Consider the following 216509-nt stretch of genomic DNA (forward strand, 5'->3'; position numbering starts at 1 on the left):
AGAAATTATCAGAGTGAATAATTCTATAATATTGACCTTTACAGTTATAAAAAAGTTTCCTTGATATCTATGAATATCCATGACTTCATACCCAGTAAAACTCTTAATGATTTTCTTTAAGAACCAGAAAAATCCAGCTTCAGAAAGAAAAAGAAGAAAAAGAAAAAAGGCTTATAATTTTTAACACTGTTGAAAGAGAAAGAGTGATTCTCTGATCTCTGATATAAATAAATAATTATTATAAAATATTTAAAATAAAATATAATAAATCAGCATCTGTGACTGAGCTTCAGATAGTTGTGTTATACACAGTCTTCATACAATAAATCATTCTAGAGATTGATAAGAAGAGTGAGAGTGTACACACTGAGAAACATGATTCATCAAGTCTATGCAACATCTTCTTGAAACAGAGAGAGCTGGTAAGAAAGGCAGAGACAGTAAAACCAGAAGTAGTGAGAGTAGAGGTCGCGGGAACAGAAGTAGTGAGAGTGGGGGAACCAGACACAGAGACAAGTGTAGAAGATTGAGAGAGAGTAGCAGAAGAAGAAGTAACAGAAGAGGCAGAGAAGAATGCTGAAGACTCAGTTATACATGACACAGACAATTCCTTCATTATCACATTCTTCAAGTTCTCAATCAATGATTCAATACTGAGTTCAGTATCATCAGTGAATGTGAATCTGTCAATGTGTGAAGATTCTACAGGAATAAAAACAAACATCAGCATCTGTGTTCATATAAAATCATGTCAGAAAACATGATCAGAAACCTGCTGAGAAGAAGAAATAATTAAGAGTATATGAGAAGATGAAGAAGATGTGTTATCATTCATAATAATACATTGTTCTGATGATCATTAGAAGATAAACAAGTTCTGATCATATTTCACAACATGTTATACTTACTACTAATGAACTGCCTGATATGAGCACTATAATGATGCTTGTTATGAGAACAGGGAGCCATTGTCAGAAACACATACAATGTGATAGATGAACAGATGAAAAGAGTTGAACAGAAGAAGAGATAGAAATCTTGAATGAGATAGTAGCATTTGATGATGATGATGATGAAGAAGATGATTGAAGAATGAGAAAAGTTAGTGAATGAGTGATGTAATATAGTGAAAGTTTCTTTGTAAGAGCATACACAGAACACTAGCCAAATCAGGGATAGATCACACAATCGTGAAACACTAGTGGCAAGCTAATCTGCATGAAGCTAGGGTGTATGACATGATCATGTGGGCGTGACTGAATCTGGTGAGGGAGGATGTGGTTCGGAAGAACATACGACTGTTGAATAATAACACAGCCGCTTCCGAACTACTAGCATACGCGTATGCTTCCGAACTACTAGTGTACGCGTATGAATGTAAAGGGGGCCCTAGCGGCCACTAATTAATTTAGCGTATGAGATTCAATATATAAGAAGCCGGCGTACGCCTGTAATCGTACGCTGGCTTAAGCAACCTTTGAATCACAAAAAAGCATTATCAAAAAGCAATATTAAAAAGTGTTGTTAAAAAACATTATCTTTTACAAAGTAATTGCAAAAGTTACTTAAGTAATCACTTTTATCTCATTCTCATCTCAAGAACCGGTCATCTCATTATTCTTCATCTCAATGTTAAGATTCTTTATCAGTGTTTACATCATAAGTTGAATCACATGAGCAATACAGAGAATATGACCTTATTTATTATTTCAGAAATACAAAGTCAATTTTTGCTTCAAGCTCTTCATTATAGTGTAGTTATTCACAGTATTATCAGTTGTAATTATAAGAAGACTGAGACTAATATCTTAATAGTCATTTTTAATCACAGTCATTAATATCTCTGTTATATAATTCTCAGTATGACTACTGATCAATGATTCAAATTCAATTAATGTCTCTTGATAAGTTCAGTTCTCATCAATGTAATAACATGTAACTCTTATAAATGCAAGATTGTTTGTACTAGTTTATACATTCACTGTGAGAGACACTCTTCAATGATTCTTCAACTCTGATTCTAGATGTTGTATATTGACTTTGTAGTGTGTCTTGAGATTGAACTGAAGACAGAATTAATATGAAATATGAAGATTTGAATTAAGCATTTAAAGAAGTGTTCAGAATTCGGGGTTTTCAATTGATTGAAAAGAAAGATTCAGAGATATATACATGTGAAGTAATTATTCACAGAAGTTATCAGATAAGAGTTGTAGAATCAGAGTACTGATATATGATTATTTTCACATAATTTTCTTCAAATTAGAAAGTTAGTATTATTAAAAATCATTATCTAGTAGAGTAACTTATCAGCTCAGTAGTAATTTTCTGATTATTTTTCTTTTATTATCTGCATTCTGATGACTTCAGATGTCAGAAAATTCCTTCAGAGTTATGATCAGTTTATGATGAATGTTTCTGAATAAAGTTGCAGTGATTGTAGTAGAGAGATAACTCTTCAGTAATCTGCAATACAATGTATTAATAATTATTCCATAGTTCATCTTGATATTTGTGTTGAGTTTTTCATAAATTTCATGATCTGGAATCAGATATGAAGAATGAAGTGATCATTTATCATGATTGAAAGAGAGCATTCTGTGTTGAATTGTAAATAACATAGACTTTGTAATTCACAGTGATTTCTTGAAGAGTTTGTAAATCTTCAATAGAAGTAAAAGAAGTGAAAGAAGTGAATTCAGAAGACATGATAATAATTTAAGAAAGATAATAATTTATTTTTAATAACTGATCACTGATGTGTGTAAGAAGAATTAATATAAGAGAAAATAATCTTGTTTCTTAGCTTAGTTATAATTTTAGTACTAACTCAGATTGAATATTATTAATGTATAAAAGTAAATAAACAATCTTGATTAATCTCTATTATATTTCTTGAAATATATTAATATTGTGAAAGAGAGTATTATCAAATTACATTATCAGATGATATCATTAAAAATATATTAATATTATAAATATCAATATTGAAAAAATGTTGATACTTATACATTATAGTGATTTATGAATCATGATAGTTAAATATATATGTATATATATATCATTTCTGACTTGATTACAACTTGTACAATAATTTTTGAAAACTCAAAATCAATTTTAATTATTAATAATTAAAAACTTAAACTTACAACTAACTAATATAAAAAGAAAAAAATCTACTTCTTCTCTTTCTTATTCTTCTTATTATTCTTCACAATTCACTTCTCATTCTTCTTCTTCTTCTTCTTCTTCTCATCTGAGATAATAATCATCTCAAAATCTCTCTTCACTGCCTTCTCAGAGAAGAGTTTCTGCTGCTTCTTCTCAGTCAGATCAACCTGTATCTCAAAATCCTGCATTTCCTGATCTGCTGTCTCAGGTTTCATCTCAGCAGTAAGCAGATTGACATACTCAGAGAGCAGAGCTGTCTTCTCAATATTCTGAATCATGAAGCACATTCAAGACCTGAATAAGATTTCAATTCTCTTCTTCTCTGTCAGCTCCTGCTAATCAATTAGAGAACAGAAGTATTATCAAAAAATTATTATCTTTTAATAAATAAAAAACTTATCAGTTTTGACTTCTTTATCTCCTGCTTTAACATTCTCTCAATCTTCTTCTACTGCTACTTATTTGCAGTAATACTCTTCTTCTCTCTCTCTCTCTTCATCTTGAACTTAAATCATTCTCAGAACTTCTTCTGATTTCATCACTACTGTATAAGACTCTTCACTGTCTTCTTTTTCAATCTCTCACAGACAGTGTCATTTATATTATTTCTATACTTAGTTCAGTCTAAATCTATCAGAAGTATTACTTAAAATCATTATCATTCTACTTTCTTACAGAGCCTCTTCAAGACATTATAATATGTCTTATAATCTGTCTCTTGTTACTTGAACATCTTCTTCTTCTCTCTCTTTAATCTGTGATGGCGCTCACACGCCTTGATAGTCTGCAGAACCGCAGAATATTTGAAGAGAGATGATATAATTGATTTCAGTAAGTGTTGAAGAGAGGTGAAGACAGAAGAGGCGGACAGAAATGATATAATAATGATAATGATGATGATAATGATGATGATGATAATAATAATAATAATAGTGATGATGTTAATGATGATAATAATGATGATGATGATGATGATAATGATAATAATGATGATAATAATAATAATGAAAGAGAGAGTGTATTGAAATATATTACTGACTTATCAAATATAAAGAGACAAAGAAAATATTAACAGCTTTCAGAGATATATAGAAACAGCTACAGTGTTGCATAGTAACATCATCTTCATTCAATGCATGCAGTATTGATATTCTTTGTATGCAGTTATCATATAATCTATATCAGAGATATATGCAGAAAACAGATCTTTGTTACTAGAAAGAATAATTACAGTGATTCTCTGTTTTTATATTATAAAGATAAGTTATTCTCATTTCTTTCTTCTCTCTTTCTCTTCTTCTTCAATCCACCACTAAGTTCAAGCTGATATGAAAACTATCAAAACACTCTTAGAAATCCTCAAATTGAAGAGTATAGACTAATCAAATTTTAAATACAGAAGAATCAAATTACATTCAATATTACTAATTATTTATTTCTTCTTAATAAAACCACAGTCATGTCTTCTCTCTCTCTCTTCTCAAACAAAACATGACCTGTGAAAAGTGAGTATCATGCCAGATCATAATGATCAACACAGCCTCAGCATGCAGAACTGTATACACACAGTGTATGCTGAACTGAGAGACTGTATGAGTTACAAACCAGTGCCAGCATCTCAGAGAGAGTCATGCAGTGTGAGAAAGCTACAACTCTTGATCATGTGAACAGAGAGTGAATCATTGCAGTAAGTGCATATGCATTGCATGAAAGTAACACTTTTTAATAACACTCAGTCTCTGATATCATGAAAATAGAGTCTCTTCATGAGATTCATTTTTATCAGAAGTCAGAGAATCTTATATTCTTCAAGATTATCTTCATCTGTCTTATCTGTGAAATCAATGAGAAGAATCATCAATTCCAGCATTCTGTTCTTAATGTTATTCAAGTGACAGCAGAGTTCACTCTGATCACACTTTTTAAGTGTATATTTTCTAAATATTCACATTTATACAGATATATACTGATTATTTATTAGATAATGTTAAGATAATAACTCATTACAGCTGTGTTATTCTCACTGTGAGAGATACACAGTTAATGATAAATATTGCAAAGACTCTGAGAAGTGAGTATTTTAGAGATGCTGTGATTCTGTGATCTTGATTTTTTTTGTTTTTATTTTTTATTTTTTTCTTTTTCTTTTCTTTTTTTTTTATTCATTCTGATTTTTTCTTGTTTTTGTTTTATTTTTTGTTTTTTATTTTTTTTTTATATTTTATATTTTTTTCATAATTAAAATTATATAAATTATGATCTGTGTTTAGAAAAGTAATGATATTTAATAACACTCTCTGTTGAATTTTCAACAAATGAGCACTATATTATAATATTATATAAGTGAGAAGTGATTTCATAATCTTATTTAATGCCATTCTCAATAATGAGATCAGAATGAAAATGTGACTAAGAATTCAAACATATTCTTTATTCAGAACTAGATTTTTATTTGAAAAGTGAATCTGAGATCTTTAATATTTGAAATAACATGATTTGAAATCAATGTAATAAACACAAATCATGACCAGAAGTAATGCTTTTAGGCAACATGACAACTGTAAAGTTTGGTCCTGATCTCAGACACGGTCACACGGTCAGTCTAATTACTGCTTTCTTTCTGAAAAATCCGAGATAAAATCAAGAGTAGTAATCTATGAGAGAAAAAGATCAAGATATTATTTTAATCTGAGATTTGATATCATATCTGACTGTGATATTCTAGTGAGTGATATTATAGATAAAGAGAATAAGTTTGATACTATTTAACTTATAAATATCTATAATGAAAAGTTATTGAAAGAAAACAACAATGTCTGAATAATTAATAAAGAATTTTTAAATCTAACTCTCTTAAAAAACTCTATAGTTGTAGAAGACTTCAATGCATATTATCTCTGATAAAACTCAGAGTGCATAAGAGCAGTAAAAGCAGATAAACTGATTGAATAAACTTTTAATTATTTAATAGATTGAGTTAACAAGTCTGATTAATAAACATTCTTTAGAAAAGACATGAAATAGAAATCTATTATAGATCTAACTTTCATGTCATAAAATCTAATTAAAAAAAGACTTATAAACTGGTTTATTAATTCAAATGAAGTCTCAGAATCAGACAATAAGATCATTCAATTTGATATTGAACTGAGTGAAAAATAAAGAAGTGAAAATCCTCTGCTCTCTAATCAGTATAACTTTGAAAAAGCTGATTGAAAAGTAGTTGAAGAAAGAGTAAAACAGCTGAAATCTGAAAGACAGAGTAAGCTCTATTGAAATCAAAGTCAAGATATCTCAAATGAAATGCTTAAGAATAGAGTAAAGCTGATTACATCTATTCTTATAATAAGTATTGAAGAAAATATTTCAAAGAAAAAGTCTTCTGAGTATTTCAAACATTGATGAAATGAGAATATCACTTCTAAAAGAAAGTAATTAGTCACTGCTAAAAGAGATTAGAAGAATAACTTAATATCTGATAAAGAGTTCAAAGCTATTCAAAATGAATATTTTTCAGATATTAAAAGAGTCAAAACAGATTGCTGAAACAAATTTCTTGAAGAAGTATAAGAAAAAGAAGTTTTTAAAGTCTTTAACTACACTAAAACAAGAAGTGTAGCAAAGCTTTCAATCTTAGAATATAAATTTCAGAATGAAGTGTATATAGCAAACTCTTTTAAGAAAAAATATCAAGCTTTTATAAGAATTCTCTTTCAAAACTCATTACATTTAGAAGAGAAGAATATATCATTTCATAAATATATTGATGAAAATAACTGAGAATGATCTGAGCTTATATATGATGAACTAGAGTCAGTAATATTCTCAAGTTCAACTAAAACTGCTGCAGAGCCTGATTCAATCAATTACTTGATTATTTAAAACATATATTTCTACTTAAAGAATGAATATTTTAAGCTCTTTTTCAATCTCTTAAAAAATGATTATCATTCTGAATACTGAAGAGAAGCTACTGAAGTAATTCTTATAAAATCTAATAGAAGAGCTTCAATTTCTAAGTTATATAGAGTAATATCTCTGTTGAACTGATGAAAAAGAATTTTAGAAAAGATAATAGCTACTAGATTATCTTTTATAAGCTCTAGTAGTGATTCTCTTCTATTTAGTGAATAAATGAGAGATAGAAAACAATGTTCTGTAATTAACACTGTTCTCTCAGTTATTCATGATATTTAAGTAGTAAAGTATGAAGATCTGATCTTAACTTTAGTTTTTATTAATATAAAAGATGCATTTGATCATGTTTCAAAGTCTAAGATAATTCAAACTTTAAAGATGTTAAAACTGTCACTTTCTCTAATAAAATGAGTTCATTATTTTATATCTAAAAGAATTATACAACTATTCTTTGATGAAAGAAAACAAGATAAAACTGAGATAAAAATAGAAGTATCATAAGAATCTTCAATCTCATCTATTTTATTTTCAATATACACTGAATATCTATTCAAGAATAAAGAGATGAAAATAGTGAGATCTTTAAGTTATATAGATAATATTGATCTACTCTACAGTTCAAAAATAATCAAAAAGAAGTTAGAAGTGATTGAGAAAGTAGTAAAGAAAATCTTTATTAGAACAGATATCAATCTAATTCAATTTAATATAAATAAAATTGAGTTAATTCACTTTTTTTCCAGATTTAATGAGAAAGAACTATAACTAAAGAGCTTGAAGTCAACTGCTTCATTATGAACTCACTTGATTTTTCAAATAAGAACCCGCTGATAGATTCATTGAAAAGCCCTCAATCATATAAGCATTTTGAGCCCATCACTGACCGCGTACCCTGTGTGATGGTGGAGATATTCAGCTAAATGTGAACTAGATGTTGTTCAAAACTCCTGTGTGGGATTATCCCCTGTTCACCCCTATCACATCACAACCCTGGGCCAAAGTGCTATACAAATTGTAAGATGAAGAGACATAGTCATATACATCAATCTTCTTAATTTTAAAAGATTCTTGATCTGTAATTGTGAAGATATCTGAGAAGTGATCTCTGTGAAAATCCTGTTCATCTTTGATATTTCAAAACATCAATACTAAGTTTCACTCTTGTATCATCCTTCTCAATCTGACTCATTCTCAGCAGAAAAATACAAAAAGATATCTCAGTAATAATATCAAGTATCTAATTAATAAACACTTCTGAAGTGTAATCTTTATAATCTGTCATCAGTGTATCTAGACTTCAATATCAAGTCTCATTCTTGTACTACCTCTCTCAATCTGACTCATTCTCAGCAGAATAATACAAAAAGATACCTGAGCAAGAGTATTTAATATATAATCAGCAGACAATGAGTTAACAGCATATTAATAAGTATAAAATCAGTATATCTCAAGATCTGACTGAGTCTTTGATCTCTGCACAGTGAGATATATTAAATCTAGTTTTAATATCTTAATATTTAATAGATTCTGTAAGAAATTAAGAATAGCAACACTAGATTTCTACTGAATTTGAGAATTAACTCTATATTAATATAATCATTGACAAAGTCTTCTATTTTAAGATATAAATAATTAGTTCCTCTACATCTCACTGATAATATTTATATTATTATATAGAAACAGACTTATATTCTCTATAATATCAAGACTCTAAAGAGAGAAAGTCTTGATAGAGAGTATATAGTAGTGTATATCTTAGCAGTTTCTATCTCATTCTTCTGTAGCAGTTAATGTAAAAAAAAAAAGATCTCAGAAATAGTTTTTTACTTCTCTTGAAAAAGTAAGATATTTTTCTCTGAGTTTTATACAATCAATATTCTTATAAAGAATTAAAAACAGAGCTGTTTTCTATCATAATTTCATATTCTTTTTGTGAAAGATGTAAAGCTTGTGTGATTGAAAGATTACTAGCTTTGTGAAAAGTTATATAATGAAAGAATTAGTAAGTCAGATTATATGATCTCATACTCTCACTCACCAGAGTAACTATACACAATGCTATATACAAAATTCACCTTCAAATCAAGTACAGATACAAAAAATGACTGAAAAATGTAAAGTAATGCAAAATCAGTCATGATATACATCATTTTTTATCCCTCTATCTCTCTATCTTCTTTATATTCTCTTTTCAATGTGTATATTTCAACATTTCAAGTGGTTTAGTAAGCTCATCTGCTGTGTTCTCAGCAGATGAAATATATCAGATAGATATCTCATTCTTACAGACAAGATTCTGAAGAATGTGAAAACAGATCTCTATATACTTTGAGTGACATGAAATTGCTTCAGAAGAGAATAGCTCTATGACAGACTTATTATCAGTATGAATCATATAAGTCAGATCATTGACTGTGATGAGAATGAGATAATCATCAGCATTCAGATTGTTGAGATGAAATGAGATGAATCCTGCATCTTCTAGAAGCTCTCAGAGACATACAAGCTCATATACAGCCTTGAAGAATGCAATATATTCGGTCTCTGTTGATGACTTGAAGATCTCTGTTTACCGGCAGCTCCGCCATGCAACGGGGCCACCTGTCATGTAGATGATATAACCGGTGATTGAATGAGATTCTGAATCTCTACCAGCTCAATCAGCATCTGCATATGCTACAGATTCAATTTCAGCATCTCTGTGATAGATTATACTCTCATTGATTGAACTCTGTAGATATCAAAGTGTATGCTTATATGCAGCCCAGTTCTTTGATATAGACTGAGAGCTGAATTGTTCAAGGAATTCTGCAGTGAAGCTCATATCAGAATGTGTATTACATGCCAGATATTGCAGAGATCTGATACTGAATTGATAGAACTGTAGAATAAATTCTGCTGTGTATATAATTAATTCCTCATCATCATTCATGAAATTGACATTCTTCTTCATAGAAGTGAATGTAGAATGATAGTCATTTATTAAGAACTTCTTCACAATAATTTCTAACAAGAGAAGATTGAGATTATGTTATAACATGTGAAACTCCTTTCAATCTTCATTTCTAGATAGTGATGAAATCCTCTACAATTCTTGATCTGTAATTAGCAGTGATTTCAGCTTTGGCTCAGTCCAGATCTTCAATTTTCAGACTGTAAAGATGAACATTATTCACATAGATAATTATATAGACCTGTCTTTCATTGTGAATAAATAGTTCAGCATCATAGAGACTGACACAGAAGTCTGAGTACAATAGCATCTTTCACAGCTTCTTATATTATAAGAGTGCTGCTTGCTTAAGACTCTAGAGTCTCTGCATCAACTCACACACAAGATTATCACAGTCTTCATGAAATTCTGTGAGTTGATTCATATATATCTGTTCATCAGCAGGCAGTTGAATATTTAAAAAAGCAATCATCATATCAATCTGTAGAATATATCATCTCTAGAATGCTGAGATTGCTATGAAAGCTTGTGAGATGAATGCAGAGATAATAAATGCAAAGATTCTTAAATAATTGACTCTCTTTTATTGATGATTCTCACAGACAACTCAGTGAGCCTTATAGTGAATAACATCACTTATATTATTGAACTTTTTATCAAATACTCATTGATTATAAAGAACACTCATTTATAATGTTCTCTCAATCAGTTATCAGATCTCTATCTGTTTTAAACAGTTGATCTCTTTAACACAGGCCTTGTAATAATATTTCTATTTCATGAAAGCTTTGACATGTGTGAGGTTTTTCAGGATTGAAAGTGCAGTAATCTCAGAATCAGTGAGTAGGTTTTTAAGACTGTTTCTCACTGAAGCTTTTCTCACTGTAGTGATATCTCTTGTAGATGTTGAAGAATCATCTGATTCAACTGTGAGTTCTGAGAAGTTCAGTGTATTCTGCACTAAAAAGATAGATATTCTCACAGAGATATTATAGTCAATTCATCAATTATTATTGAGTATGAGAAATAATGAACACTCAGGTCAGATTTCCTCATTAATGAACAGATCATCTATTGATGAATCAGAAATTGCTGCAATCTCTTGACAGACTGCAGTGAGTAGATCTGATATTGCTGAAGAAATTGCCGCAGTCACTTTACAGGCTGTATTGAGTAGAATCTTCAGATTGTGCATTGTTGATATTAATAAATTGGCAAGATGAAGATTCTCCTGAAAGATGACATCTTTTGATATGTATAAACACCTGTTGAAGAGGTTCATCAATCTATAATTGATAAAATCATCATAACTCACAAAAATCAACTCTTTGAAATGAGAAGCCATCTTATTGATATGCTTGAGAACTATCTTCAAGAATGCTTTGCAACCTTATCAGTGAATGCCATATACAGAAGATAGAGCTTCAAGTCAGACCTTATACAGTGTAATTGGCTTTGTATTTTCAGAGCTCTTATACAATATTATTGAGATTGATATAAGATTAAACAGCTCTGTGACTGCAATAACTGTCTCATCTCATATCTTTTTCAGAGCTGAAGAGTCTATTAATAGTGATCAGAACTTCTCAATGATCAAACTGATTGATTATTCAGATACTTTATCTTACTATGAAGTATGAGAGAGAGTCAGCTTTCATTTTATATCTTTACTGAGTATATATGCTGTGGCTGCATTTGAATTCAATTCTTCATGATCTGAGTGAATGATTGCAATATCACATCTCAGCAGATTTTTGATGAATTGATTGAAGATCTGTAGATATCTCAATGTCTCATCCTTGCATTTCAATAGAAATATTCATCTCATATGAGTGACATCATCTGTTATCATCATTGCAAGCTTCTTGCCAGTGTAAGATAATATATCATTCTCAGTTTCAAGAGTCTCATCATCACTGAATATATTCACTCAAACCTTCAAGGTCTTGCAGGTGGCACAATGTGGTGTGAAATTCTTATAGAAAGCATGTTTCTGTTTAGACTTAATACATGTGGCACAGAATGATAATTTCTTCAGACTGATAATAACAATATCAAATCACAGGTCTCTGATCATTTTTAATATACTATTTTCACTGATATGATTAAGTCAATGATGTCACTCATCTATCAGAAGCTGTTTCAGAAGAACTGTAGATAATTGAGATGAAAATAAGATAATAAAGAAATCAGTATCTCAATTCTTAGAGTTGATTAACTGTTCAACCTTCTCATGGCTGAAAGATCTCAAAGACTCTGCATTTGAATTGTAATCTGTTGAGATTGTCTTTGATTTTGAAATGATCACATATGTCACTGGTTCATACATTGAGTTGTTTATTATCTCATGAAATGTCAGTGAACTGTCAGATAGAATATAAATATTATTGTGAGACAGATTGATGTAGAAGATATTACTGTTGATAGATGATAGAAACTCAAAGTAGTTTCCAGCATTAACTTGCATATCACAGTGAATATAGCTCTGACATTTTATAAGCTCAGTGAAGATCAGATTTGTGAATAGTTCTGACATGTAGTATACATGATTGAATTCTATCAATCTTTCACTCACTGATATGAATACAGTGCTGACACTCTGAATCTTTATAATAGTCTTATTAGTCACTTGAACTGTTGAATCATTGATTGCTATAAGTTCTGAAAATTGTGATCTATCACTTGCTATGTGGCATCTGGCGCCACTATCTCATATAGTGAGGGAATCCTTGTGAAATTTCACAAAACAGGCTGATACATTGATAATCTCTGTGAGATTTATCATCTGATAGGTCTCTGATCTATCTGTAATGAATAGTTGAATTCTACTCTTACTATTGTTCTTTTTCTTCTTTTTCTTGAATTTCTTTATTCTTGCAGCATTGTTTATTCTTCAATTATCTGAAGCACTGTCTGAATTGATCAATCAATAGATATCAAAGTGAGATCTCTCACATTCAGAATATGTAGATGAATTTCCTAATCTCTGATGATTTCAGAAGCTCTCTTGAGTACTATCACAATCATATTCAGTACAGCCTTCACAGGCTGAATTCAATGTATTGTTATTAGAATTAATAGATGTAGTGATCATTGCATCTGTTGTAGCAGTGTTAGCTGCAGAATCTGTATTCTGTAGATTCTTTTTATCTTTTGAAGAATCAAGCCATAAACAGATCTTCTTCATGAGAAGATCAACATTCAATACCACAGCTGTGAATTTGAAATCCTGTATCTCCTCTATCTTCTTCTGAACCTAATTTCTTCAATTGTTGAGTAGAACTGAGTAGAAGGTATCAAATGTTCACACATCTGAGGAGAAAGCATTCAACATCTTCAATTTCATGATGATGAACCAGAACTTATCATAGAATGTGTGTAGATTGATGACCTGTGTATCATCAAGAGACATGAATTCCAGAACTGTCTCACAGTGTAACTGTGTTTTGAGGACAGAGTATTCCTGTTCAATTGCATTTCATAGAGTATAAGTGATCTGACTTTCATCATATTTGAAGAAATGTGATCTGACACCTGCACTCAAGAAGTTTGAGATGAATGTGTAGAGTCATCAGTTTCTGACATCTCAGAATAATGCTCATTCATTATCTTTTTATAGAGAGTTCTGAGTCTGTCATTTCTCTATCATATATCAACACTGTGCATCAACCAGTTTTGATTTCATGAAAATACTTCATATGATGTAATTGAATATGTCAGTTAAACTGTTTGATCTCACAGTATTCTTGACATCTTTCTTGAATTGAGAGATTATCTTATCAACACGGCTATTCAGTTCATAAAGGATGAATTCCAATCTTTCACTGAGATTAGAATTCCATGTGGCTGTACAGGCTGTTGATGTGATGACAGAATGATTGTTGACATTCTGTGATTAATTCATAGAGAATCTCTGTTGATGAAGTTTTTCCAGTTGTAGTTTGAGTTCTAGAACTCTTCACTTCTTCTTCTTCATCTCAAATACCATCTTGAGATGTTCCATCTGTTGATCTGATATTGCCTCGCCCGAACTGTTGACTTCATGAGAACCAGCTTCATCAAGCTGTTGAGTAGATTGAGAGGCCGGCCTGACTGTGTCAGAAGCTGTATTCAAACCAGCTTTGAATTGAGAGAGTGTTGCGGGGCGTTCATCAATGAAGCTTTCAAAGGCTTCAGAAGAATGTTCACTGGCAGAGTATGAGTGTGAAGAATCATCATCATCAACTGCAACTGACCCAGTGAAAAGAATGTGACATTGTGAACATGTATGTGAGCGGGATCATATTGAATCCACTATCTTGATATTTGTTTATTGAATCCTTGTCAATATTATTCTCTTTTTCTTGCTTTTTTTTTGCAAATGTGATGCATTTTCTGCAAGCCTCTTTTTTAAGTGAGCAGTAGTATTATTGATCATCAAGATCTCAAACGCATCAATACTGATAGAATAAGATGATTTTAACTCCTGATGAGTGTATCAAATGAAGCAGTGGTTCAAATAATGATTATATTGACAAGAAATCCCGAATTAGCAGTGATTGTTGTGCAAAACAGGTCTCATAATCTGTGAAAGGTGTAAAGCTTGTGTGATTGAAAGATTGCTAGCTTTGTGAAAAGTTATATGATGGAAGAATTAGTAAGCCAGATCACGTGATCTGACACTTTTAAGTAAGAATTACTTTTTCAGTGACTGAAGAGCTTTCATTAATAATTAATTTCTTTTTACACTCTTTATTAACTGATTTAAGTTGCATACTTATTATGTGAGAAGAATTGAATGATTTAGAATAAAATTAAATAGTTTTAATCAATTTCTCTGCAAAAAATTGATTTATTTTTTATCAGTTTTTCTCTCAAAAACTGTCATATCATCTGATTTATTATTAATTGATATCATACTCTTTCTCACTGTATCTCAAGAAAGAGATTGTAAAGATTTTATTGATTTATCTCAAAAATCAATTTTAGTTTATTAGATTCTCTTCAAAAATCTAATCTAGTTACTGAACTAGTGTGAAAAAAATCAGATATTTTATATATAAAAGTTTTTTATTCTTCTTTTGAAACAGTCTGACCAACTTTTCAATTGAAAACTGACTTAGAAATATCTCAATTGAAACAGTCTGATCAACTGTTCATTGAGTGAGAACAATAAGTTTAAAAATACACTCAGTTGATGTGAAAAAAGATGCTTTCTCAAATGCTATTCCTGAGATTGAAATTCTGAAGAGAAGAAAGAAAGAAGAAATAGAGAAACAATAAGTTCTTGAAATACAGAAACTTGAAAAAGTAAGCAAGATTTTTGAAAAGCAGTGTCTGAGTAAGATGAATGAAGAAGTTCTGTTAATTCTTCATACTCAGACTAGACAACTACAGAAGATGATCAAGTTCAAACTTGAAATCTCAAACACAGTTTAAAAAACATTGAAAATTTCTAGTATAATCACTGACTCTTCATCTTACTCTTTTTCTTTTTTTCCTACTTCTTCTTCTTCTTTGAATTAGAAGAGAATATATGCTCAAGCAGCTGAATCTACTGTCTCTAAATCTGCTATCTCAAAATCTGCTCAAAATCCTGAGAAAACTGAGAAGAATACTGCTCATATCTCTATTCATAGAAAAGTGAAAAAGAAAATGCAAAAAGAGAAAAACTTTCAAATCTTCAGAAATAGAAGACATATTCTCAAAGTCTCAAACCAGGACATTCTGCAAAGAAACAAGCTAAACTTGAATCTCATTTTCAGAATCAGAAATGAAATTAATCAGCAGTTCTTTTCTCAGTTAATGACTGATATTGAAGTTTAAAAATCAGTTATAGCTTCAATTGAGTCATTATTCTTTGAAAACTTCATCATTCTGACTACAATGTCTGAATTCAGTACTGAATTCCTTATTCAGAATGAGAATCTCTGAAAGTCAGCAGTAGAATCTTTGCTAAACACAATGATTCTATTTGAAAGAGATGAAAAGTCAGACAAATTCATTCTTCATGATATTCCAGTTGAAATTTTTGACTGTGAAGAAGGAATGCTACTTCTCAAAAATGAATTAAAAGAATACAACTCTATTCAACTGAGAAAGCAGTCTGTATAACTAAATTCAATTGAGTTGAGACAAAGCAGGAGAAATGCCTCTGTTCTAGTATATATAAAAATACTTAAACAGTTAAAGATCTCTGAAGTAAAAGTAACAGATTTGAAAATGAGAGTTCATGAATACAAAGACTCAAGAATGAATCTCAAAGCTCAAACACAGTGTTCAAACTGTCAAAGATATGAACACTTTACAATCTCATGTTTTAGAGACTCAAAATATGCATTCTGTGTCAGAGATCACAAAGCTAGTGAGCATAAATATGAAACATGCTTAAAAAGAGATGAAATATGTTAATACACTCTGCTTAAGTGCTCTAATTGCAAAGAAAAACATGCATCTAGCTCAAAAGAATGTATGTTTGCTTCTAGAACTCAAAAGAACTGAAGAAAAGATGAAGCTCAAAGTTAATCTAGAACTGAAGAGAAGAGTCAAGTCAGTAAACTTACAACTACAAGCTTAAAAAGAAGAAACTCTTAACTATCTAAATCTTCAAACTTCAATTCTTCAGCTAAATGTAAACAGAATTTGAATTCTTAAACTTCTGTTAAGATTAGAGAATTGAGAAATGACTCTGATGATAAACTAGATATAATATAAGCAGTTGAGATTCCTACTTTTTAAAATAGTTATAATCTACTATCTGATGATAGTGACTAGATTCTACTCTATCTCTACTCTCTTTTAGTATGAATATATGAATATACAACAAAAACAACAAAAAAAGTTTAAAAACTCATCAAATATCACATGTATTTAAAATAATGTGAATAGAAACTCAAATTATATTTATTCTTGTCTTCAAATTGTATTTAAATAAAAAGTTGATTTTATACTACTTCAGGAACTGAATTTTGATGCTGAGTAAAATTATATCATTTCTCATTCAAGCTACTACTACTTTCTCTCTCAAAAGTCTGGAATAAAGTCAAGAGTAGTGATCTATGAAAGAAAGAGATCAAGATATTAATTTAATCTAAGAGTTGATATCATGTCTGACTCTGATATTCTGATGAATGATATTATAGATAAAGAAAATAAGTTTAATACTATACAGCTCATAAATATCTATAATGAAAAGTCATTGAAGAAAAATAACAATATCTGAATAATTAATAGAGGATTTCTGAACATAACTTCATTAAGAAAGTCTATAATTGCAGAAGATTTCAATGCACATTATCTCTGATAGAATTCAGAATGTAAGAGAGCAGTGAGAGCTGATAATCTGATTAAATAAATCTTTGAGTATTTAATAGATTTGATTAATAAGTCTGATTAACAAACATTCTTTAGAAAAGATATGAAACAGAAATCTATTATAGATTTAATCTTCATATTATAAAATCTAATGAAAAGAAGACTTGTAAACTGGTTTATTAATTTAAATGAGACATCAGAATCAGATCATGAGATTATTCAGTTTAATATTGAACTGAGTGAAAAATAAATGAGTGAAAATTCTCTTGTCTCTAATCAGTTTATCTTTGAAAAAGCTGATTGAAAAGCAGTTGAAGAAAGCATAAAACTGTTAAAATCTGAAAGACAGAGTGAGCTATATTGAAATACTGATCAAGATATCTCAAATGAAATACTTGAGAATAGAGTAAAGCTTATTACATCTATTATTCTAATAAGTATTAGAGATAATATTTTCAAGAGAAAATCTTCTGAGTATTCAAAATCTTGATGAAATGAGAATATCTCATCTAAAAGAAAAGAATTAGCTACTGCTAGAAGAGATTGAAAGAATGATATAATATCTGATAAAGAGTTCAAAGCTGTCAGAAATGAATATTTTTCAGATATTAAAAGAGCTAAAACAGACTGCTGAAATAAATTTCTTGAAGAAGCATAAGACAAGAAAGTTTTTAAAGCTTTTAACTATACTAAAACAAGAAGTGTAGTAAAACTTCCAGTCTTAGAATATGAGTTTCAGAATGAATCATATACAGCAAACTCTTTTGAGAAAAAATATCAAGCTTTTATGAGAATTCTCTTTCAGAACTCATCAGATTCAGATTCAGATTCAGAGAAAGAGAATATATCATTTCTCAACTATATTGATGAAAATGACTGAGAATGACCTGATCTTACATAAGATGAATTAGAGTCAGCTATCTTCTCAAGTTCTGTTAAAACTGCTGCAGAGCCTGATTCAATTAATCACTTGATTATTCAAAATACATATTTCTAATTAAAGAATGAATATTTTGAGCTCTTTTTCAATCTCTTGAAAAATGAATATCATTCTGAATGCTGGAGAAAAGCCACTGAAGTGATTCTTATAAAATCTAATAGAAAAACTTCAATTTCTAAGTCATATAGAGTAATATCTCTATTAAACTGTCTAGAAAAGGTTTTGAAAAAGATAATAGCTACTTAACTATCTTTTATAAGCTCTATTAATAACTCTCTTTTATTCAGTGAATGAATATGAGATAGAAAACAATGTTCTGCAATTAACACTGCTCTCTCAGTTGTTTATGATATTTAAATAACAAAGCATGAAGATCTGATCTCAACTGCAGTTTTTATTGATATAAAAGAAACATTTGATCATGTTTCAAAGTCAAAGTTAATTCAGACTTTGAAGATGTTAAAACTGTCACTTTCTCTAATAAAATAAATTAACTGTTTTATATATAAAAGAATCATATAACTTTTCTTTGATGGAATGAAATAAGATAAGACTGAGATAAAAATAGAAGTATCATAAGAATCTTCAATCTCACTCATTTTATTTGTAATATACACTGCATATCTATTCAAAGATAGAAATATGAAAATAGTGTGATCTCTGAGTTATATAGATGATATTGATCTAGTCTACAGCTCAAAAACTATCAAAGAGAATTTAAAAGTGATTGAAAAAGCTGTAAAGAAAATTCTTATCAGAGCAGATATCAATCAAATTTAATTTAATATGAATAAAACTGAGTTAATTCATTTCTTTTCTAGATTCAATGGGAAAGAACTATCTCTAACTCTTTTAAATAGAGAGATTAAACTCAGTTTAAATGTCAAATAATTAGAAGTATAATTACAATTCAAGTTGAATTTTAAATATTATATTCAACAAAGAACTGTCAAGGCAGAAAGACTATTGAACAACATTATCAGACTATTAAATACAGAGAGAGGTCTATTCTTCCAGGCTATAAGACAGTTATATATAGCCTGTATTATCTCAGTACCTGATTATGAAGTTCAAGTTTGATGAAATAATCAAGAAAATTTCACTGAACTCTTTCAAAGTCTGTAAAACAGAGCTTTGAGAAGAATTCTGAGAGCATTCAAATTATCTTCTATTAAAGCAATGAAAATTGAAGCTTCAATTTCCTCTTCTGTTATTAGATTTGAAAAGACCTGTATGAACTATACTCTGAGAGTTATAAAGATGAGCTTAAATCATATAATCAGAGAAAGAGTCTCTTTCTTATTTTCATCAGTTAACTCTGAAAATGAACTGAATTGAAATAGATTTCTTGATTGAAATGAAAATAATTTTTCAAAGAAAATGTCTTCTTAACTGTACACACTATGCTCACTGATTAAAAATCAATTTTCTTCTTTAAACATTGAAAAAGTTGATTATGAGAAGTTATCTCTCTGAAGAGAAAAGCTTGCATCTCTTATAGACTTGTAAATAAGTAAACTATTTAAAGAGAAAGAATATGAACAGTATTTGAAGAGAATTTCTACAATCAATATAAAAGACTCTATTCTGATTTATTCAGATGACTTAAAAAATGAGAATTTGAATAGATTAGATACAGACATTGCTTATACTGAAGATAATATTAATTTTATCTCAGATTTCTGAAATTTAGACTGTGAATCTAAAGTTCTTGATGCTGAACTATTTGCAATAGTGAAAGCTTTCAAACTTATTGAAATAACATCTCATAAAAGAGAAAATAATTTGAAAGAGATATGAATATTCTCTGATAGTCAAGCTGCTTTAAAAAGAGTTAGAAATAGTCAGATTTCTAATAATCAAATTTATCTTGAACTGATCTTAAACTTCATTTTAAAAATTCAAAAGAGAAGAACATCAAAGCTGATAATTCATCTACACTGAGTTCCTGCTCATATAAATATTCATGATAATGAATTGGCTGATTCAGCTGCAAAAGAAGGTTCAGAATTAAGCAGATCTGTTCAAAAAATTATGTCCTGATCTTTTATAAAGAGAAAAATAAAAGAATCTTGTTTAGACAAGTGAAATGAAAGCTGGCAGAAACAAAAGAAGAGTATATATTATTCAAGATTTGAAACAAAACCCAAGTGAAAATCTTGTTCAATTAAATGTAAAAAGAAAATATTCTCATCTATAATACAGCTGAAATTAGAACATGATTATTTCAAATCTTATATACAAAGATTTGATGATAGATTTGATTCAATAGAATGATCATTCTGTAATGCAAATGAAAATTCTGAGTATATTGTAATGTACTGTGCATTATACAATAGTCTCAGAGTCAGATTGAAAGAGAAGTATAATCTAAATCAATTAAATATGAGATTCTTATTCTCAACTGAGACAGGAATTAAATACTTGATAGACTTTCTATCAGAAACTCAAGCATAGCTACAAGAAAATGACTGAATTCAGAAATATCTGAATATGAAGAGAAGGAAATTGATCAGATATAATCTGTTAAAACAGCTATATACTATCTTTCAATAATTTGTTTCATTACAGTCTCTCATTATTTTACTTTACTTTTTTCTTTCTATTCTTTTCTATCTATCTATTTAATGTGTCTATCTTTAAGACTGTGTCTCTTTTCTTTTGTCATTTCAAATGATTTCAAAGTATCAGAAGATGTTAAAATACTGCAATTTGTAAACAGTTTTTATATTCTGAACTGAAATTTTCTGATTTTACATATCTGAAATTGATGAATGTATAATAGTTAACTGTATAGATATAGGAAAAACCCTGAGAACTTTTAGTTCTCAGATAGATATCATAGTCTCTGACTGTATACATCTATAATTGAAGAATAATACTAATAATAATGAGAAAGAACTAAGTCTAATTCTTTTAAATAAAGAGATTAAACTCAGTTTGAATGTCAAATGACTAGAAGTATGATTAAACTTCAAGTTGAATTTTAAATATCATATTCAACAAAGAATTATCAAGACAGAGAGACTACTGAATAGTATAATCAGACTATTAAATACTGAGAGAGATCTATTCTTTCAGGTTATGAGACAGTTATATATAGACTGGCCGCTGAGACCATGAATTTCATATTTGATCTCATTTGATCTGGTCTCATACATTTCTTGACGTGAATCCCGCTGGGACTAATTATTAAAAAAACATGCAAAGTGACTATATATCAGATTTTAAAATGAAACCATGACTTGAAAAAAATGAGAAAGTGATCTCATTTGATTTCATTTAGTTCCATTCTTGATATAAAGTTACTGTTTATAGACATTTTAAGGTTTTTTTTAGACTATTTTTAATTTTTTAAAAAGTAACACTTTTTGATAACACTTAAATGAGATTTAAAGTCATTTAAAGCAATAAAAATAATTTAAATTGAGAAGTGAAAATCATAGTCTCATTTGAAAAATGTGACAAGAGTAGACAGTAAGTCTCACTGAGACAGTATGAGACTACTATCTAATGTTAAAACAGTGTAATAAGATCAGTTGAATTGATAATAAAATCATTAAATATTCTGATCCTGGTCCCAGACACGGTCACACGGTCAGTCTAGTTATATATAGCCTGTATTATCTCAGTAGCTGATTATGAAGTTCAAGTTTGATAAAATAATCAAGATAATTTCACTGAACTCTTTCAAAGTCTATAAAACAGAGCTTTGAGAAGAATTCTGAGAGCATTCAAATCATCTTCTATTAAAGCAATGGAAATTGAAGCCTCAATTTCATCTTCTACTATTCAATTTGAAAAGGCCTGTATGAACTATGCTCTGAGAGTTATGAAGATGAGCTCAAATCATATAATCAGAGAAAGAGTCTCTTCTTTATTTTCATCAGTTAACTCAGAAAATGAACTGAATTGAAATAGATTTCTTGATTGAAATGATAATAATACTTTAAAGAAAATGCTCTCTCAACTATAGACTGACCGTGTGACCGTGTCTGAGATCAGAATCAAACTTTACAGTTGTCATATTGTCTAAAAGCATTACTTCTGATCATGATTTATATTCATCACATTGATTTCAAATCATGTTATTTCAAATATTAAAGATTTCAGATTCACTTTTCAAATAAAAATCTAGTTCTGAATAAAGAATATGTTTGAATTCTTAGTCACATTTTCATTCTGATTTCATTGTTAAGAATAATATCAAATGAAATCATGAAATCACTTCTCACTTACATAATATCATAACATAGTGCTCATTTATTGAAAATTCAATAGAGAGTATTACTAAATATTATTACTTTTCTGAACACAGATTATAATTTATATAATTTTAATTATAAAAAAAATATAAAATACAAAAAATAAAAAATAAAAAATAAAAAATAAAACAAAAACAAGAAAAAATCAGAATGAATAAAAAAAAAATGAAAAGAAAAAGAAAAAAATGAAAAATAATAATAAAAAAATCAAGATTGCAGAACTGCAGTATTCTTAAAATACTCACTTCTCAGAGTCTTTACAATATTCATTATCAATTATGTATTTCTCACAGTGAGAATAATATAGCTATGATAAGTTATTATCTTAACATTATCTAACAAATAATCAGTATATATCTGTATAAATGTGAATATTTAGAAAACATACACTTAAAAAGTGTGGTCAGGGTGAACTCTGCTACTACTTGAATGATATCAAGAATAGAATACTGAAATTAATGATTTCTCTCATTGATTTCACAGACAAGATGAGTGAAAATAATCTTAAGAAATATAAGATTCTCTGACTTCTGATAAAAATAAATCTCATGAAGAGACTCTATTTTCATGATATCAGAGACTGAGTGTTATTAAAAAGTGTTACTTTCATACAATTGTGATTCAAAGGTTGCTTAAGCCAGCGTACGATTACAGGCGTACGCCGGCTTCTTATATATTGAATCTCGTACGCTAAATTAATTAGTGGCTGCTAGGGCCCCCCTTTACATTTGTACGCGTACGCTAGTAGTTCGGAAGCGGCCGCGTTATTATCTGACAGTTGTACGTTCTTCTGAACCACATCCTCTCTCACCAGATTCAGTCACGCTCACATGACCATGTTGTATGCTCTAGCTTCATGCAGATTAACTCATCACTAGTGTTTTACAATTGTGTGACCTATCTCTGATTCAGCTAGTGTTCTGTGTACATTCTCACAAAGAAACTTTCACTATATTACATCACTCATTTACTAACTTTTTTCATTCTTCAATCATCTTCTTCATTTCATCATCATTGAACATTATCATTATTCAAGATTTCTACCTCTTCTTCTGTTCAACTCTTTCTATCTGTTTATCTATCACATTGTATGTGTTTCTGGCAATGATTCTCTGTTTCCATAATAAGCATCATCATAGTGCTCATATCAGGCAGTTTATTATCAGTAAGTGTAATGCATTGTGAAATGTGATCAGGACTTGTTTATCTTCTAATGATTGTCAGAATGACATATTATCATGAATAATAACACATCTTCTTCATCTTCTTGTATACTCTTGACTGTTTCTCTTCTCAGCAGGTTTCTGATCATGTTTTCTGACATGATTTTGCATGAACACAGATGCTGATATATTTGTTTTTATTCATGTAGAATCTTTATATATTGACAGATCTGCATCTGCTGATGATAGTGAACCTGATATTATATTCTTGATTGAGAACTTGAAGAATATGATAATGAAGAAATTGCTTATATTATGTGTGACTGAGTCTTCTGTGTTCTTTCTTGTCTCTTCTGCTACTTCTTTCTCTGCTGCTTCTCTCTCTGTCTCTTTCTCTGCTACTTCTCAATCTTCTACACTTGCCCCTGTGTCTGGTTCTCCCGCTCTCACTACCTCTGTTCCTGCAATTCTCACTCCTGTCACTTCTGGTTTTACTGTCTCTGCTTTCATTACCAGCTCTTCTCATTTCAAGAAGATATTGCATAGACTTGATGAATCACATTTCCCAGTGTATACACTTCTGCTCTTCTTGTCAATCTCTAGAACAATTTATTGTATGAAGATGATGTATGACATAACTATCTGAAGTTCAGTCACAGACACTGATTATTACATTTATTTTAAATATTTATAGTAAGATAATTATCTATTCATTTCAGAGAATCATCTCTCTCTTCAACAGTGTCAAGATCATAAGTCTTTTTCTTTTTTCATCTTTGTCTTTCTGATGCTGATTTTTCTGTTCTTAGAAGAAATCATTATGAGTTTTGCTGTGTATGAAGTCATGATATTCACAGATATCAAGAAACTTTTTACAACTGTAAAGTTCAATATCACAGAAATATTCACTCTGATGAATTTCTTTGAGATGATTAATTCATATCAGTCTATTCTCTAGCATCTGTTGTCTGACTTTGTGATGCAGGTGAAAGATATTCATGTTTTCAGAAATGAGAATGCAGATATTGTACTCTTTTACACCTGCAGGTATAAGGCTTGTACACCTTGTCTGAAATGTCATTATGAAAATGAGTTATTCACACACTGCATTCTGCTTCCTGTATTTCTCTGTGTCTCTCTCTCTCTTTCTGAGAAGCCTTGTGCATGTTGTAATTACATGTACAATTCTAAGATCAGTGAGTGTTTATTCAGTAATTATTATCTCTGTTTTTACAGTTTCATATGCTAACAATAGTTCTTAGTTACTTCAGTGCCAGAGGCCATTTTAATCAAAGATAATAATATCACTGAGACTACTCTCTCTCACTCTTAAGCTTCTTTCATTGCTTCTTCTTCCTTCTCTGCAGAGAAGGTCATGTGTATATCAGATTATAAGTGTTCAGCTCTGAGTGACTTCTGTTATTTATCTGATTCTGTGTCTTCTTCTTCTTCTGTTTCTTTCACCTTTATCTCTTCTATTCTGACTTCTGATTCTGTGAGTCCTGTGCTCTTCTTCAATTTCTCTATGTATATGCATGCACATTTCTATATTGGCATTTCAGTCAATCTTGTGATAAATGACATTAATGTTGTACACAGAGCAGTAGAGAAATCAGAGACATGTATAGTATTATTATAAGAGTAGCTTGCAACTCTCAAATTCCTTACAGATCTTGAGTTTTGAGATTTTCTTTGTTTTTAGCATTTTTCAAGTGATGTGATGTTGAAAATAGATTAAATATATGATATATAAAAATGAATAAGATGTGTATAATAATATTTGTCTTTTACAGCTGACTCTTACAGTTGATGATCAATTCATTATTCTCTTTCTTATACTTTTTCTCTATCTGCTAGTCACTACTCTTACATGATCTCTATATAATACAGTGTTCAGTAACTAGATTCAGCAGCTTTCAACTTTTATAATTCTGTCTCATGCATTATACTGTCTCTCTTCACTTACTCAGATTACTATAGTGAATAGCTTATTAAAACTAATCTCATCTGATCTCTGAGCATTCTCAGAAGTTGAGATGACTTGATTTCATATATTCACAGATGTTTCAGATAGTTCATCCTCTATGATCTCTGCAATTGAACTGATGTAAACAGTTAAATTCAACTCTGAATTTCTTTTTCTTCTGTAATCTGACTCACATGCAAGTCTGTCACTCTGAGACTACTTTTTATCACATTGCATCTGCTGTCTGCAGTATGTTATTATATGACTGACTACAGTCTCATCACTTATTAAAGTGTGATATTTATCTGATTTCTTCATTGCTTCTCATTCTTTTCTTATAATTGTGAAAAGATCAGAATAAGTGAGATCATCTGATTTATAAGTGTCTATAATTTCTCTTACTTCATGAGACTTTTCAATTATAAGTCTCTTCTTTTTCAATGCTGATAATAGTGCTGCAGATAATTATAATCTGCTCAGGTCTTGCATCTTTACTTTTATAAGTTATGAATTATTGATTAAGTTGTGTAAGATCTGTCTCTCTGATTCTTTCAATGTGTACATTCTCAGAGAATGTGATTTAAGTATTTTATATAACTCAAATTATCTAGATTGAAACTTCTCAGAACTCTTATTGTATATAAGAACTCACATTCTCATCTTAAGACTTGATTTCTTAACAAGTGAGTCTCATATTCTTTTCAATTGAATTGCTCAGTTCAGAAGTAACTCATTAGCTTTTACACATGCATGGCTGATCTCTTTCAATCTTGATTCTGTGTCTGCAACTGTTGTGTTCACAATTGTTGCATCTGCAGCTGCTGTTTCCTCCCTCACCTTTTCTGAAGCATTCTCCGGGATGCGCGGATGCAATTCATACAACAGGTAGAATAGTGAACACTTGAAGACTGCATGCTGTTGAATCTGCGTGATCAACAGCACCTGCCTGAGATATTCATCTTATAGTCTTATAGGCTTGTTCACTAGATATTTCATCAGCATGTTGTTCAAGATTTCATTTAAGTGTTTCACTTTCTTATTTATTCATGAATGATATGATGTTGTTCTACAATATCTTGTCTGTAACTAGCTCATGAAATGCCTTATCACTTCTCTCATGAGATTCACACTGTTATCAGTTAGAATCTCATGCAGCATTTCATAGTTAATGTAGATCTCATCATGTAGAAACTTCACTATCATCTTCTCTGTCATCTCTGAAACTGCTTTTGTAACTGACCAGTCAGTAGTGTAATCAATAGCAGTGATTATTCATTGATTTTCATTTGACATTTGTGACAATATGTCTATGAGATTCACTCTTCATTGTTTAAACAGTTGTATTATACACTTCATCTGATATTGTACTTTCTTGCATTCTAATCCTTTCTTAGATTCTTTCACAACCTGGTAATTCAGGCACTTGTGAGTGTACATCTGAATGTCCTCAGTCATGCTTGGCCAGTATGCTCTTGATTCAAGTATGTTCATGAGTTCAGAGCTTTCTAAGTGACTGAATTCCTTATGCATATGAGTTATTAAGTTGTGTCTAAATGAAGGTTCTAGATAGGGAGCTTCTGTGTATTCTAGATTACAGTAAAGCATAATGTTGTTTTTATTTCTCAATTTTCTCAGCTTAAAGTTCAGAAGCATCTCTTCTACTACTCTCATGAGATACTTGTCATTTCACATCTTGCCATTCTTCAAGTGAGAGATTATGATATTCACTCATTCTGATTCCTTGCATTCTCTCAGCATGTTTAACATGAATGTCTCTTGTATCTGATTCACAGAATCCTCATTCATGAAATCAGATCTGTGACTGATTGTATTCAGTATCACTGTATTCAATTCTTTTCAGTATTTGATATGAAGATCATATACTTAGAACTCTGAGATTCAACATACTAAGTGTTTGAAAGGTTTTGTTATTAATTATAGATAGATGAGGCTTTTATAATTCATGATCACTGTTATTATATGTCTGTTATTAATATATCTATCTCACAATGTCAGTGTGTGCTTAATCACTAGCAATTTCTTTTCATACACTGAGTAATTGAGCTCAGCATCTGATAGTTTTCTATCATTATATGTCATTAGATGCAGCTTGTCATTCTTACTCATCTGTAGAAGAGTGTCTCTGATAGCTCATTTAAATGTGTCTGTCTCAATGTAGAAAGATTTATCATAATCTGATTGAATAAGCACTGAGAATGTTATTACATATTTTCTCAGTGTGAGAAAAGCCTCTTCATACATAGTATTTCAGATGATTGAACAAAACTTCTTGTTTTACAGATTTGCATCTGTTTCTCTTAAGAGATTTGAGAGTGATGCAGATATTCATGTAAAATCCTTGATAAATCTGCAGTAGTATAAGATCAATTCAAGAAACTGTTATATATAATGTACATTTCTCAGCTGTGATCAATTCACTATGACATTCAATTTCTCTGAAATGAGGTGTATACAGTCATCACTCACTACATATTCTATAAACTTCAACTCTTTCATTTCAAACACACACTTGATTGATTTGATATAGAGCTTATACTCTGTCAGAGTTGTAAGTATTTTATCAAGATACTTCAGATGTTTATTGTATGAGTTTGAAAAGACTAGAATGTTATCAAGATATATAAGATATGAGATTTCATTCTGTTTATGAAGAATTATATTCATCATCATTTGAAAGATGACAGATGCATTTGTCAGATTAAATGACATTGCCAGAAATTTGAACTTCTCTTATTGTATATTAAACATGATTCATGAGACTGACAGTTTATCTACACAGATCTGCCAGTATTCTGAGAGAAGATTAATCTTTAATAGATATCAGGTGTTTTCAACTGTATTCAACTGTTGTTGAATTCATGGCAGTGAATATTCATTCTTGATTATAAGCTTATTGAGTGCTCAGTAATTAATACATATTCATCACTTCTCACCTGTCTTTTTCATGAATAGAACTGGAAAGTCTCATGCACTTGATGAGAATTGTATGAGATCATGTTCTAGAAGGTCAGTGATCTGACACTTCTGTTCTTCAAAATGCATTTGTGACAGAGAGTACACATTCTGATTGACTGATTTTGCATTTCTCATGTCAATCTCATGTACAAATCCTTGTTTCAGCAGCAATTTCAGTGAAAGATCTGTTCAGAAGATCTTTTCATACTTCTTCAGAAGCTTCTTCATACACTTATTCTCTCACATATTCTTTATCTTAGTTTTCTCTGCTTTCAGATTCTGTATGACATACAGAATACTTTCAGATGAGGTCTTGCAAATCATTCTCTTTGCTTGTTAATATATAAGTAGATTTAATCCTTCTATATCAGAGGCATGAAATGTTCTTCTCATATCAGTTGATAGAATTATATGAATCATTTTCTTTCTATCAGTCAACTGCATATAACATGTACATCATTGAATCTGTGAATTGAACCTTTAAAATCAATCAAGTCTGAGAATAAGGTCATATTTCACATTCTACAGCTCTCACACTCAAATATAGCAAGATCATTTTTCAAAGTGCAAGAGAACTCTTACTCTTGTAGATGATATCAAATATCAGTTATTAGATAATCTTATGCATTGAGAATTCTTCACTCAGCAGATCTCTTTCAATCTTTAAATTATATAATTACTAATATATTGTATAGAAGCTTCTGTATTCACTAACACTTTTGCAGTCATCTCTCAATTTTTACTCAAGTGTTCTCTATACATTAACATTTCAGGTCTTAAGATATTAAGATGAGTGTTCACTTCATTCTTACCTGTATCTCATTCAGAAGTCTGCTTCTTCTTTATATTTACAAAATTCAGAGAATCATCTAACACAGACATCTCTTTCACTTTCAAGACTTTTCATAGAATATCAGTGAGTGTCTCTAAGCTCACTGATTCTGCTAGTTTTTTGACTCTCTTGCTTCTCTTGACTGTGCACACTGAGTGTAATCTTTTATATTATGATTTTAATGTCTGCAGTTGAAGCAAGCTTGATATTCATAATATTAAGATTTTTACTCAGAGGATCTCTTTTTCAGGGGATTCAGCACTTTAGCAATGACATTCAGATCTAGATTCATTGTATTCAGATGTATAACTTGTGTCATAGAAGTCTGATTATCTGTTCTCTGCTGAGATATACTCAATTACAGTATTTTCTATTATAATTGACTCACTTGTTTCTGTATAATAAGAATATTGTATACTTTCTTCACTATGTCTGACTGTGAGATTAAGCATTTTCATTCTGCTCTTAACTCAGGTGTAAGATTATGAATAAAGATCTGTAAACAGAAAGATGTTGAAAGCTCTTCATTCAATACAAGATAGTATAAGCTGAAGTGTATAAAGTATAATATAAGATTACTTACTTATCTATACTCAGTAAAGTATTTATAATACTTATCTCATACATTCACTTTCTCAAAGTTATGTAAGATTTATTTGAAAAACTCATTTCATATTTATAAGAATGAATATCACTTCAGATCTGTGAGATTCATCTTTTTATCAGTTATTTATAATAACTTCACTTTTCTATATAGAAACACAGCAGATCTTAAGACTTGTTGAAATTTCATTAGCTATCTGTCTGTGAGTTCACATTCAATCTGATAATATAATTACATTTGACTTAGTCAGCTAATTGCAGCATCATTTTTTCAGTTATTATTAAAGCTTAGTAACTTCAGCAGATCTTCTGACTTGATATATCTCATACTCAGATTCTCATTCTGTGCAGCAGTCTTCAATAATATGTACACTTCTGAAGAGATTGTGAACAATCATAATAAGATCTTCAGATTCAGTGTAGTTATCTGTCTATGTAAATATTTAATCTTCTACTGCAGGTCTAAGATCTGGTTTTCTCTATTCTTATTGATGATGATAATTGTGTCAGTGAAGCTCTTCATAGTGAATGCTTGATTCACAGTGAATGTCAATTGTTATTTAGCTTTTATCTCAGCCTGTCACTGCATATACAAGGCCTCAATCTTGTTTAGAATCCTTGTACATGTACAGAGCTTCAATTCCAGTTCAGCTGTCTCAGCTGCTTTTCTTACTGCTTTAAGTAATCTCTCTGAGAGGTTCTGCATATCTTTCAGTTCAGGTAGCAGAGAAGGGTGTTGTTCATATCAGCTAGAAGAGATATTCATTTCAGTGATTTTCTCATTGATTGTACAATGTCTATTGTTATATCACTGTATCATTATATTGTTATATGATTTCTATTATCATTGTATAACTCTGATGATGATCATTTCCTCTTTTTATCCTTCTTTTGAGTAGGAAGTGAACTTCTTTGAATCTGGTTCATCACTCTCATTCTCTTTCTCACATCTCATTTATTCATGTCTCATACATAGCATTTGTCTGAGTGTGAAGTTTTTCTCTAACAAGCAAAGCAGCATCAATCAGATGCTCTTTCACTCATTACTCTTTGTACACTATCTTTTGAGATGTTCTAGGATCACTCTGGCATGATAACTATAAATCACTTCATAGGCAGAATTATCACACTCTGGAGAAGCCTGCGCTTCTCACCGGTTTTTAGACATGCTATCAGATGTGATTCAAAGGTTGCTTAAGCCAGTGTACGATTACAGGTGTACGCCGGCTTCTTATATATTGAATCTCGTACGCTAAATTAATTAGTGGCCGCTAGGGCCTCCCTTTACATTCGTACGCGTACGCTAGTAGTTCGGAAGCGGCCGCGTTATTATCCGACGGTCGTACGTTCTTCCGAACCACACAATGTATATACACTTACTGCAATAATTCACTCTCTGCATATGTGACTGAGAATTACAGCTTTCTCACATCACACAGCTCTTTCTGAGATGCTGACACTAGTTTACAACTCACACAGTCTCTTAGTTCAGCATGCACTACATGTATGCAGCTCTGTGTACTGAGACTGTGTTGATCATTATAACCTGATATGATACTTGCTTTTCACAGATCATGTTTTATTTGAGAAGAAGAAAGAGAAAGATATGACTGTGATTTTATTAAAAGAGAATGAATAATTAGTAATATTGAATATAATTTAATTCTTCTGTATTTAAAATTTGATTAGTCTATACTCTTCAATTTAAGAGTTTCTAAGAGTGTTTTAATAGTTTTCATACCAGCTTGAACTTAGTGATGAGTTGAAGAAGAAGAGAAAGAGAGAAGAAAGAAATGAGAATAACTTATTTTTATAATATGAAAATAGAGAATTGCTGCAATCATTCTCTTTAGTAATAAAGATCTGTTTTCTGCATATATCTCTGATATAGATTATATAATAACTGTATACAAAGAATATCAACACTGCATGCATTGAATGAAGATAATATTACTATGTAACACTGTAGTTGTTTCTGTATATTTCTGAAAGCTGTTAATATTTTCTTTATCTCTTTATATTTGATAAGTTAGTAATATATTTCAATGCACTTCTTCTTTCATTATCATTATTATTATCATTATCATTATTATTATTATTATCACTATTATTACTATCATTAACATCATCACTATTATTACTATTATTATCATCATTATTATCATTATTATTATTATTATTATCATATTATTTCTGATTATCTCTTCTGCCTTCATCTCTCTTCAACACTTACTGAAATTTATTATGTTATTTCTCTTCAAATATTCTGTGGTCCTGCAGACTATCAGAGCACGTGAGCACTGTCACAAATTGAAGAAAGAGAAGAAGAAGATATTCAAGTAAGAGAAGACAGATTATAAGACATATTATAATACCTTGAAGAGACTGTGTAAGAGAGTAGAATAATAACAATTTTAAGTAACACTTCTAATAGATTTAGACTGAACTAAGTATAGAAATAATGTGAATGATATCACTTATGAGAGATTGAAGAAGAAGATAGTAAAGAGTCTCATGCAGCAGCAGTGAGATCAGAAGAAGTTTTAAGAATAATTTAAGTTCAAGATAAAGAGAGAGAGAGAGAAGAAGAGTGTTACTATAAATAAACAGCAGCAGAAGAAGATTGAGACAGTGTTAAAGTAGAAGATAAAGAAGTTAAAACTGATAAGTTTTTTATTTATTAAGAGATAATGATTTTTGATAATACTTCTATTCTCTAATTGATTAGCAGGAGCTGACAGAGAAGAAGAGAATTGAGATCTTATTCAGGTCTTGAATGTGCTTTATGATTTAGAACATTGAGAAGGCAGCTCTGCTCTCTGAGTATGTCAATCTGCTTATCACTGAGATGGAACCTGAGACAGCAGATCAGAAAATGTGAGATTTTGAAGCACAGATTAATCTGGCTAAGAGAGAGCAGCAGAAACTCTTCTCTGAGAAGACAGTAGAGAGAGATTTTAAGATGATTATCATCTCAGATGAGAAGGAGAAGAAGAAGAAGAAGAATAAGAAGTGAATTATAAAGAATAATAAGAAGAATGAGAAAGAGAAGAAGTAGATTTTTTTCTTTTTATATTAATTAGTTATAAGTTTAAGTTTTTAATTATTAATAATTAAAATTGATTTTAAGTTTTTAAAAATTATTGTACAAGTTGTAATCAAGTCAGGAATGATATATATATATATATATATTTAACTATCATGATTCACAAATCACTATAATGTATAAGTATCAACATTTTTTCAACATTGATATTCACAATATTAATATATTTTTAATGATATCATCTGATAACAGAATTTGATAACACTCTCTTTCATAATATTAATATATTTCAAGAAATATGACAGAGATTAATCAAGATTGTTTATTTACTTTTATACATCAATGATATTCAATCTGAGTTAGTATTAAAATTATAACTAAGCTAAGAAATAAGATTATTTTCTCTTATAGTAATTCTTCTTACACACATCAGTGATCAGTTATTGAAAATAAATTATCATCTTTCTGAAATTATTATTATATCTTCTGAATTCACTTCTTTCACTTCTTTTACTTCTATTGAAGATTCACAAACTCTTCAAGAAATCACTATAAATCATAAAGTCTATATTATTTACAATTCAACACAGAATGCTCTCTTTCAATCATGATAAATAATCACTTCATTCTTCACATCTGATTTTAGGTCATGAAATTTATGAAAAACTCAACACAAATATCAAGATAAACTATGAAATAATTATCAACAGATTGTATTATAGATTACTGAAGAGTCATCTCTCTGCTATAATCACTGTAACTTTATTCAGAAACATTCATCATAAACTGATTATAGCTCTGAAGAAATCTTCTGACATCTGAAGTCATCAGAATACAGATAATAAAAGAAAAATAATCAGAAAATTACTACTGAGCTGATAAGTTACTCTATCAGATAATAATTTTTGATAATACTAACTTTCTAATTTGAAGAAAATTATATAAAAACAATCATATATCAGTACTCTGATTTCATAACTCTCATCTGATAACTTCTGTGAATAATTACTTTATATGTGTATATTTCTGAATCTTTCTCTTCAATTAATTGAAAACTCTGAATTCTGAACACTTCTTCAAATGCTTAATTCAAATCTTTATATTTCATATTGATTCTGTCTTCAGTTCAATCTTAAGATACACTACAAAGTCAATATACAATATCTAGAATCAGAGTTGAAGAATCATTGAAGAGTGTCTCTCACAGTGAATGCATGAACTAGTATAAATAATCTTATATTTATAAAAGTTACATGTTATTACATTGATGAGAACTGAACTTATTAAGACATATTAATTGAATTTGAATCATTGATCAGTAATCATACTGAGAATTATATGATAGAGATATTAATGACTGTGATTAAAAATGACTATTGAGATATTAGTCTCAGTCTTCTTACAATTATAACTGATAATGCTGTGAATAACTATACTATGATAAAGAGCTTGAAGCAAAAATTGACTTTGTATTTCTGAAATGATAAACAAGGTTATATTCTCTGTATTACTTATATGATTCAACTTGTGATACAAATACTAATAAAGAATCTTAACATCAAGATAAAGAATAATGAGATAACTGATTCTTGAAATGAGAATGAGATGAAAGTAATTACTCAAGTAACTTTTATATTCACTTTATAAAAGATAATATTTTTTAATAACACTTTTTAATATTGCTTTTTAATAATGCTTTTTAATAATACTACTGTTAATTTTGAATAGATTGACTAATAATTTAAATATCACAGATTTAAAATATTATTAATACAATTTGTATCTTCTCTAAATAATAATAATGATTTTATAATATTTAATAAATAAATAAATCAGTCACAGCACTGAATATGATACAGAATGTTAGAACACAGTAAAGTTCAATATATAAGATGACTGTTCAGACTCTTTAATTGTATTAGATGATTGATTATTGAGTACAATACTCTGATCAGAAAAAGATTCAGATATTGAAACTTTCTGATATAAAGTGAACTCAGTTAAAATTTGTGATTAATTTACTGTTTCAGTTTTATAAGATAATAAAGACAGTCTTAATCACTCATACATTAATGCTGCAGTCAGTCTGATGAGTGTATAACAGTTTATTTACTCATCTTGAGAAGCAGTTGAATCACTTAAAAAGAAATTCAGTCTGAAATAATGTTATAGTGCAGGCTATTATTACTGTAAGAAATAAACTAGTATATTACTACAGCAAAACTGAACAATCTTTTGCAGAGTACTATGCTATAGCAGCTCTACTAGATCTCTTTCATTGAGTTAATATCTACACTACTCAAGATTGAACAGAGAAGAAATGAGACTCATATATTAAATTAGTCTGAGACTACTACAATGTCAACTATCACAGATTTGAATAAGCAGATGTTTGAGATGTGAAGACAGTGAAATACAATTCTCTAGTAAGTAACAATCTTTGATAATACTTCATATTTCATAGAACTATAATACTAACTTTGAAACAGAACTTACATACATTGATTGTAATCAAAAATCAGATAAAACTACATGCTTATAAAACTGAATTTGATTACTATCTTCAAGATGATCTGATGAATTTACACATCAAATCAATTCTAGAGTTATGAAAAATTGTTGAGAGTATATATTTAACTGTTGCACTGATGATATATGATATTCTGACAATTTCATTGACAGAGGTGAGAATGAAGTGAAAGTTCAACTCAAGTCAAGATATTTATTACTATTATCAGAAACAATTATAAGGAGAAATAATTAAGAAACTCATGATTATAAAACATGAAATTATCAGACAGTTTAATATCTCTAATCACAGTATATCAGAGAAGTGTAGTTTTTATAAGAAAGTGAAAAATAAACTTGCACAAGAATATATTTAGTTGTTTCATGAGTATTATCAATAATCATTATCAAATTCTGATTATATAAGTAATCACTGAATGAACTGAATGAAACTGATTTTAATCTTCAGTCTCAGTCTCATTCTGATTTTAAAAGAATGATCATCTTTCACAGCTTATTCTGAGAAATTACTCTCATTTCACTGTTCTTGAATTAAATCTGATCATTTTTCACATCATTTCTCTCAGAAATGGTTCATTGTCAGATTTTTTTGAGACTTGGTTCTGGTGAGACTCATGTCAAGAAATCTATAGAACCAGATCAAATGAGATCAAATGTGAAATTCATGGTCCCGCCGGCCAGTCTACTCAACTGTATAAACTATGTTCACTTATTAAGAATTAATTTTCTTCATTAAATATTGAGAAAATTGATCATGAGAAGATATCTCTCTGATAAGAAAAGCTGAAAACTCTCATAGACTTACAAATAAGTGAACTATCTAAAGAGAGAGAGTATGAACAGCATTTAAAGCAGATCTCTACAATTAATATAAAAGACTCTATTCTGATTTACTCAGATGACTTAAAAAATGAGAATTTGAATAGATTAGACACAGGCATTGCTTATACTGAAGATAATATCAATTTTATCTCAGATTTCTGAAATTTAGGCTGTGAATCTGAAGTCTTTGATACTGAACTACTTATAATAGTTAAAGCTTTCAAACTCATTGAAATAAAATCTCATAAAAGAGAAAATAGTTTGAGAGAGATATGAATATTCTCTGATAGTCAAGCTGCTTTAAAAAGACTTAGAAATAGTCAGATTCATAATAATTAAATGAATCTTAAACTGATTTTAAACTCTGTTTTGAAAATTCAAAGAAGAAGAATATTAAAACTGATAATTCATCTACATTGAGTTTCTGCTTATATGAATATTCATGACAATGAATTAGCTGATTCAGCTGCAAAAAAGAGTTCAGAATTAAGCAGATCTATTCAAAAAACAGTATTCTGATCTTTTATAAAGAGAAAGATAAAAGAATCTTGTTTAAATAAGTGAAATAAAAGCTGGCAGAAACAAAAGAAGAGTATACATTATTCAAGATTTGAAATAAAACCCAAGTGGAAATCTTGTTCAATTAAATGTAAAAAGAAAATATTCTCATCTATAATTCAGCTGAAACTAGAACATGATTATTTCAAATTCTATATACAAAGATTTGATGATAGATTTGATTCAACAGAGTGCTCATTCTGCAATGTGAATGAAAATTCTGAGTATATTATAATACATTATACATTATACAATAGTCTCAAAGTTAGATTAATGAAGAAGTATGATTTAAATCAATTAAATATAAGATTCTTATTCTCAACTGAGATAGGAATTAAATACTTAATAGACTTTCTATCAGAAACTCAAGCAGCTATAGACTAGCCGCTGAGATCATGAATTTCATGTTTAGTCTCATTTGATCTGATCTCATACATTTCTTGGCGTGAATCCCGCTGAGACTGACTATCAAAAAAACATGTAAAGTGACTATATATCAGATCTTAAAATGAAACCATGACTTGAAAAAAATAAGAAAATGGTTTCATTTGGTCTCATTTAGTTCCATTCTTGATATAAAGTTACTATTTTTAAACATTTTAAGGTTTTCTTTAGACTATTTTTAATTTTTTAAAAAGTAATGCTTTTTGATAATGCTCAAATGAGATTTAAAGTCATTTAAAGCAATAAAAATAATTTAAATTGAGAAGTGAAAATCATGATCTCAATTGAAAAATGTAATAAGAGTAGACAGTAAGTCTCACTGAGACAGTATGAGATCACTATCTAATGTTAAAATCATGTAATGGAATCAGTTGAATCAGTAATAAAACTATCAAAAAATCTGATTCTGGTTTCAGACACGGTCACACGGTCAGTCTAAGCAGCTATAAGAAAATAACTGAATTCAGAAGTATCTGAATATGAAGAGATGAAAATTGATTAGATATAGTCTGTTAAAACAGCTATACACTATTATTATTATTATTATTCTTCAATTATAGATGTATGCAGTCAGAGACTATGACATCTACCTGAGAACTTTTAGTTCTCAGGGTTTTTCCTATGTCTGTAAAGTTAACTATTATACATTCATCAATTTCAGATATGCAAAATCTGAAAATTCCAGCTCAGAATACAAAAACTGTTTACAAATTGCAGTGTTTTAACATCTTTTGATAGTTTGAAATCATTTGACAATATCATGACAAAGGAAAAGAGAAAAAGAACACAGTCTCAAAGATAGACACATTAAATAGATAGATAGAAAGAAATTGAAAGAAAAAGATAAAGAAAAAGATAAAGTAAAGAGAGACTATAACAAAACAAATTATTAAAAGAGAGTGTATAGCTGTTTCAACAGACTATATTTGATTGATTTCCTTCTCTTCATATTCAGATAATTCTGAATTTAGCCATTTTCTTATAGCTGCTTGAGTTTCTGATAGAAAGTCTATTAAGTATTTAATTCCTGTCTCAGTTGAGAATAAGAATCTTATATTTAATTAATTTAGATCATACTTCTCTTTCAATCTGCCTCTGAGACTATTGTATAATGCACAGTGCATTACAATATACTCAGAATTCTCATTTGTATTACAGAATGAGCATTCTATTGAGTTAAATCTATCATCAAATCTTTGTATATAAGATTTGAAATAGTCATGTCCTAGTTTCAGCTGTATTATAGATGAGAATATTTTCTTTTTATATTTAATTGAACAAAATTTCCACTTGGGTTTTATTTTAAATCTTGAATAATGTATACTCTTCTTTTATTTCTGTCAGCTTTCATTTCACTTGTCTAAATAAGATTCTTTTATTTTTCTCTTTATAAAAGATCAGAACACAATTTTTTGAATAGATCTGCTTAATTCTGCACTCTTTTTTACAGCTGAATCAGCCAATTCATTATCATGAATATTCATATGAGCAGAAACTCAGTGCAGATGTATTATCAGCTTTGATATTCTTCTCTTTTGAATTTTCAAAACAGAGTTTAAGATCAGTTCAAGATTCATTTGATCATTATGAATCTAACTATTTCTAAGTCTTTTTAAAGCAGCTTGACTATCAGAGAATATTCATGTCTCTTTCAAACTATTTCCTCTTTTATAAGATTTTATTTCTATGAGTTTGAAAGCTTTCACTATTACAAATAGTTCAGCATCAAAGACTTCAGATTCACAGTCTAGATTTCAGAAATCTGAGATAAAATTAATATTATCTTCAGTATAAGCAATGCCTGCATCTAATCTATTCAGATTCTCATTTTTTGAGTCATCTGAATAAATCAGAATAGAGTCTTTTATATTGATTGTAGAAATTCTCTTTAAATGCTCTTTATATTCTTTCTCTTTTAATAGTTCACTTATTTATAAGTCTATAAGAGATTCAAGCTTTTCTCTTCAGAGAGATAACTTCTCATGATTCACTTTTTCAATATTTAAAGAAGAAAATTGATTTTTAATCAGAGAGCATAGTCTGTAAAGTTGAGAAGACATTTTTTTTAAAGAATCATTTTCATTTCAATCAAGAAATCTATTCTAATTCAGTTGATTTTCAGAGTGAATTGATGAAAATGAAGAAGAGACTCTTTCTCTGATTATATAATTTGAGCTCATCTTTATAACTCTCAGTGCATAGTTCATACAGGCCTTTTCAAATCTAATAGTAGAAGAGAGAATTGAAGCTTCAATTTTCATTGCTTTAATAGAAGATGATTTAAATGCTTCTAGAATTCTTCTCAAGACTCTGTTTTACAGACTTTGAAAGAGTTCAGTGAAATTTTCTTGATTATTTTATTAAACTTGAACTTCATAATCAGCTACTGATGTAATACAGACTATATATGACTATCTCATAGCCTGAAAGAATAGACCTCTCTCTGTATTTGATAGTCTGATTATGTTGTTCAATAGTCTTTCTGTCTTGACAGTTCTTTGTTGAATGTGATATTTAAAATTTAACTTGGAGTTTAATCATACTTCTAATCATTTGACATTTACACTGGGTTTAATCTCTCTATTTAAAAGAGTTAGAGATAGTTCTTTCTCATTGAATCTAGAAAAGAAATGAATTAACTCAGTTTTATTCATGTTAAATTGAATTTGATTGATATCTGCTCTAACAAAGATTTTCTTTGCAGCTTCTTCAATTACTTTCAAATTCTCTTTGATAGTTTTTAAGCTGTAGACTAGATCAATATCATCTATATAACTCAGAGATCACACTATTTTCATATTTCTATCTTTGAATAGATATGCAGTGTATATTACAAATAAAATGAGTGAGATTGAAGATTCTTATGATACTTCTATTTTTATCTCAGTCTTATCTTATTTCATTCCATCAAAGAAAAGTTATATGATTCTTTTATATATAAAACAGTTAATTTATTTTATTAGAGAAAGTGACAGTTTTAACATCTTCAAAGTCTGAATTAACTTTGACTTTGAAACATGATTAAATGCTTCTTTTATATCAATAAAAAGTACAGTTGAGACCAGACTCTCATGCTTTGCTATTTAAATATTATGAATAACTGAGAGAACAGTGTCAATTGCAGAACACTGTTTTCTATCTCTCATTTATTCACTGAATAAAAGAGAATCATCTATAGAGCTTATAAAAGATAGTCAAGTAGCTATTATCTTTTCTAAAACCTTTTCTAGGCAGTTCAATAGAGATATTACTCTATATGACTTAGGAATTGAAGTTTTTCTATTAGGTTTTGCAAGAATCACTTCAGTGGCTTCTCTCCAGCATTCAGAATGATATTCATTTTTTAAGAGATTGAAAAAGAGCTCAAAATATTCATTCTTTAAGTAGAAATATGTATTTTGAATAATTAAGTGATTAATTGAATCAGGATCTGCAGCAGTTTTAACACAACTTGAGAAGATAGCTGACTCTAATTCATCTTATATAAGATCAGGCCATTCCCAGTCATTTTCATCAATGTAGTTGAGAAGTAATAAATTCTCTTTCTCTGAATCTGAATCTGAATCTGATGAGTTCTGAAAGAGAATTCTCATAAAAGCTTAACATTTTTCCTCAAAAGAGTTTGCTGTATATGATTCATTCTGAAACTCATATTCTAAGGCTGAAAGTTTTGCTACACTTCTTGTTTTAATATAGTTAAAAGCTTTAAAAACTTCCTTCTCTTATGCTTCTTCAAGAAATTTATTTCAGCAGTCTGTTTTAGCTCTTTTAATATCTGAAAAATATTTATTTCTGACAGCTTTGAACTCTTTATCAGATATTACATCATTCTTTCAATCTCTTATAGTAGTAGCTAATTCTTTTCTTTTAGATGAGATATTCTCATTTCATCAAGATTTTGAATACTCAGAAGATTTTCTCTTTAAAATATTATCTCTAACACTTGTTAGAATAATAGATGTAATAAGCTTCACTCTATTCTCAAGCATTTCATTTGAGATATCTTGACCAGAATTTCAATATAGCTCATTCTGTCTTTCAGATTTTAACAGTTTTATACTTTCTTCAACTGCTTTCTAAGCAGCTTTTTCAAAGTTATACTGATTAGAGAGAAGAGAATTTTCACTCATTTATTTTACACTCAGTTCAATATCAAATTGAATAATCTCATGACCTGATTCTGATGTCTCATTTGAATCAATAAACCAGTTTACAAGTCTTCTTTTCATTAGATTTTGTGACATGAAGATTAGATCTATAATAGACTTCTGTTTCATGCCTTTTCTAAAGAATGTTTGTTAATCAGACTTATTAATCAAATCTATTGAATACTCAAAGATTCATTCAATCAGATTATCAGCTCTCACTGCTCTCTTACATTCTGAATTTCATCAGAGATGATGTATATTGAAATCTTCTGCAATTATAGAGTTTCTTGATGAAGTTATGTTCAGAAATCCTCTATCAATTGTTCAGATATTGTTATTTTTCTTCAATGACTTTTCATTATAGATATTTATGAGCTGTATAGTATTAAACTCATTTTCTTTATCTATAATATCACTCACCAGAATATCAGGGTCAGACATGATATCAAATCTTAGATTAAATTGATATCTTGATCTCTTTCTTTCATAGATTACTACTCTTGACTTTATCTCAGACTTTTGAGATAGAAAGCAGTAGTAGCTTGAATGAGAAATGATATAATTTTACTCAGCATCAAAATTTAGTTTCTGAAGTAGTATAAAATTAACTTTTTATTCAAATACAATTTGAAGACAAGAATAAATACAATTTGAGTTTCTATTCACATTATTTTGAATAAATGTGATTTTTGAAGAGTTTTTAAACTTTTTTTGTTGTTTTTGTTGTATATTCATACTAAAAGAGAGTAGAGATAGAGTAGAATCTAGTCACTATCATCAGATAGTAGATTATAACTATTTTGAAAAGTAGAGATCTCAACTGCTTGCATTATATCTAGTTTATCATCAGAGTCATTTCTCAATTCTCTAATCTTAACAGGAGTTTGAGGATTCAAATTCTGTTTACATTTAGCTGGAGAATTTAAGTTTGAAGATTTAGATAGTTGAGAGTTTCTTCTTTTTAAGCTTACAGTTGTAAGTCTACTGACTTGACTCTTCTCTTCAGTTCTAAATTGACTTTGAGCTTCATCTTTTCTTCAGTTCTTTTGAGTTCTAGAAGCAAACATACATTCTTTTGAGCTAGATGCATGTTTTTCTTTGCAATTAGAGCACTTAAGCAGAGTATGTTGACAAATTTCACCTCTTTTTGAGCATGCTTTACATTTATGCTCACTAGTTTTATGATCTCTGGCACAGAATGCACATTTTGAGTCTCTAAAACATGAGATTATAAAGTGTTCATATCTTTGACAGTTTGAACACTGTGTTTGAGCTTTGAGATTCATTCTTGAGTCTTTGTATTCATGAACTCTCATTTTTAAACCTGCTACTCTTACTTCAGAGATCTTTGACTGTTCAAGTGTTTTTATATATACTAGAACAGAGACATTTCTTCTGCTTTATCTGAACTTAATTGAATTTAGTCATACAGGCTTCTTTCTCAGTTGAATAGAGTTGTATTCTTTCAATTCATTTTTGAGAAGTAGCATTTCTTCTTCACAGTCAAAAATTTCAACTGAAATATTGTGAAGAATGGACACTGTATATCTCAGACCGCTCCACCACGAACTCGCTCGATTTTTCGAATAAGAACCCGCCGATAGATCCATCGAAAAGCCCTCGATCATACGAGCATTCTGACCCCATCGCCGACCGCATACCCTGTGTGGTGGTGGAGTTATCCAGCCAAACGTGAACCGGACGTTGTTCAGAACTCCTGTGTGGGAGTATCCCCCGTTCTCCCCTACCACACCACAACCCCGGGCCAAAGTGCCATACAAATTGTAAGGTGAAGAGACCTAGCCATATGCACCAATCTTCTCGATTTTGGAAGATCCCCGATCTGTAGTTGTGGAGATATCTGAGGAGCGACCTCCGCGAAAACCCTGTCCATCTTTGATGTTCCAAAACACCAACGCCAAGTCCCACCGTTGTACCGCCCTTCCTAATCTGGCCCATCCCCGGCAGAAAAATACAAAAAGATACCTCGGCGATAATATCAAGCACATAACCAACGGCCACTTCTGAAGTGCAACCTCCGCGGTCTGTCTTCAGTGTATCTGAACATCAACGCCAAGTCTCGCCCTCGTACCACCCCTCTCAATCTGGCCCATCCCCGACAGAAAAGTACAAAAAGATACCTCAGCAACTGTACTCAATACATAATCAGCAGACACAACAACTATAAAATCAGTATACCCCAAGGTCTGACTGAGCCTTTGATCCCTGCACAGTGAGATATATTAAATCTAGTTTTAATACCTCAATATTCAATAGATTCTGCAAGGGATTGAGAACAGCAACACTAGGTTTCTATTGAATTTGAGAATTAACTCTATATTGATATAATCATTGACAAAGTCTTCTATTTTGAGATATAAATAACCAGTTCCTCTACATCCCGCTGGCAATATTTATATTATCATATAGAAACAGACTTATATTCTCTATAATATCAAGACCCTGAAGAGGGAAAGTCTTGATAGAGGGTATACAGTAGTGCATATCTTAGCAGTTTCTATCTCATTCTTCTGCAGCAGTTAATGCAAAAAAAAGATTTTAGAAATAGTTTTTTACTTCTCTTAAAAAAGTAAGGTGTTTTTCTCTGGGTTTTACACAATATTCTTACAAAGAATTAAAAACAGAGTTGTTTTCTGTCATAATTTCATATTCTTTTAAGTAAGAATTACTTTTTCAGTGGCTGAAGAGCTTTCATTAATACTTAATTCTTTTTTACACTCTTTATTAACTGATTTGAGTTGCACACCTGTTGTGTGAGGAGAATTGAATAATTTAGAATAAAATTGAATAGTTTTAATCAATTTCTCTTCAAAAAATTGATTTATTTTTTGTCAGTTTTTCTCTCAAAAACTGTCATATTATCTGATTTACTATCAATTGATATCATACTTTTCCTCACTGTATCCCAAGAAAGAGATTATAAAGATTTTATTGATTTATCTTAAAAATCAATTTTAGTTTATTAGATTCTCTTCAAAAATCTAATCTAGTTACTGAACTAGTGTGAAAAAAATCAGGTGTTTTATACACAAAAGTCTGCAATTCTTCTTTTGAAATAGTCTGATCAACTTTTCAATTGAAAACAGACTTAGAAATCTCTTAATTGAAACAGTCTGACCAACTTTTCAATTCAAAAGAGTTTAATAAATATCTCAATTGAATTAGTCTGATCAACTTTTCATTGAGTAAGAACAATGAGTTCAAAAGTACACTCAGTTGATGTGGAAAAAGATGCTTTCTCAAATGCTATTCCTGAGATTGAAATTCTGAAGAGAAGAAAGAAAGAAGAGATAGAGAAACAACAAGTTCTTGAAATACAGGAACTTGAAAAAGCAAGTAAAATTCTTGAAAAGCAGTGTCTGAGTGAGATGAATGAAGAAGTTCTGTTAATTCTTCATGCTCAGGCTAGACAACTACAGGAAGTGATCAAGTTCAAACTTGGAATTTCAAACACAGTTCAAAAAACTTTGAAAATTTCTAATACAATCACTGACTCTTCAGTTTGCTCTTCTTTCTTTTCTACTTCTTCTTCTTCTCCTTCTTTGAATCAGAAGAAAACATATGCTCAAGCAGCTGAATCTGCTGTCTCTAAACCTGCTGTCTCTAAACCTACTGTCTCAAAACCTGCTCAAAATTCTGAGAAAACTGAGAAGAATACTGCTCATGCCTCTATTCATAGAAAAGTGGAAAAGAAAATGCAAAAAGAGAAAAACTTCCAAATCTCCAGAAATAGAAGACTTATTCTCAAAGTCTCAAACCAGGACATTCTGCAAAGAAACAAGCTAAACTCAAATCTCATTTTCAGAATCAGAAATGAAATTAACCAGCAGTTCTTTTCTCAGTTAATGACTGATATTGAAGTTCAAAAATCAGTTATAGCTTCAATTGAATCATCATTCTTTGAAAACTCCATCATTCTGACTACAATGCCTGAATTCAGTGCTGAATTCCTTATTCAGAATGAGAATCTCTGAAAGTCAGCAGTAGAATCTTTGTTAAACACAATAATTCTATCTGAAAGAGATGAAAAGTGAGACAAATTCATTCTTCATGATATTTCAGTTGAAATTTTTGACTGTGAAGAAGAAATGCTACTTCTCAAAAATGAATTGAAAGAATACAACTCTATTCAACTGAGAAAGGAGCCTGTATGACTAAATTCAATTGAGTTCAGACAAAGCAGGAGAAATGCCTCTGTTCTAGTATATATAAAAACACTTGAACAGTCAAAGATCTCTGAAGTAAGAGTAGCAGGTTTGAAAATGAGAGTTCATGAATACAAAGACTCAAGAATGAACCTCAAAGCTCAAACACAGTGTTCAAACTGTCAAAGATATGAACACTTTGCAATCTCATGTTTTAGAGACTCAAAATATACATTCTGTGTCAGAGATCACAAAACTAGTGAGCATAAATGTGAAACATGCTCAAAAAGAGGTGAAATTTGTCAACACACTCTGCTTAAGTGCTCTAATTGCAAAGAAAAACATGCATCTAGCTCAAAAGAATGTATGTTTGCTCCTAGAACTCAAAAGAACTGGAGAAAAGATGAAGCTCAAAGTCAATCTAGAACTGAAGAGAAGAGTCAAGTCAGTAAACTCACAACTGCAAGCTCAAAAAGAAGAAACTCTTAACTATCTAAGTCTTCAAACTTCAACTCTCCAGCTAAATGTAAATAGAACTTGAATCCTCAAACTCCTGTTAAGATTAGAGAATTGAGAAATGACTCTGGTGATAAACTAGATATAATGCAAGCAGTTGAGATTTCTACTTTTCAGAACAGTTATAATCTACTATCTGATGATAGTGATTAGATTCTACTCTACTCTCTTTTAGTATGAATATACAACAAAAACAACAAAAAAAGTTTAAAAACTCTTCAAAAATCACATTTATTCAAAATAATGTGAATAGAAACTCAAATTGTATTTATTCTTGTCTTCAAATTGCATTTGAATAAAAAGTTGATTTTATACTGCTTCAGGAGCCGAATTTTGATGCTGAGCAAAAATATGTTATTTCTCATTCAAGCTACTACTGCTTTTTACCTCAAAAGTCTGAGATAAAGTCAAGAGTAGTGATCTATGAAAGAAAGAGATCAAGATATCAATTTAATCTAAGATTTGATATCATGTCTGACCCTGATATTCTGGTGAGTGATATTATAGATAAAGAAAATGAGTTTGATACTATACAGCTCATAAATATCTATAATGAAAAGTCATTGAAGAAAAATAACAATATCTGGATAATTGATAGAGGATTTCTGAACATAACTTCATCAAGAAACTCTATAATTGCAGGAGATTTCAATGCACATCATCCCTGATGGAATTCAGAATGCAAGAGAGCAGTGAGAGCTGATAATCTGATTGAATGAATCTTTGAGCATTCAATAGATTTGGTTAATAAGTCTGATCAACAAACATTCTTTAGAAAAGGCATGAAACAGAAGTCTATTATAGATCTAATCTTCATATCACAAAATCTAATGAAAAGAAGACTTGTAAACTGGTTTATTGATTCAAATGAGACATCAGGATCAGGTCATGAGATTATTCAATTTGATATTGAACTGAGTGAAAAACAAATGAGTGAAAATCCTCTTCTCTCTAATCAGTATAACTTTGAAAAAGCTGATTGAAAAGCAGTTGAAGAAAGCATAAAACTGCTAAAATCTGAAAGACAGAATGAGCTATATTGAAATTCTGGTCAAGATATCTCAAATGAAATGCTTGAGAATAGAGTGAAGCTTATTACATCTATTATTCTAACAAGTGTTAGAGATAATATTTCAAAAAGAAAATCTTCTGAGTATTCAAAACCTTGATGGAATGAGAATATCTCATCTAAAAGAAAAGAATTAGCTACTGCTAGAAGAGATTGAAAAAATGATGTAATATCTGATGAAGAGTTCAAAGCTGTCAGAAATGAATATTTTTCAGATATCAAAAGAGCTAAAACAGACTGCTGGAATAAATTTCTTGAAGAAGCATAAGAGAAGGAAATTTTTAAAGCTTTTAACTATACTAAAACAAGAAGTGTAGCAAAACTTCCAGCCTTAGAATATGAGTTTCAGAATGAATCATATACAGCAAACTCTTTTGAGGAAAAATGTCAAGCTTTTATGAGAATTCTCTTTCAGAACTCATCAGACTCAGATTCAGATTCAGAGGAAGAGAATATATCACTTCTCAACTACATTGATGAAAATGACTGGGAATGGCCTGATCTTACACAAGATGAATTAAAGTCAGCTATCTTCTCAAGTTCTGTTAAAACTGCTGCAGGTCCTGATTCAATTAATCACTTGATTATTCAAAATACATATTCCTACTTAAAGAATGAATATTTTGAGCTCTTTTTCAATCTCTTAAAAAATGAATATCATCCTGAATGCTGGAGAGAAGCCACTGAAGTGATTCTTGCAAAACCTAATAGAAAAACTTCAATTCCTAAGTCATATAGAGTAATATCTCTATTGAACTGTTTAGGAAAGGTTTTAGAAAAGATAATAGCTACTCAACTATCTTTTATAAGCTCTATAGATGATTCTCTTTTATTCAGTGAACAAATGGGAGGTAGAAAACAGTGTTCTGCAATTGACACTGTTCTCTCAGTTGTTCATGATATTCAAATAGCAAAGCATGAGAGTCTGGTCTTAACTGCAGTTTTTATTGATATAAAGGGAGCATTTGATCATGTTTCAAAGTCAAAGTTAATTCAGACATTGAAGATATTAAAACTGCCACTTTCTCTAATAAAATGAGTTAACTGTTTTATGTCTAAAAGAATTATACAACTCTTCTTTGATGGAATGAAATAAGATAAGACTGAGATAAAAATAGAAGTACCACAGAGATCTTCAATCTCACTCATTTTATTTGCAATATACACTGCATATCTATTCAAAAATAGAAATATGAGAATAGTGCGATCTCTGAGTTATGTGGATGATATTGGTCTAGTCTACAGCTCAAAAACTATCAAAGAGAATTTGAAAGTAATTGAAGAAGCTGCAAAGGAAATCTTTGTTAGAGCAGATATCAATCAAATTCAATTTGATATGAATAAAACTGAGTTAATTCATTTCTTTCCTAGACTCAATGAGAAAGAACTATCTCTAACTCTTTTAAATAGAGAGATTAAACCCAGTGTAAATGTCAAATGGTTAGAAGTATGGTTAAACTCTAAGTTGAATTTTAAATATCACATTCAACAAAGAACTGTCAAGGCAGAAAGACTATTGAACAACATAATCAGACTATCAAATACAGAGAGAGGTCTATTCTTTCAGGCTATGAGACAGTTATATATAGCCTGTATCACATCAGTAGCTGATTATGGAGTTCAAGTTTGATGGAATAATCAAGGGAATTTCACTGAACTCTTTCAAAGTCTGCAAAACAGAGCCTTGAGAAGAATTCTGAGAGCATTCAAATCATCTCCTATTAAAGCAATGGAAATTGAAGCTTCAATTCCTCCTTCTGCTATTAGATTTGAAAAGGCCTGTATGAACTATGCTCTGAGAGTTGTAAAGATGAGCTCAAATCATATAATCAGAGAAAGAGTCTCTTCTTCATTTCCATCAATTAACTCTGGAAATGAACTGGATTGGAATAGATTTCTTGATTGGAATGAAAATAATTCTTCAAAGAAAATGCCTTCTCAACTGTACAGACTATACTCTCTGATTAAAAATCAATTTTCTTCTTTAAATGTTGAAAAAGTTGATCATGAGAAGTTATCTCCCTGGAGAGAAAAGCTTGAATCTCTTATAGACTTATAAATAAGTGAACTATCAAAAGAGAAAGAATATGAACAGCATTTAAAGAGAATTTCTATAATCAATATAAAAGACTCTATTCTGGTTTATTCAGATGGCTCAAAAAATGAGAACTTGAATAGATTAGGCGCAGGCATTGCTTATACTGAAGATAATATTAATTTTATCTCAGATTTCTGGAATCTAGGCTCTGAATGTGAAGTCTTTGATGCTGAACTATTTGTAATAGTGAAAAGCTTTCAAACTCATTGAAATAAAATCTCATAAAAAGAGGAAATTGTTTTGAAAGAGGCATGAATATTCTCTGATAGTCAAGCTGCTTTTAAAAGACTTAGAAATAGTCAGATCATAATGGTCAAATGAATCTTGAACTGATCTTAACTCTGTTTTGAAAATTCAAAAGAGAAGAATATCAAAGCTGATAATTCATCTACACTGGGTTCCTGCTCACATAAATATTCATGATAATGAATTGGCTGATTCAGCTGCAAAAAAGGGTGCAGAATTAAGCAGATCTATTCAAAAAATTGTGTCCTGGTCTTTTATAAAGAGAAAAATAAAAGAATCTTGTTTAGACAAGTGGAATGAAAGCTGGCAGAAACAAAAGAAGAGTATACATTATTCAAGATTTGAAACAAAACCCAAGTGGAAATCTTGTTCAATTAAATGTAAAAAGAAAATATTCTCATCTATAATACAGCTGAAACTAGGACATGGCTATTTCAAATCTTATATACAAAGATTTGATGATAGATTTGACTCAATAGAATGCTCATTCTGCAATACAAATGAGAATCCTGAGCATATTGTAATGCACTGTGCATTATACAATAGTCTCAGAGCCAGATTGAAAGAGAAGTATGATCTAAATCAATTAAATATGAGATTCTTATTCTCAACTGAGACAGGAATTAAATACTTAATAGACTTTCTATCAGAAACTCAAGCAGCTACAAGAAAATGGCTAAATTCAGAATTATCTGAGTATGAAGAGGAGGAAATAAATCAGATATAGTCTGTTAAAACAGCTATACACTCTCTTTTAATAATTTGTTTTGTTATAGTCTCTCTTTACTTTATCTTTTTCTTTATCTTTTTCTTTCAATTTCTTTCTATCTATTTATTTAATGTGTCTATCTTTGAGACTGTGTTCTTTTTCTCTTTTCTTTTGTCATGATATTGTCAAATGATTTCAAAGTATCAAAAGATGTTAAAACACTGCAATTTGTAAACAGTTTTTGTATTCTGGGCTGGAATTTTCTGATTTTGCATATCTGAAATTGATGAATGTATAATAGTTAACTTTACAGACATAGAAAAAACCCTGAGAACTAAAGTTCTCAGGTAGATGTCATAGTCTCTGACTGCATACATCTATAATTGAAGAATAATAATAATAATAATAATAATAATTGTGAAGAATGAATTTGTCTCACTTTTCATCTCTTTCAGATAGAATTATTGTGTTTAACAAAGATTCTACTGCTGACTTTCAGAGATTCTCATTCTGAATAAGGAATTCAGTACTGAATTCAGACATTGTAGTCAGAATGATGAAGTTTTCAAAGAATAATGACTCAATTGAAGCTATAACTGATTTTTAAACTTCAATATCAGTCATTAACTGAGAAAAGAACTGCTGATTAATTTCATTTCTAATTCTGAAAATGAGATTCAAGTTTAGCTTGTTTCTTTGCAGAATGTCCTGGTTTGAGACTTTGAGAATAAGTCTTCTATTTCTGAAGATTTGAAAGTTTTTCTCTTTTTGCATTTTCTTTTTCACTTTTCTATGAATAGAGACATGAGCAGTATTCTTCTCAGTTTTCTCAGGATTTTGAGCAGGTTTTGAGACAGCAGGTTTAGAGACAGCAGATTCAGCTGCTTGAGCATATGTTTTCTTCTAATTCAAAGAAGAAGAAGAAGTAGGAAAAAAGAAAGAAGAAGAGCAAGATGAAGAGTCAGTGATTGTACTAGGAATTTTCAATGTTTTTTGAACTGTGTTTGAGATAGACTGGCCGCCGGGATCATGAATTTCATGTTTGGTCCCATTTGGTCTGGTCTTATACATTTCTTGGCGTGAATCCCGCTGGGACTGACTATCAAAAAAACATGCAAAGTGACTATATATCAGATTTTAAAATGGGACCATGACTTGAAAAAAATGATAAAGTGGTTTCATTTGATTCCATTTAGTTTCATTCTTGGCATAAAGTTACTATTTTTAGACATTTTAAGGTTTTTTTTAGACTATTTTTAATTTTTTAAAAAGTAATGCTTTTTGATAACACTCAAATGAGATTTAAAGTCATTTAAAGCAATAAAAATAATTTAAATTGAGAAGTGGAAATCATGATCTCATTTGAAAAATGTGATAAGAGTAGACAGTAAGTCTCACTGAGACAGTATGAGACTACTATCTAATGTTAAAACTGTGTAATGAGATCAGTTGAATTGATAATGAGACTATTAAAAAATCTGGTTCTGGTCCCAGACACGGTCACACAGTCAGTCTAGTTTGAGATTTCAAGTTTGAACTTGATCATCTTCTGTAGTTGTCTAGTCTGAGTATAAAGAATTAACAGAACTTCTTCATTCATCTCACTCAGACACTGCTTTTCAAGAATCTTGCTTGCTTTTTCAAGTTTCTGTATTTCAAGAACTTATTGTTTCTCTATTTCTTCTTTCTTTCTTCTCTTTAGAATTTCAATCTCAGGAATAGTATTTGAGAAAGCATCTTTTTCAACATCAACTGAGTGTACTTTCAAACTCATTGTTCTTACTCAATGAAAAGTTGATCAGACTAATTCAATTGAGATATTTATTAAACTCTTTTGAATTGAAAAGTTGATCAGACTGTTTCAATTAAGAGCTTTCTAAGTCTGTTTTCAATTGAAAAGTTGGTCAGACTATTTCAAAAGAAGAATAACAGACTTTTGTGTATAAAACACCTGATTTTTTTCACACTAGTTCAGTAACTAGGTTAGATTTTTGAAGAGAATCTAATAAACTAAACTTGATTTTTAAGATAAATCAATAAAATCTTTACAATCTCTTTCTTGAGATACAGTGAGAAAAAGTATGATATCAATTGATAGTAAATCAGATGATATGACAGTTTTTAAGAGAAAAACTGACAAAAAATAAATCAATTTTTTACAGAGAAATTGATTAAAACTATTCAATTTTATTCTAAATTATTCAATTCTTCTCACACAACAAGTGTGCAACTCAAATCAGTTAATAAAGAGTGTAAAAAAGAATTAAGTATTAATGAAAGCTCTTCAGCTACTGAAAAAGTAATTCTTACTTAAAAGTATATGAAATTATGACAGAAAACAACTCTGTTTTTAATTCTTTATAAGAATATTGTATAAAACTCAGAGAAAAACATCTTACTTTTTCAAGAGAAGTAAAAAACTATTTCTGAAATCTTTTTTTTTTTTTGCATTAACTGCTGTAGAAAAATGAGATAGAAACTGCTATAATATGCACTACTGTATACTCTCTATCAAGACTTTCCCTCTTCAGAATCTTGATATTATAGAGAATATAAGTCTGTTTCTATATAATAATGTAAATATTGCTAGCAGAATGTAGAGAAACTGGTTATTTATATCTCAAAATAGAAGACTTTGTTAATGATTATATCAATATAGAGTTAATTCTCAAATTCAATAGAAACCTAGTGTTGCTATTCTCAATTCCTTGCAGAATCTATTGAATATTGAGGTATTAAAACTAGATTTAATATATCTCACTATGCAGGGATCAAAGGCTCAGTCAGACCTTGAAGTATACTTTATTATTATTATTATTCTTCCATTATACTCATATGCAAGCGGAGCTTATGATGAGTCCTTGCGTGATGTTAAATACAGGCCAAGTGTTGGTTATACAGGAGGAAATTGATTATACAGGAGGAAATACAGGTGTTGAGACCACATCAAGATAACAAGAACATAGGAAATACAAAGGAGTGACAATTAGATACATGCGATAATAACTTCCCAGCCCAGGAACATTGAGCGATTTATACACCTCTGTATTTATTAGGAACCTGAGGTGCTTGAGTTCCGGATTTAATGTATCCCCTGCGGGTTTCAAACCCACACGCCTTGGTTTCCCACGCCAAGGCGCTACCAGGTGGCCGCATTAACCATTCGGCCACCGGGGCTCTTGGGGTATACTGATTTTATAGTTGTCGTGTCTGCCAATTATGTATTGAGTACAGTTGCTGAGGTATCTTTTTGTACTTTTCTGTCGGGGATGGGCCAGATTGAGAGGGGTGGTACGAGGGTGAGACTTGGCGTTGATGTCTAGATACACTGAAGACAGACCGCGGAGGTTGCACTTCAGAAGTGGCTGTTGGTTATGTGGTTGATATTATTGCCGAGGTATCTTTTTGTATTTTTCTGCTGGGGATGGGCCAGATTAGGAAGGGCGGTACGAGGGTGGGACTTGGCGTTGGTGTTTTGGAACATCAAAGATGGACAGGGTTTTCGCGGAGGTCGCTCCTCAGATATCTCCACAACTACAGATCGGGGATCTTCCAAAATCGAGAAGATTGGTGCATATGGCTAGGTCTCTTCACCTTACAATTTGTATGGCAATTTGGCCCGGGGTTGTGGTGTGATAGGGGAGAATGGGGGATAATCCCGCGCAGGAGTTCCGAACGACGTCTGGTTCACATTTGGCTGGATAACTCCACCACCACACGGGCTATGCGGTCGGCGATGGGGTCAAAATGCTCGTATGATCGAGGGCTTTTCGATGGATCTATCGGCGGGTTCTTATTCGAAAAATCGAGCGAGTTCGTGGTGAAGCGGTTTGTTGTTCATATTGCCTTGACTATACACTATCTTTTAATAATTTTATTTTGTTATAATCTCTCTTTACTGTACTTGTTTCTTTCTGTTCTTTTCTATCTATCTATTTAATGTGTCTATCTTTAAGACTATGTTCTCTTTTCCTTTGTCATGATATTTTCAAATAATTTCAAAGTATTAGAAGATGTTGAAATTAGACTGACTACTAAGATCATGAATTTCACATTTAATTTCATTTATTCTGATTTCATACATTTCTTGATATGAATTTCACTGAGACTAGTTATTAAAAAAACATGCAAAGTGATTATATATAAAATCTTAAAATAAAATCATGACTTGAAAAAAATGAGAAAGTGATCTTATTTGATTTCATTTAGTCTCATTCTTGACATAAAGTTACTATTTTTAGACATTTTAAGGGTTTTTAGACTATTTTTAATTTTTTAAAATGTAACACTTTTTGATAACACTTAAATGAGATTTAAAGTCATTTAAAGCAATAAAAATAATTTAAATTAAGAAGTGAAAATCATAATCTCATTTGAAAAATATAATAAGAGTAGACAGTAAGTCTCACTGAGACAGTATAAAACTACTATTAAATATTAAAACTATGTAATAAGATTAATTAAATTAATAATAAGACTATTAAAAAATCTGATTCTAATCTCAGACATGATCACATAATCAGTCTAGTTAAAATACTGTAATTTATAAATAGTTTTTATATTCTGAGCTGAAATTTTCTGATTTTACATATCTGAGATTAATAAGTGTATAATAGTTGACTCTATAAATATAGAGAAAACTCTGAGATCTAAAGATTCTCAGATAGATGTCATAGTCTCTGACTATATACATCTATAATTGAAGAATAATAATAATAATAATTAAGAATTGATTATAGAATTGATGATAAATAATTGAGTGATTTCAAATTACAAGAAAAGATGTATTAAGCAAGATCAGATAGTGGCACAGGCTGTAGAATAGTTGAAGATTGTGTATTAATAGATCTATCTACAAGAACATAATATAGTGGTGGGTCACGTGATCTAGTGAGATCGCTAACCGCAATGACTGTAAGAGTCAACACCCTCCCTTGAGATAACAAGAATCACATACAAAAACACTCAAATCACCAAGATAGTCTGTCAAAATCAAATACAAATGTAAAATTAAACATTCTCAACTTTTATGCCTGTAAGACCTAGTAAAATCATGAATTGTGCAAATGTCACATTGTCTAGAGATTTAATAAGTTCATTCATCATCATCTGAGTAGTGAGAATGTATTCTAAATCAATGACTCTCTGATTCAACTGTCAACATGAAAAATGAAAACATGTGTCAATGTGCTTACTTCAGACTGTAATAGCTGTCATCTTTGTGAGATCTATGATATTCTTATTATCAGTGAGAATTCATATCAGAGATGTGATAATGAAGTCAAGCTTAATCATGAGGTTCTGAATTCATGTTGCCTCTCAGATCACCTCACTAAGAGCCACATATTCAGTCTCATTGAAACTTAGAGATATACAAAGTTGCTTCACTGAATACCATGAAATTGAGTCATCTGTGAGCTTAAAAATGTAGCTGAATGTTGATTTCCTATCATCATTCAAGAGGCTGGCTCAATCGGAATCCGAGTAGCTGAAGAGTAGGTAGGAATCATCAGGGAAATCAGGGATAATGAAAAGATCAGTAGGAACAGAAAAATTGATAGGAACAGAAGAAATGAACCCCTCATACAGGCCGCGTCCGTAGAAAATACTCAGATTCATGATCTCTTTCAAATAATGTATGATGTGTAATAGAGCCTTTCAACATTGAGGTGTTGAATCAATGTTCCATTGAGTGAGTAGCAAGGCAGCATGAGTGATATCAGGATGTGTTTTAACTGTAAGATATTGCAAGCAACTCACATCATGTTAATATCACTGAATTATGAAATCAGTCTCTTTCTCAGATATAGAGAAATCATCAATACAGAATTCATTCTTCATTGATATTCTGATAACAGCTGTATTATCAAGATAGAAATCTTCAACAAGACATTTGATATATTGACAATGTGTTAAATCAATTCTCTTGTTCAAATAATTGATCTTTATACTTAAATACTTGATTGACTGGCATAGATTCTTGACTTTCAATTTCTCACTGAGCATACTCACTAACCAATCAGCATTCTCAGAAGCTTCGGATATGATGTTGAGATCATCAATATAGATCATTATATAGAGATGATGTCTGAATGTGTGATATCAGAGTGCTGAATCATGAGTGCTGACTGTAAATTCAAGATCACTTAACAGAGCTGTTAAGTAATCATATCAGATCTTCACTGCAGAGTTCAGACTGTATAGACTATTCTCAACTGTGCAGACAAGTGTTTTCAGCAAACCTGTCTCAAATTCAGTGAATTGTCTCATATAGACCTTCTTAGTGAGACACTCATGAAGATATATCATCACTATATTCACTTGACAGAGTGTTCAACTGTGTAGTACTGCTATTGTAAAAAGAATACAATTAGCAGTATCAGTGATGACAGAAGTGTAGATCTCTTCTCTAGAATTCTTCTTAAGTCAGTTATTATAAATCACTCAATGTGATTTTCTAAGAATATTATCAGAATCAGTATTCAGGTTCATAAGTCTATCTTTCTTAAGAAACATTCAACAGTCTGAAGCAATCAGTTCATCTCTCAGAACATCAGATCTAGAGATTAAACTTCATATATTATGTCTCTTCAGATCAGTAATCTTGTGTTGTATGAACTTCTTTCAATAATCTTCTACTCTCTCTGACTGAGATGTGGCATTCTTGTAGAACTTCAGAAGGTTACCTGTAATAAGGCTTGAAGTGTAAGTAGCCAGCGATTTCGCGGGCTGCAATCATGTGGAATTCAGATCATCAATATCAGAAGCATCTTCATCATTATTAATCAGATAAATATCAGGTTTCAGTACACTGACATTATTAGTGAGTGTCACAGATGTAACAATCAGTTTCAATTTTTCAGCAATTGAGAATCTCACATCACTACTGACAATAATCTTGTCAGATTCAGAATGTCATAGGCAATATATCAATGTGCCACTGAATTCAATGATATGATATGAATTGGCATGTGAAGAGAGCTTATCCGCGAGCTGCTGAGATTCATGCAAGTGAATAAAAACCTCTGCACTTAATCAGTGAAAATGTCTCACATTCAGTGAGATATTCATAAGTGCATATTAAGAAATCTTATATGAACTTGAAATCACAGAAGTCTCTGCAGTAGAGAGTCAAAATTTTGAGTTGTAAAGAACTGTAGATATGAGAGTATTATTAATTATTATAATCACTGTCTCTAGAATATCTGCTCAGAACTTCTTAGAGAGATTATCTTTCAAAAGAGCAGCTCTAACCTGTCTCATGATAGTGTGAATTTCATATTCAGAAACACCATTCTAATGTGATGAATATGATACTGTTGATTCTCATTTAATATTATATGAATTTATAATTGTGTGCATACATGTGAATTGGAAAACATCATCAATATCAGTCTGTAGAAAAGCAGAGACTGTATATCTGAGATTACTCATGAATCTGAGTCACAACTCAAAGTATTAAACAGTCTCATTCTTGAACTTTAAAAAATACACTCAATGATAGTGAGTTGTATCACAGATGATAAGCATTCAGTATCTGATTTTCTGATGAGACTCTAAGAGATAATCAGAGAGGTCTTTCAATGTATATCTGTCATCTGCAAGATCAATATGAACCTTCTCAATGAGTCAGATAGATCTAGGCATCAGTGTTTTTAAATAATTTTATATTATATCTGTCTTGACACATTTCTTGCAAAAGAACTTAGTCTTAGAATCTTTAATTGTGACTTCAGTATGAGAATTCTTGACTATAGCAATTATAACATTAGTATGAATGTAACTGAGATTGTAATATTAATTCAAAAAAGTCTTTAATATCTTTGATGTCTGTGTTTTTATGTCTGCAGAATCAATATTATTAACAGTAGTAACAGCAGTCACAGAAAGATCAACTTTTTGATTAAAATTATACTTATAAGATATCATTGCAATATACTTGACTGCTCTGTTTAGATGATTGAGATTCTCATTGAACTTCTGCTTATTAATCTTATATATGTTGTTCTGAGCAGTCTGAATTATATGAAAAATAACATCATTCAGAGCTCTGCAAATGAAAAATGAGAAAATAGTGAAAGACAATATAAATTGAAATCTCTGATCTTCAAGCTTTGCAAATAAGAGCAGATTAACTGTAATATTAGAGATATAGTGAACATTCTGCAAGTTAACATTATCACTCTCAATCTTTAAGATTAAGATGATAGTCTCAATCTTCTTGACAAACTCAGTTCTCTCAGTCACAGAATCAACAGAGATATTATTATTAAAAGATTTGATATTTGAAAAGAAATAAAGCTCACTCATTATATACAGACTTACACATGTGTTTAAATATCAAGATCTAGAGAATGATTTTCTGATAACTGTGAAAGAGAAGTAGAACTCAATCTTTGTAATTACTGTATTCACTGCTGATTAAGAACTTATCAAGCCTCAGTGGCCGAATGGTTAATGCGGCCACCTGGTAGCATCTTGGTGTGGGAAACCAAGGTGCGTGGGTTCGAAACCCGCAGGGGATACATTAAATCCGGAACTCAAGCATCTCAGGTTTCTAATAAATACAGAGGTGTACAAATCGCTTCAATGAATCGCTCTATGTTCCTGGGCTGAGAAGTTATTATCGCATGTATCTAATTGTCACTTCTTTGTATTTTTCTATGTTCTTATTATCTTGGCATGGTCTCAACACCTGTATTTCCTCCTGTATAACTAACACTTGACCTGTATTTAACATCACGCAAGGACTCATCATAAGCTCCGCTTGTATATGAGTATAATGAAAGAATAATAATAATAATAATAAGAACTTATCAAGTTATTCTTCTTCTCTTTCTTCTTGTCATTTTTCTTATCATTCTTCTTTTTCTTTTTATCAGAGTATAAGATGAAATATCTATTAACAGTATATTTATATCTTCTGCAGTGAGTGTACTTTCATACAGATGTGCTTTTATTCTCATCTTTATTCTTATCTTTATTCTTATTCTTTTTCACAGTCACAGAATCAGTCTGAGACTGCTTTTTTCACTCAGTGATAATCTTCTTAAATGTATAATTAATCAGTTACTTCATTAAATTATTAATATCAATGTTGATAATGAGTTCCTGATCAGTGAAGAAAAACTCATTTAAATATATCTTAATAAACAGTCTTTGATAATCTTGTAGATTGTTGAGAAAAAGATTATAATATATATTCTCAGTACTCTGACAGAGCTTCTTGTGACAGATAATAAGATAGTAGAAACATCTCTGAAAAGTAAGATAATTATTCTTCTTAACTTATAATTTTATCAATTTCTTGAAGACATTAACTTATTCTTCTATCAGTGATATTATATATTCAATATTAATCTTATCTCACAGAGTTACAGTATTATCAGCTTTCAAGATTTCAATAGTGATTTGAACATTTTGTAAGAATAAGTACTCGCAGGCGATTATTCAGATGTTTGCAGCTTGGCATGATATGTACTGTTAACTACTAGAAGTGTTCATGATAGAAAGATAAAATGTAAGAGTTAAATGTATAATAGCATTCAAGCTGAGTTGCAAATAGTATTCGCGAACTCCAGTCTATATAGTTGTGTGTAGCCAAGGGCCGCTAGCTCTATTAATTACATAAGAGATAGAAATAGAGATAAAGAATTCACAAGAAGCAGGATTTCTTACATACTCTTCTCTCTCTAAGACTTTATCTGTGAAGCCTTTCACTGAGTGACTTCATAGTCAGCTCAGCACTGCAGTGATACTTACTAAAAATCCTTCACATCTATAAAAAATCTTAGTGAGGAAAAATTCCTTGTTACTGTGAAGAGAAAAGAGTCTGTCACTCAGTTTCTTGTTTCATAAGATTCTTTATAGTCTACAGATTCTTCTCTGATTATCACACAGATTCATCTCACATCTTTCATACAGAAGAGTTCTGATTGACTCTCAATTATTTTCATAAGATTCTTGTGTGATTATTACACAGATTTATCTCACAGATGAATCACTCTCTATGAGATTATTCTTATCAAAGAGAAACATTTGTGAGTTAATCTTTCATTTATTCTTGCAAATCATTGCTCTTTGACACTGTAGAATTGTGAGAAATTTTCCATTCTTTTATTAACTCTGTAGAATTGTAGAATTAAGATATTCACAGTCTGCAATCACTCTTTGTAGTCATATAGAAAGATTCAGGTCTGTGATTCATAATTACTCTTATTTACTAGAGTAATCTGACTGTTCTACAGAATCATTCACAGTGTAAGTAAACCTCTTTAAAGTAGTATAAATATCTCAGATCTGTCTGCAGAATCTTATCTTCTTTTCTCTTTTTCTATAACAGCTCTCATTCTTATATACTGTGAGTATTCTCATTCATCTGTGAAGTGTTTTTACTCAGATAATAGAGAGAGAGTGTTTCTAACAATATCTGCATATTGATTCAAGAACTTCTCAAGAATAAAAATTTTTTCAATTTCAATCTCTTTGTAAACAATGTCTGATTATCACTGAGCTTCTCATAGATGTCTCTGCAACTTCTCTGATCACTTTTTACTGACTGATGAAGCAGAGGTGCTGCTGCTTATAACTGTATCTTCATCTTTCTCAGCTCTGCTACTGCATCTGATCTTCAGATCAGCAGTTAATTCTCTGTCTTCTTCAGATCAGTCTCTGACTTTAAGCAGTGCAGTTCTCTTCTTTACTGTAAGTCTTCTCATAAGTAATTTCTTACAGACTCTAGCTGACAGTTCTTGCAAAGCTCTCAGTGTTGTCAGTGTCTTCTGCAGCTCTGTGAGTCTATAATCACTTTCTCTCTGCTCACACAATCTCTGACCAGGTATATGCAAATATGTCTAGGTTCTCTATCAATGATTCTCACACCACAGCACATTTCTGCAATCTCATTGTCAATGAGAGATGAGTTTCCAGGTACCTGTAAAATCCAGGTAATCAAGGTAATGTGAATGTCATGAATTTATAATAGAAGTTAATCTGAGCAGATAAGCTCTCTCTCTGCATCTCAATTATTTTCAGGCTGAATACTTCAGCATAACTGAGAGAGCAGACTCAGCTTTGTGAGAAGTATCTGATTACACATGCAGATAATCAGTTCTCAAGACTCTGTTACAACTACACACACTCTGATATCTGACTTCTCTGAAGTCTGTGCATTTCTGACAGTTTTTATATCAAATGTAATAATTATCTGTACTGCAGGTATAATACTCTCTGCTTCTTTGAAGAAGAAAATTGATAGTTGTAAGAGATTTGAGTGTCACAGATATTAATAATATGAGTGTGAGTTTTCTTTGTTTTTTCTTTATTAGTCTCTAAATTGTATTCACAGCCCTGTTTATTTTCTTATTTTTTAACTTTAATAAGAATATGATTTCTTCTTCTCTTGCATACACTGCAGATTGTTCATCTCAGTAGAAACTCATTATCTTATAGACTAGAGTTTATAAATAACAGTGTTAATATCTTTATTATAATCAGATTCTTAGCAAAGATCATATCATTCTGACTTATCAGAATTCACAGTATAAAAGTTATATCTCAGCTTCTGCAGATGTCTTATCTACTCAGATAATTCTCAAGTGAACTTATTCATCTTGTCAGAATATTCTTATCACTGAACCTTGAATCAGAGCTTGTAATCTCACTTCTCTGAGTTAATAATTTCTTTGACCTGATATTCTCTTTCACTCTCTAGTACTTCATGAACAGAGTGATAAGTTACAGAGTTCTCTTCTGAGAATTTCTTATATTCATAAAGCAAAGAGACATAAAAAATATTGTATATCTGTAACTTAGATAATAGTTTTAATCTGTAGAACAGCAAACTAATTTTCTTTATAATCTTACAAGACTCTGTCTGTAAGAGATTCAGCTTCTTACTAGATCTCTATATAATAATGTTTTCTAGACTTAGTCAGACTCTATCATCTTTCTTGAAACTCTTTATAATATGCTTAAAGTCATAGTATCTCTTCTGATACTCTTGAGTCTTTCTCAAGAATTCACAGGCTTTCTTCTGAATCTTCTGAATTCTCTCAGCTTATTCACAGACATTACTACACTCTATAGTGTACTCTCACAGGTTCATCAAGATTATCTGTGAATGAGTCTCAGTAAGCATCTCAAAGAGAGTTTTGCCTGTGCTGATATACTTTAAGTTATTGTATATAAACTCTGTGAGTGATAATCAATACACTCAGTTATTCTGATTATAATTAACAAAGCATCACAGATACTGTTTCAATATACTTATCAGATATTCTATCTGATTATCTGTCTATTGATAAAAAGCTGTGCTTAGATCTCATAAGATCTTCAGTATAGTTATCAGATCAGATCAGAACTCTTCTGCAAAGATTAATTCTCTATCTGAGATAATGTTCACAGATAACTCATGCAACTGAATCATATCACAGATAAAGATATGAGTCAAATCCTTTGACTTTAAGTTCTTATGAGTGAGTATAAAGTGTGTCATCTTGATGAAGTAATTCACTATCATCAGCACACTGTCAAAGCAGGCATTATATATGTCCTTGCTTTCAGAGAGACTCATAAGAGCATTCATTTCTAGCTGTTCTCAAGGTTCTCATGAAATGAGTAGAGAAGTAAGTTCTTTATATGACCTGGATCACACTACTCACAAATTCTGATAAACAGCACAAGAATTCACTATCTTCTTCACAAGTTCTCATATCTTCAGTCAGAAGTATTTTCTTGTAAGCAACTTATGAGTTCTAGTGTCTGTAAAATGATCTGCTAGAGAAGAGTCATGATATCTTTTGATGAATTCTATATATAGAAACTCATTCACAGGCATATAAATTCAGTTCTCTCTTTATAAGAGATTATTTAAGTCTCTTCAATTCTTTATTTCTACAGGATTGATCTCTGTCATGAGCAGTTTCTGAATATACTGAGTATATTCATTCTTCAGTTGCAGTTCAGACAATCTGAATAGAAGATTTTATAAAGACTTATACTCTGTTTCTTCTTACACCAGGTCTTTCACAGCACTTCTCAAAGTCTGCAAATTCTTCAGATTATAGATACTCTCTTCAAGAATTCTCACAGAGATTCTCAGAGTGTTAACTCTCAGTGTTATAGAGAGTAGTTATACAGGCTTCTTTTCTCTCTTCTCTCTCTTCTCTTATAGAGAATTGAGAGACTCTTCAGTCAATCTCTTTATAACACTCAGTCTGAGCATTCTGTGAAGCTTTTCTGTCTTCTCTAATCTCTCTGTATCTGTCACTCTGACCTTCTTAACATAGTCTGATCTGTGAGAGAGTTCATTCACTGAGTTCTTAGTTCTCTTGATATGTTCTATCTTGAATCAGAACTCACTCAGTCTCTAAGCTCAGTGAACCTGTCACTGTGAGAGTTTCTTGATTGAAGTAAACTATTACAAGCTATCATGATCAGTTCTAACAGTAATCACTGTCACAAGGCTCTTGAAGTAGTGATATCAGTGATGAAAGAATTTCACTATCATGAGTAGACTAGCCGCTGGGACCATGAATTTCACGTTTGGTCTCATTTGATCTGGTCTCATACATTTCTTGGCGTGAATCCCGCTGGGACTGGCTATCAAAAAAACAGGTAAAGTGACTATATATCAGATCTTAAAATGGAACCATGACTTGAAAAAAATGAGAAAGTGGTCTCATTTGGTCCCATTTAGTCTCATTCTTGGCATAAAGTTACTATTTTTAGACATTTTAAGGTTTTTTTTAGACTATTTTTAATTTTTTAAAAAGTAACGCTTTTTGGTAACGCTCAAATGAGATTTAAAGTCATTTAAAGCAATAAAAATAATTTAAAATGAGAAGTGGAAATCATGGTCTCATTTGGAAAATGTGACAAGAGTAGACAGTAAGTCTCACTGGGACAGTATGGGACTACTATCTAATGTTAAAAGCGTGTAATGGGATCAGTCGAATTGGTAATGAGACTATCAAAAAATCTGGTCCTGGTCTCAGACACGGTCACACGGTCAGTCTAATCATGAGAAGCTTCTGATTATAAATGTCATAGTTGATCTTCACAGGTTGCATCTTCTGTGAGAAAAAGGCCACTGAAACTCAGTTCTTATTTGACTGTAGTTGCAAGACTATTCCTGAAATTGCAAAGAAGAAAATATCTGTCTTCAATCTGATTAAGAGCAAGAGATCAAAGTAAAACAGTATCACTATATCTGTAAATATCTGTTTCAACCTTGTAAAGGCCTTATAAGCTTCTGAGATAAGAAAGTTCTCACAGTTCTCTCTTCTCAACAATCTTTTCATTCTTTATTCACAGAATGACTTCTTCTTGTTTTCATTCTTCAGCATGTCTGTAAGGGTCAAGAAGATTCTTATGAATACAAAGATAAACTGTCTATAGAAATTCACAAAGCTCAGAAAGATCTGAATCTCATGAAAACTAGTTAACTCTGATTATAATAGAATAGTCTCAACTTACAAAGGTTTCATCTGAATATTATCTGCAGTGATTACATATTCTAGGAAATTAATTCAGCAGACACTGAAGTTGCACTTTGTGAGCTTAATATACAGTTCTGTCTCATCTAAGACCTTCAACACACTTCATATATAATCAGTATGTTCTTTCTTCTTTATAAAGTACATCATCACATTATTCAGATATATTATCACAAAGACATTCAGATATGCACAAAGTGTTTTATTAATAAAAGACTGAAATACTATGAGAGCATTAATCAGACTAAAAGACATCACTAGATATTCAAACAATTTCAGTACAGTTCTAAAGACAGTCTTTCATTCATTCTCAGACTGTATTCACAGCTGTGTATATACATTGATCACATTCAGTTATATAAATATAACAGCTCTTATGAGACAGTTGATCACATTCTCAATCAGAGATAGAGAGTAGCAGCTCTTTGTTATCTTGAAGTTCAGATTACAGTAGTCTACACACAATCTGAGATCTTCATTCTTCTTCTTCACAAATATCACAGAGGCTCTCACAGAGATCTGTGAAGATCAGATAAAGTCATTCTTCAGATTCTTCTTCATATAGATCTGTAAGATCTCTGTCTCATGATAAAAGAGCTTATAGATTGATTCTCAGAAGAGTTTCTACTTTTCTATTAAATCTATTATCAGATTCTTCTTATAGTGAGAAGAAAGCTCAGCTATCTTAACTGAGCTGAACATCTCTGCAAGATCTCAGTATTTCTCTGATATCTGAAGCTTAGTTTTCATGACTGCAAGATTCTCAGACACTTATAAAGTCATTATATAGATGAGCTTGTCTTCTCTAATCAACTTTACAGTATCAACTGCTTCTATCTTTATAAGTGAGTCTGTCAACACTGATCAGAAGTATAAACCTGACTTACAGACAGCTATGTGCAGATTATGTCTTTAAAGTTATATAAGTCTTAAATACATATCATCTGTGATATCTGTAATAATTACAGTTTTCACAAATCTTCTTCAGATTTCAGAGAGATCTTGTAATTCAAAGATAACTCTTATGAGTTTCTCAGTTCTCAGGTCTGAGTTCTCATATTCTACTTATTATAAGAGTAGGTTCTCAGTTTTCATCTTTCAGCTCATTCACTCTGTAAGCTTTAGAGACATTACAGTGATCTAGAATTCTGAGTTCATCAATACTTTTCATACTTATAGAGTAACAGTATCATGATGCAGTCTCTTCTCATAAGCAAGCATTTTCATTGAGAGAGCAACAGATTCAGATATCAGCTTTAAGACTCTTAAGAAGACTGTTACTGACTCTGTTCACAACTTCTCAAATTTCTATTTTAATTTGTTCAGACAGTTTATACAGAGATGTTCTGATTTAGAACAGATAAAGCAGAGTCTCTTTTTCTTAATCTCTCTATTATATACTCTGTTTATAGAAGCTTATGAAGCTCTTTCTTTCTACTCAGTAGTCAGATACAAATCTCTTTATATCTTATTATCTTTTTCTGATAAATCTGTTCTCTGTTATTCTAACTCTTACAGAGCTGATTAATGATTCACTCTTCACAGATCTGTGACTCTCACAGTAATCTGTAAGTAATGAATGAGAGTCATCAGTTTCTTCAGAGTCAAGAGCTTAGAGTCTTACTCAATAAGCTTATTCTGTATATCTTTATTCAGCTTCTTCATGAATATCATTATTCAGGTCTTATTTCAGAGCTCTGTTTTCACAGATTTCAATTCATATTATAATTTCATGAAGTACTGTGAGTAGTCTTCATCAGATTTCTTACCTCTTTTTCTAATATTGATGATCATAGTTCAGATGTTCTCTGTTCAGCTTGCAGAGTCTCTTAACTTATTCTTTAGATAGGTCTTGAGAATAGATTATCAGAATCTCTCATAATTATTCTCTAGATAATTCAGTCAGTTCTTGACTTCAGTGTAATAGAGATCTGTTATTATATAGATAACAGTTTCTTCATCTTTCATATCACACAGCTGAGCTTATAAGTCAATTTCAAATACAAACTTGTAAAAGCTTTTATAGATTATAATTCAATAGATAATCTTAAGTAGTCACAGCTTGAGAAAGTTTCTTTTTAATTCACAGATGTCTCTGAAGATTATGTCTAGAAACTCAGTTTAAGAGTGTTTACAGACAGTAAGCATTTCTTGTAGAAAAATAGCTTAGTTCTGTAAGAGATGCTTAAGAATGTTCTTCACTGAGATTGATTCATTTATAAGTTCAGAGAATTCCTCTGTGTAAGAATAAGTGCTCGCAGGCGATTATTCGGGTGTTTGCAGCTTGGCGTGATATGTACTGTTAACTACTAGAAGTGTTCACGGTAGGAAGATAAATGTAGGGGTCAAATGTATAATAGCATTCAAGCTGAGTTGTGAATAGTATTCACAAACTCCAGTCTATATAGTTGTGTGTAGCCAAGGGCCGCTAGCCCTATTGGTTACATGAGAGATAGCATATAGAATGCAACGACCGCTCCACCACGAACTCGCTCGATTTTTCGAATAAGAACCCGCCGATAGATCCATCGAAAAGCCCTCGATCATACGAGCATTCTGACCCCATCGCCGACCGCATACCCTGTGTGGTGGTGGAGTTATCCAGCCAAACGTGAACCGGACGTTGTTCAAAACTCCTGTGTGGGAGTATCCCCCGTTCTCCCCTACCACACCACAACCCCGGGCCAAAGTGCCATACAAATTGTAAGGTGAAGAGACCTAGCCATATGCACCAATCTTCTCGATTTTGGAAGATCCCCGATCTGTAGTTGTGGAGATATCTGAGGAGCGACCTCCGCGAAAACCCTGTCCATCTTTGATGTTCCAAAACACCAACGCCAAGTCCCACCGTTGTACCGCCCTTCCTAATCTGGCCCATCCCCGGCAGAAAAATACAAAAAGATACCTCGGCGATAATATCAAGCACATAACCAACGGCCACTTCTGAAGTGCAACCTCCGCGGTCTGTCTTCAGTGTATCTGAACATCAACGCCAAGTCTCGCCCTCGTACCACCCCTCTCAATCTGGCCCATCCCCAACAGAAAAGTACAAAAAGATACCTCAGCAACTGTACTCAATACATAATCAGCAGACACGACAACTATAAAATCAGTATATCTCAAGGTCTGACTGAGCCTTTGATCCCTGCACAGTGAGATATATTAAATCTAGTTTTAATATCTCAATATTCAATAGATTCTGCAAGAGATTGAGAACAGCAACACTAGGTTTCTATTGAATTTGAGAATTAACTCTATATTGATATAATCATTGACAAAGTCTTCTATTTTGAGATATAAATAACCAGTTCCTCTACATCTCACTGGCAATATTTATATTATCATATAGAAACAGACTTATATTCTCTATAATATCAAGACTCTGAAGAGGGAAAGTCTTGGTAGAGGGTATACAGTAGTGCATATCTTAGCAGTTTCTATCTCATTCTTCTGCAGCAGTTAATGCAAAAAAAAGATTTTAGAAATAGTTTTTTACTTCTCTTAAAAAAGTAAGGTGTTTTTCTCTGGGTTTTACACAATATTCTTACAAAGAATTAAAAACAGAGTTGTTTTCTGTCATAATTTCATATTCTTTTAAGTAAGAATTACTTTTTCAGTGACTGAAGAGCTTTCATTAATACTTAATTCTTTTTTACACTCTTTATTAACTGATTTGAGTTGCATACCTGTTGTGCGAGGAGAATTGAATAATTTAGAATAAAATTGAATAGTTTTAATCAATTTCTCTTCAAAAAATTGATTTATTTTTTGTCAGTTTTTCTCTCAAAAACTGTCATATCATCTGATTTACTATCAATTGATATCATACTTTTCCTCACTGTATCCCAAGAAAGAGATTGTAAAGATTTTATTGATTTATCTTAAAAATCAATTTTAGTTTATTAGATTCTCTTCAAAAATCTAACCTAGTTACTGAACTAGTGTGAAAAAAATCAGGTGTTTTATACACAAAAGTCTGCAATTCTTCTTTTGAAATAGTCTGACCAACTTTTCAATTGAAAACAGACTTAGAAACCTCTTAATTGAAACAGTCTGACCAACTTTTCAATTCAAAAGAGTTTAATAAATATCTCAATTGAATTAGTCTGACCAACTTTTCATTGAGTAAGAACAATGAGTTCAAAAGTACACTCAGTTGATGTGGAAAAAGATGCTTTCTCAAATGCTATTCCTGAGATTGAAATTCTGAAGAGAAGAAAGAAAGAAGAGATAGAGAAACAACAAGTTCTTGAAATACAGAAACTTGAAAAAGCAAGTAAAATTCTTGAAAAGCAGTGTCTGAGTGAGATGAATGAAGAAGTTCTGTTAATTCTTCATGCTCAGGCTAGACAACTACAGAAAGTGATCAAGTTCAAACTTGGAATTTCAAACACAGTTCAAAAAACTTTGAAAATTTCTAATACAATCACTGACTCTTCAGTTTGCTCTTCTTTCTTTTCTACTTCTTCTTCTTCTCCTTCTTTGAATCAGAAGAAAACATATGCTCAAGCAGCTGAATCTGCTGTCTCTAAACCTGCTATCTCTAAACCTACTGTCTCAAAACCTGCTCAAAATTCTGAGAAAACTGAGAAGAATACTGCTCATGCCTCTATTCATAGAAAAGTGAAAAAGAAAATGCAAAAAGAGAAAAACTTTCAAATCTTCAGAAATAGAAGACTTATTCTCAAAGTCTCAAATCAGAACATTCTGCAAAGAAACAAGCTAAACTCAAATCTCATTTTCAGAATCAGAAATGAAATTAATCAGCAGTTCTTTTCTCAGTTAATGACTGATATTGAAGTTCAAAAACTAGTTATAGCTTCAATTGAATCATCATTCTTTGAAAACTTCATTATTCTGACTACAATGCCTGAATTCAGTGCTGAATTCCTTATTCAGAATGAGAATCTCTGAAAGTCAGCAGTAGAATCTTTGTTAAACACAATAATTCTATCTGAAAGAGATGAAAAGTGAGACAAATTCATTCTTCATAATATTCCAGTTGAAATTTTTGACTGTGAAGAAGGAATGCTACTTCTCAAAAATGAATTGAAAGAATACAACTCTATTCAACTGAGAAAGAAGCCTGTATGACTAAATTCAATTGAGTTCAGACAAAGCAGGAGAAATGCCTCTGTTCTAGTATATACAAAAACACTTGAACAGTCAAAGATCTCTGAAGTAAGAGTAGCAGGTTTGAAAATGAGAGTTCATGAATACAAAGACTCAAGGATGAACCTCAAAGCTCAAACACAGTGTTCAAACTGTCAAAGATATGAACACTTTGCAATCTCATGTTTTAGAGACTCAAAATGTGCATTCTGTGCCAGAGATCACAAAACTAGTGAGTATAAATGTGAAACATGCTCAAAAAGAGGTGAAATTTGTCAACACACTCTGCTTAAGTGCTCTAATTGCAAAGAAAAACATGCATCTAGCTCAAAAGAATGTATGTTTGCTTCTAGAACTCAAAAGAACTGGAGAAAAGATGAAGCTCAAAGTCAATCTAGAACTGAAGAGAAGAGTCAAGCCAGTAAACTCACAACTACAAGCTCAAAAAGAAGAAACTCTCAACTATCTAAGTCTTCAAACTCCAACTCTCCAGCTAAATGTAAACAGAACTTGAATCCTCAAACTCCTGTTAAGATTAGAGAATTGAGAAATGACTCTGATGATAAACTAGATATAATGCAAGCAGTTGAGATTCCTACTTTTCAGAACAGTTATAATCTACTATCTGATGATAGTGATTAGATTCTACTCTACTCTCTTTTAGTATGAATATACAACAAAAACAATAAAAAAAGTTTAAAAACTCTTCAAAAATCACATTTATTCAAAATAATGTGAATAGAAACTCAAATTATATTTATTCTTGTCTTCAAATTGCATTTGAATAAAAAGTTGATTTTATACTGCTTCAGGAGCCAAATTTTGATGCTGAGCAAAAATATGTTATTTCTCATTCAAGCTACTACTGCTTTTTACCTCAAAAGTCTGAGATAAAGTCAAGAGTAGTGATCTATAAAAGAAAGAGATCAAGATATCAATTTAATCTAAGATTTGATATCATGTCTGACCCTGATATTCTGATGGGTGATATTATAGATAAAGAAAATGAGTTTGATACTATACAGCTCATAAATATCTATAATGAAAAGTCATTGAAGAAAAATAACAATATCTGGACAATTGATAGAGGATTTCTGAACATAACTTCATCAAGAAACTCTATAATTGCAGAAGATTTCAATGCACATCATTCCTGATGGAATTCAGAATGCAAGAGAGCAGTGAGAGCTGATAATCTGATTGAATGAACCTTTGAGCATTCAATAGATTTGGTTAATAAGTCTGATCAACAAACATTCTTTAGAAAAGGCATGAAACAGAAGTCTATTATAGATCTAACCTTCATGTCACAAAATCTAATGAAAAGAAGACTTGTAAACTGGTTTATTGATTCAAATGAGACATCAGGATCAGGTCATGAGATTATTCAATTTGATATTGAACTGAGTGAAAAACAAATGAGTGAAAATCCTCTTCTCTCTAATCAGTATAACTTTGAAAAAGCTGATTGGAAAGCAGTTGAAGAAAGCATAAAACTGCTAAAATCTGAAAAACAGAATAAGCTATATTGAAATTCTGGTCAAGATATCTCAAATGAAATGCTTGAGAATAGAGTGAAGCTTATTACATCTATTATTCTAACAAGTGTTAGAGATAATATTTCAAAAAGAAAATCTTCTGAGTATTCAAAACCTTGATGAAATGAGAATATCTCATCTAAAAGGAAAGAATTAGCTACTGCTAGAAGAGATTGGAAAAATGATGTAATATCTGATGAAGAGTTCAAAGCTGTCAGAAATGAATATTTTTCAGATATCAAAAGAGCTAAAACAGACTGCTGGAATAAATTTCTTGAAGAAGCACAAGAGAAGGAAATTTTTAAAGCTTTTAACTATACTAAAACAAGAAGTGTAGCAAAACTTCCAGCCTTAGAATATGAGTTTCAGAATGAATCATATACAGCAAACTCTTTTGAGAAAAAATGTCAAGCTTTCATGAGAATTCTCTTTCAGAACTCATCAGACTCAGACTCAGATTCAGAGGAAGAGAATATATCACTTCTCAACTACATTGATGAAAATGACTGGGAATGGCCTGATCTTACACAAGATGAATTAGAGTCAGCTATCTTCTCAAGTTCTGTTAAAACTGCTGCAGGTCCTGATTCAATTAATCACTTGATTATTCAAAATACATATTCCTACTTAAAGAATGAATATTTTGAGCTCTTTTTCAATCTCTTGAAAAATGAATATCATTCTGAATGCTGAAGAGAAGCCACTGGAGTGATTCTTGCAAAACCTAATAGAAAAACTTCAATTCCTAAGTCATATAGAGTAATATCTCTATTGAACTGTTTAGAAAAGGTTTTAGAAAAGATAATAGCTACTCAACTATCTTTTATAAGCTCTATAGATGATTCTCTTTTATTCAGTGAACAAATGAGAGGTAGAAAACAGTGTTCTGCAATTGACACTGTTCTCTCAGTTATTCATAATATTCAAATAGCAAAGCATGAGGGTCTGGTCTCAACTGCAGTTTTTATTGATATAAAGAGAGCATTTGATCATGTTTCAAAGTCAAAGTTAATTCAGACATTGAAGATATTAAAACTGCCACTTTCTCTAATAAAATGAGTTAACTGTTTTATATCTAAAAGAATTATACAACTCTTCTTTGATGAAATGAAACAAGACAAGACTGAGATAAAAATAGGAGTATCACAGAGATCTTCAATCTCACTCATTTTATTTGCAATATATACTGCATATCTATTCAAAAATAGAAATATGAGAATAGTGTGATCTCTGAGTTATGTGGATGATATTGATCTAGTCTACAGCTCAAAAACTATCAAAGAGAATTTGAAAGTAATTGAAGAAGCTGCAAAGGAAATCTTTGTTAGAGCAGATATCAATCAAATTCAATTTGATATGAATAAAACTGAGTTAATTCATTTCTTTCCTAGACTCAATGAGAAAGAACTATCTCTAACTCTTTTAAATAGAGAGATTAAACCCAGTGTAAATGTCAAATGATTAGGAGTATGGTTAAACTCCAAGTTGAATTTTAAATATCACATTCAACAAAGAACTGTCAAGGCAGAAAGACTATTGAACAACATAATCAGACTATCAAATACAGAGAGAGGTCTATCCTTTCAGGCTATGAGACAGTTATATATAGCCTGTATCACATCAGTAGCTGATTATAGAGTTCAAGTTTGGTGGAATAATCAAGGGAATTTCACTGAACTCTTTCAAAGTCTGCAAAACAGAGCCTTGAGAAGAATTCTGAGAGCATTCAAATCATCTCCTATTAAAGCAATGGAAATTGAAGCTTCAATTCCTCCTTCTGCTATTAGATTTGAAAAGGCCTGTATGAACTATGCTCTGAGAGTTGTAAAGATGAGCTCAAATCATATAATCAGAGAAAGAGTCTCTTCTTCATTTCCATCAATTAACTCTGGAAATGAACTGGATTGAAATAGATTTCTTGATTGAAATGAAAATAATTCTTCAAAGAAAATGCCTTCTCAACTGTACAGACTATGCTCTCTGATTAAAAATCAATTTTCTTCTTTAAATGTTGAAAAAGTTGATCATGAGAAGTTATCTCCCTGGAGAGAAAAGCTTGAATCTCTTATAGACTTACAAATAAGTGAACTATCAAAAGAGAAAGAATATGAACAGCATTTGAAGAGAATTTCTACAATCAATATAAAAGACTCTATTCTGGTTTATTCAGATGGCTCAAAAAATGAGAACTTGAATAGATTAGGCGCAGGCATTGCTTATACTGAAGATAATATTAATTTTATCTCAGATTTCTGGAATCTAGGCTCTGAATGTGAAGTCTTTGATGCTGAACTATTTACAATAGTGAAAGCTTTCAAACTCATTGAAATAAAATCTCATAAAAGAGGAAATTGTTTGAAAGAGGCATGGATATTCTCTGATAGTCAAGCTGCTTTAAAAAGACTTAGAAATAGTCAGATTCATAATGATCAAATGAATCTTGAACTGATCTTAAACTCTGTTTTGAAAATTCAAAAGAGAAGAATATCAAAGCTGATAATTCATCTACACTGAGTTCCTGCTCACATGAATATTCATGGTAATGAATTGGCTGATTCAGCTGCAAAAAAGGGTGCAGAATTAAGCAGATCTATTCAAAAAATTATGTCCTGGTCTTTTATAAAGAGAAAAATAAAAGAATCTTGTTTAGACAAGTGAAATGAAAGCTGGCAGAAACAAAAGAAGAGTATACATTATTCAAGATTTGAAACAAAACCCAAGTGGAAATCTTGTTCAATTAAATGTAAAAAGAAAATATTCTCATCTATAATACAGCTGAAACTAGGACATGGCTATTTCAAATCTTATATACAAAGATTTGATGATAGATTTGACTCAATAGAATGCTCATTCTGCAATACAAATGAGAATCCTGAGCATATTGTAATGCACTGTGCATTATACAATAGTCTCAGAGCCAGATTGAAAGAGAAGTATGATCTAAATCAATTAAATATGAGATTCTTATTCTCAACTGAGACAGGAATTAAATACTTAATAGACTTTCTATCAGAAACTCAAGCAGCTACAAGAAAATGGCTAAATTCAGAATTATCTGAGTATGAAGAGGAGGAAATAAATCAGATATAGTCTGTTAAAACAGCTATACACTCTCTTTTAATAATTTGTTTTGTTATAGTCTCTCTTTACTTTATCTTTTTCTTTATCTTTTTCTTTCAATTTCTTTCTATCTATTTATTTAATGTGTCTATCTTTGAGACTGTGTTCTTTTTCTCTTTTCTTTTGTCATGATATTGTCAAATGATTTCAAAGTATCATAAGATGTTAAAACACTGCAATTTGTAAACAGTTTTTATATTCTGAGCTGGAATTTTCTGATTTTGCATATCTGAAATTGATGAATGTATAATAGTTAACTTTACAGACATAGAAAAAACCCTGAGAACTAAAGTTCTCAGGTAGATGTCATAGTCTCTGACTGCATACATCTATAATTGAAGAATAATAATAATAATAATACATGAGAGATAGGAATAGGGGTAAAGAATCTGCAAGAAGCGGGATTTCTTACATACCCCCCCCTCTCTAAGACTTTGTCCGCGAAGCCTTTCACTGAGTGACTTCATAGTCAGCTCAGCACTGCAGTGATACTCACTAAAAACTCTTCACATCTGTAAAAAATGTCAGTGAGGAAAAATCCCTTGTTACTGCAAAGAGAAAAGAGTCTGTCACTCAGTTTCTTGTTTCACAAGGTTCTTTGTGACCTACAGATTCTTCTCTAACTACTATACAGATTCATCTTGCATCTTTCATACAGAAGAGTTTCAGTTGACTCTTAACTATTTCCATGAGATTCTTGTGTGATCATCACACAGATTCATCTCACAGGTGAATCACTCTCTGTGAGATCACTCTCATCAAAGAGAAACATTCATGAGTTGATCTTTCATTCATTCTCACAAATCATTGCTCTTTGACACTGTAGAATTGTGAGGAATTTTCCATTCTTTTATCAACTCTGTAGAATTGTAGAATCAAGATGTCTGCAGTCTGCAATCACTCTTTATAGTCATATAGAAAGATTCAGGCCTGTGATTCACAATCACTCTTGTTTGCTAGAGTGATCTGACTGTTTCATGAGATTACTCACAGTGTAAGCAAACCTCTCTAGAGTAGTATAAATATCTCAGATCTGTTCACAGAATCTCATCTTCTTTTCTCTTTTTCTGTAACAGCTCTTATTCTCACAAACTGTGAGTATTCTCATTCATCTGTGAAGTGTTTCTACTCAGATGACAGAGAGAGAGTGTTTCTGACAATGTTCACATATTGATTCAAGAACTTCTCAAGAATAAAAATTTTTTCAATTCTAATATCTTCATAAACAATGTCTGACTGTTGTTAAGCTTCTCATGAGTGTCTCTGTGACTCCTCTAATCACTTTTTGCCAGCTGGTGGAGCAGGGGTGCCGCTGCTTACAATCATGTCTTCACTCTTCTCAGCTCTGCCACTGCACCTGATCTTCAGATCAGCAGCTCATCTCATTCCTTTCTCAGGCCAGCCCCTGGCTCTAAGCAGTGCAGTCTTCTTCTTTGCTATAAGTCTTCTCATAAGTAATTCCTTACAGACTCTAGCTGACAGTTCTTACAAAGCTCTCAGTGTTGTCAGTGTCTTCTGCAGTCTCACAGGTCTACAATCACTCTCTCTCTGCCTGCACAATCTCTGACCAGGCATATGTGAATATGCCTAGGTTCTCTACCAATGATCCTCGCGCTGCGGCGCATTTCCATAATCTCATTGTCAATGAGAGATGAGTCTCCAGGTACCTGTAAAATCCGGGTAGTCAAGGCAATGCAAATGTCATGAATTCATGATGAGAGTTGACCTGAGCAGATGAGCCTTCTCTTCACATTCTCATTGTTTCCAGGCTGAATACTTCAGTATAACTGAGAGAGCAGATACAGCTTTGTAAGAAATATCTGATCACACATGCAGATGACCAGTCTTCAAGACTCTGTCACAACTGTGTACATTCTGGTGTTCAGCTTCTCTGAAGTCTGTGCATTTCTGATGATCTTTATGTCAAATGTAATAATTGTCTGTACTGCAGGCATGATACTCTCTGCTTCTTTGAAGAGAGAAATTGATAGTTGTGAAGAAATTGAGTGTCACAAATATTGATAATATAAGTGTGAGTTTTCTTTATTTTTTCTTTATTAGTCTCTAAATTGCATTCATGACTCTGTTTGTTTTCTTGTTTTTTAGCTTTAATGAGAACATGTTTTCTTCTTTCCTTGTGTACATCACAGACTGTTCATCTCAGTAGAAACTCATCATCTTGTAGACTAGGATTTGCAAATGACAGTGTTAATATCTTTATTATAACCAGGTTCTTAGTGAAGATCACATTATTCTGACTTATCAGAATTTGTAGTATGAAAGTCATATCTCAGCTTCTGTAGATGTCTTATCTGCTCAGATGATTCTTAAGTGAACTCATTCATCTTGTCAGAATACTCTTGTCACTGAACCTTGAATCAGAGCTTGCAATCTCACTTCTCTAAGTCAATAATTTCTTTGACCTGATATTCTCTTTTACTCTCTAGTGCTTTATGAATAGAGTGATAAGTCACAGAGTTCTCTTCTGAGAATTTCTTATATTCACAGAGTAAAGAGACATGAAAAACATTGTACATCTGCAACTCAGATGACAGTTTCAATCTGTAGAACTGTAAGCTAACTTTCTTCACAATCTTACAAGGCTCTGTTCACAAGAGATTCAGCTTCTTACTAGATCTCTGTGTGATGATGTTTTCTAGACTCAGTCAGACTCTATCATCTTTCTTGAAACTCTTCACAATGTGCTTGAAGTCATAGTATCTCTTCTGATACTCTTAAGCCTTTCTCAAGAATTCATGAGCTTTCTCCTGAATCTTCTGAATTCTCTCAGCTCATTCACAGACATCATCACACTCTATAGTGTACTCTCACAGGTTCATCAAGATCATTCATGAATGAGTCTCAGTGAGTATCTCAAAGAAGGTTTTATCTGTGCTGACATGCTTTAAGTTGTTATACATGAACTCTGTGAGTGATAATCAATACACTCAGTCATTCTGATTGTAATTGATAAAGTACTGCAGATACTGTTTTAATATACTTATCAGATATTCTATCTGATCATCTGTCTGTTAATAAAAAGTCATGCTTAAATCTTACAAGATCTTCAGTATAGTCATCAGATCAGACCAGAACTCTTCTGCAAAGATTGATTCTCTGTCTGAGATAATATTTGCAGATAATTCATGCAATCAGATCACATTGCAGATGAAGATGTGAGTCAAATTCTTTAACTTCAAGTTCTTGCAGATGAGTATAAAGTGTGTTATCTTGATGAAGTAATTCACTATCACCAGCACACTGTCAAAGCAGGCATCATATATGTTCTTGCTTTCAGAAAGGCTCATAAGAGCATTCATTCCTAGCTGTTCCCAAGATTCTCATGAAATGAGTAGAGAAGTAAGTTCTTCATATGACCTGAACTGCACTACTCACAAACTCTGACAAATAGCACAAGAATTCACTATCTTCTTCACAAGTCCTTGCATCTTCAGTCAGAAGTATTTCCTTGCAAGCAGCTCATGAGTTCTAGTGTCTGCAAAATAACCTGCTAGAGAAGAGTCATGATACCTTTTAATGAGTTCTACATATAGAAACTCATTTACAGGCACATAAATCCAGCCCTCTCTTCACAAGAGATTATTTAAGTCTCTTCAATCCTTTGTTTCTGCAGGGTTGATTCCTGTCATGAGCAGTTTCTGAATATACTGAGCATATTTATTCTTCAGTTATAGTTCAGACAATCTGAATAGAAGACCTTGCAAAGACTTGTGCTCTGTTTTCTCTTACATCAGGTCTTCCATGATGCTTCTCAAAGCCTGCAAACTCTTCAGATTATAGATACCCTCTTCAAGAATCCTTGCAGAGATTCTCAGAGTGTTGACTCTCAGTGTTATAGAGAGTAGTTGCACAGGCTTCTCTCCTCTCTTCTCTCTCTTCTCTTACAGGGGATTGAGAGACTCTTCAGTCAATCTCTTTGCAACACTCAGTCTGAGCATTCTGTGAAGCTTTTCTATCTTCTCTAGTCTCTCTATATCTGTCATTCTGGCCTTCTTAACATAGTCTGATCTGTGAGAGAGTTCATCTGCTGAGTTCTTAGTTCCCTTGATATATTCTATCTTGAATCAGAACTCACTCAGTCTCTGAGCTCAGTGAACCTGTCACTGTGAGAGTTTCTTGATTGAAGCAAACTGTTGCAAGCTGTCATGATCAGTTCTAACAGTAATCACTGTCATGAGGCTCTTGAAGTAGTGACATCAGTGATGAAAGAATTTCACTATTATGAGAAGCTTCTGATTATGAATGTCATAGTTGATCTCTGTGAGTTGTATCTTTCATGAGAAAAAGGTCACTGAAACCCAGTTCTCATTTGACTGTAGTTGTGAGACTATTTCTGAAATCATAAAGAAGAAGACATCTGTCTCTAATCTGATTAAGAGTAAGAGATCAAAGTGAAACAGCATTACTATGTCTGCAAATACCTGTTTCAATCTTACAAAGACTCTGTAAGCTTCTGAAGTAAGAAAGTTCTCACAGTTCTTTCTTCTCAACAATCTTTTCATTCTCTATTCACAGAATGACTTCTTCTTATTTTCACTCTTCAGCATGTCTGTAAGGGCCAAGAAGATTCTCACAAACACAAAGATAAACTGTCTATAGAAATTCACAAAACTCAGAAAGATCTGAATCTCATAAATACTAGTTGACTCTGATCATGATAGAATAGTCTCAATCTGTGAAGATTTTATCTGAATATCATCTGCAGTGATTACATATTCTAGGAAATTAATCTGATGAGCACTGAAGTTGCACTTCATGAGCTTAACATACAGTTCTGCCTCATCTAAGATCTTTAACACACTTCACACATGCTCAGTGTGTTCTTCCTTCTTCATAAAATACATCATCACATCATTTAGATATATTATCATGAAGACATTCAGATATGCACAAAGTGTTTTATTAATGAAAGACTGGAATGCTGTGAGAACATTAGTCAGATTAAAAGGCATCACTAGATATTTAAACAATCTCAGTGCAGTTCTAAAGACAGTCTTTCATTCATTCTCAGACTGTATTTGCAGCTATACATATGCATTGATCACATTCAGTTATGTGAATATGACAGCTCTCACAAGACAGTTGATCACATTCTTAATCAGAGACAGAAGATAGCAGCTCTTTGTTATCTTGAAGTTCAGGTCACAGTAGTCTACACACAATCTGAGATCTTTATCCTTCTTCTTCACAAATATCACAGAGACTCTCACAGAGGCCTGTGAAGATCAGATGAAGTCATTCTTCAGATTCTTCTCTACATAGGTCTGTAAGACCTCTGTCTTGTGATGAGAGAGCTTATAGATTGATTCTCAGAAGAGTTTCTGCTCTTCTATCAAATCTATTGCCAGATTCTTCTTACAGTGAGAAGAAAGCTCAGCTGCCTTAGCTGGGCTGAACACCTCTGCAAGATCTCAGTATTTCTCTGATATCTGAAGCTCAGTTTTCATGATCACAAGATTCTCAGACACTTGTAAAGTTATTACATAGATAAGCTTATCTTCTTTAATCAACTCTGCAGCATCAACTGCTTCTATCTTCATAAGTGAGTCTGTCAACACTGATTGGAAGTATAAACCTGACTTACAGACAGCTATGTGTGAATTGTGTCTTTGAAGCTATACAAGTCTCAAATACATGTCATCTGTGATATCTGTAATAATCACAGTTTTCACAAATCTTCTTCAGGTTTCAGAGAGATCTTGCAATTCAAAGATGATTCTCACAAGTCTCTCAGCTCTCAGGTCTGAGTTCTCACACCCTGCTTATTACAAGAGCAGATTCCCAGTCTTCATCTTTCAGCTCATTCACTCTGTGAGCTTTAGAGACATCACAGTGACCTGGGATTCTGAGTTCATCAATACTTTTCATACTTGTGAGACAGCAGTACTGCAGTGCAGTCTCTCTCTGCAAGCAAGCATTTTTATTGAAGAAGTAACAGATTCAGATGTCAGCTTCAAGACTCTTAAGAAGGCTGTTGCTGACTCTGTCTGTAACTTCTCAAATTCCTATTTTGATTTATTCAGACAGTTTGTATGAAGATGTTCTGATTTAGAACAGATGAAGCAGAGTCTCTTTTTCTTAATCTTTCTATTGTGCACTCTATTCACAGAAGCTTGTGAAGCTCTCTCTCTCTGCTCAGCAGTCAGATATAAATCTCTCTATGTCTTGTCATCTTTTTCTGACAAATCTGTTCTCTGTTGTTCTGGCCCTTGCAGAGCTGATTGATGATTTGCTCTTCACAGATCTGTGACTCTCACAGTGATCTGTAAGTGATGAATGAGAGTCATCAGTTTCTTCAGGATCAAGAGCTTAGAGCCTTGCTCAATGAGCTTGTTCTGCATATCTTTATTCAGCCTCTTCACAAACATCATCATTCAGATCTTGTTTCAGAACTCTGTTTTCACAGATCTCAATTCATGTCACAATTCTATGAAGTGCTGTAAGTAGTCTTCATCAAATTTCTCATCTCTTTTTCTAATATTAGTAATCACAGCCCAGGTGTTCTCTGTCCAGCTCATGAAGTCTCTCAACTTGTTCTCTAGATAGGTCTTGAGAACAGATCATCAGAATCTCTCATGATCATTCTCTAGATGATTCAGCCAGTCCTTGGCTTCAGTGTAATAGAGGCCTGTTATTACATAGGTGACAGCTTCTTCATCTTTCATGTCACACAGCTGGGCTTGTAAGTCAATTTCAAATGCAAACTTGTAAAAGCTTTTATAGATTATGATTTAATAGATGGTCTTAAGTGATTGCAGCTTGAGAAAGTTTCTTTTCAGTTCATAGGTGTCTCTGAAGATCATGTCTAGAGACTTGATTTAAGAGTGTTTGCAGGCAGTAAGCATTTCTTGTAGAAAAATAGCTTGATCTCATGAGAGATGCTCAAGAATGTTCTTCACTGAGATTGATTCATTTGTGGGTTCAGAGGGTTTCTCTGTCACAGATGCAGAGAATGGTGTCCTGCAAGTGGTTGGTAAGTCCTCTGAGACTTCTTTCATGGGAGTTATTCATGGTTCAGGTGGCTGCTCCTGAGTGCCTGCAGTAGAGTTCACAGGGGTTAAAGCATGTGAGTTTCTAGTTCTTTCAGTTATAACAGGTGATTGCTGACTGACTGAGCTTGAAATGTAAGAATAAGTGCTCACAGATGATTATTCAGGTGTTTGCAGCTTGATGTGATATGTACTGTTAACTACTAGAAGTGTTCACAGTAGAAAGATAAATGTAGAGATCAAATGTATAATAGCATTCAAGCTGAGTTACAAATAGTATTCGCGAACTCCAGTCTATATAGTTGTGTGTAGCCAAGGGCCGCTAGCCCTATTGATTACATGAGAGATAGGAATAGGGGTAAAGAATCCGCGAGGAGCGGGATTTCTTACACTCTGTCACAGATGTAAAGAATGATGTTCTGTGAATGATTGATAAGTTCTCTAAGACTTCTTTTACAGAGATTATTCATAATTCAGATAACTGCTTCTGAGTGTCTGTAGTAGAGTTCACAGAGATTGAAGTATACAAGTTTCTAGTTCTTTCAGTCATAACAGATAATTGCTGATTAACTGAGCTTGAAATGTAAGAATAAGTACTTGCAGACAATTATTCAGGTGTTTGCAGCTTGATATAATATATACTGTTAACTACTAGAAGTGTTCACAGTAGAAAGATAAAATATAGAGATTAAATGTATAATAGCATTTAAGCTGAGTTGTAAATAGTATTCATGAACTTCAGTCTATATAGTTGTGTGTAGTCAAGAGCCGCTAGCTCTATTGATTATACAAGAGATAGAAATAGAGGTGTAACATGGCGGAACCGAAGCAGTGGCTAGTCGGCGGCGTCACGTAGGGGTAGTTGTTTGGGAAGCCGTATGAGTGAGCTTGACTGTCTTGCTTGAATAGCGAGCTCATAGGCTACAAGATTATTGTGAGAATATCACAGATATGATACTTAGTACACTAAGAAGATTGTATGAGGCATGCAGTAACTCTTGTATATATTTCAGTAGAAGTAAAATGAATTACTGACTTCTTTGATGAGAAGTCAGCATCTAGCTATTCTATATAGACAATGAATGAATACTCTTCTTCTATTTCATGAGTGAGAATAGCTGGAGTGATACCTCAGCAGCATCTTATTATCAAGAAAGAGTAATCTGCTGATCTCATATAGAAGCAGAGTTCTCATATTCATCAATTAAATCTTTCTATAATATATCTGAATGATGTCATAGAGTGATTAGAAACTGATTCAGACAGAATGAAATCATCTGTATAAAAGTAATGAGTTATGTGAAACTGCAATGAGGCCTTGGCACAGCTGAGAGCATGACAATACTCTTCTTCTTAAGAATATAGTTTCTATGCTCTCAAGATTATCAGATTAGAAATTATCTTTGTTGTATAGCAATGATTATTAACTGATTAACAGTGTATGTGCTGCATGTGATACAAAGAAATAGATGAGTTGTTCTACTGACTATGTAGATCTTTCTTTTCTCATCTTCATTTAAATCAAATGCATGATAAGTGGGTTCCTTATATATCAATTTGAAATGAGGAAAATATAGTTAATAAGTGACTTACAGATCTCTCATTATATTCTGTTCTATATATGAAATTCTCTGCAAAAGTGATGTGTTTTAGAAGCAAAGCTGACAGTAGTGATAGGATTTTTTAAAAAGATTCTCTCTCTCTGTGAAACATTTTTCTTTCTTCTTTCTCAATCATAACAGTGAGTGTATAAGAGTATCATTCTTGAAGAACAATCAAGGACTTATTCTGATATTTTCTAGTGAGTAAATATCTTCATGATGCAGCAGCAGTCTCTGTGACTGTCAAGAAAGCCAGATTGAAGGCAGAGACAGCAGTGTCACTGAGCTGTGAAAGCACTGCTTTCATTGCCACATCTTCTTCTTCTTCTTCTACTTCTCTTACAGCCGCGGCAGTAGTCACTATGCCCTGCAGTGAGATGTCATTTCTTCTGCTGATTAATTCATCTGTGTTCAGTTCTTTCTCTGCCTCTCTCATCACTGTTGCAACGCCGTCCCCCCTTCTCATTAATACAGTAATGTATGACCTTGTGTGATCATTCAGAGAGGAATCTGGAGAGAGCTTGATTTCAGAGACAGTGGCTTTGAGAAGCTCAATCTGTAGTTTCTCTCTCACACACCTGAGCCCTGCTTGAAATGCTGCTAGGTTGAGTCTGCAGAATCCTGTGATTTCTTCATCTTCTCTCTGTGAGAAGGCTTCAGTGTGGTCTCTGACTGACACTGTTACTTGTCTGTGCTGTGCTAAGCAGCTGAAGAAGAAGAGAATTTTATACATCTGCTTCTTCTCTCACTTCTGTTGTTTCTGTTATGTCTGTAACAATAACTTCTATCTCTCTATAAGTATTATTTCACAGAAAGATATCATATTAACTCTGATAAGAAGTCTAGATGTTCAAGCAGTACAGAGTGAGAGTCTCAGAGCTTCAAGTGTTAATAGATTTCATCAAGACTGAGAAGATCTCTCTTGCTCATCTGTAAAAGAAGACAAAAGTGTGAGTCTCTGAGATAAAAAAACATCTCAGAATGACTGGCTTCAAGAAGAGATTAGTCAGCACTGCTATTGAAAGCACTGTGAAGATCAATCATTGATTGAAGAGAATCTCACTTCAATTGAAGCAGATGACTGAGATGCTTTGTAAGTTGATAAGTTAATATTTCATGTATTTCTCATGCTCTTCTGCAGTATGCTTCTCTGCAGCACTGCAGTACTAACTTCTCAGCAGATAAAGATGCTGATACTGAAGACTTTAACAGTGAAGAATGAGTTTAGTGAGAGTGTAATTATTGATAAGTAGACTCTGATTTCTCTTTTTACTTTTTCAGCAGGCTGCAGCCTCATTAGAATAGCAGCAGTCTGTGAGTCAATAATATTAATCTTTTTATTGATTTCAAATATCTCTTTTCTTTTAATCACTTCAGAAATGTTACACTTGTGTAGTCTCATTAAACTTCTAAAAACTCTTTGAGAGAAAATAGAAGAAGAGTGCTACAGAGTCTATAAGATATCAGCTCATCACTGTAAGATTATCTCTAAAAAACTCTTTGAGAAAAATAAGAAGTCTTAAGTGATATTTCTTGCTCAATATCTCTGACATGTAACAGAGTAATCTCTACTAGTTATCTCATAGATTGTAATCTCTTTCTCAGCATTTTTCAAATACTCAAGCAGTTCTTATAAATTCTCTGATAATGAATAATCTTCTCATTTAACAAGATATTGAAGCTTACTGTAATGTGTTCACTTGTTCAATATTTTCTTCACAAGATATTCAGTATCACTCTTAATCTTGATATTATTCAGTCAAGACAGCTCTGCTCTGAGATATTACTTATAGAGCTTCAAATAGAAAATATGAAAAACAGAATGAATTGATTTCAATTCTGTGAGTAATTTCAACTTATATGTCTGCTTACTCATCACTCTTATTATTAGAAAAGATTCTAGTCATCACTCACTGAGCTTCTTACACAGTCTCATTGTCTTGATATTCTTTGCTGAAAGTAGCACTTGATTCTCTATTGAGAACTTTATCAGAAGATGTTTTCAATTGTAGTATTTTATCTATCACTTCTGAGTGTGATGAATGCTTTTCACTGCCTTCTCATGAATTTTATTCAAAAGTTTCAATCTCACTTTTACTTCTGACACTGAGAGATACTTCATTCTCTGTATCTATCTGATATTTTGACTGTCTATCTCTCTCTTTGAAATGTCATCCGCGATGTCACTGAGTAATAAAGAATTATATTCATAACAAGCATAGAAAGGAGATATCTTTAAGATTGCATTCTTTGTATTGTTATATATGAATTCAGCAGTCAGAAGATGTTTGAGTCAATCATTCTGATAATATGAATAGAACACTTAAAGATGCTGTTCTAGTGTCTGATTCTGATGTTCAGTCTGATCATCAGTCTGCAGATGAAATGTGATACTGAGAAGACATCTTATTATAAGATGATAGTAAAAAGCTGATCAGTATTTGCTGATGAAGAGGGATTCTTGATCTGTTATCAACAATTTCAGAGCACTGTGATTATGAATAATAATATCTAAAAACAGGTCAGTCAATTCAGAGGCTTTAATCTTTTTATAAGTAGAGATATATCTGATCATCTTTATGAAGCAGTTAACAATGACTAAAATTGAGTCATATTCTTTGACTCTTGTTGACTTTGACAGGTCAACTATGAAATTCATTAATAGATTCTGTCATGAGTAGACTGGCCGCTGGGACCATGAATTTCACGTTTGGTCTTATTTGGTCTGGTCCCATACATTTCTTGGCGTGAATCCCGCTGGGACTGGCTATCAAAAAAACAGGTAAAGTGACTATATATCAGATCTTAGAATGGAACCATGACTTGAAAAAAATGAGAAAGTGATCCCATTTGGTCCCATTTAGTCTCATTCTTGGCATAAAGTTACTATTTTTAGACATTTTAAGGTTTTTTTTAGACTATTTTTAATTTTTTAAAAAGTAACGCTTTTTGGTAATGCTCAAATGAGATTTAAAGTCATTTAAAGCAATAAAAATAATTTAAATTGAGAAGTGGAAATCATGGTCCCATTTGGAAAATGTGACAAAAGTAGACAGTAAGTCCCACTGAGACAGTATGGAACTACTATCTAATGTTAAAACCGTGTAATGGGATCAGTCGAATTGGTAATGAAACTATCAAAAAATCTGGTCCTGGTCTCAGACACGGTCACACGGTCAGTCTAGTCATGAGCTCTTTGAAACAGGCAGTGACATCAACTCACTGTATTACTTATGTCATGAGACCTTTATTCTTTGACAGATATTGCAAGTTTTAACATACTCTTTGACATCTGTCTGAAGCTTGTCTCAAGTGTATTTATGTTTTAGAAGCTTCTCAGTCTTCTCTAACTCAAAGTGCCCTGCATGGAGATCATTATAATGAATTCTCAATAACTTCTGACACATCACTCTACTACAAGAGATGAAGACTGAATCATTCAGCAGTAGAAGTTCACATTCTTCTAGTTATCAGTAACTTGATTCCTTAGCAGCATCATCTCACTCAGAGCCTGTCTCTTTCAAGTTCAAACCAGATTCTTTCTTCTTCAACTTCTGAATTTAAGCTGTAGTAGAGATGTCTCTCTTCTGTAACTCATCAATGAATTTCAAAAGTAGTCAGATTGAAAGATTATAGACTATTTCATTCTTTGCCAATTCAATGATTGCAAGATGTGATATGAGAAGCTTATGATCTTCAGTGTCAGTTCTCTGTGAGAACCTGAGTTCTCTTTCATCTTCTATACTGAGTCATGCAGCTGTCTCTCTGGCGCCATTTCCAAGCTTTAGAGAATCTCAATCCTCTACAGCCAGCTTCTTCTACAGTGATGACAGAGGTTCTTTTATAGAATTCTTCTTCACATCAATGATATTATAATCAGGCTGTTTAGACAGCATATTGATGAGGTTAAGCTGATCTGAACAGTATTGAATATAGAAATCATACTCTGAAAGCAGCTCTGTTCACCTGACTTGATATTCTGTCAAGCTCTTTGTTATCAAGAAGTAACACAGATTTGCATGATCAGTGAGAACTTGCACTGAGTACTTACTACTCTGAAGATAATGTTGTCAGATCTTAAAGAATTTGATAATTGCTAACATCTTCTAATCATGAGTATCATATCTTCTCTGTGTAAGTGATAACTTCTTGAAGAAGAAGATCACTGATCTTTATTTACAGTGTCTTGTAGACTCTGTGAAAAAGTCTTCTCTCACAGACAATTCATTGTCTGTTTCTTCAGAGATGATTATTCTCTGATTCTTTCAATGTTGAAAGGTCTTCAGTGTCAACTGTGAAAAGATTTCATAGATCTCATTCTCAGATGCATCAGTCTCACACTGACTGAGTAAGTCAGAGTTAAAGTGATTCAGCATCATAATATCTGTGAAAGCTTGTTTCAATTCTGTAAATACCTGCACAGTGTCTTGAGTGAGAATAAACAGTCTCATTTTTCTGTCTTTCACACTTTCCTTCAACAGATCTGTAAGAGAGGCAGTAATCTGTGAATATACATAGATGAATTGTCTATAGAAATTCACAAATTCTAGAAACATCTGCATCTTACAGTATATTCATGACATCAGCCAGTTCTCAATAATGAAGACTCAGCTTCTGTTCATTGAAATATCATTCATCTTAATAACATAACCTAAGAAATCAATCTCCTGTATGTAGAATGAGTATTTTTCAGTGTTTGCATAGAGTTGATACTATCTCAAGTGACTCAACACTTCTCAAACATGAGTATTGTGTTCTTTCTTCATTTTTGAGAAGATTAGAATGTTATTCAGGTATACTATACAGAAGACATCAACAAGGCCCTGCAGTGTCTCATTTATATAGGTCTGAAAGGTGACTGAAGTGTTACAGAGATTAAAAGGCAAAACAAGATATTCAAAATTGCTGTACTTGATATGAAAGACTGTTTTTCAAATGTCATCTTCATTAACTCTGATTCTATGATAGACATTCTGTATATCAATCTTTGAGAACATCTTTGCTTCAGATAATCAATTAATCATCTCATCAATCAATGATAATGAATAGTGATTCTTAATTATTACCTTGTTGAGACCTCTGTAGTCTATGCATAGACATAGTCTATTATTCTTCTTAAATACAAAGAGTATAGACACTTCTGTCAGACTCTTTGATAGATGTATTCAGTTCTTTGATTACACTTCTTTAAGATATTTATGTAGAACATTCAACTTCTTTACAGACAAGTTGTAAAGAGACCTGTACAGCACTGTTGCACTGTCTTCAAGACAAATCTTGTATCATATCTTGATATCAGAAAACTTCACTGCTTTCTTTTCTGAAAAGACATTCTTAAAATCTGTAAAGAGATATTGTATACATTCATCTTCAATGACAGATACTGCTGCTAATCTTGCAGTGAGAGTGATGACTTCTTCATCTATTTTCAAGTCTCAATCATCTGCTATACAGTATATTGACTCAATTCTTTTCTCAAGATTCTTCTGATGAAACTCTTCAGATTTCTCTATCACTGTCTCTTCATTAGTGAGACAGTACTGTCACATCTAAGTGACTCAGTCAATGAGAGAATTGTTTTCTCTCAATCACAGAAGATCTAGAATGATGTTCTCATCTATGATGTTAACTGCATGAAGAAGCAGACTGCTCTTCTTGAAGATTTCTTCTGAGTCTGTGATCACACACTTTGCCTGAATTATGCTAAAATAGTGATATTTTATTTCATCAGTAAATTTCACATGGCCTGATAAATCTATCTTCTTTCAATTTTTTATCAAAGAAAAGAAATAGAATATAAAGTTGATATCTGCTTCAGAGTTAAGTAGGTATCTCACTGATATCTTTTCATTCAGAGTATGCATTGTGATTATAACATGAACTTAGAGATGTGAGAATTATCAATTCTTTTCTTTCTCTTCTTTATCTTTCATGAATATGTTTGTCAGAAGAGAAGTCAACTTTGAGAAGATATCTTCTCAGTTTCTTCTCTTCTTCAGCTTCTTATAATCACTGATATAGTGACTATCAGCTCTGCAGTTGAAACAGAGATCTTTGTCAAATCTTTTTTAATATTTCTTCACAGTGAGTGAAGAATCAGAATACTTGAAATTCTTCTTTATTTTCTCTACACTGAAGCTGTTATAACACTGTTTAGATCTCATCATTGATTACTTAGAAAGAGTCTTGTTAGTCTTTTTCTCAGAGAATTGATTATTCAAATAGATTCAGAAAGTCAGATTGATAAGCTCAGTGTAATTGATTAATGAACTCTGATATTATAATATTATTGTTCACATCTTATGAGTCAGCTTTGTAAGATAAAGCTGTGTTTTTAATTAGTTCAAATTATCAGTCAATTTCTCTCAATATTCTTCAAATCTTGTATTGAAATTGAAAGAATTCTCATTATCTTATTAATATAATGAGTTGAATCACTGTGTCACTGTGAAGCTGTAATTGTAATGATCTTTAATTTAATTCAGTAGAAAGTTCTTGAATTCTTCTTAAGTTATGATAGTATTGATATGCTCAAGCTCTCTTTTCTTAATAACTCAAGTAGTCACAGAGATGTCTTCAAGAAGGTTGACAGTGTATATTACTCATATCTCATGAGTATTATACTGGCTCAGATTAAGGCAGAATTTCTGTTCAAGAGTATAGATAAAGCTGTGAAATTCAGATAAGATATTTCTCTTATATCTTAGTGAATCTCTGATCTTAATCTCTCTATCTTCATAATAGATGTAGATGTGTAGAGGTCATGACAGTGATAGAGTGATTGAAGAGCTCATGTCAAAATATACAGCAGTTTCAGAAATCTCAGATTCCTGCTGAGATAGAGATGTACACACTCTAGGAAATAATGTAGTGTTTCTCTCAGAGAGTGAGATCAGATCAGTCTCAGTGTGAGTGCATGAGATCATATTGATCTGTTAGAGCTTGACTGATTCAAATATGTAATCAGATTGAGTGATTCAAATTGTAATATAACAGAACTGAAGTGATGACTAGTCAGTGATATTATATAGAGATAGTTGTTTAAGAAGCTGTATAAGTGAGCTTGACTGTCTTGCTTAAATAGTGAGCTTGTAGGTTATAAGATTATTGTGAGAATATCATAGATATGATACTTAGTACACTAAGAAGATTGTATAAGACACACAGTAACTTTTATATATATTTCAGTAGAAGTAAAATGAATTACTGACTTCTTTAATAGAGAGCCAGCATCTAGCTATTCTATATAGACAATAAGTGAATATCCTCCTCTCATTCCATGAGTGAGAATAGCCAGAGTGATACCTCAGTGATGTCTCATTATCAAGGAAGAGTAATCTGCTGACCTTGTATAGAAGTGAGGTTCTCATATCCATCAATTAAATCTTTCTATGATATATCCGAATGATGTCATAGAGTGGTTGGAAACCGGTTCAGACGGGATGGAATCATCCGCATGGAAGTGATGAGCCGTGTGGAACCGCAACGGGGCCTTGGCGCGGCCGGGAGCGTGACAAGAGGTAAAGAATCCGCGAGGAGCGGGATTTCTTACACATTTTCAACAAGACTTGATAGCATATGTTTATATAGAGACTTGAAATGAATTCTTCACTTCTCAGAGTTAATATAATGTGTAAAAGAGAATTCTCATTAAGTTCTTAATAAAATATCAGTTTTATTAATAACTTCTGTATTAGTTAACATATTAACATATCAGACTTTATAATTAGAGTTATTAAATATAATTACTGATTTAATATCTAATGTATATTTAACTTTCTTCTAATATTCTTATAACTCATCTCTTATAGTATCTTTTTATACAGATATAGTGAGATATTAAGTAGTTTCAGCTGCAGTTATCTAGTTCTGTAGTATTATCTGTATAAGATTCATAAGATTGCCTGCAGTGTAATAGATAGATTAATTCAGATTATTATTAAAAGTCAGCATTCTGAGAATGAAGAATAGTGAAGAATTTAATGAGTTGAAATGAATAGATTCTATAAATGAATATTAATATTAACTCTACTTTTCTTTGTTCTGAAGTTTCTTTATTATCTTATCATTATTAAATTTCATACTCTGATGAAAACTGATCTCAGTCTCATCTTACAAGTTAGAAGCTTTCTTATAATAAGTGATTATTCTATCAATGAGTTATCTAGTAAAGTATGTGATTCTGAGTCTTGAGCTGAACTCTGAAGTAATAGATGTATCACTTATATTAAGATGACTCTGCTTCTTCTAGATATATAAAAAAAAAAAAAAAAAAAAAAAGTGATATTCTTCACAATGAAGAACATGCTTTCTTAAAAATATAAAGTATATGAATTCACTGACTGACAGATTCAGAGAAAATGAAATATCTCTAATAAAGAGTAAGAGTCTTTTTAAAAAAGATGAACTATCTGTGTCAAAAATGTTGATACAATGTTCTAAAAAGAAAACGTGTCATTCAGGCTATAACCTGTAGAATAGTTGAAGATCGTGTATTGATAGATCTATCTACAAGAACATAATATAGTGGTGGGTCACGTGATCTAGTGGGATCGCTAACCGCAACGGCCGTAAGGGCCAACACAGGCCACATTTGCAAGGTCAGCTTACATAACGAGGTCAAGTGGCGCACTTAGCGAGGTCAAGTTTTCTGCTTCCTGCAAGCTAGCAACCTTTCAATCAAGCAAGCTTTACACCTTCCACAGTTGCACCTTAAATTTTTAGTACTCATCAAAACTTTTGAGAGGATCCTCCGTAGAGAGATGTGACTCTGAGTGAAATCAGGTGTTTAGGAATCATTTTGCGCTTTAGCATCTGACGGCTGACGGGGATATCACAAGACTATCTCAATTCATTCATTCTAAAGAAAATCAATCGCCCACTAGCAAATATTAACATCGGAAAAGGGCAGAAAATCAAGTTTCCCACGCAGCAGGCTTAAGAAGCTAAAAAACTATCGGAGAACAGGGGAATATAGCTGCAAGAGCTACAAAACACCGTCCAAGAATTGTTGATCAGAGATGCCTTTTCAATGCGTCCGCAAAGTAACAAGGTGGATGTGCCGAACGCTGTTATCATCTCCCCATCCAACCTCCTACTAGTAAGCCACTTAAGCCACCCCCGAAGGGATAGAGAGCTACGATAGCTAGAGGGGAGGAGAGTACATTGTTCATATGGTACACGCTAGGCTTTCATCATCTATGGCAAAAGAGGCATGTTAGCATTCTTATGCTTGAGTTTCGATTTCGAGGAATTCAGCATTTTAGGGGACTCACTTGTTCAAAACTTGGAAGGATGGAGAAAAGAAAGGAAAAGGAAGAGAAAGTCGAAAGTCGAAGTTGAGATTTTTATGTTGTGTGAAGTCTTGGCATCATGTTTGTTCATCTGTCAAACAGCACTGAGCAACTATTAATGCGGCAACCCCAGGGACATTTCGGTGCAATAAGACATTCATATTTTTGGATCTCAATTGTCCGGACCCGCGCCTGAAACCCCTATGCTCCCCACCCATCTTTCTCCGGGAGCCCTTCGGCTTGCCGCCATACGGCGTCAAAGCTACCTTGAAATATCAAATTATATACGAGGAATTCGAGTCGCCTACTCCTGGGGACCAATATGCAACTCTGGATGCGTCCGAGGTTTTCATGCCGGAAGTTGGTCGCGCCAGCAGAGCGCTGCTTGCTCTCCGTCGTGTCGCTCCCATCTTGAAGAATACAAACAATCTAGTACGAGGACGGACATCTAGCCTAGTTTTCATATCATTGCCAGTTTGTAAGAGGAATTTTTGACTAATTTGATATTTTATCTGTATAGTAAACTTTCCAGCTGCCACAGTTGACCTCAAATCACTTATAGAACGTCCGGCTTTGGGCCAGAAGGTTGTGCTCCATGGCTACCTAGGGAAGCGAGTCGATATGGGAAAGAGGATGGCCTTTGTTCGCCTAACTGATCCAATTCTGTCACAAAATGTTCAGATCATAGCTTTTGCAAAAGATAAATCCTTTGCCAAGCTGAAATCCATTGAGGCAAATAGCCCCGTGGTTGTGCAGGGGGTCGTACAACAAAAACAACCTAGTTTGAAGGAAAAGCCAGACGCTAGGGAGGGGCAGGAAGCCAAGGCCGACAGTATAGAGATTGCCTTGGAGGACATACACTGTCTTAATGAGTTTCCTAAGGACATTATCATGACCCCTGACACAGTTTTCCCCCCGGAAAAGCGGCATTTGCAGATCCGAGCCGATAGCAAACTTCGTGATGCACTGCGATTCCGTGCGCGAGCTAGAAATGTCTTGCGAGAAGCATTGGAAGAATGCCAACTACCTTTCATAGAAATCGAAACACCTCTACTGTTCAAATCTACCCCCGAAGGAGCAAGGGAGTTTTTAGTTCCCACGAGAAGACGTGGGATGGCATACGCACTCCCACAAAGTCCGCAACAATACAAACAAATTCTCATGGCTAGCGGCATTCCGAGATATTACCAATTCGCCCGTTGTTTCAGGGATGAGGACCTTCGGGCAGATAGGCAACCGGAATTTACGCAGGTACTCAACCCCGATCCCTTTTCAAGCTTTGGGTAGCAGTGCCTCTAACTCGTCCGAGTAGCTCGATTTAGAAATGTCATTTGCAACTGGGGAAGATGTGATAACGGTAATCGAAGCTGCTGTGAAAAAGCTATGGTCTTCCTTAATGACACACTCTTTACCCTCGGAGAGCTTCCAGAGGACCACTTATGAAGATGCCATGGCCAAGTTCGGATCAGACAAACCAGACGTACGAATCGGCATGGAGATCAAGCGGATTGAGCACATGGTACCCGTCGACCTCGTTAGTAAAATCAGTCCACTGCATAATCCCATAGTTGAAGCCATGAAACTAGAAGGAAACGAGAACCCGGAAGATATGCGTAATTTCCTCAATTCGTTCATGGACTCTCCTGAAGCGAGTATCTTCCATAAAAATCCCGCAGGCGGACCTGGCGCCTTCGTTTACGACTCTAGAAAACCCCTCTCGGGACTCCAGCCGTTTGGATTCGAAGCGACATGGGTTCTCGAGCAAGAACTAGACCTGAAAGACGGAGACCTACTCATAATACAAGCTCGCGAGAACGCACCCTTTTCCGGAGGTTCCACTCCACTAGGTGATCTTCGTCGGGAAATCCATAAAGCGGCCGTGGAAGCCGACCTCACACCCGCCCCTACAGGTTTCCACTTCCTCTGGGTCCAAGAATTCCCCCTATTTTCCCCCATTACCGATTCCGAGCCCGGCCAAGGAGGCGCAGCCGGCATTGCATCCACACACCACCCCTTCACGGCCCCGCTGCGCGAGTCAGATATATCCCTTCTACTCACGGACCCAACGAAAGTAATCGCAGACCACTACGATCTAGTCCTCAACGGCGTCGAACTCGGCGGCGGAAGTCGACGTATCCACTCTGCCGCGGTCCAAGAATTCATACTTCGCGACATCCTGAAAATGCCCGCCGAGAGGCTTGCTGACTTTGCGCACTTACTTGAGGCCCTGAGGGCCGGGTGCCCACCACATGCTGGCATTGCACTGGGGTTCGATAGACTCGTGGCAGTTATGCTGGGCAAGGAGAGTGTGCGGGATGTAATTGCGTTCCCGAAGTCTGGGAAGGGAGAAGATTTGTTGATTAAGTGTCCAAGTGAAATGACGGAGGAGTCGTTGCGGACCTATCATCTTCGGTTGCGGGATGAGGATGCTGATGGGGAGCAGAAAATAGAAGGGGATTTGGGGGAGGCAATTAGGATAGGGGATCATGCTACTCCTGGAGCTGGTTAGGTACGATATGGGAAACAGCTTCTCATTGTTCTTCACTCCTTCTCCTCCTCCTCAACGGGGTTTGATACACGCCTCGTTATGTTGTTGATAGATGTTGGCATACCAGTTTCTTAATTTCAGGAGCCCTTGGGATTTATGTATTAATAGATTAGATACCAACCATATTTATTTAGACTTCTTCTCTCTATTTCTCTCTATACAGTAGATTGTTTTTAAATAAGAGTTAGCGCACACTTCGATCAATGAACTTATCATCTACCACATGAGGAGTAAGCTGACCAGCGCTTAACTCCGGACCCCGGTTTCTTGTAGCTACTGTATGCATTTTTATAATGGTCACAGATTTTCCTTTCATTGTTCGTAAATCATGGTATGTTCATATCCACCCTTTTCTACCTACACACATACAGAGCGTCCCATTGGCTCGTCACACTTAATATTAGTACGCCTAGATTCATGTTTGGCCAGGTTCTTTTCACTCTGTTCCTGCCATCCCGAGTCTGCGCTTGCGTATTGAATATTTTATACGATTTAATTGCATATTTGCATTTAACCAATCTTTGCGTTGGAAAAGTCCATCTCTACAGAGCAAAGGGAAGTAGTCGTCAGCAATTCACAAGCTTCCAAAACCAAAGGTAAAAGCAAACATAAACCGCGCAAAAGAGATATATAATAGGAAATTTGAAAAAATACTCACCCGGATGCTCTTTCTGGAACTTCCTCAACAGCTCCATCTTCTTCTCCTCATCACTCGTCGGCTTCCCCATCTCCTTTTGCCGCTGATCATACATCATCTTCTCTACCATACTCCTCGTCGCACCGTCCAAATCTCCTAGCTTTGAATTCTCAGGCGTGATCTTCGACACGTCAATGCGTGGCGCGGACGTCACGATATGCGGCCACCATTCCATTTGGTTAACTTTATCGAGGTGGATAGAAATTTCTTTGCCGGGGGGCTGGGAGGTGGGCTCGAGGGTCCAGGCCGATTCGTCGACGCGGATTGGGTGTGGGAACATTCCCTATGCCAATGTAAATGTCAGAAGAAAAGGCAAAGAAATCAAAGAAATCAAAAATCAAAAAAATATGTACGGATTATAAACATGATTGTACTCCATGTCCGTACATACATCGATAAACGTCTCTCCGCCTTTAATGCCGACGAAGATCTTAGTCCTACTCAAATCTACCTGCAAATCCCGCCCTCTGATATTTGCCGCTACAGGAATCGTCACATCGGCATCTTTAATCGTTTGCGTCCATTTGTAGGGTAGTGTGGCTTGTTCTGCGTCCTCTTTTGCCTTGCGTTCACGCTCTTCGCGTTCGCGCTCTGCGATAACTTCCTTGCTTGGACCTGTCTCAGTGTCTGACATTGCGTTTAATTTCGGCTGAGGAGGAGTTTCGGTTCGATATACTGTCCGTGGCAAGAATATTCCTTTGGTTCCTTTCCTGGCTTGCTTTTCCTGAGTGAAGTTTGAATAGAAGAAGTCTAGCGTGGTTAGGTGGGCGCCCAGAAGCCTTCGCCGCAACTCTTAATGTTTTGCTTGTGGTGGGGCGGCAGGTTGCGGATTTCCCTAGCTCTTCAGTCGGCACGGAAAGAGTTATGGGTAGTTAGTTAAATAAGGGAAAAAAAAAAAAGAAGAAAAAAGAAAAGAAAACCTAGAAGCATATGACAAATAAAGAAGATATCCACCAACAGACCCTCTACCAGCCCGTTGTCTTGGTCCTAATGTCTGTATTTCTACGAGGTTCTTTAGAGCTCTGACGGGTGCTGGAGATCAGTAGGTAGCAAGCTTTCAGATTGAATAGCAAACTGAGCAAACATCTTATCAGAGAGATATACAACATCTCCCCCGACGTTCGAATATAACCACGCAGGAGAAATAATATAGAAAACAGAAGAGATAATAGAGACAATCTAAAATTAACTAGATTTTAATCAAAATTTCCCTTTTTTTTCTCCCTCACCTTCGCGAGAATCAAACCCAGGAAGCTGGCCCTTTTATTGGCAGCACACCAGCAGAAGAAGACGAAATAGATAAAAAGGCGAACGAACGCTAAAAGGAAAAAGGAGAATAAGGAGGAGAAGCAAAATAGCCCGGTATACCTTAATTCCATGCTATGGCGACGAGGGAAACGGAAAAAGTGCTAACTACAAAATAAGAAAGTAGACGCCCGAAACGACGCCGTAAAACCACAAGTGAAAGCTACGTGACATGGAAAAGCAACAAATCCAACTGATCACACACTCATCTCCGAAAAAAAGTCCAAGAAACACCAAAGTCCCGAAGCACACTTGGACTAGCCATATCACAATCACGGGCTCGGAGTGCATTCTTCGTATCTAGGTCCGCCATCATCACCCGCGCTAGGTGTAGCTGGAATACCCGCCCCCATCGCTGGAGTAGGAGCATCGTACGGTCTCCCACCTCCGATGGCAGCAGGGGTTGGAGCATCGTACAGCTCGCCGGTGCGTTTGGCAGAATAACCTGAAGCATCCGGCGTCGGCGCATGGATCGCACCAGGCGTGGGTGCATTGTCTGCCCAACCATGTGGTGTTGCAGCAGTGGCACCAGGTGTCGGGGCGCCACCGTAGGGGCCAGGTGTGGGTGCGGAGTAATCCGTGCTCGGGGTTGGGGCATCGTAGCTGCTTTTACTTCCGCTACTATGTCCGATAGGTGGAGGCGCTGCGGATCCGGGCGCCCATGCAGGGGTCCGCGAGCCACCGCCAGGATACGCCGGTGTTCGGGAGCCAGCGGCGAAAGCATCGAAGCCCGAAGTCGAGGAGCCGCCGAAACCAGAGCTGGAGTCATAGGGGGTCTTTGTTCCGGAAGTCCAGGCAGGGGTGCGGCCGCCGCCAAATGTGGTACCGCCATATGCGGTTCGGCTGCCGTCGTATGGGTTTGAAGTACGGGAACCGTCCGCTTTCCATGCCGGGGTGCGAGAGCCGCTTGCTGTTGCAGAGCCCCAGGCTGGTGCTGTTGGATTTGTTAGGAATGGATCAGGTTGTTGACAAAGAATGGGAATGAATACTCACTTCGTGAGGAAGAAGACCGCCATGCAGGAGTGCGTGAGGGGTCATTTGCAGCCAGAGGTGTGCGACTTCCTGACCAGTCGGGGGGAGCTGCAGAGCTGCCGTAAGGGATTCGGCCCCGCCCGGCTCCACCACCGCCTCTACCGCCGTATCGGGAGAGATCAATTGAAGCACCAGTGATAGGACTATGTGGATGGTCAGATTGGACAAAGCTTTTAATGGAGGCGGAAGGAGACACATACTCTTTTATGGCGAGCATATCCTTGTCCACCGTAATCACCTTATTCTTCGAATGCAACTCAACCCGCGCTTGAGCATCAGTCGTATCTTTAACAATACCCAACAGGCCCTTGAAGGGGCCTTTTCGAATCGTAACAGTCTTGCCAATAGTCCGATCCCTACCAAACGACTTCGGTGGTGGCATTCCGCTGCCATTCATTCCATTTTTCTGGATTGCTGGGTTCATCCTCGAGAAATCGGGAGCAGACCGGCTGGCTAATCTCCCGCCGCTGGTTGCGACCGTAGTAACATTCGACGCTCGTGTAACAATGATACCCGCGTTGTCGCTTGCGTCTTTGTTGTTAAGGAAAAGGAATGAACGGTGGATGTGGATAATGGCGCCTGTTCGTTGTTCTCCGGTAACTTCACGGACTGTATCGCCGCTTCTGATCTCCGAGCCATTACGATCTGTGGAGACGGCATTGCGACGCTGGAGGATTTTATTCATGACTTGGGACGGCAGTACAGTTCTAACTGATCCGTTTTGATCAAGGACCCGCATCGATTCTCGATCTAGCTTGATAATACAACCGACAGTTGCTTGGCTGCAAAAGTTATTAGTACAAGTACAGGCGTCAAGGGGCTATGGAAATTGTTTCCTGGGAGAAGCACTTACTCAAGCTGCACGAGATCATGAACATCATACATGCCAAGTTTCCCATCAACACCAGCATCCGCAGCTTCTCGAATATCCTTGCTGAACACCGTGATTTCCTGCATACTCATGTCGCTGAGCAAAGTAACCCGGTCATCCTTAATGCGAACCACCATACCCAACTCGTCACGGAATCGACTGCCGCCAATGACTTTAACATGATCACCTTCTTGGAAGCGTTTCCTGAGGCCCTTGATAGGCACATCTATCTGCTGTCCTTCAAGTTCGCCTTGCGTAACCTTAATGGAGACAATATCCCCGCGGGTGGATACCGTCCGGCCAACCACACCTTGCTGCTCGCCTTGGAAAACCTCAACAGTATCCCCAGGGAGATATGAGTCTTCAGTAGTCGTATTTTTAAGACTCGCAGCCAAAGCAGCAAGATCAAGATTCGCAGTGCCATCATCGGCACCACGGGCGAACTTGGTAACCTCATCAAGTTGTGGGTTGACATTTTTTGTAATTAGATGCTGCACTTTCATATCTTTGATAAGGAACCCGTCAACGTAATTATCGCCAAGGTAATTCCAAGTCTTCCCTCCAAGCCCAGAGGTAGCACTCAGATACCTTGCATGCTTTTTCTTAGCCTCTGCTTCGCTGAATGGTCGTTGCGGCGGGCGAGCAATGGCACTATTAGCACCTGGTCTCTTCCGTTTCACATCACCATTAGGTGCGCCCATATCTTCGTTTAAACCGTAGTCCAGACGAGGAACAAGCCTGACAGTAACGTCCAGTCCGTTCGTCTCGACATCTTCGAGCTGCGCCAAGTCGCCCTGGTACTTCCCTCGCTTGATGCGTACCCAACCACCAGGGATTAGCTGTTCCGATTTGGTTACCCTGAGTAGATCGGGCATTTCCTTCACGGAGATCAATATCATCTTCGACTTGGTATATACATTCGACATATCGTTCAGGGCATCGAGGACGTCGGCCTGCTTGCGGGCTTCAACATAGATATATCCACTCATAGTTCCGCCCCGCTCGAACGCAGACATGATCCGAATCGGCCTCCTGGAGTCCGGTGGACGGTCCTCGATTCTCTTCATAATGTTAAAAACAATCTCCCTTTCCTTGCCAGGGCGACATTTGACGGCCCATATACTCGGATCATCAACACTCGGTAGCAGTAATCGCTTCGGCACAACGACCAGATCTGCTGCCGCAGCTCGGTTCCGGCCGTACCGTTCTTTAAGGGCCTGTGCTTGTTTCTCAGCATCCATTGTAGCCTCTAGATCTCGCTTCCGATCCAGCTCGCGATGTCTTCGATCATCAGTCTCCGCGCCAACGGGTAAAGCGTCGAGATCGTCAGGGTGCTCTGCGACGAATCCATCACCCATCTCCTCCTCGTCTTCTTCAGCATCATCTTCTTCGTCAACTTCAGCTTCAACCTCAAGGAAGGCATTGATTCCCCGCCGTCTACGTTTCCGTGGTCGACCCTAGAATAAAAGGCATCAGTAAACCCGATCCAACACCTCTTTCTTTTTATGTCCTCAGTCGTGATAACCTGGCTGGCGATGCCAGAACAGAATCCAACTAAACTCACCGAAACAGCCTGCTCATCCTCGTCATCATCGTCATCTTCTTCGTCCTCCTCTTCTTCCGAACCTCCAGCATCCCTGTCCCCACCACTCTCATCCACGTCCCCATAATCCTCTCCCTCTCCATTCTCGCTATTCTCAGCCTTCTCTTTTCTCCGCAAAGATTCATTTTCTTCTTGGTCTTCCTCGTCGCCCCCTCCCCCTACCCTAGACCTATCATCCCTCGCCACATCATCGTTAGGTGTTGCCCCCCGTTTCTTCTTCGGCCGGTCATCATCGGAATCCTCGACGGGGGCGGGATTAAAGTCATCATCTTCCTCTTCGGATCCGAAGTCCTCATTAAGGAAATTGCTGGGCGGGTTAGACATTGTGTAGTTGCGTGAGGCGCTGACGAAAACTTTCGATAGTTTTGCTACACGTGTTTTTACTTTCGCCGGTGGTCGAGGTGTTGCGCTCAGAATAGTGAAGACAATAAGGGTTCATGTACCGTTATGTACGTGTCTGGATCTATGGCCTCAGTACTTTCGCCTGCCTGTAGAAATACAAGCCCCCGAAGCTCGAGCTCGTTAGGATGAGGTTTGGTAGTTACCAAAGGCGCAATCGTACCGAGGGTATCTCGTGTCGCAATCGGAAGATTTCAAACAGCCTTCTGTAGATGAAAACGGAAAGGTAAGATTAGAGAGTGCAACGTGCTCCCTGCTTCACAAGCGCCTGGCGTGAATGGGAAGTAGTGAAAAGGATAAGCATTAGCGATGAGCAGCGGTTGAGATTCTTTGCAAGTTTGATGGATGCGCTTGCGGCGCTTAACGGCAGCCGTATTCGGCCAATATAGATTGGCGCGTTTTATACATCACGTGATGTATTAATTGTTTAGAGACGCAGTGGCTCCTTGGCCAACAAGCGGGATTATGGATTATTTACCTGGTGCAAGTGACATCATGCAACAACTGGATGAATACTGACACAATACATGTCTAAATAACAAAAAATAAATCGAAGAACAGCAAGGCTGGAGAACTGATATCCACCCAGCATGGGTAACTTAGGCCGAACGGAAACAATCCCCAAAATGCAGAAAAAATAAATTAAAAATAAATTAAAATACAATAAAATAAAATAAAATAAAATCCCGGAGATCATAGCATGCCAGTCTTGGTCTTTGAAATAAAGGAGAAGTAGAAGAAATATGTATGGATGGTATGCGTGTATGTACAGTACATGTACATGTACATGAAATGAAAATTGGATATGGAATGAATGTCCCCCAGGATAAGTTAAAGAAAAAGGGAAAACCACAAGAAATCATAAAAACGCCAGCAACCTACAGATTCATCCCAAAGAATTGGTGAACCTTCAAACTCTGCCTCATACTAAGATCCAACATAATCTCCTCGCTCCCGCCGGGGATCGCATACGCGCGCACATCCCGATACAACCGCTCAATCTTACCCCCCTGACCACCCCGAGTATAACTCAAACCACCAAAGATCTGACTGGCCTCTCGCGCGCAGAACTCGAAGGTAGTGGTCGATTGTGCTTTCAGGCCCGCAATGGCACCGCCCAAGCGGAACGCGGCCTCCGTGTCATCCATAGACTGGCATTGGAAAACGAGGTTTTCGAGCCAGTTGTGCGAAGCTTCGATCTGGCGCGCCATGTGCGCGAGCTTCATGCGGATCACTGGGTGGTCGATCAGGCGCTTGCCGAAGGTGTGGCGCTTGTGGGCGTATTTGACGGATTCTTCGTAGCAGACGCGCGAGAAGCGGACGCATTGGATTATTATACCCATGCGTTCGTGGTTGAAGTTCATCATGATCACTCAAAGAGTAGAGTATATATGCGTTAGAATTACGTTAAGAGGACTTGGGATATTGCTTCAAGAGAAAGGTGGGTATGGGTGAGGTCTTTGATCACCTACCTTTGAAGCCCTGGTTCCCCTTGCCGATCAGGTTCTCAACGGGCACCTTGACGTCTTCGAAGGTGACGTAGGCAGTGCCACTTGTTGACATACCCTGACAATCCATCTTGCGGGTGCTGACTCCACCAGCGGACCGCTCGATGAGCAGTACGCTAATACCGTTCATGCCCGGTTCGCCAGTCCGCACAGCGGTTGTGAAGTAGTCAGCCCAAATGCCGTTGGTAATCCATTTCTTCTCACCGTTGACAATATAATGCCTCCCATCTGGCGTCAACTTAGCCTCGCAGGAAATGTTGGAAACATCGCTTCCACAATCCGGCTCGGTAATGGCTAGACAGATGCGCTTATCACCAGACAAAATAGCTGGAAGGATGCGCTGCACCAATTCCTTCTTTCCATATTTGATAACTGGCGGGCAGCCGATACCAAAACCACCAATCAGGTTCCATACGAGACCACCGCTGGCGGCGCGCGAGAGCTCATCGGTGACAATCAATTCATGGAAGAAATCCCACTTCTCTGGCGGTACACATTTTACTTGGTTCTTGGACAGGGCCGGTTCATACGCCACACCCATCAAACCAGCCAGATAGCCTCTGTCTCCCATTTGCTTGTAGAGATGTTCGGGGATGGCCTTCGCCTCGTCCCAGTCATGGACATGTGGATCGATCTCGGACTCTACCCATTCCCGAACCTCCTTACGGAGAGCAGCGTGGGTCTCATTGTAGTACATGGAGGTGTACTGTTCAAGGGGAAATAAGAGAGGGAGAAGGATAATTTGTTAGCCAATAATGTTCTGTCTTCATGAACGAAGTCTTTTGTGAAATGATTAGATCTGCAAAGTGTAGAAAGGACAGAGACATACACCCTGGTACCAGGCGGGGTCCGCAAAAGGAACGAGGTCGCCATATGGCTCTAGAGCAACGGGTGCAGCAGTTCGGGATGCGACAGCATTTTCAGAATTGGACGATCCGGCCGCCGGAGGTGTGGCAGGCGGGGATGGAGGGGGTGGTGGTGCAGCTGCAACTTTCTTCGAGTCCAAAGATCCAACCTTCAGTTGGGGGCTGTACTTTTTCAAAACGCCAGCATTGTGGTATTTCCAAAATTGCTTCGAGGCATCCTTTCCAGCGACTCGCTGCAAGACTAGTTGGAGGCCATTATAGTCAGCACCGTCTCGAATTAATACATATAGCTACCAGCTCGGGCAGGGAACCAATGTTGCGGACCAACGCAAAGTACCACATACTCTTTTTTCCGCCAGGATGTTCATCCTGGAACTTGGTGAGGTCGTAGACATCTTCATCAATGATAATCCAGAGGTTGTCCGGCTTGTTGTGAGACGTCACAGCGTCCTTCGAGAAGACTTCAGACATTTTCTCCCCCCCCCCCCCCCCAAAAAAAAAAAAAAAAAAAAAAAAAAAAAAAAAAAAAAAAAAAAAAAAAAAAAAAAAAATCGAGGACTCCTAGCCCACAGGAATACGAAACACAATGAATGATAAGACTAAAATATGAAAAGAAAGGAAAAGTATCTCCTAGAGAAAGATAGGAAGAGGTTTGAAAAAAAAAAATCCGACAAGATAAATAAAGACGGGCGGATTATACTTTTTATATCATCATAAGGTACAGAGTATAAAGACAACAAAGGCCTTGTGCTCCCTTTCTAGTCCCAGGAGAAATACCCCATAATAATAATAACCACCTGTCGGCTGTCGCATGTCCTTTCATTTCTCTCTTCCGCTCTTTTTTGTCCTTTTAGTTGAAGAATCTTTGATCCTTTCGTTCCGCATTCTGCCCTTTGTTGGCGGCAACGGGCACACAACCCTGGCCCAGTTTCACATGTCAAGCGCTGCCTCCTCAGCATCCGCGCATCATAGCTCCACCAGCATGTATCCAGCAGGTCTCCAGGTTCATGTACCGCACCACTTTCACGCTTCCAAGGTTGCTAAGCTCTAGTTACGTCACATGCACCACCTGCCATGTGCTCGGTGAAGCGCTGGAACACACCAAAAAGAATTCGACAGCTCTCCTTACTCTCCCCGTGTGTGGCGCTGATTCAGGAGGTCAGCTCCCATGCAACGCAATTGCATTTTTTTTTTCTATTGTATTTTTTTTTTTTTTATATTATATATATATATATATATATATATTATATTTTTAACAATCGGACACTAGATTGTGAGGACCGAGGTCCCAATAATCCCCAGAAAGAATGAAAGAATTCCGGTTTAGTGGATCGGTGCAATGAATGGCCTTACAGAGGCTTTTATGGGCATGTGAAACCATATGCAAATATTCAGGTTGGGATGGGAAGAGATGGTTTTCTTGTTGCCAACGGCGAAGCTATAGCTAGTAGGATTCGTTCATAATGATTTCAACTTGGGAAAGTCCTATGGGATTGAGCTTTGCGATGGTCTTGAAAACTATACAAGTTCTACTCTACTCCCCTGATCTTTCGTTAATGCCAAAACATGCTGTGTATTATTCTAGTAGAACATATATTTCTTTAATGCACTCCATATATATGCTACGAGGACGGAAATGCATAGGTATTGGGGGGGAAAACTCAAAAATAGAAATACATGTGAATGCTAGTTCCAAGGAGGGATCAACCAGGTATGAAAGCCTGTTAGCCCTAGTAGTAGTCGACAAAGAGAAAAGTCCAAAAGCAGGGGAAGAAACTAAGGGGCAACTTGCAACCAGAATATCTGGGGGATGTGGGGAGAGAAGAAACGCCCCCACCGCTTTCTGTGCTTCTCCGTTCTACCATTCTAGTGACCCGGAGAACATAGCAGAATTATTACATAGAAGCGAGGCACCACCCGCTCTCACTTCATGCAATCCCTTACTCCTCCGCGTTATCAGAATAATAGTCGAACTCGTTAGGCACTGGAGCTTCTTCAGCTCCCTCTTCATCCTCATCAACTGCGGTAAGAACACCAGCCGCCGCTGCCGCTCCACCAGATGGGCCAGTGACAACAACAGGTTGCTCCAGCGCGGTCATAGCAGCATTGATTCGATCCTGGATCGTCTCTCCGGCCGCTGTCTGTTTTGTCTCCCTACTAGCCCGGAGCTCGATGATCTCACGTGGCTCTGAGGGCGCCTTATCAAGAACGACAACGACTCCTCCGGTTGGCTAGGTTATTGACACAGAGCATTAGCATAACCACAAACTAAAACGAACGAACAATAAAAAAAAAATAAGGGCCATTTTTACTTACGCGCTTGACGGGCTCATATCGCGGATCGGGGAAGGTTAGGTATTTCAATTGCGCTGGAAGGACTCGAGACATATTCTCCAGCTCATAGCCTACTTTCTCCTTCTCCACTTTTCGCTTTGGCGCTTCAGCTGGGGTTTCCTCCTTCTCGCGATCCTTCCCTTCGTCCTCAGTTTTCACTGCGCTCTCATCGACATCCATCTTGTCGAGATGTTGTGTCGATACCTTAGGAGTCGTAGGGGTTTGGTCGATCTCCATGCTTTCCCGGCGCTGCTGCTTTTCTCTCCGCTGAGCACGTCGTTTAGCCTGAGCTGTGGTTGAAAGAACAGCGGTCTTAACTTTCTCAGGCGCTTCATCCGCTTTAACCTGCTGTTTAGGGGGGTAGTCGAAAAGGCTAGGTCGGGTATTGCTGTGGAACTTAAAGACAGGAACCTCCAGTTTCTGGTCGACTCCGATCACAGCCGTAGGCGTGAAACTCAACGAAAGGAAATGCGAAAGCGGGAACCAATACCAGTACTGTACGAAAACAGCCATTCCAACAATTCCAGGCATATTCAAGTTGCCAGTCTGCGTTTGTAAGCTGATAGTGCAATTACGCCCGCCTGCGTCGATGATTCCCAGGGCAAGCGCACACCCGAATTTAGCCATGGCATCTTCGTGCCTGTCCCCGATCATCTTCTGCATCGTCTTGCGGATGGCGCCAACCTTGGGGTTCATTGCCTCGTTTTGCTGAACAAGCACCATCGCCAAAGAAATCAGTGCGCCCTGTCGCACAAAGTCCGTTGGATCCTTTAACATTGGTTCTAGAAGATCTACGGCTTCGTCCAGCCCGGTTCCAGCGCAGGATATTCCGAGTGCCATAGCAGCGCCGTAACGGACATGCGGGTTGTAGGATTCAGAAAGAAGCTCCACCATGCGAGGAACACTCTGGTGCTTGCGGAAGAGAATGAATCCAAGACTCATCACAGCGACTCTCCGTACGTCATCGCTGACATCACTAACAGCAACATGTAAGAGTCGTCGGACTGCCTTATTGCTACCTGTCCCGCAGTAAGCGAGGGCAATGGCCATAATACCACCGTAGCGTAGCGTAGGATCAGGATCACCCAAGAGGCCATTGATCAATTCATCCGCAGCTTCCTGTCGCCCATACATGATAAGAGCCATTCCCATGGCAACTCCGCGGATGATCTTTTCATGTTGCGTATCATGGGCATATCGGATCATATCTTCCAAGGCCTTCATGTTGCCACTCCCAAGCATAACCAGACCCATCGCAAGACCCACAGCTTCTCCATTAAGAGCGGAATCAGTTTCAAGGACAACTTTGAGGTCATTGTAAATGCCTTCATCACCGGTAGCCATTCCCGCGACGCCAAGACCCAGTGCTCCACCGTGTTGGACTACTTCTTCCGTTGCTTTCGTAAAATGTTCCCGAATCAAATCGACAGCCCAGCCCTCGTGGTTGGCGTAAATTAGGCCAAAGGCATACAATGAACCGCCTTGGCTATACACTGATCCCGCGCCTCCGACTCCTGCAATATTCTCTTTGGGAAGGTATGGTGCTAAGAGTTTCTGTCCCTGTGTAAGGTTTCCTCGATGGATCACACCCAGAGCCGCTGTAGCGGTGAACTTGGACCAGTTAACGGCCTTGCCGAGCCATTCGAGGTTATCACGGAAGAACTTGTCGTGTGTTGTTCCTGCATGCATGAAGGCATTGGCTAGTGTGACGGCATTATGAAAAATGGAGTTACGAGCTTCCAAGCTGTCTTTTATCTTGTTGAGAACAGAAATATCGGCCTTGTTGTTTCGGTATAGGAATTCCAAATTTAGTTGGATCGAATTGACTCCGTCGATGATGTCGCAGATGGACTTGAAGGCCGCCCGCGCGTCCTCGGATAACTTGTCCTTCTCATTTCCGGCGCCTAAGCTCCGACTGTTTGAAGTATCGGGTGCACCCTCTTGATTTTGGAGTAGAGAATCCGTTTCCTTGGCTGCGCTGCCGTCATGTCCCATATTCTGAGATTCTGTCTCGCTCGATTCGGGGATAAGTTGGCTGATTTCTTGTCGGACCTTTCTCAAAAATTCCTGAGTGCTGTTGTCGTACAAGTCGAAGGAAATTTGATAGGCCACAGAAAGAGAACGCGGGTCTCCTTTTTCAACGAGCTGACGCAGTATATCCGAAGCCATTGAGTGTTCATTAAGGTAGACAACACATTTTGCGATGGAAAAATAATCAGGAGAAGGGATTTCGTTTAAGAGCTCGAGAATCAATTTAAGGATCTGTGAAAAATCGTATAGGTTAGCAGAAATAACTCCGGGACCCTTTGAATAGCGTAACAACATACCTCATTTCGAAAGGCCCTTTCTTGAACAACGCTCATACAGATATCCAAAACATATTCCATAAGTTCCTCACCACTCCGAGATGACTCCCCATTTTCCTTTTTCTCATCCTCACTCGCACGCAAGATAGCAGTACGAAGGACGTCGAGATTCTTTGCTTCAACGGCAATTCCAACGACCTGGCGGTAGCGTTTCTCGCGGAAACACTGCTCGAATAACCTTTCAATGACACCATGAAGTTGTTTCTGAACACCGCGCTGGATAACAAGTGGGAGTTCACTGGGATCCGCACCGATATCTTCGCCACCGGTTTCCAGTGAAACTGAGTCTTGCCGTGAAAGGAGTGATTTTGACGGTAGGGCAGACTGGGAGAATGGAGTGATGGGTGAGGTAAGTCCTGCGGAAGTGCTGGTAGCCCCATTTGCGGTTAGAGGGAATGACGTATTCAGACGAGGAACCTTGTTAGCAGCTTGGGCGGAGTTCTGAGGTTTCGGGCTAGCAGATATCGAGATAAACGTATCCACGCATTTCGCTGCAGGAATGATCGTTAGCACAACAATAGTTAAACATACAATAGGAGGGTCAAAAAAATGTAACCTACATATTATGGTCTCCTCAAACTCGCCACCATGGTCCAAATTTAACAGCTTTCCGGCGCCAAGGGCAAACACCATGCTCTCATTGTATTCCTGAAGATGGTAATATACCTTGGAGGCAACCAGAGCCGCCAGCTCACGTTCCGGGAAAGATTCATCTTCGTAGAGTGCCTCTCTGGTAAGATTCATAACCGTTAGCATTCATCTAGGAGGTAGAAGAACCATTCAAGGCTTCGAAATCATGCCTGTTGAACAGCACATATGAAATACGTGGTCTTGAACTTACATTTGGTCAATAGAATCCGCAATTTCAGTCCAGAGCAGGTCAACTTGGGCGTCCAAAGCTTTGAGCGCAAACATCTTCAGCTCAGGATCGGGCTCGGAGAGAAAGCCGACCAAGCCGTCAGCGGAAACAAGCCCAACCATAGTGTCTAGTGATGCTCCGTTTAAAGTATTTTGCCAGAGACGAGGCGCCTTGTTGAGAAATGCGTTGTGAAAGAGAGATCAAATTGGGACAACGACGGCGCCCAGTACTATGAGAGAACAGGTCAAAGGGAGAGACAAGGGTAAGCTGGCGTAAAGAGAAAAGGCAAAGCAAAGAACAAAATGCGGGTCCAGCAACAAAGGTTTGGGAGGAGGTGAGGCTATTTCGTGGTCGTGGGAAGGGAGGTGAAGATAGTGATTTTGGTGATGTTGAGGCGCAAGTCGTCGTCGTCTCGGTCCTACACGTCCTGGAAACGCAGCGAACGAAGTCGGAGCTGACCAATCCGGGTTAGGCTGTCGTGGTTCCCTATAGCTGGAGGGTCACGTGGACAGCTACCTGAGAAAAAGGACTCGTTACGTAAGCTTACAAGCCCCGTCCCTATATAATATTCTTTGTGAACTTCAATTATCCTACAAATATGCTGCAACCGAGCAGAAGAGAGGGTCTGAGTCTGCTGGGATAAAATGGTTAACTAAACTCTCCATCCTTAGCTATTCCAACTCTCTTGGTCGAGATTTCTTTGAAGGGGAAACGCGGCGAGATGAACAGGCTTCCCCGCACTTAAAAAACAGGATACCATACCCCCGCCGCCAGTCGAACAATTATTAATAATAATACGAGCCGTGTCAGCTCCAAGGGCGTGAAAAGCTGGTCTTATCCTGCAACTACTCGCCGCTGGGTACTGTACCATAGACAAATCCCGGAACTGCCCAGTCCTTTTGATTCTGATGTGTAAATATATCACAGGCAGCCTTTCCGTCGCTCCCCTTTTTGAAGCGGAAGCAGAATTTAAGTTATTAATAAATATCTCAGAACATCCGTTTCATCATTTTCCAGAAAAACAAGAGCAGTCTCATTTTCTTCACAACTGTCTTCCCTACGCCTTCAAACTGTAAACGAATCTATCTATCCTTCCTCATTGAACAGCAGCAATGGCTGCCTCTTCTCCAGATGGCAGGGCTCTTCGGCTCCGCAAACTCCATGTCCCTGGTACGCCTCTTGTTCTTGCAAATATTCATGATGCGCCAACCGCAGAATTCGTTGCCTCGAACCCTTCATGTCCTGCTCTAGCAACGGCGAGCTATTCCGTCGCGAAGGTTCATGGCCTCGAAGATGATGCGTTAGATCTGGACACGAATTTAGCTGCTGTTAGGCGGATTATCCCTGCTGCGCTCCGGCACAACAAACCCATCACCATTGACCTACAGGATGGTTATGGAGAACGGCTAGAGGAGGCCATTGAGGCCATCATCGAGGCCGGTGCGTCCGGATGTAATCTCGAAGATCATGATAACGAAACAGGCCAGCTCTTCACGTTTGACGTAGCCCTGGATCGTGTCCGTCGAGTGCTTTCCGCAGCAGCTAGAGCGGGTGTTCCAAATTTCGCGCTGAATGCGCGCACTGATGCCATCCTCTTGAACAATGATGTCGATGAAGCAATTCGGCGGGGCAAGGCGTTCCTGGATGCTGGCGCCACAACAGTATTCGTCTGGGGAGGCCAGAAGCGTGGTGGCCTCACCAAGGATGAGGTGGTCCGGATTTCAAAGGAGCTGGGCGGGCGGATTAATGTCATTGCTTGGCCGCGTGGGTTAAGCGTGCAGGAGTTGGCGGATATTGGTGTGGCAAGGATTAGTGTTGGCCCACGGTTATGGAGAAGTGCAAATGCGGGATTTGAAAAGGCGGCTGCGGACTTGCTTGGTGAATATGAGGCCATGAAATCGACGCGGAAGTAGGAGGATGAAGTCATTTTTTAAAGGCTTTTTTATGATTATATGTATGGCATTTTTGAGGCGTAGCGATTGTGACATCCAGGGGAATGTTCGTTAGAAATCCTACGCTATGAATTAATGTTGCCTAGGTTTCGTATCATTAAAGGATGCCTTGTGTTTTTGGCATTTCCCACTACACGTACTCCGTACATACATACAAATACACACGACTCTTATTCCTTACCACCAGGCACACAGCACGCAACCCAAGAAGGGGGAACGTATTTCTCTCGACATATCACGCTAATCGGCTACCATAACCCGTAGTGATGGTGGCCGGTATTACATGAAATGTGATAGGTATGAGTTGCAGTACACGATACGCAGCGCCTATGTGCCAGACGGGATGCCGAATTTGAACGTGGTGTCAAAATAGTTTCTCGAAAATTTACACCATGATGGACTTCGGCGGAATGACCATGGCCAAACTATGACCATGGAAAGAATCTTAACATTAAAGATATGTTCCTTAAACACGTTCAATTGCGCTCGATTGACCATTCCGCTTTTTATCCGGCAGTTCTCGTGAAAGGCTGTTGATTTCCTGTGTCTGGGTGCCCTGTCGCGCCCACTCAGGCTGGGCAGCTGAGGACTGCGCTCCATCTTCCTGCGTCCACGGATCGCTCCGAACTATAGTCTCTTGCACAACGGTTATTTCCTTCTGAGGCGCATTCGTCCCTGTGCTAAGAATGTACTCGTCGCTACCCCAGGCATTGGTGCCGGGAATGGAAAGTGGATGGTGGACTTTTTTGCGCCCTTCCCGTGCGGAGCTTTGTTTTGTTCTGCTACTCGTATGCCCATAGGGTTGTGATGGCCGATTAGCGGACGTGAGTAGGAAACTGAGTTTCGTGCCGCGGATGAGCATGAGCATCAGCGGGTGGATGATTGGGAGGTTGGAAACGACGATTGCGACGAATGTTTCTCGGCATGCCCATCTACTGCCCGAGACAGCGCCTTCAGGGCCAGACTAAAAGGTGTAAAAAAAGGGGGGGAGGTTAGGTCGTGGATCTACTTTATGATGGCGGCTAGTCTGAAATCTCTCCTTTCTCCTTGGTTTCCTTTCCCTTGTTTCCCCCCTTTTTCTGTGGCTATGTAGTGGACTTACAGAAAGAATCGTTACAGCCCGGATAACAGCTGCTACCATAATGAAACACGCTCCGCTGAACAGTCCCATCAATGTGATCTTTTTGCGCAAGCTGATGTTTACCTTCCATAGTAACTGTTGCGGAAAATAGTTAGAGAAGCAGGATTGATTTATTTTCCGCTGCGAGAGGTGGACTCACTGGAAGTGGAATGGAAAGTAGGTAAAAATCAGTAAGGACATTCGGAATGACGACAATGAGCACTGCAATTTTGGATATCGTTGGTTGGCAAATGTCTGTCATATCTCAAGTTAGTAAATTATTGGTCCCAAGGCCTCGTCGAAACGCTGAAAAACTCACTGCCGGGATCAGGGCTAATCTGCCAATATCTCTCAATTGGCCGGCATGGGAGGACAAGACATAAAGCGACCATAATGTACGTCGCCCCCAGGATAACATACGAGAGGCGCACCCGGTTGGGCAGGTCCATTAATCCACTCCTAAAAATGGGCATTGCATTGTTAGTATCACCATCGCCATCATGGTTTGACCTCTATTCATCCGCCCTAGATTCAATAATGAAAAGATCACGTACGTCAACCTGGAATAGAATATTGCAACACAGAATTTCACCAGCCACAGAATGAGGGCATAAAAGGACCAGCCTATAACTTGGATTTTAGACCCTGCGACTCTTTTCGCAAATTCAGCCGAATTAGGATCAAGAGCCGCCCGCTCCTCGGGAGTCATATAGCTGTTCGTGAGGCCATCGTATGATGCAACGACGATATGCGCAGCGACTGTTTCCAGCGTAAAAACAATCTAGCATTGAGAGACAAATAGTCAGCTCTGTCACTCCAATCATATTTCCACTTCCCATTGGTTTGGGTTTTGTGCTCAAGTTTGATCATCAAAAAAGATGGATAATAACTCACTCCGGCTAACGGCATCAGATAATCATCGAGCTGGAAATTCGAAGGTCCGACAATGGTCCATCGTGCGTACATACGCACAAGAATAACTACGATGCCGAGTGCAAGGAGAGTGAAACCTTCAACGTCCGCGGTCATTTTCGATTTTGCAGTTGGCAGCTCCAACGAAACGGGTCTCAGGCAAAAGCGAAATAGAGAACACTCGCTGACTTAAATGTGCCGATGAAAGCTCTGCTCATGGCGCATGGCATCGAGTTTTTTGAGAGTAAGAAGAAAGTTCGCTAATCTCTCCCCTCTTCTGGTGCTCGTAAAGTAAAGTTTTGATAAATCATCATGCTAAATTGGTGTCTGGGGTAAGGTCTTAGAGAGGCAAAGCGCAATACTTGCTTCATGTGTATACTTCCTGATCAACAAGGGGGGTTAACGATTTCTGGGTCTGATCAGCATTCGCCATGCCTACACAACGGATTTGAAACAAATCGCGGAAGGCTCCTTTTCAAACTAACGTTAATAATAAGCCCCTTTGATGGCGCGGCGCAAATTCTGAGAGCCCCAGCCAGCAATTCTTCACAGAATCCATCCAACTTGGGGCGTGTTCGCTTGCGCGTTTAACTTCGTGTATAAAAGACCCACTTACACGATCTTACACACCCTATTCAACATTGTATGCACAAAAAAGGCCTTGCATTCAGTCTGCCATTCCTCATAACCCTTTTTTGTCTCCACTTACACAGTATTAAACTTTAACAGTGTAATTAGACTGTATAGTGGGGGTTGTAACTGTCATAGGCCAGGTTGGGGAGTGTGTAAAGTTGTATATGCGCCCACATTGTTGATTATAATAATATGACTCCTGCCTCCTGCAGTATCACAGTTGATGTGGTTGGGGCAAAATAATGATGACTGGTTGCTGTAAGGAATAAACTGGTGTGCCTCAACCTAGAAACTGTTGACCTTCTCAAGATCATCAGGCTGGCCTTTGGACAAGGAGAGGTTGAATGATTTCTTCCGCCTCACAAGAAACGGGGGTGGAATGATTTGTCAGAGCAAGGTGCCCTGCCTTGCATACGCTGCAGTATAGACCGGGCATTCGTCAATTGCTCCCAATTGGCGTCTCTTTGCCCGTCTCGGCGTCTTAAAGGTGGCTGTGGTGGCTTGTGATAATGTAGTGATGGTGCATGCAATCATTCTAAGAAGCGCCGGAGTGGACAATTAGGGTTAGGGCTAGCTATAGCCTACCCCTACTCTCCACCGGGCTAGTATCCTCCATATTCGGTACAGACTCCATACACAATAATACGGACGTAGGAGCCCGAGGTGCAAATCCCAGCCACTATGCGATGATCTCTGTCGATGGATCCATCTATGTATTTACGAGGGTGAAGGATTATTGAGTTGTTCGAATAATAATAAACTGGCGGTGCAATAAATGCGATGTTTTGATCTTCTCATGGACGATTACTTTCTCCTATTCAAGCAGGGTGAGGAGAATGAGGGACTCCTCAGAACAAGTGATGCCACTCTGAAATGCCGTTCCTCAGGAAATCATAATAAGCGGAATCCCCCCTCGCATTCCGCCAACTCAATACCCACCCACAGGGGCCAGAACATCCCGTTTCCCCACATGAAATCTCAGTGCAGAGAACTAACTACTCAAGTCACTGCACCTAGAGGCTAGAGGACGCCATACTTCAGGCGGCGGGGTGAGCAGCAGTTGGTTATCAGTAGTGGCCAAACTTGCAGAGTCAAACATTCTTTATTACTATTACCCCGTCTGACGAGTAGAAGAGAAGATCAACAAAAAGAAAAGAAAACAGAAAAGAAAAGCGAAGCTGGGTGGCAGAAATTGAAATCATGGCATCCGTTTTTGACTTCATCGTCGTTGGCAGTAAGGTTACCAATCCAACCCTCTGGCTGCAGTTTGACCTAAAATCGAAGCACAATAGGTGGCCCTGCTGGCAGCGCTGTTGCTTCAGGACTTGCGGGCGCGCCTGCGAATCCCAAAGTCCTCCTGCTCGAAGCCGGCGAAGATATCGAGGATAGGAATCTGCGCGTCGACGGCCAGCGATGGTTGACCTTTCAGAACAAAAATATGAATTGGGGCTATAAGACTGTGCCTCAAGAATACTGTAACAACCGTGAACTCGATTACTCTCGTGGACGCGGGGTCGGCGGCTCCAGCACCATCAACTTCGGTGTGTACAGCGTTGGTGCCCGTGATGACTACAATGAGTGGGCAAGGATTGTAGGCGACGATTCCTTTAACTGGGAACACATACAGTCCCGTTTTAAGAAGCTAGAGACTTTCCACAGCGAGATTCCAGCCGGTATTGACAGCAAGTATGCTTCTCCCAACGCCGCTGACCATGGCACATCGGGTCCCCTCCACGTCGGGTTTGCTGCGGAATGGGAGAGAGATATCGTGCCCACTCTTGATATTTTTGAGCAGGCCGGATTTCCATTAAACCCAGACCACAACTCTGGTAACCCAATTGGGATGTCTGTGCTGATCAATTCGGCACATAAGGGTCTGCGATCCACCGCGAAGGATTTATTGTTACGACCGTCGGCAGTGAACCTAACAATTATCGCTAACTCACCCGTTCAACATGTCATTTTAGAGGGTAAAAAGGCTGTAGGTGTAGTGGCAAATGGCACCCGATGTAAGAAATGTTTAGTCCCCGAATAAGACACGAGCCCGCTCACTAACGGCTTATTTTAGATCTGGCGTCTAAGGAAGTCATTCTCTCGGCGGGCGCGCTAGACACGCCAAAGATTCTGATGCATTCAGGCATTGGCCCGAAGGAGCAGTTGGAAAAGTTCAACATTCCCGTCGTGCTTGATGCCCTTGCCGTCGGCCAAGGTCTTCGAGACCACTACTTCGTTCCACTCATTAACACCGTTGCGGGCACCAACAATGATCGTCGCGCTTTCTACGGTGATAAGAAAGTCATGGACGACGCCCTAGAGCAATGGAAGCGCGACGGCACAGGCCCATGGTCAAAGTTTGCCTGTGAATGTGGTGTGGGTTGGTTCAAAATCGACGGTCTCACGCAAACTAAGGAGTTCCAAGACCTCCCGACTACCGAGAAGGAATATCTTCAAAAGGAAACCGTCCCGCATTACGAAATCTTAACTCATTTCCCCATCCATTGGTTCGTCCCGGATTTCCCAGACTCGGCTCTCGACTATACATGTCTGCTTGTTTTCCTTTACAACGCCCAGGCCCGTGGCGAGGTTACATTGCAGTCTTCGGATCCGAATGAGCCTCTGCGCATGGACCCTAAATTTCTCTCCCATCCGTTCGATCGGCGTGCCGCCATTGATTCGCTCCGTGACGCACTCCGTGTTGCAGAGCATCCCGCTTATATTAAAGACAAGTTGGCCGAGTTAGCAGCGCCCAAGTCTGACTCTGACGAGGATCTGCTGGAATACTGGAAGCAGAACATCTCGTCTAGCTGGCATATGAAATGTACCGTGAAGATGGGCAAGGCTGGGGATGCTGATGCCGTTGTCGATTGCAATTATCGTCTGATGGGCATCGACGGTCTTCGCGTGGCGGATATGAGTGTTATCCCTGTGCTGGTGAGCGGGCATATTCAAGCCGCAGCATACGTGACTGGAGCTACTTGCGCGGAAAAGCTTATCAAGGAATATAATCTTGCATGAGAACCCATTGAGAACCATATGTATGTACCGGAAGGAGGTGAGCACCACCTTTTGTCCCTGTGGGTAGAGGGCTTGGTATCCAGGATATTCTTTGTACACAGGATCGAATCCAATGTACATTTTCTTTGAGCTGGAGTCCTAGATAAGTTTGCTGTTCACACTTCCATCATCGACGGCAATATACATTTTATATATAAAATGAATGACGGGAGCCGTAGAGCCTGTGAATAGCGCTATAAAACCCGTTACGAACGAATTGAAACAAAAACAATTTGATCAAGCCCTAGAGAAGTGGATGTGGCTCGGATGAAAAAACAAAACTATAATCATTTTTCAGTGCTCTCGCCTTCTGCACGCTCCGCTCCCTTTGTGTATATGGCGGCTACCTCGAACCTTTCAAATAATGATAATTTCAAGTGAGGTGATGACGTGCATCCATGTATACGGATTAGATGCACCGGACTAGGTTCTTAGAAGCCTTTCCCTCCCTTGCTCCAACCAATTTATTTTCATTATTCCCCCAAAATAATCTGCTTCAGAACCTCCCGTTCTCCACTTTCCTCCACCAATCCCCTAAACACTCCATTATCAATCTGCATCAAATCTTTGGGCGCCCCAAATTCCACCGCCTTGCCGGCATCCATGACCAAGATGCGGTCAAAATCGGCAATAGTACTCAGTCGATGTGCGATGACAAGCAATGTTGTTGAGTTGCGTCCAAACTCAGAACGGATGGAACGCTGGATTAATGTGTCAGTGGCCATATCAACAGCCGATGTTGCTTCGTCGAGGACCATGATTTTCGGTTGCGAAACAATGGCACGGGCTAGGCAGAGCAGTTGTCTCTGGCCTTGAGAAAGATTTAGCCCACCTTCGGAAATGGTGGAGTCTAAATTTCTGAAAATGTTCGCGTTAGCGTTGGCCGCAGCAGTAGAGCAGGATTCTCCACTGATCAGTGTTGGAGTAGTCGACCCTGTGCTTGTTTGGGGAGGTGAGGAGGATGAGCAGGGCTGGGTAGACGTGGCGCTTTCGACGAGCGAGCTGGGAACAAGGTGCACACGTTCTAAAGCGTCGCGTAACTGCGTGTCGCTGAATTCTTCAAACGGATCTAGGTTTGACCTTATGGTTCCGGAAAACAGAACAGGGTCCTGAGGTATGATGGCAAGGCGGCTTCTGAGATCATGGAGCTTGATCTTGGATACATCAATACCATCAACGTGAATAGTCCCCCCGCGAGCTTCCAGGAAACGGAAAAGTGCTAGAGTTAATGATGACTTCCCTGCCCCGGTACGGCCAACAACACCAACGCGCTGGTTTTTTTCTACCTTGAATGACAAACCCTTGAGGACTGGAGGCAAGTCGGGGGCATAGGCAACCACGAGATCTGACACTTCAAGTCGACCAGCGGTAGGCCAGCCAGCAGGTGCACTAAACCCGTCTTGAGGTTCGATATCGATCTCGGAATATTCAATCACCCTTTCCGTAGCGTTCATGTTCAGTTCTATGTTCGTATATTCACGCAACGCATATGCGATCGCATTAGTATATTGCATGGCAAAACTGAGGGCAAAGCCAGCCAGAGAGGCATCGATGCCTTTCATGGATACCACCAGCGCTGCAGTAATAACAGCAAAAATGGACCCAATAGTACTCATGCGGAAACCAAGCCATCTGTTGAAGAGCCATAAGTGCCAGTAGGCTTGAGCGTGACGATCAATCTTCGTGAACATTCGATTAATGTACGTTGGAACTTTTCCAAAGGCACGGATAGTTGTCAATCCGGTCAGGGCAGTTCCGAATTGTTCGTATACTGGGCTCTTTACTGTGCTCTCCAAGCGTTTGATCTCCCGAGCGCCATCGAGGTAGTAGAGTGAATAATACAAACTGATCGCAAGAAGAACCATGGCGAACAATATAAGAATAGGCGAGACGAGTAATCCGGCTGCCATAATTCCAAGTACTTGAAGGACGTGGTAAAGCATTGAACCAAAATCACTACCTAGCCGAGAATCGATCATGTTGAAATCCGCTGTGAAACGATTTAGGATCCGTCCAACAGGTATCGTGTCAAGCCAACGAAGTGGTGCTCTCAACACGGCATAGGTAAGCCGATCAAATAGGTTACGAGAGGCGTTAATAGAGGCATTGAAGAAAAGGCCGTATCTCAACGGGCCTAGAACACATGTTACAAGGGATAGCCCAACATATATCCCCAAATAATACAAAAGGGAAGCATTTGGCGATGCCGGTTCGCTCCTCTTCACGATATGCGTCATTACAGAGAGGTTTCCTTCCGTTGTGGAAGCGCTTGACGATCGAGTCCAAATGCTTATCCACCATGACTAGGAATAAGTTAGCAAAAGATACGTAAATTTCAAGGAATCAAATAAGTAGAGACTGCGACATACACGTCCAACTGTCATTATAATGTAAGCCAAAAATGCGAATGCAACGAAAAGCCAATACCATATGTTCCCTCCACTCTGAAAGTAGGTTTTATAATGAGCCATTTTAACGGAGCCGGTTTCACGCCATTCGTCTTGCTGGAACTTAGCCGGGACCTTATTGCTTTTAACAGCAGCGTCACTTGTCACTGCGTTGGTGTGTGCCTCCGATCCACGGGATAAAACTTTGTGTAGGCCATCTTCCCCTTCACCAAGTCCGTCTATATTTTCCTCAACTTCATCACTTTGTCTTGCTGCCTCATTAGCCTTGTCAGCTAGAATTTCTGTTAGCTCTCCAGTTCTCCTCAGCTCGTCCACAGTACCCGCGTGTCCAACGGTGTCATTTTGAAGATATACAGAGTAATCCGTTTCGCCAAGGCACAGTGCCACATGATGGGTAACGAGTATACGCGTCCTTCCTCGGCCAAGTTCTCCTGTTAGGGCATGTACATGGAGATGCCGGCCTGTGTGGGCATCCAACGCACTAAACAAGTCATCCATGATAAGAATACCGGCGCGAGAATAAAGGGCGCGTGCAAATGATATCCGCCATTTCTGGCCTCCACTGAGATTTATCCCATTGGCGCCAATGTCAGTGAGTTCCCCATCAGGTAACATATCAAGATCTTTCTCCAAAGCGCACGCGAATAAAACTTTATGATATCGCTCTGAGTCAAGCGGAAGTCCAAAAAGAATATTATCCTTAATTGTCGCATTTTCGATCCACGGTATTTGAGCCACGTAGGCAATTGCTGAGTCGATAATCCAGTTCTCTTTGTTCGCGTTGTCGTTAAATCTATCTTCAAGGGGCGGAGCTTCTGGGACGCGAACGGCGCCACTCAGTATGTCAGATTCGCCCAGGATAGACGCGATGAGCAAGCTTTTACCAGAGCCCGTTTTACCAGAAATAACACTGAGGCCTTTGGGTGGGAAGCTTAAGCTGATATCTTGGAGGCTGAATCTGCCATCGGTTTCGTCGGCATCTTCTACCGGCCAAGCAATGGTGGCCTTCTCAAAGCAAATATGATCGGAGGGAAGTGTATTGTGGCCTTTCTCAGCAGAGGTCAAGAATTTTTCAATTCTTCCAGCGCTCACCCAAGCCTCGATGAAATCCGTTATTAGCTCAGGGAGTATGGCAAGCGTCAGCTCCAGGGACGAGAAGATGGACACGGTGGTGAAGGCAACCGATGCGGCTAATTCGCCATTTAACTTATAATAAACTCCTAGGGAAACGGCGGAAAGCATCACTGGACCCATGATCCAAATACCGATGAGGACGATGTCATAGCGAAACACCGCCCACTGTGCATTTAGTTCTGCCTTCCGTATATCTCCAATTTTACGTTGCCATTGGTTCTCAAGTGCCGAGAACTTAATTTGACGGATTCCCTGGAGAACTTCGGTTATGACGACCATTTTTTGGTCACGGAATTTCATCAAAGAAATTTGGCTACCTGAATATTTGCTTGCGACGAAAATGTTGACTGGAGTCACCACAACAGAGACCAGAAGCCCTGAGCAAAGACTTTTCCAACCTATCAGCAGCCCCAAAATTGTAAAGGCGACGGTAAGTTTAATAGTGGTCGAGGGAATGAAATAATTGTAAGCGGCAAAATCGGAAATTCGTTTTGCGTCAACAGCAACAAGGTTGATAGTGCCTTGGTTAGTCTTCTGGTTATCATCTTCAGCATCAGCGTCATCTTTCAATGTCTGATTGCCGTTTTGGTTTGAGCCCTGATCGTCCGGGCTGCTCGAGGCTTGTGAGCCTTTCACGTTCTTCCGACGCATAGATTTCGTAAATACTACAGCGGCTACTTGTTCATAGACAGGGATGCACAGCTTCGCGAACGAGACCCAATAAAGCCAGGACTCAATTGTGGAAAAAACCAATGTCGACATCCCTAGCGCAAAAACCAACCACCAAGCTTCGGACGAATTCCACTCGCCACGACTACGTGCCTCTAGCGCACGAAGAATTTGAAGTAGGCAAATCTGGGGGGCAAAGCTCAGGAGAGCGGATATAACGACCAACACAAATTGTACAAGCAGAGGTGAAAGATAAACGCGTATCAACACCTTCCAGAGACGGGGGGACTTGTTCTTTGTCTTATCAAACGCTTCGAGAAGAGATTTGGCGCGAGTTGGATAATCTAGCTGAGGAAGATATTCAACATCTAGTGTTTTAGTTCGCCGTATCTCTTTGAGCAATCCACTTGGCCAGCTAAAAGTTAAACGGCCAATCCAAGATGTTGTATACTGGGCATCCACAACTTTTCCATTTCTGAAAACATCTGGCCGACGGGGGAGAAGGACGGAGACGCAAGCACAGATGAAGGCAATCACAAGCTGCACCAATACCAGAGCGCCGCGGGCGTCGCTCAGATCGAGAGAATTGGAGTTGGGATAAATAAAAAAGGTCTGTATAGTGATAAGTACTATATAGAGGAGGGTTGACGTCGATATATAGAGCCCGATAGTAAACTTTTTGGTTGGAGATGGCTCAACAAGAAGTGCAATGGAATTCAGTACGACCAAAACCTAGAACACCAAGTCAGTGTGGGACGTGTCGAAGAATGACTGGAAAATATAAGGCATTCATACCCATATAGAAAGCTGAAGCCATGGCTCAATCGTGCGTAAACGGTCCTCCGAAATAGTTGACAAGACAGCCTGTGCCAAAGATACTAGGAGGCCAATAATCGAAAAACATATGATCGACACATAGTACGCTTTCTGTGAAAATCTTTGGATGGACTCTTCCGTAGCAGCTCCATCTCGATCCTGATATATTTCCTGGAGAGCGATATATCCGACTCGACTTCGAAGAGATAACCGGGATAATATTGCCAACAGGCCAGAAATTGTACAGAGAGCAACGACAATAAGGCCAGAAGTTCCTATAAGAAGAGAAGCAGTGTGCTCCTCGATCATGATGGCCAGTATGATTTATTAAGGAAGCCGGCCCTTTTCTTTCACCGATGCCCCTTTCTCAGTCAATTTACTCTCCTATAATACCACTATGGTTTAACGAAAGCCGTAATCAAAATTTACACAATCAAACAGATGGAAAGAGCATTGGGCCGGCGTGCCTCGAATATTCGTCGAGAAAATTCTGGCAGCAATTAAAAAAAAAAAAAAAAAAAAAAAAAAAAAAAAAAAAAAAAAAAGAAAGAGATGTTATGTGAATGTACCTGCAGATGCGAGAAGTTTTTATAGCAACCAGCAGCGAGCGTCGCAGGCAAAGTGGAGCCTTACAACTAGTTATGGGGTTCTGCGTGCCAGGAGAATGGCAGTGGTGGGGGCTCGAGAATTTTGCCGGGGGGATGGGATGGAGAAGCCGACAGCAAGGCTAACTAAGTAAGATATGTACGGACATATACTGTACAAAATCAGTACCGAGTGGCGCCGGTTACTGGCAATACCTCGTTGAAAGAGAGAAAAGAAACATAGGTGAACGAGAGCTACCCGTTGAACAGAAATTAAACCGAGTCACTGGTTCCTCTTTCATGAATGTATTTTTCACTCCTTGAAGTGTTGGCGATGGGTAGTTATAATCCATTATTCGTAGGGGGGTGAAGTTTCCCAACCTTGTGTGGGTCACTTGGAGGCCCTAACATCGGTCCCTTTAACTAACTTAGCTTAACCAGGCATGGCTATTCCCGGAACTGGCGCTGCACCACACCACCCGCACACGAGCTCGTGTTTATCCAACATCTTGGAGGCGACCCCGGACGGGCCGATAGCAGCTGATTGATCGTTGCCCAGTAAATTTGTCCGCTTTCGCTGTCGCGATTTGAAAAATGGTGGTTTTGTTTCCCACAGACGCCGCGATTTTTCGGGTTGCCAGGATAATTGCGGATTCCTTGCCAACAGTTGTTATTCGGACGGCGTAGACCGGACCGAACCGTCTTTTCTCAGGCTTGAATCACTGTGATCTCTTCACCCATACTGAAGTCAGGGGTTAGTAGCTTGTGTTGGAACATCTTCCAGACTTTGCCAATCTTATGCTTCACTCTAACCAGGCGGAGAATTTGCAGCTATGACTCACTTCTGAGGGAAGGGCGCTAAGCTAATGCCGATGGCTGCTGCTAAGCTTCTGAGCGACTTTGCGCTCGATTGGAAATACTACTAACTCGGCAAAGTCAATTCAGACACTTTCAACACACACACACACACCATGAAGAAAATTTACCGTGCGTAAGCTACGAGAAGATTAAAAGGTTGCATCTTTCTAAATACCTGATGTAGTTCCTCCGTATTTGTGCGATTTCCAACCTCTTCTCATCTTGGATTTCAATTCCAGAAAGAATTTTGCCCGCAACGAGCGGGGTCAAAAACCAGTCAGTCTGAATGGGATGGATGGTTCGCGTTGCGAGAGCAGGGATGCAGGTCGTATTTTTGTGATTCGGAATATCTGCAGCCCCCAATGGACATTCAATGACCCCCAACCCTGAGCAACACGCTTTCCCCATCTCGGTTCCCCGAAAATTCGCACCAGAGGCCTGAATCCCAACATGTTTCGGAGAACCACAGACAAGACAGATGGTCGGGCGCTGCCTCGAGCTTGAAGGAAAAGTCTTTTCAAGAGGTTCTCTCTCGTCTCCTCATCTTAGGTGATGAGATTATGAGGATAAGCCGATGGCGTGATTGAACGCAAGGGGACGACGGGACATGAGGGACATGGGGGATATGGCCAGAGCGTATCGAAAACATTCCCGAGGAGAACTAATTCCCATATCCAAAAAGAAAATATATGGGCTATGATGATGATCTGCGCAAGATTTTGGACGGGAAGCTTATTAAGCACCCGTAAAACAGTGGAGATCTTGTACAAAAAAGAACGAGTAACTACAAGTACACACGGCCGCACTCAACAGGCCCTAAGGATCTTCATTAGTTATCGCGGGAGTCCGACCCTTCTTTTGCAAATATGCCGCCAGATCAGAGCTGATGTCTTCGTCAGTAGTTACGGGTTTGATTAACTAGTTAACTACCCCTAACTTACTATTTCAAGTTCATGTTAGAGTCTCGCAATCTCCAATCTCATACGCGTTTCCTCGCTCGCGCGATCATTTTTAATCTTAGTTATCTGACATCTTGGTACCGATCGTATCGTCAGGTTTGAATGCCGCAAACGATTTCGATTTCAACTTTCGATTTGGTCGCGGGTGTTCGCAACCTTGCTTCCTTGCACTTCTGGAAATCGGGTGCTTTGCCCGATCGCAAATTGACCAGGAGGTTTAAATAGTAAGACGTCTAAGCACATAATAAGACGCGGCGACGCAATTGGCACGTTAATCAGCGGTTAAAAGGGCTTCATAACCTGTAGGAGTAGAAAGATCAACGCTACTGGCATTGTTCACTTACCTAGCTAGCAAGGTGCTCGCTCTATTGCGTCTCCGTTGTGTTGTCCTTACAGGCGCAAACACAAACTAGAAATGGGATTGAAGCTCGATCATGGAATAATATTAAAGAAGATAACGGTGAAATAAATATAGCATTCATATTTATAGTCAATGCCTCCTACGATTGATTGAAGTCTTTGAAGTCTGAGTTCTTATGTTTTAAGTCCTGATTCTGTACACTCTGGAGACCAAATCATAGAGAACAGAGCGTTTAGCTTGTCTCGGTTGACTTCTTTTAACTAACGCCCGCCTGTAAGGTTCCCGTTCGAATTATTTTGCCACAGCTGAAGATGAGAGAGAGCAATGAGATAGAGCTTCCCCTAGGAGGAACTTCTTCTCAGTTATTCTACTACGCCGAGTAGGTAATCTGGTATATGACTGATCGAGATGTGATCCAGCTCATGTCCTGCGTCTGCTTGTCCAAGGTTTTGCCTCTCACGACTCAGCCAGCGCTGGTGGACTTTGGAAGAATTGTTCGTGTCCCATGGCTCAATTTCTACCGCAGCGGAGTTTATTGCCAACAACCATGACTTGCTTCATTATTATTATTTATTCGAAACAAACGGCATTATATTAAATAGATTCACGAGGTGGCAAGCCTATGACGATATAATCGATTTGCATTAATGCAGACTTCTAGCCTAGCCTACGAGCCATAGCTGCACAAGATCCACTAAAGCCCGAGCGAATGAATGCCCGAGAGTGATCCCCGACGCGTTGCCTGCAATATATATATATATATATATATATATATATGTGCCAGGAGTTTCCCCCGCAACCAACCAACACATTTCATTGAAGAAATGACGGCCAATTTTTGAGCTCATCATCGATTGATATAATAAGACCAAAGGGCAAAGATGTTCACCCCCGTCGATACCGCTCTTGGAGCTGTCCTTCTCCACCAAGGATCTTCAGGATTGCTACAGCATAATGGCCGGATTTTTGGCATTTCGTCTCTCCTCTCAGGGTCCGTTGTGAAACCCAGCCGTGATAATCTGCCGATCATAGGAGGGTTGGTGTCGAGCATCATCCCAATTTATTACTTCGCGCCCTCTATACTCCCAGCATATCCCCCTCTAGGAGCTACATGGGAAGCTGCTCTGGCCACTCTCACAACGGGCTTCGCAGTAGGGTGGGGCACAAAGGTATGTAACCTACACGACTTGTGCTAAGCCCAAATATATATATATATATATATATATATATATAAATTAAAAAAAATAACATACTTTTTTCACTGCAACACCGGCAGAGAAAATATGAAATGAATGCAACGGGGATGCCCAAAAGGAAGTAGGTAGCAGTGGATCTATCTTATACTAACACCGAAAATTCGACAGAATGAAAGCGGATGCACCTCCGGCCACATGCTCTGCGGTCTATCCAGGCTCTCTCCCCGGTCCGCAATCGCAACCAGCGTATTCTTCATCACCGCCCTGATCACCTCAAACCTTCGAAATACCATCCCCGCCTGCCCGGGTGGCCAGCCATGTTATTTGCCCTCGTACCCAACACCCGAGCGGACTGCATTCATGCTTGGAGCAGTCCTGCTTGCCCAGTTTACGAACTCCATCATCGTCCCTCGTCTGCCAAAATCCAAAAACTCCACGACCATGTACAACTACATCGCCGGCCTCCAATTCGGCCTAGGTCTCCTCATCAGCGGCATGGCTAATCCAGCAAAAGTCCTCGGCTTCTTCAGCTGGTTTGACTGGTCTAAGTTCGACCCGTCCCTGTGTCTGGTCATGTTGTTCGCCGTGGTGCCCAACCTCATCTCGTACATGAAGCTAAGAACCGAGTATGGAGATGAAAAGGGGAAGAAGCCACCGACGCTGGCGGAGAAGTTTCAACTACCCACGGCGACGCTGGCGGATATTGACTGGCGATTTATTGCAGGCGGCATCGCATTCGGGGTTGGGTGGGGGTTGAATGGTGTATGCCCTGGACCCGGTTTGCTCAGGACCGTGCTGCAGCCTAAATGGGGCCTGTTCTGGATGGGAGGATATATGCTGGGCGCGCTGTCGGGCTTGTAAATTACTGTTCTATGTTCCTGAGGGAGGACCACAGATAGCTGACCAATCAGAGCTTGTTTTTCTCGTTGCATATAAATATCGCAAGTTTGCGACCCATTTTATTTGCTTCCTTCGGCAAAGGGGCTGTGACTTGGAAGTTAAGGTAGTCCAAAATTAAAATATTATTTCCTAGCGTGGGTGCATGCAAGCAGTAACTAAAACTCAATTGAACATGTTAATCTGGGCGGCTTTAAGTATTGCTTCCCAGAGATGTCTTGAGAGTTGAACTTTTCAAATCAATTTCTCACATTACATAAATTCGACGATGAGGAATTAAGAATGCAGAACACCTAATATGATGATGTAGCGGATTTCAGGTCATACAATTTTAAGAATCGATACTTCAAAAGTCGAAATCCGCCCATACAATCTCTATCAAAAGGAAATAGGATTCCTGTGTCATGCCTAGTCTAGAATAAAAAGTATGGGTGAAATGTGAATAATGAATATAGGTAATAGTGCAGCTCGGTTTGCAAAAAATCAACGAACGTAAAACGTATGGCCAACCGCAGATGTGGCAGCGTTTGCACGCCGCCGGGGGTATAAAAATTTGCTTCTTAAAAGAGAAATAGCAAATCTCATGTCCTAAGAAGGACTATTAGAGAAGGACTATTAGCTTATGTTTCCTGACATAGCAAGAAAATCGAATGAAGGAATCTGCACCTGCACGCAAAAATTTGTACAGGGAATTCTAGATGATGAGTATATCCAAACATGTAATGGGTAGAGAATATAATAAACGCTCAAAAATGCCCCAATATAATACACATTCCAGTTCAGGGAAATGGATTAACAAGAGCAAAAAAAAAAAAAAAAAAAAAAAAAAAAAAAAAAGGTTCGAGTACGGAAATATCTTAAAGCTCTGTTTTTCTGCTTTCATTCTCGGGTACTGACCCTTCGTGTTTTGGAAGCATATCCTCCAACTCCAGCCATTCAGCTACGAAAGCTGTAAGCAATGTGCTCCAATCTTCAACCGTCTCGAGGTCCAAATGCTTTGCGTCGTCTGTAATTTTATGCCATACCTTAGGGAAAGGCGACGTGATTAAATGCAAGATCTCGACCCCGCGCTTCATAAACGGGATATGATCATCGCCAATTCCGCTAGGGAAAAATCTCTCCTTTTCCGAATCGACGAACCACAGCTGGTCGCCATTCTTCCATGACGGTGCTGACTTGAACTGGCCAAGTTGGCGCAAACGGGTTTCGAGAGAAGCCATGTTTTTATATGCCCAGTGAGTTGTTTTGAAATAAGACGGCATCCGGGGGTCCTTCTCGCCCAGTAGATCGAGAAGGACGAAAAGTGAGATAGCCGATAGTGGGGATTTGTAAGTCGAGGTTGCTGGGTAAAAGGTCTCTTCCATAGCCTCAGCCAAGGATCGAGAGCCGTAAAGGGAATCCGTATCAGTCCAAGAGGCGAATGCTTCTTCGCCGTCCAATAGCAACACTTGGATGCCTCGGTGGTCCAAGAGTGACTCGTGGGAAGGGTTGCCCTTCATAGCGTCCCACTTTTTAGTCAATGCGGCGTCGATACTTCGTACGGAATGCATGATAATTGCGCATGGAGCGGCGCTGTCTGTAGCGCCTATAAAGCCAGCGGGTTCTAGTTTGCTGTCATAATGTGCCGCCAATGTCAACCTGCTTGTCTCTCCAATATTTGACCATGGCGGATCCCGATAGGCGATCAGGTTGACAAAAGGAATGTCCTTGTTTCCAGTCACTGGTGTTTTCGACGTGGAATTTTGGAATTCTATTGTCCACTCCGGTAACGTATTTCTGAAGAAATCAACGAAGTGTTGCAGCACTTCTAGGGAACCTGGAGTTCCTGGTACACGTGGTTTAAGGATGGGAGCAAGGAGGGCACCGTTGTGAATGTCGAAATCATTATTTGGACGTGGAATGGATTTTAATGTGCCATCGGACAGTGTTGCATACGACTGTACGGGAATGGCAAAAAACAATGTTCCCAGCAGGAAGATTAGCCATGAAGTGGCCAACCGGTGGATACTTTCTGCCATTCTCGAGAGGTTTCATAAACCTCATAACACTCATAACAACGCTCCGTGCATTGTCGATACAGAAAAACGGCAGGAGACGTAGGGGCGGTCGTTACTCCCCTGCTTGCAGCAATATCAGCTCAGGTTGTCGTCAGGATAGAATGGAGGTGGTGGATGACGGATGATGACAATGTTTTAAATTGGAGACATGCGCTTAGCCGCCAGGGGAGCCCAAGCTAGGCTTAAAGCGGATTTTGACGCGCTTAAATTAAACTCTGGCGCCTAAGTTAATCACATGACATCGCTCGATTCGCTCTGAACGGGGACGGGAAAGAAATAGCTTCAAGCGGAGGAACAGCTATGAACCCGCGCCGATTGCTCCGAAACATACTCCCACAGTTTGGAAACATCGATAATTACCATATCCTATAGCTTCATGGAAAGTAATGCTTATGTGACCCGCCAATTGCCATTCAATCCCTTCCCCCCAAAATATGCAGAGGCTGCTATTCCGCCTTCCGCTCCGCCAATGCCCCAGAGCTCAGTGCGGCCAGAGGAGAATATTTAGCAAACTATGCATTCGCTTCAATTCATCAGTTGGTGAGGCTTCTTCGAAGGTACCACTGAAGAATAGCACCAAACCCTCAGGGCGGATTTTGCAAGCTCCGGTTCGCACAGCACCGGGCAAATTAACAAAAAATGGTTTGTTGTTTCCAGATATTCCTTGTGGTCATCCTGTATATCCTGATTATCGTTTCTTTTGCTTATGTCTATAGAACCTACAAAACTTGAAGAAATTCTTATCTATCACGCGGGTACGGGAAAGATAGCCTTCATTGGTATGATGCGCATCACCACCCTCCTTATATTTGGCGTTTCCTGTCTGGTTGTCGCCCCAGCTTTCTATTACTCCAGCGACCTCCCCTGGTACATCGCTCCAGCCGGTAGGTCTTCGTCGTATTTGAATATGTAAAAGTGGCCTATTCTAATTAAATGCAGTTGTCATTGGCGGTTCCTTTCCCATGCTATTCGTCCTCTACACCACAGCTCCCTTCGTCAACCTCATCTACCTCAGGCTTCCCCATGCCGCCAGACAGACACGACAGCGCACACAATTCTATTTGAAAAATGTACCGCAAAACGCGATATTGAATATTGAAACCATGAAGTTGAATTTTTACTTTCGAAAAACTGAGGTGGCGCTTTCTGACCTGACACTGGGGCGCTCAACCCTCCGGCCAGTTAATATAATTAACACCAATCCAACCCCTCAGCAGTGGTGGAAAGGAAATAATACTTATTTTTATGCACCAGCTAAAACACGTCTCAGTTCGAAACCAACTTCAAAGTACTTCCCAGAAATATGGGAAGGGGTATTTGCGAAAATCAAGCAGAATACTCCCAGTGGAGCGAGTTGAGTAGCTGATGCGATTCATTCTCACTTGTATTATTAAATTTGACATATCAAGGAGCAATACTTTTTGCAATTTATACAAGCCCTGCTACCTTCTTTCTACCTACTTCTTTACTTCTTTACTTCATTCACTGCACCCAAAAAACAACACAAGTCCCAAACTCAGATTTCTCCTCACCTTTCTTAAAGTCAATGACTTACTTCATTTATTTCTGTTAGCAACACCTCAGCAGCTTAGACCTCTCTCCTCCACAATCTCAAAGGCTTTACCTAAGTTGGCTTTGTGTTGTTGTCTACTTCTCTTTACCATCTATCTCACTTCATCCTTGACTCCTCCATTTCTTCTTTACAGCACAACAGTAATAAACCTCCTTTTTTCAGTTTGGAATCACAAAACACTCTGTTTCCACCCTTCCCTTCTTTTAGTTTGCTTAGACCATCGAAGAACAAAACCTCCATCCCCAAAACAAACACTCGCTACCTACAGCCACAATGGAGAACTTGGAAACTGGCTTGTCTGCTGGGGAGCAACGCATCTTTTTTATCGCAATGACTTGTACCACCGATGGCTTAGCCGGCATCAAGGTATTTATTACCATTTTCCTTCTTGCTGATCCTCATCTATTTGTTAACCCGGAAATTTCTTCACGAAATGCTATTACCTCTCTGCACACCGGGTGAACCTGATCCTGGTCGATTGCCTTCAATTCATTCCGGGTATTGCTATTCTCTAACCACAACTACTTCGAGCCAAATAGGTCAATTATGATCTGCTTGCTGAGAAGGCTGGCCTCAAAAATGCCGCCTGTGCTTCCGTCCTTTACGGCAAAGCCAGGCGCAAGTTGCTGGAAGCCACTCGGGGGGCAGGGTCTACTTCGACTCCCAACGCCAATGGCACGGATCCCACTACGCCAGCAAAGGCAAACAAAGTCACCAAACGTACCCCAAAATCATCCTCTCGCGGGAAGAACGCGGCCACCAAAGCCGCTATCGCCGCAGCCACTCTTGAAGTCGAGGAGACTCCCACTAAGGCCCGAAAAATCAAGAACGAGACCCATTACGATGTGGACATGACTGGCATGATGCGCGCTGACGTGGGGTTCAAACAGGAGTAAGTCAAATTTCTTAAGCAGGAGCTATTATTCTCTGTCTGGCTACTTGACTCCAACCATGAAAAACCAAGACCCATACCAAAACCAAAAATTAAAAAGAATTCCATCGTGTAGGAAGGGTAACGGCGGCTTCGCACGCATTAAATCTGAGTTTGCCAATGGTCTCGCCAATGAGATGATTGAAGGCACGTCCTATCCCCGCTCTGAGCTCGAATGGTCTTTTTTTGAGCAGTCATTGTGGCATGTCGAGACTTACAAAAGTGAAAGTGAAGACGGGTCCGACACAACCTGAGAAAGTCGACATATAAAGAGCAGGCGACCCTCTGCACGAACGAATGTTGTTTCGAAGCGATCCACCCCCGGGTACAAATTCAAAATATTGATCGATTCGGTTTCTTGCATGAGAACTGCCTGTCGTCGTGACCCGACCCATACGAGACGATCGTCTTACTTCATGTTGCCGCATACATTGCTATTCAATTTCCAGTATATTTTTTGTTCTCTTTACCTTTCAGGCAAGTCATGCGATTTTTCTTTGCGACTGGAGGGTTTAGTGACCTCGATGGAATTATTTTTGTTGACGGGGGTAGCTAGTGGAAATTGCCATTTTGTAATTTCTTTTTTCTTAATTTTCCTAGGAGCATGCATCTTGACAACCCAGTTTCGAGAAACTGCCTTTTCGCTCCGTTGAAACCTGCCAGATCCTAGTTCTGCGAATGAGCTTTATCTCATGCATTCCTGGTTTCGAGGAGTAGATATAGCAAAGAAGAATATTGCCTGTCCATAGTCCCCTTAAATTCGTGCTAGAATACAATACTCCATACATATCTCACCAAAGTTTAGTATTTTCTATAAGCTACTAGAGCAAAAGAGCTTCCATCACCACCAGCGCACTGCTGGTAGAAGGGCCGATCAACCCGGGACCCCCAACATTTTCACACCTCCAGCAGCCAGCCAATGACAACTCAGTGATGACAACCTTGTCCAACGCTCACAACGCTCATTAATAATTAACATAAACCTGTCGCAACATCCAGCAGTGGAATGGCGTATATCAACACAATAACAATAAGCACCGCAATTCCCTTTGCACTCTTAGAGCCCAAAAGCTAGATTCTTGACTTTTTAAGATCTTTCCATTAAAAGTCGAATACTCCACCCAACAACCTTCACTCCCTTAATAATATATATATATCTCGCATCTGCCCGCGTTCGACCATGACAACAGGAGCAGTAGCAGCTCCAGCTCCAGCGCCAACGCAAGAAACCCCCTGGCATGAAGCATTCCCAGCACCAAGGACCAAAGCTGCAGCCATTTCACGCTCAGAAGTTCTTGGGTGGTTGAAGGATGTCTCGAAAAAGAGTTCGCTGGTAGACTTTGTGCTGATTGATGTGAGAAGGGCGGACCATGAGGTATGTTTGGTAGATTTTAACTGTCGTTTCTCTTTTGTTCATGTTTGATGTACCGAATTTTCGCAATGTAGACAGGATGAGAGATCGCATGTCTCTCCTGAACTTGAGTCTTTCATGTGATCTATTGAGTGAGGCGAGGTCCAGCCAGCCTGATATAGGCCTTCCTATTCAAGTGGGGGAGATCTACGGTCGACTCTACAGGAGGAAAAAGAAGGGAAAAGGGGTTGTTCAACAAACTTGAACCACAAAGAGTTTAACAGATACATGAATATGTATATATATATATATTCAGGGCGGCACAATATCCACATCCATAAACCTCCCTGCCCAAAGCCTCTACCCGTCCATTCCCACTGTATACTCGATCTTCAAGCAGGCCGGTGTTAAGAAGGTCATCTGGTATTGCGGTTCGTATGGCCCTTGCATTTTTCTTTTAATTTTATCTATTTATATGTTATCATTTATCATTCCACTCCAGCCTCTCACTTTTTCTCGAGTTTGTCATTGATTCATTCAGGTTCATCCCGCGGACGCGGAACCCGCACAAGCGGTTGGTTTGCAGATTATATCCTGGAGAAAGAGGGTGAAAGTGCTGGAGGAATGCAGAGTCTGGTATTGGAGGGAGGGATTAAGGGGTGGGTCGGTGCTGGGGAGGAGTATGTGGAACACATCGTCGGGTACAAGGCATCCGCTTGGAAAGGCACAGAGGGTGCTTAGGAATAAAAAAGACTAAGCGACGAGATAGAAACCTCAGTTAACACTTGAAATATTCAATGAGAATAAAACAAAAAAAATATTTCTATCGTTTGTCTATGATGATAATCGTACGCAGCTCACAGGGAATAAAGATAGGGTGGAAGTATAATGAGGGGTTAATAATAAAATATGAAAATAAAACTAGGAACGCCAGAAACGGACAAAATAGATAGCGTCAAGATATTACCCACCACCCGGAGGTAAATTATTCAGGAATGAGCTTGAAACAATCGAGAAAATACTTGCGCAAAAGAAGTGAAATGATCAAGAGGGGTGCAGAGACCACCTGGAGGCTACAAATTTTTGATAGCCTTGAGCAGAACATCCATACCCCTTTCAGTTATAGCACCTTGACCGTCTCCCGCCTCCACATTACTCTTATCTTTCAGCACCCATGCAACATCACTCCACCATCCCAAACCAATGAGCCCACCCCCTTTCCTGCGCTCAAGGCTTTCTTTCAACCGGCTGGTATGCTCCCACTGCTTCGCGGCAACTTCTGCTCGCTCAACCACCTTGTCCGGAATGCCGCACATGGAAGCACAGTGCATGCCGAAGCTTCCTTCCGCAACACCATCTTCGAGTTTATATAGGAACGTAACACGCTTCTCTTCGTCATCCACATGGATGCGCATTCGTCGCGGGGCTATCTCAGGATGCCCTTCGAATTCAGCAGTGAGTGAGTGATAATGGGTCGCGAAAAAGCCCAGCGCTCCAATGTGAGTTGCAACATGGTGAAGAACAGCTTGGGCCACCGCCACGCCGTCATACGAGCTTGTCCCGCGACCCAGTTCGTCTAGAATAACTAGGGAGCGAGGTGTGGCTTCCGACAAGATCTTCTTGGTTTCAGACAGTTCAACAAAGAAAGTTGACTGTGATGCGAAAATATTGTCGTTGGCACCGAGACGGGACATGACACGGTCGACGGGTGTTAGGCGGGCGGATTTGCAGGGAACGTGGCAACCGATTTGCGCCATGATTACGGCTGTGCAAGTCTACGGGAATATAGAGTTAGCATTGCGATATCTATCAGATATAGAGGCCCCTGGGGTAAAGAAGATACTGACCATGCGTAATATCGTGGATTTACCGGCAGCGTTAGCACCAGTGAGTAGGTTGATATTTGGAGAATTTCCTCCCAGCTTTACATCATTGGGGATAAAGTCGCCCACGTTGGGCAGCATGCATGGATGTCGAAGTTCTTCGAACTCTAGGACGCTACGTTCATCATCCACAAACACTGGGCGACAGCTCGGGTATCCCAAAGCTGAGGATGCTCTCGCTAAACTAATCAAACAATCAAGTTGTGCAATGACTCTCACGGCTGCTAGCCACGTCGAGTAGTTTTCGTCGAATCGAGCATAGAACCGACCTGCAACCTCCTTGACGATCTGGCTATGAGTCTCCTGTGCTTCCTGAAGCTCGCGGATAAGGCTGCGTAACTCAGCGAAATAGAAGCGTTTCGCCTGCTTCGTCGCTGACATTTGATCCCAGCTTTTTGGGACGTTTTTGATTTTGATTGGCACTTCGAGTTGATATATTTCTTTTCCGTTATCCCGATAAACGATGGCATTCGAACCCAGCTGCTTTCTAACTTTTTTGAGGAGTTGATCGAGATCACTTTCTATTTCAGAGATTCTGTCATGAGAAGCATCGAAATCTTCCTCGACGCCGGCCTCTGGTACAAGAATACCAGAGTCTTTAGCTTTGGTACGATCAAAGGCAGTTTTCCAGTACTGCAAATGACCACTCAAATCGGGCATTGAAGCGACTAGTTGTCCAATGACTCCCTCTCCGGGTCCAGTCTCTTTCAGGAGACCCATCGCGTAATCAATCTGCTCGAATCCTTCAAGAACACGAAGGAAATCCTGAGCTTTGCAGCTTCTGGCGTGGACCCGAGAAATGAGTCTCTCAAGATCAGGCATCTTGGTCAACTGCGATGAGAATTGGTTTTGGATGCTCCTGTCTGCGTTTAAAGCGTCAACAGCATCAAGTCGTGCGTTTATCTTCTTGGTATCCATCAATGGGTGGCAAACCCATTGTTTGAACATTCTTTTTCCGAAAGGTGTAGTGCACCGATTGAGGAGTTGAAAGAGAGTTCCCTCTTGACCTCCGTCAAATGAATTGGAGAATATTTCGAGGTTTATCAAAGTCTGGCCGTCCAGCACCAGACTGGTTGCCTTCTTGATCGGATCATACCAGGTGAAGTTTCCGATTGTGATCAAATCTCGTTCGATTTTCAGCATCCTTAAGTATTGTACCAAAGCTCCAAACGCTGACATGACGAATTCTTTGTCCCGTGCGTGTCGTAATGCTTCTGGCCAGGCTTCGATGTTGTCGCCATCATCCGAAACAAAATAATTACTAGCATCAAGCTCGCGCACTGTAATATCGGCTTCCCAGAACTCTTTGCAGGGCTTTAAATAATTCCAGAGGGTAGTCGGCCCAGTGTTATTTTTGAGGATCCGCAAAGCCTTGGTAGACATGACAGACTTCTCAAGAAGTAATTCTTGGGGTCGGGTTTGGGCAACAAACGTCTCAAACTTCGTCATATCGACGTCGTCAATAAACTCTGCTAAATAAAACTGGCCGGTAGCAGTATCGACGAAAGCAATACCGAACGCCGGCAGATCATTGACCAACGCCTCCTTGATAGCCACACAATAAGTTGACATATCATCTTGAAGCATTGACCCATCCACAAGGGTCCCAGAAGTAAGGACACAGGCCAATTCACGCCTGATGATTTTGTCTTGCTTCCCTGGCGTACCATTGGTTTTACCCTGCTTCTCCCGCATCTCTTTACCTAGGGCGCTCTCGCTTTGATCTACCCGCGCGATCTTGAAGCCCTTAGCAACAAATTGATTCGCCCAATGATCTAAGCTCATTTCTGGCACGCCAACCATTCGCATATTCACACGGTCTGTGAGTTTAAGATCGAAGAGCTGATGTCCAATAGTAGCATCATTTTCGTAGAGTTCGTAAAATTTGCCCTTCTTGAAAAATACCACTGTGTCCCAGAATTTTTGTTTGATTTCCCAGTATTGCTTTTCAAAGGGTGAGAACTTCGACCACGCCAGAGGAGGGATGTAAATGGTCCGGGGGTCATAGTCAGGATGACCAGGGGGATTTCGGTCAATGTCCGTAATATTTGCCAGCCAAGGATACCGTTGCTCAGGCTCACTCATATGCGCCTTCACCTTTTTCTTCTCCCCTGGTACAGCATTCCTTGTGACAGCAGCCCGTGGTTTTGGCGGTTCCGTGTCGTTAGGGTCGTAAGTCCATTTCAAGGCAGAACCAGCACAAGCATCTTGAAGGTCGAGATCAAGGTCATCGTCTTGTGCTGGGGTTGATTTCGAGGAAGATACTTTGGCAGTAACGTTAGAAGGCCGCTTGCGCTTTTTTGATGGCTTCACTTCATCCTCAGAATCATCCGGGACAACGAAATCGTCCAGGTCTGCACGCATTTAGTTTCATATAGCCAAATTGAATGATAGATATAGGTTGTACTTACCATCGTCCGAAAACTCGTGGTCATCCTTGAATTCATCTTCGTCACTCGAGGAGACAGCGGTTTTTCTCCTTTTAAGGGACCTTCCTCTGTTAGATTTTCTGTGGATCTGCAAGACGTCCTCCTCATCTGATTCTAGATAGCTCTGAACAACTTTCTTCGCCTATATGCAATAATTGACTAGGTCAGCATGAGTTCTTCTTAGATCAGAGGAAATATATAGAGAACTTTATAATATACAGGCTTACCCGACGTGTAGGTGTGACCGAGCTTCGATCAGCGCCTTCATCCCCAACCTGTACAGCAAAAACTGTTAGAACATATTATGGAGAAGGGAAGGCACCCAGTCACCATCAACCGCACTCTCAGTACTTGCCTTCGCCTTCTCGCCATCCTTTACTACAGATGAAACATCCACCCCAGCATCCTCTTCATCATACCCGGGTACATCACTGCTTGGAACCGGGGTGATGTTCTGCCCACCAGTGGTGACATTCATATTCCCTCCAATATCCAATGATCTTGGCGTATCAGTTCTAAATCTTGATTCAGGGTTCTGGCGGGATTTCCGGTCTGAGGCCGCTCGCTGAGCAGGAGAGGATACTGATTCCTGGCTTGCATCGTTCCGGCGAGTAGGGGAGGTAGCAGAAGTCGACGGTGAAGATTTCTGAAAGAAGCCTAGGATTGACTTTTGGCTCTTCATATTTTGGGTGCTAGGAGTTGATTTCTTGAGGATGCGGGCATTAGGCGTTTTTAGCTGGCCGCTGTCCTCCGCCATATCTCGGGTAGGGCAATATAAACTTCTGATCAAGGTAGGGATAGGTGTAGAGTCGCGGCCAATTTAAGAATTGCAAATTACCCTTTGGACTCATAAGGCTGATATTCTGCTAAAAATTTCAATGAAAGGGTGAAATGGAAAGGGGGAGGGGAAAGACTTTGAGCGGGAGTTGCGGAGGATTGTCTCCCTAACTCTGGAGAAAGATATCAAATAGGGAGACGTGACCGAGCCGGCGCGGATGGCTTAGCGTGTTCGGCGCGTTCCAAGGTTAATGGGGCGTAGCCACGTGATATCAAAAACGCGCAGGATAGGAGAATTTGAGAACTGTTTCTTGATTTTATTTATCGAGTTGGCTAATTGTATTGGTAAAGGTAGGATTGATTGAGATTGTGTGTAATGTATGCTACCATTTTTGCATATATATCCAGAAGTATGTGCTTATGTATAGATCCAACTGGAATCAGGGTATGCCAGCGGGCTCGGAAACATGCCAAAGGGATGCAAATGAAAAAGGGAATCGATCATCTAATTTAATGTACAGCTCTAGGTAAAAAACAAAGATTCGTAAAAGCACAGGTATATCTACACATACAGCAGAGCAAAACCGCTTTGAACGCAACAGAAGAGAGAAAACTGGAAAACCGTAAAGGAGAAAAATCGCATCTCAGCTTGCACCCTTCGGCCCCGTGCTCGACTTGTCTGCTTCTTTCTCAGAAGCTTCATTTTCCTCTGCCTTCCATCCCGGAGCGTCCAGTCCCAGTCTTTCAAATTCTTCGTCGCTCACAATCTTAATAATCTTAACTTTCCACTTTCCAACTTTGAGAATCATCAATGAATCATCAATGATGAATTTCTCTGTCATATCTTTGTCCCAAGTTTTGATCGGAACATAAGACAATTTATCGTCCATGATAGCGTTTGAATCGGATCTCGATGCGACTGCCGCACCATTGTTGACGACAAGTCGGAACGCTTCCGCTTTTGATGGTGCCATGCCTGCTGACCATAGAACCTTGTGGAAGAATTGACCAACGACTAGTGACCGCGGAAGAGTAATATGAGGAGATGGTGCATTGAAGGGACTGGTCTCTGAAAGATTGATATCACGTTTTGGACGGGGCGTCAGTTCATCACTAGTTGGAGTTTTACCGCCGAAAATGCTGCGATGATCTTTCTCGGCCTGGGCAGCCTCCGCGGGCCCTCGAATAAGCTCGACAAATTCAGAGGCGAGTTTGTGCTGTGCGATTCTCTTAGATGGATCCTGCATGTGTTGCTCCATGAGTTCTTTGATGGCTGGTATGGGGAGGAATGTAAAGTATTTCAAATATTGCTCAACATTCTCATCAGTGACTCGCAAGAAGAACTACAACAAATTAGCCTTTCATGGGTTGACAGCACCCCAATTGTGAATGAGCCGCAATAGGTCTCGTACCTGATAGAGATCAAAGCTCGAGGTCATGTCTTGATCAAGCCAGACCGCATTCCCGGCTGACTTTCCAAATTTCTGACCGGAGGCAGTCGTAAGAAGGGGGGTGGTGAAACCCATGGGCTCCAATAATTTGCGGTCTTCATCCCGTGGGGCATGCTTTCGCCAGTATTCATCGTTCGCTTTCATAAGGGGTTTCGTAGCATCCATCCCGAATTGAATATTTCCAGCTTGGTCGGACCCGCCAACCTGTACCAGGATATTCTGTTGTTGGATGAGCTGCCACCAATCCCATGCTTGCAGAAGTGGATAAACGAATTCCGAAAGCGCCATGCCTTTACCACTCTGTAATCGATTTTTCACGCTGCAAGTCATGCTGTGTTAGTCACCCTGGCCCAGGTGGAATCTTGAAAATAGCGCTTAAATTATCGCGTGGAAAGACTCCACTCACGTATCACGCCCAAGCATCGGTCCTAATCGCACAGCTTCTCCCATTGTCTTCATGACCTCGAAGAACGGTTCCTTGAGCCACCACGAATTGTTATTTACGATTGCTCGTCTCCATATCCATTCAGATTCGTATCCATGTTTGGCTGCATATCTCTCAATGGACATCCCAAGTTTCTTAAGCTGGAGGTGCATGTTCGCCATGTTCTCTTTGCGCGTAACGGCGGCCATTTTAGCTCGAGGGGCTAATCGGTCGGTAGGGTCGCCAACTTGACCTGTAGATCCACCTAGCTGTTGAGTTGGATTAGCATATACTCAAATATTCCACAGTACTATAGCCGCCCAAGCAGCATAAGCAAGTTAGAAGCAGTGCGCTTACCAGAAAAACTGTCCTGATGCCATGGACATAAGCCCATGCTAGGACCATGAAAGGTAGCATGTGTCCAACATGTAGAGACGGAGCCGTAGGATCAACACCAGCGTATACACCTACTCGTCTTTCCGTCCACATCTTATTCAACGCATCGCGATCACTACATTCATGAGACGTTAGCGGACTCTTTCTCCGTGCCTCCAGCCGTTCTCCAAAGAAGAAAAAATAAGTCGAAAGAGCCGATATCCAGTTCAAGAACAATAACCAACTGACATACCCGATAACCTGGTTAACCAAACCGCGCTCTTCCATAAGCTCCAAAAAGCTTTTCCTCTTCCCAGCCTTGATCTCCTCCGCAAAGTTTTTCCAGACTTCTTCCCCCTCCCTCATTCGCCGGAGATGTTGCATTGTTACATTTCGTTTCTGGAGAAGAGGCGCTGCTGCGACGCCAGGGCGTCTTGTCCGTAACGACATGAGTCCCGCATTGGTAGACTGCGATCTGAGAAGTATTACAACCGGGGAGCGGGTGCAGCTAGGAGAGGGGCGTAGTTGCGCCATTATTGGCCGGAAAATGGCGGATGAAGTTCAGAACCAGGCGCCTGAAAATTGCCCAGCTAGTTAAACTCTGCCCCTTATATCAATGGGCGTGTACAACCTAATTTGATATCCTGCGGAGAATGAGTTCCTGTCCGAAGTCGAAGTTTGGCGGAACTTTTTCGATTTGACGGAGCCAATCAGCGAGCATGAAAAGACATCGGATAAATAATAATCCGCCGCGAGTGGAGAATCCTTTCGCGTTTCTCAAACGCCAGCTAAGAAATAGTTAAAAGGTTAGGCGTAGTTACCCGTAGTTTTTGTTCCAGTTAAGCTTTCTATTTACAAAAAAAATGGCATAAACACGACAGGGCCACGGCTCTTGCACTGGGAGGAATCGTTTTGAAATCACATTGAGGCCCTGTAATTCTAGGCAAGGTACTAAGTGAATAGGCCAGCTTCCAAAATTTACCAATTCGACACAAATATTGAGTGGTGATCAAAACAGGCAAAGAAGGGAAATGAATGGCAAAATGGGAATTAACTCATGAAAACCTGAACCACAACCTCGTTACTCCAACCGCTAACCAAGCCCATCTCCTTCCATGCTGCTGCAACATCAATTGCAACCACCTTCTGGTCATCTTCTCCCGTAGGCTGTATCTGAACTGTGTGCATTGGTACCGCTCGCCCCGAAAGCATGACCATGAAATCTTTTGCTATGGTGCGAGTGTCAATGTCAGAAATATAAATGCCTAGCGTTCCCAAAGCCTTAAGAGTAACATCAAACTTGAGCCGGCCGTTAGCAGCAAGGAAAACATCCGAGCTGATAATCGCAGCGACGCCCGTCATTTTGCCCAGAAGGCCTAGGACAGCGACACGTGTGGGCGTAATGTCGTTAGTATTCGAACCTGCATCCTTGTTGCCATGTCGGTTTGGCATTTTGAAGCTGTAGACTGGGTAGACGGTTAAAATCTCCCAGCCTTTCGTCTGGAGCGACACGGCGACTAGACAGTCCTGGCTGGAGGGTTTCATTACGTGTGTGATTGCACCCGTGGAATGAGCGCGAATTACGTATTCATCATCACTGCCAGGTGAGATGCCATGGAAGTCAAGAATGGAGACTATGGAGCTGATTTTCTGAGCGCTGATGTTGAAGAGCCCCAGGATTCCGCTGCCGGTCTTAGCCCATCCGTTATAGCTACCAACCCTAAGCATCTTCCCTTCGTTGTAGTTGTGATATACGTCAATAGAACGGCCTAGGACGCTGGGCCGGAGAATAACTGTGTTGCCTCTAGTTGTCGGGGCTGTCATCTGGTTGATGACGTTGATGTCATGTTCGCCTGGCACATCAGTGATGTATATCGGACCGCCAGAGACGCATCTAGCTGCGGCATGGAATGACGCATACGGGTGGCTAGTCTGAAACATGTCCCAATCAGGGATGACGTTGAGATGCTGGGTCAATAGAGCGTTATGCGCGTTACAAAATACGTGCCACGGGTGGGAGGATGGAATATCAGGGAAGAAATCATCTGAATTTCTCAAGAGGATCCGTGGCTTATTAGTCGGCACCTGTGAATGGAAAATGATTTGCGGGGTCTGCGACATGCAACTGATTGCTTTGGCCTGAAAATGCCGCAATGAAGCAATGGACCAGGCGTCCTGGTACGCTGATGTGAACCGGACCCGATCTTTAGGATCCTGGAGCAAGTCGAGAAAAAACTGTGCATCTGTCTTCACAGAGTCAACCCCGGCCGCCAGAAGAAATTTGTACAAATCGTCGTAGAACCGATGAATATCGTCTGGGTCGATGGCCAACATACTTCCTCCCGCAACGCCGTCCCGTTTCTTGACAATCTTGGTTTTATACTCTTTCGCAATCTTCCCGTCTGGTGAAATACCTCCCCAGTAGCCCAGAAGTGCGTGCCAGACAGCAATATGTTGGATATTCGGATGCGCCTCGCGTATTTTGCTAGTTGTATGCTTCAATCCATTTGGGAACCCATCCTTATTCGCCTCAAATTCCATCCATCCCCGTTTGAACTGGGCGACCCCCTTTTTATCCAGCGCTTGCCAATTATCATCTATGATAAGGTTGACAATATTAATGCCATTCGCCTTTAGCGTATCGAGGGCCTTTAGTATTTTCTCCTCCGTGAGGTCCTGACCTAGAGAGTTCCAAGTACAATAAGCTAGGCCGTCATACCAATCAGACATCCACTGAATCTGGGGATCATTCTCCACGAGAACTACATCGTTTCCCAATGGTGACTTTGGCTCACTTAACGCTTGCGGCGTAGGCGAAGAAGCTTGTTCAGACCCGGAAAGCTTCTTCACGACTTTTCGTGCCTCGTACATGACAGCGGAATTTGCAACCTCGAAAGAAGGTGCCACGGCAACTAGGACCTGATAAGTTGAATTGTGGATGCTATCATTCTTTACAGCGGTCACCACCTGCCCATTGTCCCCTGATTTGAAAACAGTCAAGACATTATCTACACCACTTATCGCAAGGAGAACGAGGTGGGTTCCATCCTTGCGCAAAAATGCCAGAGAGATGGCATCCTCCGTCAGCGCCAGCTTGTTCAAGCCATGTCGAGGTGCCAACCAGGGTTCCCATATACGAACAAGAGCAAAATATCTCACAAAGTCCTTCGGGAAGCCAAAAATTATCTCTTCGTACGTGCTCTTGTCATTAACCGCAGACAAAATGGACCCTGTCACGCTCCATAAAATTGCACCCGGGGACTCGCTCGAATGTACCTCAATCCGGAGATTTGGGTTAAGGCCATCTAAATACTCTGCTAACAACTTTGATGGCTGGGTCACAGGATTCAGGCCTTTGAGGAGCTGCAAGCTGGTGGGTTCAAAAACTAGTTCCCCGTCTTTCATTCCAAACTGGTCATTCACCCACTGCCATGAGGAATTTGCATCAATTCTATATCTGATAGTAAAAGCTGCATGTCTGCCGTGCTTCGGGAAGTCAAGCTCCTGCGAGAAGCTGTAGGTGTGATAATTTGGGCCTGGTCGAGGACCGACAGATAGAGGAATAGGTTGGGATGCTAATCCCTTTTGTAAAGAGAGCGCCTCCCAAGCATCACTACTGTTGACATTATGCCAGATAGAAACTTCCCAGGTCTGTTCCGGGAGTGAGCGGTTTGACTGGAGCAAAACGGTAAACCGGAGCTACTGGAATGTTAGTAGGCGAATAGAGATAAAATAATGGTAATCGCGCCAATAATTATCTGAATGAAAATAAATAAATATATATAGATATATATATAGACCAAGAGGGGCCATGTAGCAAAGGATAGATATGCTAGTATCAAACCATCACGCTACAGATGTTGGGGTGTGCGCGCGGGGGAGCTCGCAGTAATTAGCATACCTTATCCCCATCCCCGGTTCTTTTCAAGCACGTAACATGCCCCAGTGGTGGCCAGCTAGTGATATCAGCAAAGAGGCTCATTTGTGCCGGTCGAACGAATTTGATCTGTGAGGGCCTTGGTTCATTTCCTTCAATGCGTTGGGATACATTTCCTTGCCCCTCGTTTGGCGGCACTGCAGCTGGAGTGCTGGACGGCTTGAACGGAAGTGTTGCTTTCGACATGGTATTTGATAAATGGAGGGGCGAGGTGATGCAGATATCCTATCCTCCTGTTTCCCGCTGGCTTCAAGTTTAAAAAGCTCAGTTGGTATCTAGCGAGGTGGCGGGGGTTGAAGTGGTCTAGCGGAAAGAAACAATGGATGGCTTGTATTTATATCACGTAGTCGATATTAGGTTGTCCAGATCACACATCACACATGTGTAGGGGCTTATTAGCCGTTTGATTCGTCACCGAATTAATATTTTTAAACAACCAATAACTAGATGTAAAGTGAAGTATCGGTTTCGAGCACATCCACCATCCATAGCTTGTTCCATGACCTCATTTAAGTAAGGGGGGATGAGGAGCCGCTTCTCCGGCTAGTTAACTTTAAAGTTACTATAGTAAGCTTCAACTCAAGCCGTGTCATCCAATCATTCGTATGTACTTCAGAGAGCCTTATACATAAGCTAAGTGACGAGTATGCATTCTTATATGTTTAAAATCCAATAACTAGTGTACTATTTATCATTCTACGTCTCAGGAAAAACAAGTGGATACAAAGGCGGAGGAAAAAATAAAGAAAAAAACAATTAAATATCCTTAAAATTTTAATCGAACAATGCAAATAGGATTATCAAGACAATTATTCCTGAAGGGGTCCTCCAACACTGCCGAATGTGACGGTCTTGACGGTTAGGAATTCATCTACGCCGTACTTACTGCCTTCGCGACCGAACCCGCTCTGCTTGATACCACCAAATCTGTAAATGACAGTTGAATTAGCTAAGAAGAAATACCGTAGATAGATCAAAAGGGGAGTGTTTAAAAACGTACGGAGCAGCGGTATCGCTAATAATACCCGTGTTCACTCCAACCATGCCGACCTCCAGCGCCTCCGCAACACGGAAAATCCGTGCCACATCCTTACTATAGAAGTACCCAGCCAACCCGACCTCAGCTCTATTGGCAAGGTCGACGACCTCCTTCTCAGTCTCAAACGCGAAGAGACCTGCCACAGGCCCGAATGTTTCTTCAGATGCCAATTTCATATCCTTGGTCATCCCCGTGAGAACAGTGGGGTGGAAGAAATTTGAGCCGAGATCAGGCGCCTTCTGACCACCTACAACAACCGTTGCGCCTTGAGCAGTAGCGTCGAGGACATGCTCTGACACTTTGTCGACGGCGCGGGAGTGGATAACGGGACCGTGCGTGACGCCCTCGGAGAATCCGTGGCCGAGCTTGAACCCCTTAACCTTCTCGGCGAACTTAGCTGCGAACTCGTCGTAGATACCCTTTTGCACGTAGATGCGATTAGCACAGACGCAAGTTTGCCCAGAGCTGCGGAATTTAGATGCAATGGCGCCGGCGACGGCTGCGTCGAGGTCTGGGCAATCATCGAAGACGATGAATGGGGCATTCCCGCCAAGCTCAAAGGATAGTTTCTTTAGAGTTGACGAGGATTGCTTCATGAGGAGTTTTCCGACGTTCGTGGATCCTGTAAATGAAACTTTGCGGATCTCCGGATGCGTGGTGAGGCAGAGGCCGATTTCAGGCGTGTTCTTATCGGCGGTGACAATATTGACGACACCCTTGGGGATTCCAGCACGATGAGCCAATTCTGCGATCGCATTGGCGGTAAACGGGGTCTCGCCCGGGGATTTGGCTACGACGGTACAACCAGCCGCAAGAGCAGGGCCGATTTTTCTCGTAATCATAGCGGCGGGGAAGTTCCAGGGCGTGATAAACCCACAAACGCCAACGGGTTCCTTCATAGTCATAATCCTGTTTCCGGGAACGGATGATGGGATAGTATCACCACAAATGCGTGGGGCCTCCTCACTGAACCACTCGAAGAAACTGGCAGCGTAGTTCGTCTCTCCCTTGGCGTCTGCAATGGGTTTCCCGTTCTCCCAGGTGATTAGTGTCGCTATATCATCCGCGTTGTCCATCATTAATTGGTACCATCTTCGAAGCATCCGAGCTCTCTCGCGGGCCAAAGTTTTTCGGAAAGATGGGAAAGCGGCGACGGCGGCATGGATGGCTTTCTGGGTATCCTGGACTGAGAACTCGGGGCATGTCCCAATGAGTTTCCCCGTGGATGGATCTATATAAAAAGGATAAAAAAGAAGTGTGTCAGTTACTTAATCGATTACAGAGCCTCGTACATTTTCCACGTACCATGTACTTCAAAAGTCTGCCCAGACTGAGCCCCAACCCATTTCCCATTGACGTAGCATTTCTCGATAAACAGAGATTTATCCTTCAACTATATAAAATGAACACACAAACAAGCACGTCAATTCTCGAGTTTTCAAAACACTCCGAAAGCCTAGTCGTGTCCAAAGCTTACCTGTGGCACAGTGTGCATAGTTGCTAGCCTCCTGACGGGAGAAACCACAGGTATCGTGAAAGGGTAGCTTGACCTCGGGTTATTGTAAAGGGGACGAAGTAGTTTGTTCATTTGGAGAGCAATAGCGAAAAGCGAGGGTTATAAAAGAGGACAGAAGAAGAGGGGGAAGGAGAAGGGCCTCGGAGCACTTCGCACAAGACGAAGCCGGGGATGCGGGGATCTGGCTGCTATGTCACCAGCTAACTAACTGCTGCAGAGAATGATGTAATTCTGGTTGAGCGTGTTGCTTGGGCGGGAAATGTCCTAGGAGCCAACAATTGAGGCCAGAAACTTGGAAGGAGTTAATGAAGTCGATATAAGGTGGCTAGTGATAGTAGGAATAGATAATACTAATAAGAAAAAAAAAAAAAAAAAAAAAGAAAAAAAAAAAACCAGAATAATAACAGGCTTCGGAGTTGGGAAAAAGAGTCCAGCTGCTGCCGAACCGCGTCATAGGCGAATTGGTTGCCGGCACCGGGCCGACTCCTGGGACCAAAGAGCCGAAGCGGGAGCTAATATCGGAACAGCTTTGGGACTTTCTCATAAATTATATAGAATGCAGTGAACACATTTCAAGTTTTATGTCTGTATTCTTTCTGGACTTGAAGAGCTATTATTCCGTATATTTGTTGTGTTCTTCTCTTCGCCCTATCGTGCTGCTGGTTTTTGATAGCTGGAACATTGCCCGATGCTAGGAAAGGATAGTTACTGATTATATAGTAAAGAATTTAACGGCTGGAGAGAGCTGGATCCAACCTGGGCCCTCAAGCTTGGAAAAATTTTAGGGAACCTTGGGACTGGAGCTCGCTAGTCTAGCGGGTTCGGTTTACTCGGCGAGCGACTTAGGCTTTAGGCCACTCGGGCAACTAATAAGTTGACGGATGGCTAGGGATCACGGCAAGAAGAACGCAAAGCAAATAATTATTAAGGAAACAGGCAAATCCCACCTTCCCATCTCAGCCATATATAGAATCTGAGTTGAATCTCTTGAAATCCGTAATGTATTGCCATGCTGCAGTCCAGAGGTAAGTTAGGCCATAAATACAAAAACAGGAACATATGAGTAGGTGAAACTCATATCATATCTCAATCCCATCCAACCTTCGGAAAAATATCCCAACATTCCCATGCCCCTGCTCTCCTAAGCCCGTCTCATCTATCACAGCAAACACTACCTTCTCCCACCAACCCCCGCGGAACTCAGGCTCCGAAAATACCTCTGCCCCACAGTTGGCAACCTCCTCGGGGGGGTTTCTAAAGGCGCCACACACCCAAGCGCACCCAAAACCAATTTCCGATACCTCTTCCACGCAGAGAGTCGAAGAATAACGCGCATCTTCTCCTTGGTGCGATCGCGATCGTTGGGATTTGCAAACTTCATCAGTGAATTAGCGCCGTTGATCACCTCAGGGCGACGCAGTGCTGCCATGGATATAACGCTAACAAGCGGGAGGGTATCGGGGTCTGACAAATCCATCAAACCATGGCCATCCTTTAAATTGTTTCTGAATACAATGACGGCCGGGCTGTAGATCACGGCACTAGAAGGTGTTGGGTAGAAATATCGTTTAAGGGATGCGGTGAGCGTGCTGCGTCTGCATAATGCTTCTTCCTGTGCTCGGGCGCCGCTGAGCCAACCGCCGCCTGGAACAAAATCACCAGCCATGTTCAAGACGGTGACATCTGTCACTGGGGAGCCCGACTGGTTATTATCACCGTTGCTGTCACTGAGTAGTCGGATGCCGGCATCAAAGGTATCCGCATCGAGGACCTGAATTTTAGTCCCGCTGAACTTGGGGCACCATTTCTGGTCTAGACGCGGGGGGCGGTGGGAGATTAATAAAGAATGCCTTCTCTTAATAAAGGGCTATTCCTGGATGCATCTAGGACACCCGGGATGACTGCTTTCGTTTCATGGGAGATAGCTCGTAGTTGTGCGCGTTCGTTCGCACGTCCGTCTGCAACGATTTCCCGGCCTCGACCGCGACCTCGAGTAGGTTGCCCAGCAAAACCTCTCACACCCCGGAGTCCACCTCCGTGTCCGCGTCTGCGTCCACAACCTCTGGGGGAGCTCGCGGCGCTAAATATGCCTCTTGTTGGATTCGACATAATTATCTGATTCAATCAATCCCTGGCAGTACCTACCTAGCATTAGTTCAGATGCAACCTTTCCTACGAAGAATGTGGAGCGCTGGAAATATTTAAATATTTCAAAGTCCAGACTTTGATACATGTTGTTGATGAATGGTGAGGTATTCCTAACTCATGAGGATTGATAGAATGAATTACCCATTTGGGTGTCCGACTTCTCGGATTGCGAATGGAATGGTTAGCGCGAGAAACTCTTTGTCGTCAATCCTATCCACTAACAATAGATACGAGAAGTGGCTGGTACAGTTTGATTGTCTCTGACGGCCTCGGGAATGCGCAATTGCTTGGTATGGAGAGGGTTTCAGCATGAAATACGGAGTACATAGATTTGGCATTCTGCTGCTCTCTTGGTTTTTGAAGCTTCCTGGATCGAGAGTTAAAATAAGCTCTGCAGCCCCTGGAATGTACAGTACATAACTATGATATCACCGTTTTCAGATAAACCCGCCCCATCCTCTCTCTCCTCATGCCATGAATATTCTTCATCATCTCCACATTACTTGTCGTAATTATCTTGCCGTATATTCGCTAGTTCCTCTCTTGGCTACCCGTCACAGCAAGTGGGATATTCGAAATATTGCTTTATAACATACTTGATTGATTCCTCGAGTTTTTGCACTGGAGAGCACGCAATTCTATGAATACGATGTGAAAGCAAAACACTGAATACAGCTGAATTTCGGAAGATAAATGTGGTTGTCTGACAGCATCCATCGATCTATGAGTATGGACATACAGAAATCCCTGTCGAATAATGGAGGCCAACAGCCGGTTGTAAAGCAGGAAGATATCCCTCCGGGAGCTTATGAATATCAGTTTCAAGGGATTGAGCACATGGAGCGGGTGATCAAATCTCACATGGACCTCCTTGATGATGAAAATAACAAAATGAAGGGGAAGGAGAGGGGGCGCGCGAGACTACACGTCAGCTGACCTCACACAAAATATTACTACCTAGTCAAATGCAAAGTGTTTATAACAGCGCTGTAGTTTTCAAGTACGACTAGGCTGGAGACTGCATACAAGCAATGCTGTAAAAGTGAAAAATGGACGTAGTTTAGAAATGACGGAGCGTATAGCGAGACCCAAATGCGGACCACGAGACGATTGAAACAGGGAGAAAAGAACAATATGATACCGATCTCCGGAGTACACCTGGGCAGTTACAGGCCTCTGTGTCAGGATGCCCCCGCTATCTATTATTATTGGTTGAAGCTCGGCTTCAAGTTACAAACAAGACAAACAAATAAGGTAACTTAAGTTAGTTGGTGACCCACCCAACCTTAACCTAACCTGTCGCCCGACCACCTATTTCTCTCTTTGCCCGATCGTTGAGCATCATACATTGTCAGGAAATCTTTAAACATCAACACGTATAGGAATGGCAGACCTTTCGGAGGACGATCACGCCGTGATTTTAAGGTATCCTTTGAATGACTCACTTGATCGATTAGAAAAGCTTCTTCCAAACGCAGAGCATCACTACAATGATGGCACGACAGAAAGCCGCGAAGCCTGCCATGATGCAACATCGAAACTCCTCACCACCTTGATGGGTGAAAAGTCAGCTTTCCACCTACGTTCACCAACAGGCAATAAAAATGTGGCATCCGAGCTATCAAGATTATTCACCTGCCTTCAAGATGGCGACTTTAGCTATGAACACTACCGGACACTAGTACAACTTGTCATCCAAAAGGCGACCGATGTTGACATCTGGAAAGCCGTCCTCGACCTCATCACCACCGTCTCGCGAACGACCCCTCCGGCGAGTATACTTCCCACTTCCTTAGGAATGCCGATCAAATCCACCTCATCATCACAGAAAGGCTCCGAGCAGACATGTGAGTTGGTGAATTCAAGGATCTTTGAGGAGATAAGTGGCTGCACATTTCGAGGTGTCGAGGGCTTCTTTGTCAAGTACTTTGAGGGCAAAGACTGGAGCAACAAAGTGGATGCCATCTGTCAACGCGTGCTAGGCCCAGACAGTGATGGTAATTGGGCCCAGTTTCCCAATCCTCCTACACAGAATGATGTCCTTGCCTGGTGGTTTCATCTTCAAGAAGACCTTCTCTCAGAATCACGCAGCACCTACTACTCCACAGTGAGCAAAGCAGATCTTACTGGTTCAAAGGCAGAACGGCAAGTTGACCTTCTTTTACAAGCTAAGGGTGGGAGTCCCTTGCAAAACAAACACAACTGGACAGATATTCTGGTGGTTGGTGAGCTCAAAAAACCTAAGGAGAAGATCAGAACTAAAGCCACACTGCTTCAGATCAGTTGCTCTGTGTGTGAGGTCTTTGCTGCACAGCCCACTCGGCGGTTTGTCCATGCATTCACTGTCTGTGGGACAAATATGGAGGTGTGGGTATTTGACCGCGCGGGCCCCTACAGCTCAATAATCATTGATGTCTACACAGACTCAAGACGGTTCTTTCAGGTGCTTGTGGGCTACACTATGATGAGTGATGAAGAGCTGGGACTGGACATCTTTGTTGCTAGAGATGAAGATGGCAACAAATCAATAACTGTCAAAGGGCCTGGGAACTCAGAGGGAAAGAAGGTGCAGCTGGGTGAGATGCTTTCCTATCAGCGTGCCATTGTGTGTCGCGGAACCACATGTTTTCTTGCAAACAATGGACAGGGTGTAGCCAAATTCTCGTGGGTGTCGGACAAGAGGCGGCCAGAGGTGGAACTCCTCGAGTTGGCGGGTCAGAAGAATGTCCAGGGGGTCGCCAGAATCATTGGCCACAGTACCATCACTAGTATCGCTGACATGCGCTGCGGCCTGACCTTCAACAACAAGCACCACAGCTTCAAAAGTGCTCCCCCCAGCACAGTCTCCTCATTTCATCAATCTCAGCCGCTCACCGATCCCTGTCGCTTAGATATCCATCGAAAATCATCTTCCAAGAAACGCAGATCTCCGGACAAAGGGATGCATTCATCCAAACGATCGCGTTCCATCCATCAACTGTCAAGGGACACTGAGGAGGATGAATTAGCTTTCTCCATTCAGTCGGCACACAAGCCGAGCCTCTTTGATAGGAATGATGAGGAACTCTATGACAACCGTGTCCTCCGCTGTCTGGTGATATCGCCCGCTGGCCGGCCAATCTACAAGTACAAATCACCCTTGGAGCTGCTCAAGGCGCTTCGTGATGCAATAAAGGCACATCGGTCTCTTTATCTGGATGGAAACATCCTTCATCGGGATATTTCAGAGAACAATATAATAATAACTGATCCAGGCAAGGCAGATGGTCACTCAGGCATGCTAATTGATCTGGATCTTGCCAAAGAAGTTGGGAGTGAGCGAAGCGGCGCGCGGCACCAGACTGGCACAATGGAGTTCATGGCAATTGAGGTGCTGCTTAATATTGATCATACCTATCGGCATGATCTTGAGTCTTTTTTCTACGTGCTTATCTGGCAGTGCGCCCGTAATGGCTGGGGGAAGGATAAGTATTCTAGAGATAGTAAACTTCGTGCCTGGTACACTGGTAACTATGAGGACATTGCAAATGCCAAACTTGGTCATATGAGCAAAGCTGAAAACATGGGATTTGGATTCATTTTGAGGGAGTTCCCTCCAAAATTTCATGGCATTGTATCACTTTGTCAGGTCCTACGAGACATTCTCTTTCCTTACAATGACAAAGGTCTTATTGTTGGCACTCCTCAAGACCCAAACCGCCTGTACCATCCGATCATCAAGGCTTATGATGACGCGATCACCCAGGTTGAACTTGGAAACCTCACTCATGATAAATCTATTTAGTGTGCTCTCAGAGTTAAAGTTTCTATTGATTTGTTGCCGCATTCACAGTCTATTTTGAGTGGAGGGATTTTGTCTTAGGGCCTGTTCGGTGCGGCCGTGTGTACTCATTCTTTTTGTACAGATCTCCACTTTTTTTAAAAAGTACAGAGCGTCTGTACTAATATTACAGCTGCTTTTTACAAAGTACAGATGAAAAAGGCCAGGTGTTCAGTGGATTGAGCATCCGTACTTGCATCTTTTGCGAAGATCTTATGAATAAGCAGTATTTAACTTCAACAGTGTGTGATGATGTAGAATAGCACTTTTAGAGACAATATAGTGTGGAATAGTGTAGAATAGTGTTCATAGTGAAGATAGTTAACTAATATTAGTTAGAAGGAAGCTCACAAAAACATGTTCTTTTTGAATGGAGTCCAGAGTCAGTTCAAAAAGAATGTGTTTTTGTGAGCTTCTTTCTCCATCCCAGAGAGCAGCGGGCAAGGTGGAATAGTGTGGTGGCACAACGCCGGCTTGCTACGAATTTGGTAAATACACTATTTTTAATGAGATCCACTATTGCGTTCAAAAAGTACGGACGCACTGAACAGGCCCTTATTCATAATATTAACAGGCTAGCAAATCTTTAGTGACTTGATAAAGACTCTTTGATGGCTAAATCATATAGATTTCATTCTTTATAATTGTACATTGAAGATCCGCTCTTACAATTTCTCCAGGGCTCTAATCAACCATGAAAAGTGGCCGTGGATTCCCATTCTAACCAGGGATAGCGGGTTTAATCAGTTAACTTTTGTTGGAAAGAGTGGTCATCACCGTTCCACACATAAATCTATGCCTAGTACGAAGTTGTGCATCTCAAAATTGAAGCTGGAAGCACTTCGCCTGATTCACTCAAGATTAAGCAAATTCCCCATCTTGTTGCTCTCCTTCAGAATCCGGCGGGTCCCTTTGGCATCGACTCTCATGTCCTCCCGGACCAACATCTCCAGCGGTTCAGGAACCAAGACCTGGGCATACACAACGGTACCATACTTCGAAACCACGCTATCAATGCCGGCCAGTGAGTCGATGGCATCTTTAAAGTGAGACACGACATGCTCTGAGCTAGAGGGAAGGTCAGTGAAGATGTGCCTCGGTGAGTTCACGGGGTTTTTTTTGAGGGGGGGGGGGGACTCACAAGATCCCATGGCCTCTGAGGCCATAGTAGCCAGTTCTATGCAGGACACTCCGGGAGAGGATCTTCCTGCCATGCTTCTGCACTTTCTTGTGCACAACACTCTTATAGCGGGAGCGGTACCCAGGGAACTAATGAGAACCGGCACAAAATATGAGAGGCACCAAGGAGAGACGGAGAATTATCAATGCCTATAGAACAAAAGTGTTCTACGTCACAAGCAAATTTCAAAAATCTGCGGCATCGCGCCATGGCCTGTTCCATTCTTGGGAAAATAACATGGCCCGGCCATGATTAAATAAGGCAAGGATTCTATATGTCATCCCTAGGGAAAGTATATCCCCTATCCTTCAGAGTATCAATGGCCTGGTCATGCCAAATGTCATCCCTAGAGGAAATATCCCCTATCTTTCAGAATGCAGGAAATAATGAGTCCGGCAGCAAATTGTGCCTTCCAATGTCTTCACATAGGATGTATGGCTAGCTTTCCTAGTTTGAAACTTTTCATGTTTTAATAAAGAAACAAACTTTCATTCAGTCTTGTTTGTGATGATAGACTGTTCTCTGAAGATCTTTGAAACACAATTTTTCGGATGTCTAGTTCCCATGAAGAGTAATTGAAAATTATTGAGTATAGCCTGAAACTTTCCAGTGGCGCTGGAATGAGGGAGTTGCGGACTGGTGCAGGGTCGTCAAAAACTCAAACGTGGCAGAAATAATCCCTTCTACTTTGCAAGAAGCGTGGCCTCGTATGGCTAAGTGTCAGGAAAAAGAGATTATACACTACTGAACGCCACCAACATCGTATTACTACAATATTTCTCATCATCATCAGCTTACTACAACGCTCGTCTAATACTCGCTTATGCTAGCTCTCTTGGCTCGCACATATATTTTACTATAAATAGCTCTATCTTTTGTATGAAATAGATATATTAGATAGTGCACGGATAATATAACAAGCAGATCTTGATACAGATAAGATTCATATGTCTTCAACATATTCATCCGTGACACCCAATCCGACACTAAGCTACTGAGGGGGTAATGGGGCAGCTGTGCTTAACTTATAACCCCGGCCCTATTTCAGACGACCCCGTTGATATGTCCCACCATGAGGCTCACTCCTTAGTTGGGAATTGCTCTTGAGCTCCTATAACCGTAGTCTTAAGGTCATTGTATTTCCATAGATTGTTCTGGATGTCCGCCGGGCTGTGTATGCAATTCAATCCTGTCCCTTGAGAAGAAGTATCCAATGGAGCCACATGAGTGCCCAAAATATAGCCAGACGCATAGCCTGGAGAAGGAAATTAATTGATAAAACTATCAAATATCTTTAAACAGTCAAATCCATAGACAAGGTACTCCATCCTGATCTCGAGCAGTCAACCTCTGAGAGCCATTTGAAAACGTAACTGTCCTAGGACCACAATTCTAGGCGTAGAATTTGCAGCCAGGAAACTTCAGATATAAACAGATCTAGCATTTTCTCAATCCAGAGGCCCCAGTCATCATCCCAACATAATGCACAAACAGCTAGACAGTACTCCCAGTAACTTGAATACCAACCAGACTTCTCCCAATCAAGAATGACAATCTCCAAAGTGCGATTATTGGCAGTCATCCGCTGGGGGTCACTCTGAATCATAATATTTTTGTGTTGACAGTCACCATGAGTAAACATCAGCTTGTGGCCACAGAAAATGTGTGGCAGACATTGACAGTAAAAATCTGCCTTGTAATGAGGCCGGCTGTCATGAGTGTATTTCCACACCATCGCTTTGTTGAGCGCGGCTTCAGTGATGAATGAACTATTGATCATAGCTTCTGTGTGCTGTGTCCAAAATATCTCATCAAGAAGGGTTTGTTTGTCTATGCTCATAGTAACCTGGTGATGGCAACTGGTGTAGCTCCTTGTAGTATTATAACTGTGCAGTTTTGCAACAATAGATTCCTTTTCTGCACCTGTCAAACTTGCCCACAGTTTTGCAAGTGTCTCACGAGCAATATGTTCCATGACAATGTAGTTTTTGCCTATTTGTGGGTTTGAGTAGAGAGCATAAACTCGAGGCACAGGGACCTTTGTCATTTCCTGAACAAATAGCATGTTCTCTTCTTCAACAAGATTGACGCCCTTCCTGAACTTCACAATGTAATGGCATCTGATCTGGAAAACCCATCACCCTTCATACTCCGGAGATATATTCAGTGCATTCTCAATTTCAGCTTCTGTCGGGAGAGGGAGAGGGACATCTGTTGCATAGTATGGCAATTTGACCGAGCTGTCCATGGTTATTGGATGGTGACGATAAGAGAATGGGATAGTGTAGTTGGGCTGTGTGTCCACAATAAAAGCATCGACTCACCCACCTTTTGAGCGTGGGAAATCATCCACTGCTTCCGTCCAAAATATTGCTACACATCCCCTCAAGAAGTTTGAATCTGCTTCCGATTTCGATACCATAGACGAAACTACAGAAGTAACTTCGCTAGGTGCAAAAACGCGACAAATAGGTCAAAAAAGAGAGCAGTGATTCCCCCATTCCTACAATTCTTGGTTCCTTACTTACAGGACAAAGGGAAGTCTCCCGCCGAAATGTCTTCCGAGGTCTATCGGGTTAACAAATGACGATCAATCTGGCCATCTTTTCCAAGTGGCGGGCAATATTCAAAATGGAATGACTTTTGAGGATAAACCCGGCAAGAAGCCAGAGGAGTCAGCGAGTTTTCAAAGCAAGGTCTTTGTTGAAAAGGTGTTCTTGGAGGATAACGTTGTTGTGTTGTGTTGTAATCTAACTACGCGAGTTACACTAAATGAATAGGTTGGGGTGGCACGTGACTAGGGTAGGTGTAGTAATCACCAACACCCCCCCTTGCTACACCGTGGCCTATAAGCCGCCACCCGGGGCCTCCCCCATCCTCAAATCTTTCGAAAATGCAATAATAATTAATTACATCAATCGGACCCTGATTTCCTTATTAGGAAAGGCGTCCGTACAGTAATAACCGTAAAAATCAAGAAATACATGCAAAATCCACTGATTCACTGTATCATTATTACCATTCAATCATTCCTTTCTGATCTCTTTCAAACCAATCCTTTTGACAAATTCTTCAAATGCAGGCTTCGCCAGTGGCTTGGTGAGCCCGTCAGCTATGTTCGCTGTAGAACCAACATGTTCCATCATGATTTCCCCTTTTTCAACCAAATCGCGGAGAATATGATATCTAATCTCAATGTGGCGTCATATAAACAGGTTGCATCATCTGTTATACCCAACCAGTAGCTTGCACCCCCCCTAGTGGGGGTGTCATTCCCGTTGAAAAGTGTTTTTCCACCCCCTGCCAGATCGATGAAGAATCTCATTGCCGGCTTGACAGCTCGTGTCATAGGTGTGAAGATTGGATGTGTCATTTTTGCAATATACGCGGGATTTAGGTGTCCTAGCTTTTGATGCCATTGCATCATTGTAAGTTCGGATCAAGTCTCTGTATGTAACTGGCCTTTCCATCTCATAGATATCATTCTCATTTAATCTTGCTGTAAATGAGAACATGCGGTCGGGAGACATAATCAACATAGCATGATTATTCCCATATGTCAACTGCTTATAGGTATAACCCTGACATACAAGCTTACTCATACTCATGAGGTTCACTTCTAACTTCGGGACATAGCAGACATCATTTAACAGCATATCCGTCTCTTCCACTGGAATCTTTGTATCTCCTATAGCTGCAGCAGGGACCACTGTTCCGTCTGCCATTTTCAACATCACTTTCACCTTCTGAGATTTTGCCATGACAAGATCCCTGTGGGGTGTGGCATGGGCGCCCGATCCAGAGTCTAGAATCCAGGTATCTTTTCCTGTCTGGCCACTTGCATAGGCCTTTTCCTTGATGCAAAATACTTGCTTCATGACATTGTGAACAGGAGCAGCACCCGTATTCTCCACATCCTTGTCTTTATTCTTGTCCTTATCGCGGCTAGTAGGGTGTTTTTCAGGAAATTTCAACCAGCAATCTGTTTGAATGTGACCAATCTTCTGACAATGATAACATGTTTTGATAGTATTATTACCCTTCTATCCGGCTTGGCGAATCTTTGTCCTTGTTCTTAGAGATCTTCTTCTTCTTCTTATTCTTTTTATCCTTTCTGTTGAAATCTTGAGCATTATTTGCAGGGGTCTTTTCATCGGAGGTGGGAGGTTCACCAGTAGCTGGTAATCATAGGAGAATATCTTGACACAATCTCATGAAATCATCTTTGAGTGTTCTAGTGTTCTCATCCTTCTCTATTGCATCCATTTGATTCTTTATAAAAGATGATCAATCTTTACTAACCCCTGTAAGAAGTCTGTTGAAAAACATGAAATCTTTGACATTATATCCCAATCAGATATAATCAGTCCTGATTGCAATTAAACATTTGATAAATGTGTGATCAGAACTCTTTGATTTTGATGTCATCTCAATCAATTCTTGAAACAGGCGAGTTCTGTGAACAGCAGGCCTCTCAGTGAAATTATCCTCTATGACAGATCATAGAGAATAAGCAGATAGTTGAGACTTCTTGAGTATAATAAAGTGAGATTTGACCTGCAGAGTGATCACAGATCATATGTAGTTGTATAGTCAGATATTCTATTCTGATTAAAAACATTGCATATTCATGCTGACACTCTCATCAGAACTAACCTGTCTGTCATTTAGAATGTTATCAGTTTCAGATTGTCTCACTGCAAGAAGAATCTCTTCTTTTCATATTGAGTAATTCACAGAGTCAGTGTAACGTGGCGGGACCGAAGCGGTGGCTAGTCGGCGGCGTCACGTAGGGGTAGTTGTTTGGGAAGCTGTATGAGTGGGCTTGACTATCTAGCTTGAATAGCGAGCTTGTAGGCTACAGGGTTATTGCAAGGATATCACAGATATGGTACTTAGTATACTAAGAAGATTGTATGAGGCATGCAGTAACTCTTGTGTATATTATTCTCATAGAAGGAAAGAAACAAATCACTGACTTCTTTGATGAGGAGCCAGCATCTAGCTATTCTATATAGACAATGAGCGGATACTCTCCTCTCATTCCACAGGTGAGGATAGCCGGAGTGATACCTCAGCGGCGCCTCATTGCCAAGGAAGAGTAATCTGCTGACCTTGTATAGAAGCAGGGTTCTCATATTCATCAATCAGATCTTTCTATGATATATCTGAATGATGTCATAGAGTGGTTGGAAACCAGTTTGAACAGCCTGCGGGATGAATGGAATCATCCACATGGAAGTGATGAGCCGTGTGAAACCGCAACAGGGCCTTGGTGCAGCCGGGAGTGTGACAATGCCCTTCTCTTTAAGAGCATAGTCTCTATGCTCTCAAGATTACCAGATTAGAAATTATCTTTGTTGTATAGCAACAGTTGTCAACTGATTGACAGTGTGTGTGCTGCATGTGGTACAAAGGAATAGATGAGTTTTTCTGCTGACTGTATAGGTCTTTCTTTTCTCATCATTGTTCAAATCAAACATGTGATAAGTGAGTTCCTTATATATTAATTTAAAATATGGAAAATGTAGTTAACAAGTGACTTGCAGATCTCTCAACATATTTCATTCTATATATGAAATTCTCTGCAAAAGTGGTGTGTTTTAGAGACAAAGCTAACAGTAGTGGCAGGATTTTTTGAAAAGATTCTTCTTCTTATGAAACATTTTTCTTTTCCCTCTCTCAATCACAACAGTGAGTGCATGAGAGTATCATTCTTGAAGAACAATCAAGAGCTTATTCTGATGTTTTCTAGTGAATAACAAACATCTTTGTGATGCGGTGGTGGCCTTCATGACTGTCAAGAAAGCCAGGTTGAAGGTGAAGACAGTGATGTTAATGAGCTGCAGAAGCACTGCTTTCATTGTCACATCTTCTTCTTCTTCTACTTCTTTTACAGCTGCAGTGATAGTCATCATGCCTTGCAGTGAGATGTTGTTCCTTCTGCTGATCAGTTTATCTGTGTTCAGTCTGTTCTCTGCCTCTCTCACTGCTGTTGTAACATCACTCTCTCTCTCAGTCAATACAGTGATGTATGACCCTGTGTAATCATTCAGAGAGAAGTCTGGGAAGAGCTTGATTCTGAGAACAGTGACTCTGAGAAGCTCAATCTGTAGTTTCTCTCTCACAGTATACTCAAGCTCTGCTCAGAATACTACTGAGTTGAGTCTGCAGAATTCTGTGATTTCTTTGTCTTCTCTCTATAAGAAGGCTTCAGTGCAGTCTCTAATCAGTATTACTACTTATCTGCACTGTACTAAGCAGCTGAAGAAGAGGGAGATTTTATACATCTGCTTCTTCTCTTACTTCTATTATTTCTGTTGTATCTGTAATAATAACTTCTGTCTCTCTGTAAGTATCACTTCACAGAAAGATATTGTATCAGTTCTGATAAGAAGTCTAGATGCTCAAGCAGTACAGAGTGAGAGTCTCAGAGCTTCAAGTATTGATAAATTCTGTTAAGACTGAGAAGGTCTCTCTTACTCATCTGTAAAAGAAGATGAAAGTGTGAGTCTCTGAGATGAAAAAACATCTCAGAATAACTGACTCTAAGAAGAGATCAGTCAGTACTACTGTTAAAAGTATCACAGAGATCAATTACTGATTGAAGAGAATCTCACTTCAGTTGAAGTAAATGACTGAGATGCTTTGTAAGTTAATAAGTTAATACTTTCAGTATCTCTTATACTCTTCTACAGCATACTTCTCTACAGCACTGCAGTACTAACTTCTCAGCAGATAAAGATACTGATGCTGAAGACTTCAACAGTGAAGAATAAGTTTGATGAGAATATAATTATTGATGAGTAGACTCTGATCTCTCTTTTTACTTTTTCAGTGAGCTGCAGCTCTATTAGAATAGCAGTAGTCTGCAGATCAATAATATTAATCTTTTTATTAATTTTCAATATTTCTTTTCTCTAACTGCTTCAGAAATTTTACACTTGTATAGTCTCATTAAACTTCTAAAAACTCTTTGAGAGAAAATAGAAGAAGAGTGCTACAGAGTTTACAAGACATCAGTTCATCACTGTGAGATCATCTCTAAAAAAATTCTTTGAGAAAAATGAGAAGTCTTAAGTGACATTTCTTACTTAATATCTCTGATATGTAACAGAGTGATCTCTACTAGCTGTCTCATAGATTGCAATCTCTTTCTCAGCATTTTTCAAATACTCAAGCAGTTTTCATGAATTCTCTGATGATGAATATTCTTCTCATTTAACAAGATATTGAAGCTTGCTGTAATATGTTCACTTATTCAATATTTTCTTCATAAGATATTTGATATCACTCTTAATCTTGATGTTATTCAGTCAAGACAGCTCTGTCTCAGAGTATTACTTATAGAGCTTTAAATAGAAAATGTAAAAAACAGAATGAATTGATTTCAATTCTGTGAATAATTTCAACTCATATATCTGTTTACTCACTACTCTTGTTACTGAGAAAGGTTTTAGTCACTGCTCACTGAGCTTCTTATATAATCTCATTGTCTTGATATTCTTTGCTGAAAGTAGCACTTGATTCTCTATTAAGAACTTCATTGAAAGATGTTTTCAATTATAGTATTTCATCTGCTGCTTCTGAGCATGGCAGATGCTTTTCACTATCTTCTCATGAATTTTATTCAAAAGCTTCAATCTCACTTTTACTTCTAGCACTGAGAAATACTTCATTCTCTGTATCTATCTGACATTCTGACTGTCTATTTCTCTCTTTGAAATGTCATCTGTGATGTCACTGAGTAATGAAGAATTATATTCATAACAAGCATAGAAAGAAGATATCTTTAAGATTGCATTCTTTGTATTGTTATATATGAATTCAGCAGTCAGAAGATGTTTAAGTTAATCATTCTGATAATATGAACAGAATGCTTAAAGATGCTGTTCTAGTATCTGATTCTGATGTTCAGTCTGATCATTAATCTGTGAATAAAATGCAGTACTGAGAAAGTGTCTTATTATAAGATGATAGTAAAAAGCTGATCAGTATTTGCTGATGAAGAGAGATTCTCAATCTGTTATCAATAATTTCAGAGCACTGTGATTATGAATAATGATATCTAAAAACAGGTCAGTTAATTCAGAGGCTTTAATCTTTTTATGAGTAGAAATATATCTGATCATCTTTGTGAAGTGATTAACAATGATCAAAATTGAGTTATATTCTTTGACTCTTGTTGACTTCAGCAGATTAACTATGAAATCCATCAATAGATTCTGTCATGAGCTCTTTGAAACAGGCAGTGATATCAACTTGCTGTATTGCTTATACTGCAGAATCTTTATTCTTTGACAGATATTACAAGTTTTAACATACTCTTTGACATCTGCTCAGAGCTTGTCTTAAGTGTATTTATATTTTAGAAGCTTCTCAGTCTTCTCTAATCTGAAGTGTCTCATATGAGGATTATCATGATAAATTCTTAATAACTTCTGACACACTGCTCTGCTATGAGGGACAAAGACTGAATTATTCAGCAGTAGAAGTTCACATTCTTCTAGTTATCAGTGACTTGATTTCTTAGCAGCACTGCTCTACTCAGAGTCTGTCTCTTCTAAGTTCAAACTGAATTCTTTCTTCTTCAACTTTTGAATTTGAGCTGCAGTAGAGACATCCCCCTTCTGTAACTCATCAATGAATTTCAAAAGTAGTCAGATTAAAAGGTTGTAGACTGTTTTGTCCTTTGTCAATTCAATAATTGCAAGACATGACATGAGAAGCTCATGATCTTCAGTGTCAGTCTCTCATGAAGACTCAGATTCTCTTTCATCTTCTATACTGAGTCACACAGCTGCCTCTTCAGTACTGTTTCTGAGCTTTAGAGAATTTCAATCCTCTGCAGCCAGCTTCTTCTGCAGTGATAGCAGAGATTCTTTTATAGAATTCTTCTCTGTATCAATAATATTATAATCAGACTGTCTAGACAGTGTGTCAGCAGAGTTAAGCTGATCTGAACAGTATTGAATATAGAAATCATACTCTGAAAGTAGCTCTGTTCACCTGGCTTGACATTCTGTCAAGCTCTTTGTTGTCAAGAAGTAATGCAGATTTGCATGATCAGTGAGAACTTACACTGAGTACTTACTACTCTGAAGATAATGTCATCAGATCTTAAAGAATTTGACAATTACTAACATCTTCTGATCATGAGTATTATATCTTCTCTGTGTGAGTGATAACTTCTTGAAGAAGAAGGTCACTGATCTCTATTTATAATGTCTTATAGACTCTGTGAAAAAGTCTTCTCTCACAGACAATTTATTGTCTGTTTTCTCAGAAATGATTATTCTCTGATTCTTTCAATGTTGGAAGATCTTTGATGTCAACTGTGAAAAGATTTCACAGATCTCATTTCTGAATGCATCAGTCTCACACTGACTGAATAAGTTGAGGTTAAAATGATTCAGCATCATGATATCTGTGAAAGCTTGTTTCAATTCTGCAAATGCCTGTGTGGTGTCTTGAGTGAGGGTAAATGATTCTGTTTTTCTGTCTTTCACACTTTTCTTCAACAGATCTGTAAGGGGGGCAGTAATCTGTGAATATGTATAGATGAATTGTCTGTAGAAATTTGTAAATTCTAGAAACACCTGCATCTCATGATACATTCGTGGCGCCAGTCAGTTCTCAATGATGGAGACTCAGCTTCTGTTCATTGAAATGTCATTTATCTCAATAATATAATCTAAGAAATCAATCTCCTGCATGTAGAATGAGCATTTTTCAGTGTTTGCATAGAGTTGATGCTGTCTTAAGTGACTCAACACTTCTTGAACATGAGTATCATGTTCTTTCTCTGATTTCAAGAAGATTAAAATGTTGTCCAGGTATACTATGCAGGAGACATTGACAAGGCTCTGCAGTGCCTCATTTATATAGGTCTGAAAGATGGCTGAAGTATTACAAAGATTAAAAGATAAAACAAGATATTCAAAATTGCTGTACTTGGTACAAAAAGCTGTTTTTCAAATATTATCTTCATTAACTCTGATTCTATGATAGACATTCTGTATATCAATCTTCAAGAACATCTTTGCTTCAGATAATCAATTGATCATCTCATCAATTAACAGTAATGAATAGCAATTCTTAACTGTCATCTTATTGAGGCCTCTGTAGTCTATATATAGGCATAGCCTATTATTCTTCTTGAGTACAAAGAGTATAGACACTTCTGCTGAACTCTTTGATGAATGTATTCAGTTCTTTGATTGTGCTTCTTCAAGATATTTGTGCAGAACATTTAACTTCTTTACAGACAAGTTATAAAGAGGCCTGTACAGTGCTGTTGCATCATCTTCAAGGTGAATCTTATATTATATCTTGATGTCAGGAAACTTCACTGCTTTCTTTTCTGAAAAGACATTCTTAAAATCTGTAAAGAGATGTTGTATATATCTGTCTTCAATGATGAATACTGCTGCTAATCTTGCAGTGAGAGTGATGACTTCTTCATCTGTCTTCAAGTCTCAATCACCTGCTACACAGTATATTGACTCAATCTTTTTCTCAAGATTCTTCTGATGAAACTCTTCAGATTCCTCTATCACTGTCTCTTTATTAGTGAGACAGTATCATCACATCTGAGTGACTCAGTCAATAAGAGAATTGTTTTCTCTCAATCACAGAAGATCTAGAATGACATTCTCATCTATGATATTGACTGTGTGAAGAAGCAGACTGCTCTTCTTGAAGATTTCTTCTGAGTCTGTGATCACATACTTTGCTTAAATTATGTCAAAACAGTGGCATTTTATTTCATCTGTAAATTTCATATGATCTGATGAACCTATCTTCTTTCAACTCTTCATCAAAGAAAAGAAATAGAATATAAAGTTAGCATCTGCTCTGAAGTCAAGTAGACATCTCACTGATATCTTCTCATTCAGAGTATACATTGTGATCATAACATGAACTCAGAGATGTGAGAATTATCAATTCTTTTCTTTCTCTTCTTTATCTTCCATGGATACATTTGTCAGAAGAGAAGTTAACTTTAAGAAGATGTCTTCTTAATTTCTTCTCTTCTTCAGCTTCTTATAATCACTGATATAGTGATCATCAGCTCTGCAGTTGAAACAGAGATCTTTATCAAATCTTTTTTAATATTTCTTCACAGTGAGTGAAGAATCAGAATACTTGAAATTCTTCTTTACTTTCTTCACACTGAAGCTGTCATGACACTGTTTAGATTCTGTTGTTGATTACTTAGAAGAAATCTTGTTGACCTTTTTCTCAGAGAATTGATTATTCAAATAGATCTGAGAAGCCAGGTTGACAAGCTCAGTGCAATTGATTGATGAACTCTGATACTGTGATATTATTGTCTGCACTTTGTGAGTCAGCTTTGCAAGGTAAAGCTGTGTTTTTAATTGATTCAAATTATCAGTCAATTTCTCTCAATATTCTTTGAATCTTGTGTTGAAATCAGAAGGATTTTCATTATCTCATTAATATAATGAGTTGAATCACTGTACTGCTGTGAAGCTGCAGTTGCAGTGATTTTCAATTTGATTCAGTAGAAAGTTCTTGAATTCTTCTCAAGTCATGACAGTATTGATATGCTCAAGCTCTCTCTTCTTAATGATTCAAGTAGTTGCAGAGATGTCTTCAAGAAGGTTGGCAGCATATATTACTCATATCTTGTGAGTATTATACTGGCTCAGGTTAAGGTGGAATTTCTGTTCAAGAGTACAGATAAAGCTGTGAAATTCAGACAAGATGTTTCTCTTATATCTCAGTGAATCTCTGATCTTAATCTCTCTATCTCTATGATAGATGTAGGTGTGTAGAGGCCGCGGCAGTGACAGAGCAGTTGAAGAGCTCATGTCAAAATGCACAGCAGATTCAGAAATCTCGGATTTCTGCTGAGATAGAGGTGTACACACTCTAGGAAATGATGTAGTGTTTTCCTCAGAGAGTGAGGTCAGGTCAGTCTCAGTATGAGTGTGTGAGGTCATATCAGTCTGTTAGAGCTTGACTGATTCAAATGTGTAATCAGGTCAAGCAATTCAAATTGTAACATGATGAGACTGAAGTGATGACTAGTTAATAATATCATGTAGAAGTAGTTGTTTGAAAAGCTGTATGAGTGAGCTTGACTATCTAACTTGAATAGCAAGCTCATAGACTACAGAGTTATTGTGAGAATATCACAGATATGGTACTTAGTATACTAAGAAGATTGTATGAGACACACAGTAACTCTTGTGTATATTATTTCTGTAGAAGAAAAGAAACAAATCACTGACTTCTTTGATGAGAAGCCAGTATCTAGCTATTCTATATAGACAATGAGTGAATACCCTTCTCTCATTTCACAGACAAGAATAGCTGGAGTAATACCTCAGCAGCATCTCATTGCCAAGGAAGAGTAATCTGCTGACCTTGTATAGAAGTGAGGTTCTTATATTCATCAATTGAATCTTTCTATGATATATTTGAATGATGTCATAGAGCGGTTGGAAACCGGTTCAGACAGCCTGCGGGATGGATGAAATCATCCGCATGAAAGTGATGAGCCGTGTGAAACCGCAACGGGGCCTTGACGCGGCCGGGAGCGTGACAGTCAGTGAGAATGACTGGTTTCTTAATGAGTCTGACCTGGTCTCTGAACTCACTAAGAATCTTCACTATTGCAGATGTTCTTTTCTTCTGCTGAAGATAGTTTGCTAAATCTGCACTGATATCTTCATTTAATGCAGAGAATTCACTTCTTTCTATCTTCAATCACTTGACTTCTAGCATGAGCCTTGTAATATTCAACTTCATACATGTTTCTTCACTTGTATTATTACTTTAATCACTTGAATCATCTGTATTATCTGATATCATGTCTTCAACTGAATCTTTGTACTCATTGTTTAACTTGTTTAACTCATCAATTGTCTCTTCAACTGGTTCAAATGCCTCTGAGACAGCTTTTCAGCTCATCACTAGTGTTGATAACAGTCTGCTAGATTCTGGTGTTTAATTCTCAGAGGTTTTCTGAACATCTTATCTTCTTAAAATGTACTTCTGTGTTAAGTCAGATGTCTCATCAGATCTTAAATTGATCATGAGCTCTATCTTTTGATCAATTCAATAAGAGAATATCTAGGCACATGTAACAATATATGAAGATGTCAATTGCACATTATTTTACAGCTTTTCATTGTGTAGAGAACTTCATAACCTCTTGAAGAATAATGTTATTGTGTTGTGTTGTAATCTAACTACGCGAGTTACACTAAATGAATAGATTGAAGTGGCACGTGACTAGAGTAGATAGTGTAGTAATCATCAACAGGTGTCAGCAGCTTATCTCAGCAAGCTCAGATGCTTCTTCAGATATTCATTGCTGTTTTAACACTGAATTGATGATTATGTCATGAGCTAACCTCAAATAAGCAATAAGCTAACTCAAATAGTAAAATCAGGTCATGTGAGTGATGATATCTTGTGAAGCATCTGAGAAGAAACAGTTTCTAATTATTAGTAACACAGAAAGGATTTGCTCAGTACTCTGAGTATGAAAGAGAATTTCAACTCAACTTCATAGATTCATCATTTCTGTATCATCTTGAAACCTTAAAATAACAATGTTCTCGCGATGTATCTGATTTTTATATTTATATCTCAAGTTCTTAGAATAGAAGTATCATCTCAAAGTTGATCAGTGTGTTTTTGAACACAGGAATTTTGATCCAATTTCTCATACAAAAAAAAGCTCTTAGAAATTCTGAGATTAAAAAATATAATCATTTTCAAGAGTATACATTTATCTTAAATATAGATTTTTTTGAAATATTAAAGAAATATTTCTATTCTTCTTCTCTTTAGCTATAAGCTAAGGTGATTTTCAAATCTCAAAGATATGTGAATATATAGTAATAGAAAGTCAAAGTTGAAGAATCTGAAAAATCCTTGTAAATCTCAGGAATCTCCATTGAAGATGGAATCATTTCTTCTCAGACCCTCTGGCGAGGATTGCTCTGAGCACATGACTTGTATCAAAAGTAGGTTAGTGTCATGCCGGATTAACTAGTTAATAATAATGCTGCAACCCGTTCAAACCGAGCCAGAGGGTCTGAGCCCGCTGAGATAATCAGCAGCAAACCTCTCTCACATCAAGGGAATCTGTGAGGCAATTCCTGCACCAAAAAAGCAGTTCAAGAGTCCTCAGCGGCTCTATTCTCAAGAGCCTATCACATGCTGCCAGGAATGGATGACTGAAGTCATTGAGGCCTTAGTTAATGAGCATGTCCTTGAGAATTAATGATATTGAGAGGGTTGGATGTTTGGGTGAATCATCCTATGATTGGACAATATACTCCGTACTTGATATAATTTAAATTTTGTGTGCTTTTCATATTTCATTCCGGCCTAGGAGCTCAATTGATATTGCATTCAACTTGCCACTGATGTTGATTTTAAGAAAGATATATGGAGGAATGTTGAATAGGCCTCTAGCAATTCATGGTTGTAATTTCTTTCAAGTCTTTTGTTTGCTTCTTGCTTCTACTGAGGATGCTACGCCGTCTAGTTGAAATCGATGAGTTGGGGCCCTACGTGATTCCTTCCGTACGTCCGAGGGGGCTATTGGATCACCAAGATATTTACTGGCCTTAGACAGCGGACTTAATATCTTCCCACCTGTGCAGAGCCTAAATGCGCTGGGTTCTCGCTTGATTGCTATAGCTTGCAAGGAATCCACTTGGTTGATTGATTGATTGATTGATTACATCTTTAAGGGCCTGTTCGGTGCGTCCGTACTTTTTGAACGCAATAGTGGATCTCATTAAAAATAGTGTATTTACCAATTATTAGTAGCAAGCCGGCGTTGTGCCACCACACTATTCCACTGCTCTGAGATGGAGAAAGGAAGCTCACAAAAACACGTTCTTTTTGAACTGACTCTGGACTCTGTTCAAAAAGAACACATTTTTATGAGCTTTCTTCTAACCAATATTAGTTAACTATCTCCACTATGAACACTATTCTACACTATTCTACACTATATTGTCTCTAAAAGTGCTATTCTACACTATCATACACTGTTGAAGTTAAATACTGCTTATTCATAAGATCTTGGCAAGAGATGCAAGTACAGCCGCTCAATCCACCAAACACCTGGTCATTTTCATCTGTACTTTGTAAAAAGCAGCTGTATTATTAGTACAGACGCTCTGCCCACCGAACAGTCATGATATTGGGGCTGTACTTTTTAAAAAAAGTGGAGATCCGTACAAAAAGAACGAGTACACACAGACGCACCGAACAGGCCCTTAGTAAGTTGGTATCTGCATCCCGTACAGGCGCTATGCAACTGGTCTAGATCTTAGTCTAATTAGGTAGTTATCTTAAGCGAGGCCCGGTAGGGCCTCACATGCTGCCACACAAATATGTAGGCTACTGGGGCAAAAGAGCTCAGTCACCACCAGCGCACTGCTCGTAGAAGGGCCGATCAACCCGGGACTCAACAAAATATACACCAAACAACCAGGCATCACAAAGCAAAACAAACAGTACAAACAGTATAAACAAGCAAGCAAATAAATTGCAGCTTCCTCTATGGGCGGTCACGTGTGGTGTGCATTTTTTTAACCAATCATATCACAGAATGGGGCCTCTCAAAATTCTCGTCCAAAAATTGGTATAACTTCCGCATGAAAGCCAGTCGGGTATTTGAAAGGATGTTAGAAAATTCCATCAAATCAATGGGCCTTGAGAGGGAACTGGGCCTGCAAGGCAGCGCCAGAGTCCGCGGCCCACAGAGAGACAAGCAACCGGATTGCTCTAATAGTCCACGCACCCTGCCAGCTGGTAGAACGACTCAATCGCCAAGCATGGTTGTGGAGGTTGCAGATTCAGAGGGCCAGAGTCAGGTTGATGCCGATGCGCGTTGGTGGCTGGAAAATTTAGATGGAGATGTGAAGATTGCGCTGACTATTCCAATTCAGAATGGCGACAAGAGGGATTGCCATCTGAAGGTGGGAGGCCGTCGATCACCCGACCAGAACAGACCCGCATAGAAGGGTTACCAAATTCATGCAAGAGGCCAGCATTGTTAGACAAGCGGATGGATCGGTAATCACCACGGGCGCACCGCTGAGATTGCCGTTTGATAGGGTGATGCTTCGCCACCCGTCAACATCAGTAGAAGCCGATATCCTTATCCCAGATAAGGAGCTGAGAGTGCTCGGGGAGGAGGTTTGGGAGGCTCAGGGGCAGTGAGGACTCAAATGCGACCAAAGGAAACATAAAAATTACAAAAGCTCAGTGCGCGTCGTTCACGACAAACAACAATTATCCACGACCTTGTATTCCTGCTTAATAAACATCGATATCTTTTCCGGGGAGGCGGGGAGGGGGGCGTATCAGATCTGATACCATTGCTTCGTTGTATTTAATACGTCTGGGTAATGCGATTATGATTATGTGGCCCTCAGTCTTCGTTGGCCTGATTTGGTTTTCAAACTCCGATAGTCACACGAATGGACTAGATAGCACAATAGTATTCCGTCTCTCACTTAGATTCTTTAGTTAGCGGTGCGGACTTGCTTGGACGACCTTTAAGGGCAAGACTAGGATGTTTATTTTTTATGTGCTGGTTTAAGTTCCAAGTCCTTGAAAACCCTTTCGTCGAGCGAGAACAGCCTTTCACGGGACAGTTAATCTCCCAACCGTAGCCCTGTCCTCTTTTCCGGGAACGGCTGGTAATGTTATGAATTTCAAAATCTGATCTAGACTCCCCCGATCCTTCCTCCTCAACATAGTCCCACGTAGGCAAGCGATTTTCATTCCCTTCGTTTAGTTCCAGTTGGCCTTCGTTTAGCTTTCTGAATGCCATATCTTCCTTAAATAGTTCGGAGCAGCGCTTCGCCGTTCGCATAACAACCGATGCTGGCCACCCGGAGATTGAAGCAATACCAACAATATCACTCCAATCCCGTAGGCCCAATTTGGATTCTCTAGAACCAGGAGATCGGCTGCGGGAGCGCCGAGGAGTACCCGACCTTGTCCGTTGGCGATTCGACACACGTGATTTACGATTAGACGCATCGGATAGTTCGATGTTTCCTTCATGGTCCGATGTAGCGGGAGGGTCCCTGCTCAAAGACAAATGGCGTGATCGTTTTATTCTTCGGGAGCCCGACATGCTGCTGAGCGATACAGCGCGCGATCTTGACACGGGTCTCGAAGTTAACTCCTCCTGAGCTTCCGTTTCATGTTCGCTCTGAGATAAATCTATAGTTGAGACATAGGCTTGTCGGGCGTGATGTAAGCTCATAAGGATATTATCAAAGTCGCTGAGAATGTGCCGTGCTGTTGGCCGGAGTATCGATCTCGACTTGTCATCATCCGCCTGGACGACCGGCCGGAGTTGAGGTTCTGCATGTATGCCAACATCGTCATCAGATTCTTCCATACCCGTGCTTATGGCACCCCCCGTATCAGTTGTAGAAGCCATTCCTTTGGACCTCTGGCGAGCACGAGGCCTTCTGTTGTCCCACGCTCGCGCTTCGAACCTTTCCTTAGCAGTTTTCAACATCTGGGCCATGAGGCACTCTTCTAGCTCTGCACTAGGACGTCCGTCGGATGGACCGGCCACATTCCAGATGTCAGAGTCGTCTTTCAGTACATGTGAATCTCCTCTTGGCACCTCGTCTGCATGTAGAGGCCATGCAGTCCACTGCTTCGTCGGCATGAATTTCGACGATAGCCACTCGTCTTCTTCGTCGTTAGACCGTTGCTTTTGATCTTGCTCTGGCTTTTGAGCCTTGATTGCTATCGCTCTCCTTTTGAGTGCGAACGCGTTGAATAGATGAACAGATAGATCTCTGGCACGGAGCGCTTCCAAAGAACTTATTTCGTTCCTTTCCTGTCGCGTCTTCGCACGCCATGTTGATGGAGGGCCAAGGTATCTGTTTGGTCTTTCCGGTATAGGGGAATCTCCTGATGAATCGTAGTCATCCCCTTCCATAGTTGGTTGATCTTCCTCCTGTGCATTTGAATTACTGTCCGGTTGTGAGATATCGCTATCTTCGGTGACGTAAGTTCCATCATCAGAAGTTTCTACTTGCGGAAATTGTTGCTCAGCAATCATGTCCACTTCGTATTCCAGAGAATCTGCCTCTACTGGCATATTTGACGGATCCTCCCGAACTTGATGATATGATGATGGGCTTACGGGTGAGGATTGTGAATCCACCCATTGAGAACTCAGCATTGACATTTTCGCCTTAGCTAAAAGAGGAAATCAAAATTTCCTGGTTAGATATGGATGAGGAGGGTGAGGGCAAGTAGTGACAGTCCATATTTGACGTTGAGACAGCGTGATCGGTAATGTCTCGCGGCCTGGTTGCAAAAGGAGTCGAGTATTTGGACCAAAAAAAATGATAAGACGTTTTTTTTCGAGACATATAAAGGGGAAAAAGTAGCGGAGAAGGACTAAGAGCCCTATCTGAAGACTAGTTATACAAGTTTTAGAGTGTCTTTTCCTGATGTCGCTGCGTTTCAACGTGCGAGAAACGAGTCACGTGATTATATATATTTTTCGGCAAGCCGGCTTGGCAGAGTCGGATGTCCCGAAACTATGAGTTATTCAAAACACGTTTTATTAGCTTATGATATTTTAGGTAGACTGCAAATAGCTTAGCTCGGACTCCAAACAAAGTGTTCCCATCGATGTCCACGCAAATTGCCTGTTGTGGCAGCCTCAACATTTGCCAGTTCTCAGATATCATAAAAAAACGAAGAGCCACAAAAACTACATATTAAATCCAAACGCAACCCAAAAAACATTTTTTCGTTTACTTCTTAAGACTCTGCTCAATCTTTCTTCGCTTCTGTCTCAACTTCTCCGCTTCCGCATCCTGCTTCTTATTCGAGTAAATCATCTTATCGAGCAGCTTGCGCTTCTTGCGACTCATCATCATCTTTTGACGTTCAAGCTCCTCCTCTTCCTTCTTCTTCTGGGCCGCTCGTTTCTTAGCTAAAGGTCCTTGTTGCTTTTCGCTCTTAGCAGCTCCATTATCAGCTTGGCTAGCGGCCGAGAATGGAAGGCCAGCAGCCTCGGCTTCAAGTTCCTTCTGGTGTTGCGAGCGAGCTTTCTCTTCTTCGTCTTCTGACTCGGAACTCATGTCTTCGTCCTGGTCGAACCCTTCGAATTCATCTGCATCATCGCCATCATCGCTGCTTTCGTCCGTGTCTTCTGCCATAGCAATGTCCATTCCGCCATTAATCGACGCTTCTTCATCGTCCGAGTCACGTGCCAGCGTAGCAAGCAATTTTTTGCTCTGTTTTGATTTAGGAGCTTCATCCTCACTCTCCTCGAGCTCATCGTCATCGTACTCTTCGGCTTCAGCAGCTCTTTCAGCCTCTCCTTCTTCCTCTTGATCAGCGAGGCTGGCTCTCGGGTCGTAGCCACCCTTGGAAGGTTTGACCCAGGGACTCAGATGTGGTGGCAATGTAGCGCCAGGTGCATAAAGGTCAGGTCGCAGAAGCCTTCCTTCGTTTATGCAATCCCACACCCATTGAGGTTGAACATACGTCCGGCCAGGGACCCTGGTCCCTGGTCTTACCCTCAAAGCGGCAGTTCCATCTTCGGGGTTTTTGGGTAACAGGGGGAGTGCAGATTCAGGAAGTTGGGGGCGGTCAACGATTTGGTGTGTTATGCGAGGATCTAACTCGTTCTGTGTAAATGCGCCATCTCCAAGAACGCTATCCCATCCAATACGCTTGCACCCAAAAGAACGAAGCAAGAACTCGAGAGGTGCTCTGGGAGCCTCTCGGGAGATATAGAAGGTGAATGGAGCAAATAACGAGCCGGCTTCATCTCCACTGATTTGTGGTTGTGGTAAGGTATCAGCTTCAGGTGCGATTGGCTCAAACGTGTCGATGGCATCGGTATTTTCCTCCTGGGCTTCGGTCGCTTGCCCAGTAGGCTCCGTATCGAGCTTAGTCTTTTCGAGTATGTTGTCGACCTTAGCCTGAAGGTCCTTTGATGCAGGCGCTTCTTTCTCAGTGCTCCCATTCAGCTGCTGAGAACCCTCAACAGCCTTCTGTGTTTCGCCAAAATTTCGGCCTTCCAAGGTGAAGGCTGCGAGTTCAGCACCACGTTCATCGCTCGACTTATCAAACTTGGGTGGGTAAACCAAGCCGATCGTAGTGTAGAGTCTATGGTTGACGAAACCAAGCAGAGTAGTGTAAAACTCTACGAAGGTGCCCATAATTCGATAGTCCACATCCCCAGTAACTCTTTGGACAAATCGATAAGGCACCAGCCACATTATATCCTGCCCTTGAATTGTAGCTTGATAGTATATTCCTTTAATTGAGAGGAAGGATTTTCGGAGAGAATTAGTGGCGATCAAGTAATGTTGGAACTCATGACATAGGCGCTGGCAGAGAGTAATAGTCTTAGGCGGCACAGTGGTCGTTGAGGGGAGATTGGCAAACAAAAAGAGAAGCGATAAAGCATCATCCAAATCCCGAAGTGCATCTATAAATGTCGGATACCGTTCCTTGATAATATGATCCAGCGAGAGCTTTGGTGCATTATTCTTTTCGAGTCTTGCGGCACTTCCAACTTCTCCACGGCCGAGAGCCCTAGCAATCTTCTTGGCAAGGGCCTTTTGCTCCCGGAATTTCTTAAGCAAAGGTTCATGAAGAAGATACTGAATATCTCTTGTGTAATAGAAGGTGGTGCTCGGGGTAGCGGATTTCGAAGCTTTTTTCTTGTTTCGAGGCTCACGGGGATAGATACCTAGTATAAATCGAATTAGACATTGTAATAAAACAGAAGAAAGAAATAATCTCCCTCACCCTTGAAAATACATAATCTGCGGAAATCAGGGAGAGAAATCTGCAGCTTGCGCACTGCCTGAGTTCTGGTGATGAAATTTTTCGCCTGGCCAGAGGTGCCTGTAGAATGAATAAAATAGCGTTAGCAAACTACCCTCAGCCGTAATACCCATACAATGGGAATTCCATACCTTTCTTCTTTATTTTCCCCATTTTTCAGGTCAGAATTGTCTCAAATTGCAGCAAAGCCTTACGAATTTCAGTGTTGGATATTAGGTGTTTTGAGGGAAAAAAAAGTTTACTCTCCCAAGATAAACTTGTGCCGCCAGTCGGAGAAAAGCTCGATGTGGCCCGTGCGTCAACAGCCGCTAAATAACCGCGCGATGGAAAGTTGATACGTGGGGAGATAGATATATATGAACAACATTCAAATGATTTCTTAGTTGTAGCCAACGCTCGTTCATCCCAATTACAGGCGTTTTTGTTTACTACCCTAATATCATGAGCTTCTTTCGCAATTTCTATTCATGATGCCGGTCGATAGAAGAAAACTGTGCGTGTTCGGGGGCGCAATCGCTCTCCGCGTTCTTCTATTTACACTTTTCCCGACGCTCCCAGACCTTCTGACGGGTCGAGTGGAAGTTTCTACACCGGTCAGCAGCTTTAAGAGGCGTGAGTTGAAACTGTGCTCCTTCATAAATGCGACACATTCTTGATTGCTGATGTGTGTTGTGGTCGCTCGAAAGTCCAAGAAGGTGTCTTTCTATACACTCGAAACGTCAGCCCCTATGACGGCGGAGTGTATCACCAGGTATATACTGAACATCTCAACGTATGGACCTAACACAAGGCGCAACGATCTAATATGCTCTTGCACAAGGCCCCGATTCTTCTACCGATATTTGTTCTCCTCCCCCGGTCTGCTAGCCATCCTCTCCTCACCGGTCTGGTATACATTCTCCTCGACCTTCTGAATGCCGCGGCTTTGATTAGCATATCGAACTCCGCTGAATCCGTTGTGTCTCGACTTTACATGTCCCCACGGAAACATATTAAATGGGATGGAGTTTCAATTGCTGCAGGGTATGTTTTGGATAGGGGATTCATGGTAGGAGGAACTACTCAAAAATGAATTCTAACACCTCTATAGGTACCTATTCAATCCATTTGTAATCGCGACATGTCTGGGCAGATCGACCAACAGTTTCACCAATTCCGCAATCCTATATGCGATCTCGAATGCAGTTGCGGGTAATACTTTCAATTCCATGTTCGCACTGGGATTCGCTTCCTATCTATCGCTTTATCCTGCTCTCGTATACCCGCCTCTCATTCTGCTCTGCTACGACCGAAATGTATCACAAGGCAAGTTCACAGGCAGTTCTCTCGCCTATGCACTAAAATACTTTCTCCTATTTGCCACGAGTGTTATGGTACTCCTCTACATGTCTTATATCATTACTGGTAATTCATGGGAGTTCATATCTGCGACGTATGGGGTTCAACTCCTGGTGCCTGATTTGACGCCAAATGCCGGTCTTTGGTGGTATTTCTTGATTGAGATTTTCGATCCGTTCCGAGAATTTTTCCTGGGTGTTTTCTGGTTACATCTGGCATCGTACCTTGGAGCTTTCACCGTTAGGATGAGGACCCAGCCGCTCTTCGTGATCACCGCGATCCTTGGAATATTTGCGATTTTCAAGCCGTACCCAAGCATTTCTGACGTATCCATCTACTTTGCGCTTCTACCCCTATACCGCCATATTTTCCCGTGTACGTACCAACCCATTCTTCTCCCTTGCTTTGACACATTTGCTAACGTGAACCCAGTAATGCGTTATACGTTTTTCGCTGTTGCCGCCTTGCTATATGCAACGCTTCTTGGCCCAATATTCCACCATTTATGGATATACGCTGGTTCGGGCAATGCCAACTTCTTCTATGCGATAACCCTAGTCTGGAGTTTGGGGCTCTCAATCCTCGTCGCAGATTCGATATTCGCCGTCCTTCGCGATGAGTGGGAGAAGAGCCGGCCAGATATGAAAGGGAAATATGCCAAGCAAATATAACATCGTGTCTGGCAAGCTCTCCAACAACCATGGGAAGAAATCCACTGGCCTTATTTTCACTCACCAGACAACATCTATATTATTTGTGTCATGCTTTGTTGTCTGTGTGTTGTCAATGACCTTAGATAATATCATATAGTCGTATTCCCTTATATGTCCGTTCCTAAGTCTCATCGGTTTGGGAGAAAACTCATCTTCCTCGTATCCCAGCCGTTCATAGAAGCGAATGGCAGGCCCATTGGCTTTGAAAACCGTCAACATGGTCTTCTGCAACCCGATGTTCCGTCCTATCTCTTCATAATATCCAAGTAAAATCTTCCCCAGCCCCCTGTGTTGTAGCTCCGGCGCAAGGTGAATCTCGTAGCAATATAGTACTTCAATTTCATCTTCGTATGTAACCATGAACGATAGGAAGCCCCCCAGCTTCCGCCCGCCCATTTGAGAAGTTTGTACCTCCTTGTCTAAAACCTTTTGACGTTCCGATGTCGCCGTAGTAGGAGGAGGCTGAGGACTACCAGGAGTGGTGGTTCGGACCAGAAGCATATAGCGCATATCCAGCAGTTTCATCTCATTTTTCTTCTTCGAAGGTGACCAGCCTGTAGTCGAGTGTTTGTACATCTCGGAGCTGGTAAGCTTCACCAGCAAAAAGCAAGACTCGAGGTCTGCCTTGGGTATCGAGCTTGACGAGTGTATTTCAATTGAATAAGTATCATAGCGTTCTTGGTCGGTGATAGTGGGTGTTTTGCAAGGGATGGATATCGAGAAGTCGCGGATTCGGGGCGGGATACAGTGATTCATAAATTCTTTAAGTGGGAGGGCATTCACGCTTTCGACAAGTTGTAGCCTTTTTGCTGGAGGTTTTGGTTCATCTGGGTTAAACCGGCCGGCGGGTCAGATACGAAAGTATGTAGCAGGATGAAGATTTGATCGTGGCTTACATGACGCTTGTTTTCTCCGCGGTAGCACTACTTCCTTACTACATCTATCCGATACGCCATTCTTATTTTCTTTGAGGATCTTCTCCATCCCGTTCCTTTCTAAAGCCTCCGTGGCCAGCGCATGCTTCTCGTTGGTCGAAAATGCTGTTGTAGGTTTCGCGATTCTACCATCCCGCACTCTCCGCAGGAAAGACATAGCTTCCTCTCTGATCGAGCCGAGCATTCCCGCTTCCTGTTCTTATAGATACTGATAGGTAAAACAAATAACTATACCGTAAGCATAGTAGCCTCGTCAATGTAGGCTTCAGTCAATTCTTTCCTTCTTGTGGGTGGATGAAATCAAAAAACAAATGACAATTTTGCGACGCGATAAATCGCGTATTTATCTGCGCTCACTGTGCTTGCCACACCGCCTTTTGATTCTGCCGCTCTCACTGTTCTCCATATGAGCAACCAGGAAATCCGTCTGTGAATAACATTGGAAGTTCAGAATATATACCGAAGTTGGATGGCGGAGAAACCGGAATCCGCAATTCCTCCAATATTCATCCATGCGCTGGTCAGCTCGCCTTTTCTCGGCTGCTGGACAGCCGCCGCGCAGACCCAGAAAGCAAACCATCAGCCTCGAGCATGTAGGTTTTCTCATATCTATCATCTATCTTTATTCCGCCCTCTCCGCGGGGAATCATCTAGTTATCCACAAATACATATCCAGAGAGTACCAACTTCCGCTAACTTGAGCCTCAATTTACCCACACACATAGTTCGTTCAACGAAAGCGAGCACTGAGCCTCTGGCGTGAGATTGTGCGAGCTACAAATAGTACGCCCGACCTCCCCTCCACCCGTTCCCCCTTCTCCCCCTCTACGAAGACACGGCAACTCCTAATCATTCCCACCCTTTGCTGTTGTGGATTATAGGGATTCCCAAATCCAGCGCAAGAGATGAAATGCGCTCTTTTGCTCGGCATGAATTCGAGCGAAGTAAAGATGTTACAGATCTGGTATGAATGGGGATTGCACCTTCGTGGTTCTTTTCGTTATTTGTTGTTATGCCAAATATTGGGACTAATATAAATTCCCCACCACCGGGATATACTTTCCAGACTCATATTAGGTACCTAATCTCGGTATGTTTATCTTTATATTCCCAGGCCGTACACACACCCCGTATTGTTACTGTCCTGTATTCGAAAGCGGAACGCATAGAACGGCTGAATGCTGATTTTCTAGACGGGGAAAACGGAGTTTGATGCCATGCGGCGATATATCGATGAATTGGCGGCATGATTATCATGTTTGAATGTAAAACTGCACTCGCCAAACCTACACCGCTAGGATCAGGAACGCCTTGTGTAAAAGTGAAAAAGGGAAGATGCGCAAGTATGGAAGCAAGGGTGGAATACCATGGCTCATTGATCTATTTTGACTCGATGTGTGTGTTATACATGCAATACTGACTAGGGTCTTCGTACCTCGATCGTCAGAGGAAAATGTATGGTAGTTACAAATACTGTAATACTGATAGTACTAATCATAATAAAAAGAAGAGATGTATTTCCATTTGAAGCACCGTATCCAAGAGCCCTATATACAAAGTAAAATAACAAGAACGAGACAAATCTAGATCACTCCTAGATAAGCCCGACAAAAACAAAATAGAAGTGTTAGGGAGGTGGGGAGTTGTAGTAAAAAAATACAAAATATGGTGATAAAATCGGGCCAAGCCAGGGCACCCACCACGGTATACTTTCCAGCGATACCAGCAGCCTTCCATAGCCCAGTCTATTCCCCTCTACAACCAGCCACCTGTCAAGCTTACTGGTTGATTCCAGCGTCTCTCCAACCCTAAACCCACATGCCCAAAGTCCAAAAGGCAACCAGGCAAGACAAACCCTGAACATCCATCCCATCTTCACAGCCCAGATCGCCCCAATAATATCTTCCTACTAACCCATCTTTTTCTCCGCCTCCTTCGCCGCCATCTCCATTGCAGCATGCCTCTGCCTCCAATCCTTATCCTCCTTATCCCGTACCTCCAGCTCCCTCAACCACGCATCCCGCTTCTCCTGATCCTGCTTCTCCTGCAATGCCTTCTCGAACTCCTTGCGCTGCTTGCGCTCCTGCCCGTAGTAGATGCCGCCGGCGACGATGGCGAAGAGCGTAAAGGCGTGTCCGTAGATACGCGCGCGGAACATGCGGTTCAGTTCGACGGAGTCGCGGGCTTTCATGGACTTGTAGGCGCGCCAGAGGGCATAGCTGGTTGCGGCGTAGCCTGGGGGTGAGTGTTGTTAATGTCTTGGTTAGGGTGACTTTCTTCTTTTTTTCAATTTTGGGATTTTTTCCTTTTTCCTTTCTTTTTTTTTTCGCGGGGGACGGGTATGAAGTTGTTTTACCTATTGGGATGAGAGGCTCTTCTTTAAGGCGGCGGGTGACTTTCTGCCATTTTGTTTCTTGGAAGAACTCTCTGCGAGATTATTGGGGGTTAGATAGATCAATGATGCACTTCAGCAGAGGGAGGAGGGTGGCGGCGGGAACGTATCCAGGTGGTGTACATACGGATGCGCATCAAATGACGACGGCAGGGGAGTGTTATCTATATTGGGCATTGTAACAAATGTCAATTGGTATAGGCGGATATGCTAAACTAGATGGATGTTGGCCGGAGCCCGAGGATTTTCTTTTTTTCCCTTTTTAGATTTCGAACAGATTTCGAACTCCCGTTTTTGCCGTGGGGATTGGAGATGGGACCCCTTAGTTGCCGTGTGTAAGTCTAAGTCCAGGAGTCGGTGTTGGACTGGGGAAGCCGAAAGATTCAGGGCATTGGTTGCGGCGTTTGGTGCAGTGTGCATGAGGTCTGTTTGGTGATGGGGAAGTTGTCTGGGCTTTTGCGGATGACGTCGAAGCGTGGATGTACAGCCATGCACTAGTGCGGACAAAATGCTTGTGAAAACAGAATTTTCCAAGCTCCCCCTGAAAATTAGGAGCAAAACACCATTTATTCTTCTTCTTCTTCTTCTTCTTCTTCTTCTTCTTCTTCTCTCTATATATTATAGAAGAACCAACTTTTCCGAGTAAAATGCCCTGTAACATGACCTCACATGATATCATGTACATCTTATCAAAATGAATTCATCTGAACAGTCAGCTCTGCAGTCTGTACAGCTCTGATATTGATCTTTATTCTTTCCTCTACAGATATTCTCTACTGTATTTACATTCTTTATACTCTTCTCTACATTCATTTCAATTTATATATTTATTAATATACTTATTTCATGCACTGCTGCTCAGTGTGTGAGAATTTTCATTTTCTCAGTACATTTGAATAATCTCAATTCAATGCATTATTATGTACATGCTTTACATACTGTTAAGTCTAGACTGACTATGTAACTGTATCTGGGATCAGAATCAAACTTTTTAGTTATTACATTATTTAAAAGTATTACTTCTAATTATAATTTTATTAGATTATATAATCTGACTTACTAATTCTTTCATTATATAACTTCTCACAAGCTAGTAATTTTTTCAATTAAGTAAGCTTTACATCTTTCACAGATTATGAAATCTGTTTTGTACAAAAACACTGTCAATTCAGAATTTCTTATTAATAATTATTATTTTAACTACTACTTCATTTAATATATCTATCAGATGTTAAAAATCAACTTATTTAATTAGTATTAATATGTTTCAGATCTTGTTAATTAATAATACTACTACTTACTTAAAAAGAGACTTACAGAAAATACATCACATTGTAAAAAAAGTAAGAAAGAGAGAATAATAACATGATGAAACTGAAGCAGTGACTAGTCAGCAGTGTCATATAGAGATAGTTGTTTAAGAAGCTATATAAGTAAGCTTAACTATCTTGCTTAAATAGCAAGCTTATGAGCTACAGAGTTATTACAAGAATATCACAGATATAATACTTAGTATACTAAGAAGATTATATAAGAAATACAGTAACTCTTATATATATTTCAGTAGAAGAAAATAAATTACTGACTTCTTTAATAAAAAGTCAGTATCTAGCTATTTTATATAGATAATAAGTGAATACTCTTCTTTTATTTCATAAGTAAGAATAGCTGAAGTAATATCTTAGCAGTATTTTATTACTTTGAAAGAGTAATCTGCTATTCTTATATAAAAGTAGAGTTCTTATATTCATTAATCAGATCTTTTTATAATATATTTAAATAATATTATAGAGTGATTGAAAACTAGTTTAAATAGTCTATAAAATAAATGAAATTATCTGTAGAGAACTAATAAGCTATATAAAACTATAATAAGATCTTGATATAGCTGAAGATATAATAATATTCTTTTTTTTAATAGTATAGTTCTGATTGACACGGTCAACCACTTCATCACGAACTCACTCAATTTTTCGAATAAGAACCCGCTGATAGATTCATTGAAAAGCCCTCGATCATACAAGCATTTTGACCCCATCGCTGACTGCATACCCCGTGTAATGATGGAGTTATCTAGTCAAATGTGAATCAGATGTTGTTTGAAACTTCTGTGTAGAATTATCCCTCATTCTTCTCTATCACATCACAACTCTGAGCCAGATTGCCATATAAATTGTAAGGTGAAGAGACCTAGTCATATGCATCAATCTTCTTAATTTTAGAAGATTCTCAATCTGTAATTGTAAAGATATCTGAGAAACAATTTTCATGAAAACTCTGTTCATCTTTGATGTTTTAAAACATTAATATCAAGTCTCACTCTTATATCACTCTTCTGAATCTGGCTCATTCTCAGCAGAAAAATATAAAAAGATATCTCAGTGATAATATTAAGTATATAATCAACAGATACTTCTGAAGTGCAATCTCTGTAGTCTGTCTTCAGTGTATTTAAATATTAATACTAAGTCTTACTCTTATACTATCTCTCTCAATCTGATTCATTTCTGACAGAATAATACAAAAAGATATCTCAGTAACAGTATTTAATATATAATCAGCAGATAATAAGTCAATAGAACAAGTTCACAGCATATTAATAACTATAAATTCAGTATATTTCAAGATCTGACTAAGTCTTTGATTTCTGCATAGTGAGATATATTAAATCTAGTTTTAATATCTTAATATTCAATAGATTCTACAAGAAATTAAGAATAGCAACACTAAATTTCTATTGAATTTAAGAATTAACTCTATATTAATATAATCATTGATAAAGTCTTCTATTTTGAGATATAAATAATCAGTTTCTCTACCTCTCACTGATAATATTTATATTATTATATAGAAACAGACTTATATTCTCTATAATATCAAGACTCTGAAGAGAGAAAGTCTTGATAGAGAGTATATAGTAGTATATATCTTAGCAGTTTCTATCTCATTCTTCTATAGCAGTTAATGCAAAAAAAAAATCTTAGAAATAGTTTTTTACTTCTCTTGAAAAAGTAAGATATTTTTCTCTGAATTTTATATAATATTCTTACAAAAAATTAAAAACAGAGCTGTTTTCTATCATAATTTCATATTCTTTTAAGTAAGAATTACTTTTTCAGTGACTGAAGAGCTTTTATTAATACTTAATTCTTTTTTACACTCTTTATTAACTGATTTGAGTTGCACACTTATTATGTGAGAAGAATTGAATAATTTAGAATAAAATTGAATAGTTTTAATCAATTTCCCTGCAAAAAATTGATTTATTTTTTGTCAGTTTTTCTCTTAAAAACTGTCATATTATGTGATTTATTATCAATTGATATCATACTTTTTCTCACTGTATTTCAAGAAAGAGATTGTAAAGATTTTATTGATTTATCTCAAAAATCAATTTTAGTTTATTAAATTCTCTTCAAAAATCTTATCTAGTTACTGAACTAGTGTGAAAAAAATCAGATGTTTTATATATAAAAGTCTTTTATTCTTCTTTTGAAACAGTCTAATCAACTTTTCAATTGAAAACAGACTTAGAAACCTCTTAATTGAAACAGTCTGATCAACTTTTCAAAAGAGTTCAATATATATCTCAATTGAAATAGTCTGATCAACTTTTCATTGAGTAAGAACAATGAGTTTAAAAATACACTCAGTTGATGTGAAAAAAGATGCTTTCTCAAATGCTATTTCTGAGATTGAAATTCTGAAGAGAAGAAAGAAAGAAGAAATTCTTGAAATACAGAAACTTGAAAAAGCAAGCAAGATTCTTGAAAAGCAGTGTCTGAGTGAGATAAATGAAGAAGTTCTGTTAATTCTTCATACTCAGACTAGACAACTACAGAAGATGATTAAGTTCAAACTTGAAATTTCAAACACAGTTTAAAAAACATTGAAAATTTCTAGTACAATCACTGACTCTTCATCTTACTCTTCTTTTTCTTTTTCTACTTCTTCTTCTTCTTTGAATTAGAAGAAAATATATGCTTAAGCAGCTGAATCTGCTGTCTCTAAATCTGCTATTTCAAAACATACTCAAAATTCTGAGAAAACTGAGAAGAATAATACTCATACTTCTATTGATAGAAAAGTGAAGAAAAAAATGTAAAAGAAGAAAAACTTTCAAATCTTCAGAAATAGAAGACTTATTCTCAAAGTCTCAAATCAGAATATCTTGCAAAGAAACAAGCTATACTTAAATCTTATTTTCAGAATCAGAAATGAAATTAATCAGCAGTTCTTTTCTCAGTTAATGACTGATATTGAAGTTTAAAAATCAGTTATAGCTTTAATTAAGTCATTCTTCTTTGAAAACTCTATTATTCTGACTACAATGCCTGAATTCAGTGCAGAATTCCTTATTCAGAATGAGAATCTCTGAAAATCAGCAGTAGAATCTTTGTTAAACACAATAATTCTATCTGAGAGAGATGAAAAGTGAGATAAATTCATTCTTCATAATATTTCAGTTGAAATTTTTGACTATGAAGAAGAAATGCTACTTCTCAAAAATGAATTAGAAGAATACAACTCTATTCAACTGAGAAAAGAGCCTGTATGACTAAATTTAATTAAGTTCAGATAAAGCAGAAGAAATGCCTCTGTTCTAGTATATATAAAGACACTTAAACAGTCAAAGATCTCTGAAGTAAGAGTAGCAGATTTGAAAATGAGAGTTTATAAATACAAAGACTCAAGAATGAATCTCAAAGCTCAAACACAGTATTCAAACTGTTAAAAATATGAATACTTTGCAATCTTCTGTTTCAGAGACTCAAAATGTGTATTCTGTGTCAGAGATTATAAAACTAGTGAGCATAAATATGAAATATGCTTAAAAAGAGATGAAATATGTTAACACACTCTGCTTAAATACTCTAATTGTAAAGAAAAACATGCATCTAGCTCAAAAGAATGTATATTTACTTCAAGAACTTAAAAGAACTGAAGAAAAGATGAAGCTCAAAGCAAATCTAGAACTGAAGAGAATAGTCAAATCAGTAAACTCACAACTGCAAGCTTAAAAAGAAGAAACTCTCAACTATCTAAATCTTCAAACTTCAATTCTTCAGCTAAATATAAACAGAATTTGAATTCTCAAACTTCTGTTAAGATTAGAGAATTGAAAAATAACTCTAATAATAAACTAGATATAATGCAAGCAGTTAAGATTTCTACTTTTCAGAATAGTTATAATCTACTATCTGATAATGATGATTAGATTCTACTCTACTCTCTTTTAGTATGAATATATAACAAAAATAATAAAAAAAGTTTAAAAACTCTTCAAAAATCACATTTATTCAAAATAATATGAATAGAAACTCAAATTGCGTTTATTCTTATCTTTAAATTGTATTTGAATGAAAAGTTGATTTTATACTGCTTCAGAAGCTGAATTTTAATACTGAGTAAAAATATATTATTTCTTATTCAAGCTACTACTGCTTTTTATCTCAAAAGTCTGTAAGAAATCCCGCTTCTTGCGGATTCTTTACTTCTATTCCTATCTCTCATATAATCAATAGAGCTAGCGGCCCTTGACTACACACAACTATATAGACTGAAGTTCACAAATACTATTCATAACTCAGCTTGAATACTATTATACATTTAATCTCTACATTTTATCTTTCTATTATAAATACTTTTAGTAGTTAACAGTATATATTATATCAAGCTGCAAACACTTAAATAACTATCTGTAAGCACTTATTCTTACATTTCAAGCTCAGTCAGTCAGCAACTGTCTGTTATAACTGAAAGAACTAGAAATTTACATACTTTAATTTCTGTGAACTTTACCACTCAGAAGCAGTTATCTGAATTATAAATAATCTCTATAAAAGAAGTCTCAGAGAACTTATTAATTATTTACAGAATATTATTCTCTATATCTATAACAGAGAAACTCTTCAAACTCATAAATAAATTAATCTCAGTGAAGAATATTCTTGAGTATCTTTCACAGAATTAAGCTATTTTTCTATAAGAAATACTTACTATCTGTAAACACTCTTGAACTGAGTCTCTAGACATGATCTTCAGAGACATCTATAAACTGAAAAGAAACTTTCTTAAGCTACAATCACTTAAGGTCACTTATTGAACTATAATCTATAAAAGCTTTTACAAGTTTGTATTTAAAATTGACTTACAAGTCTGACTGTGTGATATAAAAGATGAAGAAGCTGTCATCTATATAATAACTGTCACACTCCCGGCCGTGTCAAGGCTCTGTTGCGGTTTCACACAGCTTATTGCTTTCATACAGATGATTTCATTTCATCTGAACTGGTTTTCAACTACTCTATAACATTATTTGAATATATCATAGAAAGATCTGATTGATGAATATGAGAATCTCACTTCTATACAAGGTCAGCAGATTACTCTTTCTTGATAGTGAGACACTGCTGAGATATCAGTTCAGCTATTCTTACTCATGAAATGAGAGAAGAGTATTCACTCATTATCTATATAGGTCAGTGTGGCTCAGTTAATAAGACTGATAATCAAGACTGCACACATTAGAGGTGCGTGGGTTCAAATCCCACCGCTGGCACCTGTCACTTCTTACTCATGAAAGCCCTCATGTAATAGAGGCTGAGCCTAATTAGTAAGGCTTGATACAGGGTAGAACTCTCTACTGCAAGTCAAGTCACTAGTTAAGTGAGATTCTGCAAACACTTATCAGAGTCAGTATAAAGTGTCAATGTCTTACTATTCTACTGTGCACTCATCAAGGTTCTAACAATATAGAGTCAAGCCTAATATAGTGATTATACACTACTTAAGCAAGTCTCTAACTAGGGCTGTCATCAGAGCCTAGCTCCTCCTCAAATACAGAGAATGATTTTTGAAAATCACTTAACTAGCAGGCCTAGACACGCATCTAGGCTCTAGGCAGAATACTTTGATAGGCTAGAGCCTGCAAGCTCTCTGTCAAGCTCTAATACTGACAGAGAGAACTGCAGTCATCAAGCCTATGATTAGTCTCTAACACAGAGTGAGGTCATGACAACTGATTGATAGGCCTATGAGCATCTAATGAGGCCGAGATCAGCAACTGAAAGCTTGATGTGTATGTCATCAAGTGAGCAGTGGCAGTCACTAACTAACACCCCTGGAAATTAGTGACTGGCCTGAGAGGATAGATGCAGTGGTCAGTTAATTATAGAGAGTTAAATGTAATTAGCTTAAGATGCATCCTGCGGGTGACTAACACTCATAGTCTTGATTGAAATGAAAATAATTCTTCAAAGAAAATGCCTTCTCAACTGTACAGACTATGCTCTCTGATTAAAAATCAATTTTCTTCTTTAAATGTTGAAAAAGTTGATCATGAGAAGTTATCTCTCTGAAGAGAAAAGCTTGAATCTCTTATAGATGTACAAATAAGTGAACTATCAAAAGAGAAAGAATATGAATAGTATTCAAAGAGAATTTCTACAATCAATATAAAAGACTCTATTCTGATTTATTCAGATAGCTCAAAAAATGAGAACTTGAATAAATTAGATGCAGACATTGCTTATACTGAAGATAATATTAATTTTATCTCAGATTTCTGAAATATAGACTCTGAATGTGAAGTCTTTGATACTGAACTATTTGTAATAGTGAAAGCTTTCAAACTCATTAAAATAAAATCTTATAGAAGAGGAAATTATTTGAAAGAGATATGAATATTCTCTGATAGTCAAGCTGCTTTAAAAAGACTTAGAAATAGTCAGATTCATAATAATCAAATAAATCTTAAACTGATCTTAAACTCTGTTTTGAAAATTCAAAAGAGAAGAATATCAAAGCTGATTATTCATCTGCACTGAGTTTCTGCTCATATAAATATTCATGACAATGAATTGGCTGATTCAGCTGCAAAAAAGAGTTCAGAATTAAGCAGATCTATTTAAAAAACAGTGTTCTGATCTTTCATAAAGAGAAAGATAAAAGAATCTTGTTTAAATAAGTGAAATGAAAGCTGACAGAAACAAAAGAAGAGTATACATTATTCAAGATTTGAAATAAAGCTCAAGTGAAAATCTTGTTCAATTAAATGTAAAAAGAAAATATTCTCATCTATAATACAGCTGAAACTAGAACATGGCTATTTTAAATCTTATATACAAAGATTTGATAATAGATTTGACTTAATAGAATGCTCATTCTGTAATACAAATGAGAATTCTGAGTATATTGTAATACACTGTGCATTATACAATAGTCTCAGAGTCAGATTGAAAGAGAAGTATAATCTGAATCAATTAAATATGAGATTCTTATTCTCAACTGAGACAGGAATTAAATACTTAATAGACTTTCTATCAGAAACTCAAGCAGCTACAAGAAAATGACTAAATTCAGAATTATCTGAATATGAAGAGAAGGAAATCAACCAGATATAGTCTGTTAAAACAGCTATATACTATCTTTTAATAATTTGTTTTGTTACAGTCTTTCTTTATTTTATCTTTTCCTTTCAATTTCTTTCTATCTATCTATTTAATGTGTCTATCTTTAAGACTGTGTTCTCTTTTCCTTTGTCATGATATTGTCAAATGGTTTCAAAGTATGAGATGATGTTAAAACACTGCAATTTGTAAACAGTTTTTGTATTCTGAGCTGGAATTTTCTGATTTTGCATATCTGAAATTGATGAATGTATAATAGTTAACTTTACAGACATAGAAAAAACCCTGAGAACTAAAGTTCTCAGGTAGATGTCATAGTCTCTGACTGCATACATCTATAATTGAAGAATAATAATAATAATAATTATCTATATAGAATAGCTAGATGCTGACTCTTCATGAAAGAAGTCAGTAATTCATTCTTCTTCTACTGAAATATATATAAGAGTTACTGTATGTCTCATACAATCTTCTTAGTATACTAAGTATCATATCTGTGATATTCTCATAATAACCTTGTAGCCTACAAGCTCACTATTCAAGCAAGATAGTCAAGTTCACTTATACAGCTTCTTAAACAAGTATCTCTACATAATATTATCAACTAGTCACTGCTTCAGTTCTGTTATATTACAATTTAAATCACTCAATCTGATTACAAGTTTGAATCAGTCAAGCTCTAATAGACTGATATAATTTCACACATCTGTGCTGAGACTGATTCAATCTCACTCTCTGAGAGAAACACTACATCATTCTCTAGAGTGTATACATCTCTACTCTGGCAGAAATTCAAGATTTCTGAACTCACTGCACATTTTAACATGAGCTCTTCAACCGCTCTGTCACTGTCACAGCCTCTACACATCTACATCTATCATGAAGATAGAGAGATTAAGATCAGAGATTCTCTGAGATATAAGAGAAATATCTTGTCTGAATTTCACAGCTTTATCTGTATTCTTGAATGAAAATTCCACCTTAATCTAAGCCAGTATAATACTCATGAGATATAAGTAATATATGCTGTCAATCTTCTTAAAGGCATCTCTGTGACTACTTGAATTATCAAGAAGAGAGAGCTTGAGTATATCAATACTATCATAACTTAGAAAGAATTCAAGAACTTTCTACTGAATCAAATCAAAGATCACTGCAACTGCAGCTTCACAGCAGCACAGCAGTTCAACTTATTATATCAATGAGATGATGAGAATTCTTTCAATTTCAATGTAAGATTTGAAGAATATTGAGAGAGATTAACTGATGATTTGAATCAATTAAAAACACAGCTTTATCTTATAAAGCTGACTTACAAGATGCAGACAATGATATTACAATATCAGAGTTTATCAATTAATTGCACTGAGCTTGTTAATCTGATTTCTCAGATCTATTTGAATAATCAATTCTCTGAGAAAAAGATCAACAAGATCTCTTCTAAGTAATTAATAATAAAATCTAAATAGTACTGTGACAGCTTCAGTGCAGAGAAAGTAAAGAAGAATTCTAAGTATTCTAATTCTTCACTCACTGTGAAGAAATGTTAAAAAAGATTTGATAAAGATCTTTGTTTCAACTGTGAAGCTGATAATCACTATATCAGTAATTGTAAGAAGCTGAAGAAGAGAAGAAACTGAGAAAATATCTTTTCAAAGTTAACTTCTCTTCTGACAAATGTATCTGCAGAAGATAAAGAAGAGAAAGAAAAGAATTGACAATTCTCATGTCTCTGAGTTCATGTTATGATCACAATACATACTCTGAATAAGAAGGTATTAGTGAGATGCCTACTCAACTTCAGAGTGAATACTAACTTCATATTCTATTCCTTTTCTTTGATGAAGAGTTGAAAGAAGATAGACCTGTCAAGCCATGTGAAATTTACTGATGAAACAAAATGTCACTGTTTTAACATAATTCAAGTGAAGTATATAATCACAGACTCAGAAGAAATCTTTAAGAAGAGCAGTCTGCTTCTTCACACAGTTAATATCATAGATGAGAATGTCATTCTAGATCTTCTATGATTGAGAGAAAACAATTCTCTCATTGACTGAGTTACTTAGATGTGACAGTACTGTCTCACTAATGAAGAGATAGTGATAGAGAAACCTGAAGAGTTTCATTGAAAGAATCTTGAGAAAAAGATTGAGTTGATATACTGCATAGCAGATAATTGAAACTTGAGAATAGATGAAGAAGTCATCACTCTCACTGCAAGATTAGCAGCAGTATCTGTTATTAAAGATAGATATACACAACATCTCTTTACAGATTATAAGAATATCTTTTCAGAAAGAGAAGCAGTGAAGTTTCCTGATATCAAGATATAATATAAGATTTATCTTGAAGACAGTGCAATGATACTGTACAGGCCTCTTTACAACTTGTCTATAAAGAAATTGAATGTTCTGTACAAATATCATGAAGAAGCACAATCAAAGAACTGAATATATTTATCAAAGAGTTCAGCAGAGACACCTATACTCTTTATACTTAAGAAGAATGATAGACTATGTCTATGTATAGACTACAGAGATCTTAATAAGATGATGATTAAGAATTACTATTCATTACTGTTAATTAATGAGATAATTGATTGATTATCTGAAGCAAAGATGTTTTCAAAGATTGATATATAGAATGTCTATCATAGAATCAGAGTTAACAAAGACAATGTTTGAAAAACAGCTTTTCATACCAAGTACAGCAATTTTGAATATCTTGTTTTATCTTTTAATCTTTGTAACACTTCAGCCATCTTTCAGACCTATATAAATGAGACACTGCAGGGTCTTGTCAACATCTCCTGCATAGTATACTTGAATGACATTCTAATCTTCTCAAAAATGAAGAAAGAACATGATACTTATGTTCAAGAAGTGTTGAGTTGCTTGAGACAGTATCAACTCTATACAAACACTGAAAAATACTCATTCTACATGCAGGAGATTGATTTCTTAGATTATATTATTGAGATAAATGGCATTTCAATGAATAGAAGCCAGGTCTCTGTCATTGAGAACTGACTGATGCTGTGAATATACTGCAAGATGCAGGTGTTTCTAGAATTTGTGAATTTCTATAGACAATTCATCTATGCATATTCATAAATTACTGCCTCTCTTATAGATCTGTTAAAGAGAAGTATGAGAGACAGAAAAATAAGACTGTTTATTCTCACTCAAGGCATCACACAGGTGTTTGTGAAATTGAAATAAGCTTTTATAGATGTCACAATACTGAATCACTTTAACTCTGACTTACTCAGTCAGTGTGAGACTGATGCATCTGAGAATGAAATCTGTGAAATCTTTTCACAGTTAATATTAAAGATCTTTCAACATTGAAAGAATCAGAAGATAATCATCTCTGAAGAAACAGATAATGAATTATCTATGAGAGAAGACTTTTTCACAGAGTCTATAAGACACTGTGAATGAAGATCAGTGATCTTTTTCTTTAAGAAGTTATCACTCATGCAGAGAATGTATAATATTCATAATCAGAAGATGTTAGCAATTATTAAATTCTTTAAGATCTGATAACATTATCTTCAGAGTAGTAAGTACTCAGTGTAAGTTCTCACTGATCATGCAAATCTGTATTACTTCTTAATAACAAAGAGCTTGATAGAATGTCAAGTCAGATGAGCAGAGCTGCTTTCAGAGTATAATTTCTATATTCAATACTGTTCAGATTGGCTTAACCTCACTGACACATTATCTAAATAATCTAATTATAATATTATTGATGTGAAGAAGAATTCTATAAAAGAATCTCTGTTATCACTGCAGAAGAAGCTGGCTGCAGAGAGTTGAGATTCTCTGAAGCTTGAAAATGATGCTGATAAGACAGCTGTGTAACTCAGTATAGAAGGTGAAAGAAAACTCAGATCTCTGCAGAAGACTGACACTGAAAATTATAAGCTTCTTATATTATATCTTACAATTATTGAATTGATAAAGAATGAAATAATCTACAATCTTTCAATCTAACTATTTTTGAAATTTATTAATAAGTTACAGAAGAGGGACATCTCTACTGCAGCTTGAATTCAGAAGTTGAAGAAGAAAGAATTCAGTTTAAACTTGAAAGAGACAGACTCTGAGCAGAGCAGTGCTGCTAAGAAATCAAGTTACTGATAATTAGAAGAATATGAACTTCTATTACTGAATAATTCAGTCTTTATCTCTTATAGCAGAGCAGTGTGTCAGAAGTTATTGAGAATTCATCATAATAATTCTCATACAGAGCACTTCAGATTAGAGAAGACTGAGAAGCTTCTAAAATGTAAATATATTTAAGACAAGCTTCAGACAGATATTAAAGAGTATATTAAGACTTATAATATCTGTCAAAGAATAAAGATCTCACAGTATAAGCAATATAGCAAGTTAACATCACTGTCTGTTTCAAAGAGCTTATAACAGAATCTATTGATGAATTTCATAGTTGATCTGTCAAAGTTAACAAGAGTCAAAGAATATGACTTAATTTTAATTATTATTGATCACTTTACAAAGATAATCAGATATATTTCTATTTATAAAAAGATTAAAGTCTCTGAATTGACTGATCTGTTTTTAGATATCATCATTTATAATCATGATACTTTAAAATTGTTGATAATAGATTAAGAATCCCTCTTTATCAGTAAATACTGATCAGCTTTTTACTATTATCTTATAATAAAATGTCTTCTCAGTACTGCATTTCATTCACAGACAGATGATCAGACTGAATATCAGAATCAGATACTAGAATAGCATTTTTAAGTGTTTTATTCATATTATCAGAATAATTGACTTAAACATCTTCTAACTGCTGAATTCATATATAACAATGCAAAGAATACAATCTTAAAGATATCTTCTTTCTGTACTTGTATAATTCGGAAGAACGTACGACCGTCAGATAATAACGCGGCCGCTTCCGAACTAGCGTACAAATGTAAAGAGGGTCATAGCAGCCACTAATTAATTTAGCATACAATATTACAATATATAAGAAGCTGGTATACATCTGTAATTATATACTGACTTAAGCAACCTTTGAATCACATCTGATAGCATGTCTAAAAATCAGTGAGAAGTACAGACTTCTTCAGAATGTGATAATTTCATCTACAAAACAATTCATAGTTATCATGTCAGTGTGGTTCTAGAATGTCTCAAAAGATAGTGTATGAAGAGCAGTGAGTGAAAGAGTATCTGATTGATACTGCTTCACTTGTTGAGGAAAAACTTCATACTCAGATGAATGCCATGTATATGAATGAATGAGATATGAGAAAAGAGATGAGAGTAGTGAATCAGATTCAAAGAAGACTGCTCTTCACTCAAAGAGATAAAAGAGAGAGATGACTATCATCAGAGTTGTATAATGATAACAGAAATCATATAACAATACAGTAATATAATAATAGATATCATACAATTAATGAGAAATCACTGAAATGAATATCTTTTCTAGCTGATATAAATAATATCCTTCTCTGCTATCTGAACTGAAAGATATACAGAACCTCTTAGAGAGTTTACTTGAAGTAGTAAGAAAAACAGCTGAGACTGCTAAACTGAAATTGAAGCTTCATACATGTACAAGAATTCTAAATGAGATTAAGATCTTGTGTACACAGTGATAGGCTGAGATGAAAGTCAAATAACAATTGATATTTACTGTGAATCAAGCATTCACTATAAAGAGCTTCACTGACACAATTATCATCATTAATGTAAGGGGCCTGCGCCGAATAGGTCGGTATAATATTATAGGTCTTATATAACAAAGATAAAAACGCTAGAGAAGGAAAGAAAGAGAAAGTGCGAGAATCAGCGATCGAGGTGGATATTTATACGCGTATGTGGTGGCGTACGCGGTGGAGCTTCGGGGCGGAAGAATATATGCGCGTTCGTAGCAGCCGAGGATCGGTGATCGAGAATGGCCGAGAATCGTAGTGGCGATCGAGAATGGCCGAGGGTCGGCAATCGAGAATGGCCGAGGATCGGAGCGTACGTGGAATCTGTGGAGTGTAACGGAATAGTCTATATGATTGATCGGGGTGGCGGCCGAGGATCGGCAATCGAGAATGGCCGAGGATCGGAGCGTACGTAGAATCTGTGGAGTGTAACGGAATAGTCTATATGATTGATCGGGGTGGCGGCCGAGGATCGGCAATCGAGAATGGCCGAGGATCGGAGCGTACGTGGAATCTGTGGAGTGTAACGGAATAGTCTATATGATTGATCGGGCGCAGCCCGCCACAATTAATAAGAATAGAGAAAATCAGATCTTAGATCTGCAGCAGAAGATCAAATATTTACACAGACAGATAACTACACTGAATCTGAAGATCTTATCATGATTATTCATAATCTCTTCAGAAGTATACACATCATCAGAAACTGCTGTACAGAATGAGAATTGAAGCATGAGATATATCAAGTCAGAAGATCTGCTGAAGTTATCAAGCTTTAATAATGACTGAAAAAATGATGCTGTAATCAGTTAACTAAGTCAGATGTAATCATATTATCAGATTGAATATGAACTCACAGACAGATAGTTAACAGAATTTCAATAAGTCTTAAGATCTGTCATGTTTCTATACAGAAAAGCAAAGTTATTATAAATAATTAATAAAAAGATAAATCTCACAGATCTGAAGTGATATTCATTCTCATAAACATGAAATGAGTTTTTCAAATGAATCTTGTATAACTTTGAGAAAGTGAATATATAAGATAAGTGTTACAAACACTTCACTGAGTATAGATAAGTGTTACAAACACTTCACTGAGTATAGATAAGTGAGTAATCTTATATCATACTTCACACACTTCAGCTTACACTATCTTATATTAAATGAAGAGCTTTCAACATCTTTCTATTTATAAATCTTTATTCATAATCTTACATCTGAGTTAAGAGCAGAATGAAAATGCTTAATCTCACAGTCAGACACAGTGAAGAAAGCATATAATATTCTTATTGTACAGAAACAAGTGAGTCAATTGTAACAGAAAATACTGTAATCAAGTATATCTTAGTGAAGAACAGATAATCAGACTTCTATAACACAAGTTACACACTCAGATGTAATAAATCTAGATCTGAATACTATTGCTAAAGCACTGAATCTTCTGAAAAAGAAATTCTCTGAGTGAAAATCTTGATATTATAAGTATTGCACTTACTTCAACTATGAATATCAAAATCATGATATAAAAGATTGTACTCAGTATATGCAGTCAAGAGAAGTAAGAGAGTTAAAAAACTAGCAGAATCAGTGAGCTTGAAGACACTCACTGATATTCTATAGAAAGTCTTCAAAGTGAAAGAGATGTCTGTGTTAGATGACTCTCTGAATTCTATGAATATAAAGAAGAAGCAGGCTTCTGAATAAGATGCAGATGAGAATGATAAAGTGAATACTCATCTTAATGTCTTGAGACCTGAAATGTTAATATATAAGAGACACTTGAGTAAGAATTAAGAGATAGCTGTAAAAGTGTTAACAGATACAGAAGCTTTTATATAATATATTAATAATTATATAATCTGAAGATTGAAAGAAATTCACTGAGTGAAGAATCTCTAATACATAAGATTATCTGATAACTGATATTTGATATTATCTGTAAGAGTAAGAGTTTTCTTGCACTTCAGAGAATGATCTTGCTATATTTGAGTGTAAGAGCTGCAGAATATAAAATACAATCTTATTCTCAGACTTGATTAATTTCAAAGGTTCAATCTGCAGATTCAATGATGTACATGTTATATACAGTTGACTGATAGAAAGGAAACAGTTCATACAATTCTATCAACTGATATAAGAAGAACATTTCATGTCTCTGATATAGAAGAATTAAATCTACTTACATACTAATAAGTAAAGAGAACAATTTACAAGACCTTATCTGAAAGTATTCTGTATGTTATACAGAATCTGAAAGTGAAGAAAACTAAGATAAAGAATATATAGAAGAATAAGTGTATGAAGAAGCTTCTGAAGAAGTATAAGAAGATCTTCTGAACAGATCTTTCACTGAAATTGCTGCTGAAATGAGGATTTGTACATGAGATTGATACAGAGAATGCAAAACCAGTCAATCAGAATGCATACTCTCTGTCACAAACACATCTCAAAGAACAGAAGTGTCAGATCACAGATCTTCTAGAACATGATCTCATATAACTCTTATCAAGTATATGAGGCTTTCCAGTTCTATTTATGAAAAAGGCAGATGAGAAGTGATGAATGTGTATTGATTATCAAGTACTCAATAAGCTTACAATCAAGAATGAATATTCACTATCACAGATTCAATAACAGTTGAATATAGTTGAAAACACTCAATATCTATTGAAGATTGATCTTCTCTCAGAATACTAACAGATCTGTGTAGATGAATTATCAGTCTCACAAATCATATTTAATATATAATGAGAGAAGTTCAAATTCCTGGTAATACTATTCAGTCTGATAAATGTGCCTGTCATCTTTTAAATAATAATGAATATGATTCTTCATAAACAGAATGAAATCTCATATCTTATATATCTCAATGATATTCTAGTCTTTTCAAACTCATATAACAAATATCTGAAGTATCTCAATAAAGTGCTTATAACTCTGACAGAGTATAAGCTCTATATCAAATCAATCAAGTGTGTGTTTGAAATGAAAGAGTTGAAGTTTATAGAATATGTAGTAAGTGATGACTGTATACATCTCATTCTGAAGAAATTGAATGTTATAGTGAATTAACTGTAGCTGAGAAATATACATTATGTATAACAGTTTCTTGAGTTGATCTTATACTACTGCAGATTCATCAAGGATTTTGCATGAATATCTACATCACTCTCAGATCTCTTAAGAGAAATGAATACAAATCTGTGAAAGAAGAAGTTTCATTCAATTATCTGAAATACTGTGTGTGAAGAGGCTTTTCTCACACTGAGAAAATGTATAATAATATTCTCAGTGCTTATTCAATCAGATTGTGATAAATCTTTCTATATTGAGATGAATGTATCTGAATAAGCTATCAGAGACACTCTTCTACAGATGAGTAAGAATGACAAGCTGCACCTGATAATGTATGATGATAGGAAACTATCAGACACTGAGCTCAATTACTCAGTGTATGAAAAGAAATTGCTAGTGATTAAGCATATGCTGGCATTGTGAAATAGATATATTAACAACAGATATACAATAATGATGATTATGAATCATGAAAGTCTCATCTATCTATAATTAATAACAAAACCTTTCAAATACTTAGTATATTGAATCTCAGAGTTCTAAGTGTACAATCTTTATATTAAATACTGAAAGAGATTGAATACAGTGATATCTGATGCAATTAGTTGCAGACCTGATTTCATGAGTGAGAATTCTATGAATCAGATACAAGAAATATTCATGTTAAACATGCTGAGAGAATGCAAGGAATCAGAATGAGTGAACACTATAATCTCTTACTTAGAGAATGACAAGGTGTCAGATGACAAGTGTCTCACAAGAGTAGTAGAAGAGATGCTTCTGAACTTCAAGCTGAGAAAATTGAAAAATGAAAATGATGTTGTGCTTTATCATGATCTAGAATATGCAGAAGCTCTCTATCTAGAATCTTTATTTAGACATGACTTAATGACTCACATGCACAAGGAATTCAGTCACTTAGAAAGCTCTGAACTTATGAGTGTACTCAAATCAAGAGTATACTGGCCAAGCATGACTGAGAACATTCAGATATATACTCACAAGTGTCTGAATTGTCAGATCATGAAAGAATCTAAGAAAGGATTAGAACATGAGAAAGTATAACATCAGATAAAGTGTATAATACAATCATTTAAACAATGAAAGATGAACCTCATAGACATATTATCATGAACATTAAATGAAAATTGATGAATAATCACTACTATAGATTACACTACTGACTGGTCAGTTGTGAAAGCAGTTTCAGAGATAATAGAGAAGGTGATAGTGAAGTTTCTACATAATGAGATCTATATTAACTATGAAATACTGTGTGAGATTCTAACTGATAACAGTGTGAATCTCATAAGAGAAGTGATGAGGCATTTCATGAGTCAGTTACAGACAAGATATTTTAGAACAACATCATATCATTCACAGATAAACAGAAAGATGAAATACTTGAATGAAATCTTGAGCAACATGCTGATGAAATATCTAGTGAGCAAGTCTATGAGACTATGAAATGAATATCTTGAACAGATGCTATTAGTCACATGAATTCAGCAGCATGCAGTCTTCAAGCATTCATCATTCTACCTGTTGTATGAATTGCATCCGCGCATCTCAGAGAATGCTTTGAAAAAGGTAAAGAAGGAAACAGGAGTTGCAGACACAACAGTCACAGATACAGAATCAAGATTGAAAGAGATTAGTCACACACGTGCAAAAGCTAATAAGTTACTTCTGAACTGAGCAATTCAATTGAAAAGAATATGAGACTCACTAGTTAAGAAATTGAGTCTCAAGATGAGAATGTGAGTTCTTATACATAATAAGAGTTCTGAGAAGTTTCAATCTAGATGATTTGAGTTATATAAAATACTCAAATCATATTCTCTGAGAATGTACACATTGAAAGAATCAGAGAGACAGATCTTACACAACTTAATCAATGATTCATAACTTATAAAAGCAAAGATACAAGATCTGAGCAGATTATAATTATTCACAGCACTATTATCAGTGTTGAAAAAGAAGAGACTTATAATTGAAAAGTCTTACAAAGTAAGAGAAATTATAGATACTTACAAATCAGATGATCTCACTTATTTCAATCTTTTCATAATTATAAGGAAAGAATGAGAAGAAATGAAGAAATCAGATGAATGCTATACTTTAATAAGTAATAAGACTGTAGCTGATTGTACAATAACACACTGCAGACAGCAGATGCAACACAGTAAAGAGTAGTCTCAAAGCAGCAGACTTGTATATGAGTCAGATTGCAGAAGAAAAAGAGATTCAGAGTTGAATTTAACTGTTTATACTAGTTCAATTATAGAGATCACAGAGAATGAACTATCTGAAACATCTGCAGATATATGAGACTAAGTCATCTCAATTTCTGAAAATGCTCAGAGATCAGATAAGATTAGTTTTAATAAGCTGTTCACTGTAGTGATCTGAGTGAGTGAAGAGAGACAGTATAATATATGAGACAGAATCATAAAAGATGAAAGCTGCTGAACCTAGTCACTGAACACTGTATTATATAGAGATCATGTAAGAGTAGTAGCTAGCAGATAAAGAAAAAGTGTAAGAAAAGAGATAATGAATTGATTATCAACTGTAAAAGTCAGTCATAAAAAGACAAATATTATTATATACATCTCATTTATTTTCATACATTACATGTTTAATCTATTTCCAACGCTACATCACCTGAAAAACATCAAAAAAAAAAGAAAATCTCAAAACTCAAGATCTGTAAGAGATTTAAGAGCTGCAAGCTGCTCTTACAATAATGCTGTGCACATCTCTGATTTCTCTATCACTCTGCATACAACATTAATGTCATTTATCACAAGATTGACTGGAATGCTAATATAGAAATGCACATGTATATATGTAGAGAAATTGAAGAAGAGCATAAGACCTGCAGAACCAGGAGTCAGAACAGAGAGAATGAAGGCGGAAGAAATAGAAGAAGAAGAAGACACAGAACTGGATGAATGACAGAAGTCACCTGGGACTGAACACTTACAACCTGATGTGCACACAACCTTCCCTGCAGAGAAGGAAGAGAAAGTGATAGAAGAAGCTTGAGAATGAAAGAGAGTAGTCTCAGTGATGTTATCATCTTTAATTAAAATGATCTCTGGCACCAGAGCAACTAAGAACTATTGTTAGTATATAAAACTGCAAAAAGCAGGAATAACAATTACTGAATAAACATTCACTAACCTTAGAGTTATACACATAATTACAACACACATGAGGCTTCTCAGAAAGAGAGAGAGAGACACAGAGAAATACAGAAAGCAGAATGCAGCATGTGAACAACTCATTCTCACAATGATATCTTAGATAAGATATATAAGTCTCACATCTGTGAGTGTAAAAGAGAATGATATCTGTATTCCTGTTTCTGAAAACATGAATATCTTTCATCTGCATCATGAAGTCAGATAACAGATATCAGAGAATAAACTGATATAAATCTATCATTCTGAAGAAATTCATCAGAGTGAATGTCTCTGTAATATTGAACTTTATAATTATAAAAAGCTTCTTAATGTCTGTGAATGTCATGACTTTATACACAGTAAAACTCATAATGATTTTCTCTAAGAACAGAAAAATCAGTGTTAGAAGAAAAAGATGAAAAATGAAAAGACTTATAATCTCAACACTGTTGAGAGAGAAGGTGATTCTCTGATATGAATAAACAATTATCTTATCATGAATATTTAAAATGAATATAATAATTAATGTCTGTGACTGAGCTTCAGATAATTATATTATACACAGTCTTTGTATAATAAATTGTTCTGAGAGTTGATAAGAAGAGTGAAAGTGTATATACTGAGAAATGTGATTCATTAAGTCTATACAACATCTTCTTGAAATGAGGAGAGCTGATAATGAAAGCAGAGACAGTAAAACTAGAAGTAGCAGAAGTAAGAGTTGTGGGAACAGAGATAGTGAGAGAGAGGAAATCAGACACAGAGACAGGTGTAGAAGATTGAGGAAAAGTAGCAGAAAAAGAAACAGAGAAAGCAGGAGAAAATGCAGAAGATCTGATCATACATGACATAGATAATTTCTTCATTATCATATTCTTCAAGTTCTTAATCAATGATTCAATACTGAGTTCACTATTATCAGCAGATATGAATCTGTCAACATGTGAAGATTCTACATGAATAAAAACAACATATCAGCATCTGTGTTTATGCAAAATTGTGCCAGAAAACATGATCAGAAACCTGCTGAGAAGGAAAAGATTGAGAATATATGAGAAGACAGAGAAGGTGTGTTATTCATGATAGTATGTTCTGATAATTATTAGAAGATAAACAAGTTCTGGCCACATATGTTTCACAACGCGTTACACTTACTGCTAATGAACTGCCTGGTATGAGCACTATAATAATACTTGTTATAAGAATAGAAGGCCATTATCAGAAATGTGTACAATGTGATAGATAAACAGATGAAAAGAGTTGAATAGAAGAAGAAATAGAAACCTTGAATGAGATAGTGATGTTTAATAATGATGATAATGAAGAAGATGATTGAAGAATGAGAAAAGTTAGTAAATAAGTAATATAATATAGTGAAAGTTTCTTTATAAGAGTGTACACAGAACACTAGCTGAATTAGAAATAGATCACATAATTGTGAAACACTAGTTATGAGCTAATCCGCATGAAGCTAGAGTGTATGATATAATCATGTGAGTGTGACTGAATCTGATGAGAGAGAATGTGATTCAGAAGAATGTATGACTGTCAGATAATAACACAGCCGCTTCTGAACTAGTGTATGAATGTAAAGAGAGCCATAGCAGTCACTAATTAATTTAGTGTATGATATTATAATATATAAGAAGCCGGCGTACGCCTGTAATCGTACGCTGACTTAAGCAACCTTTAAATCACATTTATTATAAATATAATTCTTTGTTACTCAGTGACATCACAGACAATATTTTAAAGAGAGAGATAGACAGTCAGAATGTTGAACAGATATAAAGAATAGAGTATTTCTCAGTATCAGAAGTAAAAGTAAGATTGAAACTTTTAAATAAAATTCATGAGAAGATAGTGAAAAGTATTCACTATGCTTAGAAGTGATAGATGAAATACTATAATTAAAAACATTTTTCAATGAAGTTCTTAATAGAGAATCAAGTGCTACTTTCAGCAAAGAATATCAAGATAATAAGACTATATAAGAAGCTCAGTAAGTAATGACTAGAACCTTTCTCAGTAATAAGAATAATAAGTAAGCAGATATATGAGTTGAAATTACTTACAGAATTGAAATCAATTCATTCTGTTTTTCACATTTTCTATTTGAAGCTCTATAAGTAATGCTTCAAGACAGAGCTGTCTCAGCTGAATAGTATTAAGATTGAGAGTGATACTGAATATCTTATGAAGAAAATATTGAATAAGTGAATATATTACAGCAAGCTTCAATATCTTGTTAAATGAGAAGATTATTCATTATCAGAGAATTCATGAAAATCACTTAAGTATTTGAAAAATGCTGAGAAAGAGATTGCAAGCTATGAGACAGCTAGTAGAGATTATCTTATTTGTAAGAATAAGTGCTCGCAGGCGATTATTCGGGTGTTTGCAGCTTGGCGTGATATGTACTGTTAACTACTAGAAGTGTTCATGGTAGAAAGATAAAATGTAGAGATCAAATGTATAATAGCATTCAAGCTGAGTTATGAATAGTATTCATGAACTTCAGTCTATATAGTTGTGTGTAGCCAAGGGCTGCTAGCTCTATTGATTATGTGAGAGATAGAAATAGAGATAAAGAATCTGTGAGAAGCAGAATTTCTTACATACTTCTCTCTCTCTAAGACTTTGTCTGTGAAGCCTTTCACTGAGTGACTTCATAGTCAGCTCAGCACTGCAGTGATACTCACTAAAAACTCTTCACATCTATAAAAAACCTCAGTGAGGAAAAATCCCTTGTTATTATAAAGAGAAAAGAGTCTGTTACTCAGTTTCTTGTTTCATGAGATTCTTTATAATCTACAGATTCTTCTCTGACTATCATACAGATTCATCTCACATCTTTCATATAGAAGAATTCTAATTAACTCTTAATCATTTTCATGAGATTCTTATGTAATTATCACACAGATTCATCTCACAGATGAATCACTCTCTATGAGATCATCTCTATCAAAGAGAAATATTTACAAGTTGATCTTTCATTCATTCTTATAAATCATTGCTCTTTGACACTGTAGAATTGTGAGGAATTTTTCATTCTTTCATTAACTCTGTAGAATTGTAGAATCAAGATATCTGCAGTCTGCAATCACTCTTTATAGTCATATAGAAAGATTCAGACCTGTAATTCACAATCACTCTTGTTTACTAGAGTGATCTGACTGTTTCATGAGATCACTCACAGTGTAAGTAAATCTCTCTAGAGTAGTATAAATATTTCAGATCTGTCTGTGAAATCTTATCTTCTTTTCTCTTTTTCTATAACAGCTTTCATTCTCACAAACTGTGAGTATCTTCATTCATCTGTGAAGTGTTTTCACTCAGATGATAGAGAGAGAGTGTTTCTGACAATATCTGTGTATTGATTCAAGAACTTCTCAAGAATAAAAATTTTTTCAATTTCAATCTCTTTGTAAACAATGTCTGATTACTGCTGAGCTTCTCATAGATATCTCTGCAACTTCTCTGATCACTTTTTACTGGCTGATGAAGCAGAAGCACTGCTGCTTACAATCATGTCTTCATTCTTCTCAGTTCTGTCACTGTATCTGATCTTCAGGTCAGTGATTCATCTCATTTCTCTCTCAGATCAGTCTCTGGCTTTAAGCAGTGTAGTTTCTCTCTTTACTATAAGTCTTCTTATAAGTAATTCTTTACAGATTCTAGCTGACAGTTCTTGCAAAGCTCTCAGTGTTGTCAGTGTCTTCTACAGCTCTGCAGATCTATAATTACTCTCTTTCTACCTGCACAATCACTGATCAGATATATGTAAATATGTCTAGGTTTTCTATCAATGATTCTCATGCCATGATGCATTTCTGCAATCTCATTGTCAATAAGAGATGAGTCTCTGAGTATCTGCAAAATCCAGATAATCAAGGCAATGTGAATATCATGAATTCATGACAGAAGTTGATCTGAACAGATGAGCTCTCTCTTCACATTCTCATTATTTTCAGGCTGAATACTTCAGTACAACTGAGAGAGCAGACACAGCTTTGTGAGAGATATCTGGTCACACATGCAGATGATCAGTCTTCAAGACTCTGTTACAACTGTATACACTCTGATGTCTGACTCTTCTAAAGTCTGTGTATTTCTGACAGTCTTTGTATCAAATGCAACAATTATCTGTACTATGAATATAATACTCTCTGCTTCTTTGAAGAGAGAAATTAGTAGTTATGAGAAGATTGAGTATTGCAGATATTAATAATATGAATATAAGTTTTCTTTATTTTTTCTTTATTAATCTCTAAATTATATTCACAGCTCTGTTTATTTTCTTGTTTTTTAGCTTTAATGAGAATATATTTTCTTCTTTTCTTACATATACTGCAGACTGTTCATCTCAGTAGAAACTCATCATCTTATAGACTAGAATTTATAAATAACAGTGTCAATATCTTTATTACAATCAGATTCTTAGTAAAGACTGTGTCATTCTGACTTATCAGAATTCACAGTATAAAAGTCATGTCTCAGCTTCTGTAGATATCTTATCTGTTTGAATGATTCTCAAGTGAACTTATTCATCTTATCAGAATACTCTTATCACTGAATCTTGAATTAGAGCTTGTAATCTCACTTCTCTGAGTCAATAATCTCTTTAATCTGATATTCTCTTTCACTCTCTAGTACTTCATAGATAGAGTGATGAGTCACAGAGTTCTCTTCTGAGAATTTCTTATATTCATGAAGTAAAGAGACATGAAAAATATTATATATCTGTAACTCAGATAACAGTTTCAATCTGTAGAACTGTGAGCTAACTTTCTTTATAATCTTATAAGACTCTGTCTGTAAGAGATTCAGCTTCTTACTAGATCTCTATATAATGATGTTTTCTAGACTCAGTCAGACTCTATCATCTTTCTTGAAACTCTTTATAATATACTTAGAGTCATAGTATCTCTTCTGATACTCTTGAGTCTTTCTCAAGAATTCACAGACTTTCTTCTGAATCTTCTGAATTCTCTCAGCTTATTCACAGACATCATCACACTCTATAGTATACTCTCATAAGTTTATCAAGATCATCTGTAGATGAGTCTTAGTAAGCATCTCAAAGAGAGTTTTATCTGTACTGATATACTTTGAGTTGTTGTATATAAACTTCACAAGTAGTAATCAATACACTCAGTCATTCTGATTATAATTGACAAAGCACTACAGATACTGTTTCAATATACTCATCAGATATTCTATCTGATCATCTGTCTGTTAATGAAAAGCTGTGCTTAGATCTCACAAGATCTTCAGTATAGTTATCAGGTCAGATCAGAACTCTTCTATAAAGATTGATTCTCTGTCTGAGACAATGTTTACAGACAATTCATGCAACTGAATCACATTACAGATAAAGATATGAGTTAAATCCTTTGACTTCAAGTTCTTGCAGATGAATATAAAGTGTGTTATCTTAATAAAGTAATTCACTATCATCAGCACACTGTCAAAGCAGGTATTATATATGTTCTTACTTTCAGAGAGGCTTATAAGAGCATTCATTCCTAGCTGTTTTCAAGGTTTTTATGAGATGAATAGAGAAGTAAGTTCTTCATATGATCTGAACTACACTACCTGTGAATCCTGATAAATAGTATAAGAATTTACTATCTTCTTCACAAGTTCTTGTATCTTTGATCAGAAGTATTTTCTTATGAGCAACTCATGAGTTCTAGTATCTATAAAATGACCTGCTAAAGAAGAGTTATAATATCTTTTAATAAGTTCTATATATAGAAACTCATTCACAGGCATATAAATTCAGTCCTCTCTTTACAAGAGATTATTTAAGTCTCTTCAATTCTTTATTTCTGCAGGATTGATCTCTGTCATGAGCAGTTTCTGAATATACTGAGTATATTCATTCTTCAGTTGCAGTTCAGACAATCTGAATAGAAGATCTTATAAAGACTTATACTCTGTTTCTTCTTACATCAGGTCTTTCACAATGCTTCTCAAAGCCTGCAAACTCTTCAGATTATAGATACTCTCTTCAAGAATTCTTATAAAGATTCTCAGAGTATTGACTCTCAGTGTTGTAGAAAGTAGTTGTACAGACTTCTTCTCTTTCTTTTTCTTCTTCTCTTATAGAGAATTGAGAGACTCTTCAGTCAATCTCTTCACAACACTCAGTCTGAGTATTCTATGAAGCTTTTCTATCTTCTCTAGTCTCTCTATATCTGTCATTCTGATCTTCTTAACATAGTCTGATCTGTAAGAGAATCTGTTCACTGAGTTCTTAGTTCTCTTAATATATTCTATCTTGAATCAGAACTCACTCAGTCTCTGAGCTCAGTGAACCTGCTACTGCAAGAGTTTCTTGATTGAAGCAAACTGTTATAAGCTGTTATGATCAGTTCTAACAGTAATCACTGTTACAAGGCTCTTGAAGTAGTGATATCAGTGATGAAAGAATTTCACTATTATAAGAAGCTTCTGATTATAAATGTTATAGTTAATCTCTGTAAATTGTATCTTTCATGAGAAAAAGATCACTGAAACCCAGTTCTCATTTAACTGTAGTTGTGAGACTATTTCTGAAATTATAAAGAAGAAGACATCTGTCTTCAATCTGATTAAGAGCAAGAGATCAAAGTGAAATAGTATCACTGTGTTCATGAATATCTGTTTCAATCTTACAAAGACTCTGTAAGCTTCTGAGATAAGAAAGTTCTTACAGTTCTCTCTTCTTAACAATCTTTTCATTCTCTGTTTATAGAATGACTTCTTCTTATTTTCATTCTTCAGTATGTCTGTAAGAGTCAAGAAGATTCTCATGAATATAAAGATAAACTGTCTATAGAAATTCACAAAGCTCAGAAAGATCTGAATCTTATGAATACTAGTTAGCTTCAGTTATGATAGAATAGTCTTAATCTATGAAGATTTCATCTGAATATCATCTGTGATAATTACATATTCTAGAAAATTAATTCAGCAGATACTGAAGTTGCACTTTGTGAGCTTAATATACAGTTCTGTCTCATTTAAGATCTTCAACATGCTTTGCACATACTCAGTGTGTTCTTTCTTCTTCATAAAGTACATCATCACATCATTCAGATATATTATCATGAAGACATTCAGATATGTGTGAAGTGTTTTATTGATAAAAGACTGAAATATCACAGAAATATTAGTCAGATTAAAAGACATTACTAGATATTCAAACAATCTCAGTGCAGTTCTAAAGACAGTCTTTCATTCATTCTCAGACTGTATTCACAGCTGTGTATATATATTAATCACATTCAGTTGTGTGAATATGACAGCTCTTATAAGACAGTTGATCACATTCTCAATCAGAGACAGAGAGTAGCAGCTCTTTATTATCTTAGAGTTCAGATTGTGATAATCTACATATAATCTGAGATCTTCATTCTTCTTCTTTACAAACATCACAGAGGCTCTCACAGAGGCCTGTGAAGATCAGATGAAGTTATTCTTCAGATTCTTCTTTACATAGGTCTGCAAGACCTCTGTCTTGTAGTGAAAGAGCTTATAGATTGATTCTCAGAAGAGTTTCTGCTCTTCTATCAAATTTATTATCAGATTCTTCTTATAATGAGAAGAAAGCTCAGCTGTCTTAGCTGAACTGAACATCTCTGTGAGATCTTGATATTTCTCTGATATCTGAAGCTCAGTTTTCATGACTGTGAGATTCTCAGACACTTATAAAGTCATTATATAGATGAGCTTATCTTCTCTAATCAACTCTGCAGCATTAACTGCTTCTATCTCTATGAGTGAGTCTGTCAACACTGATTGAAAGTATAAACCTGACTTATGAACAGCTATGTGTAAATTGTGTCTTTGAAGTCATGTAAGTTCTAAATACATGTTATCTGTGATGTCTGTAATAATCACAGTTTCTGCAAATCTTCTTCAGGTTTCAGAGAGATCTTGCAATTCAAAGATAACTCTTGTAAGTTTCTCAGCTCTCAGATCTGAATTCTCATACTCTGTTTATTACAAGAGCAGATTCTCAGTCTTCATTTTTCAGCTCATTTACTCTGCAAGCTTTAGAGACATCACAGTGATCTGAGATTCTGAGTTCATCAATACTTCTCATACTTGTGAGACAGCAGTACTGCAGCACAGTCTCTTCTCACAAGCAAGTATTTTTATTGAGAGAGTAATAGATTCAGGTGTTAGCTTCAAGACTCTTAAGAAGACTGTTACTGACTCTGTTCATAACTTCTCAAATTTCTATTTTGATTTATCTGAACAGTTTATATGAAGATGTTCTGATTTAGAACAGATGAAGCAGAGTCTCTTTTTCTTAATCTTTCTATTATACACTCTATTCATAGAAGCTTGTGAAGCTCTCTCTCTCTACTCAGCAGTCAGATGTAAATCTCTCTATGTCTTGTCATTCTTTTCTGACAAATCTGTTCTCTGTTATTCTGACTCTCACAGAACTGATCAGTGATCTGCTCTCTGTGAGTCTGTGACTCTCACAGTGATCTGTAAGTGATGAATGAGAGTCATCAGTTTCTTCAGAGTCAAGAACTTAGAGTCTTACTCAATGAGATTGTTCTGTATATCTTTATTCAGCTTCTTTATAAACATTATCATTCAGGTCTTGTTTCAGAGCCCTGTTTTCACAGATCTCAATTCACATCACAATTTCATGAAATGCTATGAGTAGTCTTCATCAGATTTCTCATCTCTTTTTCTAATATTGATGATTGCAGCTCAGGTGTTCTCTGTTCAGCTCATGAAGTTTCTTAACTTATTCTCTAGATAGGTCTTGAGAACAGACTATCAGAATCTCTCATGATCATTCTCTAGATAATTCAGTTAGTTCTTGACTTCAGTGTAATAGAGGCCTGTCATTACATAGATAACAGCTTCTTCATCTTCTATGTCACACAGCTGAGCTTGTGAGTTAATTTCAAATGCAAACTTATAAAAGCTTTTATAGATTGTGATTTGATAGATGACCTTAAGTGATTACAGCTTGAGAAAGTTTCTTTTCAGTTTGTGAGTGTCTCTGAAGATCATGTCTAGAGACTCAGTTTGAGAGTGTTTACAGACAGTAAGCATTTCTTGTAGAAAAATAGCTTGATTTCATAGAAGATGCTCAAGAATGTTCTTCACTGAGATTGATTTATTCATGAGTTCAGAGAGTTCCTCTGTCACAGATGCAGAGAATGATATCTTATAAGTGATTGATAAGTTCTCTGAGACTTCTTTCATGAGAGTTATTTATGATTCAGATGACTGCTTCTGAGTGTCTGCAGTAGAGTTTGCAGAGATGAAAGCATGCAAGTTTCTAGTTCTTTCAGTCATAATGAGTGATTGCTGACTGACTGAGCTTGAAATATAAGAATAAGTACTCACAGATGATTATTCAGGTGTTTACAGCTTGATGTAATATGTACTGTTAACTACTAGAAGTGTTCACAGTAGAAAGATAAAATGTAGAAATCAAATGTATAATAGTATTCAAGCTGAGTTGTGAATAGTATTTGTGAACTCCAGTCTATATAGTTGTGTGTAGCCAAGGGCCGCTAGCTCTATTGATTACACGAGAGATAGGAATAGAGGTAAAGAATCTGTGAGGAGCGGGATTTCTTACATTATTACACATCAGAGATGTTGAATAAGAAATACTACTTAAGACTTCTTATTTTTCTTAAAGAGTTTTTTAGAAATAATCTCACAGTGATAAGTCAGTATCTTATAGACTCTATAGCACTCTTCTTCTATTTTCTCTCAAAGAGTTTTTTAGAAGTTTAATGAGACTATACAAGTGTAAAATTTCTGAAGCAGTTAGAGAAAAGAGATATTGAAAATCAATAAAAAGATTAATATTATCAACTCACAGATCACTGCTATTCTAATAAAGTCACAGCTCACTGAAAAAGTAAAAAGAGAGATCAGAGCCTACTTATCAATAATCACATTCTTATCAAACTCATTCTTCATTATTAAAGTCTTCAGTATTGATATCTTTGTCTGCTGAGAAGTTAGTACTGCAGCATCATAGAGAAGCATGCTGCAGAAGAATATAAGAGATGCTGAAAATATCAATTTATTAACTTACAAAGCATTTCAGTTATCTGTTTCAACTGAAGTAAGATTCTCTTCAATCAGTGATTAATCTTTATAACACTTTCAACAGCAGTACTGATTAATTTCTTCTTAAGATCAGTTATTCTGAGGTGTTTTTTCATCTCAGAGATTCACACTTTCATCTTCTTTTATAGATGAGTAAGAGAGATCTCTTCAGTCTTGATAAAATTCATCAATACTTGAAGCTCTGAGACTCTCACTCTATACTGCTTAAGTATCTCAGCTTCTTGTCAGAGCTGATATGATATCTTCTTATAGAGAAGATAATACTTACAGAGAGATAGAAGTCATTGTTACAGATGTAATAAAAATAATGAGAGTGAGAGAAGAGATAGATATATAAAATTCTTCTCTTCTTCAGCTGCTTAATACAGTGCAGAACAATTGCATGAACAGAACAACCGCTTCACCACGAACTCGCTCGATTTTTCGAATAAGAACCCGCCGATAGATCCATCGAAAAGCCCTCGATCATACAAGCATTCTGACCCCATCGCCGACCGCATACTCTGTGTGGTGGTGGAGTTATCCAGCCAAACGTGAACCAGACGTTGTTCGAAACTCCTGTGTGGGGGTATCCCCCATTCTCCCCTACCACACCACAACCCCGGGCCAAAGTGCCATACAAATTGTAAGGTGAAGAGACCTAGCCATATGCATCAATCTTCTCGATTTTGGAAGATCCCTGATCTGTAGTTGTGGAGATATCTGAGGAGCGACCTCTGCGAAAACCCTGTCCATCTTTGATGTTTCAAAACATCAATGCCAAGTCCCACTGTTGTACCACCCTTCCTAATCTGGCCCATCCCTGGCAGAAAAATACAAAAAGATATCTCAGTGATAATATCAAGCATATAATCAACAGCCACTTCTGAAGTGTAATCTCTGCAGTCTGTCTTCAGTGTATCTGAACATCAACACCAAGTCTCACCCTCATACCATCTCTCTCAATCTGGCTCATCTCTGACAGAAAAGTACAAAAAGATATCTCAGCAACTGTACTCAATACATAATTGACAGACATGACAACTATAAAATCAGTATATTTCAAGGTCTGACTGAGTCTTTGATCCCTGCATAGTGAGATATATTAAATCTAGTTTTAATATCTCAATATTCAATAGATTCTGCAAGAGATTGAGAACAGCAATACTAGATTTCTATTGAATTTGAGAATTAACTCTATATTGATATAATCATTGACAAAGTCTTCTATTTTGAGATATAAATAACCAGTTTCTCTACATCCTGCTGATAATATTTATATTATCATATAGAAACAGACTTATATTCTCTATAATATCAAGACTCTGAAGAGAGAAAGTCTTGATAGAAGATATACAGTAGTGCATATCTTAGCAGTTTCTATCTCATTCTTCTGCAGCAGTTAATGCAAAAAAAAAAAGATTTTAGAAATAGTTTTTTACTTCTCTTAAAAAAGTAAGATGTTTTTCTCTGAGTTTTACACAATATTCTTACAAAGAATTAAAAACAGAGTTGTTTTCTGTTATAATTTCATATTCTTTTAAATAAGAATTACTTTTTCAGTGACTGAAGAGCTTTTATTAATACTTAATTCTTTTTTACATTCTTTATTAACTGATTTGAGTTGCACACCTGTTGTGTGAGAAGAATTGAATAATTTAGAATAAAATTGAATAGTCTTAATCAATTTCTCTTCAAAAAATTGATTTATTTTTTGTCAGTTTTTCTCTCAAAAACTGTCATATTATCTGATTTACTATCAATTGATATCATACTTTTCCTCACTGTATCTCAAGAAAGAGATTGTAAAGATTTTATTGATTTATCTTAAAAATCAATTTTAGTTTATTAGATTCTCTTCAAAAATCTAACCTAGTTACTGAACTAGTGTGAAAAAAATCAGGTGTTTTATACACAAAAGTCTGCAATTCTTCTTTTAAAATAGTCTGATCAACTTTTCAATTGAAAACAGACTTAGAAACCTCTTAATTGAAACAGTCTGATCAACTTTTCAATTCAAAAGAGTTTAATAAATATCTCAATTGAATTAGTCTAATCAACTTTTCATTGAGTAAGAATAATGAGTTCAAAAGTACACTCAGTTGATGTGGAAAAAGATGCTTTCTCAAATGCTATTCCTGAGATTGAAATTCTGAAGAGAAGAAAGAAAGAAGAGATAGAGAAACAACAAGTTCTTGAAATACAGAAACTTGAAAAAGCAAGTAAAATTCTTGAAAAGCAGTGTCTGAGTGAGATGAATAAAGAAGTTCTGTTAATTCTTCATACTCAGACTAGACAACTACAGAAAGTGATCAAGTTCAAACTTGAAATTTCAAACACAGTTCAAAAAACTTTGAAAATTTCTAATATAATCACTGACTCTTCAGTTTACTCTTCTTTCTTTTCTACTTCTTCTTCTTCTTCTTCTTTGAATCAGAAGAAAACATATGCTTAAGCAGCTGAATCTGCTGTCTCTAAACCTGCTATCTCTAAATCTGCTGTCTCAAAACCTGCTCAAAATCCTGAGAAAACTGAGAAGAATACTGCTCATGCCTCTATTCATAGAAAAGTGAAAAAGAAAATGCAAAAAGAGAAAAACTTTCAAATCTTCAGAAATAGAAGACTTATTCTCAAAGTCTCAAACCAGGACATTCTGCAAAGAAACAAGCTAAACTCAAATCTTATTTTCAGAATCAGAAATGAAATTAATCAGCAGTTCTTTTCTCAGTTAATGACTGATATTGAAGTTCAAAAATCAGTTATAGCTTCAATTGAATTATCATTCTTTGAAAACTTCATCATTCTGACTACAATGCCTGAATTCAGTGCTGAATTCCTTATTCAGAATGAGAATCTCTGAAAGTCAGCAGTAGAATCTTTATTAAACACAACAATTCTATCTGAAAGAGATGAAAAGTGAGACAAATTCATTCTTTATAATATTTCAGTTGAAATTTTTGACTGTGAAGAAGAAATGCTACTTCTCAAAAATGAATTGAAAGAATACAACTCTATTCAACTGAGAAAGAAGCCTGTATGACTAAATTCAATTAAGTTCAGACAAAGCAGAAGAAATGCCTCTGTTCTAGTATATATAAAAACACTTGAACAGTCAAAGATCTCTGAAGTAAGAGTAGCAGGTTTGAAAATGAGAGTTCATGAATACAAAGACTTAAGGATGAATCTCAAAGCTCAAACACAGTGTTCAAACTGTCAAAGATATGAACACTTTGCAATCTCATATTTTAGAGACTCAAAATGTGCATTCTGTGCCAGAGATCATAAAACTAGTGAGCATAAATGTGAAACATGCTCAAAAAGAGATGAAATTTGTCAACATACTCTGCTTAAGTGCTCTAATTGTAAAGAAAAACATGCATCTAGCTTAAAAGAATGTATGTTTACTTCTAGAACTCAAAAGAACTGGAGAAAAGATGAAGCTCAAAGTCAATCTAGAACTGAAGAGAAGAGTCAAGTCAGTAAACTCACAACTGCAAGCTCAAAAAGAAGAAACTCTTAACTATCTAAGTCTTCAAACTTCAACTCTTCAGCTAAATGTAAACAGAACTTGAATTCTCAAACTTCTGTTAAGATTAGAGAATTAAGAAATGACTCTGATGATAAACTAGATATAATGTAAGCAGTTGAGATTTCTACTTTTCAGAACAGTTATAATCTACTATCTGATGATAGTGATTAGATTCTACTCTACTCTCTTTTAATATGAATATACAACAAAAACAATAAAAAAAGTTTAAAAACTCTTCAAAAATCACATTTATTCAAAATAATGTGAATAGAAACTTAAATTGTATTTATTCTTGTCTTCAAATTGCATTTGAATAAAAAGTTGATTTTATACTGCTTCAGGAGCCGAATTTTGATGCTGAGTAAAAATATGTTATTTCTCATTCAAGCTACTACTGCTTTTTATCTCAAAAGTCTGAGATAAAGTCAAGAGTAGTGATCTATGAAAGAAAGAGATCAAGATATCAATTTAATCTAAGATTTGATATCATGTCTGACCCTGATATTCTGATGAGTGATATTATAGATAAAGAAAATGAGTTTGATACTATACAGCTTATAAATATCTATAATGAAAAGTTATTGAAGAAAAATAACAATATCTGAACAATTGATAGAGAATTTCTGAACATAACTTCATCAAGAAACTCTATAATTACAGAAGATTTCAATGCACATTATCTCTGATGAAATTCAGAATGCAAGAGAGCAGTGAGAGCTGATAATCTGATTGAATAAACCTTTGAGCATTCAATAGATTTGATTAATAAGTCTGATCAACAAACATTCTTTAGAAAAGGCATAAAACAGAAGTCTATTATAGATCTAATCTTCATGTCACAAAATCTAATGAAAAGAAGACTTGTAAACTGGTTTATTAATTCAAATGAGACATCAGGATTAGATCATGAGATTATTTAATTTGATATTGAACTGAGTGAAAAATAAATAAGTGAAAATCCTCTTCTCTCTAATCAGTATAACTTTGAAAAAGCTGATTGAAAAGCAGTTAAAGAAAGTATAAAACTGCTAAAATCTGAGAGACAGAATGAGCTATATTGGAATTCTGGTCAAGATATCTCAAATGAAATGCTTGAGAATAGAGTGAAGCTTATTACATCTATTATTCTAACAAGTGTTAGAGATAATATTTCAAAAAGAAAATCTTCTGAGTATTCAAAACCTTGATGAAATGAGAATATCTCATCTAAAAGGAAAGAATTAGCTACTGCTAGAAGAGATTGGAAAAATGATGTAATATCTGATGAAGAGTTCAAAGCTGTCAGAAATGAATATTTTTCAGATATCAAAAGAGCTAAAACAGACTGCTGGAATAAATTTCTTGAAGAAGCACAAGAGAAGGAAATTTTTAAAGCTTTTAACTATACTAAAACAAGAAGTGTAGCAAAACTTCCAGCCTTAGAATATGAGTTTCAGAATGAATTATATACAGCAAACTCTTTTGAGGAAAAATATCAAGCTTTCATGAGAATTCTCTTTCAGAACTCATCAGACTCAGATTCAGATTCAGAGGAAGAGAATATATCACTTCTCAACTACATTGATGAAAATGACTGGGAATGACCTGATCTTACACAAGATGAATTAGAGTCAGCTATCTTCTCAAGTTCTGTTAAAACTGCTGCAGGTCCTGATTCAATTAATCACTTGATTATTCAAAATACATATTCCTACTTAAAGAATGAATATTTTGAGCTCTTTTTCAATCTCTTGAAAAATGAATATCATTCTGAATGCTGAAGAGAAGCCACTGGAGTGATTCTTGCAAAACCTAATAGAAAAACTTCAATTTCTAAGTCATATAGAGTAATATCTCTATTGAACTGTTTAGAAAAGGTTTTAGAAAAGATAATAGCTACTTAACTATCTTTTATAAGCTCTATAGATGATTCTCTTTTATTCAGTGAATAAATGAGAGATAGAAAACAGTGTTCTGCAATTGACACTGTTCTCTCAGTTATTCATGATATTCAAATAGCAAAGCATGAGGGTCTGGTCTCAACTGCAGTTTTTATTGATATAAAGGAAGCATTTGATCATGTTTTAAAGTCAAAGTTAATTCAGATATTGAAGATATTAAAACTGTCACTTTCTCTAATAAAATGAGTTAACTGTTTTATATCTAAAAGAATTATACAACTCTTCTTTGATGAAATGAAATAAGACAAGACTGAGATAAAAATAGGAGTATCACAGAGATCTTCAATCTCACTCATTTTATTTGCAATATACACTGCATATCTATTCAAAAATAGAAATATGAGAATAGTGTGATCTCTGAGTTATGTGGATGATATTGATCTAGTCTACAGCTCAAAAACTATCAAAGAGAATTTAAAAGTAATTGAAGAAGCTGCAAAGGAAATCTTTGTTAGAGCAGATATCAATCAAATTCAATTTGATATGAATAAAACTGAGTTAATTCATTTCTTTTCTAGACTCAATGAGAAAGAACTATCTCTAACTCTTTTAAATAGAGAGATTAAACCCAGTGTAAATGTCAAATGGTTAGAAGTATGGTTAAACTTCAAGTTGAATTTTAAATATCACATTCAACAAAGAACTGTCAAGACAGAAAGACTATTGAACAACATAATCAGACTATCAAATACAGAGAGAGGTCTATCCTTCCAGGCTATGAGACAGTTATATATAGCCTGTATTACATCAGTAGCTGATTATGGAGTTCAAGTTTGATGGAATAATCAAGGGAATTTCACTGAACTCTTTCAAAGTCTGCAAAACAGAGCCAGGAGAAGAATTCTGGGAGCATTTAAATCATCTCCTATTAAAGCAATGAAAATTGAAGCTTCAATTT

The 216509-nt window shown here is 37.3% G+C and overlaps 36 protein-coding genes and 1 pseudogene across 42 annotated transcripts; 15 read left to right on the plus strand and 22 right to left on the minus strand.

Moving 5' to 3' along the window:
* Window positions 1-3218: 3218 nt before the first annotated feature.
* Window positions 3219-3449, minus strand: BDCG_16689 (uncharacterized protein; the record flags this gene model as incomplete). Its single annotated transcript, XM_045425889.1, has 1 exon — window positions 3219-3449. One exon carries the CDS (start codon window positions 3447-3449, stop codon window positions 3219-3221), a length of 231 nt encoding a protein of 76 aa, XP_045280315.1.
* Window positions 3450-43139: 39690 nt separating this feature from the next.
* On the minus strand, window positions 43140-43670 carry BDCG_16690 (uncharacterized protein; the record flags this gene model as incomplete). Its single annotated transcript, XM_045425890.1, has 1 exon — window positions 43140-43670. The coding sequence occupies exon 1, from the start codon at window positions 43584-43586 to the stop codon at window positions 43140-43142; it is 447 nt and encodes a 148-aa protein (XP_045280316.1). The 5' UTR covers window positions 43587-43670.
* Window positions 43671-44816: 1146 nt separating this feature from the next.
* BDCG_16691 (uncharacterized protein) lies at window positions 44817-45622 on the plus strand (the record flags this gene model as incomplete). Its single annotated transcript, XM_045425891.1, has 1 exon — window positions 44817-45622. The coding sequence occupies exon 1, from the start codon at window positions 44843-44845 to the stop codon at window positions 45620-45622; it is 780 nt and encodes a 259-aa protein (XP_045280317.1). The 5' UTR covers window positions 44817-44842.
* A 13245-nt stretch (window positions 45623-58867) lies between these two features.
* BDCG_16692 lies at window positions 58868-58956 on the plus strand (annotated as a pseudogene). The gene has a single exon. The product of its transcript is annotated as a tRNA-OTHER (tRNA).
* Window positions 58957-66795: 7839 nt separating this feature from the next.
* BDCG_16693 (uncharacterized protein) lies at window positions 66796-67807 on the minus strand (the record flags this gene model as incomplete). Its single annotated transcript, XM_045425892.1, has 2 exons — window positions 66796-66818; window positions 67510-67807. 2 exons carry the CDS (start codon window positions 67805-67807, stop codon window positions 66796-66798), a joined length of 321 nt encoding a protein of 106 aa, XP_045280318.1.
* A 15717-nt stretch (window positions 67808-83524) lies between these two features.
* On the minus strand, window positions 83525-83776 carry BDCG_16694 (uncharacterized protein; the record flags this gene model as incomplete). The annotated part of the gene is made up of 1 exon (XM_045425893.1): window positions 83525-83776. The coding sequence occupies one exon, from the start codon at window positions 83774-83776 to the stop codon at window positions 83525-83527; it is 252 nt and encodes an 83-aa protein (XP_045280319.1).
* An 8203-nt stretch (window positions 83777-91979) lies between these two features.
* Window positions 91980-95409, plus strand: BDCG_03114 (aspartyl-tRNA synthetase). Its single transcript, XM_045418713.1, has 3 exons — window positions 91980-93035; window positions 93124-93854; window positions 93916-95409. The coding sequence occupies exons 1-3, from the start codon at window positions 92807-92809 to the stop codon at window positions 95110-95112; spliced, it is 2157 nt and encodes a 718-aa protein (XP_045275222.1). The 5' UTR covers window positions 91980-92806; the 3' UTR covers window positions 95113-95409.
* Window positions 95410-95661: 252 nt separating this feature from the next.
* BDCG_03115 (nuclear movement protein nudC) lies at window positions 95662-96482 on the minus strand (the record flags this gene model as incomplete). Its single annotated transcript, XM_045418714.1, has 3 exons — window positions 95662-95693; window positions 95810-96131; window positions 96240-96482. The coding sequence occupies 3 exons, from the start codon at window positions 96480-96482 to the stop codon at window positions 95662-95664; spliced, it is 597 nt and encodes a 198-aa protein (XP_045275223.1).
* Window positions 96483-97425: 943 nt separating this feature from the next.
* BDCG_03116 (transcription initiation protein spt5) lies at window positions 97426-100983 on the minus strand (the record flags this gene model as incomplete). Its single annotated transcript, XM_045418715.1, has 5 exons — window positions 97426-98087; window positions 98147-98328; window positions 98386-98967; window positions 99039-100513; window positions 100621-100983. 5 exons carry the CDS (start codon window positions 100981-100983, stop codon window positions 97426-97428), a joined length of 3264 nt encoding a protein of 1087 aa, XP_045275224.1.
* A 510-nt stretch (window positions 100984-101493) lies between these two features.
* Window positions 101494-103915, minus strand: BDCG_03117 (acyl-CoA dehydrogenase). Its single transcript, XM_045418716.1, has 3 exons — window positions 103777-103915; window positions 103396-103673; window positions 101494-103272 (listed from the first exon to the last, which is right to left on the minus strand). The coding sequence occupies exons 1-3, from the start codon at window positions 103901-103903 to the stop codon at window positions 102523-102525; spliced, it is 1155 nt and encodes a 384-aa protein (XP_045275225.1). The 5' UTR covers window positions 103904-103915; the 3' UTR covers window positions 101494-102522.
* Window positions 103916-104704: 789 nt separating this feature from the next.
* BDCG_03118 (26S proteasome regulatory subunit N2) lies at window positions 104705-109758 on the minus strand. The gene is made up of 5 exons (XM_045418717.1): window positions 108974-109758; window positions 108693-108862; window positions 108094-108623; window positions 105749-108028; window positions 104705-105663 (listed from the first exon to the last, which is right to left on the minus strand). Exons 1-5 carry the CDS (start codon window positions 109111-109113, stop codon window positions 105373-105375), a joined length of 3411 nt encoding a protein of 1136 aa, XP_045275226.1. The 5' UTR covers window positions 109114-109758; the 3' UTR covers window positions 104705-105372.
* BDCG_03119 (PEP phosphonomutase) lies at window positions 109563-113428 on the plus strand. The gene is made up of 3 exons (XM_045418718.1): window positions 109563-112240; window positions 112976-113230; window positions 113313-113428. Exon 1 carries the CDS (start codon window positions 110104-110106, stop codon window positions 110902-110904), a length of 801 nt encoding a protein of 266 aa, XP_045275227.1. The 5' UTR covers window positions 109563-110103; the 3' UTR covers window positions 110905-112240; window positions 112976-113230; window positions 113313-113428.
* On the minus strand, window positions 111410-113092 carry BDCG_03120 (uncharacterized protein; the record flags this gene model as incomplete). Its single annotated transcript, XM_045418719.1, has 6 exons — window positions 111410-111907; window positions 112046-112159; window positions 112224-112318; window positions 112383-112522; window positions 112618-112844; window positions 112958-113092. 6 exons carry the CDS (start codon window positions 113090-113092, stop codon window positions 111410-111412), a joined length of 1209 nt encoding a protein of 402 aa, XP_045275228.1.
* An 836-nt stretch (window positions 113429-114264) lies between the features above and the next one.
* On the plus strand, window positions 114265-119610 carry BDCG_03121 (glucose-methanol-choline oxidoreductase). Its single transcript, XM_045418720.1, has 3 exons — window positions 114265-114842; window positions 114901-115617; window positions 115677-119610. The coding sequence occupies exons 1-3, from the start codon at window positions 114809-114811 to the stop codon at window positions 116621-116623; spliced, it is 1698 nt and encodes a 565-aa protein (XP_045275229.1). The 5' UTR covers window positions 114265-114808; the 3' UTR covers window positions 116624-119610.
* On the minus strand, window positions 117136-121998 carry BDCG_03122 (ABC bile acid transporter; the record flags this gene model as incomplete). Its single annotated transcript, XM_045418721.1, has 3 exons — window positions 117136-118965; window positions 119032-121605; window positions 121669-121998. 3 exons carry the CDS (start codon window positions 121996-121998, stop codon window positions 117136-117138), a joined length of 4734 nt encoding a protein of 1577 aa, XP_045275230.1.
* Window positions 121999-123900: 1902 nt separating this feature from the next.
* BDCG_03124 (YeeE/YedE family integral membrane protein) lies at window positions 123901-126973 on the plus strand. Its single transcript, XM_045418722.1, has 3 exons — window positions 123901-124086; window positions 124187-125620; window positions 125816-126973. The coding sequence occupies exons 2-3, from the start codon at window positions 125333-125335 to the stop codon at window positions 126506-126508; spliced, it is 981 nt and encodes a 326-aa protein (XP_045275231.1). The 5' UTR covers window positions 123901-124086; window positions 124187-125332; the 3' UTR covers window positions 126509-126973.
* On the minus strand, window positions 126613-128738 carry BDCG_03125. Of its 2 annotated transcripts, XM_045418724.1 has the most exons (2): window positions 127442-128738; window positions 126650-127142 (listed from the first exon to the last, which is right to left on the minus strand). In XM_045418724.1, exons 1-2 carry the CDS (start codon window positions 128560-128562, stop codon window positions 127133-127135), a joined length of 1131 nt encoding a protein of 376 aa, XP_045280320.1. In that variant the 5' UTR covers window positions 128563-128738; the 3' UTR covers window positions 126650-127132. The 2 variants fall into 2 exon arrangements, with proteins under 2 accessions (XP_045280321.1, XP_045280320.1); XM_045418723.1 differs by having other exon boundaries at window positions 126613-128738.
* A 297-nt stretch (window positions 128739-129035) lies between these two features.
* BDCG_03126 (uncharacterized protein) lies at window positions 129036-129959 on the plus strand (the record flags this gene model as incomplete). The annotated part of the gene is made up of 3 exons (XM_045418725.1): window positions 129036-129243; window positions 129318-129485; window positions 129541-129959. The coding sequence occupies 3 exons, from the start codon at window positions 129036-129038 to the stop codon at window positions 129957-129959; spliced, it is 795 nt and encodes a 264-aa protein (XP_045275232.1).
* Window positions 129960-130447: 488 nt separating this feature from the next.
* BDCG_03127 (uncharacterized protein) lies at window positions 130448-131359 on the plus strand (the record flags this gene model as incomplete). Its single annotated transcript, XM_045418726.1, has 3 exons — window positions 130448-130540; window positions 130714-131066; window positions 131182-131359. The coding sequence occupies 3 exons, from the start codon at window positions 130448-130450 to the stop codon at window positions 131357-131359; spliced, it is 624 nt and encodes a 207-aa protein (XP_045275233.1).
* A 605-nt stretch (window positions 131360-131964) lies between these two features.
* On the plus strand, window positions 131965-133997 carry BDCG_03128 (oxidoreductase). Its single transcript, XM_045418727.1, has 3 exons — window positions 131965-132480; window positions 132773-132887; window positions 132998-133997. Exons 1-3 carry the CDS (start codon window positions 132286-132288, stop codon window positions 133195-133197), a joined length of 510 nt encoding a protein of 169 aa, XP_045275234.1. The 5' UTR covers window positions 131965-132285; the 3' UTR covers window positions 133198-133997.
* BDCG_03129 (DNA mismatch repair protein MSH6) lies at window positions 132213-137751 on the minus strand. Its single transcript, XM_045418728.1, has 5 exons — window positions 137124-137751; window positions 136996-137043; window positions 136751-136910; window positions 134304-136693; window positions 132213-134231 (listed from the first exon to the last, which is right to left on the minus strand). The coding sequence occupies exons 1-5, from the start codon at window positions 137523-137525 to the stop codon at window positions 133530-133532; spliced, it is 3702 nt and encodes a 1233-aa protein (XP_045275235.1). The 5' UTR covers window positions 137526-137751; the 3' UTR covers window positions 132213-133529.
* Window positions 137752-137833: 82 nt separating this feature from the next.
* On the minus strand, window positions 137834-140515 carry BDCG_03130 (tyrosyl-tRNA synthetase). The gene is made up of 5 exons (XM_045418729.1): window positions 140049-140515; window positions 139778-139931; window positions 139403-139689; window positions 138958-139315; window positions 137834-138888 (listed from the first exon to the last, which is right to left on the minus strand). Exons 1-5 carry the CDS (start codon window positions 140327-140329, stop codon window positions 138190-138192), a joined length of 1779 nt encoding a protein of 592 aa, XP_045275236.1. The 5' UTR covers window positions 140330-140515; the 3' UTR covers window positions 137834-138189.
* Window positions 140516-140518: 3 nt separating this feature from the next.
* On the minus strand, window positions 140519-144243 carry BDCG_03131 (raffinose synthase Sip1). Its single transcript, XM_045418730.1, has 2 exons — window positions 143697-144243; window positions 140519-143494 (listed from the first exon to the last, which is right to left on the minus strand). Exons 1-2 carry the CDS (start codon window positions 143916-143918, stop codon window positions 140846-140848), a joined length of 2871 nt encoding a protein of 956 aa, XP_045275237.1. The 5' UTR covers window positions 143919-144243; the 3' UTR covers window positions 140519-140845.
* A 64-nt stretch (window positions 144244-144307) lies between these two features.
* On the minus strand, window positions 144308-146645 carry BDCG_03132 (succinate-semialdehyde dehydrogenase). The gene is made up of 4 exons (XM_045418731.1): window positions 146249-146645; window positions 146077-146164; window positions 144733-146002; window positions 144308-144659 (listed from the first exon to the last, which is right to left on the minus strand). The coding sequence occupies exons 1-4, from the start codon at window positions 146357-146359 to the stop codon at window positions 144542-144544; spliced, it is 1587 nt and encodes a 528-aa protein (XP_045275238.1). The 5' UTR covers window positions 146360-146645; the 3' UTR covers window positions 144308-144541.
* A 628-nt stretch (window positions 146646-147273) lies between these two features.
* On the minus strand, window positions 147274-148396 carry BDCG_03133 (uncharacterized protein; the record flags this gene model as incomplete). The annotated part of the gene is made up of 3 exons (XM_045418732.1): window positions 147274-147662; window positions 147757-148099; window positions 148180-148396. 3 exons carry the CDS (start codon window positions 148394-148396, stop codon window positions 147542-147544), a joined length of 681 nt encoding a protein of 226 aa, XP_045275239.1. The 3' UTR covers window positions 147274-147541.
* Window positions 148397-149164: 768 nt separating this feature from the next.
* Window positions 149165-149371, plus strand: BDCG_16695 (uncharacterized protein; the record flags this gene model as incomplete). Its single annotated transcript, XM_045425894.1, has 1 exon — window positions 149165-149371. The coding sequence occupies one exon, from the start codon at window positions 149165-149167 to the stop codon at window positions 149369-149371; it is 207 nt and encodes a 68-aa protein (XP_045280322.1).
* A 361-nt stretch (window positions 149372-149732) lies between these two features.
* Window positions 149733-152642, plus strand: BDCG_03134 (serine/threonine-protein kinase Sgk2). The gene has a single exon (XM_045418733.1). The coding sequence runs from the start codon at window positions 149820-149822 to the stop codon at window positions 152217-152219; it is 2400 nt and encodes a 799-aa protein (XP_045275240.1). The 5' UTR covers window positions 149733-149819; the 3' UTR covers window positions 152220-152642.
* A 163-nt stretch (window positions 152643-152805) lies between these two features.
* On the minus strand, window positions 152806-153657 carry BDCG_03135 (uncharacterized protein; the record flags this gene model as incomplete). Its single annotated transcript, XM_045418734.1, has 3 exons — window positions 152806-153323; window positions 153397-153524; window positions 153607-153657. 3 exons carry the CDS (start codon window positions 153655-153657, stop codon window positions 153107-153109), a joined length of 396 nt encoding a protein of 131 aa, XP_045275241.1. The 3' UTR covers window positions 152806-153106.
* A 1021-nt stretch (window positions 153658-154678) lies between these two features.
* On the minus strand, window positions 154679-156150 carry BDCG_03136 (phosphotransferase enzyme family protein). 5 transcript variants are annotated; one of them, XM_045418735.1, is made up of 3 exons: window positions 155964-156150; window positions 155764-155865; window positions 154679-155646 (listed from the first exon to the last, which is right to left on the minus strand). In XM_045418735.1, the coding sequence occupies exon 3, from the start codon at window positions 155498-155500 to the stop codon at window positions 154814-154816; it is 687 nt and encodes a 228-aa protein (XP_045280323.1). In that variant the 5' UTR covers window positions 155501-155646; window positions 155764-155865; window positions 155964-156150; the 3' UTR covers window positions 154679-154813. The 5 variants fall into 5 exon arrangements, with proteins under 5 accessions (XP_045280323.1, XP_045280327.1, XP_045280326.1 ...); XM_045418739.1 differs by having other exon boundaries at window positions 155764-155877; window positions 155964-155987; XM_045418738.1 differs by having other exon boundaries at window positions 155764-155882; window positions 155964-155987.
* Window positions 156151-169091: 12941 nt separating this feature from the next.
* BDCG_16696 (uncharacterized protein) lies at window positions 169092-169457 on the plus strand (the record flags this gene model as incomplete). The annotated part of the gene is made up of 1 exon (XM_045425895.1): window positions 169092-169457. One exon carries the CDS (start codon window positions 169092-169094, stop codon window positions 169455-169457), a length of 366 nt encoding a protein of 121 aa, XP_045280328.1.
* Window positions 169458-169473: 16 nt separating this feature from the next.
* On the plus strand, window positions 169474-169759 carry BDCG_16697 (uncharacterized protein; the record flags this gene model as incomplete). Its single annotated transcript, XM_045425896.1, has 1 exon — window positions 169474-169759. The coding sequence occupies one exon, from the start codon at window positions 169474-169476 to the stop codon at window positions 169657-169659; it is 186 nt and encodes a 61-aa protein (XP_045280329.1). The 3' UTR covers window positions 169660-169759.
* Window positions 169760-169951: 192 nt separating this feature from the next.
* Window positions 169952-171661, minus strand: BDCG_03138 (uncharacterized protein; the record flags this gene model as incomplete). The annotated part of the gene is made up of 1 exon (XM_045418740.1): window positions 169952-171661. One exon carries the CDS (start codon window positions 171659-171661, stop codon window positions 169952-169954), a length of 1710 nt encoding a protein of 569 aa, XP_045275242.1.
* Window positions 171662-171948: 287 nt separating this feature from the next.
* BDCG_03139 (pescadillo) lies at window positions 171949-174584 on the minus strand. Its single transcript, XM_045418741.1, has 3 exons — window positions 174423-174584; window positions 174253-174351; window positions 171949-174193 (listed from the first exon to the last, which is right to left on the minus strand). The coding sequence occupies exons 1-3, from the start codon at window positions 174442-174444 to the stop codon at window positions 172239-172241; spliced, it is 2076 nt and encodes a 691-aa protein (XP_045275243.1). The 5' UTR covers window positions 174445-174584; the 3' UTR covers window positions 171949-172238.
* Window positions 174585-174629: 45 nt separating this feature from the next.
* Window positions 174630-176767, plus strand: BDCG_03140 (phosphatidylinositol glycan, class U). The gene is made up of 5 exons (XM_045418742.1): window positions 174630-174903; window positions 174978-175042; window positions 175112-175314; window positions 175382-176004; window positions 176062-176767. Exons 1-5 carry the CDS (start codon window positions 174759-174761, stop codon window positions 176298-176300), a joined length of 1275 nt encoding a protein of 424 aa, XP_045275244.1. The 5' UTR covers window positions 174630-174758; the 3' UTR covers window positions 176301-176767.
* Window positions 175275-177769, minus strand: BDCG_03141 (GNAT family acetyltransferase Nat4). The gene is made up of 2 exons (XM_045418743.1): window positions 177239-177769; window positions 175275-177169 (listed from the first exon to the last, which is right to left on the minus strand). The coding sequence occupies exons 1-2, from the start codon at window positions 177459-177461 to the stop codon at window positions 176361-176363; spliced, it is 1032 nt and encodes a 343-aa protein (XP_045275245.1). The 5' UTR covers window positions 177462-177769; the 3' UTR covers window positions 175275-176360.
* Window positions 177164-178806, plus strand: BDCG_03142 (uncharacterized protein). The gene is made up of 5 exons (XM_045418744.1): window positions 177164-177870; window positions 178003-178060; window positions 178159-178241; window positions 178344-178367; window positions 178471-178806. Exons 1-5 carry the CDS (start codon window positions 177790-177792, stop codon window positions 178525-178527), a joined length of 303 nt encoding a protein of 100 aa, XP_045275246.1. The 5' UTR covers window positions 177164-177789; the 3' UTR covers window positions 178528-178806.
* BDCG_03143 (mitochondrial hypoxia responsive domain-containing protein) lies at window positions 178629-180272 on the minus strand. The gene is made up of 3 exons (XM_045418745.1): window positions 179797-180272; window positions 179634-179704; window positions 178629-179512 (listed from the first exon to the last, which is right to left on the minus strand). The coding sequence occupies exons 1-3, from the start codon at window positions 179844-179846 to the stop codon at window positions 179187-179189; spliced, it is 447 nt and encodes a 148-aa protein (XP_045275247.1). The 5' UTR covers window positions 179847-180272; the 3' UTR covers window positions 178629-179186.
* Between the last annotated feature and the right edge of the window lie 36237 nt (window positions 180273-216509).

This window comes from Blastomyces dermatitidis (assembly GCF_000003525.1).
Source record: "Blastomyces dermatitidis ER-3 genomic scaffold supercont1.3, whole genome shotgun sequence".
NCBI classification, from domain to species: Eukaryota; Fungi; Ascomycota; class Eurotiomycetes; order Onygenales; family Ajellomycetaceae; genus Blastomyces; species Blastomyces dermatitidis.

What these genes read in the sequence shown, in the direction of transcription:
- BDCG_03121 (XM_045418720.1), top strand. Translation starts at nt 114,809, where the DNA reads ATGGCATCCGTTTTTGACTTCATCGTCGTTGGCA. An exon ending in TGACTTCATCGTCGTTGGCA is followed by an intron (nt 114,843 to 114,900) that starts GTAAGGTTACCA and finishes GAAGCACAATAG; the next exon opens with GTGGCCCTGCTGGCAGCGCT. An exon ending in AGTGGCAAATGGCACCCGAT is followed by an intron (nt 115,618 to 115,676) that starts GTAAGAAATGTT and finishes GGCTTATTTTAG; the next exon opens with ATCTGGCGTCTAAGGAAGTC.
- BDCG_03136 (XM_045418735.1), bottom strand. Translation starts at nt 155,500, where the DNA reads ATGCTATTTGTTCAGGAAATGACAAAGGTCCCTGTGCCTCGAGTTTAT.
- BDCG_03139 (XM_045418741.1), bottom strand. Translation starts at nt 174,444, where the DNA reads ATGGGGAAAATAAAGAAGAAAG. An exon ending in GGGGAAAATAAAGAAGAAAG is followed by an intron (nt 174,352 to 174,422) that starts GTATGGAATTCC and finishes TTCATTCTACAG; the next exon opens with GCACCTCTGGCCAGGCGAAA. An exon ending in CAGATTATGTATTTTCAAGG is followed by an intron (nt 174,194 to 174,252) that starts GTGAGGGAGATT and finishes GATTTATACTAG; the next exon opens with GTATCTATCCCCGTGAGCCT.
- BDCG_03124 (XM_045418722.1), top strand. Translation starts at nt 125,333, where the DNA reads ATGTTCACCCCCGTCGATACCGCTCTTGGAGCTGTCCTTCTCCACCAA. An exon ending in CAGTAGGGTGGGGCACAAAG is followed by an intron (nt 125,621 to 125,815) that starts GTATGTAACCTA and finishes AAAATTCGACAG; the next exon opens with AATGAAAGCGGATGCACCTC.
- BDCG_03141 (XM_045418743.1), bottom strand. Translation starts at nt 177,461, where the DNA reads ATGCTCGGCTCGATCAGAGAGGAAGCTATGTCTTTCCTGCGGAGAGTG. An exon ending in GCGGAGAAAACAAGCGTCAT is followed by an intron (nt 177,170 to 177,238) that starts GTAAGCCACGAT and finishes GGTTTAACCCAG; the next exon opens with ATGAACCAAAACCTCCAGCA.
- BDCG_03129 (XM_045418728.1), bottom strand. Translation starts at nt 137,525, where the DNA reads ATGGCGGAGGACAGCGGCCAGCTAAAAACGCCTAATGCCCGCATCCTC. An exon ending in AGGATGGCGAGAAGGCGAAG is followed by an intron (nt 137,044 to 137,123) that starts GCAAGTACTGAG and finishes TTTGCTGTACAG; the next exon opens with GTTGGGGATGAAGGCGCTGA. An exon ending in CGGTCACACCTACACGTCGG is followed by an intron (nt 136,911 to 136,995) that starts GTAAGCCTGTAT and finishes TATTGCATATAG; the next exon opens with GCGAAGAAAGTTGTTCAGAG.
- BDCG_03119 (XM_045418718.1), top strand. Translation starts at nt 110,104, where the DNA reads ATGGCTGCCTCTTCTCCAGATGGCAGGGCTCTTCGGCTCCGCAAACTC.
- BDCG_03131 (XM_045418730.1), bottom strand. Translation starts at nt 143,918, where the DNA reads ATGTCGAAAGCAACACTTCCGTTCAAGCCGTCCAGCACTCCAGCTGCA. An exon ending in GAACCGGGGATGGGGATAAG is followed by an intron (nt 143,495 to 143,696) that starts GTATGCTAATTA and finishes ACATTCCAGTAG; the next exon opens with CTCCGGTTTACCGTTTTGCT.
- BDCG_03130 (XM_045418729.1), bottom strand. Translation starts at nt 140,329, where the DNA reads ATGGCGCAACTACGCCCCTCTCCTAGCTGCACCCGCTCCCCGGTTGTA. An exon ending in TTGGTTAACCAGGTTATCGG is followed by an intron (nt 139,932 to 140,048) that starts GTATGTCAGTTG and finishes TCATGAATGTAG; the next exon opens with TGATCGCGATGCGTTGAATA. An exon ending in CCGATGCTTGGGCGTGATAC is followed by an intron (nt 139,316 to 139,402) that starts GTGAGTGGAGTC and finishes CATGACTTGCAG; the next exon opens with CGTGAAAAATCGATTACAGA.
- BDCG_03128 (XM_045418727.1), top strand. Translation starts at nt 132,286, where the DNA reads ATGACAACAGGAGCAGTAGCAGCTCCAGCTCCAGCGCCAACGCAAGAA. An exon ending in TGAGAAGGGCGGACCATGAG is followed by an intron (nt 132,481 to 132,772) that starts GTATGTTTGGTA and finishes ATATATATTCAG; the next exon opens with GGCGGCACAATATCCACATC. An exon ending in GAAGGTCATCTGGTATTGCG is followed by an intron (nt 132,888 to 132,997) that starts GTTCGTATGGCC and finishes TGATTCATTCAG; the next exon opens with GTTCATCCCGCGGACGCGGA.
- BDCG_03117 (XM_045418716.1), bottom strand. Translation starts at nt 103,903, where the DNA reads ATGTCTGAAGTCTTCTCGAAGGACGCTGTGACGTCTCACAACAAGCCG. An exon ending in ACATCCTGGCGGAAAAAAGA is followed by an intron (nt 103,674 to 103,776) that starts GTATGTGGTACT and finishes GCCTCCAACTAG; the next exon opens with TCTTGCAGCGAGTCGCTGGA. An exon ending in ACCCCGCCTGGTACCAGGGT is followed by an intron (nt 103,273 to 103,395) that starts GTATGTCTCTGT and finishes CCCCTTGAACAG; the next exon opens with TACACCTCCATGTACTACAA.
- BDCG_03114 (XM_045418713.1), top strand. Translation starts at nt 92,807, where the DNA reads ATGCTCCCCACCCATCTTTCTCCGGGAGCCCTTCGGCTTGCCGCCATA. An exon ending in TGAAGAATACAAACAATCTA is followed by an intron (nt 93,036 to 93,123) that starts GTACGAGGACGG and finishes TTATCTGTATAG; the next exon opens with TAAACTTTCCAGCTGCCACA. An exon ending in GGCAACCGGAATTTACGCAG is followed by an intron (nt 93,855 to 93,915) that starts GTACTCAACCCC and finishes TCGTCCGAGTAG; the next exon opens with CTCGATTTAGAAATGTCATT.
- BDCG_03143 (XM_045418745.1), bottom strand. Translation starts at nt 179,846, where the DNA reads ATGCCCAATATAGATAACACTCCCCTGCCGTCGTCATTTGATGCGCAT. An exon ending in TCGTCATTTGATGCGCATCC is followed by an intron (nt 179,705 to 179,796) that starts GTATGTACACCA and finishes ATAATCTCGCAG; the next exon opens with AGAGTTCTTCCAAGAAACAA. An exon ending in AGAGCCTCTCATCCCAATAG is followed by an intron (nt 179,513 to 179,633) that starts GTAAAACAACTT and finishes ACTCACCCCCAG; the next exon opens with GCTACGCCGCAACCAGCTAT.
- BDCG_03125 (XM_045418723.1), bottom strand. Translation starts at nt 128,562, where the DNA reads ATGGCAGAAAGTATCCACCGGTTGGCCACTTCATGGCTAATCTTCCTG.
- BDCG_03140 (XM_045418742.1), top strand. Translation starts at nt 174,759, where the DNA reads ATGATGCCGGTCGATAGAAGAAAACTGTGCGTGTTCGGGGGCGCAATC. An exon ending in GGTCAGCAGCTTTAAGAGGC is followed by an intron (nt 174,904 to 174,977) that starts GTGAGTTGAAAC and finishes GTCGCTCGAAAG; the next exon opens with TCCAAGAAGGTGTCTTTCTA. An exon ending in ATACCGCCATATTTTCCCGT is followed by an intron (nt 176,005 to 176,061) that starts GTACGTACCAAC and finishes ACGTGAACCCAG; the next exon opens with TAATGCGTTATACGTTTTTC.
- BDCG_03134 (XM_045418733.1), top strand. Translation starts at nt 149,820, where the DNA reads ATGGCAGACCTTTCGGAGGACGATCACGCCGTGATTTTAAGGTATCCT.
- BDCG_03142 (XM_045418744.1), top strand. Translation starts at nt 177,790, where the DNA reads ATGCGCTGGTCAGCTCGCCTTTTCTCGGCTGCTGGACAGCCGCCGCGC. An exon ending in AAACCATCAGCCTCGAGCAT is followed by an intron (nt 177,871 to 178,002) that starts GTAGGTTTTCTC and finishes CCACACACATAG; the next exon opens with TTCGTTCAACGAAAGCGAGC. An exon ending in GTAAAGATGTTACAGATCTG is followed by an intron (nt 178,242 to 178,343) that starts GTATGAATGGGG and finishes TATACTTTCCAG; the next exon opens with ACTCATATTAGGTACCTAAT.
- BDCG_03132 (XM_045418731.1), bottom strand. Translation starts at nt 146,359, where the DNA reads ATGAACAAACTACTTCGTCCCCTTTACAATAACCCGAGGTCAAGCTAC. An exon ending in CTATGCACACTGTGCCACAG is followed by an intron (nt 146,165 to 146,248) that starts GTAAGCTTTGGA and finishes CATTTTATATAG; the next exon opens with TTGAAGGATAAATCTCTGTT. An exon ending in GCAGACTTTTGAAGTACATG is followed by an intron (nt 146,003 to 146,076) that starts GTACGTGGAAAA and finishes CTTTTTATATAG; the next exon opens with ATCCATCCACGGGGAAACTC.
- BDCG_03118 (XM_045418717.1), bottom strand. Translation starts at nt 109,113, where the DNA reads ATGGTTGGGCTTGTTTCCGCTGACGGCTTGGTCGGCTTTCTCTCCGAG. An exon ending in GCGGATTCTATTGACCAAAT is followed by an intron (nt 108,863 to 108,973) that starts GTAAGTTCAAGA and finishes GAATCTTACCAG; the next exon opens with AGAGGCACTCTACGAAGATG. An exon ending in AAAGGGCCTTTCGAAATGAG is followed by an intron (nt 108,029 to 108,093) that starts GTATGTTGTTAC and finishes GATTTTTCACAG; the next exon opens with ATCCTTAAATTGATTCTCGA.